This window comes from Mauremys mutica, chromosome 2 (assembly GCF_020497125.1).
Source record: "Mauremys mutica isolate MM-2020 ecotype Southern chromosome 2, ASM2049712v1, whole genome shotgun sequence".
In the NCBI taxonomy this organism is placed as follows: domain Eukaryota; kingdom Metazoa; phylum Chordata; order Testudines; family Geoemydidae; genus Mauremys; species Mauremys mutica.
In genome coordinates this window covers 219,905,747-220,194,104 of record NC_059073.1, presented here as the reverse complement: position 1 = coordinate 220,194,104, position 288,358 = coordinate 219,905,747, and the positions used below count along the sequence as shown (strand labels likewise).

General features: G+C 44.0%; 2 protein-coding genes and 2 long non-coding RNA genes across 8 annotated transcripts; 1 reads left to right on the top strand and 3 right to left on the bottom strand.

The window, feature by feature from the left end:
• Window positions 1-36,341: 36,341 nt before the first annotated feature.
• On the bottom strand, window positions 36,342-43,480 carry LOC123364294. The gene is made up of 3 exons (XR_006577062.1): window positions 43,389-43,480; window positions 38,177-38,247; window positions 36,342-36,657 (listed from the first exon to the last, which is right to left on the bottom strand). It is a non-coding gene; the product is annotated as an uncharacterized LOC123364294 (long non-coding RNA).
• TGFBR2 (transforming growth factor beta receptor 2) lies at window positions 42,589-111,319 on the top strand. 3 transcript variants are annotated; one of them, XM_045006297.1, is made up of 8 exons: window positions 42,589-42,906; window positions 50,660-50,779; window positions 73,538-73,709; window positions 75,641-75,831; window positions 86,601-87,388; window positions 91,468-91,609; window positions 106,322-106,449; window positions 109,335-111,319. In XM_045006297.1, the coding sequence occupies exons 1-8, from the start codon at window positions 42,810-42,812 to the stop codon at window positions 109,512-109,514; spliced, it is 1,818 nt and encodes a 605-aa protein (XP_044862232.1). In that variant the 5' UTR covers window positions 42,589-42,809; the 3' UTR covers window positions 109,515-111,319. The 3 variants fall into 3 exon arrangements, with proteins under 3 accessions (XP_044862232.1, XP_044862231.1, XP_044862233.1); XM_045006296.1 differs by having other exon boundaries at window positions 42,590-42,906; window positions 86,598-87,388; XM_045006298.1 differs by lacking the exon at window positions 50,660-50,779 and having other exon boundaries at window positions 42,592-42,906; window positions 86,598-87,388.
• A 10,211-nt stretch (window positions 111,320-121,530) lies between these two features.
• Window positions 121,531-260,936, bottom strand: GADL1 (glutamate decarboxylase like 1). 3 transcript variants are annotated; one of them, XM_045007085.1, is made up of 15 exons: window positions 260,885-260,936; window positions 216,289-216,461; window positions 215,266-215,392; window positions 212,669-212,759; window positions 210,960-211,066; window positions 208,373-208,488; window positions 197,825-197,904; window positions 197,659-197,713; window positions 193,840-193,956; window positions 190,373-190,437; window positions 190,038-190,119; window positions 185,351-185,550; window positions 169,258-169,309; window positions 165,994-166,083; window positions 121,531-123,290 (listed from the first exon to the last, which is right to left on the bottom strand). In XM_045007085.1, exons 1-15 carry the CDS (start codon window positions 260,901-260,903, stop codon window positions 123,117-123,119), a joined length of 1,548 nt encoding a protein of 515 aa, XP_044863020.1. In that variant the 5' UTR covers window positions 260,904-260,936; the 3' UTR covers window positions 121,531-123,116. The 3 variants fall into 3 exon arrangements, with proteins under 3 accessions (XP_044863020.1, XP_044863019.1, XP_044863022.1); XM_045007084.1 differs by lacking the exon at window positions 260,885-260,936 and adding an exon at window positions 239,711-240,005; XM_045007087.1 differs by lacking the exons at window positions 121,531-123,290; window positions 260,885-260,936 and adding exons at window positions 133,673-133,780; window positions 239,711-240,005.
• A 49-nt stretch (window positions 260,937-260,985) lies between these two features.
• LOC123364734 lies at window positions 260,986-275,120 on the bottom strand. The gene is made up of 4 exons (XR_006577244.1): window positions 274,989-275,120; window positions 269,099-269,799; window positions 267,919-268,011; window positions 260,986-261,207 (listed from the first exon to the last, which is right to left on the bottom strand). It is a non-coding gene; the product is annotated as an uncharacterized LOC123364734 (long non-coding RNA).
• Window positions 275,121-288,358: the final 13,238 nt, after the last annotated feature.

The window sequence follows — 288,358 nt, the reverse complement described above, 5'->3', positions numbered from 1 at the left end:
AGCAGCCTTAAAGCAGTGCTAGCCATCTGTTTGGGGAGTGCTCTGTCTTTCTGAACCCTTATGTTGTGCCCGGTATCATGGCATGTAAGCTCCTTACGATTTCTTAGGACCAACAAGCAATAGCTGAGTTCACCAAATAGGTGAATCAATAATATCCCTTCTCACACAGGCACAAGCCACCTTGCTTTAGTGAAAAAGAACATGAGAATGGCTATACTGGGTCAGACCAGTGATCCACCTAGCCCAGTATCCTATCTTTGGACAGTGGCCAATGCCAGATATTTCAGAGGGAATGAACAGAACAGGGCAATTTATCAAGTGATCCATCTCCTATCATCCAGTCCCAGCTTCTGGCAGTGAGAGGTTTAAGGAAATGCAGAGCATGGGGTTGTGACCTTGGCCTCATTGGCTAATAGCCATTGATCTACCTAACCTCCATGAACTTATCTAATTCTTTTTTGAACCCAGTTGGTCTTCACAACATTCCCTGGCAAGGAGTTCCACTGGATGGCTGCGCGTTGTGTGAAGAAGTACTTCCTTATGTTTGTTTTAAACGTGTCGCCTATTAATTTCATTGGGTGATGCCTGGTTCTTGTGTTACGTGAAGGGGTAAATAACACTTTTTTCTCTGCACCATTCTTCTCTCTCATCAAAGAATCATAGAAGATTAAGGTTGGAAGAGACCTTAGGAGGTCATCTAGTCCAACCCCCTGCTTAAAGCAGGACCAACCCCAACTAAATCATCCCAGGCAGGGCTTTGTCAAGCCAGGCCTTAAAAACCTCTAAGGATGGAGATTCCACCACCTCACTAGGTAACCCACTCCAGTGCTTCACCACACTCCTAGTGAAATAGTTTTTCCTAATATCCAACCTAGACGTCCCACACTGCAACTTAAGACCATTGCTCCTTCTGTGGTCATCCGCCACCACTAAGAACAGCCAAGCTCCGTCTTTTTTGGAACCCCACTTCAGGTAGTTGAAGGCTGCTATCAAATCCCCCCTCATTATTCTCTTCTGCAGACTAAATAAACCCAGTTCCCTCAGCCTCTCCTAACAAGTCATGTGCCCCAGTCCCCAATCGTGTTTGTTGCCCTTCGCTGGACTCTCTCCAATTTGTCCACATCCTTTCTGTAGTGGGGGCCCCCAAACTGGATGCAATACTCCAGATGTGGCCTCACCAGTGCCGAATAGAGGGGAATAATCACCTCCCTCGATCTGCTGGCAATGCTCCTACTAATGCAGCTCAATATCCCGTTAGCCTTCTTGGCAACAAGAGCACACTGCTGACTCATATCCAGCTTCCCATCCACTGTAATCCCCAGGTCCTTTTCTGCAGAACTGCTGCTTAGCCAGTCGGTCCCCAGCCTGTAGCAGTGCATGGAGACCAACTCACCCCCTTACTCATCTCTTTTCTAAACTGAACAGTCCCAGTCTTCTGCATCTCTTCTCATATGGAAGCTGTTCCATACCTTTAATCATTTTTGCTGCCCCTCTCTGTACTTTTTCGAGTTGTAATATATCTTTTTTGAGATGGGGTGACCAGAACTGCACTCAGTCTTCAAGGTGTGGGCATACCATGGATTTATATAGTGGTATTATGAAGAAAATCCCGATTGGACCAATTTGTTTAACTGAAGTATGACAAGCATATATACACTACTGGCCAGTGCTAGCTGCGGGCAAAAATATTATCAAGTTAACCACTGGGCTGACTCAGAAATGTCTTGTGGTTTTAAGAATTGTAAGGTGTTTAGATGCTATGATAGTGGACACAATCCAAGAGAGGGGGGAGAGAGAGAGAGCGCATAGGCAAACCTACATACTAGCCTGACATTGTGAAATGAGACCTTCGTTGTTCCGTGTGTTTCACTGGAGTATATGCTGGCATACATTTGGTCAGGCATATTTGCTCAGTCAGTCATTTTCTTAACATATTTTTTCACCAAGGCAGCATTTCTGTATAACTTCCAGCCCGGGGAGGGGGGGAGCGGGGGGGCGGGTAGTGGTGGTGGTGAGATTTAGCTTTAACAAAGATTTTAAATATCTGATTGGCTCATGCTGCTGGTCTAGCCCCTCCAGCTTTTATCTTCAGTGAACCACAGAAAAGACAACATGAGAGGTAAAGAGTAGGTTGGATGTCTGTCTCTTTCTATCCTGCACATAAGAAACATACAGTACATATTAAAAAATTATTCTGAATAATAGTACCAGCAGGAATATTGGAGCTACAATAATATACAGTTCTTGGCAAAATATCATGCTTCATCCAGAGTCCAGATATAATTATCTTGCATCGTAAATTTCATTTTCCCATTAGGCCCTGTTTTTTCACTCTTCTATGCTGGAAATATGCCAGGTACCTTAATATAGGGTTGAAATCTTAATCCTAGTTTTATTAGGTCTATGAAACCCATATGTATTGTGCTATATGGGAATTAATCCCGTGTGACTGTTGGTGAACTGGTGTCTCTAGTTGTCAAGTATTAGTCTCCTTAAAGTAAGCGTGTGATTTAGGTGGTTGTTTTGTTTTGTTTGTTTATACTGCACACTCTGTTACATTTTAATGAGATAAAGACAAATGGAATGCTTGACCTTAATCAGTTCAAATGCTAGTATTTTCTAACCCACACCACCAAGATAGTATCACGGCTGCTCAGACTTGTTCCAATAAGCATTAAAACAATAATGAAAAGATTTATAAATGAGAGAGACAAGGTAGGTGAGGTAATAACTTCATTGGACCATCTTCTGTTGGTGGCCAGTACAAGCTTTCAAGCTTCACCAAGTTCTTCTTCAAGTCTGTCAGCTCTGTGAAGCTCTGTGTACTAGAAGATGGTCTAGTAAAAGATATTAGCTCACCAACCTTGTCTCTCTCATATCCTGGGACCAACACAGCTACAACACTGCAAACAAGGTATAAGAATAGTTGAAACCAACATGAGATTAGAAGCAACAGACCCCAGTGTGTCCTCAGTTAAATCTGTTGTAACTCTAGTCTCTTCATGGGGGTAACTCATGTCAGAATTTGGCCTATTCACCTGTTTTGGAGAAAATAATGCTAAAATGCAGGGGTGGGGGTGATTCTGTCTTTGTTTGCTCCTCTCTGTCTTAAAGGACATGTCTACATTGTCCCATGTCATTTTAATTTCGGTCTTTGGGAATAGGATTGTGTGGTGCGGCGGTGACAGAGAAATTCATGGTTTCTCTAATCTCAGCCAACTTTTAAAAAGGACTATGGTACTGCAACCTGGGTACCTTTTTATTTACACAAGCAGTGACCACAAGGGGGAGTTACAGAACAGCAGGCTAATTCGCGCTGCAATTCACACCCTTGCAGTCACACCATATAGACCATCTATTTCGCTCAAACTCAGTTAAACTCTGCCCACAAGGGCAAAAGCAAATCCTGCTGCCCTCCTGCAGCAGAGAGAGGGAGATTTTGGATGACTTCACAGGATGTGCAGAACCCAGAATGGCATGGAGCCAGGTTTATGGGTGGGGGCGGGAGGATGGGGGGGGAGAAGATCCTTCTGCCTGATGAGGTGGTAGGGCTGTGGAGGCTGCTCCCAGACATTGGGCTGGACTGGCCACTGTAGAGAGAGGCTGCTGTTGCTTCATGGCTTGTAGAAGAAGATTCTTTCCCCCAACACCATGGAGTTCTCCAATGCCTGGCTGAGCAGCTGGGAGAGGATATTGCCTCAGTGGAGAAAAAGTAGAGAATTCTTTCAATGGACTTTCACTCCTCTTCTTTACTGATCACAGCCCTCCCCCTTCCCCAAAAGGAATACAGCAGTAATGGAGGGAAAGAGAAGAGAAATCGCTTCTGTCCTGGGAGAGGAAGATCAAGGAGCAACCCTTGCATTGTGATTTTTGCTGTAGATGATCCAGCAGGGAAGATAGAGGTGTCAGGCCAGTCTCACTACTCCTGTTAACCTTGGAAGTGAAAGTAGGACCTCCCAGAGCCTGTACCAGAGCTGCCAACTCCCTCTGCCACTACACTGAAGACGTGCCACCACTCCTGCAGTGCGGGACGGAGATCTTTTACTACATAGGCCTTCTACTGTTACAGTGACATTCCACTTGCAGGGTGAAATTCAGCCCTGTGAAAAGGCCATCTAGAAGGCTTAGGCCTGAGGCCCAAAGTGGTGCACAGGACTTGTTCTGGCTCTCTGCATTGTACCTCCAGTGACAATTTTCATGAGGAGGGGAGGGGAAAAGGCATAAGAAGATTCCATTGTATATCGGTCCCCTTCACTATAATTATTACTCATCCCTCCCCTTCTCCGGCCTATCCTAAAGAGACAGAGAGGAACAGAATTTAAATTGTTGAGGGCTTCTGAATCTGCCAGATTTGAGAGAGTTCACACTTCTGCAGGCGGGTTGCTACAGCTTGTTTTATTTTGCAGACTACCTGGCTTTATTTCCAGATTTGATTTTCTAGGAGATAAACAATCCTTAATATTTTGCTAGAAAAGCTGATTGAGTGAGCTGAACAGAAGACTCGGGAGTGTTAATCAGAGGCCACTCTACCTATAAGCAAGTGAGGCAGCTGCCTAGAGTGGCAGATTTGGCCCACAGACTGGGCTAAACCTAAGTGGCATTGTGATCCCCTGTGCCATGTCACAACATCACTCACTCAGGCCACGTCTACACTACCATCCGGATCGCTGGATAGTAATCGAGCTATCGGGGATTGATTTATCATGTCTCATCTAGACGTGATAAATCGATCCCCGAATCAACGCCCGTACTCCATCTTGGCAGGAGGAGTAAGCGGAGTCGACAAGGGTGCTGCAGCAGTCGACTTGCCACCGTGAGGATAGCCAGGGGGTAAGTCGAAGATACTTTGCGTAGCTGAAGTTGCATATCTGAGATCGAACCCCCCTTCCCCCGCCCCCAGTGTAGACCAGCCCTCAGGTTTGGCCTCACTGTCCATCCATCACAACAGAGGGGAGGCTGGGCCAAATTGAAGTGGTATGGGAGGCAGCCTACAGAACTGTTGCCTACAGCAGCAGATTGCTTTGAGTGGCCTCTGGTATTAACGAGAATAAATGGGGCTTCTTTTTTAAAGCTCCAGTCATGCCTGTGTTGGCAACAAAGTGTGCCAAGGGGAGCTGCTTGTGAGGGATAATAAGGATATAGTGTACCAGTATTATCCTGTTATTCCTGTCACAGGATTACTGTACTGTGACTGTTCATTCACTGAATCCCATTGTAATTTGTAATACAGTGTCATATAGTGGAATGTGAATCTCACTCAGATTAAATATCTCTAAAGGCCATGCCTTTCAGATACAGAGTTTTAATGGCGTACTGGTATTTTTTGAAATGGAGAGTATGTCTGGAAATAATAGTTTCCCCCGTAAAATAACAGATGCTTGGTGACCTTTCCCTATGGGAAGTAAAAATCTGACACCAATAAGAATTTCTGTAAATGTGGTGAACGGTGCTGTTTAAAGAAAGTGATAATTAAAATGGAAAGGAATTTATTAAGCAATAGTTTGTCTTGCCAAGTTTTCTGCCTCTTGTCAACATCGTTTTACAGTCAGCCTGGGAAATTTGTGGGTGTTTGCTAGCAGCAGCAGAATTGCCAAATTTCAAATGGGTATCTACCCATTTTAGCCTAACATTCTACCTTGGCCAATATTTGATGCTGCAAATGAAGGCAAAATCCTTCAGAATTCATTTAGGCAAATGTACATGTGTTGTGTGTGAGAGAGAATTCCTTCTTGATTCCTGCATTGATCAGCTTACACCCTGAAGCATATGATTTGATATCTTAGTGTGCATAACTAAAGTTATTTTTGGTAATACAGTTATCCAGCTCTATTCAAAATCTAGCCACAGTATTTAATGCAAAGACCTCCTGTGGAAATGAATGAATTTAACAGGCTGACAACATGCCTCAGTAAAGCAGCATTTCGTGTTATTTGTTTCATTGTTTGACCTCTTGTTGAGGTATTATGAGCCATTAAAAAGCAAAAGCTTTCCAGTGGGGACATGAAATCAAGCTTCTCTTTTTGGGAGGGGTTGGGGCTGGGAAAGCGGCTTATCACTCTTCATCAGATATTTTAAAGGCCAGTAATATGTATTTGGTTCAAGCTCAGTGCTATACTCCTTATTCCTTGATATATATTGTCTTCTAGTGAAAGGCAAATATGAGGAGGTTGAAAGAATTTTCTTTGAACTAACTATAACAAATCACCATGGATCAGACAAAGACTGCTGAGGCTAGAAAACAATATTCAGATGAAAACTAAGGCCTGGTCTACACTGTGGGGGGAGGGGGGGCAGAATTGACCTAAGATACACAACTTCAGCTACGAGAATAGCATAGCTGAAGTCGATGTATCTTAGTTCAACTTACCTCGCATCCTCATGACGCGGGGTCAATTGCCACAGCTCCCCCATTGACTTTGCTTCCACCTCTCACCGAGCCGGAGTTCAGCAGTCAATGGGAGAGCGATCGGGGATCGATTTATCGCATCTACACTACACGTGATAAATCGATCCCCGATAGATCGATCGCTACCCACCGATCTGGCAGGTAGTGTAGACGTACCCTAAGAAACAGACTACAGTGGAAAAAAAATCTCACTGTTGCTTTGATTCCTATAGAAAGTTTTTGAAACCAGCTTCTGAACTCTCAAAATTCCTTTACGGGATAAACTATAAAACAGCTTTCTCTCTTTTTTAAAGCAGGTTCCTCAGTTCCATTGAAAATGGTTAAGAATCAACTCCATCTCTTCATCTGCACCCGCTAAAGTGCTGGGTAATATTATGCAGTAAAGAAATCTCTGTGCCGTTGTTGTCCATTAATTGAAAATATTTTAAACGTCAGGTCACAAAGTGGTTTGCAGCATTTCGCACAGCTGGAGAAGGAGTCATAAAACAGAAAGGGCAACAACTGTGCAATTTCAAAGAATTACTGAGAAAGGAATTTTGGAAATGTAACACAAGTATTTTCAGCTCTCCATCATCTGTCCTTTCTCTCTCTTGTGCCTACGCATGTTGAAACATTAAAAAATTACAGAGACTATGTATCTCTAGTGTCCAGTATAAGTTTCCCGACATTTAGAAAATTGAGGGTTTTTTCATCTTTATATGGTGGATTTCCCAGCTCTGGTTTAGGTGCTAAATTGACCATTAAGAACCCAAAAGACATCAGGGGCTTGATTCAAAAGGGAATTTAAGGGCCTAAATCCAACATTTAGCCACCACTTGTGGGGCCAGATCTGGTATATGTGCTTTGAGCTCACCTAACATGCACAAAAGGCTGCTGAGGAGAAGGTTCCCCCTTAAACTTAACAGCCCAGTGGTTAGAGCACTTGTGAGAGATCTCTACTTTGCCTGATTTGGAACAGGACCTGGAACCCAGGTCTCCCGCCTCCCATGTGAGCATCCTAACCACTGGGCTACAGGCTATTCTGTGGTGGGCCTTTCTCAATCTGTCCTGTGGAAGTTGTTCCACTTTGTATAAATAATTCAATATTTGTTGGGCCAAAGAGAATGAGAGTGACTGTGTTGTGAGATAGGGATGACCTGGTTTAGGCACCTAACTCCAGGAGAGAGTTCACAGCTGTGACTCCTGAGTGGAGGCAGGCACCTCCCTCTGACCCAGAGTTAGGCTCCTACCTCCCTTTGAGGAGTGGGACCCAGGGGTGGCTGTAGGTATTTTGCCGCCCCAAGCATGGCAGGCAGGCTGCCTTCGGCGGCTTGCCTACGGGAGGTCCCTGGTCCTGTGGATTCGGCGGCTTGCCTGTGGGAGGTCCCCGGTCCCGCGGATTCGGCGGCACGCCTGTGGGAGGTCTGCCGAAGCCGCAGGACCAGCGGACCCTCCGCAGGCATGCCGCCGAAGGCAACCTGCCTGCTGCCCTCGCGGTGACCGGCAGAGCGCCCCCTATGGCTTACCATCCCAGGCACGCGCTTGGTGTGCTGGTGCCTGGAGCCACCCCTGGTGGGACCTACCCCCTGCATATCTCCTCAGCATTTCCTATTAGCTAGCCTAAGCGGCTCTCCACTCAGCATGCTGCTTCTGTGAATCCCTGTTTTAGGCACCTACTCTCCTCATGCATTGCATGGGGAGTCTGGATGCCTAACTCAGGGTTGTGAAGTCCACTAGCAACAGGTGTCTAAATTCCCTTGTGAATCCAGCCCCAGATGCAAGGTGGGTATGTCTGTTAAATCCTATAGTTCAGCTCACACTGGGTAACCAAGGAAAGGCACAAAATCTATAAGCACTCCACCTATAAAACACGTATTGACTAGATCTTGTTACTTGAGCACCTGCTTATCTTAAGCATGTACTTCAGTTCATTGAAGGCAATGGGATTTAAGCATGCGCTTAAAGTTATGCGCATGCTTAAATGCTTTATTGAATGAGGACCTTGAATGGGAGTTTCTTGAGTAAAGAACTCAGAGGCTATTGTGATTGGTGCTACGTAAATATGAACAAGGGATAGCTAAATAGAGGATCAAACAAAAGTTGTGCAAAAAAAATGGAATGGAAGTTAAGGAGTTTGGTAGCAACTAGAATAGTGATTTAAGAGCACATGCAAATCAGTCTTTGCTGAAATATGGACCTGTTTCGCTGAGATTTGGGAATGGGTCTGTTTTTTGCTCAATGAAATCCACATATCTGGCACATTTTTTTCATAAAAGTGGGCCCATTTTCAAGCTCATAAGAAAATTTAAAGACAAAACCAAAAAAATCTGGTTTATTTAGTACATTTATATTTTGCAACATATATTTCCCACACATCTACTCATTGCTGATACTGCATAGAGGAGAACCAGCAAATGTATTATTTTTAAACTCTGCTTTTATTCATTATTCTGTTTGACAATTCAGTTAGCACTGCCAAGTGCTTAACCTCTGATTATACAGGTACAACATCTTTTGCAGTCTGTAGCAAAACTCCTATTGACTTCAATGGCAGCAGCAATGTGTGCCAAGCGTAATCAATCTAAGAGTATCAAACAAGTATATAGACAACAGTGTTATTGAATAGGTGGCTGTGTTAGATTCACTATTAGTTTAAATTAGTTAAGCCACATTTCTGGGTAAGAATACACTTTAACCATTAATCAATATCATGTAAATTGCATAGAGCCTTGCTACCCCAGAAGTAGCCAGGGAGCCAGTTTATGATTCAGTCATAACAGGGCCGGCCCACAACATTTTTGCCCCTGAGGCAGGGAGCTCAAACAACGCCCCCATTCCCCGTCGCTTGGGCCAAAACTTTGAAAGGTCTCAATTCTGCCTTCTTCCTCTTCTACTCCTCTCATGGTACTGCTCTGTTACCTACCCCAATAAAGGAGAACTAACAACTTGAAATGGCTTGTTCAAAAAATTCAAGTAACACTTAACTTTCAAATGCCTGAACAGCAAATGTAACTTTTATTAACTGCATAGTAAACACTGGCATTTTTATCTGTTTGAATAATCATAGTGGTGCTTTCCGTGCCTTCTTGACTGCAAAGATTTGAACTGCTTCCTGAAGGTCCACAGTCTAGGCCAGCTCATGTTCTATTGAGATGGTTGCAAGGCCGACCAGCCTCTCCTGTGTCATTGTGGAGCATAGATGTGTTTTTATGAACTTCAGCTTGGAGAAGCTGCCTTCTCCCCTGGCAACTGTTACAGGAAGTGTTAGAAGTAAGTGCAGAGCAACAAAAGCATTTGGAAAGAGGGTGGTCATCTTATTTGTGGACATATATTCCAGAACAGCCTTTGGAGTTGATCCTGCTGAAATGTATCTTGAAAGGGCTTTCAGTTCATCAGCTAAATCACTCGCATCAATATCGCGCATGTCATCATATGTCAACACTGTCTCTAGTGCCCTCCATTGCTGGTGTAGGTCTTCTTCAGGTATAGTGAGGAGTTTTGAAATATTATACAACATCCCAAATATACTGCTGTGTTCCTTGAGCTGCATGAAACAGTCTTTAACTGACTGTATTGCACAATCTAGCACCTGGTTAAAGAATTCAACTTTGAACTGTTGTTTGGGGTCTCTTATGGGATTATCCCATGCCTCGTAATCAAAATATCATCTTCTTCGGTGACTCTTGTATTCTTGAGTGGGTGGGAAAATAGCTTCAGTGTGAAGTTCCTCTGCCAACTTCTGTGCACACTTCAGAACGTTTTGAAATCCCTCATCTGACTGGTAAGACTGTAGGTATCACTTTGCTTTGTCCAGTTGTTCCATTGCTCCACATATATCAAAGTCAATACCTTGGAGTCTTTTGCTTACATTTATTTCAAACAGTATGTCATGCCACAACACTAATCCACACAGAAATTTGAAGTGATGTATGTTTCTGATGATTCCATTTCCCTCTGCCACTGTTCTCCCATGAACAGTTCCTGTCATAGCATTATCCTCCATAATGATAACTATGGCATCACCTATCTTCTCAATTTGGTGTTTGATACACTTTATCGCCTCCACTCGACTTTCCCATCATATGGCACTTAGTGGCTTCAGTGTCAGAGAGAATGTTCCCAGATGTTGCTTCAAAATTTGCCATCAATGAGTTGATGCAGAGAAAAATACATAAATGCTTTGAATTACATTAAAAAATTCAGCAGCCTCACGAGAAGCTGAGGCTACATCACTGACCACCAAGTTCAATGAATGAGAACTGCAGGGGACAAAAAAAGCTCGAGGGTTTAACTCTCTGATCCGTGTCTGCACTCCTCTCTTCATTCCTCTCACATTGGCACCATTATCATAGCCCTGATCTCTCATGTCAGCTATCGCAATTCCCGTATCTTCCAGCTTTTTAAGAAGCACATTTGTCAGACCAGCTCCTGTAGTATCATCATTGTCAATAAATTCTAGAAAATGTTCTCTGATAGTTACCATTGCAAAGACGTTTTCACTAGGTTCTGTTGTTACAAAATGCACCATGCTTTCTGTTATTCCCTCTCACCTTTTCTCCTGCCTGCCTGTTATGTCACTTGTGCCCTCCTTCCTCCAGCACAGCACTCCACCATCTCTGTGCATCTAGAGCAGAGAGAATACATATGCACCAGCAGCAGACACAATTTTCTGCACTCTGGGTCCTAGTGGCACCCCCCCACAGTCTGGCACCTGAGGTGGCTGCCTCAGTTCGCCTCATGGTAAGGCCAGCCCTGAGTCATAATCTGCTTCTTGGTTTCCCCCTGCTCTGGGGTTGGGGGGAGTATCTTGTACTAGTCCTATATCTAGTGCAGCACACTTGCCTGGGCATGCTGATACCCCTGTACTGGCCTATGAATTAAGGAAACTGAGTCATGGTTTTACCCCCTCCCCTCCCGCATGTGTGAAAAGGGATGTAGCAACCCCATGGAGGCTGCTTCCCCATGGTATAGGTAACTGGTGCAGGGGATAAAGGATACCTTATGTTCTCTGACTCCCTTGCATAAGCACACAGGACAGGCCACAATCTGTCCCTTAATGAGTATATTATAAAGAAACTTCAGGTCAAATTTTCAGAAGGGCTCAGCACTCCCAACCAGGACCAGATTCTCAGAGGAGCTCAGCTGCTGTTCGGGCATGTAAATTAGTGACTTGATTTTCAAAAATTTTGACCAGATTTTCAAAAGTGCTCTGCACCCAGCAGCTCCTGTTGTTTTCAATAGAAGCCATTAGGTGATGAGTTTTTTTGTGATATGTTTTTAAATTCTGGCCACTTAATTTAGGTTCATAAATTGGAGGTGATATCACTTGAAAATCTGGCCACAGTTGTAGGTGCTGAACACTTTTGAAAATCTGGCACTGTGGAGGGGGTTGATCTTAAAGGTGCTGAGCACCTCCTGTGAGGTGCTAAGTGCCTGGGGTGAGTTGCTGAGCCTGGGGCCTGAGTGTATTCCGCATTTCTATAGAAATTTATTAGCTTGTTTGTAAAATATATAAAGTGAAATCCCAGCCCTACTGAAGGCAATGGGAGTTTTGCTATTGTATATCAAATTTGGTAGAATAGTGCCTAGAGAACCCAATCAATTTTCTACAATTTTCACCTCTATTAAATTCCATAGACCTTTTCCAGAAGGTCATGAGGAATGAAGAGGGAAAAATGCATTTTAAAGCAAAATGAATATGTCTGGCTTTCAAGTCTCTCTTTTCTCTTTACAAACACGTCCATCAGAAATACATTGCTTTTCATCACACAACTAATTTTGTGTTGTGATTAAACAAAATCTTGGCAACATGCCCACAATTTTCTTTCTGCAAACTTCATATGACCAAAACTTACAAAAACACTCATGAAAAGTGAAAAAAAAAATGGTTGTCAAAACAGCAGAAGCAAAATTGTGCATAGCAGTATGGAAATAATCAATGCCTCCTTCAGTGAAGTACACCTACCAAGCTCCTTGAAAAATTCAACAGTTCACCCAGTCCTCGAGAAGCCCACACTTGACCATGAAGAGCTCTCAAATTATCATTCTGTCTCCAACCACCTGTTCCTGAGAAAAAATAACTAAGAAAGTAGTAACTTCCAAGCTCCAAAGACATGTGACATCCACCAACCTCCTGCATGCCTCACAATCAGGGTTCAGACCAGAGCACAGCATAGATGGCTCTAGCTCTACAAGATGTCCTCCTCTTGGCCAAGGACATGCTCACACTGCCAGACCCTTCTGTAGCCTTGGACACAGTGGACCACAAGGTACTTCTAACCTGCCTATGTCCAGGAGTGGCTCCAGGCACCTGCACGCCAAGTGCATGCTTGGGGCGGCAAACCACTGGAGGTGCTCTGCCGGTTGCCATGAGGGCAGCAGGCAGGCTGCCTTCGGCGGCATGGCCTGCGGGAGGTCCGCGAAGCCGCGGGACCAGCGGACCCTCCGCAGGCAAGCTGCTGAAGGCAGCCTGCCTGCCGTGCTTGGGGCAGCAAAATGCCTAGAGCCACCCCTGCCTATGTCCTATAGCAGGAGTAGCTGGCCCAGCACAACAATGGCTTCAATCAATTCTCTCCAGTCGAACTCAGAGAGTGGTAATGAGTATCTGTTCCTCTTCCCCGAAGGCCCTCACCTGCAAGGTCTCTTTTTGAGCCATGCTATCAACACTTCTTTTCAATATCATTGGGAGAGATAGTGACATTCCATGGCCTTCGCTGCCAACAGATCCAAGTTTTGTGTGTTGTCTAGCACATGTAGGCCCTTCTTCTTGATTGGGCGCCTCTAGATGCTACTACAATACAAACAATAAATAATACCTGATGTCTGACCATGGGCGAGTCACTTTTCTCACCGCCTCTTTTTCCCCCCTCACCCTTTATCCTGTCTTTTAGCCTGTAATCTTTTCAGGACAGGAATTGCCTCTGTGTATGTGTCTGTACAGTACCTACCACAATGGGCCTGATCTCAGTTTGGCTGTCTATGTTCTACTATAATACAAGTAATTATAATTGGTAAAAAGTCTACATTGTAAACAAAGAAACACCGCTACTGTTTGGTCTCAGAGCATAAATCTTAAATGGATCAAATTGCCAATGACAGTGGGAAACATCCCAGCTCCAGTGCTGTGTTTATCACTGGAGTGGTAAATAGGGAAGAGAACATTGATACAGCCCGATCTGGATTGCTTGTGCCCAGGGCTGCCCAGAGGATTCAGGGGGCCTGGGGCAAAGCAATTTCGGGGGCTCCTTCCATAAAAAAAAAGTTGCAATACTATAGAATACTATATTCTTGTGGGGGCCCCTGCGGGCCCTGGGGCAAATTGCCCCACTTGCCCCACCGGGCACCCCTGCTTGTGTCCAGTTTACTAAGCAAACAATATGCATTTCAATATGGCTACATGTAAATGTATACCTCTAGAAACAAAGAATGGAAGCTATATTTATGGATGGGGCTCTATCCTGGGAAGCAGTGATTCTGAAAAAGATTTGAGGTCATGGTGGATAATTAGCTGAACATGAGCTCCCAGCGTGAGGCTGTGGCCAAAAGTGCTAATGAGGTCTTTGGATGTATAAACAGGGGAATCTTGAGTAGGAATAGAAAGGTTGTTTTTCCTCTATATTTGGCACAGGTGCGACTGCTGCTGGAGCACTGTTTTTAGTTCTGGTGTCCATAACTCAAGAAGTATGTTGAAAAAATGGAGAGGGTTCAGAGAAGAGCCATGAGAATGATTAAAGGATTAGAAAATCTGTCTTATTGTGATAGACTCAAAGAGCTCAATCTACTTAGTTTAACAAAGAGAAGGTGAAGGGGTGACTTGATTATAATCTATAAGTAGCCAGCTGGGGAACAAATATTTAGTAATGGGCTGTTCTATCTAGCAGAAAAAGGTATAACACAATCCAGTGGCTGGAAGTTGAAGCTAGACAAATTCTAACTAGAAATAATGTGTAAATATTTCAACATGAGAGTAATTAACCATTGGAACAACTTACCAGGGGTCATGATGGATTTTCCATCATGGGCCATTTTTATATCAAGATTGGATTTTTTTCTAAAAGATGAACTCTGGGTATTATTTTGGAGAAGTTCTATGGCCTGTGTTATTCAGTAGGTCAGACTACATGGTTGCCATGATCCCTTCTGGCCTTGGAATCGTTCTCCTGAGTCTCAGTCCGGTGCTCTAGCCACTTGGCCACACTCACTCCCTGAGGGCACCAGGGTATCATGCTGAAGTAGAAAAGTAGATATTGGGGGATGGTGATTTATCTTGCCAAATTTCTACCACATTTCTTGCAGAAATGTCAGCACCACTAAGAAATCTAAAGGAAGACCGGCAAGATGCAGTCTTCACCAATATGAAGTGCTCAGCTGCTGATGCAGATACATTGGTACAGTAGGACAGAAATAAAGTAGCAGCAGTTCAGATGGATGCATCCAAATGAGGACTTGAGGCTCTGTAACTGACGAAAGAGAAACCAGATCTTCATGCACCAGGATTCACACGCCATAGAAATAATATGTCTGTGGATCAAAAAAGAGATGTATGCAGTTGGGTTTGGCTGTGAGCACTTTCAATATGTATTTAGGTATGTGGAAGGTTACAGGAGAGTCTGACCAGTAACTTTTGGAGACAATTGTGAAAAAAAACCCACCCCTTGCAGCCACCCCGCCAGCTTTACAAAGAATGAAATTGCGCCTGCAGAAATACAATGTGGCTAAAAACAGATCAGGAAAAGATATTGCAGTTGCTGTTCCCCTGAATAGATACTTTCTGGCTGGCATGACAATATGGGGAAGTCATTTGTCACATGTGGCAGACAAGAAAATTACAGAACTAATGGTTGCAACTAAGCAAGATTCTAGGTGACCCGCAGTGCTGGCAATATCATTGCTGGTTGGTCAAAAGAAAAAGTCTGAAAATGTTGTTTAAGTCTGTGATTCTCAACCAGAGGTAAACGTTCCACGGGGTGGGGGTTGAGAGCAGGGGCAAAAAAGAGATCTTCCAGAGGATACTCAACTCATCTAGATCAGTGATTCTCAACCTGGGGGGTTGCAGTCCCTGGGAGGTCACGGTACAGGTTATGGGGGATCTCAAGTGCAGGGTCAGCATTCTGGGGTGGCAAGCAGGGCAACTGCCCATGGCCCCCACGCTACATGCTTCAGCCTTGCTGCCTGGGGCTCAGGCATCAGACAAGGCTCGCAAGTGAAAAACAGGCCCAAGTATCACACTGAAATATAAGTACAATATTTATATTCCAATCAATTTATTTTATAATTATATGGTAAAAATGAGAAAGGAAACATTTTTTCAGTAATAGTGTGCACTGATACTTTTGTATTTTTATGTCTGATTTTGTAAGCAAGTAACTTTTAAGTGAGGTGAAACGTGGGATATGCAAGACAAAACAGACTCCTGAAAGGGATACAATAGTCTGGAAAGGTTGAGAACCACTGGTTTAAGCTACATGTGAAAGAATTCATGACATTCTGTGAAGATCTAATAGTTATGGATTATTTGATTTTTTTTTAAAGGTGAAAGATTTGTTGTTCTAAGGTGACTAAGATCAGAAATTACAAGATTGTTCAGAACACCTGACAGTGGAGCTGCGCAAATAATGGATTTTTCAGTTTGCCACCAATTCTGAAAAAAAAACTTGTCTTGGGTCAAACCAAAAACCAATTTTTCTAAAAAAAAAATTCAGCAAATCAAAATGTAGAAATAAAATAATTTTGGTTTGAACAAAGATTCATGGTAACAAAATAGAAATATTTTGTTCTGATTTTTACTGCTTTTAAACTTTTAATTGTTTTTTTTAAATAGTGTTAATAGGAATTTTCAAATGAAGAGATACTTTGAACCAAAAAATCAAAATGTTTCATTTCAGAAATGTCAAAATAAAATATTTTGATTTTTTGGAATATTTTTAGGATTTCTTTCTGAATGGAAATAATTTGCTGAAACTGACACACATTCACAAAATTGTTCAATGTTGCCAAATCTATATTTTTTGCCAAGATTTGGCTGAAAAATGTCACTCTGCTGTACATGGAGTAGAAAAGTGGAAGTACAGGGCAAGAGATTTGCTGTTATGTCTTGGTATTAAAGACACAATGAAGAACAGGCTGACTGGTCCAAATATTAGAAAAGGAACATGAAAGCCTTAACTCTTCTCCAGAAAGTAAAGACTGTGTGTTCATAAAATCTTGATGGTAAACTGCAGCTCGGCACTGGCAAAGCCAGATTAAACTAATAAGAACATAAGAATGGCCATACTGGGTCAGACCAAAGGTCCATCTAGCCCAGTATCCTGTCTTCTGACAGTGGCCAATGCCAGGTGCCCCAGAAGGAATGAACAGAACAGGTAATCATCAAGTGATCCATCCCCTGATGCTCATTCCCAGCTTCTGGCAAAAAGAGTTCTAATTTGTTGCAGTCAGGGAGTGCAGGAAAATTTGGACATAAAATACAGGGTTTAATTTACACAAAATTAATCCAGTTGGTCTTGATTGTCACTCAAGAAGTTCCATTTCTGGCCAGATACCAGTTTTGTTCAACAAAAAGGACTAAAATACTTTTAAACATACCTATACATTTGTTGGCAGAGTCCACAGAAAAACCAAGGCACATAGTGTTTTATCTCTGCTGATCACCTGAACGGTTGAAATACTAATTGCACTAAAAATATTCATAAATTTAAACAATGCATTTCTGAAATTTTGCTTTGAGTAAATCTTGAGTTTATGGTTACAGTAAACTTGATACATTTTCTTCTTCGGTAAGAAGGATTGTGTCATAATATAGAGACTTGCCAGATGGTGCAATTACAGACTTGCTTACTAGTTCTGTTGATCGGAATGTGTAAGATGTTCATGCTTGAAGACATGCTTATTGTCAGTTGTGGGGCATTTCTTTTTAGTTTATCACCAGTAAAGATTGTTTTCCCTGCTTTAATTTCTCTAAGCAACATATTTAGGTGTGGCTGCTACTTATAGGTTTTGCTCCTGCAATTAAACAAAATATTACAATGTGCCAAAACATTACACTACGAAATCTCATAATTTAACTCTATAAAAACATCTTTGCATGATGAAAGTTTATTTTTCCAGTTGCTTTGCAGGTCTCTTCAGCAATCCTGTCACGTATGAAAACAATTCCATTGTGTATTATTTTCTCTCAGTCACATTGGCTCAAGTAAATAATATGTACCAAGAGTTTCAAGGAACATTTGGACAATGGAAAGAAAATAGATTAAATGTGAAGAGCAATGATGTGTGGTTGTTGAGAGGAAAATGATCGCCAAATATCAGATGGTTCCCAAGGTCTCTGAAGGCTCACAAAACTTTTAAATTATAAATGCATTTTGTTTAAAGTTCTAGTGGTTGAAAGAATATTCTTCCATTAATTGCCTTCATTAATTTAAATCCAGCAAGGGGTTTGGTCTCAAAGCCCATCCCTAGCAGGAATGTTTATTTTTAGCCCCGTAGTGTGAGCCCGAGTCAGGTGACCTGGGCTCTGAGACTCATTGCCTGGGTTAATTTTTTTTCGCAGTGTAGACGTACCCTAAGTGAGTTGCCCATGGATACACTGGAAGTCTGTGACAGGACTGAAAACAGAACTCAGGTTTCCTGAGTCACAATCCAATGCCTTAACCACAAGATCATCCTCCCTCCATTTACAGACAAAGATAAATCCAGTGGAAACTTAATTTCACTGATGCATTGTGCTGCCACATCCATAAATATCTCCTGTGCATGGGTTCAGATCTCAAAGATCGACTTTTTGCCTTTATGACTTTTTCAAAACTTAGAAAACCAGCAGTCAGTGGATACAGTGTTTTAGGGCACAGAAATTAAATTACAACTATCCAAAGTTTTCTCTCTCACAGCATATTGTAGAACATCTTATTCACTGGACAGAAACCCTTGGCACGTCCCAGCTCCTGAGTGCACAGTTAGAGCAGTCTTGCCCCAAGCCTGAGCACTGGTTTGTACACATGCTTTATACAATTTAACCCTATCCTTTCTGGCCAGCTAACGCTCACTAGTACCGGAACCTCATTTGACAAGTGGTTTTTTAACTTTGTTGTAAGGCCAGTATAGATGGGACATGACAGTACTAGCTGAACTGCAGACTTACTTCACATACAAGTGTTAGACACATTTTTGTGGCACTCATCTAACACGAGAGTTTAGGCGACACCAAACAAGACAGACAATGGTAAATGATGTTCAGAAAATCATAAAAATCAGAGATCGTTATAAACTTGGTGCCAGTTGTACACACAATTAGAATTTACTGCAAACACACTGCTGCATATACAAATTGAGCATCATATTTTTGCGTGTGTAATTTGTGTGTGCAGAAATTATACTGCACAAAATTAAAACTTGTGATTAGCACTCAACAAATGGAAGCCAGGTTGACACACATCAGGTCAACATCCAACATGTTTGGTGAGAGTTCTAGGGTCCCTAATTTTCTCTGTTCTCAGGACATTGAACAAGGGGAGGTTTGAGAGCAGTGAACAGAGATGTGAACACGGCCTCTTAGGGCTTCAAGTAAGTGACACTTTCTGAACATTTTGCAAATATCTGTTTTCTTATAAATAACCTTTATCGCATTCCTTAAAACACAGGAAGTTGCCTAAAGGGTGTCTGGGGCGGAACAAGTTCAATTTGTTTGGAGCAGATTGCTGCTTCCACGCCACTCAGCAGGGGCAACCTGCTCAATTTAATTCAGTCAAAAAAGATAATTAATAATATATGTTTTTTCTAAAAAAAACCCCTTAAAGCAAGTGTATTTCCTGAACCCATTCCAAGATAGAGCTACATCCAAGAGCCATGCTAAAATCCACTATGAGAGAATGGGGAGTGCTCTAAAAGAAACTCTGCCTGTCTATGCCATTTCCTATCTCTTCAGTCTCTGGAATTTATGATCCTGTGAGGTGCTGGGAGTGCCTTCTACAAGGTGCAGAACACCTTCAGACTTCACCTGGTAGGATCAGGCTCTGTCTTTGCAAAGTAACAAGAACATAAGAATTGTCATACTGGAATGGACCAATGATCCAGTCTGGTATCTAGTCTCTGACTGTGACCAGAGTCAAATCTATCAGAGGAAGGTGCAGAACCCCTAGAAGGTGCTGTCTAATTGTGCAGCACCGTACTAAATGGGTACTTCTTTCTGAAGCGTATAGGTGAGTTAATAGTTAATAATTGTAAACCAAGGGCCAGATTTTTAAAGGTATTTAGATGCCTAAAGGTGTTGGTGGGCACCTAGTAGTATTTTCAAAAGTGTCTAAGTGCCTAACTTCCAAATGAGTTGGGCAAATCCCACCAGACACCTATCTTTAGGCCTCTAAATAGCTTAGAAAATGTTACCCTAAAAATCTAGCCCTGTTCTTTATTACGTCAATGGCAAGAAAATAAGACTCCCATTGACTTCAATGGGAGAAGGCTCTGGCCTGGAATTTTAAAGGTACAATACTTTTGAAAAAGCCTAGAGATGAGCCAGAACTGAAACCTTGGCCCCAAATCCTAAAATTATGGAAACATTTTGATTGGAGGAGTAGATTTGCTGCTGGCATTTGATCCAAATGGACTGAGCCAGACCTTGGATGCAAACTCCTCTGAACTTTGGGAAAAAATTGCATTTGGATCCAGAGCCAAACTTTACAGCTTGGGGCCCCTCTCTAAAAAGACTTAGACAACGGCCAGAAAATACTGATTGTAAAAGCAGATATGGTATTAGTGAGTTCCCCAAACAGCTCTATATACCATGCAAGTCAGGCCGGCAGTGCAGGACTCCTCATACAGCGGCTGCTTCATTAGAGCATCTATTTTAAAATCTTATGCTTGTTTAACTTTATTTCTATCAAAAACGTGGAGCCCAAGTGAGAATCGTTCTTATACTGTGGTGTTGTGCAGCAGAAGTAGGCATTACAATGGAGCCTGTGAGGAAGTGTTTGTGGTAAGCTGCCTCTTTTGCAATAGCAGAAGATACCACACATTCTTTATGGTGCCATAGCACAGTGATATTCTGCAGCTACTGCAAAACCACCTGTAACTCCTGTTTAGGGCTGGAAATGCAGTGGCACCTCCTGAGCAGCTTCTGCAAAGTCAGTTTTCAGAGCTGTACTTCAGTCTCAGACTGGCTCCTGTTTATCTAGTGTTTGCTACACACCCTGTTGGCTCTTGCCAGTTCTTTTCTGTCATCAGTCCTTTCGCGCCTGACAGATTAAATTGGCAGTCTATAATTGGCATCTGTTGGCATAGGCTTCGACTCCATGGGTTCTCTGCGGCTCAAGCACCCATGGAAAAAAAATAGGGGGTGCTCAGTGCCCACCAGCCACACTGGTTCCAGCCCTGGGGCTGGCCACCAATCAGCTGTTTGGCAGGGCCTAGGGCCACCAATCAGCTGTTCAGCAGGCAGGGAAGGGCCTCGGGGAAAGGGGTGGAGTGGGGGAGGGGCCTTAGAGCAGAGCAGAGGTGGAGCACCCACCCAGGAAAAATACAACTCAGTCTGTTGGTACAAGTAAGTGGCCAGTACTTAATTGTTCCTGAGTGTTTTGCATTTAATATGTTTTATGTTGGGGCACAGGAGGGAGTGATGGTTCTGGGCAGTGTTTACCTCAGGGGCTCCCCGGAAGCGGTGACATGTTCTTCCCTCAGCTCCTAGGCAGAGGTACGGCCAGACAGCTCCACACACTTTCTCTAATTTCAGGCACCGCCCCTGCAGCTCCTACTGGCCATGGTTCCCAGCCAATGGGAGCTGTGGAGCTGGCACTCAGGACAGAGGCAGCTTGTGGAGCCATCTGGCCGCACCTCTGCAGAGGAGCTGAGGGAGGGACATGTTGCCACTTTCGGGAGCCGGGTAGGGATCCTGCCAGCTCCACCAACTCTTCCTCCCCTCAGCACTAGCAGGGGTCCTGGGCCGTCCCCCCGAGTACCCATGGTGCCCCCCGGGCTACCCCGCCCGAGCATCCGCAGTGCCCCAAGGGCCACCTCTTCCCCTAAGTTTTAGTCAGGGGTATATAGTACCAGTCATGAACAGGTCATGGACCATGAATTTTTGTTTACTGCCCATGACCTGTCCATGACTTTTACTAAAAATACCCATGACTAAAATGTAGCCTTACTCATAGACCTGAAAGGGAGGCAGGTCCTTTTCTGAAAGAGCCTACAAATGATGGACTAGAATATTGTGGCAACCCTTATTCACATTGCAGAGCACTTACACGTGACTTCACTGGGGCTACTCCTGTGAGTAAATGCTCACCAATATGCAAAAGGGTTATACATTCTAGTCCTAAATGCAAACAATTTACAAAGGGAAACAATACAAGATCTTTAAATAACAGTATTAGAAAATATATCCAGCTTGACTCTTTTTCTCTCTGATACTTCACCCTGTTTAGTCCATCTCTCTCATTCATAGAACTTTATGTACCTTTTTCATTCTGTTCAACTATACATAACAGACAGTCTCTGTGAATTTGCTCACACTCTCTGCTAGTCCTTATTATTCCCCCAGTGGAGGGGGGTGGATAAAATCAACACCATTCAATAGTCAACTGCTAGAATTCCAAGTACTGAAGAGGGCACTTAGTCTGTATTTTTTTTCTGCAGAAAGGTATAGATGAAAGGGCTTCTGGTAACCATTACCTGGTTGTGGCACCAAAAGTATTTTAATTGCAGTGTTTTTGACAGGCAACTTTGCAACAAAACTAGAGAAAGAAAGTAAACAGTGATCCAATGGCCACTTCATATTGTGGCTTTTTTCTTTATTAATTTGAAAACACTTCAATAGCAGTAACATAATAATGACTAGGCCAAGGGCTTACTGGGGGTTTAACAACTGGTGTAGCTATACTCAGGGTATTTGCAGAGTTAGCTTGCAAGATCAGCACCGGGGTCTGAACATCTGGGTTAGCTAGCCTGGATATGAACAGCTGTGAATCATATCTGAGTTAATGTGTGTTCACTTGTGCTGCACTCCTAGTGTGTGTCACTAAGACTTTGGGGGGTATATATCCCACGGTTCTTTGTGCTCCAGTGAGCTGAACCATGGAATGATTCTTTCCCAGTGAATTGTGGGAGAATGTAGCTCTCCTTCTGGGTACACACAGGCAATTGTGGGTGGACACTGAAGGACTGCCAGCATTTGAGTGATTTAGCCTGTCTCCTCACTGCCAAATGGGCAGGTTAGCAGTCTGAATGAAAGTGGAACTCAAGCTCTAACCCAGGCCCCCCACTGTGCCAGCTAGCCTGGGTTGAAAGCTAAACTTGGGTGAGAGGATTTTTTTTTGAAGGGTGGGGAACTGAAGGGAATTAGGAGCAACACATAAATAAGAGCCCAGGTTAACTCTGCAGTGAAGACTTGCCCTGTTGTAGTTGCATCTGTAACTCCCCTAGTCCCTCCCTGCACATCCCCCTGTGTATCTGTTAAACTGGTGTAAAAAGTGGCTTTTCTTACATGTGGCTTTCTTAGCACTCCCATCCCTCTCTCGCTTTTATAGCTCATCACAAATATGTTGTGCAGATTGTACTTTATCACGTCTATTCTGTCTCAGTGTCAGACCTCTCACCTGCCCCTCAGTCTCCTCATTTTTATGTTTGAAAATGATTGACATCATAAATATGGTAACATGAAACATAGGTTACATAAAGAGTCACCCTAAAGGGATTAATCTTCTATCAGTTTGTTTGCCATATACAAAATATTCTTGCATCGCTCATTTTAGGTCTCTCCCACTCATTGTGTCTCAAAATGGGACTTTGGCATATTCACTGTGCCAGTACTAGTGTATATACTTATATAGTGCTGGATTATGACTGACTCGTATGCAACCACTTAATAGAGGGTGAGGGGAGGTAAGGAGCCTTCCCCCTTTGAAAGGCCCATGTAAGGGCTAGCCATAATTGTAGTCCCTGGTTTTCAGGGGGTGGGGTTGTTTTTGCAAAGCATAGGATCTTCTGCCAAGATGCTACCTACTTCCCTGGGAGCAGTGCTCTTGAAAGGGGGCAGCAAGGGGCAAGACTTAAATGGAGCTGTGGCTATACCCATTACCCACTTACAGAGTGGCTAGCAGAACTGGTCAGCTGCATGAGTGGAACTGTGCTGAATGCCTTAAAGGAGTTTCACAGTGTGTGCTCTCTGCAGTGCAAAAAAGACAGCTCTAGAAGCTATTGCGCCTACCATGGGCCTCCTGGGTCAGTGTGTCTCCACGATGCCCCTTACTCTGGGTGTGACTAAATGCCAGAATCTAAACCAGAATGGATTTACAATAACTAAACTGTTGTTGTTTATTCCAAGTTAACAATCTAACATTTCTCAATGAATGATTCACACACAACCATTACAGTAGAAGCAGCTTGTTCATCTTTCTAGCAGTGTCAGATTTTAAGGCAGATCAGAAATCATAAAAAGGTAAAGGAGTATTTTTTTAGAAAAGAACAAGAAAGAAAAAGCTAGTATCACACCGGGACTCTGCCTCACTGTGAAAGCTCAAGTTAAGGAATTGAAGTTTCTCCTTCATTATGACTTCAACAGGCTCACTTGACTCCCTCATGAACATCCCAACCCTGTTCCTGGACAACGCCCCTCCCCTTCTCCTCTCCTCTTCTCTTCTCTAGCTTTCTACTAAGACTTTGGGCTATCTCACTGATGGCACTCAGACTCCACAAAGGTTATGCAGTTTTGTGGCATCAGGTGTGGCATAATGCCTGAACTAGGCCCCAGAACCATGCATGGTTTGAAGAGATCAGATTATATGGAGATGTAAGGCCTTGTCTACACTTGAAAGAGTTTGCCAGTACACCAGTAGAGCTATCCCAGCAAACCACCCAGGGGAGACCTTTTAGCCATCTGGAGTCAATGAGGCAACCCACGGTGAGATTTTGTATACCTGTCTATGGAGAACTAATTGAGTAGGAGATAGTCATTGCTGAAAGAAGCACAGGTCATTTGTTTCCTAGTCACATTCAATCCATGGACACAGAAGAAGACTGACATTATGAAGCTATAGCCCAGAAATGCCTCTTAATAGAAAATTGATAGTGTTATTTCTCTCTATTTAATTAAACCAATCGTGCCGCCTTAATTATTTACAAGGGACCTGATTGTTAGTAACACTGAGGCCCATTATACCACTGTGGCATTGTAAAAAGACCATAAAAGGGGTATAAATTACATTCATCCCTACTTGAAAGGCTCTTTATATTGTCAGTTGTCTAAAGAAGCCTAAGATTCAGGCCCAATGATGAAATGGATGAGGATATCAACAAGAAAAGACAATGGCAAAGCATGACTCTCAGGACAATTATTTACAAGCTACAGCTTCATTCCTGGTTCAGACTCCAATTCCAGTCACACCTGCTTCCAATTCTCAAGTTTTTTTAACTCTGTCACACAAAATACTTCACACCATCAAAGCTCATTAACCATGCGCAGTCACCACAGATCTTGAAGTACTTATAGGACTTAGGAAGAAGGACTTTAGAGATGAACAGCTGTGCTATTGTAAATATGTCTTTAAAAGCCCTCTACCATGAGATGACATCAGTTTCTCTGAGATCCTGGTCAGATGAGTCAGTATAACATCATCGCTGTGTGCTACATTCCTGAATGAGCATCGGGCAAGACATAACTTCTCTCTCCGTAATAGTAATGGGGGTTGAGAAGCTAGTTTCTAAAGATCAGCGCTTCACAGTCAAATAAAAGTATTGAGACACTTTCACATTAGATTTAGGGATATACACTATCAATCCCCATATCCTCACAGCTTCCATTAGTTTCAGTGGTGACAGAACAGGAAAATCATTGCATGTTGAGTTAGAATATGCTTAAATCCTCTGATTGCTGTGGAGGGCTGCAGAGACTCTGCAATCAACATTCAACTTACTTCTAATTAGAAACCTACAATAACAGACAACTTGATGACAAATAAAGTGTAGCCTGCCTTTGGAACCACTTGGCAACTCCAAATTTTGAGCATCCACCTTAAAATACTCCAAAGTTTTCCAGAATAATTTGGTTCAATATTTTTTAATCACTTAAACTAGGCTGACTATTTTGTTGGTCCCTTGTGGACTGTAAAGAAGAAATATATGAACATTTTTAGCTAGTGCAGTTAAAAGATTCCCAAATGGTTCAGGATTTTACCCAAACTCAGATACCATGATGATGGGTGCAATACAAGAGCCTGAAGAAAATAGAAGAGAATTCTCCAAACTCTTTGTTGCTGCAAATTTGGATTGGATCAGTGGCAGATTTAGAGTTAGTGGGGCTCTGTGCTCAGCTTCATTTTTGGGGGCCCCCCTCAGGACTCAGCCAAGAAAAAAGAACATTCTCTCTTGTTGTCTCCCTCCCCCTGCCCCCGTTTTTCATTCTTTTTTCTTCATCCTCCTCTTATAAGTAATAGGATATACACTAATTTTTTTTTTCACAGACCACTTGAAAATTGCTGATGGTCTTGTTGAGTCTGAACTCTTTATGCACTGAAACTTAACTCAGACTACATGTCTCTGTCTGAAACTTTTAATCAAAAGTTTTGACCTGCGAACTACTCATGACCCTTCCCCTCCCAATAGGTAGCCATAAGTAGCCATCTCCTCCTTTGTCTTCTCCAATTTGCATTTTAACCTGTTTTATCCCGTAGAATCTTGATTGATTATGCATGACCATTATGATCTGTTAATCACTTTGTTTACTTCTGTGTATAAACATTGATGCTCACCCCTAATAAACTTGCCACACTTACTCCGAAGCTCTGCTTTTAAGCTAAGGATGGTGTGAGCCCGTTGATCAACGAATTGTTGTCTGGTCTCTGACAGATTTCTGAGCCCTATACCAACTCCGCACAAACTCGGGTGCTGGAGAGGTGAGTAGGACTTGCTTTTTACCTAACAATTTGGGGGCTCGTCCGGGATTCCTTCTGGTGCGGTGCCTCTGTCCAGTGGTCAGACCACTCATATACGAATTGGCAGGCGCCACAGGAGATTTCTCCCAGCCAATTCAATATTGAGGGGTCGTGTACTGGACAGCAGGATAAACGCCAGTTGGAGGGCTCCTGTCAGACACCATGGGTCAAGGGACTAGCGTGCCTCTTGAGAGTCCGCTGGGGATTGTAAATAAGTTATGGATTGAAGGGAAACTCCCAGTACAGACAGGAATGTCTAGGAGGAAGTTGTACACACTGTGTGTAAGGAATTGGACTGGGTATACCGCGGTATTGGCCGACCCGGAGATGAGGTGGCCTTCATATGGCTCTTTCGAACAGGCTGCCTTAAGAGGAGTAAGGAGCCAGATCGAAAAAGACCATCCGGGACAGTTATGTTACTGGTTTTGTTGGGACACAGCAGCAGAGCTGTGGAAATCTTTAAAAATTATGGCAGTCAGGTATTCTTCCGGGAGTGAACCCCCTCCATGTTATTTCGATGAAGGGTGTAAACCACGGCGTGTTTTAACTCGTCAGTTGGTCCCCACTGCACCTGCCCCTATTCCTCCGCAAGGGGACTCTCTCCAGAGCGCAGAGGGGAATCTGCAGGACTCCAAATTGGAATCTCTGCAGAGGGATAAGGAGGAATTGGAGGGGCACACCTCGGAAGGAGTTTTGCATGGGAGAAAGAAAGGGAAAGTAGTAAAAAGAAAGAGAAAAAGGAAGAATATAAGTTGATGGCTTTAGCTTTTCGCGGTGGTATTCGAGGCAGAAGCCGTGGCCGTGGCAGGGAATTTCAGGGTGCTCGGGGAAGAGGGTCCTGGCAACCCCAGCCATCAGGAAATTGTTTTCAGTGCGGACAGCCCGGTCACTTTAAACGTGAATGCCCCTGGGGACGCCCAGAGGGTCCGGTCGCATCCGCAGATACTTACACCAGGGACGAATACACCGCTGCACCACCAGCCCAGCCCGTTCCTCAGGCCTGGATCAACTACGGGCAACAGCAGCAGCAGCAGCAAACTCAGCCTTCTCAATGACGGTACCCCGGGGGCGAAGGCAAACAATGTGATGGTCTTATTTCCTTAATGTCTTTAGCCGGCTCTTTCCTCACTTTCTCCCCTCCCAGCAAAGAGCCTCGTCTAACCCTTTCAGTCCAGGGACTGCCTGTCTGTTTCCTCATTGATACTGGAGCTACTTTCTCTCTTTTAAATCATGCCCCCTCTCCCTGGCTATCCTCTGAGGTTAAAACTGCAACTGGGGTGGAAGGCAACCCACAGTCTCTGGGACTCACTTTGCCTCTAAATGTTATTTATGCTGATAAATGTTTTTTCTCACCATTTTCTTTTTTCCCCAGCTTGTCCGATCCCTTTGATGGGCCGGGATTTACTCTGTAAGCTTGAGGCTACTTTAACCTGTACTCCTGAAGGGGTAGGATTATTGATGACAGTGTTAGGAGATTCGGCCCCAGCTCAGGGTAATTGGGAAACCCCCCCCCCCTCTCTCTCCCCTGACCTCACTGACTTGCCTTTAACCCTCTGGGGAATTTCTGACACTGATGTTGGCCTGCTCCTTTCGGCAGAGCCAGTAAGGATTCAAGTGAAGCCCTCCTTAGCCCCCCCGTCAGTCCCCCAATACCCCCTGTCGCTGGAAGCCCGGAAAGGCATCCGCCCCATTGTTGAGGGATTCATTGCACAAAAGCTAGTCCGCCCTCAGCGCACTCCCTGTAATACCCCTATACTGCCTGTCAAAAAGCCTCCTAAAAAGGACGGAGACCCTATTCGTTGGCGCTTTGTACAGGATCTACGGGTTATTAATAACTATGTGGTCCCTCTTCATGCAGTAGTTCCTGATCCAGCTACTATCATCAGCCAAATCCCCTGGGATGCTGAGTGGTTCACTGTTATTGACTTAAAATCAGCCTTTTTCAGCATTCCTGTGCACCCAGACTCTCAATATCTCTTTGGTTTCACCTGGGAGGGACAAAGTTATGTCTGGCAACGACTTCCTCAAGGCTACAGAGACAGCCCCACGATTTTCAGCCAATGCCTACGCCACGACTTGGAAGGCTTCACCAGTCCGCAGGGATCCACGTTAGTCCTATACGTAGATGACATCCTACTAGGTAACCGCGAAGAAGCCGCCCTCCGCATCGATGGTAAGGCACTTTTATTATACCTACACACCAGAGGCCACAAGGTAGACCCTAACAAGATTCAGTGGGTCTCACAAAAGGTTCGATATCTGGGTTTCCTGTTAACCCCAGAGGGGAGACAAATGGACCCAGCCCGCATAAAGACTATCCAAAACTGCCCTCTGCCAAACACCAAGAAACAACTTCGAGGTTTCTTAGGATTAATTGGCTTCTGTCGCCCTTGGTTGCCGTCCTGCGGGGAGTTGAGCAAACCGCTCCACCGACTCACTGCTAACCTTGCTCCTGACCCTTTGCAGTGGTCCCCAGACACGATCCAAGCCTTTCAGTTACTCAAGGACAGTGTGGCCTCCTCCATGTCTCTCCGCCCCCCCAATTACAGCAAACCCTTTCACCTTTTTGTCCACGAGAGGGGCGGAATTGCTAGTGGCGTCCTTACCCAGCTGAGCGGGCCCCACCATTTCCCGCTTGCTTTTTACTCCCAGCAGATCGACCCTGTCGCTCAGGGAACCCCATCCTGCACCCGGACTCTGGCAGCAGCTGCCCTGCTGATCACAAAGGCAAAGAGCCTGACCCTGGGTCATTTTACCACGGTCTGGATCTCTCATGCCTTGTCAGCCCTTCTGCGTAGGGGCACGACCCAAGTCTTTTCGGCCCATCGTCAGCAGCAGCTAGAGGCCAAACTCCTAGAAGACACTAACCTAATTTTTAAAAGGTGTGGGCCCCTTAATCCAGCTACCTTGCTTCCTGACCTGCCAGTCCTCCAGGATCAGCACAACTGTGTGAAAGTAGTTCATAGCATCTTACAAATAAAAAACAACCTGTTTGACGTGCCACTGGACAACCCTGATTGCATCCTCTTCTCGGACGGAAGCTTCTTCTATGTTGATGGCAAGCGTTTCACCGGTTATGCAGTCACCTCTGAATGGGACATTCAAGAGGCCGCCTCACTGCCAGGCAACTGGGGAGCCCAAGCCGCCGAACTCTATGCCCTGGCCCGAGCTTGCCAGTTGGCCGCTGGTAAGACCGTTACCATTTTTACTGATAGCAAGTATGCTTTTACCCTGTACTGGTACCCGCTGCTGAACTACAGTCGTGGGAAAGCCTCGGAGCCACTCTGGTCAAAGGGACCTGGCTTATGCCGGATGGCCGAGCCTGCCTCCCTCGCTCCACATACCCCGTGGCAGTTCGCTGGCACCATGATAAGGGGGGTCACTACGGCACGCACGCCCTTGTGGACACCATCGCTCGCTTTTGGTATGCTCCAGGCATTCAACCCTACTGTCTGTCAATAGTGAAAGCATGCAGCACATGTCAGCGTAATGAACCTGCTCCGCCTCTTAACAAAATTAAGGGTAAAAAACCTCCGCCTGCTGCTCCATTTCAACATCTTCAAATTGACTTTGCACATATGCCAAAGGCTTTTGGGAAAAAGCACCTTCTTGTTTTGGTTTGCCCTCTGACAATAGGGAGCTTAAGCTTACATTGGCTAAATACTGTCAGGAAACAGGGTTAAACTGGCCTCAGGTACTTCCCTTGGTCCTGTTTCACCTTCGTACTCGCCCAACCCGTGTATTGGGATTATCCCCCTTTGAACTGCTCTATGGACACCCCCTTTCAAAGGCGGGGCGCTACCACGTGCTGATGTTTCACTATTGGGAGGGGATCATATGACCGCGTGCCAGTTTCTCTCCCTACAGGCTCGCCTCCGTACCCTTTGGAAAGCGATCCACCCGTTCCAACCAGGGGACTTCGTCTGGGCCAAAAAGTTCGTTGGTGGCGACGCCCTCCAGCCGAGGTTTACTGGACCCCACCAGGTTCTTTTAACAACCCAGACTGCAGTGTTCCTGGAAGGACGCAAATCCTGGATCCACCACTCCCACGTCAAGCCAGCCGTAGTGGACCACAGTGACGAACCAGCAGCTCTTGCCACCACTGAGGATACTGCCTCTAACCAGTGGACCAGCTTACCTCTTTCAGACATCAGACTTAAATTGACTCAAAAAAATGAGAGGACCTTTTATTCTGACAACTGTATGTTTTTTATTATGCCTTTTTATTTTATTTTCTGCTTATGAAAAATGCTGTGTTTTTGTAAACAACACCTACCCTGACACTTTTCAACGTACCAAACATCTAAGGGAAATGGCTAAGAACTACTCCTCTGGCCAGCCACCTTATGATTGGTGGGGAGCCTTATGGAATTGGCTGCCTGGATTTGGGTGGGTTAAAAAACTCTTGGTGGGTGTTGTTGGGGCCGTAGTAATCCTTATAATACTGTGTTGCTGTATTCAATGTGTCCCCTCCCTCATAAACTCATGTGGGTCAGTTTATTCTTTTTCTACTTCAGCCAAAGGCCTTACTCTCTTCAAGTTGGCCCAGGCTGAAATTGCCAAGCAACCTTTGGCTCCTTAAAATAGGGTGTAGCTTTGGTAAATAGTTATCCCAAAGCTACAAATGGAGGAATGTTGAGTCTGAACTCTTTATGCACTGAAACTTAACTCAGACTACATGTCTCTGTCTGAAACTTTTAATCAAAAGTTTTGACCTGCGAACTACTCATGACCCTTCCCCTCCCAATAGGTAGCCATAAGTAGCCATCTCCTCCTTTGTCTTCTCCAATTTGCATTTTAACCTGTTTTATCCCGTAGAATCTTGATTGATTATGCATGACCATTATGATCTGTTAATCACTTTGTTTACTTCTGTGTATAAACATTGATGCTCACCCCTAATAAACTTGCCACACTTACTCCGAAGCTCTGCTTTTAAGCTAAGGATGGTGTGAGCCCGTTGATCAACGAATTGTTGTCTGGTCTCTGACAGATTTCTGAGCCCTATACCAACTCCGCACAAACTCGGGTGCTGGAGAGGTGAGTAGGACTTGCTTTTTACCTAACAGTCTCGGCAGGCCATTTAATGATCTTTCCAAATATTGTTTGTACCACTAGCTAACTGAGCGCTTTATTAAAAAAATGTAAAAAAACGTTGGGATGCAGGGTCTGGCCAGGAGTTAGGATGTGGGAAGGGGCTCAGGGTTGGGATGTGGGGTCTGGGAGAGAGTTAAAGACTTAGGGTGTGGGATGGGGATCAGGCCTGAGGGTGCAGAGTCTGGGAGGGAGTTAGGGTGCAGAAGTGGGCTGGGGTCTGAGATCTGGCCAGGAGTTAGGGTGCAGCAGGGGGCTCAGGGCTGGGGCAGGAGGTTCGGGTGTGGAGCGCTTATGTAGGGCAGCTCCCATTTGGTGCGAGAGGTGCAGGTGGGAATGTTGTGGGGCAGGGATCAGCAACTTTTGGCATGTGGCCTGCCAGGGTAAGCACCCTGGCAAGACGGGTCGGTTTGTTTACCTGCCATGTCCACAAGTTCGTCTGATCGCGGCTCCCACTGGCCGCTGATTGCCACTCCAGGCCAATGGGTATTGCAGGAAGCAGCATGGGCTGAGGGATATGCTGGTCACTGCTTCCCGCAGCTCCCATTGTCCTGGAGTGGTGAACAGTGGTCAGTGGGAGCTGTGATCGGCAGAACCTGCAGACAGACACGGCAGGTAAACAAACCAGCCTGGCCCGCCAGGGGGCTTATACTGGCGGGCCGCAGGCCAAAGGTTGCCAATCCCTGTTGTGGAGGGTGCAAGAGCTCCAATTTGGTGCTCAGGGTGGGAGTGAGGATGTGAGGGCATGCAGGAGTCAGGGCATGGGCTGTGGGGTGGTACAGGAATCAGAGCGGGCAGGGGCCTGATGTGTATGAGAAGGGTGCAGGAGTCAGGGAGAGCAACGGGTTGGATGTGTGTGCCGGGGGTGCAGGAGTCAGGGAGGGCAGGGGGCTGGGTCTGTGTGAGGGGGCTGAAGGAGTCAGGGAGGGCAGGGGGCTGGGTGTGGTAACCCTGAGCAGCTTAGGTCAGGGGACTTGGGGGGGTTGTGTAGGGGGATGCAGGGGCCTCATCTCTGCTCCGCCCTGCCCTGATTCCACCCCTTTCCCCAAGTCCCTGCCCCTGCACCACCTCTTCCCCGCCTCCTCCCCCGAGCGGGCTGCTACCTCGCTCCACCCCTTCCCTCCCACCCTCCCTCCTGGAGCACCCTGAGCGCTGGGAAGCAGCTGTTTGGTGGTGGGGGAAGCGTTGGGAGGGAGGGAGCGGGGCGGAGACGCAGCATGCTCAAGAGAGAAGGAGGTGGGGGAGAGAGAAGCTTGGCTGCCAGTAGGGGCAGACGGAGCCTGCAGCGGGAGCTCCAGGAGCCAGCAGGAACAAGCTTCTGCCCCTGCAGCTGCCCAGCCCTGGGGGCCCCGTGCCAGGGCACCCTGTGTTTTATTGTAAATCTACTTCTGGATTGGATTCTTCATCGAATAGGCCTTATTGTAAAATTATTGGTACTTCCTGCTTCTGGGCCTGCCAGAAATACTGCAAAAGTAATCTTCTGGTATTTCAACACTTCTGTTTTCACTATTAGGGATCCTAATATGGAAATATTTAAAAAAAAAAGAGAAAGAAACTCAATGAACTTCAATTAGGTTTTGCTTGAGTTTGGATGAAAGTTACACAGGGATTATGGAAGCACCAATGCTTACAAGTGTAATGTTAATTTTAATAACATTTCAAAACTTTATTTAGCAAAGTGACTTTCAGAAGTTTTGTCTGTGTACAGAAAGTATCAGTAAGATAAATCTTGAAGATAATGTAATTGTTGTTTCCTCTGATTTATTCAGGGATTGATAACACACTGATCACCTCCTTGTGATGGATGATTACACACAGCACATGTTTTAATTTGATTATATCTGGGAGATAAGCATAATGCTATGAGAAGAACAAACACTTTGAATTAGTCCTTCATAAAACTTTGCAATTAGTGTAACCTTTTGTAAATGCCATTGCTTGAGGATGCATGTTTTTGCAGTGATGTATGAATTATTAGAGACAAGTCCACACTAGCAGAGATGATTATGCAAAGGAAAAAAGCTTGCATTTTAATAGGGGCTAAAACTCTGCATCCCCTGATAACTTCAAGAAAGGTAGCATGATTGTGACGATGTGGGATACAATCAAGACCAGAGAGGGATTGTGTCACTGCCTGCTCTGCAACCTTGGGTGCTTTACAATGCTTTGCTGCTGAAGCTCCCAACCTGGGACAATCACAAACAGTTTACTAGCATGCTGGTCACCTCCTGAGTCTCTGTGTGCTAAACGGCCCTATTTCAGCAGCTCTGACCCCAGCAGCATGTCTACAGCCCCATTGTGGCATCCACAGCCTATGCTGATACTTAAAGGGTCATCCCAACACACTCCCAGTCCCAATTTTTCCCAAAACTGCGTGCTCTGCAATGTCTGGCCTTCTCCTGTTATTCAGAGAAATAATATGGTTCATTTGTTCCTCTAAACACAAACTCCCACCCCATATCACCATCAGTTTGCAAGAGCTCTGGCCTCTTATGTCTGTCTAGTGATGGATGCCCAAGATGGCTTCTGTCTTTGCTTGTATCTTCCAGAGTTCAATAACTTTGTTTCAAGAGGCAGGATGAAAAATACAAGACCAAGCTTCCCTCTCCTGCTGGATGTAGATGCCATGCTGTCTTCTCCCCAACTTGTTAGTATGAGTTTTGCCTCCAGTCTTTGTTAGCTTGATGGGTCTGTTTACACAATATGAAAATACATTCTCATTGTCTTTCAAAGGAGTTTGGACATAACTCCCAGGTGGGGAAAACATACTCCTTTGTCTGGGGGCAGACCTGTTTACCAACTCCCTCTGGCATACCTAGTTTAAACACACTTTAGTTATAATTCTAGCATATACCCATAACTCTTAATACCCACCATGTAGATACATCACAAGAATATTAATGATCAGTAAGTTATTAGTAGCAGATGCGGTGGTGCATGCCTGTAATCCCAGCTACTTCTGAGGCTGGGGGATCGCTCAGGGGTTCTGGGCTGCAGTGCGCTATGCTGACTGGATGTCTGGTGCTACTAACCAGTGGGTGGCTGAAGAAATGGCTAGAACAACACAAATGACATGTTGTGATCAGCGCTCTCTCTGTGAGGGCTGATGGACCGATCGATTAAGGTGATCAAGTTATTAGTGTTCAAGTGATACCTCAAAAGGCATGTTTTGTACAGACATTGTTACAATAGCGGATAGGATGTGAATACAGAGGTGCTTAGTGTTACAATGACAGGCATCCATATTAACTTTTTGTGCCACATATAGCGCATGTGTGTTTCACTAGTAGCAAGTGATGCAGCAGGTAGGCAGAGTTGTAAGAAAGCGATCTTTAAGTGTGCTGAGTGGCCATTGTTACATGCTCAGGCTTTAGAGTCTGAAAGTTAGCAGGCTGGTATCAGCCTGGATTCCTGATTAGAGCTGTGTGAAGGATGGACGTTCCGTTTCACAAAGGATTTTGAGATTTCAAAATTTGACTTTGTTTCAAATTGGAATGAAAACTGAAAATTTCAAAATGATCTATGAAGTAGAATTCTGGAAAAAAATATCATTAAGACCTTTTTAAATGTTGTAATTTAATATGTAGTACTAAATTTAAATTTTTCAACAGGAGAAGTTGGTTCAAAATGAAAAAATCAAAAGGTTTCATTCTGATACTCACACTTTCTTGTCAACTGTTGGAAATGGCCGACATCCACCTTGATGCATTGGCCTCGTTAGCACGACAAAAGTAATTTTCCCTCTCTTGATATTCACTCTTCTTGTCAACTGTTGAGAATAGACCACTCCATCTTAATTGAATTGGCCTCGTTAGCACTGACCCTCCACTTGGTAAGGCAACTCCCATCTTTTCATGTGCTGTATATGTATACTGCTTACTATATTTTTCACTCCATGCATCTGATGAAGTGGGATTTAGCCCACGAAAGCTTATGCCCAAATAATTTTGTTAGTCTCTAAGGTTCCACAAGGACTCCTCATTGTTTTTATAATGTTTTAGCAACCCATCAGCCCACAAGCCATATTTCCCCTTGTAGTGACAGATCCTGTCACAGCAAACTGTACAGATTTCATAATATACTGTACTTATTCTTAATTAGTACATATTGGTGTTGCTATCTAAGGTATCAAAGAGTTACTGACGTTTTTCTTTAAGAGGATCTCAGACTTCATTACATATTATAACCTACTTCCCCCAAAACAACATACAGATACATTAACAATTTATAAAGTACAACATTTTAAAAAATATTCAGTTTTGGCATTTTTCCTGTACCATATAGCACTGTATATACAATGGTTGCAGAAAACAACAGCTGTGACCATTGAACAGAGATAATTATGAAAACGTCTTAGGCTTCTCTTCTAACTTCATCTGAGGTTTGCATCATTTGGTCTCCCACACCTATATCTGGCTGAAGTTAATTATTCACAGTTTTGGTTTAGAAATAAACAGGCAACTTCAGTCTGTGAATAAGGAAATGGAAACTGTTAAGAAGGAACTGGAACGAAGTAGCCAGCTTTTAGCATTGTTTTATTTATTTTCAGTTGTCCAGGAAATCCTGACTAAACTGAGTTTGGGCCCAAGCATGGGAGCTTTCGGTGCTCAAGAAATACACGTACAGGGCCTTGGTGTGTAAGTATACCACAACTCAGGTACATCTTTGTGAAAGTACAACTGTGAATTGCACTTGTTTTTTGCTTCACCGCCTATGAAAGCTGTACCAGTTTTAGTCCAGTTAGTTACTTTTCCTTTAGAGAGATCCAAGCAAGAATTAATTATGTTATGACAGGGATCCACAAGCTTTAGCAGAGTTGCCCCCATCTTTTAAAAAAAAAAAAAAAAGTCTCATGGGCCACCTGACCTACAACCATTCTTCCCCTCCCCTATTCATAGCCATGCAACATTCCTTTGGCAACTATAGCAATTGCTTACATGGAAAAGTAACATTAGGAATGTATTTAATGAATTTATAATTTCTTGTAATAATGCAAGTTAGCACAGGGAAATAGACAAGAGCCATGTAACCAACTTTCCAGTCCACCAGCAAGAGTTATGTGATCCACAGTAAGAGAACTGCATTGCTAGAATATATAATAAAAGGTGTTAAACATAATATGTAGCTAAGTGACTAAAATATGGCCAGTTTGCAGTAGTGATGTTACGCTACTAATTGATAAAAATACCACACATCTATACTCAAGTGTTACTGAAGCAAATTTTCCCCCAACTTCAAGAGGGCAGTTGTGTCTGACGGAATCTTGAGTAAACAAAGCAAAAAGAAGAAATGAAAAACCCCTTAGAGAAGTCTGAGAATTCACAACATAAACTGTGAGTGCACTGTGCAAATATATTTTTAAAACAAAAGTTACATAAAAACATGACAGGTTTCAGAGTAGCAGCCGTGTTAGTCTGTATCCGCAAAAAAAAACAGGAGTACTTGTGGCACCTTAAAGACTAACAAATTTATTTTAGCATGAGCTTTCGTGAGCTAAAGCTCAAGAACGAAAGCTCATGCTAAAATAAATTTGTTAGTCTTTAAGGTGCCACAAGTACTCCTGTTTTTTTTATAAAAACATGAGATTTTTGAAGCCTAAGTTATTCACCAATTAAATACATTGTGTAAACCCTTCAAAATTCATAAATGGTTGATATGGTGCATTTTTCACACACACACACACACACACACACACACACACACTCTCTCTCCCCCCCCCCCCCGAGGGCTCAGTCCCCATCTTTGAAATACCTGGCTCTGCATCCATATCAAATGCTGTAATCAAGACTCAGCTGAATCACCAAAATCACAACAAAGACACTCAAATTATCTCTGTGTGCAGCTGTTTATTTTCCAGTTCACACAGCTGTATATGTGAGAGGTGAGTACAGCAGAACCTCAGAGTTATGAACACCAGAGTTACAAACTCACCAGTGAACCATACACCTCATTTGGAACCAGGGGCGGCTCTAGGGATTTTGCCACCCAAAGCACAGCAGGTAGGCTGCTTCCGGCGGTTTGCCTGAGGAGGGTCCACTGGTCCCGCGGCTTTGGCGGACCTCCCGCACACCAGGCACGCCTGCGGGAGGTCCACCAAAGCCGCGGGACCAGCGGACCCTCCGCAGGCAAGCCGCTGAAGGCAGCCTGCCTGCCGGCCTCACGGCGCCGGCAGAGCGCCCCCCACGGCTTGCCGCCCCAAGCACGCGCTTGGCGTGCTGGGGCCTGGAGCCGCCCCTGTTTGGAACTGGAAGTACACAATCAGGCAGCAGCAGAAGCCAAAATAAATAAAATAAATAAATGAATAAATTAAATAAAAGCCAGTACAGTACTGTGTTAAACATAAACTACTAAAAAAATATTTTTTTCTTCTGCATAGTAAAGTTTCAAAGCTGTCAATGTTCAGCCATAAACTTTTGAAAGAACAACCATAATGTTTCGTTCAGAGTTACGAACATTTCAGAGTTCTGAATACCTCCATTCCTGATGTATTTGTAACTCTGAGGTTCTACTGTAATGTCAACAGCCCATGTACTAAAACTGAATATACTAAAATAAAAAGTTACTCCATATCCCGTGGCAGCATTTTTAGTGACCTGCAGTGCCTATTCAGTGCAAACTTCCAGTAGCTCTCATGGTTTGCAGTTGCTATATAGGCAGTGCAGAATCATTCCATTGCATCGATTACATCCCTAGAATGTTATGTTCTGCTCATACTGGTTCCTGCAAAAAAGCCTGGTTACTTGGGCTTGGTGAAGGAAGGAAGCTGATGAGTTTTACCCACCTTCTATATCCACAATGGATGTGAAACATCTCAAAGTCATGTCCTCTTACTGATGTAGTTGGTTCCTGAGACTGTTAAAAACAGTATGTGTGCGAGTGCACACATATAAGCACATCAACACATCTTAAAGCTATCCACCCAACACATACATTGCATCTGGTAGTCACTGCTTCATCGATCATATTTTAGCATGTGTATGTTTTAGGGTAGTGCCACATTTTGAAAAAAATTTAATGCACATATTTGTGAAAATGTTCACAATTTTCTTTCAGGTGATTTTGCACCTGTGCATGTAGATTTTTGCATCAAAAAGATACAACAATGTGAATTTCTCATTTTTTTCATTGCAAACCCCAGCTTTGCTTTTAAAAAAAATGCTTTAATTTCACCAGCAATGTGACCTCTTGTGCAGGCAAATTTCCATTCATTTCCTTTTGACAATTTTTTCTGCAAAACATGCCGCCTATTTTCAATTCTGGAACAAAATGCACGAGAGGCAGGTGACAAACTGTTATGACTGTGATTGCTGCTACCCACTGTCTTACTTCTAAAAATTGAGCACAAGCTAGTCTGTAGTAACATTTCCTGTTATGTCACTTCAACTTCCCTGCCCCCTTGTTTATGTCACCTGCCTGCTATGTCTTCTCTTTCGGGCCCTGAGTCAGCAATGTGAAATACATGACACAGGTGAAATGCCACCAGGGGAAACCTAGTGGAATCAACAAGCAGGCCTATGTGCAGGGGAGCAGTCTGCCCACCTGGAACACATTGCAGGATCTGGATCCTAGCTTTTAAGCTCTTCAGGGCTGGGGCCATTTACTGTTTGTACAGCACCCAGCACAAGGGACCCCAAACTAGCAGCTGCCTATAGGCCCTCCCAATAATAGGCTGCTATTGCAAGCCTTGATCATATGGCTGGGGAGAAACTCTCCCCAGGGCTGCCCTTACCATGAGGCGAACTGAGGCGGCCGCTTCAGGTGCCAGACTGGGGGGAGGGTGGGGGCACCACTAGGACCCAGAGTGTAGAAAATTGTGTCTGCTGCTGGTGCATATGTATTCTCTCTGCTCTAGAAGCACAGAGATGGTGGAGTGTTGTGCTGGAGGAAGGAGGGCACAAGAGACATAACAGGCAGGCAGGAGAAAAGGAGAGAGGGAATAACAGAAAGCAGCAGGAGCTGCAGGGAGAGAGAGGAGGAGGCGCCTCTTCTGTACCTCTCTAGCACCACCAGGAGCCTAGACTGATTAACACCAGCTTCTCAAGGAGTTTCCTGCTGCTTCCCTGAATCCACTTGAGGAGAACAGGCAGTCACCTGAAGTAGTATAAGCCAGTTAGCCTCTTAAGGGCCTATCTTCCCTCACTCAAGCCCTGCTACCAGCCTGCTTATTTGTCCCCTTCAAATGAGTGTTGAGAGCCACTATAGCTGGCACAGAACAGCAGTCATGAGTGAAAGAAGAAAACGCCCCTCTGGGACAGCATTCAGAAAAAGAAAGCAAGCAAAGGAAGCTTTTCTATCTAAGCAGGGAGGAGGTCTCCTGAGATACATAGACAGAAATGTTCACAGTGAGCCTTCTGGCCCCAGTGAGGATGTGAGTGGTGAGGAGATGCCTGATCTTCCAGTTAGTCAGAGTGCAGGTGACCTGGCATCTACTGCAGCATCCATATCTCCATCTCAAATGGATGTAACCATGCACATTCCTGAAGAAAAGTGTAGATCAGAGAAGCGTGTGGTGGAGGCACAAGAAACAGCTACTGCTGAATTTAGTTCCCTACGTCTAGATGATCCAGGACTGTGGACCCACTTGAGCAGTAGCCTGAGGGACTTCCTTGTACTGCATGGGCCACAGAAAGTGAAAAATTTCATGTTCCCCAAAGACAATGAAAATAGAAGTTTCCATCCAACACATTACTGGTGTGAAATCCCCAATGGTGTCAAAGTGGAGAGGCCATGGCTTATGTACTCCAAAACCCAGAATGCTGCATACTGTTTTTGTTGCAAACTCCTCCAGCCACATTTGGTTCTACAGGAACAAAGGACTGGAAAAATCTGGCTAGAATCTGGCATGCCATGAGAAGGCAGCAAATCACCAAAGAGCATTCCACAGGTAGAAAGAGCTTGAGATGAGACTAAGGTTATAGGCCACCACAGATGATCAGCATCAAGAGAAGATTGCATCAGAGTGTCTTTACTGGCAAAATGCTCTGAAAAGGCTCATTGCCATTGTGAGAATGCTTGCTACCCAAAACCTAGCACCGTGTGGCACTTCAGATCAGCTATATGTGCCAATGGAAACTTCCTTAAAATTGTGGAGCTGATGGCTGAGTTTGATGCTGTACTCCGAGAGCATCTAAGAAGAGTCACCATCCAAGAAATGTACACACACCACTACCTTGGAAAAACAATTCAAAACAAAATCATACAGTTACTGTAAACAAAAGTCAAACAGAAGATTGTGGCAGATCTGAAGTCAGCAAGATGTTACTCTGTTATTCTGGACTGCACATCTGACATCAGCCATATGGAACAAATGACTTTAATGGTGTGTTTTGTAACAACAACAGGACCTAGTGAAAATGGTTACTGTCAGCATTTTCTAGAATTTGTTGAAATTGATGATACTACAGGAGCTGGTATGACAAATGTGCTTCTTAAAAAACTGGAAGATATGGGAACTGTGATAGCTGACATGAGAGGTCAGGGCTACGATAATGGTGCCAACATGAGAGGAAAGAACAGAGGAGTGCAGACACGGATCCGAGAGTTAAACCCTCGAGCTTTTTTTGTCCCCTGCAGTTCTCATTCATTGAACTTGGTGGTCAGTGATGCAGCCTCAGCTTCTAGTGAGGCTGCTGAATTTTTTAATGTAATTCAAAATATCTATGTATTTTTCTCTGCATCAACTCATCGATGGCAAATTTTGAAGCAGCATCTGGGAACATCCTCTCCAACACTGAAACCACTGAGTGCCACATGATGGGAAAGTCGAGTGGAGGCGATAAAGTCTATCAAACACCAAATTGGGAAGATAGATGATGCCATAGTTGCCATTAGGAGGATAATGCTGTGACAGGAACTGTTCATGGGAGAACAGTGGCAGAGGGAAAAGGAATTACCAGAAACATACGTAATTTCAAATCTGTGTGGCTCAGTGTTGTGGCATGACATACTGTTTGAAATAAATGTTGTAAGCAAGAGACTCCAAGGTGTTGACCTTGATATATGTGGAGCAATGGAACAACTGGACAAAGCAAAGTCATATCTAGTGTCTTACCGGTCAGATGAGGGATTTCAAAACGTTCTGAAGAGTGCACAGAAGTTGGCAGAGGAACTTTACACTGAAGCTATTTTCTCACCCATTCAAGAATACAAGAGTCACCGAAGATGACATTTTGATTACGAGTCACAGGATAATCCCATAAGAGACCCCAAACAACAAAGCTGAATTCTTTAACCAGGTGCTAGATTGTGCAATACAGTCAGTTGAAGAACGTTTCATGCAGCTCAAGGAACACAACAGTATATTTGGGATGTTGTATGATATTCCAAAACTCCTCACTATACCTGAAGAAGACCTACACCAGCAATGCAGGGCACTAGAGACAGTATTGACACATGATGACATGCGCAATATTGATGCGAGTGATTTAGCTGATGAACTGAAAGCCCTTTCAAGATACATTTCAGCAGGATCAACTGCAAAGGCTGTTCTGGAATATATGCGCACAAATGACACCGTCTTTCCAAATGCTTCTTTTGCTCTGTGCATACTTCTAACACTTCCTGTAACAGTTGCCAGTAGAAAACGCAGCTTCTCCAAGCTTGCAACCATCTCAATAGAACATGAGCTGGCCCAGATTGTGGACCTTCAGGAAGCAATTCACATCTTTGCGACCAAGAAGGCATGGAAAGCACTACTTTGATTATTCAAACAGATAAAAATGCCAGTGTTTACTACACAGACAACGAAAGTTGCATTTGCTGTTGAAGATTTTGAAAGTTAAGTGTTACTTAAAATTTTTGAACAAGCCATTTTAAGTTGTTAGGTCTCCTTTGTTGGGGTAAGTAGCAGAGCAGTACCATGAGAGGAGAGGAGTAGAACAAGAAGGCGGCAGAATTGAGACCTTTCAAAGTTTTAGCCCAAGCGAGGGGGCATGGGGGTGTCATTTGAGCTCCCTGCCTCCGGTGCCAAAGTGTTGTGGGCTGGCCCTGACTCTCCCGCTTTGCTTCCTAGGCAGGGCAACTACTTTTCTGCACAGCCACGCCGGCGAGGCAGTGCGGCTGGCTGGTGGGTGTTTGCGGTGGCTCAGAGACCTGCGAGGGGCCGGCTCAGGGCGGCTGAGTGACAGGCGGCTGAGGAAGCGGGCGGGGCGGGGAGCGAGGGGGCGAAGGAACTCGTGTCGGAGCGAGCAAGTCCTGCCCAGCTGTTTGCGAAGTTTTAAGATTTCCTGTTTCCCTCGCGGCGCTGAAGCGAAGCGGAGTGAGTCAGCCCGGCCGCGCGGAGTCCCGGAGCAGCCAGTCCAGCCCCAGCTGCCGCGGCCTCGCCTCTCTCCCCGGCCGGCCCGGGGTGCAGCTTCCCCGGGCAGCAGAGGAGCCCGACTTCTTGCCTCGGCTTCCTATGCGGAGCGGGCTAGACCATGAGCCGGGATCGCCTCCGGAGCCTGTGGCTGCTGCACGCTTGCTCGTGTTGGGCGCTCGTAGGCAGCACCATCCCCTCTCAGGCGCCGGGCTCAGGTAAGTCGCGGTCCCGTCCCCCCTTCCCCTTCTTTGTCCGGGGCGGCGGCAGAGGGGTGTCGTCCCCCCCTCCAGGCGGCGGTGCAAGGGGCGATGCCGTTCGCTTGACAGCTGCAGGCAGCAGGGGAGCGGCGCTGGCGAAGTTCGGGGGCTCGCTGGAGAGGCGGGTCGGGGCGCGGCGCAACCGAGGAGCCCTGGCCCGGGAGCCTGCAGGAAGCGCGCGGGGGGTTGCTCTGGGGCGAGCCTAGCCCGGGCCCCGTGGAAAGCGTAGTTCGGAAGTTGGCTACTGCCTGGCCTGGGGTTATCGGGCAGGGCGCAGCTGCCTCCGCACCTGGCCCCATGGTGAGCTCTGGGTGCTGCTGCCCCTCCGCAAAGGGGGCTGGGGGCCCTCTTCGCAGTAGCAAAGCCCCCGCCCCCCGCTTATCTTGCTTCTCGGGCTGTGTGTGGCAGTTGTTAGTTTTGATTAGGATTAACCCGCTCACCTGTGTGCTGCCCTCTGGGGCTGAAAAGTGCGCCTCTGAGCCCGAGGCGGCATTGTTGTTCTAGGAACCTGACACCTGGGATGCAGGTAAAGGGGATTCAGAAAATGGCACTCAAACCAAATGAGTTAATCTTAGATCCTATTAAGGTCCCCAGAGTATTATTTGTCTCTGTGTGTATTCCTGATTTGCTGCTTGTCCCACACGTGGGCCTTGCCATGGGTCTAGCTCTGTGTAGACTGATCTTGCAAAGCGTGCAGCAGTGTCTTAAAAGTTATTGATTTTTTTGTTGTTGTACAGTCACTGCCTGTAACTGAGAATTAAGAACTGGTTAAGAGCAGTTGCACTGAGAACTCTCATTTAATTAATTTCCTGCTATTGCAGGGGTCTTGGGCATTGGTGGCACCTTGGTCTCTCCTGTACTCTGCCTGTGCGCACACAGTTTAGTCTCCTGAGGGCTGAAGTGCTTTGGTCTTTTGGCTTAATATAGGGGTATCTGAGTGAAATTTAATGGTCTGTGATATACAGGAGATCAGACCAGATGAACTGATGGACCTTTTTGGCCTAAAACTCTCTGAAACTTCAGGCATTCCTTCAGTATTCAAAGGATTCGTAAAAGTTAATGCCTGGTTTGTTTGGTTTTTCATTACACTTCACATCCCTGTGTTGGGAACTTTTAATTGCACTGTACATCCCTGGATATTTTTAAAACCATGGCTCATATTACTACTATTAATATATTTATTATGTTTTGCAAAGAGGGAGCAAAGTGCCTTGCAGATTTATGTGAAAACAAGGTTCCCTTGGCTGAAAAGCTTGTAAACTGGGGATCTAATCCCACAAACACTTATCCCCATGAGATCTGAGCAGGACTACTCACATGTGTAAAGTTACATCTGTAAGTGTCTAGAGGGTTAAGCTCTAGAACATATTATTGAAACTGGTGTTGCCTATTGATTGTGAGGGGTCCATTAATAAAGGGATAAAAGACTTCAGAATGCTGCAAAACAAAATTCTAAACGTTTAGCTTCTAACTATTGATTTAACCTCCAAGGTGCATATTAGCACTAAACATCTATTCTTAGGTCTTTAAGATGTAATCACTGCACAGACTGCTTAATGCTTTTGGGAAGCTTTGCTCGGAGTCCTCAGATTTCTTCATTTGGTCTATACGAGACCAGCAAAAACTTGAGTTGTTCCATATTGGTAAAATACACTACACAGAGAACTACCATGTAAAGTCTCAATCCTACACATACTTTTGCACTTGAGTAACTTTGTGCATGTAAGTAAGCCTGTTGAAGTCCCACATATGTGTGAAATTACTTGTGTGTATAACTGTTCGTAGGTTTAGGGCATTAATATACAAAAATAGTATAAAGTTTGTGTCCTAAAGAAGTATATTGTCTGAGGGCTGACCATAATGTAAGACTTTTAAATGCGGTATGTTTAGCTATGTTTGAATTTTGTTTACAGTTGTATCACTTTTGACTAATAAGTGGCAAAACCCAGTAAATGGTAACTTTCATTTAATCATCAGAATAAAAGTTGCTCTAGGTAGGTTCTTGTGACACACAGCCTCAGTGAAAAAGCAATGCATCGTTTTTCATCTTCTGCTTTACTGTTTCTTCTTTACTATATTTTTCTGAAAACCAATTTAGACAACATTATTTTAGAAAATGGATAAAAAATTGAGATAGCGTAACAACATTTTTCTGTTCTTTGCTCACTCAGAAGAAACTTTTAGTAAAAAAAATATTCAGAACACAGTTAACATATGTTTTAAAATTTAGACTATTCCAGTATTTGAAATATTATCATTTCATATTCAGTTACTCCTTAGGCATCACAAAGTTTGTTGAAAATATCCTTTTTTGTAATGATCTTGGGATTTCATAAGAATTTTAAGAATATGTGTAGCAGGTGGACTGCCACGCTAAAAACATATCTGCTTTAAAAAAGATGCTCTATTATCTATACACTAAAAGGCCTTTACTCAACACAACTAGTTGTAATATCTTCACCAAAAGGAAGGATAAAGAAATATTTTTGAAATTATTATGAATGCCACAATACAACTTTAACTGATGAGGGACAGTGGGCCAGGTATGTGTAATAAATCTGCGCTTATGTACAAGAATGAAGTGTGACTTTTCTATTTTGAGTTCTACTTGAAGAACCTGAATTTATGTTTTGGGGTTTTGATACACATCAGCCTTCAGTTCTATAGAATAAAGGCTCAGCCTCTCAATCCAGCCAAACTTTATATTATTGTCTTAGTTAAAAAAAAAAAAATCTAAGTACGTTTTCAATCATTATTTATGTACTTGTTCTAATGCCATCTCATAGTCCAGGGATTCTCAAACTGGGGGTTGGGACCCTTCAGGGGGTCCGCAAGGTTATTTCATGGGGGGGGTGGGATTGTGAGCTGTCAGCCTCTACTCCAAACCCCGCTTTGCCTCCAGTATTTATAATGGTGTTAAATATATAAAAGTGTTTTTATTGTATAAGCGGGGTTGCACTCAGAGGCTTGCTGTGTGAAAAGGGGTCACCAGTACAAAAGTCTGAGAACCCCTGTCATAGTCTCTCAAATGAGAATAGTGTACATGACACATTCCCCTTGTGCCTATTTTTTTTTGTATTGTAGGGAAACCTGTGTATAGTACACTCAAATATTATAAAAACAATCCTGCTCCTATTAAAGCCAATGGCAAAATTCCATTTATTTCAGTAGGAGCTACATCATAGTGTGAATCCAGTTGTTTTAATTGTGTTGCATCTATGATTTTTGCATTTCCTGGACAATGAGAATAGGCTAGTAAATGTTTCTTGACCTTCTAGTCATTCTGTTTCAAGTTCTCTTCTATTGCAAATCTGCAATCTTTGGTTGGCAAACACTGTTTAGGAGGATTTATTTGTTTAACAATGATGAAATAGATCCTTAGCTATTGCAAGCTGATGTAGCTCCAATGACATCAATGTATTGACACTGATTTACCCAAGCTGGGGATCTGGTCCAATTCTGTTAGAAATGGAATTTTTAAAAAGTTAATAGAAATGTTTATGTTGATTTTATGTTTATTTTGTTTTCCACTTAGATTTTGTAAAAACTTCTTACTATACATCTACATTAAATCTGACAATGATCCTTCAAAACCATGTTCCTTTTTTCATGTGAAGAAAATTATTCATGTTTATTTGTGGGATTGATGCTTTAGGGAGGATTTCCATCTATGTATTGTAAACATTTGTCAAATAGCAGCAATTCCTCTTTCTGGCCAAAAAAGAGAGAACTCAGCATCGTTGATGAAGTTTCCCGGATTTCCTCTGCAGGATACTTTTAAGTGGATATTTTTACATTCATGATATGAGCACTTTTTCCTTGTAGTGCTGTATCACAGCTGCAATGCCATGTGTCGTATTCTCTTTGCAGTTACACCTGTTTTACACCACTCTGATTCCATTGACTACTGTGGAGTTATGACCAACTGACACTGGTGTAAATGAGCAGAATTAACTCCTGCCTGATTCTTCACTGCCTTGCACCTAGTGTAGCTATTTGCACCTATGCAAAATGGGTCTAAAATGGGCCTGATTCTGATCTGTAGCTGAGACACACTCAACTCAGCTGAGTCTGTGGAGTCAAGCTTTCAGATGCCTTGCAACTCTTGGGCCCATCTGGAGCTCTTCTTGGCATCTAGCATAATGTAGGCTATTCTCGAGGCTACACTTCAGTTATCTCCATTTTGGGGGCCATTCTGGCAATTGCAGATCACTGGAGTGGAGACGCATGTTACAAATATTACCTTTTCCCAGGAACAACTCCTATGGAGAGGGCCAGGGCCAGGACCGTAAAGGCAGCATAGCCAGCTCTGTGTTAGCTCTACACTACCCAGGGGTTCCTCCACGCTAGGGGAATCCTCAACTGAGCAGATCCCATGGTGTCAGCAGCTTTGCGCCTCCATAGCAGTGCAGATCAGGTGGGATGCAGCTGAGTATCTGGCTCGGTTTGTACAGCTGTAAATGACAACATGGCATTTTTAATGCAAAGCAGTGGAGAATCAGTCCCTCTGTGGTGAAATAGGAAATCTGTTTAAGCCCTGCCTTAAGAGTCAGTGCTCTTGGCTTTCATCTAGGTTGCTTAATAAGTTTTAGGCCTCAAATCTGGTCAGGGGTATAGTGTAAATTCTACTAGACAGCAGAAGTAGAATTGACAAGTTCTTGTAAGCAAGAATAAAAATTAAAAGTGGATGGTGTTTACTTGAACAAGCCTAATTCTAGAGGATGAAAATAGTCCAAAATAAATTAGAAAGAATGTTTTTATCTATAGATTATTCAGCTAGTCCCTTTTGAATTTCAGCTTCATTACCAGGTCAATGGGATTAAAAGTTACTTTAAGAAATTGAGGGCCTAGTCCTGCAAACAACTTACTTCTGAGCATTTTGTTTATTACGTGAATAGTCTGATTGAAGTTCCTGCTTAGGTGAGATGGGTGTTGCAGCTATGTCAGAGTGCAAAGGGACTATTTGTTGTAGTGAATGAGACACTCCATACTAAATGTTTGCATGAGTGGGCTGTAAGTGACGAAAACAAAATTTTCAATGAGTATTTTTCTTGGGTGTATTTTCTGGTACATAGACAGGACAACAGAACTGATATCAGTTAAATGTAAATGTATCACCCACTTTCTGAAATTGTGCAACTTTAAGTAATTATGAAATTTAGGTCTGACAAAAAGCTATATACAGAAAAACAGACTATTTCAAACATAATAGAACAATGAAACTTTTTTTTTCTAATTAGAGGCCATTGTGTGTGCACTTAATTGCATCTCTATTTGTGATAGGTTTTAATTGTACTTAAATCCTATTAACTTCGGTAGGATTTAACAATCCTTAAAGTTAAGCATGGGTTTAAAGTGAAGTCTCAGTTCAGATGCTTTCCTGAGTCTAATATTACTTTGGTTACAGTATAACAAAGTTTAGCAACAGCCCTAAATTATAAGAAACAGTGGCATTTGAAGGAAAAAGACTAATTCCTAGGTTTTTTTCCCTTCTGTGTGTTTTTTTTAACAATCCCAGTTCCTTCATCTTCTTGTAATTGCAGTTTGTTGTTATAATTTTATCTGAGTTTTCTGTACCATCTCAGCTCCTCCCTTTATATTGATATTAGAGCCAATTTCGCCCCTGGAATGATTGTTGAGGAAAATTCTTTTGCTGAAACAGCTGGCAAGTTAACCTTTCCTGCTGGCATCCATCCCTAAGTTATCCTGATTATAATGGTCTTCTTTCATTTGTTCCTCTTCTCTTTTTTGGATGAGTGGCATCATTAAGAATAAATGGAGTTTCTAGACTGTTTCATATCATAATAAAAATAAACTGTTATATTGTATATAATAAACCAGTTATTTAGAACTGGTCCCCAGTGTTCATGGGTCCAGTTCTTCACACACTTACCTGAGAGTAGGTCAAGAGCAACTCCATTGAAATAATGGAGTCATTCTAATGTGATACTGGTGTGAGTGAGAGGGGAATTGGGCTCAGTCCTCCACAGCTGCAGCCAGATGGGTTGAGTGCAAGGGTAGATGCATCTCTGTAACTCACAGGAGCATCTGACTCCTGGTATTTAAAGCATTTTTTATTTTAAACCTACATCCACACCAAGGGTTAATATTTTGCATTTAACTCACAAGCTGACTTGAAACTATAGGTATTAGAACACTCTCTCCCCCGCAGACATTCCGCTTGTATCAAAGGACTCTCTCTTTTGCCCTTCCCAGAAGCACCACATCCTTGAGACAACACACCCAGCAGTTCTCATCTACCTTTACTGCACTGTGTGTTACATTATGAGCATGATTGAGAGTAGAATGCTCACTTTTCGCAGGTGCAAATGACTACATAAGGTACCAGCTGGTGGTGAATCTGGCCCATCATGTTTGTGAAGTCATGTAAATACTTATATTAGCTGGGATGGGGTGGGGGGTATCTGCACACATTTTTTGATAGGATTTACATGATAATATCTGGAGTTCAATTGATTTTTAACATGGCTATTGTATGTGATCATAATGGCTCCAAGATTATTTTTTATTACTCTTTGTGTTACAGCAACAGCTTGAGACCCCAACTGAGAGCAGCACCCCATTATTCTAGGCATTGTACAACCACATAGTAAGGGATGGTCCCTGCCCCCAAACAGATATTCTAAGTGTACACTGACATCAAATAATACAATGTAACAGTCCTTTCAGAGCCTTTGCATTGTGTGACCCTAATATACTATTATAATTTATTTGTATTGCTGTAGTGAAGAGAAATATTCTAAAGCACCAGAGCACTATGTTTTATTAATATGTGCTTTGTACTTATAGAATGCTTTTCCTCTGTACATTTCAAAATGGTTTTATAAAAGTAGTTAAGCACCAGTATCCTGATTTTTAAAGAGGGGGAAACTGAGACATTGAGAAGTTAAAGTGTGATCCTAATTTGAAAAGTAACTGTAAACATAACATCGTAGTATAACTGTTTTATTGACTCTCAGCAAATTCCAGATCAAATTTGCTCGCTCTCTCTCTCTCTCTCTCTGTATATATAATATATATAATAAATAAGCATATCTAAACAGCCACTGCCACAAGTTCAACCTGTGATTTGTAAGTCAAGCTGTGCTCTTTCTAGCTGATGCATTGTCACCAGTGATAGAGGTTCTGAAAGATAATTTCTGCCCTATTACACCTGTACAACTCCACTGAGGCATTGTACTGTTGTAACTGAAGGCATAATTTGGCTCTGCAATTGAACTGAATTAAAAATTCTGTTGATGCAAGTGCCAAAATGAAATCCATCTCACTCTCCCATGACTGTATTGCCTCTTCCAAGGAGTAAAAAGGAAGATACATTTATTTTTGTTAGAAAAGTGAGTGAATTTGACGGAATACACCCAGAGACCAGGTCTGTTAAGTAGGAAGGTGTCATTTTTCAAAGCAACTTGCCAAATAAAGTCACAGTATGGCTCTTACATGCATAGGGCACATTAATAGATACCTTGGAAAACTAGCCTTTGTGCAAGCAAAATACATCTAGGGCCAGGTCCTCATCTGGCATAAATCAGCATAACTCTATTGAAGACAATGAAGCTACACTGATTTATGTCAACTGAGGATCTGCCCCACAGAACTGGCAACTGTGAGTTATGAGGCTCTAATTCCCTTGAGCAGACCTTTGTGATATCATATCTTACAAGAGCCAAAATGATATGGTTCTCTTTCCTAGAACAAGAAAGTAATTTGGCTGCAGCATTTGGGACTCCCTGGAGCCTAGAGAGTAGAGATTTCAGGAGGCCATGGGAAGAGGGAATTTCCAGAATTCCAGAATGCCGGGACATGATCAAAGGTATGATTAAGGCTTTTAACTTGGGCAGAACCAAGGGGAAAAAGAATTCTGGCAATGTAGCAGATAGGGGAATAGGCAGACTCACAGAAAAGGGAGCTGTGAGAAGCAAAATACTTTAATAGTATTTTACATTAATATAATGCCTTTCATTCCCCTTAGGGCCTGTCTATACTGCAGCTGGGAGTGAGCTTCCCAGCCCAGGTAGATAGAATTGTGCTAGTGGGGCTTGTGCTAGTGTGCTAAATATTAGCTATACAGATGTTGCCGCACTGGGAGAGGCTCAGCAAGCCACCTGAGCTCAGAACCCCAGAGTAGTGTGAATTTGAACTCAGGTGGCTAGCTTGAGCCTCAGTTGATGTGGCAATGTCCACGCTGCTATTTTTAGTGCACTAGCGGAAACCCCACTACTGAAATATATCTGCCAGGGGTTGGAGGCTCTCTCCCAGTTACTACGTAGTCATACTCATGGGCTTCAGTGGGAGCTGAAATCACTTAATGCCTAGCAAGACTGGCCCTTATATTTTTTATGTCTGTGAAAGAGAAATCTCTATCCACCAACTTCCACAGTATTTGTTTGTGAGTTTTGGGTTTGGAGTACATCTGAAGCCATCATAATAATAATGGTTAGCACTTTCCCCCTTAGCTCTTGAAATGCTTGTTGGTATGTCTGTGTATTTTATTTGCATTTTAAAAAAATAGATGTATGGAGAGGGAGATATGATATGGTGTAATTAGTACTTTTTCACTTCGTTTTTTCTCAAATTGCCTAGTCTCTTAAAATATTCCTTGGGTGGACAGAAATCGCTCCAAGTTTGCAATTTTAAGGCTGATGTTGACAGGTGCAAAGTACAGTAATTTTGCTTCCATTCATTCCGGAGTTAGTAATTAGCCCAGAGTAGCACTTCTCTGTTGTTTTGAGTAAGGCATTACACGACTACTGGGTGACTATTTTTTTTTTCCTTTGGCCCAAAATGTGCAGCATTATAAAAATATACAAAATTTAAGAACATGTTTCTTCATGTTTTCAGTGTAATCACTGAAAACAGCCCCCTTTTTCTCTGGGAACATATTATAAAAGCCCTTATTCCCAACTTGGCTCCATGGAAATCTTAAAGATAAACTATCTTGCAGCATGGCTGTAGGTGTCTTGATGCCAGACACTCCGCTGCCTGTGGAAAACCCCATAGGATGAGTCCATGATCAGAGAAGGAAATCTTTGAGATTTACATTGTGGATTTTTCTTGAACCATCCCCTCTATTGGAGGGATACAGTGGGCTGTGGATTTTGGAGGCCACAGCTTCATCAACCCCATTGATCATGATCAGGAATACCGTAATACGTGAGGATGGAGAAGAGCTGTCATGCAGTGGTGACTGCTGCTCCACTGTCTCGTTTACCTCCCATTGGTTGGTTTGCAGCCCAAGCCAACAGAATTTCCCTCCTCTTCATATTTCCACAAGGAAATCCCAAGCTCTGCAGAGGACTGCGCTATGGAGCACAGCGCCTGCCCTGCAGCAACCCCTTCTTCCTCCACCCCTTCAACCCTAAGGAGTGTGGGTCTCTGATGGGAGGCATCTCTGTTGGCCAAGGGAGGGAAGGATGGTGCCATGGCAGTGACATTCGCCTACTTCCCCAAGGAAATGGGGTGATGTATGTGGGTGGATGACCCCTCCAAGTGTGTCAGTTTGGGTTCAAAGAGAGTCTTGAGCACAGTAATTCTTCAACAGAATTTCTGGATGAGAGCCCTAAGGCTATCAGGAAGGCCAGTCAATCTTGCATTGTTTCTCTTCTCCTATACTGTGCCAAGTTAAACAAGACACAGGACTAATTTGTTTCCCCAGTTAAGAGCTTCAAGGAGCAGTGATGGTGCAAGGTGGCCCCATCTTGTGTTACTTGACTGTTTTATGGTCTAGCTCTTTTCTATCATGGCTGTTTTGATGGATATTGTGTTGTGCTTCCTCTAACTTGGCTATTTTTCTATGTGTGAAGTGCAGTGTGTTTTGTCACATGTGCTTACCAATGGTGTCAAATTGGAAACACTGGTCTCTGTCCTGGTTGGTGACGGTTGAGGGTGAATGCAAACGAACAATGGTCTGCTTATAGCAATCATTATAAAGTATCTTAACCTTCAAAGCTAATGTTGATACATCTCTACTACTACCACTCACCACATGCATCAAGGTAGAAGAAACTTGCCTCTACATTTCCCTCCCCCTCCTCCCCCCAGCTGTAGTCTGGCATGGACCGTACCCACCAAGATAAGTCTTCCTTCCCATAAAGTGTGAACTTTATTATAAAAAATTGTGCATTTTGTGCTCATTAAATGGAGGAACAGATAACGTGGACTAGGGAGGAACAGTGCATACCCCCAGTGGTGCTGGAACCCTTTTAATAGTGGAGGTGCTGAAAGCCAGCCCCCTTACCGCTGTCCACGCTCCTCCACCCAGCTGAGTCTGGGAGCAGTGCCATGTCTCCGGAAGGAGGGGCAGGGCCCAGACGGGTGAGGGGGCAAAGGCTGCGGGCAGGCACTGGGCACAGGGCCAGTAGCAGAGTAGCATTGGACTGACACTCAATATGAATTGTGAAGAGAATCACTGAAGTGGACAAGCAGCCGTTCCAATGAAGCTAGATGAATTCAGAATAGAAATGTGCAATATTTTTTTAAACAGTGAAGATAATTAACCGTTAGAACAACCTGTCTAGAGACTTGATAGATTTTCCATCATTTGAAATCTTTAAATCAAGACTGGCTATCTTCTTAAAATGTAAACAATAGCTCAAACAGAAGTTGTGGCCTTGATGCAAAAACTGCTGGGTGGGTTCCTATCCTGAGTTATACAGGAGGTCAGACTAGATGAATGGTCCTTTTGGGCCTTACATCCTGTAAATCATCAGGTATTTGTTTAGCACCAAAAACTGGTTTTACTTATGTCCTAAATCAGAATTTGGCTTAGTGTCTCCAGGGCCGGCTCCAGACCCCAGCACGCCAAGCAGGCACGTGGGGCGGCATTTTGCCGGCAGGGCGGCATTTGGCTCCGGCGAACCTTCTGCAGTCATGCCTGCGGGAGGTCCACCGGAGCCCCGGGACGAGCGGACCTGCCGCAGACATGACTGTGGAGGGTCCCCTCTTCCCGCGGCTCCGCTCGAGCTCCCGCAGGCATGACTGCGGCGGGTGCGCTGGTCCCGCGGCTCGGACGGAGCTCCCGCAGGCATGCCTGTGGATGCTCCACCGGAGCCGCGGGGCCACTGGACGGTCCGCAGGCACTTCTGCCCCGGCCGCGGGACCGGGGAAGGGCGACATGAGCGGCGCAGCGCGCCGCCCTGCTTGGGGCGGCGGATTTTCTAGAGCCGCCCCTGAGTGTCTCCAGAAGCAACAAAGAGTTAAGTCACTCTGCTGACTAACCCCTTGAAAGGACATTTCATACATGTATGGGCTATACAAGTTTGCATCCATGGAATTTAAAAAATGTATCCTTTCCCATGGAAAGTTTCTTTTTGTTTAAATTATCATGTTGAATTTGGAAAGCTTGGACATTTTTTGTTTTAAGACCATTCTGTTAAATGGATGTTCTAGTCCTATTAATCCTTTCTAAGATACCACAGAAAGTAGGTACCTTCCATATGCTGGTATCGTACTATATCATGTCTCTAGCTGAACTACCATGTAAAAACTCATTAAGTGTAGCCACATTTTGCTTTTAAAATTTTGTAATCGTTACAAGGAAAAGAAATTTGAACAAAAATTATGAGTCAGAGAGAAGGCGTGTCTGATTCTGAGTTCTTTCAAGAAAGGTTTTCCTGATGCACCTGAGCAAGTGGTGTGCATTTCTCAGTCTTACACCCATCCTCCTTTCTCCTCACACCTCCTCCTTTTACAGAAGTAATTGTTTTGCAGACTTTTGGTTGGTTTTCCCTTGCACTTCTAATTGGAATTTTTCTTTTAAAAAAGACATCTGAAAAATGCACATACTGACTTTAAGAACTGTTGGGCTATTGAGAAAGAACTGTTAAAGTAGTCTCAAGAGTATCTAGAAGATGGCCATTATCTTAAGCTTGGGGCATGCTGGAGACAGTGGGTTATGGAAACAGGGACCATCATAAAAGACTGCTTTTTCATTAAGTATTTCCACGCAGGTAGATATGCTTTTTTAAAAAAAATCAACCCTATCCATACAGTTCACTGTATGAGCTTAATTACAAAGTTATGCTGCCTAAACATCCAGTACTGTACTTCATAACCAAGCTAGAACAGCCTGCTTTCTCTCTCACACCTTCAGACAGGTAGACTAAACATTTTAGCCTGGCAAGTTCCTTCACACTGAGATGTCTCTTTCTTTGAGAATATCCTTGCCTCATGCTGTAATGCCAGGCCTCTTGGTGCAGACAACTGAAGCACATTGAGCAGTGACTAAAATAATCCACTGCAGGCAGTAAGAAGTGTTTTTTCTTGTATGCACGTATGCATATTTGTTAATGTCAGAGTGTTGCTAGCCTTTAAACCTGAGTGCCATGTATGCTGGATTCCACAGACATCTACGTGAGAATGTACCCCAGAAGAAAGCTGTTTTATAGCACAGTATACAAATGTAACTTCCTTGCATTCGTGTTCTAGAGACAATGGTAGTGACGGGGACCTTTGGTCCGTTGGGCCCTTTAAAGGGTTTGGTTATGGAGTGAAATCCAGGTCCCACTGAAGTTATGGTAAAATACCCATTTACTTCAATAGGGGCTGGATTTCACCCATGAATTTTTACTTTAAACCTGGTAACACTCCCTACAGTGAAGAGAAATTTGTGAACAGCCTCATTCGCCCCCTTCCCCCACATTTTTTTTTTTTAGAATGGACTACAAGCTGCAGATTTGGCTACAGTGAGGTTACGCAAGGAATCCATTTGTAAACATATTAAAAGGATTAGATGATCAGTGAGGCGTGCTAACCAACCAATCTGGAGTAGATAAGGGGCTGTCTCCATACACCTTTCTCAAAAAATCTGGTATACTGTGGCACTATGGGCTTGTCTACACTTACTGGAGGATCGATGCTGCGGCAATCGATGCATCAGTGGTCGATTTTTAGCAGGTTTAGTGAAGACCTGCTAAATTGACCGCCGATGGCTTTTCCATTGACGCCTGTACTCCACCTGATCGAGAAGAGTAAGAGGAGTAGACTTGAGAGCATCTCCCATCGACATTGCGTAGTGTGGACCTTGCAGTAAGTAGATCTATTCACGAAACTCAAATTGCGTAGCTTAGATCGACTTTTCCCTTTAGGCCTAAGGCATAAGATAAGGGACATTAGGACTCCTAAGTAGAAGTCTCAGAATGAAAACATTTCTAAGATTGGCTTGTTTTTATGAGCTATGTCCTCTTCTCAATGCATTGTATATAATTTCCATTAATGTTGGTGGGAATTAGATGCATCCATCAAGAGACCCTACCCCCCCAAGGTTATAACATTCTTCTACTCTCTTTCTCATATGTAACCTGACTGAGCCATCCATGCTGCTGAATTTGAGAAGGTTGTGTATTTTTTTCCCCACAAATCCATTCAAAGTGATTTTGCTCCCAAAGAATTAAGTTTCTGTCTAACTTTACTTTGAGGAGAGTGATTTACGATTTTAACAGAGCTGATGGATTATGAAAGTGAGTAATTTCTTTCTTATGCTATTCCTGTTGAATCTGTCATTCAAACGTTACTGTGCATCAACAAAGCTGTTTGCAGAGAGTCTTTTCGCAGGGAAATTTCGCCTTGCAGTCAACAAGATCTGAACAGAGCTGCCACAAAAGCTTGTTGGCCCATCAGTGATTGACAGAGAATTTCCTTTTTGGTAAAATAAGTCTTTTTATTTCACTACAATTAATTTCCCAAGTTAGATTAACTAGGATGGATCAGAAAAAGAGGTACAATACAGCCTTTAGAAAATAAATTATATAGAATTCTATAATATTAAAACAATTCATTTTATTGCAAATTAGTGTTTTAGACCAATGCTGTAGTACCTTATAAGAATGTTTTTAACGATGTGTCCAAAATATAATTCTAGATCTCACCTCTCCCACTACTGCTGAAATTTGGAGAAGTTCAAAATCTAAGCAAAGGACCAAATATTGCAAATGTCCCTATCTTTATAGTGAGCTGAAACAACCCCCCTGAAATAAGCACCCCTGAATTTTAGTGCTTGAACTCTGGATCCAAATTTTGTAGTGGGGGCCCACTTTTTTTTTTTTTTTTTTTTTTTTTTTTAAAGTATGGGAGGATCAGATTTTTAAACATGGTAACAGTGCACCCACAAAAATACAAATGCACTCATTGCATATGGAAAGTAAGTATCGGCACATGTGTATAAATCAGTGCATATGCACCTGTGCATAACTACTGCCAGGTTAGAAGCACAATTGCCTGGTTAATGCATTACAATACTAATTTTTCATGGGCACCTGTGGGTCTTTACAACACAGTGATTTGTGTAACTGATAAATACGAGTCCCATGAATATGCTGGATGTTTATGGAAAGTTTTATAAAAGTTTCAGGCTGGTTAGTCAGTGATATGCATGTGCGTATACATCTCGTATGGGAATAGTGGAGATTCTCAACATGTGAATCCCCCACCCCCCCCAAATTCCTTTCGCTGAAGTAAATTTGCTCGGTCACTTCCAATCATAGATGGCTAGATTAATTACATCAGACTGAAAGAATAAACTAGTCCTCAGATTCATGAAGCACCCCATACATCTAGGTACTGACTCCTGTACCTTCTTTGAAGTGCTGCAAAAACTGGCACCACGGATACTGGGGTGCATTGGTGAAGGAGCTCAGTGAGATATCATGGTTTGAAAAAACTCTAGAAATGTTAGTATGCACTCGTCTAACAGAGTAAAAAAAAAAAAAGGTTAAACAGCAGCACTATAATTTTCTTACTCTAAACCACATAATCTGAGCCAAAATCTTTTTAGGTCTTACTTATGCCATTTATGTGTCTGGTGCTTCATAATTATGAAGTATTATCAGTGCAGGAATGTGACACTTAAAGTTTTATGGGAACAGATGCAGCCCACTCAGGGTTATATTTTAGGAGTTCTTTTTAAAAAATCTAACATCCAGTCTTTTGGGCCTGATTCTAATCTCATTTAAATCAGTGAACTTACTCCCAAAGTATTAGAGTGTAAGTGAAATCAGAATCAGGCCCTTTAATTTCACCAAACTGGAACTAGAACTGTGAAAAATATTCATAACAAAAACCGAAACTCAGGCAAGGTTTACCAAAGTTCACCGACTGTTTGGCCAGGCAAGTTTCAAGCAAACCTTCACGGGGCATTGGGTGAAAACTGCAGAGCAATCAAGTTTCACAAGGTTTTTCCCCTAAAGCAAGGCAGAACTGGTGGTTTGGTTGAAAATTACTGTGTGTTTATATGTTGTTTGCAGTGTTGTTATAGCTTTGTTGATCCCAGGATATTAGAGGGATAACTCACCCACCTTGTCTCTTTTGTGTTGACATCGCATGTGCACCCCAAACTCATGGGGTGCATCTCACCCAAACCAAAGCTAGGGTTGCCAACTCTGACTGAAGCTATTCTGTTGCTTTCAATAGTCATTGTGAGATCAATGGCGATTCTGGGAAATTCCAGGCCAATCCTGGAGGGTTGGCAACTCTAACCAAAACACTTGGAAGAGAGAAATAGATCCGCTTAATAACACAGTACTTTTCTCTTAGATTATACCTTCTCATCAAGAAAATACAGTACATTTTACCAACATTGATGCACTAGCCTCTCTCCAAATCCCTGCGAGGTAGGGAAATCTATTATTCCCACTTACAGTCGAGGAAACTGTGACACAGAGACATTCAGATTAAAATTTTCAAATGCATCCAGTAATTTTGGTTGACCAACTTGAGACACTTTGGGTCTGATTTTTTCCAGAGTGCTTAGCAATTGCAGCTGCCATGGAAGTAAATAAGATCTGCAGCTCTTTACCATCTCTGAAAATCAAGCCCTAAGGCCCAGATCCTCAAAAGTATTTAGGGAGTTTAGGTATCTCTTGAGGCACCAAGGTCCAGATTCTCAAGATAGTTATCCAAAAATTGTTGCACCCAGAATTAGTGAAGGCTCTTAAAAATGTTGGCTTAAGTGATTTGCTCCAGGCCCCACAGGAAGTCCGTGGTAGAGATGATAACAGAACCTCAAACACCCGACTCCTAGTCCTGTGCCTTAACCACAAGAATACCCTTCCTCTCCTCTATGCTGAGTGAGCTCTTTCTGGAATATCTGAGAAATGAGCCAATGAGTGCTTCCTAAGAGGTACACCAGGGAAATGTTTAATTATTCTCACAATATGCAATTTCCTACAATCAAAAAGGAATTTTTTTTTATAATTCGCTATCAGTAAATATGTGTAAGTGTGTGAGTTTCTGTAGTGGGAGCCACAAAGGTACGAGTGCTCTCAGCGCATGGAAAATTGTGCCAGTCTTCAAAAACTGTACCCATAGAATGAGTACAACCGCAGGACAGGCTTCAGACTGAAACCACTGTGTATCATGTAGCTTGACGTGTAACATACACCAGTGAGATCTGCATGGGCATTTTTCTTCCAAAGGCTGCAGAGAAACTTTGCTTCAGTAATATTATGGGTATATGACTCAAAAAAAACCCACCAGGAAATTCAAAGATAAGACTGGTATTAGAGGGGTAGCCACGTTCGTCTGGATCTATAAAAAGCAACAAAGAGTCCTGTGGCACTTTGTAGACTAACAGATGTATTGGAGCATAAGCTTTGCGTCTGACGAAGTGGGTATTCACCCTCGAAAGCTTATGCTCCAGTACATCTGTTAGTCTATAAGGTGCCACAGGACTCTTTGTTGCTTTTTAAAGATAAGACTGATGCTTTCCCTTTCATTCACAAAGCAACCCAGCCCTATTGAGGATGGGGTGTCAGCCGTAGCTTTGAATTTCCTGTCTTTTGTTGTGCTTTATCACAGCCTTAATGTAGAATATAGGAGTTGGTGCTTCATTTCCTATGCTTAACTTTTAAAAAAGGTCATAAAATGAATATTGTTTGTTTGTGAGACCGGAGGAGAGTCTCTTAAATAAGCAGTATTTAATCCTATGTAGACAGAATCTGGGCTAGATTAACCATTTGTAAAATACTCTGTCAAGCATTTGTGAAAGGCATATTGTTTATCCAGCTAAATATGTATTTAGTCCTCTTAAGGTACATGTACACTGCAGTAAAAGACCTGCGGCACAGCTGCAGTTGGTCCAGATCAGCCGATTCAGGCTTGCAGGGCTAAAAATAGAAGTGTAGATATTTGGGTTTGGGATGAAACCCTGCAAGGAGTGGGTCTCAGAACCCGGGTTCCAGACTGAGCTCAAACGTCTACATGGTTATTTTTAGCCCCACAGACTAAGCCCTGTGCACCCAAGTGAATTGACCCAGGCTCTGAGACTCGGTTATGTGGGTTGTTTATTGCAGTGTAGATGTACCCTTAGTCTGCACACTTTCCCTTGGGAACCATTATAGCCCAGTTCTTTCCCTCTCACTCACTCTTGTCATACTCGGTTCTGCTTCTGAGTATCTGTGCTTGTAGTAATCGCTAACTAAAATTTCACCACTTCTATATGCTGTAAAATAGAGAGATTCTTCCATTGCATGCAATAGTTAACTGAGATTTCTGACTCCTTGTTCCATACTCTTTTCTGTTTTCCTTCTGCATGTATTATCATTGTTCCACACCTTTGGAAACAGCAGCTTTCCCCACATTACAGTACCGACTATTTAATATTCTTGTCACTGTTCATGGCATGTGCACCTGTATTTCCCCTCCCTCTGGTACAGGAAGGGCACCCACTCTCAGGTGTCCAACTCCCCTGGCCATCACCTCTCTTAGGTGGAAACACAACTCTCTCTCCCTTCCGACCAGGTATCCCCAGGTTAAATAGACAGGCTGCCCATACATGCTGGCTTCGTTTCCCTTCCGTCACCATTAACGGTGTGACTGCTCACAGTTTTATGGTGCCACGCAGGACTCCCTATGCAACCCTATTTTATTCTTAAGGTAAAAGCACGACAGAGAAAACAATAAGACTCTACCCACATGTTACTAAGCTTACCAGAGATCACTCCAACCCTAATGTGGGCTCTTGCAGGAGCAGCTCTTCAACACCCAAAGGGTTCTCTTGTGGTTTTGAGTTCATCATAGCTTTAGCTCCAAACAAGTACATAGTTTTATGGGGTCTCCATCAGCCCAGTCAATCCTATCAACCTTTCCTAAGGATTGGGGCCCTCCATGAACCAGGAGTCTTGTCTGTTTGCTGGATCATGAAGGAGGCCCTGAGCCAGTTTGAAACCAGGCTATTATCCAAAAACCCTCTCTTTGTCTGTTGGTCTCTGGAGAATCTAGTCTGAGCTAGTATCTGTGCTCCTCTCCAGGGGTAGCTTCAAAGGGCTGTTAATGGAGGAGGTACATTAGCATCCCCCTCCTACTAGAAGAGTTACACACAATAACACGTACACAATTGCATTTTTAACGCAATGGACCCCAAAGATTTTAAACCTAATTCAATAAGGTTTAACTTAATTCAGTAAAGTTTATCTTAATTCCATAAGATTGGCCCAGGATATTGTCAGTCTGTCACAATGCTGCAGAGTGCCTTCCCATTTTGAAGGTATCATTCTGCTTGTAGCCTTGTTCCTTGTGCAGTGTAGTTCAGAGCGTGCAATCTTGTGCTCCAGCAGGAGAATGAGCAGGTTACACACAAGTGCAAATTTTTAAAAATGATCTATGGAGGATAAGCACTAAGTGTGACAGACACACAGCAGCATGACTGTTATGAGCTCTAAGAGGTAACCATTTTGTGAACATGGTATGTGATCTGGTCATCGAAGTGAAGTTATTGTACATTGAGGTTATAAGACTCTCCTGCATGAATGTATTTGTCTAGCTTAAGAGGGGAGGTGGGAAGAATAAACAGGAAGGCAGTGGTCCTGGATAAGCAACATCTCTGCCAACATCAGGGACAATTACAAGACAGTGGCATGCTTCCAGGCTTTAGGCTGAAGGGAGACAGCTGTTTTGTGAGGCTGGGAGCCTGAAGATCAAAAGAACCCTGAACAGTTAAAAAGCGTTATGAGGAAAAGAAGAGGATGGGGTTGCCAGGGCTGTCTAGGGAGTTGTCAGCTCTGACAGAGAGACAAACTGACATAGAGAGAGGCTCTGCGGAAGAGCTCTGTAAGGAGTTGGTCACTCCAGGGTCCTTGCAGAGAAGATGGTTAAACCTTTGGTAAGCTAGACATACGTAGTCAATTGTATTGGTTTTTAAGAAGTTTTCTCTTAAATGCTTATGTTCTAACACTAAATGATACTTTGCTTTAAGGAGGCTATTTGGTCACTGCATTAACCAATCTTATGGCTCCTGAAGGGAACAACACTTGCCTAGGTCAGACCTGCTAAAGTAAACCATGGTTGATACACGAGAGACTGCAACCCAGGGCCTGGTCTGAGAATGGGAGAATTGTGTGATTCCACCTTAAGAGACCGGAGATGGCTAAGAGTCCTTGACAGGGCTGGCCTTACCATGAGGCGAATTGAGGTGGCCACCTCAGGTGCCAGACTGTGGGGGGAGGGGACACCGATAGGACCCAAGTGTAGAAAATTGTGTCTGCTGCTGGTGCATATGTATTCTCTCTGCTCTAGAAGCACAGAGACGATGGAGTGTTGTGCTGGAGGAAGGAGGGCACAAGAGACATAACAGGCAGCAGGAGAAAAGGAGAGAGGGAATAACAGAAAGAAGCAGGAGCTGCAGGGAGAGAGAGAGGAGGAGCCTCTTATGTACCTCTTTAGCACCCTCAGGAGCCTGGACTGATTAACACCAGCTTCTCAGGGAGCTTCCTGTTTCCTGCTGCTTCTCTGAATCCACTTGAGGAGAACAGCCAGTTAACTGAAGTAGTAGGAGCCAGTTAGGCCCTTAAGAGGCTGATATCTTCCCTCACTCAGGCCCTGCTACCAGCTGCTTCTTTGTCTCCTTCAATTGAGTGTTGAGAGCCACTATAGCTGGCACAGAACAGCAGTCATGAGTGAAAGAAGAAAATGCCCCTCTGGGGCAGCATTCAGAAAAAGAAAGCAAGCAAAGGAAGCTTTTCTATCTAAACCGGGAGGAGCTCTCCTGAGATACATAGACAGAAATGTTCACGATGAGCCTTCCGGCCCCAGTGAGGATGTGAGTGGTGAGGAGATGCTTGATCTTCCAGTTAGAGTGCAGGTAATCTGGCAGCTACTGCAGCATACATATCTCCATCTCAAATGGATGTGTAACCGTGCACATTCCTGAAGAAAAATGTAGATCAAAGAGTGTGGTGGAGGTGCAAGAAACAGCTGCTGCTGAGTTTAGTTCCTTAAGTCTAGATGATCCAGGACTGTGGACCCACTTGAGCAGTAGCCTGAGGGACTTCCTTGTACTGCATGGGCCACAGCAAGTGAAAAACTTCATGAAATTAGAAGTTTCTATCCAACACATTACTGGCGTGAAATCCCCAATGGTGTCAAAGTGGAGAGGCCATGGCTTACGTACTCCAAAACCCAGAATGCTGCATACTGTTTTTGTTGCAGACTCTTCCAGTCTAATGTTCCAGCCACATTGGGTTCTACAGGAGCAAAGGACTGGAAAAATCTGGCTAGAAATCTGGCATGCCATGAGAAGGCAGCAAATCACCAGAGAGCATTCCATAGGTGGAAAGAGCTTGAGATGAGGCTAAGGTTATAGATGATCAGCATCAAGAGAAAATTGCAACAGAGTCTCTTCACTGGCAAAATGTTCTGAAAAGGCTCATTGCCATTGTGGGAATGCTTGCTACCCAAAACCTAGCACTGCGTGACACTTCAGATCAGCTGTATGTGCCAATGGAAACTTCCTTAAAATTGTGGAGCTGATGGCTGAGTTTGAGTTGAGTTTGTACTCCAGGAGCATCTAAGAAGAATCACCAAGAAATGTAACACACCACTACCTTGGAAAAACAATTCAAAATGAGATCATGCAGTTACTGTCAACAAAAGTCAAACAGAAGATTGTGGCAGATCTGAAGTCAGCAAGATGTTACTGTTATTCTGGACTGCACACGTGACATCAGCCATATGGAACAAATGACTTTAATGGTGCATTTTGTAACAACAACAGAACCTAGTGAAAATATTTCTGCAATGGTGACAGTCGGAGAGTATTTTCTAGAATGTATTGACATTGATGATATTGCAGGAGCTGGTATGACAAATGTGCTTCTTAAAAAGCTGGAAGATTCGGGAACTGTGATAGCTGACATGACAGGTCAGGGCTACAATAATGGTGCCAATATGAGAGGAAAGAACAGAGGAGTGCAGACACGGATCCGAGAGTTAAACCCTCGAGCTTTTTTTGTCTCCTGCAGTTCTCATTCATTGAACTTGGTGGTCAGTGATGCAGCCTCAGCTTCTAGTGAGACTGCTGAACTTTTTAATGTAATTGAAAGCATCCATGTATTTTTCTCTGCATCAACTCATCGATAGCAAATTTTGAAGCAACATCTGGGAACATCCTCTCTGACACTGAAACCAGAAACATACATAACTTCAACTTTCTGTGTGGCTTAGTGTTGTGGCATGACATACTGTTTGAAATAAATGTTGTAAGCAAGAGACTCCAAGGTGTTGACCTTGATATATGTGGAGCAATGGAACAACTGGACAAAGCAAAGTCACACCTACGATCATACCGGTCAGATGAGGGATTTCAAAATGTTCTGAAGAGTGCTCAGAAGTTGGCAGAGGAATGTCACTGAAGCTATTTTCCCACCCATTCAAAAATACAAGAATCACCGAAGAAGACGACATTTTGATTACGAGGCATGGGATAATCCCATAAGAGACCCAGAACAACAATTCAAAGTTGAATGCTTTAACCAGGTGCTAGATTGTGCAATACAGTCACTTGAAGAATGTTTCATGCAGCTCAAGGAACACAGCAGTATATTTGGGATGTTGAATGATATTCCAAAACTCCTCGCTATACCTGAAGACCACCTACACCAGCAATGCAGAGCACTAGAGACAGTATTGACACATGATGACATGCGCGATATTGATGCGAGTGATTTAGGTGATGAAATGAAAGCCCTTTCAAGATACATTTCAGCAGGATCAACTCCAAAGGCTGTTCTAGAATACATGTGTACAAATAAGATGACCACCCTCTTTCCAAATGCTTTTTTTGCTCCGCGCATACTTCTAACACTTCCTGTAACAGTTGCCAGTGGAGAACGCAGCTTCTCCAAACTGAAGTTGATAAAAACACATCTATGCTCCACAAGGACACAGGAGAGGCTGGTCGGCCTTGCAACCATCTCAATAGAACATGAGCTGGCTCAGACTGTGGACCTTCAGGAAGCAGTTCAAATCTTTGCAACCAAGAAGGCACAGACAGCGCCACTTTGATTATTCAGACAGGTAAAAATGCCAATGTTTACTATGCAGACAATAAAAGTTACATTTGCTGTTCAGGCGTTTGAAAGTTAAGTGTTACTTAAAATTTTTGAACAAGCCATTTTAAGTTGTTAGTTCTCCTTTATTGGGGTAGGTAGCAGAGCAGTACCATGAGAGGAGTAGAACAAGAAGAAGGCAGAACTGAGACATATCAAAGTTTTGGCCCAAGCGAGGGAGCATGGGGGCATCATTTGAGCTCCCTGACTCAGGTGCCAAAATGTTGTGCACCGGCCCTAGTCCTTGATCTGACAGGATGCGCTTGGGGAGAGCAGGAGGTGTTGTTAGCCCTGTGAGGCTAAGCACAGGGGGCTAAGCACAGTCTTCCTCATTGAGTGGGAGTCCATTGTGTGTCCTGCTCCTGCACTCTCAAAAGCAGTGGAAGAAAAGGAATGGTTGTGTCTGAGGAGACATAGTGTTAGGCACTATGCTCAGGTTGCAAACGAGGCACTTAACTACATGCTCCCTTCCTTGACCTTTCTTCTACTATTAGCAAGAGTAGCTTGGCTGCACAACAGTGCTCTAATTAAGATGTTGCTCTTGCAAGGTCTTGAGCCTTCTCCTGCAAAACATTTAAACATTGAGTTCAGTGCAGGTTCTCCTGCCCTCCCTCTCCTGCTCATCACTTTAGAAGTTCCATTAACTTAACTGGTGCAGAATCAAATGGTCTGTGCCTATATGCACAACATTCTACACCTGCACTTTGTTGGATCAAGATCCTTGCATATATCAAACCACAGATTCACAATTCTTGAGTACATGCATATCTAAATATTACTGCTGAAACCTTTTAAAAAGCCAATGATACCTCATGGGAAATGTTGAAAACTGTTTTGTTGTAACAGCTCTGCTTATGTCATAGATTCTGGGGGGAAGGGAGGTGTTACTTCCCTTTTTATTGCACAACTAGAAATAGTTGCATGAAAAGAGAATCTAATTCCGAGTTTATCTGCTCCTGCTGCCTATTTCCCACCTGAAGTCATCATGCTCTCATTATGACCTCAGAAGCAGCCAATTGTGATGTCACACATAGGGAGCTAACACTGAGGATAGCTGCACCATTTTGCTCACTCCCGCATTTTGAAATCTCACAATCTAAGGGTATGGCTACACTTACAAATCTGCAGCGCTGGTAGTTGCAGCGCTGGTCGTCCAGCTGTGCAGGGCCAGCGTTGGTGTGTGGCCACACTCACAGCTACCAGCGCTGGTGTGTGGCCACATTTGCAGCATTTGCAGCGCTGTTGGGAGTGATGCATTATGGGCAGCTAGCCCAGCGTTCAAGTGGCAGCAACATGCTTTTCAAAAGAGGGGGGTGGGGTGGGGCGTAGTGTGACAGGGAGCGGGCGAGAGAGAGAGAGTGGATTTTTGGAGCCAACACTGTGTGTTACCTTCCTGCCTTGAAAAATCAGAACATGTTCCCGATCCCTTACCCTTAACTCTTAACTGCAAACAGCCTGCAGCCAACGGACTCCCTCTCTCCCCTCTGCCCCATTTCTGTCAAGCAAACACTCACTCCCTGCCTGCCTCATTATCTCATTTGATTGTTCACAGATTGATCACAGCAAACAGGAGCTGTGTTTGTAGATAAGCAGCTCCGGGATCAACGGATCTACGGAGCTCTGAGTTCACAACAAAACAAAGAGAGGCTGCATAACAAAACAAAGAGAGTAATTTATAAAAGCATTCTGGGATATCTGCTAATACCCTGGAGGCCAATAACAGCGCTGGTGTGTGGCCACACTTGATGACCAGCGCTGCAGCACCAGCGCTGCAATCTTTATTCCCCATGCTGAGCCAGGTGTACGGCCAGCGCTGCAGCCAGGGAGTTGCAGCGCTGGATGTGCCCTGCAGGTGTGGACATTTACTAATTGCAGCGCTGGAAAGCCTCCACCAGCGCTGCAACTCGCAAGTGTAGCCATACCCTAACACTTCTCGTGAAGAGTAAACTCCGAATTATTTTAAAAGACATTTTTACTCCCAATTGGCATTTCTGAGCCTACTGGTGAATGAAGTTTAGTGTCAAATGTGACGCAAATTTGTAGCAGACAGTATAGGAGCTAAATGGAGAAGAATATAAACCGATTCCTAATGAACAAGAGTACAATTTAAATGTTTACTATTTAAGATATAAATATTTTGTTTAAATGGTGATTTACAGCCCATTGGGCTCCCATGTCCTGGCTCACAGTGACATCACAATTGTGACTCAGTGCTAGCGCTAGCATCAAGCATTGATGCAGTGTTGCCAACTCCCATGATTTTATCAGATGTCTTACAATATTTGGTGTTTTTTCTTAAAGCCTCAGCTCCTGGAGTCCTGTGATTGCATGGGACTCTGTTTTCATTTATTAAAAACACTAAGTTTCTAACTCAGGATTGTAGAAAAAAGCTTGAAAAAGTGATTCAAGTACACCCGAAAGACCCCGAACCCAGAAAGCAAATAAAAATAACCCAACTTTTTTTGAAATGTTGTTTATGATGTTTTCACTATTCAGCATAAATGCTGGAATCATCCCTTCCCCCACCCAGGGATCCTCAGTGCTTGGAAGGCCTGCCTAGAAAGGAAAGAGTATTACCTCCCTGGCACTATGCTCCCTTCACTTGCACAATGTGAATGCTGTAGCACTCAGCCCAAATAGAGCTCTGCTGTGAGGAAGGGTAGGGTGGTGGAGAGGAGAGGGCAGAGCAGAGGAGATGCTCTCTGCAGCACGGTCCCCGGCAAAGCCTGGAGATTTCCATGCCCACATCCAGGCATGAGGCAAAAGAGCTTGGATCTACTCTATAGCGGCTGGTGTGCAGCTGCCAGGGGCGGCTCCAGGCCCCAGCACGCGAAGCGCGCGCTTGGGGCGACATGCCGCAGGGGGCGCTCTGCCGGTCGCCGGGAGCGCGGCAGGCAGGCAGCCTTTGGCGGCATGCCTGCGGAGAGTCCACTGGTCCTGCGGCTCCGGTGGACCTCCCGCAGGTGTGCCTGCGGAGGGTCCGCTGGTCCCATGGCTTCGGTGGAGCCATGGGACCAGCGGACCCTCTGCAGGCACGCCTGCGGGAGGTCCACCGGAGCCGCGGGACCGGTGACCGCCAGAGCGCCCCCCACAGCATGCTGCCGTGCTTGGGGCGGCGAAATGTCTAGACCTGCCCCTGGCAGCTGCAAAGGGGCCCAGCCAGAGATAGAGTCCCTGCGGGAACTGTGCTGCCAGGAAGGAGAGACACATGTACCTCTCTCTACATAATATCTCCTGTCTCTTTGATAAAGGTGTCTTCCTTCCTGCAAATTCCCAAGGCCTCTGGGGCTGGGAGAAGCTGTGGTCCCAAATCCATGCTTCTCTTAGCAGATGGGATAGTTCCACAAGAATTAAACCTCACAGAGTTTTGCTGGCTTCCCCTTCACTCTCCCAGCAGGCTTTTCTAAAGTGGGGAAGTCCAGCTCACAGTTACTATTTTGTGCATAAATCCTAAGTAATAAAGAATGAGAGAAGAGAAATGGCAGCAACTATACTTCACCAGTTAGGAGCAGGATGAGTTTGCCAATGCTTTAAAAGGCTTCCCTGAGCCCCAAGTGAGGTTTTCAATGTAGATATTCCAAAAAAAGAAAGCCTGTTAGTTTTAGTTTTGTTTACATTTTGTGGGCTTTTCACAGTCCTACTATTAGCTCACAATACTCAGCAAATAAGAGGAGCGTAAACTATAGCTTGAGGTCTCAGTGAAAGTTAGACGCTCACACGTGAGCGACACAAAGCAAACAATGTGAAACAGCCAATAGACTTTGGGCGAGGTATACTGTGTACGTGTGCCTGGAAAGCCACAGCTGGGAAGTGAGCCATGGGATAAAATTGTTATTCCACGATTCTTGCTCCCCAAAACGCACATCACTGATATTTCTAAGGCCTTTCACGTCTTGAGCTGTGAAGGGATTGTCCCTCAGACCTAGGGATCAATAGGTATGGGCCATGTATTTTAATCTGAATTTCTGTCTCTACCTATAGCCATGTGCTTCTGGCTTGAGTGATTGGTGCAGTATTGGGTCTGTTGAAAGACCCATGGACAACCAGAATACAGGAGGCCAAGTAAACGCTATCCCTTGTTTTGGACCTATTTGGAGGGCAAAAAATACAAGGGAGAGCTAAAATCTGGCCCTATAAATCTGTGACTCTAAATAAGAGAAACATTACAGGATAATGAGAGATTATACTTGCCTTGAAAACAAGTTTTAGAATGGCTTCAGCATAGTCTCTAATTTTGTGTTTGGAAATACTAGTTTACACGTGCAAATGTTAGTTACATGGGCAGTTATATTCATGCAAAATTAGAGGCCGTTTCTGCTTTAAAAAGGCCAAATGATCTTGTTTGCTCAGCTTTATACAAGAAATCCCTAGGGTGTTGACTGTAACAGCATGAACCTGGGAATGGTGCAGTCAAGTAAGTCTAATGATGTACAGCAGGGAGAGAGTGATCAATGCATTCCTATCGAGGAGATCTCTACCAGTGTTTCATCCTACAACCTGTGTGTAAACTTGTTGGAGACAGCCCTGAGCTACATAGCTTGGAAGCAGATCTGAATTTTTCTGGAGTTTTGGGTGTATTCACATCCAGGGGTTTGGTATGGCCTGTTAACAGGAGAGAGAGAGAGGCGTGCTTAGAGGCCAAGTTTGCATCTGGATGCAGATTTTGGTTCATGTCCCTTTGCACAGTTTAAAAGTCACCGATTTGATTTCAACATATCAATAAATGCTTGATTGGGGGAAAGTCAAACTTCACTTTAACTAACTTTGAATGAAACAGTCATCTGAGCCTTCAGGGTAGCCAAAGCAGAGCTAAAGGAATGAATGGCACATAGACACCTGCTAGAGCCGCATAACAATATAAAAAAAAATAGTCCATCTTTAAGGGCCAACACTTCACACCAGCCTCTACTTGAATATGAATGTCTGCCCCTTGCCCCATCTGTTCCCATTGCATCTGTCTGAGTGGAATGGTATGGTGAGTAGTGACTTAGGTACTGAACACCTAGGCTCTACAGCCATCCTTTTCAAGGAAAATTAAAAGTGAAATCAGACTGGATGTCCTACTCCCCCTCCCCTTTTTTTTTTTTTTTGCTCCTAAATTGTGCCCTGTTAAAAATTAAGCTGACATTGACTAGCCAGAATTCTTTCTTTGACTCCTCGCTAACAATTGAGCCATAACCTAGGACTCTCTTGTTTTAAATTTGTGCCCTTGCTATGTACTGTACTTTAAAATGGGCTGCTTCTCCAAACTGAATTTTTTTTAATCAAGTGGCTTGGAATGGAGATTCCCTTCTTGGGGTGAATCCAGAGACATTGTCATTGGTTTGTTACAGTGGGTGAGTCTTGGCAGAAGCTTGGCTGAATCTGGCCCTGTCTGTCACCAAACACTGTATTTGAAACAGCTTATCTAAAGGCTTGTCTTCACTGCAGTGTTAGCTCTATCTACAATCCAAGTTAGCCTAGTTCAAGTGAGAGAACAACACTCATGCAGCACAGAGTGTGTGTAATAGCAGCGCAGGGTAGCTGCGTCAGCACTGCATTCCTAGCTCCAGCATCAGCAACACTCAAGATTTTAACCCATGGTCCCTGATGGGCCAGCTGGCTCAACTTTAATGCACCATTTAACTCAAGCTAGAGCTTGTGTGTGAACAGAAGTCAGTTTAGGGGCAATGCTGAAGTTATACCTCAAAACAACAGTACAGTGAGACTAGGGTGACCAGATGTCCCGTTTTTATAGGGACAGCCCTGATATTTGGGGCTATTTCTTATATAGGCACCGATTACCCTCCCCATCCCCTATCCTGATTTTTCACATTTGCCATCTGATCACCCTAAATGCGACAAACCCTAAAATGTGAGCTCTGGAGTTGGAGCATTTTTGTATTGTGTGTGAGGAAGGATGGCCTTGCAGGAAGGCTTGGACTTGACAGAGAGTTCCTGTTTCTGCCACAGACTTCCTGTAAGACTTTAGGCAAGTCATCTTAGGGTCGGATTTTTAAAGGTATTTAGGCACCTAACTCTCATTGAAATACCTTGTGCTTGAGTTTCTTATCTGTAAAATGGAGATAGTGATACCTCCTTTCTCCCACCCTTTCAGTCTTGCCTATTTAAATCATAGGCTTTTAGAGTCATGGAGTATCTTTTAGTGTACGTACAGCCCCTATTAGAAGAGAGCTCTGATCTTAGTTGGGATGTCTAGGAGCTACTCTAATCCAGCTAATAAATAGTGCCAATAAGGTACCTTGCATGTTTAAGTGAGATGCACTGTCACACACAGAGATGAACAAAAAATTTGTAATGACTAATTTTAATAGATTTGATGTAGTATTCTATAGTAGATTGTGAGCTCCTGAAGACCAGGGCCGGCTCCAGCTTTTTTACCTCCCCAAGTGGCGGGGGAAAAAAAAAAAAAGATAAAGCTGTGATCGGCGGCACTTTGGCGCCGCTTCATAATTCGGCAGCGGGTCCTTCCCTCCAAGAGGGAGTGAGGGACCCGGCGCCGAATTACCGCTGAAGACCCAGACGTGCCGCCCCTTTCCATTGGCCGCCCCAAGCACCTGCTTCCTTTGCTGATGCCTGGAGCTGGCCCTGCTGAATACTGTTCCTTTGTGTTTGTATAGCACCCAGCCCAGTGGCGCTTTGATCCTAATTGCAAGCTTTAGGAGTTATTGCAACACAAGTAATTAATAAGATGAATGTTTATCTAAGGCCTAGCCAGTTTGTAACCTATTGCCAGCATGCTCCCCCCAATGAAAACTCCCAGTCAGCTTATGCCATTCTCCCCTTGCACATAGGGCTTTCTCCTGCACCATTAAAAATCAGTGGGAGTTTTGCCATTGGTCTTAATGGCAGTAGGACCAGAGCCATAGGGTCAAATCCACAGCGTGTTTAGGAAGGAGGCATTGCTTGGCTGAGGGAGGGAAGAGTAAGGGACCCCTTTCTCTGACCCTCTTATAATGGTGCAAGGATCCGCTGAAAATTTTAGCACCAGTGCTTTTTTCTTCTGGCATCCAGCCAAATATATTTAATTCTTATTGAAAAGTGTTTCTAAATATAGTAAATATTTTCAAATTCTAGGGGGCAATATAGATTGTAGTGTTTGTGGAGGAGAGGGAATTTTATGAACCTCCAATCTCCTATTGCGTGTTGACTAACACCATTGGACATATAGCATCAAATTAATATAGTTTTCATCTACAGGTGGCTACAATTGAAAGCATTGTAATCAATAAAGTCTGATATCTGCTTAAAATGGCTCTACATACTTTTATGGGTGAATTGTATTGAAACTATTATAGTCTCAGTCTTCTCCATCTCAGATAGTTAGTTGCATGTTATTTTAAGTAAATATGTCTCTATGTAGGCATTTTCTGTTCCTTGCAGTTGTGTTGGGATCTCAAAATAGTATTTGAACTAAAAATATGCTTCCTGAAAATCATATTTGGGGCCTCAATGGGATGAATTGTCTCGTCTTCCTTTACTGCTACCCATCCCAACAATGACTGTGTAAAGGAGCAGTAGCCAAAAGTTCAGCCCATGCGTCAATTGGAATTTAGAGTTTTACAGGGTGTTTTTACTGCAGAGTTCACTCAAGTTGGCTCAAGATGATTGGATTAGCAGCACAAAGTAGATGTGTCCTCCCTGCATTACTATTACAAGTATCATCAGTACTCATGCTTCAGCCTATGCCCCCAAAGAGCCAGCTGGTTCAAGTTGAAAGCACCACTTAACTTGAGCTAGGGATTTTTGTGTGTGGACAGGAATCAGGGTAGGGACAACACTCAAGTTATACCTCAAGCTAACAGTGCAATGAAGACAAGTCCACATTGTCCACCCTAGGTTAGAGTTATGATGGTGTCTCCCAAGTACACTCCTTTCCCAGCTGTGCTTATGTCAGCTGCTCAGAACAAAGTTGCAACATATTGCATGTTGGCTCACCCCTGTATTAAAAATAAGGGTAGATGCAGCTTTCTTCTTTTGTGCAAATGAACTCAAACTGGGCTCAGTCCTTCCTGGCACAGAGCGCCTTCACTTCCATTGAAATAAAGAGGAGTTGAGGGAAACCAGGATTTGAGAGAACACCAATGGCTCCTGGCATTTTGCTGGAGTGATCTTCCAGTTGGGCAAATTTGAGATGTCTCTGACTTATGGGGAGGCTGTTGGCTACTGATGGTAAAACTATCCATTGTGATTAACTTTAATGCAGTCTGATATGCTGATGTTACTACAGTGTTTTATTTCTCTCTCTGCTCCAGCTGATGATCGCTCGCCTATGGAACAAATGGAGGAAAATGGATTCAAAATACATGCGCTGTGTAAATTCTGTGATGTGGAGGTGACAACCTGCACACACCAAGGTCACTGCAAAAGCAACTGCAACCGCACTTCTATCTGTGAGGATAAGAATGAAGTCTGTGTAGCAATATGGTAAGTTCATTCTTTTTTATGGGTTAGGAGAAGGTCTAAACTTCATTTAGAAGTTGCTCTTACTGTCAAGACATTCAAAAAACTTTCTTCTGGAACTTTCTCTAAGTGCTGCCACCATGACAGACTGTATTCTCTTGGCTCTGGCTCTTCTCTGTGCTAGAATTGCTTGAGGTTAACAAAAATTCGGATATGAAATGTGTAGGGGTTGGGTTTTTTAAAAAAACAACACAGTACTGTTCCAACTTATGCTGCTGTTGAAAAAGAGTCATGTTTTTCCTCAGCCCATTAAACAGCATCCACCCACAGCACACTGAAAGTAGAAACAGATTTGAGACTCTTAAGAGCAGATCATGGTTGTGTTATCTGATGTGAATGGAGCGAAGCAACATTTCAAGTCAAACCATTAAACAACAAACTGACGCTATCAGTTAGATTATATGTGCCTATCACTGGAGCTTTATATACAGCGTATGGGCAGAAGTGCTTTACCTGTATAATAGTGCATACATAAAGGAATCCTTTTTTCTATCTTCTGTTTAAATATAGTGACTCGTGGAGATTATTTAACTATACCTGAAACAAAAGAAACCATGGATATGTAAAATTCAATGACACGTGAAGCTTTCCTGAGTGTTTGATGAATCTAAACTTTCTGTTGATGTTTAGAATTAAATGGTTCTTGCCCTTCTAGTCATGAAACCAGCCTTGACAATGAAAACATTCTTGTTTTTTTTCAGTTCACAACCAGGCAGAAACAACAGCACAGAAAACTTGCAAATCTTCCGCATATGTCATTGAATGTTAGTGCTGAAGCCTAATTAGGAACATCTAGGTGAAAACCTGATTAATCATCAGAAATATCCCATGAGACTCATGGCTTTGTTACATCCGTTCACTTAAAAAGGTGTCCAGCATGAATGAACATACACACGTCAAATGTAGAAATGGTGCAATGTTCCATTAAATATTTTTTCCTGTGTCTGAAGAGTAAAATAAATATTCTGTGTGCTACAAAGTGGCTGCAATGCAGTTTGAGATTCTCTGGATTGTTAATGCAACTGTGTTTAGAAACAGCAAAGGCAAGCCAGTTTAATCAGTCAATAAATACATTTGAGCTGTCCTTCTAGTCCCATCTCTTATGTTGTATAATGAAATGTTAGAGGTGGACCACAAAAGCTTCAAAAGTATGGGCCAGATTCTCAGCTGGTGTAAATTGGTTTCGCTTCTGTTGAAGTCAGTGGCGCTATCTTGGTTTGTAAGAGCTCTATATTTTAAAAATACATATTCTAACATACTCACTCACTGCCAAAACTATCTTAGGGAAGAAAACACCCTGAAATTCCACAGATTTTGCAGAGATCATTAATTTTTTTAATTAAAATTTTCCAAAGATTTTTGCTATCTTTGCTGATAACCACAGAAACAAAATGTTTTGGGGGGTGGATTTTTTTAAAGGGATCTCTTCATCTTGAGACTGCAGAGAGGATCCAGTGCTTAGTACATTTTACTTGATGACAGTGGAAGTTCAAGAAACAGGAACTAGACAAAAACAAGATACAGCACTGAACCAGTTCAGATGACAGGATGATTTACCTTTGCCTCAAATTTGAACCAAGTCTGTTCTGAGTTTCAAAGCAGTTCAGTTTAACTTTAGTTTGAATTGCTAGGGTGGTGTTAGGGCAGCGCTGGCCTAACTCTGCTCTCATCAAAGTCCACTGGTTATATACTGAGAGCTGCTGCAGTGCACAAATCCCCAATGTAGACAAGCCCACAGAAGGTAAAATTCATCCCTGTGCAGTGAGGCTACAGTAAGACTCTATAAACTTAACTCTCACAACAGGGTGAATTTTACCCAGAAAGAGTCCTAACAATTTCTGTGATAGGATTGTCTCCTTTTGGTTTTGGTTTTTAATTCTCCTTTTCATTTTTAGGAGACAGAATGATGCAAACACAACTTTAGAAACAATATGTCATGATCCTGCTTTGCCAATCTCTGGACAGAAATTGGAGGAGCCTGTCTCAAAACAGTGTGTGATGAAAGAGAAGAAGGAAGTTGGTGGTCTGCTGTTCATGTGCTCCTGCACAGAGGAAGAATGCAATGATGAGATCATCTTTTCAGAAGGTAAGTTTAATTTCTCTTCTCCCATCCCTCCTGCTGCCAGGCAACATGGGTTGTTCTCGAGGACTTTCCTGTGGTCTAGAACCTCCTGGTGGGGCAAATCCTGCCTCCTCAGTCACTGAGGAGAGTCCAAAGGAGCAATGCAGTTCCATAAATTTCATTACATTGAATTTGTGGCTCCCTGAAGGTTGCACCCAATGCCTGAGCCAGAGTGCTTTCAGGTTCAACCCTACTGCATCCAGTGGGAAATCTTACATTGTGGATTCCTTAATTCCATAACTTCATTCCTTAATTATATGGTTGGTTTTCTACTAAAAGTCACTCTCTGTTAAGTTTGCATTCCATTTCATGCATGGAGATAATCAATCCATAACCAATAATATTTTCAGCTAATTTCACCTTGTCTATTTGTGCAGTGTCTGAAGAGCTTGTAATTTTCTTCTCATTTATTTGCTATTCAAAGTTGTTTCAAATTTTTTTGGGCGCGGGGGAGATGGAGGGGGGAATTTTTCATACTTGGTATTTAAAATCCCAAATTTCAGTTGTATGCCATGCCATATAGTGAGAAATCTGGAGCCAGATCCTTGGGTCTGGATGAGTTCTGCTTTAGTTTTACAGGCATGGACATAGTTGTCTGTATACCACCTAGTTCTTAGGCAGGATCTGAGGGGAGAGCTCACAAGGAGTCATTCTTGCATGCATGCTCCATCCTAGGGACATCCTCTACAACCATGAATAATTAAAGTTCCCGCATTCAGGGAACACGAGGGTTTCTCCCTATGTACACTCCCAAGGAGGGGATATTTCCAAAGGAGGAAGGGGGCCATGGCTCCATTGCATCAAACCCCTTGCAGTGCAGATTAGCCACACCACAGGGTCCAGGCTCCATCATCTTAAAAGCACTATCCTTCCCCAAGTTCCCCAGGGTACAGAACTTCTCCTAGTGTAGACACAGTTCTCCTTTGAGTGCTTGCTCATGTTGATTCCATTTTAGGTGTGTGCGTGCTCACATGTACAGTTGTCAGAGGTTTTTGCCTTAACAGTCCCTGTAGGGCTGGCTGTGGTGCCCCCTGGAGCACCTCATTCATGTGGCAGGATATCAGGCACCACCAACCCTACACCCTCTCAGTTTCTTCTTACCAACCGTGAAAGTTGGTTGGAGCACCTGGTCTTGCTAGGCAAGAGCATTAGTGGTGTTTAGATCATTTTCCTTTGTTGTTTAGTTGAGTGATTAGTCAGCTGTTAAGTGTAGACACAGTTATATCAGTATATAGGTGCTTTATACCAGTATATGCAGGAAAAGGAGTAACGGTACCAGTCTAAGGCCTGGTCTACACTGGGGGGGGGGGTTCGAACTAAGGTACGCAAGTTCAGCTACGTGAATAGCGTAGCTGAACTCGAAGTACCTTAGTTCGAAGTACTTACCCGTCCTCACGGCGCGGGATCGAAGTCCGCGGCTCCCCCGTCGACTCCGCGGTGGTGGAGTTCCGGAGTCGGCGGGAGAGCGTTCGGAGTTTGATATATCGCGTCTAGATGAGACGTACCCTAAGAGTAAGTCTACACTATGAAATTAAGTCAATTTTATAGAAGTCAATTTTTAGAAATTGATTTTATACAGTCGATTGCGTCTGTCCACACTAAGTGCATTAAGTCGACGGAGTGCGTCCTCACTACCGTGGCTAGCATCGACTTACGGAGCGGTGCACTGTGGGTAGCTATTCCACAGTTCCTGCAGTCTCTGCCGCCCATTGGAATTCTGGGTTAAGTCCCAGTGCCTAATGGGGCAAAAACATTGTCGCAGGTGGTTTTGGGTACATGTCCTCAGTCACCCCTCCCTCCGTGAAAGCAACGTCAGGCAATTGTTTTGCGCCTTTTTTCCTGGGTTACCCATGCAGACGCCATTCCACGGCAAGCATGAGCAAGTTCAGAATGGTGGTAGAATGTGCCTTTGGACATTTAAAATCCTGCTGGCACTGATGATCTGAGCTCAGCGCAACCAACATTCCCATTGTTATTGCTGCTTGCTGTGTGCTCCATAATATCTATGAGAGTAAGGGGGAGATGTTTATGGCGGGGTGGGAGGTTGTGGCAAATCGCCTGGCGTCCGATTTTGAGCAGCCAAACACGAGGGCGATTAGAAGAGCACAGCAAGGCTTTGAAAACCAGTTTCATGACTGGCCAAGCTTCGGTGTGACAGTTATGTGTGTTTCTCCATGACGCAAACCCACCCCCTTTGTTGATTTTAATTCCCTGTAAGCCTACCACCCTCCCCATTTTGAAATAAAGTAACTATTGTTTTGAAACCATGCATTCTTTCTTTATTAATTAAAAAAAAAAAAGAGATAACAGATAAGGTAGCCCGGGTGGGGTGGGGGAGGAGGGAAGGACAAGGCCACATTGCTTATTGTAGCCACACTAAAAATCAAACTGTTTGAATGACAGCCTTCTGTTGCTTGGGCCATCCTCTGGAGTGGAGCGGATGGGTGCCCGGAGCCTCCCCCCCCGGCATGTTCTTGGGCAGCTGGGTGAGGAGGCTATGGGGAACATGGGGAGGAGGGGAGGCGGTTATACAGGGGATGCAGCGGGGGGCTGTGCTCTTGTTGGCTTTCCTGCAGCTCCAACAGATGCTTCATCATGTCCGTTTGCTCCCCCATTAGCTTCAGCATCGCATCCTGCCTCCGCTCTTCATGCTCACTTAATTCTTTCCTGGCCTCTGCCACTGAATGCCTCCATGCACTAAGCTGTGCCCTCTCAGTGCAGGAAGATTGCATGAGCTCAGAAAACATGTCATCACGAGTGTGTTTGTTTTTTTTCACCTTCTAATCTGTGATAATCTCAGGGATGGAGATGATAGGGGGAGTGTAGAAACATTCTATGCTCTAAGATTCAGGGGGGACTGCATGGTCACCTGTGCTGCTGAGTTCGCCACGCTGACCAAACAGGAAATTAAATTCAAAAGTTCCCGGGGCTTTTCCTGTGTGGCTAGTGCATCGGAGTTGAAAGTGCTGTCCAGGGTGGTCACAATGGAGCACTCTGGGATAGCTCCCGGAGGCCAATACCGTTGATTTGCGTCCGCACTACCCCAAATTCGACCCAGCAAGGTCGATTTTAGTGCTACTCCCCTCGCCAGGAGGAGTACAGAAGTCAATTTTAAGAGCCCTTTAGGTCGACGGAATGGGGTTGCTTGTGTAGATGCATTCATTATAAAATCAACCTAATGCGGCTAAATTCGACCTAACCCTGTCATGTAGACCAGGACTAAATTCCCTTTATAGTGGTATAACCGTGTCTACACTAAGGGCATGGCTACACTGGAAACTTCAAAGTGCTTTCGCGGGAACGCTCTCACGGCAGCACTTTGAAGTGCGAGTGTGGTCACGCACGAGCACTGGGAGAGAGCTCTCCCAGAACTCCCGGTAATCCACCTCCACGAGGGGATTAGCTCCGAATGCTGGGAGACTGTCTATACTAGCACCTTAAAGTGCTCAGACTTGCTGTGCTCGGGGGGGGGATTTTTCACACCCCTGAGTCAGCAAGTTAGAGCGCTTTAAAATGTAAGTGTAGACAAGCCCTAAGTGTTGTACTGGTGTAACTATTTTGGTTAAAAAAACAAAACAAAAAACAACATACCCCCAACTGACATAGTTATACCAGTACAATATCTGTGTGTAGACCAGGCCTTAGTTAAACTGGTGCAAAGGGCTATTTAGACATGCTTATTTTGGCTTAAACCAGGCATATTTTCATAGACTCTGTAGTGTAGACATAGTCTATGCTGGCATAACCCCTGAGGGTAGACTCCTCATATGCCAATAAAAGGTGGTTGTTTTTTTGTTTGTTTGTTTTAAACACCACCTCCTTGAATGGTGTTAGCTATGTTGACAGAAACACTCCTGTATAGGTATAACTGCATCTACACGGGGGACGGAGAGAGGGTTGTTGGCATAGCAATGTCTGTAGGAAGTGTGTTTTTTTTTTCCACACTCCTGACCGACCATATCAGTTTTAAGTGTAGACCAACCCATTGATTCTAAGGCTAGAAGGGAGCACTGTGAATACCTAGTCTGATCTCCTGTGTAACACAGGCCATAGAACTTCTCCAAAATAATTCCTGTTTGAATTGCAGAGCATATCATTTAGAAAAACATCCCATCTTGATTCTTAAATCGCCAATAGCGGACAATCTACCATAACCCTTGGTAAATTGTTTTAATGCGTAATTACCCTCACAGTTAAGAATTTACATCATATTTCCAGTCTGAATTTGTCTAGGTACGTATATAGACCCAGATTTTTCAAGCTCTTTAGGTACCTTGAGACATTTTCAAAAGCAAATAGGCATCTTAAACTCATTGATTTCAGTGGGTGTTAGGCTCCTAGATGCTTTTGAAAAGCCGTCTAGGCACCTAAATACCTTTTTAAAAATCTGGCCCCTTATAGACTGTGATCAAGTCACCCCCTTAACTTTCTCATTATTAAGCTAAGTAGATTGAGCTCCTTGAGTCTCTTACTGTAAAACAGATTTTCCCATCTTTTAATCATTCTCGTGGCTCTTCTCTGAACCCTGTCCAATTTATCAGCATCTTTCTTGAATTGTGGACACCTGAAGTGGACATAGTATTCCAGCAGTGGCTGCGCCAGAGCTAAATACAGAATATAACCTTTCTACTCCTACTCATCGCTCCCCTGTTTATGCATATTTTGGTTTAGCTGAAGTCAAGTAGCAACCAATTTAAACTGAACCAAAAGCAAGCATTTTTAAACGAAAATAGGTGTGTCCACAAAGGTTTTATACCAATTGAACTAAACCAGTTTAATTAAATGGCTGCAAGTTTGTGGGTAGACAAGGTCTGAGACTGCATGGCAACAAAGTTTTCATCATGGATGGCAGCAGTTGATTCCTGGAACCCCTCCCCCCCACACACCTCTATTTAATTTCTCCCACGGAAAATGATCAGGCCCCATGATTATTTCACTTCCTGTCAACCCTCAAACACAACCTGAAGTCTTACAAGTGCACATGAGACTTGCTTTGTGCATACATTTTCCATGTGAAATACTGCATGTTGTGCACATACATGTGTTGCTCAAATATATGCATTAAAGAGGGTCCTTGTATTTCTGAAATATCTACATTTACCCAATAAGGATCCATTCCTTCTATGCTTTATGATGTGAGTAATTGAAGGAAATGATACCACATGTGTGAACAGAGAATGCAGAATCAGACCCTAATACTAATCGGTGTCTTGATTTTATTTAGATGAGAAGTGAATGTGTTCCCAGTGAAAAGGTAACACCCATCCTATCATCTGTCAGTTGTCTAGGATTTCTATACACCCCTATGGATTTTGGCTAACTTGTTATAAATTAGTCATGTTAAAACTGTTTCTCCTGGGGTTAAATATTAAATGCAATCTGGGTATCAAACATGTCTTCTCTGTTAATGGTTATAATGCTAACCATTCCATAAATCTAACGTTGAATGCCTTATTCTCAGTTACACCACAGTCCCATTACATTGCAAGAGTAGTGTAAAAGGGCCTTAGTGCGCATGAGAATCTGAACGTATTACTCTAATTTCTTTCATTCTTAGAAGTAAGTAGATTCAGAACTTTCCCGGTGGGTAGGGTCCTATTGTAAGTATATAACTGTGAAATATATGCAGCAATTGCCCGTAGTCTGTGAGTAGTTCAGATGAAAAATAAAATAATACAAAACTTCAGTTTGTAACATTTCCAGTCCTTCCACAAACACAAACAACTCCAAGGGAAAAAAATTGAGGCTTTGTCATTCCTTTTTTATTCTTGTGGGTTAGTGTTTCTTTTAAATGAAAACAGCCCAGCTGGATTGCTTGCCTGGTTAGCCATGGAAGGAAGACAAACGATTTTTACAGTATCAGACATGCGGTTTCCTGTCTGTGTTTAACTTTGAGCAGAACATCACAGCCAGCTGGTCCACTGCTCCTCCAGACAACTAGATAATAGCCTATAATAATTTTGCCTTTGGAATGACTGTCATCCAGCTCCATTCTGTACATTGCTCTTCTCTTTTGAATACTACTTTTACTTGTACAGTAGAGTGTGTATTTTGCTATTCCTTTGCATATCTCTTTTTCTTTTTTTGTGAGAGAATGAGACAGGGTCTCTTTGTATGGCCTGATCTAAAGGCTGATTGAATTGACTTCAGTGAACTTTGGCTCAGGTTTTCAGAGCACTCTTTTCATTATTAGCAGCAATAAAATTTAGATAATAAAAAAAATCATAATCTTACAGCTGATAATCAATGTCTGTGCTGTGTACCTACTGCTGTAAGTGATCCGCTCCCAACCTCCTCTTCCTGCTTGGTATACAGGCAAGATTTAAAAGGCAAACCAGATGCAGTTACTTGTCTACTAAAAATATGTGCCTGAGATAGGAGACAGAAAACTGTGGATGTATCAGCAGGCTCTAATTTCCATAAAGAGGTTAGTTACTAGGCTCCAAGAAATCACAGCTAAGCAGCTCTATGTTGTAGTCAAATCAGTTTATGGAACTGTTGTCCTTTATCAGTCTCTTGTGGTGAATGGCTAGCCTCCCAGCCCCGACCTCTGAATAGTGTGCCATATTAAGACACGAAAAGCAAAAAAGTGTGGATAGTAGTAGGTATTGTGACTCACTCAGTCATGGCTTTGCAGATATTTGAAATGGGTAAAACCAAATCAAATGTCTGTTTCTTTTGTGGATTTTAATTTTAAATTGCCAAGTTGTAGAATAAACAAACACACTGAAACTAGATATGCGTCTAACTACACAGATGTAATTTTGCTGCTGCGTTGTGCTTTTGGCTATTACCATTTCAATTAATATTTGAGGCATCAGTCTGAAGAATAACATTTTTATGCGCATGATCATATAAAACAATATTGTATAGCTCGGTGGGGAAAAAAGATCAAAGGAACAAGTTAACCACTATGAAACTCTTCGGTTTATGCTGTTCACATTCTTTTTTGCCAAACAAAATTGTGGCTGACTGGCGAACACCACACACCAATTGGAATTTTGAACCAGAGGTTTGTGGTGGAAAATTGCTCCTGAAAGCAAAACTCCATGCCAGGCTATTTTAATTATTATTTATTTAAATGTCTAATTTCGATGTTACCAGAAGCAATCCTCAGGAGCAAAAACATGGGAAAAGACTTGCCCCAAAACAGTCGGCTCGGAAAAAGGGTTGCCAGATTTTCAGTGTTGTCATCATGAAAGAGATTGGGCATTTTACAGTTGAATTCAATGGGAACAAGATTGGGTACTGGGGTTTTTGCCCTGGTGAGATCTAGCTACGTATAATGGCCCTACACATCACAATAGTTCATTCCAGAATTATTCATTAAAATGTTGCACTTCCCCTCCCACAACTTAAACCATTCTGAAGAAACTAAACTACTGCTAAGAATTTGGACAAATCCAGGATTCTTTCATTATTTTGCCAATTTCTTTTCTACGTTTTCCTTACTCTCCCTTTACTGTGCCACCGCCCAGTCTCCATAACCCTGTCAAGCAATTTACATGTGGAAGCGTTCTACCTCGTTGAAGAAGATGCTATGCCAGAGCCCTAAGCTAGAATGGTTGGCTGAAGTTCAATCTTAAAAGATCCCCGAACCTTACCTTTTGCACAGATTCCTCATAGGTTGCCCAGTATGGGAGCATAATGTGCACTCCTCCCTCCAGCCTCAGGCCTAACCTGTCCTCCCTGTGCAGGTGATGCAGAGCTGATTGGTTTCTCTCACTTCTGCAAAGGAAGTGGGAGATCGGCATGCAGTCCATTGGGAGGACAATCTCCCCTTTCCTGACCTGCAGCCTCGTTGGTTTGAATGCCCGTAATGGTACTCAGAATATTAGAGACTGCATCTGAAAAATTAGAGCCTTTAAGTGGCATCTTGTTGCATGTTACTATCTTAATAAATGCAGGCATAATCATGCGCCTCAAATTTGAGCTAGAGTAAAAATGCAGAGGCTTGGTAACAGATCACTAATTTGTACCACATCACTAGCTCAGTTTCTTCTGTGTATTTAATTTTGGTTTTATGTTTGGATCATTTCTCTTACTTCACCATCCTGAAAACATCACTTACCCTGTCTGAACATTTGTGAAGTTCACCATCTTACAGCGTTCAGGCTTCAGTGGGTGTATTGAGTATTATACCTTTACTGTGAACAACTGGAATTTTTTCCATTGTATGCTGCAAGATTAGATCATTGTTTTGGACATTCCATACATGTCTTGTCATAATGTGGAAGAAACCTTTAGTACCAACCATAAGTATACTTAGTTTTTTTACATTTTAGACTGACTCATCAGAATTGTTGCTTTGAAATGGAGTTCAAAACTTCAGTATCAGAGCTGGGTGAACTATTTGTAAAGAACAATTTTTTAGGTTAATATAGCATTCTTTTTCTTTTGTGAACTATATACAAATTGATACTTTCTCCAATATTCATTAATCATAGCTGTTTGTATTGTTTGAGCAAATTACAACCTATGGATTATCTGAGTATTAAGTGCTATGATTACTCATTGTGTACAATTGGTCACCTAGGTGACATGGTATTGTTTGTTTCATGATTGGATGACCTAAACTATATAAACAGAAGCTGTGCAGAGCGCACAGGAAAGGATTGAAAATGTTCTAATGTTTTCTAAGCCTGGTATCTCTCTCTGATCTTTAAAGTGCTGCCCTCTTCCCTTTCTAATTCCCCCTCTCCTTGGTAGATTCAAAGCCTCAGTGATTATATCTGGCTTCGTAGGTGGGCCTCAGATTTAGAAATAGTCACAATAACAAAAGGGACATAATTACAGTTGAATTGCATACCCCCCCCTGAGGAATTTAAGAAACATGAATCTATTTTCCTATTCAACTAACTCATTCAGAAAGTAATTGTGTTCAAGCTCTACCATAAAAGAGGTCAGTTGCAGTGCATAACATTGCATAGAACCTCTCACCACTCATGTATCGGCATTGTTCTCAATGTTTTCTCTTAGGCATTTGCAGCAATAGTGACCTAACCAGGGACTGCTGCTGTATGTAATCAAAGAAAAGCCTCCATAACACTGAAGGTCTGAATCACTTAGAGGGATAGGAAGGAAACTGGAATGGGTAGAAGCAACAGAAGTAAAGAGGAGTTCTGTTTTATTAAAACCATTATTTGCTCTTTAGAAAAATAACTATGCAGAGCTCAGTTACTGATTTTTTGTAAAGTCAAAATAGGCAGGTATGATGGTCCTGGTTGGCATATTTGTTATGATTTGCATCACTTAAAAGCTGAATAGTGTAGGAATGTGGCCAACCTTTTATCGGGTTGTCATGGAAGATATTTTAATAGTTAGTGTGTTTCTTTCTGTAATTAACACTAGCAATACCAATATTTTGATAAAGTTTGGCAGTGTGAAACTAGGGCTTAAGATAAAAAAAGTGTTTTGTGTGTGGCATCTGCTGGAACATATTGAAGTGACAGAGATGTCTAGTGATTTTATTGAACATATCAAACAGCAACAGACACTGAGTTGTGTAACTGAAGCATTCATAACAGATTCGAGGATAAACCACGTAAGTGGGAGAGTATTACTTTTCATAACAGTGTAAGAAAGCTCTGCTGTGAACATTGCTGTCAGAGGGAAATGTGTGCACGCACACATAGATCATAGAATCATAGATTATTAGGGTTGGAAGGGACCTCAGGAGATCATCTAGTCCAACCCCCTGCTCAAAGCAGGATCAATCCCCAAATCCCTAAATGGCCTCCTCAAGGATTGAACTCACAACCCTGGGTTTAGCAGGCTAATAATCAGAGCAAGAATTGGAAAAGGAGGGGATATATAGGAAGCAAGATCGGAGGTAAGATTTTTCTAAAAGATTGTTTGCTATGTCAGAGTATATAGGAATGACACTTTTTTCTGACTAACTGGTTGGAAAACTGTTCCCAGAGAGTAGTTACCAGTGATTCACAGTCAAGCTGGAAGGGCCTATTGAGTGGTTTCTCATAGGGATCAGTTCTGGGTCTGGTTCTGTTCAATGTCTTCATCAGTGATTTAGATAATGGCATAGTGAGTACACTCATAAAGTTTGCAGACGATACCAAGCCAGGAGGGGTTGCAAGTGATTTGGAGGATAGGATTAAAATTCAAAATGATCTGGACAAACTGGAGAAATGGTCTGAAGTAAATAGGATGAAATTCAATAAGGACAAACAGGCAACTGGTAACTGCTGATAATGGGGGGCACAATTTAAAGGTTATGGTGGTTTGCAGCAGGATTCAAGGCAGGTACTCAAGAGACAAAGGAGTTTTGGTTTCTAGAACTACTTTTGATGTCATGTTTTATGATGTGTAATAACAGATGGAGCAGTTCTAAAACAGAATTACACATGAAGAAAACGGTTGTTGTATGATTCATACATGCATTAAAAATCTTAAGAAAGTTGTCATAATATGTGGTTAAGTATTACGGCCAATTCGTATGCAAACTGAGGGTCTTTTTTTTTTTTTTTTTTTAAAAGAGCGCTCACAAAAATTCTTATGCACTCTGTCATTTGCTTCTTTGGTGTGCTCACTGCTACCATAGAATAAAGTGAATAAATATCATCCCAGCACAACTGCATACAGCTTTATTATTACAACCAAACCAAAACAAAAAAAAATTCTAATTTTAGTATGTTTAAACTGCAGTTTACCAGGTGCCATATCTATTATCTCCTAGTATGTAAATCTGAACCAGGATTTTCTTTTTCTTCCAGCAGATCCCCCAGACACCGATGACACTGTTACAGTGATGCTTAAAAGTCTCATCCCATTACTCGTGATCACCATTGCTGTGAACATTATCTTTTATGGCTACCGTATTCATAGGAGAAGGAAGCTCAACATGGCATGGGAGAAGAATGTAAAGCCCAGGAAACATAAGGACTGCAGTGATGCTTGTGCTATTATGATAGATGACGACCGCTCAGACATCAGCTCCACCTGTGCCAACAACATCAACCATAACACCGAACTGCTGCCCATCGAGCTAGACACCCTCGTGGGCAAAGGCAGATTTGCTGAAGTGTACAAGGCCAAACTGAAGCAAAACACATCTGAGCAGTTTGAAACAGTGGCTGTCAAGATCTTCCCCTATGAAGAGTATGCCTCCTGGAAGACGGAGAAAGACATTTTTTCAGATATAAACCTCAAGCACGAGAACATCCTCCAGTTCCTGACAGCAGAGGAGCGTAAGACAGAGCTAGGGAAACAATACTGGTTGATCACTGCCTTCCATGCTAGAGGCAACTTGCAGGAATATCTCACACGGCACATCATCAGCTGGGAGGACCTATGGAAGCTAGGTGGGTCTTTGGCTCGAGGGATTGCCCACCTGCATAGCGACCACACGCCTTGTGGTCGACCCAAAACGCCCATTGTGCACAGAGACCTAAAGAGCTCCAATATCCTAGTGAAAAATGATCTAACCTGCTGCCTCTGTGACTTTGGGTTATCCCTTAGGCTTGATCCTACTCTATCTGTGGACGATCTGGCTAACAGTGGGCAGGTGAGTTAAAACATTAAAGAGTAGCTTATATTGTGTGTGTGGGTGTGTCAGTCTGAGTCACTTCCTGGGACTGGAGGAAAAACGACTGCTATGATAGCTATTAAATAATTATTAGAAATAAATGACAGCACTCATAAATAAAGAGGCTCGGCTCAAATCTGGATATAAAGGAAGCAGTGTGAGTAGTAATGCCATATGGCAGTTTTGTTATGATCAAGTACCTTATGCATATACAGTACAATCATCCCATGTGAACTTATACTGAAGTGCATATGGGTTACTTGGCTACTGTTTGGGCTGCTGCAAAAAATATTAGGAAGGTGTGTTTTAAATTCTTGAAATCTTGTGCCACAATTCCTGATTCTGATCTTAAAATAGTTTTATGTGGTGAAACTCCACAAACTTCAGTGAAGTTACTTACGATTTACACCAGTGTAAATAAGATCAGAACCTGTCCCAGAGATCAGTCGATAGCTATAACTTTAAAACACTGTTGAGAAACCTTTTTAGGATTATGGTACTTTCTCCAAATGCAGGCAAATATGAAATTGCCCAAGTGCTATAATTCCATGGTTATTTATACTGTGTAACATGGATAATACTTATTTACTTCACATGGGTTGGTGGAGGTTTACTTAATGTTTGTAGAGTGTTTTGAAGGTGAGGTTATATAAGTGCTTCTGTAAATATCCATTGTTATCGTGAATTTTCCTTCATTGTAAATGGACTCCTAATTGTTTTAGGTCCTAATGTAGGTCCTACATATAATTATATCTTTCAACAGTTTATGCTCCACAGGTTGTATGCGTGGGCAAAGGACAAGTGTACTCATTCACACTATAATTTACTTTGTATGGGACCATTTTCTTTCTTGGCTAGAGAGTATTCAGAGTCAATCAGCATAGCTCCATAGAAGTCAAGGGAGTTTGGCTTCTTTACACCAGCTGAGGATCTGGCCCTTAAAGTCAATATATAACAGTCCTGATCCTATTTATATCAATGGGCATTTAAGCATTTTCTTCAGTAGGACTGGGATTATTATTCAAAGCTGGGAGGAGTGATTTCAAAACAAAAAAATCTACACACACAATCAAATTCCACTCCTTTTTACACTAGAGTAAATCCAGAGTAAGTCTACTGAATTCAGTGGTGTTATATCATCTTTACACTGGCATAATTGACAAGAGAATTTACCCAATAGGGCCAGATTTGGAAGTGATGTGTAATGTGGTGCAACTCAGAGCCCCTTACACTTTGTGTCCCTTAGACCTACATAACTCCACTCTGCCTATGTGTAAAGGATTCTGAGTTGGTGTCATTCACACACTAAGAAGAGATAAGAGGAGATACTATAAAGTAGATCCACCCTACTTCTTCCTGCTCCTTGACACAGACTCCCTTACACCACAATAAAGTGGATATTAAAGTGGTTTACTGACAACACTTGATTCTGAGCCTTCCTCTGGTGTTAATCAGCACCACCTTAGAAGTTCTGCATAGGAAAGAATTGAAAAGCAAAGCAGTTTTCACCAAGGATAGGCATATTCATTATATGGCAATGTATGGGAAGTGTAATGGAATCTCAGTGAAAGTAAGGTAATGTGAATGTAAGGACACTACACCACTGGACATATCACCTCTAAGTTTAATCCATAGACTCAGACCTACCAGAAAGTCCAATTTTTAAAGGTTTGTGACAGTTGGCTAACGTTTTCCATTCAGGGAAAGTTTTTTGTTTCTTTCTAAACTTCTTGTGGAAAATATTTCCCATTTTCTGACCAGTTCTAGGATGTAATGTTTGAGGCGAAGTGTACTTTGCAAAGTCATTGTAAGAGTGATGAACCTACGGCAGATTTAATTCTCATCTAACCAGCCACCGGCTGTATAGCATGAATTTAACTATTATTGAATATTTTTAATACAAATGACCTGAGAAACCATCTTTCTCATTTAAGGTCTTTATATTCAGTTTTCAGTCCACCTATTATCTGTAGGCAATATTTGGAATCAAGTGTTGTCAGTAAACCTCTTCTGATTCTGAGCCTTCCTCTGGTGTTAATGTCAGCACCATCTTAGAAGTTCTGTATAGGAAAGAATTGAAAAGAAGAGCAGTTTTCACAAAAGAAAGGTGAATTCATTATATGTAAGGCTACGATTTTGTCATGGGATATTTTTAGTAAAAGTCACAGACAGGTCACGGGCAGTAAGCAAAAATTCCCAGAAACTGTGACCTGTCTGTGACTTTTGCCGCTGCGGCTCCATGGTTTCTCCTCCCACCGTGGTGGCTTGGAGCTGTGGGGTTCCCCCACTGCCCATGGCAGCTGAAAGCTACAGGGTGACTATATTTCCCAAATTGTAAACGGGATCCCCCAGCTGCTAGCCAGAGGTGATCCCCTTCCATGCATCTCAGGAACCCCAAGGAGGGTCCCCTCAGGAGTCTGTCACCTGTCGCTGGAACCCTGCCAGGGCCCCACTAGCTGCCAGCTCCAGAGTCCCAGGGCTCCTAGGGCTGAGGCAGACAATGTCGTGGAGGCAGGCAGCCTCAAAGGAGGGAGATTTTTACTGATTGGTTAACAACCATTGCCTTCACTTCTGCTTTCTCTGCCAACTGCCTTCCTTGTGTTCTTTAACAAACATTACGGGCATATAGGATTACATAAAGAGATTGGAACTAGATTGAGTTTGTTACTATTTGTATTCCAGAAACTCTCACGGTGCACTAGATGTTCCACAGACTTAAAAAGACAGTCCCTGACTCAAATTGCTTAGAACTGAAATTTAGACAAAGGACAGTAAACAGTGGGGTAGGGAAGTGGAGGATAAATGTTAAACAGTAAGGAAATGTGGTTGGTTTTATGTGAGTTGAAATAAAAAACCTTATCTACATGTTAGGTGGTACAGTTAAGTTATAGGGCCTGATTCTCCACTGCCATGCAACCTTGTGTAGTCATTTGCACTGGTGACAAGTGGGTGTGAAGTGCTGCCAGATCAGAATGGCACAGAGCAGTGGTATAAATGGCTACACACGTTGAGGGGCAACAGAGAATTAAGTCCGCAGTGTGCAGGGTAATGCCCTCCAATATTACAGTCTCATGCTTTGTCCACTCTAGATTTATATTAAATCAGTGTTTGACATAATGGTGAGCAGCCCCACTGCACAGTTTTCATGATTGGTTGTGTCATGTAAAACTGTCACCACCTCTGAACTGTACAGCTATCGCTGTATGTCAGTCTGCAAATAGCTAATTTAGATCCCAATCCTGCATACTTATCTGCATGCTTAAGCATGTGAGTAGTCCCCCTGGAGATTGTCTTTACAAGATCAGGGTCTTAATGTGTTTGAGGCTTTTCTGGGTAGATTTTAGATATGTAGTCAATGGAGAATTCGTAATTTGCAAGTAACTCTTGAGATATCTAAGAATTACATCCAAAGTCCTCCCCTCTGATAAAAGCTATAATCAATATTTTGCCATCTGCACACCATGGTCACAATCCAAGCTATACCAAAGCTGAAGAAATCTGAAAATTGTTAGACACGTATAAACTTTATGATACGGGGTTTTCAAACAAAGTCTCCGGTTCTGTTTTTGATTCACATACCTAATTCTACACTAAATATTTGCATATCTTTTACACTTAGCTTTTTCAACTGTGCCATCATCAGCAAAGGGAACAGCTAACGTCATAACATCCAGTGAGAATGAACGTAATATATTTCATATTCATTTGAAACCCACAGAAAGGCACTGGATGTATGGGAAAATTTTTAACTCTTGAGTAGTCGGGCTGACCTCTGTAAACATTCAAAGAGCAAAAAGGAAAAGACATTGGTGAAATCCCACAATGAAAAGCCACTATGGGATTTTTTTAGAACCTTAGATCACTCATGCACAGGGATGGAAGAAGATTGGTGGTCTATATAATGCCAGATTCTCTGAGCAACAAAGAACTTGGTCCGTATTCCTTACTAAAAATCAAATAAGATAGCTGTGGTTGAAACGGAAGCAAAACTGCAATAGAATGGAAAACGTGAACTACAATTTCCATGCTTGAGCTGTTCCTTTTATACTTGGCAACAGGTTGGCACAGCGAGGTACATGGCCCCTGAAGTCCTGGAATCCAGGATGAATTTGGACAACATTGAATCCTTCAAGCAAACAGATGTGTATTCTATGGCTTTGGTCCTGTGGGAAATGACGTCTCGTTGTAATGGTGTTGGAGGTACGTGTGATGGGGTTTTATTATTAAAGGAATGTTTTGGCTCAATATGCTTGAATGATTTACAATTTTTATCCCTTTAATTGTTGTAGGAATTATCCAGTAGCCCCGGGGCATTGTGTGGCTCTTTAATAGTTTTTTTTTTTTTTTTTTTTTTCTGAGCTGGTTCTATATACAATACAGTCTGGAGTAATAGGTCTGTAAACTGCCTCCCACCACCACGCGTTGATCTCCCTGGAGTGTTAACTCTGAAACCTATTTATGACTGGTCATTTTATCAGGGATTTGGGGTAAATCCCTAAGTCCTAATCTTTCTCCCGTACCTTAGATGGGTGCCAAAAGCTCAACTGCACCCCTGACAACTTCTATAATCCAGTAACACATTGTAAGTATAAAAAACAGTGGGCTATTGAAGATGTGGGACAGAGTAAAATAAACTGAATGTAACCTCAAAATAAATACCACAAGGAATACTGTGTTACTCATTTTTAGATGTAGTCCATTAAAACTAAATCTCCATTTCTGAGATTATACCTAAAGCTGCCCCAAAATTTCCAGTATGACGCTATGTATGGTATAGAAACCAGGAGACTGGCCACAGAATTTATATGCAATGTGCTATGACGTACACAGGGCCTTGGCTTTGTCTCCCCTCTGAATTTAGCTCCTGGTCAAGGTACAAGTAAAATTTGCTGGTGTCATCATAGTGCATAGCATTATGGGACATTTGTGTCCATCCTAAAGCTACCTGCAGTTTGGTACATTGACACTTGCACAGCAGGACTGAGTAACGGAGGTGTTGCAAATAACTTTGCCAGATATCATGGCAAATGTGTATTAGGAAGCAAATTTTGTCACTTCTTCCAAAACTAGGGGGTCTCCTTGTCCAGCAGAACCAGAGCAGTAGTATTTCAAGGGACTGCACAGAGAGGGGGCAACCTAGCAATGTGTAGAGTTTCACAGGGTGAGGATTCCTGCACAGCAATGCGCAGATGAATGAATGGGAGGGAGACATGATCAGGCTGCAGATCTGCTGCTTCATGGGTCCTTTTGTCCCCGAAGACTTCTCTGCTATTGAGCTGGAACGGTCTCTGCACAGCTGAATCCTGGTTGGAGGTCGGAGGAGTATTCCTCTACTCTAGCCTCTCCATATAGCTGCTGAGCAGTCAGTTCTGCAATGTGGGCTGGGCTCTGGGTAATGGATTTGCCCCTGGAACAACTGTGTGAGGAAACCTGCAAAGCAAATATGCAATGGCTCTAGCTGTTTACAAGCATTTTAAAAAAAAATCATCCCAAAACTATTCAAATATTTCAAGGAAGGTAGAGCTTGACAAACATTTTGTGGTTCCATAATTTAACCTCAAGCTTGCATCTTTAAAGGCAAGTCCATCCTAGTTTAACTCGTATGATACTGTGCATTTATAAATACAGGCCATTTATTGATGCCACTCGCTCTTTTTAATTTGTGTTTAGTAAACAATGATAAAATTTAAAAGTGGAAATACAGGATCTTTGCTCTGTCTCTTGAACACTTTGTTTCTTGCATTTAGCAGCTCGCTGTTGTTTATATATAATATGGGAGCTGTTTGTTCAGGAATCTTTCATCCTTTTGCTGATGCCTGAAGTCCTTTCCTGTTGATATTTGCTGAGTACAGTGGAATGGTGCTTGTGGTGAAAGCAAGCCTCACTGAAGCTCTGCTCACAAGGCAGCTGCTTAAAAGAGGATATGAGTGTAGTTTCATAAGGAAGAAAAATCATCAGCTTGTCAGCTAGAAGAGAGTGACCCATTATAACCTTTAGAATAAGCACATAAGAAATGTTAGGAAAAGGAAAAGCTTATCTGGGCCAACATCCCTGCTCTTTCTTGATGGATCTTAACCCCACTTCCTGGTTTTCTTTTTTCATCCTACCCCTCAATCACTGCTTGTCTCCAAAAACAAAACAAAAAACTTCTTGAACTTGTTTATTTCCTGATTTCAGTCATTTTCCCAGGAAGTGTAATTCCACAACATGATGGCACAACATAAAGTTTTACTGTTCCCGATCTGGGGTGACCTTTTAGTCACAAGGGACAGAGCCAAGCCTTAAGCTTTTGTCCTAATAATTGAAATATAACTCCCAGAACTTGGGCCCAGAGCCACAAAGGGACTTAAACATTGGGATACTCACTGTTGCAAGCCCTTTCAGGCAACTAGAAAACTGGCACCACTCTGCGATCCACAAAGCCTGAGTTAGGTGCCTAGGGTCCCTGTCCAACACCGGGGGGAGAGAGGTGCCTAAGAATGGGATTCACAACAACCAGTGCACGCTAGGTGGGGAGCCGCCTAAGGTAGCCAATAGGAGATGCCGAGGAGATGGGGAACCCCTCTCTTGGAGTCAGATGGCTTAGGCCTGTGACAAGGACGTAGGAGCCTGCCTCACTCCACACAAAATGCCAAAGGTGACAGCAGCAGCAGCTGGTGGTGGTGCCAACCTTATTACTTCTAGTCAAGTGGACAGAGTATTTGCCTTGGATGTGGGAGACCCAGGTTCAATTCCCTGCTCTGCCTAAAGGGGAGAAAGCATTGGAACAGGGCAAGGGTCTCCTGCCTCTCGGGAGAGTGCTCTAACCACTCGGCTATGGCATAGCCTGCAGAGGACCACCCCCCTCGGTCTCTCCTGTTGAAGCTGTTCCACTGTGGATAAATAATGAAAGACTCATTGGAGCAGGGGGCCTGGACCCAGGATCTCCCACCTCCCAGGCCCATGCCCTAGCCACTGAACTGTAGAGTCATTCTTGCTTTTCCTTTCTCACCCAGTGACTCTAATGACCAGCCACCATGGGTCCCAGCAAAGACATCTGGCCCCAGGGAGGGGCAAAAGCACATATGCCAGCTGCTGAGATGGAGTGCGGGGGACTGGACAGGTCACCTGCACCTGGGCAGGGGGTTGTCAGCACCCACTGCACCAGCTGCCAAGGGGCACTGGACACCAGCCACTGAGGAACTGCCCTAGGACTGGCAGTAGGACCTAGGTGGATTCCCCTTCCCAGCCTGGAGCTGGCCTCCCCCGCACTCGCTGAGTTGCAGTAGCTCCCCTCGCTCCCCCTCCTATCCCTCTGCCCTCCCTGGCCCCCTTCACAGAGAGCAGTCGCATAGTGACTGGGTTTTCTCATGTGTCTCTAAAAGATCATCTCTTGCCTCATGAGATCTGACACCCAACTGGCACCCAACTGGCAGATTACCTGACAGCATTCATAATGATCATTCCCCCATCTCTCTCGCTGATACCTTCTGCCACCATCACAACTAGTTCCTTTCCTACCAGCATGACTTCTCTGGTGCACGAGGAATACACTCTTCTCGTATATGGGATATACAGTCCAACAAGAGAGGAAGTACCCCTTATTTGGACCTTGGTAGGTTGATGTGACTGATGCTGGTGAATATAGTTGGGATGTCCAGGGGAGCCTGTGGAATTTAGAGATCCAAAGTAGTTTGTTCTCTTTCTCTCTCACAAAGACATGATTACAGTGTCGGTAATCCCATTGCTATGGAAAGTGTGGGAGTTTCAAAAGCAGGAGGAATCAGTGTAAGGTCCCAACAGTAATGCTAACAACTTGCTGGGGAAGCAGGTGGGCCTAATAGTTATTGTACCTTGACACAGTTGAATGGCAGTTTCTTTATCAAAGGGAGCTCTGTGTTTCTCTGGAGAACTGTTTGTGGGTGTGGAGGATAGTGTGGGAGGTGCTGTATGGCAGGGCCTTTCGCTGCAGGCGTTTTGTCAAACGCAGTTTCTGCAGTATGTGAATCCTTTCTAGGCAGCCTTCGTTTGTTTTTAAAAACCAGCAGTTTCATCTGTACTGGGAAGCTGCAGCAGCATCTCACTGTAAAGAGTGGTGCAGGTGGGTCTCCGCTTTATGCAAAGGTCATGGTATTCTGTGTGTTTGTTTTGTTGTGCTAAATATGGAGAAGCACAAGGGGTGAGGCGGAAGGCAGAGACGTAGATAAAGTTTGTCTGATTTTTTTCACTAGCGTATAACTTAGAGGGCATATTTAGAAACCCAGCAACACTGCTTTTGGAAGAACCAAGTACCCCACTCCACCGTTAACTTGGTATTTCAGTCAGCACAACAGCTGGGCACCAGATGCTGCGTGTTGCAAAAAATATGATTTTTCCTCCCAAAGACTTGCCTTTGGCGCGAGAACAGCAACTGCAGTTTTTCTGCCAGCCTTCTAGAAAGAAATTGAAAGCATCTGTGTTTAGGAATGGAGCTGCCATCAGTCGGGGGGGGAGGGCTCAGGTGCAGCTCTTCTCAAATACAATATGGGGAAGTGGGAAGGAGAGAGAGATGCCAGCGCATGGCTGACATTGCTTGGGGTACTCAAGAAATATTCAATTGCCTGGGGAGGAGGTTGGCTCCGGAGCAGCATCACAATTTTGGTTGAAACAGAGGCCTGGTTTTAATGTAACTATGTGGTGAGTGTACGTTATGTGAACAAGGGCACTGATTTACCCTATGCTGCTTTTGGAAAGAGTCAAACAACCATAGTTTTTTGTTCCTAATACTAATGTGTCCTTTAACACAATGACATGCGGCCTCCGTTGTATCGAATCTGCCTGGCCCAGCATCCCTGCTCTCTCTTGATGGATCTTAACCCCACCTCCTGGGCTTCGGAAGGGGGCCCACAAGTCTAACATGCACTTTGGGGCTAAGCCGACCCCCAGGGCTCTAAGGTGTCGAGCCAAGTAGGCCTCAGTTGCTCATGGCTCAGCAGCTAGAGCTCAGTAAGATTCCTCTCCCCACCTCAGGAGCTGCAGCGTAGCGGCTACTTAGCATGTAACCCAACCCGTGTGGCACAATTAATGTGTCTGCCACTCCTGTCTTTAGTAGAGAACACCCTGAGGTCCATGGAAGTGAGGGCAAGTCTCTGGCTGACAATCAGATGTAGCGAGTCTTAAAGAGTATGCATCTTAGAAACAGCACAGCCAGCTGACAATTCTAACACAGAGCAATCAGCTGTGCAGAACATCTCACCAGGAACAATCAGAAGTGGAGATGTATAGCTTAGTTCCCCCGCCCACCTCAGACCACACCCATCTGGAAGAGAACACTGTTCCCCGTTCCAAGGCATCCTCCTTCTCCGCTGTGCCATCTCCTTCTGCAATATTGGTCTATTGCATTGTTCTGCGGGGCCTCTGGATGGGAGACAAGGGGGATGGATTGCTAAGACCCCATGGAGCTGAGGGATAAGCCATTCAGCAGCTCCTTAAACCTAACCATAACATTGCTTTGGAGCTGCTCCATAATCTGACAGGCACCTACCTGATGGTCCTCAGGCTCAGCCAAGCTGATGTGGAACTCCCCTTAGTTGCAGTAAGGGCAGGGTCTCCACCTGTATGTGAGAAGTGCCCTGCACACTATGACTTAATAGGAAAAATGCACAGAAATAACTAGCTGCAATTCTGTGAAAGGGATGAACAAAGCTTGTTTGAAGAGGGAGTATGTGTCTAGTGCTAGAATAGGGGACTAGAGCTCAGGACAGTCTGGTTCTATTCCCACCTTTGCCACTGATTTCATATGTAAACTGGGGCACATGTTTGAACCTCTCAGTTTCCCCATCTCTAAAATAGGGAAAATGCAAAAGCACATGAGTTATTTAGGAGCCAAGATCAATAATGTGACTTGTGCTCCTAAATCTCTTAGGTGTTTTAGAAAATCTCCCCCCGCTATCTTTTGTTAAGTGCTTTGAGACCTATGAGAAATGATATATAAAGGTTAAGTATTTATTTAAGTCACTTAGCTGTAGACAAGGATTTGAAAATTGTGTTCCTAAAGTTAGGAGCCTGAATCTATATTTAGTCATCTAAGCTAGTGTCCAGATTTTCAAGCATGCTGAGCTCCCACTGACTTAGGTGCCTGAAATACCCAGTTTTGAACATTTGTACGCTTTCAGTTTACACATCAGTGTTTTGTAAAGTGTCTTGAGAGCCTCTGATGAGCTGTGCTGTCAGAGATTATATTTTAGTATGCTGGATGATCATCACAGATGTGTGCAAACGTTATATTGGTTAATCTGAAAATTCGTCACCCTCCAGTTTTTTGCCTGTCATCTTCAGGCAAACTGGACACTTTTTTCACATTTCTGTGAGACACAATGTTCCAGGGGCTGGCCTTCCACACGAGACAAAACTGTCCCACAGAATGATGAGGTGAAAATGGAGCAATGGAAATGTTCAATTAATATTAATTATCATTATTATTTGTATTACAGTAACCACACTATTTAACATTTTTATTAATGACCTGGAAGAAAATATAAAATCATCACTGATAAAGATTGCAGATGATGCAAAAATTGGAGGTGAGGGGGTAAATAATGAGGAGGACAGGACACCAGTGTTCCCTCTAATTTTTCCCACTCGTGTGGAATGAATTTTATTATGTGCACCAATTTGGAGGTGATGTGTGACACTTCACCTCCAGATTGGTGCACATAATCAAATTCATGTAGTGCAGGACGGGGCTCCAGGCTAGGGGGCGGGACCGAGGAATTTGGAATGTGGGAGAGGGCTGTGGGTTGGGATTGGGGTGTGGGAGGGGATGTGGCCTCTGGGGTGGGGCCAGGGATGATGGGTTTGAGGTGCAGGACGTGGGTCCTGGCTGGGAGGGTTGGGCTGAGGGATTCAGGAGGGGGCTGTGGGTTAAGGCAGAGGTTGGGGTGCAGGAAGGGGTGAGGGCTCTGGGGTGGGGCTGGCGATGAGGGGTTTGGAGGGCAGGAGGGGGCTCTGGGTTTGGGGTGGGATGGCTCAGGACTGTGATAGCGGGTTGGGGTGTGGGCTTACCTTGGGTGGCTCCTGGTCAGCAATGCAGCAGGGCTAAGGCAGGTTCCCTCCCTGCCTGGCACCGTGCCGCACCCCAGAAGCAGCCAGCAGGTCCAGGTCCTAGGCGGGGGGGGCAGAAGGCTCGGAGTATTGCTCTTGCCCGCAGGCAATACCCTCCCAGCTCCCATTGGCCGGCTGCCCTGGCCGTGACAGGTTGGGGGCCGGGCTGGGTTCAGGCTGGGGGAGGGGCATCCCTCCCCCGGCCACAGCAGGTCCCCAGGCGGGTTCCCTGAGCGCCCACGTGGCGCTAAGAAGGCTGCTGCGCGGTCACTGATGCAGAACAATCTGGATCACTTAGAAAGCTGGGCACAAGCAAACAACGTGTGTAGTAGTGTGGCTAAATATCAGTGTCTACAAAGCATGCGGGCCATGCTTACAGGACGGGGGACTCTATTCTGAGAAGCAGTGATTCTGAAAAAGATTTGCAGGTCGGGGTAGATTATTGTGAGCTCCCAGAGTGATGCTGTGGCCAAAAGTGCTAATGCAATCCTCTATATTTGGCACTGGTGTGATCACTGCTGGAATACTGTGTCCAGGTCTGGGGTCTACAATTCAAGATGGGGGCTGATAAATTGGAGAGGGCTCAGAGAAGAGTCAGAAGAATTTTAGAAAACTTGCCTTTTAGGGATAGACTCAAGGAGCTCAAGCTGTTTAGCTTAACAAAGAGAAGTGTGTTCTTATAACGTTGGTCATGAGAACAGGCACCTTACCGAAATTTCCCCCTTTTAAAAAAAAGTCTATTCAACCTTTTCATTTGGGTATACTAGAGAAATAATTTCAGTCAGGGGAAATATTAGAAGAATGTAGATCAGCTTTTTCCCTCACCAGCCTAGCCAGCATCTGTGAGAAGGCAGTGTTGTCTAGTGGATAGAGCACTGACATCGGACTCAGAAGATCTGGGTTCTATTCCCAGCTCTACCTGGCCAGTTGGGTGACTCTGACTCTCTGTGCCTCGGTTTCCACCGCTGGAAAATGGGGGTAATGATGTCGCCCTCCTTTCTAAAGTGCTTTGAGATCTACTGATGAAGGGTGGTTTGTAAGAGCTAGGCTTTATTTATTTGTTTAAGTGCTAACGAAAAACTGCAGTGATTAATAACAGAGCACTGGAATGACAGTTAAACAAACAGGGCTCATTTATCCCATTGTGCAGCGGGGAGGCTCCCCACACCCGAACTCACCCTGTACTCCCTGTCGGCCTCATCCCGAACCCATTGAGACCAATGGGAGTCTTTTCATCAACTCCAATGGACTTTTTGATCAGGCTAAGTGGGAGGGAATCAACCACCTCCACTGCATCATCTTCCCTGCCTGAGACGCCGCTGAGATCTGCACAGAGGGACAGACAATGAGCAGGGTGATGGACACGTACATATTCAAACAAGCTTTTAGGAATACCTGACACTGTTTCACTGTGAGAGAGACAAGGTGGCTGAGACAATGTCATTTATTGGACCAACTTCTCTTGGTGGAAGGGACAAGCTTTTACAGGGTATGTCTACACTACGGGATTATTCCGATTTTACATAAACCGTTTTTTAAAACAGATTGTATAAAGTCGAGTGCACGCGGCCACACTAAGCACATTAATTCGGCGGTGTGCATCCATGTACCGAGGCTAGCGTCGATTTCCAGAGCGTTGCACTGTGGGTAGCTATCCCATAGTTCCCGCAGTCTCCCCCCGCCCATTAGAATTCTGGGTTGAGATCCCAATGCATGATGGGGCAAAAACAGTGTCGTGGGTGACTCTGGGTAAATGTCGTCACTCAATCCTTCCTCCGTGAAAGCAACGGCAGATAATCATTTCGCGCCCTTTTTCCCTGGATTGCCCTGGCAGACGCCATAGCATGGCAATCATGGAGCCTGTTTTGCCTTTTGTCACCGTCACCATATGTGTACTGGATGGTGCTGACAGACACAGTACTGCAGTGCTACACAGCAGCATTCATTTGCCTTTGCAAGGTAGCAAAGACAGTTACCATCCCTATTGCACCATCAACCATCATCTCATCGCCAATTTACAATGGTAATCAGTCATTTTGCACTGTTTGCAATTGGAAATTGGCGATGATGGTTATCAATCCTTTTGTACCGTCTGCTGCTGTCATGGATGCTCCTGGCTGGCCTCGCTGAGGTCGGCCGGGGGCGCATGGACAAAAATGGGAATGACTCCCCGGGTTATTCCCTTCTTTATGTTTTGTCTAAAAATAGTCAGTCCTGCCTAGAATATGGGGCAAGTGTACTAGAGAACCAGAGAGCACAGCCGCTCCGTGTCAGAGCCCCAGAGATCCCGCAGAAATTATGAGCTGCATGCCATTCTAGGGGGTGCCCCTGCAACAACCCTACCCGTTGCTTCCCTCCTCCCACACTCCTCCTGGGCTACCGTGGCAGTGTCCCCCCATTTGTGTGATGAAGTAATAAAGAATGCGGGAATAAGAAACATTGACTTTTAGTGAGATAAAATGAGAGGGAGGCAGCCTCCAGCTGCCATGATAGTCCAGGCAGGACATTAAAGGGTGGGGGGGAGAGGAGCGCAGCTTCCCGCTGCTATGATAGTCCAAGGAGTACAGAATCTTCTTTAGACATGAAGGGGGCGGGCTGATGGAGCTCAGCCTCCAGCTGCTATGATGAGGACGGTTACCAAGCCTTTTGTACCGTCTGCCGGGAATGACCAGGAGTCATTCCCATTTTTACCCAGGCGCCCTCGCCCGACCTCACCAAGGCCAGCCAGGAGCACTCACGGGCTGATGATGACGATGGCTACCAGTCATTTTGCACCATCTGCCACCGGGAAGGGGATGCTGGTGTTCAGCGCTGCAGCACCCCGTCTACCAGCGGCATGCAGTAGATATAGGGTGACATTGAAAAAAGGCAAGAAACAATTTTTTTCCCTTTTCTTTCGTGGGGGAGGGAGAAGGGTGTAAATTGACGACATACACCCTGAAACACCCGGGAAAATGTTTTTGACCCTTCAGGCATTGGGAGTTCAGCCAAGAATGCAAATGCTTTTCGGGGACTGTGGGATAGCTGGAGTCCTCAGTACTCCCTCCGTCCCTCCATGAGCGTCCATTTGATTCTTTGGCTTTCCGTTACGCTTGTCACGCAGCACTGTACTGAGTCCCTGCTGTGCCCTCTGTCTATCATAGCCTGGAGATTTTTTCAAATGCTGTCTCATTTCGTCTTCTGGAACGGAGCTCTGATAGAACAGATTTGTCTCCCCATACAGCGATCAGATCCAGTATCTCCCGTATGGTCCATGCTGGAGCTCTTTTTGGATTTGGGACTGCATCGCCACCCGTGCTGAGCAGCGCTCCACGCTGGGCAAACAGGAAATGAAATTCAAAAGTTCGTGGGGCTTTTCCTGTCTACCTGGCCAGTGCATCTGAGTTCAGATTGCTTTCTAGAGCGGTCACAATGGTGCACTGTGGGATACTGCTCAGAGGCCAATACCGTCGAATTGCAGCCACACTAACTCTAATCTGACATGGCAATACCGATTTCAGCGTTACTCCCCTCGTCGGGGAGAAGTACAGAAATCGGTTTAAAAAGCCCTTTATATCGATATAAAGGGCTTCATTGTGTGGACGGGTGCAGGGTTAATTCGATTTAACGCTGCTAAATTCAGTTTAAATGCGTAGTGTAGACCAGGCCACAGATTCACAGGGTGGAAGGCCAGAGGGAGCATTGTGATCATTTAGGCTGACGACCTGTATGACACAGGCCATAGAACTTTCCCAACATAATGCCTAGGGCAGATCTTTTAGAAAAACATCCAGTCTTGATTTAAACGTGGAGAATCCACCACGACCACTGGTAAATTGTTCCAACGGTTCATTACTCCCAATGGTTCATTACTCTATTATCGATTTACGTCTTATTTCCAGTCTGAATTTGTCTAGCTTCAACTTCCAGCCATTAAATTGCATTATAGCTTTCTCTCTTAGATTGAAGAGTCCATTATTAATTTTTTGTACCCCATGTCGGTACTTATAGACTGAAATCAAGTCACCCCTCTTTAAGCTTAGTAGATCGACTCTATCACAAAAGGCAGGTTTTCTAATTCTTTAATCATTCTTGTGGCTCTTCTCTGAACTTTCTCCAATTTATCAACATCCTTCTAGAATTGTGGGCACCAGTTCTGCACACAGTATTCCAGCAGCAGTCACAGCAGTGCCAAACATGTAGGTAAAATAACCTCTCTGCTCCTACTTGAGATTCCCCTGTTTATGCATCCTAAGATCATATTAGCTCTTTTGATCACAGACTTCCATGGAGAGCTTGTGGTCAGCTGATGATCCACCATGCTCCCCAAATCTTTTTAAGAGTCACTGTTTTCCAGGATAGAGTCCCCCATTCTGTACGTATGGCCTACATTCTTTGTGACCTGTCCCCTTCATTATTTACCACGTCCCCAATGTGTGTCACCTGCATACTTTATCAGAGACAATATTATGTTTTCTTCCAGATCACTGATAAAAATGTTAAATAGCATAGGGCTAAAAAAACAATATTAAAAAAAAAAAATTGGAGATATACCTATCTCCTAGAACTTGAAAGGTTATCGAGTCCAGCCCCCTGCCTTCACTAACAGGACCAAGTACTGATTTTTGCCCCAGATCCCTAAGTGGCCCCCTCAAGGATTGAGCTCACAACCATGGGTTTAGCCGGCCAATGCTCGAACCACCGAGCTGTCCCTCCCCCCTGCAGAACCCCACTTGAACACACCCACTTGATAACAATTCCCCATTTTGAAGCTTATCAGTTGGACATTTTGTAATTCATTAATGTCTGTTAATTTTATATTGCTCTAGTTTTTAATCAAAATGTCATGCAGAAACAAGTCAAACACTTTACGGAAGTCTAGGTATATTACATTAACCAAACTTATAATCTCATCAAAAAGGATATCGAGTTAGTTTGACTGTTTGTATTTTCCATAAACCCAGGTTGATTTGCATTACTCTCCTTTAATTCTTTATTATAGTTCCTTTGCTTAATAAATAAGTTAGTTTTAAATGCAAAAGATGTTTTGATAGTCTGTGAGAAACTTTTTTCTTGTGTATCCAGCCCATTTAAGGTAGTTTTATTTTAACAAAGTTAAAATGTTTCTGTATAGTTAATTGAATTTGAATTTCTATTCACATAGAGCTTGACTTGAATCATAAGTAAAAAAATTCTTGATCACCTGCTGAGAAATGCATAATTTACCATTTTCTAAGATAAAAATTAAGAGTATCAAGCATTGAACCATGAGCCTCCACGTCTGTGTAGCTCAAAAGCTTGTCCCTTCCACCAACAGAAGTTGGTCCAATAAAAGATATTACCTCACCCGCCTTGTTTCTCTCCTATCTTGGGACCAACATGGTTACAGCAACACTGCAAACAACTGAGTCACTATATCCCCCATAACAGTTGATGGTGCTGGTGTCTCATAATGAGGCTGCCTTTTTATTGATACTTTCCAGCAGGAAATAGTTTCATCCTCCTCCTCTCTCTTCCTCCCTCCCCGCCGGCCTTTGTCTGTTCTATCCTCCTATCATGTTCTGACTGACTAGGACTGTAAGCTCCTTGGGAAAGGGACTGTCTTCTCTGTTGTTTGTCTATATTGCAATAGGGCCGTGATCCTTTGACCAGGGTGCATAGGCACTGCCATTGTCAAATGATAAATAGTAGTAACAAATAGATCAGGAGTCAGGGGAATGCCGATCCCATTAGAATTCATGACAAAACAGAACACTTCCCAAAGTATTTTATGGTTCTGATATTGATTTTAATTAGATTTGCTTATTAATGGTTAAAGCTTGCAACAACTTTGAGACTGAATGTATCTGCTTTTTCATTGTGCAGGCATTGCATTGTACTCATGGGCATCAGACTGTCAAGATGGCAGTTTCCATTTGGTTTTAAGGGCTATATTCTGCTAGCCATACTCTTGTGAGCAGTCTTACACTGCTGGTGGAACTATCTGTGGATCAAGGTACTAATCATCAGGAGCAGGACTGGAAGACTCTGGCCCTTAATTGAGTGCTTGTTTAATTATATTCAAAACTTAAAGACAGTGATGTACTCCGAAGAATTTAGGGATTGCTGTACTGGATCAGACTTGTGGTCCAGTTGATCTAGTGTTTAGACAGTGGACACTATCAGACGCTTCAGAGGTAGGTGTAAGAACCCCACCCCACCTTAAGCATATGTGGGATAACCTGCACCCACATTAGATCTCATCTTGATCTTCAGTATTTAGAGATTGGCTTAAGCTCGGAAGCATGAGCTTTAATATTCCCTCCATAAATTGTCATTATCAGTAAGTGTTGTAACTCGGGATATTTTTGGTATCCGTATAAATATCAAATTCCTCTTTGAATCTTGCTAAATTCCTGGTCTCAACAACAGCCTTTGACAATGAGTTCCACAGACTAATTATGCATTGTATAAAAAAGTATTTCTTTTATCTGGTGAATTTGCCACCCTTCAGTTTCATTGAATGTCCCCTATTCTTCTGTTCTCCCTGCTCATAACACAAGTTCCTGTTCTACCTTCTCTATTGTACCATTCATTATATGAAGCACTTTTTATCATGTCCCCTCTTATTAGTCTCCTTTCTAACATAAACATTCCCAATGTGTTCAATCTCTCTTCTTACAAGAATTTCCCCAGATGACAATTCTTGTCATCTTTCCTGGAATAATTTTTAATTATGAAATAGCCTGTAAGATGTGCTGCATGGTATTCCAGCTGAGGCCGTACCATTGATTTATCCTATAGCATTATAATATTGCCCTTATTCTTCATCCTATTCCTTCTTGTGCATCTTCTAGGTATGTAAATACAGTCACTAGAATAGCTTGTCAATTACATTTCAGTTTTTCTTATATGTGTCACATTTTCAAGGGGCCCTCAATTAATTCCTGGAATGAAACAATAGGCAGTAGAACAGGCCAACCTCATAAATCTTTATCCAGTACCAGTAAGTCATTAGCCTGTCCCTGGGAGTAAATTCTCCATCTGTTTCCAAAGAAACCACAGCATTTTCTACATTGTGTCAGCATTTACTGTAATATTGCCGCTCCCAGAGATTTCTTGAGTTTTCTCCAAAGGTCCCATATGGCTTAGTCTTTCTCACACGCACTCATGTGCACCCATACAAAAATATAGAGAACACAAACAAAAACTAGAGTGGAAGGACTGCTGTCATGAATCCAGGCCCACTACATAGTGCCAATAGGTCAGAATCTATCTTCTCCCCACCTCCTTTAAATTAATATTTGGGGGGGGGGGAGGGAAGTACACTCTTGTCTCCAGTGATCATTTTTCTGTAGTGACCAGGGAGGCCTATACACCAGCTTTCAGCACTGCTTCTTGCCTTAATAAGCTGCACCTTTCAATTTCTCAAGCAACTGTTGTCCTTTAGAGACCAGTCACATTCATATGTAAACCCTAGACAGATTTCAGCTGGATGTCCACCCTCAAAGTGTTTTCCCTGGATTTGCAAACGAGGTCAGCCCAAAGGGGCCAGTCCTGCATTTTCTGCTCAGGCAAAGCTGTTGCCTCAATGAGGGCTCCTAGATCAGACTCCCAAATTGTTGAGAGTCACTATGATGCGGTGATTGCTATTAATGTGAGTAAGTATTGGGGAATAATGTGAATGAGGATAGAATGAGCCTGCCAGAAAAAAGAAAAAAATACTTACATTTTAGAAAAAGCCACAGGCGTGGCTTTATTTGAAGCTGGTCAGCTGGTACACCATGGGCTGTGGCAGTTAAGCAGCTGATCCTACTTCTGTTAATGGCTCTTGGCACCAATATAAACAGGCAAACCCATCTACGTCTCTGTGTTTACTTGTTCCCTTGGCAGAAGTGAAAGACTACGAGCCCCCATTTGGTTCTAAAGTACGAGAGCACCCTTGTGTTGAAAGCATGAAGGACAATGTCTTGCGAGATAGAGGGCGTCCAGAGATCCCTAGCTCCTGGCTCAACCATCAGGTAAGAACATGCCGTGCAAGTGACTGTAGCATTCAGCCACTGCCCTGAGTAGGGGTGATGTAGTCCAGACGCAGTCCCTCATCCAGTGCTCTGGGGTGCAGAGGGCTGAACAGGCTGCACCATCTGTTAAGAAAAGGGCTAGAGTTTCTTAATAGGCTGGCAGTGCTGGTGCTCCTGCCCATCCACATCCTTAGTAAATCAGACACCTCATCATACTGCACTGGGTTTCCTCTTCCAACCCCACCCCCTTAGTGCAGGGCAGTGAAGTTCTACTGCACCCGTGGCCTCAGAAGACACAATCTGTACCCTAAATGATCCACCTTAGCTAGAAACCAAACCCAGATCAATCAGCCAAATCTCAGTGAAATATATTGCCCCCTAAAGCACTCCCAGTTCTGGCTCTGAAGGGTCAAAGGGGAGAAAATTCCATATGAGGCTCCGGCTTTGGCTACACTTACACTTCAAAGCGCTGCCGTGGTAGCGCTTTGAAGCGCTAAGTGTAGTCAAAGCACTACACTACACTACAGAGCTCTCCCAGCGCTGTCCGTACTCCACCTCCCTGTGGGGAATAACGGACAGCGCTGGGAGCCGCGCTCCCAGCGCTGGGGCTTTGACTACACTGGCGCTTTGCAGCGCCGCAATTTGCAGCGCTAGAGAGGGTGTGTTTTCACACCCTGCTGCAGCGCTGCAAATTTGTAAGTGTAGCCAAGCCCTCCCTTCAGGTGAGAAATAACTGCTGTCAGAGTCAGAATTTTTTCCTAGGGACCATCAGCAAGAGCATGCTAGCTGATCTGATGGGTTAAGGCAACAGAGGAGAGGCAGTCTCAGCTCGTTCAGGGCTTTGAAAGGGAAGCATTAACAATCCTGTTCAGTTGTGGGCTCTGAACCTCTCTATTGGCCCTAACCGGTCCTGAAGAACATGGGTTCTTCTCACATTTGGTTAGTCACAGTCCGGGGCTTGCCACAGTCTGGACTACAGGGGTGCGAATTGTGGAGCACTCTGACTGCCTTGTATAGACCCTGCTGACTCAGAGGTGCCTAGCGTGTATTAACGTGGTCCCGTTTGAAACCGGACTATGGCAATGCAAACTAGGTACCTTGTCATTTGAGCCAGTGGGATCTACACAATGCAGTGAGAGTGCAACACATCAGAGTGCTGTGCAAAACACACACACACACACACACACACCGAGTGAAACTGTCTGAAAACCAGGCAAGGCTGTGTAATTCTCACTGTCTGCTCTGGCTGGTACAAAAGCAGACTACTCAGTCCTGAGCCTATTGATCACATCAGTGAAATAAATTGACAGCTGCTCACAGAAGAACACACTTGCCAGTCACTAACGAAGTAGGGCCAAATAAATGAGGGCAGGAACCAGCCTGATTGTCTGAGAGAAACAGGAGCAGGGAAACACTCCAGTTGTGCTGCCAGCTCTACTAGATGAGCTACAGATGCCCCATAAGCCTTAGAGCAATTGCTGGAGAAGCCCCAGGACACTTTGCCCCTTGTCTGGCAACAGGTGAGTGCTGCTCACTAGCCGCTGCCCTGTGGAATCAGGTGGCAGGATAGTTGCTGCTCCCTAACTCCACCATTATGGAGAGATTGCGGTGCTTACCCAACAGGCCCCCTAGAACGGCACAGTCTCTGTACTTCAGGGGCTGGGCACAATCTGGCCAGAAGTGAGGTTTAATCAAAAGGATAATTTAGGGAAATTGACAGTACTGGATTTGATCTCACTGATACGGAGCTTTAATAAAAGGAGACTTGGTTTCCACCCTATAAATCCTCTCAACATTTCATGCAGCGCCACCAGAAATTCAGCAGGGCATTGACTTCAGTGCAGCTATCACAGTTTATTCCAGGTGGGGATCTACCCCAGAATTCTTTAGTACTCATTTTGAAATCAGTAGAAGTTGCTCTTACTGTAATGGCTCCTCCATATTCATTCTCTTCCTCTGCAGTTGTGGTTTGGTAATGAACCCATTATTCATAGTGATAACATTCTGGAATAGATTTACATATTGCAGTGTTTTCCCCCTTAATGAGACTTGTTGCACTATTGATTCCAAGTTAATGTTTAATATTTAATTTAATTTACTGCTTGTAATTTCAATGCCAGCAGAAAATGAATGTTATTTGTATACAGACAGTAACATTCTGCTATTAACATTGACATCAGTCAACATCACCAATTAGGGAAATTATATAATTAATGTGGTATTGTGAAGTGTGTTTTTTTCAATAAAAAGTTTAATATAAATCCTGCTTAATGGCCTTTAGTGTCAGAAAGCAAAACACACAATTTCCTGGCAAATCTCTCTTGTTTATAAAGATATTGCTAAGACACAGCTGTTTTTATTTCCAGTAAACATGTGCAGCAGCACTGCAATTACAGCCAAATACCTGTGAGTAATGTGTCTGCAAGATCAGGGCTTATGTTTCTACATAGATCCAAGAAACCATAAGGACCTGAACTGGGGCCTGATACTTAGTTTTTCTCCAGATTTCACTTGGATTTCCCATTACCCTCTTCATGATCAGCTGACCAGTAATAGTGAGGGTATCATGTACCATATTACGCTTCTAAAAAACACTGCTGGATTCTGCAGTAATGGTCCACTGTATTTTATACTACAGTACTCTGCAGTAATGGTCCAAAACCTGCAGTAACTCTGCTGTAATCTACTGTAAATAGTGCAGTATTTTTATATCGAGTTCTCACTACACTTCACATCAGATGGAGACCAATTCTGTAAACATGTATGTACGTCAGTAACTTTGCTCACCCAAGAAGTCGCACAAAGTTACTCACAAGTGCTTGCGTTGCCCGAGACCTAACTATCCTGTAGAGGAATTCATTGCTGTGTTTCTGTGCCCATTGCAGGGTATCCAGACGGTGTGTGAGACTCTTATTGAGTGTTGGGATCACGACCCCGAAGCCCGGCTCACTGCGCAGTGCGTGGCTGAGCGTTTCAATGAGCTTGAGCACCAGGACAGACTCTCAGGAAGAAGTTGTTCAGAGGAGAAAATCCCAGAAGACTGCACTGTGACCACCACCAAGTAGCAACCTGCTCAGGCTTGCATAAAGGAGGGAAGTTGCTCCTGAACTCATGCAGCTTGGAAAAAGAAGAGGTCCCAATCGATGCCTGGACTTGCTTCCTGAAGTACTGAGGATCTTGCCACACCTTTTAAGTGGTGTCTCCAGAGAGGGACAAGAATTTGTGGGAACCAAAAATAGGGAGTTGGTGTCATACCGTGGCTGCCTTAGATCTTGTCATGGCTAAGCTGTGTTAGCACTTCCTCAGGAAACAAGATTTGACAATAGCCAATAATATTTGCACTTTATTAATGCCTGTATAGAACTACAGAATAGCTATTCTTATATATACAGCCATACTCTGGAAAGAGTAAAATGTGCTTCCAGGAAACTACCAGTACCTAAGAGAACCCTGCCCATTAAGGAAACAATGGGAGAGGTCTCTCATAATACCAGCAACGGCGTGCTAGGCACCTCACCAAATGCATAGGAACAATAGGCAATAGAAAGGTGGCTTTCAAATCACATACTTGTACATATCCTGCTGTTGCCTTGCTGCTCTGTATTTTAGAGAGCTTGTTCACAGCAGACAGACAGATTTGGCCTCAGAGTCTGTTTCAGTTATGCAGTAACTATGCAATCATTTCTGCAGCTGGTTTCAAAAGTTTTGGTATGTATTGTTCAGTGGGTCACCAGCGCACTCAGATGCTTAACTATGTTCCTCAAAATATTCCAAAAAAGAGGGGTTGTGTTTGACTCTTAACATGTGTCTCCATACAAAGTCATTCTCCCTTATATGTTTATTGCTTTGAATTTACACTTCATGCTAGCAGGCTGCAAAATATCAGAGGAACATGTTTCCTTCGCCCGACCCTAGGAAACCAGGCAAGGCCGATAATAAGGCAGCTGTTTTGCATTTGCTGTACATTCTGATGAAAGGCAGTACTTCTTTTTACTCTTCATATATTGATATAAAAACAAACTCTTTTTATACACAGCATGTCTAATTTCTTGACACACAAGAAAAGCTATAGGGAAGTCAGACCAAAGGTCCATCTAGCCCAGTATTCTGTCTTCCAGCAGTGCCCCAGAGGGAATGAACAGACCAGGTAATCCATCCCCTCTTGCCCGTTCCCAGCTTCTTGCAAACAGGCTAGGGCCACCATCCCTGCCTATCCTGGCTAATAGCCATTGATGGACCTATCCTCTATGAACTTCTCCAGTTCTTTTTTCAGTTTTTCTTAGTCCAGACTCTGTTTCATGCCTTATTTGCAAAAGCCAGGAAAGAACATCGGTGTCCTCCATTTCTGAATTCCCATGCAGATCTGGGTGCAGTGGGAACACTCTCTAACATAAGATTGTCACATACTGCACATACACAGTGGTTAGAGCTGCTCCCAGCTATGCAGTATAGCTAGCAAAAAATGTGCATTCCAAAATTCATCCATCAGACATTACTTACATTCTTTTCGCCCTCCAAGAGGTTTAGATTTGAAGTTGGCCTCATATTGGACTTTAAAGTAAAGCTATCAGCAGTCAGTATTTCCTACAAGTTTTGTCTTCAGGTGTCTTCTGTGACCTGTGCTCGTCTCACAGAGGAATAAAATGTGCCATTGAAATTAACAAAACAATTCTCCATTAATAAATATATAGAGAGAGAAGTGTGTCCAGTGCAATTATAAAAGCCTTTGTCAGACATTGATATTTTTCTAGAAGACTGCTTTATAAATCAATAGGAAACATGTTTATTCACATAAAGTTAAGATTTATGATGAAAATATTTTATTTAAAATGTTTTTGTATCTGCTTTTATAATAAACTATATAGAGATATTTAAAGAGTGGTGCAGAAAGTCAACAACTAAAACTGGATTCAGAAAATACTATGCCGGATTTTATAGGGGGACTATTTTAGCTTGAATGGTGGCACTACAGGCAAAAGGAATACAGCTTAGCTGCTTTGTGCTGCAAACATCAATAACATTGTTACTATAAATGCCACCTGGTAGGTTGATGTGTCATCTATGCAGAGCTATGGCCCATTGACCTCTAGTGGTGGGTTTGGAGAATGCACTCCAGTAACTGCCTGGAGAGGAAAAGCAAGCCATTTTCACTAAGTGGATAGTAGCATAAAATTGTGTCATGGCCTGTTTTTCCTGCCAAGGAATAACATCCAGTAGTCCCTGACACTACTGACATTTTTACTCCTACATGTAAAGGGAATTTTTTATTCTTCTAAGGAGTATTTCACCTGTCCATCATGTATGAAATAGGAATGTGGATATATACTCTTCTTTATCAAATGTTTCATGCACTTATTTTCATTTTAAACAGTGTTTGTTTTGTATAAATCAAATGTTAGAGCAAATAAAACTAGAGACCTTTTTTCATTGGGATTTTCTTATCCGGACAAATTTTCCAGAATGAGTAAGTGACCTGGCTGGGGAAAGATGTTTCCTCACAGAAAGCAATCCTCACTCTGCTGCGATCATTCCTAGTCAGCCCTTCTCTCCAGGTGCCTGAGAGTGAAGCTCAGAGCACAGCTGCTTTGTTGGCCTCATGGCTACTCCCAACAAATCCAGGCTATAGTCATGGTCTCTTGCTGCGGGGGCAGGGAAGCCTATGGAAATTTTAAACCTGCCCCACAGCTGCTAACCTCTCCACACAACTGTGGCCAGTGTGGGAGGGATCAACCCAGTTTCAAACTGCTGGCTGAAGCCTACGTTCAAACAAGGCTTTAATTAGAACAGTCACATTTTGGTCTGATAGTGCAGTAACCCAGAAAGACAGGAGCCTGAGCACCAGGTTAGCTGTGCCATTGCAGCTACTGGTCAGGCCTCTGAGCCCGCCGGTCCCAGCTGGGAATGATGCCCCTTGTGTGGAAGACAGACCTAGTACCCGGTACCTTTGCAGGGAAAACCCCAAGGAACATTCAGCTCTAAAGCACTATGCTTTTAGTATGTGCCAATTAACCCACACCCACTTGTGTTATCCTAAAAATTGGCATCAATACTCTTCTGCTAGTAACCTTAATTAGCCAGGCAATCACAGTTTAAGGCCAAAATACAAAGCATGCAGAATTCACCTGTAGAGGCCAAAGCACGTTCCTTTGGTTTGCTGGTGAGGAATATAGAGTTGTAAACTAGATTGTAAAAAATTGCTGAGCACAGTTATCTGTGTTACTGGCTTGCACAGTACCTAGCACTGGGGGGGGTCTTTTAGGGCTCCTCTGGCTAGTAGAAAACAAGTAGGAAATAATAATGCATGACCCAGCTAGGGTGACCAGATGACCGATTTTATAGGAACAGTCCTGATTTTTGGGTGTTTTTCTTATATAGACTCCTATTACCCCCCACCCCCTGTCCCGATTTTACACACTCCCTAGGCCCAGAGGGAGTAGCTGAGCTGTACTCACTGCAGCTCAGGAGGCAGGCTGGGAAGGTGGCATTAAGGCCTGGGAGAGAGCTGGCGCCTAACACAACTTTGAGCAGCCTGCTCCTGGACCCAGCGGTTTGTTCCAGCATCATGGCTGACCAGGCAAAGGAGGTCCTGGCCCCACACCTCTTTTTGACCTTTCAGTTGTGATAAAACACTGCATATTGAAGAATAATTAAGGCTGCTTCCCTGGCAGGTGTCACTAGAGCACAAGTACTGTACTAAAGGTTCTACATTGGTCATAAATGCACTTGGCCTTGTTCATGACCCGTTTCTAGCCCCTTTGGGCAAATGTTTATGGAAGCGAGTTTCATTAGCATGATGGCTAAGCAGGGCGGGGGGAGGAGGAGGGGGAGAGGAAGACGTGCTTAAGGCCCTGCTCAACTGTTGAGAACTGGAGCTTTCCCACAGCGCTCAACAGAACTGCTCACGCATGTCAAAAGTGACTGAGGCAAGGCTGGGTGTGGTCCATCACAGGCTCAAGCCCAGAAAGCACACGCCCTCCTTCTGCATCACAAATACATTTGAGAAAAGCTTTCTGAGTAGAAAAACTGGCAACATGTAACTACGTACAACTGGCCACAGAACTGGTTGTGTTGCTACCACGAATTCTGTCACAAATTAGTTGTTCAGCTGTAATCAACGTTAAACTAGTCTAGTATGCGCCCTGCCTGAGCTTTCTTTGCTGCTTGCAGTAAGCAAGTTTGCATAATGGGGAAGCCTATGGTAGTAATTCTCAATCGTAAGGCTGGCCAAGGGTGTTGCTGGACCCAACCCTCGCTAGGAGGAGGAGTATCTGGAGACCAGCAACTGCACTCTGCGTGCACCCCCTGCACAGCCCTGCTGAAACTTGCAGAATTAAGGGTTTAGGCTGAAAGCAGCAGCGCTGCTCTGAGAAGTCAGCAGCCATAGATTGTTGTTTGAGTGCGACATAGTCGGTCAAATTCATCCCTGCTATATCACCCCTGAAGTCAAGGGGGTTAAAGCCGGTATGAATCCAGCCTTTTGTTAGCTAGAGCTTTTCCTGATGAGCAGTGCCACCCGTATTTATTTTGAGGTATCTGTTTGTCACTGGAAGACGCTGATATTTAATGGTGTAGTGGATAATACCCCCAGAATTGGTAATTAATATAGGTTAGGATGGTTCACCATATAACTGAATACAAAAAGTTAAATGAGCAAACAAAATCCCCCAAAATTGCCAGTTCGATCAAAGCACTGCACGCAACCCCCAAAGCAATGTCATTTCATCCTGATTGCCACTGGCTGGCAAGTCACTCAGTTACTTAACAATATAATTCATACTATAAAGTATATGCCAGCAGAATCCCAAATATTTGCACGTTGTTCACAGTAGTCACCAAGGTTTGTGGCTCCGTCAGGAAAGTAGGTAATTAGGATTGCTAGCGGAGTCATTCCCATTATAAAATTAATCCATTCCAATTATGAATGTGATAAGCCACTATCAGGGAGCACATAAGGAAAGGAATTGAAACAAAGATGGGCGCAGCCACCTGACCCACTCTCTCTACAAGCATTCAGCTGTAAAATTAATTGCCCACTTTTCCTGCGGCCAATATGATTAATTTCTCTCATAAGAACAAATAATATAAACTAATACAGAAGTGCAGATTAGCACAGCTCTTACACCCATCAGGAACTAGTAAAAATTGTCAACCACCCTTCCTCCGATAAAACAAATAAAAAGCAAAAACCTGTACAAAACCACAATATTTCATACACAGATTTCAGTTCCAACTACTGTATATGGAATATAGGAAATATAAGGCCACAGTAAATAACAGTATTCTTTACTCCAGTTCTGCACGCGTGGCTACATGGTTCTGCCTAAAAATTGGTTATTTAGCTATATTAAAACCTCTGCCAGAACATGTGTCATAAAATCTAGTAGGCTAACAAATGACACCACAGAGACAAAACTGCAAAAAATTGCTCTGTCTTTGGGCCAGCCTTGAGCCCCTTTTCCCTTCATTCCCCAAGTCCCACCTCCATGGCTTTCTGACAGTGGCTCAATGCCTGGAGCACCCGCCTACTGAAAATGTGCTCTGCCCTCAGGAATAGGAGAGCAAACGCAAAGGAGGCGTTAAGAACCTGTACCATCTGGAAGAGAGGGAGAGGCAGCAGCCAGTCCTGAAATGGCCACTTTAAAGCTCCAGTTCTTGCTGCCTGCCAGATTTAAAAGACCACTTCCCAGAAAGGCATGCTGAGAAAAAGAGTTCCTCTCAGCGGGCAAGGCTTAGAGAGCAGGTAGTTACAAAGGCAGGTGTTGGCTTAGGGCATTGCTACACTTGCAGCTGTAGAGTGTTGTAAGTTAAAACCATCTTTGGAGAGTGCAGTAGGGAAAGAGCTGCAGTGTCCACACTGACAGATTCAAGTGCAGTGGCGTGGCCACATTAGCAGCTCTTACAACGCCACAGAGAGCAGTGCATTGTGGTAGCTAGCCCAGCATGCAAGTGGCTCTAATGTGTTTTTCAAATGGGGGTGGGGTGGACTGTGACAGGGAGTGTTTTGTGTGTATGTGGGGAGAGAGAGAGTGGGGTGTTTTTTTTTGGGGGGGGCTGAGAGCATGCTATCTTGTAAGTTCAGAGAGCAGCAGAACCCCCATCTCCCCACCTCTCTCTCACACACACTCACAGCAGCAACATTCCACAGTAAGGGTTGCTTTGTCCCAGAGCAAATAAGCAGCCAGCTGTCAGAAATGGAACTTTGAAAGGGCATATCGGCATGGCTGCAGCCGATGCCAAAACAATGGCAAGAGTGGCCACTTGACTTAAGGGGATTATGGGACGTTTCTGGAGGCTGATCGCAGTGCAGTAACACAACACCTCGTTCACACTGACGCTGGGGCATTTCAGCGAGGTGCGGCAAGCGTTATGCTTCTCATGGAGGTGGATTACCAGGAGCGCTCCAGCTGCAGAGTCCAGGCACTATAAGTGCCTTGCCAGTGTGGCCGGGTCATGAGTTAGGGGGCCTGGGGCTGCTTTAATGCCCTCTTTAGTGTAGCCAAGCCCTTTGTTTTGTGTACCGCTGCTAATTCATCCCCACTCCCTGTTTGGGAAGTCATCACCCTCTCTTCTTTCAAATTCCTCCTAAGAAACTGTTTCTTCTCAAGCCACCCTGAGGCAATTCATTAATTCACCAAAACACAGAGTGTAACTTTAACAGAACGATGAAGCTGTGTACTAGAACTGAGTGCTCATTGGCGCTTACTGCTGAGAGCCTCTGGACCTTCCAGGCAACACTCTCACTCTTTGCCACTCTCTCTCTTATGGTACTATAGAAAATTACGGCCTGATGTTTGCAAACCTTTACCCTTGGTGGGCCTGACTGTAGCTGCACTAAATACACAGTAGTAAATATACTGTATTAGTCCAGTTATAAACCTGTTGGAATATCTAGAGTTTAATTTGGGGATGCAAAGGGCATTTATTTAACTAAAATTCCCAAAAGAGCAGCTGTTGCCACTTGAGGGGGGTATCTGGCCACCCTGACCAGTGGCTGGGGGAAGCACCTGGGAACCAACTCTCTTTGAAGGAAGCTAAATAGCTGTAATCATAATGGCTAATGTAACAAACTAAACTACTGAATCAGTTCTGATGGCGGTAAAGACGTAATTACCTCCCTTTGCTGAGGAGTAGCCAGCAGCCATCATCCAATCCTGTTCTGGAATATTTGCATTTTCACCCACTGCGGGATCTATATGGATACAGGAGTCCTCCCACAGAGAGCCTTGTAGGCTCAAAGCATAGGGGAAAACCACTGTTAGATGTGGGGAGGGATGCAAAGGGAGTTTCCAATTTAAAAAAAGAAAAAAAAGCCAATTTTTAATGAAAAAAATATTTGAAAAATTTCAACCAACTCAAGTTACAGGGTTTCCGTTAAAGGCTTTAACATCTTTATTGGCATTATCCTTTTTCCAAGACCACATTTTCAATAATACTTTATGATCAGGTCCCGGTTACCAAGATCACGTTTTCTTTGAATGCTTTAAAACGAGCTTTATGTTGAGCTATGTGTAAAACATTGCCATAATGCAAAGGGAAATTATTCCTTTCAAAGGGCTCATCCAGAGTAAACAGACAGACCGTTATATTTTTTGTCAGGGTGAATAAATATTTACATATGTGAGTTTGATTGGCTACAGTACTTATCAGTTCACACCTCCATTGTTCAAATGGTGCTTTATAAAAAAGTCACATAACACACAACAATTCATTAATGAACATTACATCAAATGGAGGTTTAACCGTCACCCTGAAATTATTTCCATTCACGGGTCTGTCACAAAACCTTTCACATTCTTTTTATTATACCTCTTGCTGTGCACATTTCCTTGTTTTGTTTTGCTTTTCAGTGTAATTTCTGGTTGATTATTGTGTAGTTACAGAATTAGCGTAATAACATCTAATTGTATATCTGAAGCAAAAACATATAATTGTGTAGGGTTAGATTCAATTTAAAGAAGAAAGAAAAAAAACAACCCTGCACCACGATCTCTCATGCACAGTGCATTTACCCAACAGAGCTGTTTTGATTGCATCCAACCTGCAATTAGCATGCGCAATTGTGACATAATGAATATGTGCAATTGCATTATTTCAGCATGTAATAACAATATTTAACATTTACCTTACTGCATACATTGAAAATATTAGCAAAGTGCTTTACCAACATCAACCAACTCACCTATAGGAAACTGGGCTGTTCACAGGTGGAGGATATCTGGAGGTAGGCTAATTTCCAGGAGCCAGGTGACTGTGCAGCTCACAAAATGAGTCAATGGAGGTAGGGAATGGGGAGAAAGGGCTATATCCGGTTTGGGGCTGTAGGAAGGAGGCGCTCAGAAATTAGAGGGATGAGCATGATATAAGTGGATGGGTGGATCCATGAGTACATATAAGGTAGAAACTAGGGGAAGACTTCTGTATGCAGTAAATCCCACTCCACCATGAAATATTGCTTCTCCTCAGGCTGATGCTATCAGGTCCAGCGACCACACCTCTCAGTCCAGGAAGCAGAAGGAGGAGGTAGGATATGTAAAAGCAGCAAAGAGTCCTGTGGCACCTTATAGACTAACAGACGTATTGGAGGTACGTTATGTTAAAGAAGAAGCTGTAGATTCAGGACTTCCTGACTGAGCTGAGAAAACATCAATACTATAGAGCAAGCATAGTCCTACATGGTGACAATGCAACCCAAACTGAGCCTCAAATCCATTTTTTCCCCACTAGTCCCACTAATATGGATACCCAGGTTCAATTTCCAGTGATGGCAGATGGGCCAATAGAATATTCAATTTTGGCATCACTCCTCTGTTGTCTGGAGCAGTTTCCATTCAGGTTAGCATGGCGCAAGACAGACTTGGCTAGAAACTCCAGCATTAAAAACAAATAAAGAAAAACGAACTCTTTTTAGGCACCAGGCTGCAGATTATTTTTATGTTGTGGCTAGAGATGTTTCCCATTCTTTGTCAGGGCATCCCATTTAATGTTCTGGACAGACATGCCCTCTGGCTTACGTCTTGGATGCAGGGGATTTACGGAGTTAGTAAAATGGGACTGATAACCCTGCCCTTTAAGGGTCATAGGCTATTTGGAGAGCATGTTGATGCAGCATTTAGGGTTATACGCAAGAAGACTTCAGTTCTGTATGACACCAATAAGGATAAACCTCAATCCCTTCAAAAGAGAAGTTTAAGGAGGACTCAGGGAAGATAAACCTAGCTAGTCTACCTGGTACACAGCTAGCGACTGAGACAGGGCACAGCAACACCCTAGACAGGCCAAAGAGAGTTTTTGCAAAACCACTCCCAGGTGATTTCTTTGGGAGCAGAAGCAGTCCATGCCTCTAAAATGGCCATGTCCTAGACATGACAGATTCTGTCCTCACCAAGGTAACCTCTTCTAAAATAACTCAGAAATAAGGGGTGGCATTTCTAGACACTGTACACTACTTAGACATCCATTCGTCTGAAGCACAAAGGAGCTTTATTATCTGTATTTTCTCATCTCCATCACCTCCACAGGACAGGACGAAGACCCAGGCTGGACTTAAAGCGATTAAACAATTTTACAGAGTACAAACATTTCTAAATGGATACTTTAAGAATAATTATTTAACCCAGTGACCAAGGAGACTGTTTAGCCTCTGTGTATTTGCAAGATGCACATTTAAATATATCAGCTGCGTTAGGGGCCAGATTCTGATACCCACTGACTCTCACAACACCACGAGCAGACCCACTGAAGTAAGGATAGTCTATTGTGCTACCCAGTATGAGAAAGGGTCTGATAACATTTCTTTGGGTTAGGCTAAGTTAATCTTCTTTGCTTTATGGGGGATATGAATCCTTTGCTTGTAAAATTCTATCCAGACATGTATTACAGCACTGACAAATCAAAGAAACTTCTTCGTAATATAAAAATCCAAAGTTTGGCCTATGACATTCAGAGCCCAGTCCACCACGCCCTCCAAACACAACGTTGTTTATCCTGAAGTCAATAGGAGTTTCATGCATACAAATCTTGCATGATCAGACACTACGCCAATCCTATAGAGGAATTCTTACTAGCAGGATCTCTATAGTCCAAGATTATTTCTCCTGCATGCATTGTAACTGTATTATGTGTGTGAAATTGCAGATGGAGAGAGAGGCAAAATTCCCAAGAAATAAATATGCTCCATGTTACTGCAATATGCATACACGTAGGAGAGGGCACAATTTGGCTCATTGTACCCTCAATCTAAGAACTTCCTTTATGACAGATAACGCCACAATACCAAAGCCATGTATGTGAATCAAAGGCACACATCTAAAACAGTTTGGCTACTGAGACACCAGTAATTATTAGAAAGGGAACCAAAGACAGTGAGTAATTCTGCTTTGAGTTATATCTGTGCATTGGAAGAATCTGGCTCAGTGCTCTGAACGATGGTAATTCCCTGACCAGAAGAGGAGTCGTCGAGTGATCCATTTATTTTCAACCGGGATATTTCAGAAAATTAACACTCCCACTTGCTGCAAAGACAGTTTAACTTCTGCATTTGACAGTTTAACTGAGAAGAGGAGTAAAACTGTAATATTCCCTTACGCCAGGTGTTTATCAAAAATAATATGGGCAGTATTCTTCTGCCGCTGCATATTAATAACCCACTGCCTGCAGCAGGGGTAAAGCGCACCTGACAGTCTCAAACGCAGGCGGCTTCTGCCATCTGGAGCACTCACCCTTTGCCCTTCTTTAAAGGCAACATTTATATTCCTGGTTTTTTGATTTACAAATGACAAGCCCAGCCTCCCTTTAGAAGAGTGCCATTTACTTTACTTTTTATTCAAATCATTGACTAAAAAATAGACATTTTGCATTTATTAGGTCTAAATAAGCTACTATAGGAAAATGCTGTTACAATCCTGAAGCAGGACCCGCTTATTACATCCCTTAGGTGTTACAGGGAGCCGACAGCAACAGAGAAAATACAGAGCTCAGAAAGTTAATTCCATCATACTGTAAGGTTCACCTTCACCTTTCAAGAAAGCAAATACAGTGCAAGTGTAAATGCAAGAAATATTTTGTGCAAACATTCAAAAAAAGTTCAATTTGGCTTTTGTTTAAAAATACAGCTACTACTATGATAGATTTAGAAGGATGGTATTTCAGACAGACAACCAGAAGTGTACTGGGACTGTCTCAGTCACTGAAAGCGGTAATTTGTTAAGATGAATGTAATAGCATGGTGACACTTTTCACTAGTAAAACACAGAGGACCAAATCGTCAGCTGCTGTAAGCTGGGACAGCTTTATTCAAGTGAATGGAGCTAGGCTGGCTTTTACCAGCTGAGAATCTGGGTCAGAATCAGAAAATCCTGACACTTTTCTTTCTAAGCCAAAAAAAGAGACAGGTTACTCCACAGAAGCAATAGCAAAGCAATTCTGGTAACTCAGTGCTCTTTAGGTTCTTTGCACACCAGTCAAGAGTGGGTGGCTGTTTATCAGAGCAATTGGGCCCTGACCTGCCAAGTGCTTAACTTTAAGCAGGTACCTGAGTCCTTTGCTGGATCAGGGTTTTAAATGATGTTATGATGGCTGGTATACCCAGAAGTCAAAGGTAAGGCTACGTTTTAGTCACGGGTGCTTTTAGTAAAAAAGTCACAGACAGGTCACGGGCAGTAAACAATCATTCACGGCCCATGATCTGTCCGTGACTTTTACTATATCCCCGTGGCTAAAACTTGGGGGGGCAGCTCAAGGGGTGATGTGGGAGGCACGGCCTGGGGGAGGGCAAGGTGCTCAGGATGGGGTGCAACCAGGCGGGGTGCCTTGGGTGCTCGGGGAGGAAAGTAGCGGCCTGGGGTGGGAGGGAACCAGAGGGGAGGATTGGCGGGGCTGGGACAGGCTCCCTACCCGGCTCCTGAGCTCCACGTGCTGCTGCCTCCGCTCAGCCCCAAGACCTGGTTCTGCAGCTCCCATTGGCTAGGAACCATGACCAATGGGTGCTGTGGAGGTGGTGCCTGCAGGCAGAGGCAGCACCTGGAGCTAGGAGCTGAGGGAGGGCAGCCCTCCCCACTCCAGGTAAGCACCCAAACTCCTGCTGCTGGCGGGTGGGGGGGGGGGAAGAGGGGTGAGACTGCCCCAGCAGCAGTCAGGCAGCTCCTGGGCCAGGCACAGCAGCTGCTGCAGAAGTCATGGAGGTCACTTGACCTCCGTGACAAACACGGAGCCTTAATCATAGGTAGTGTTTGATGATGTGAACCGGTAAGTATTACAGGGCAAAACCAAAGGGTTATGTTATGCCAATGACTTTTATCAAGAACTCCCCAATAATATCAATGGTGTACCATGGCTCAAAAGTATCCACTCCCAGTATGCTCTGCAGAGGTCTATCAAGCTCTTGTTCCCATCTACTGCTCTGATAGTGTGACTGATACTGGCAAACTTTCCACACTGGTATCTTGGAGACTGAAATTGGGAATGTTCTACAATACTGCATACTACCACAATACATGAAATGAAAACATCCAGCACCGCATTTAAAGACAGCTTTCAACAATACAGATACATTACAACAAAAAACTTCATATTGGTCAGTGCTTCCTCAAAGATAGATTATGGAACAAAGAATAAAACATCAAAGTAAGTTAGTGTCACAAGTTAGAAGTGAAAAATGTGGCCATTTCCTTATATTTCCTGCTAGAACTCCCACCCAAAGATACATTGATTATTTCTGTTTTTATGACTGAAAGAATCATTATATAGATAGAAAAAATTAAACTAGACCACTCACAAAATTATTTGTCTAAATATAATGTAATTCTGAATAACTATAAAGGTTAGAATTTAATTTTGGTATTTCACTTATTTTTTTAACAATGTTCATATCACAGACAAATCACAGACAAATTTTAACTTATACAGCAGCTTAAGTTTAACGCCAAAAAAGAATTATAAACTCATCACAAGAGAGCTAGCTATTTTTAAATCTGTAGGAATATCATAAGGAACCATGATAAATACAATGCTTTGTTATATCAATTCTTAATGAATAGCTACCCTGCATAAAAAACACACTCCTTTAAGATAAATCTATTTTTCTAACTTTTTGGTTAAAATTTTATCATGCGTCTAAAGCTGCTAAAGAAATGTTTACACTTTAACATCTCCTGTTCGTATCTCCCATTGACAAAAAGTTAAAAAATGATACTATCTCCATTCCAACATTCTTAGCTCTGCTAAAATCCTGGTAGGTTTATGGGTGGGCAAATGCTGATTGGGCCCATTTTGTGCTGGGCAATTTGCTGGTTATGGGGCTTTCATTAAGAGAGCCACAGGACCCCTAGCATCAGGCCTTACTAGTTCAATCAACAACTGGGCCTTTATCCTTAATGCATGCCAGGCTAAAATATTAACGTATTAGAGATGTGCTTTGATTTTAATACTCACTGAGCTAAATTCATGGCTGACATAAGCAGGCATGACTCCACTGAAGTTAATGATGTCATGCCCACTTATGTCAGCAGCCAATCTGGCCCCGTCTGTCACAGGTACCTGCCAAATACCTGCCTTATTAGCATATAGGAGGTCATTCTCAGAACAGTAGTGATGGTACCATTTACGCAGCTGCTATTCTTGATCTGTAAACATCATGCATATAAGCAGTGCCTGGTGCTGTTGAACTACAGCTACAAGTCTCTGCCAAGCAAGTCAATCTCATCCAGCAGGAAGTCCATGTCCTCACGGCTCACCTGGGGACTGATCACTACCTGGCGAAAGAAGTTGACTTTGCCACGATGGGGTTGGTACCCTATCATCATGCTGCCTTTCTTCATCATTCTCTCTTTAATTACAGGAGCAACCTACAGTGGGGAAAGAGAACAGGTGTTTAAAGTTGTAATCTTGAATCATATTTAGCACCAGGACAGGGGTTCTCAGCCTGGAAGTCGTGACCACCTTGCCTTGCCACTAAATGGGAGGGAGGTCCCCAGTATGGAAAATGTGGTCCAGTTAGGAACAGACTGAGGACCACTGAGTTAGGACAAGATCTTGCCACCCTCTACTTACATGAATTGGCCCACTGATTTCAATGGTACAACCCACATAAGAGTTCTTTGCATGGGTAAGGAAGATCAGGATTGGGCCTGTGCATCTCTCTAGCTACATATGAACGGCCATATTGGGTCAGACCAAAGGTCTATCTAGCCCAGTATCCTCTGGCGCAGACTAATACACCATGTAGACAAGTCCCTAGAAACAGACGTTATCAAAGATAGCTCTGCCATATAATATGTGCAAAACCACCATCCTCCGAACCTGGGTTTTTATCTGTGTGACAAAAACCACAAGGACTCGCTGACCTTGATTGCTGTATAGTATGAGCTACATTATGCTCATCTCAGGCTCTGGCTACACTACGAGCTAGTGCTGTGATTCCCGTGCTTGTGTACACATAACTCATGCTAGCTCTCATTCAGCTAGTGCAGGTATAAACAACAGTGGAGCAGTTAAATAACCGCCGTAGCAGTGGAGCAGCAGTGGCTGCTTCTTGGCTGAGCCATACAGAATATAAACCCACCCTGGAAACCGACGGGTACGTATTTGGCATGGCTCAGCTGTGCCTCCATTGCAGCTCCTAGTGCCACAGGCACTGACTCCATGGGTGCTCTGGGGCTGGAGCACCCATGGAGGAAAATTAGTGGGTGCTCTGTACCCACCAGCAGCCAAGCTCCCCTCACCCCCCGCCCCACCTCCTCCTCCTCCTCCCTTGAGCACGCCACGGCCCTGCTCCTTCGCCTACCTCCCAGCACTTCCCGCCCAGCCACCACCAAACAGCTGTTTGGCAGCGCTAGCATGCTCCGGGGGGAGGGGGAGGAGGTGTGCTCAGGGGAGAAGGCAGGGAAGAGGCAGGGCCAGGGCGGGGATTTGGGGACGGAGTTGGGGCAGGGACTTTGGGGAAGGGGTTGGAATGGGGGCAGGATAGGAGTGGAAAGAGGCAGGGCTGGGGGGGGGTCTCATGGAAGGGGTGGAGTGGGGGTGGGGCCAGGGCAGAGGGGGAGTCAAGCACCCACAGGAAAGAGGGGAAGTTGACACCTATGCCTAGTGCTACTACAGCTACACTGCTATTTATTTATACTTGGCTAACTCAATGAGAGCGAGGGTGAGATGTGTGTTCACAAGCAGCAGAATCTCAGCACTAGCTCCTAGTGTAGACATAACCTCATTTAGTCCATACTCAAAAAACTTCCACTGAAGGACTGCTGGATATGGCTGTGCCACATGAGCCATCCTTACTCACTCTCCTCTGCAATTAGTCACACTGCAGGTAGGTATTACCCTGCATAATGGTGGCAGAATCTGCCTCTACGCTTGGGACCAAATTGTGTCTTGACAAGCCATTTCAGTACTGCCACATAGTGAGAACCTTGGGGCAGAATTTGGACCTTTGAACTGTCCTTGCACAATTTTCAAATGTGAGTTGGACAGGGTAGGGTTTGGTAAGCTTGCACACGCAGGTTTAGTTGCTCCAAATATGTCCTCTCGGACACAGAATACGTTTGGCATGATGGAAATTCTCATGCTCCAAGTTGGTTTGAACATCCTGGTCCCTTTTACCATTACATCAAGTTAGTAACAGTTCAACTCTTTCACTCTTACTACTACTTTATACTGCACTCAGAATGAGTAATTACTTGTACCCCAGTAGTGTTCAAAAGCCCCAATCAAGATAAGAGCTACAGTGTGCTGGTTGCCACACAAATACAGAAGACAGACAACTGCTGGTGTACTACACAAGTGGTCCCAAGGGACACACTCATAGAACAAAGGTGTAAAAGTGGCAGACCTGCATCTTTATTATTAGAATTTCTCAGGCTCTCCTTTAAGATTCAAATGCCCTGGGCAATTTTAGTATTTACTGATGTTCTATCCGTTATTATTTCTTTTGTGTCCTGAAATGGATTCCCTTCATCTCAATGAGTGCTGTTACAGAACGCACGCTGGAACTCACCACCCCAAACTTTGCAGTAATAAAGTAACAAATAAAGACTGTGAAAGCAGAAACACTGAGAGCATCAGCATCAGCTCTATTGGGATAAATATACTGTGCTACAGCAATGCTGGTCTCATGGAAATTGGAGGTAGAAAATCTCTTATATTATCTAGTTTATCACGCGGCGAATGAAGGCCTGTCCCCACAATATATTTTTAAGTGTCTCCTTCCCTTTGTTCACTATGAAGCCAAGCACTTTCTACTTATAAAGCACAGCTGTTGGTTTGCCATCAAGAATTCTGAATGAACATGGCTGGGTTGTTGTAACAATTTCACCCAGAATCATTTCCACTTGGGAACAAAGGAGCAGAATATATGCACAAACTCTAAGCAGAAGTCTCAGAACACAGCCATTAAAGGCTGACTTGCATGTAGGGTCTGATTTTCAGAGGTGCCAACCATCCATAACTGTTCGGAGCTGCAGGTGCTCAACAGCCTGGAAATCAGACCCTTAGTTTATAAGACCTCATTCTGTAAGGAATTCAGTGTCTTGAACTTCCACTGAAATCAATGTGAAGTCAATGGGAGCAGAGAGTGCTAAACTACAGGCAGGAGCTGCTCAGCACCTAACAGAATAGACCCCTAGGAAAGCAATTTAGTAAGAGTGAGACTGCTTCACCTTTCCAATTATTTTACTACCGAATTTACTTCAAATTATAAATCAAGTTCTTTATTTTGCACTTCAGAGGAATAGTCTCAGAATGGTAAGTGAAAGGCATCCTTAGCCCTAAATTCTTCAGCTCTCTCAGCAGCTCAACGTGGGCCCTTTGGCAGTGGAACTGTGCAAGTTCTGCTGTGCAAGACAAGGCAGGTGCTAGGAAAAGCTATTAGAAGGAACGCACACCCTCTGCTCTGCATACCCTCCCAGAGCACTGCTGCACAGGGGAATATGGGGGTCTAGGCTGGGGGATAGCTACGGAAGAAGGATCTGCTGACACCTGTATTCTTCTCCTACCTCATAGCAGCTATCCAGTTATTAGGCTGGGTTAGCAGCCACAGAGTAGTCCAGCTCCTCCTCCACAGCCTCCTACTCACCTTCTCCAGCACCCAGCCTTGTTACTCAGGTTGGGGGGATTTTAGCATTAAGGTTTTAGTTGCCTGTATATTAGAGTCCAGACTGTGGCTGACCCTTGCACACATTTGTGAGGAAGCAGGTGCAAGGATCATCCTGCCCTGCACAGCTGGCAAGATAGCTCCCTCTATGCACCCCACGGGGGACAGAGAGCAGTGAGGGAAGGAGGATGGGCCTACAAGGACAGTGCAGTCTGCATACTCCTCATGTGCATCAGGGTGCTCTGGGAATGACTTGTCTCCCCCTGAAGCTCTCCTCTGACATGGGGTAGAGCTGCATGACCCCAATGCAGGGCTGTGCCTTACAAAACACAATCCAGTCCTTAACTGGCATACTTGATGGTATTTAATATTCTTCAGAATGTGAAAACTCCCATCTGAGCTCACGTACAGTGACTTACAAATGAACTCTATTCAGCCCCCAGCATTAAGGCCTAGCCATCAGAAGAGTCGAGCAACTGCAAAATCCTGCAGTCGTCAGTAAGTGATGCAGGTGCTCAGCATCTCTGAGGATTAATCCCTGGGTTTTGACACTAGGATCCTCCAAGAGAAGCTGAAGAAATGTCCATTCAAAGTCATCCACTATTACACCAACTACCAAGGTGTAGTAGGTGTCACTTCAGAGTGACAATGCTATATGAGCAACACCTGAACTCCTAGAACAACTTCTTAGCTCACGGAGGAATGACTCAGGTGTTTGTTTCTGTGCAATGGGAAATCTCAAAAGTAGCTAGGTTGAACACCTGATATTTTAACCACAGCACTCATGCTGGATTGCTAGGCTCCCGCTTAAGTCACTCTGCCTCATACTCTGCAATATGGAAACTTAATGAAGGTTTATTCCAGTGAAAAATAAAACAAAATTAAGATAAAGGGGCTTGGTCAAATGTTCTGTACTAATCATTCCAAATCACATTGACTCATAAATAAGTAGTAAGGAAGTGGCCCCCTATTACCAGACTGTGATTCTGTTATTTTATTGGTTGCAAAATATTTGATACGTTTGGGCTACAGAGAACAGTAACCCGGCTCTCTTGTTCCGATTAGACAGATTCACTAGACTACTGTCCAGAATATCCTCACTGGATTAAGGTTCCCTGGTTGTGGGCAAATATCTGTAAAAAGTGAAATAAATTCTCCTCACAGGTCAGAATTTCCCCAACAGGCATGTAACACCTCTTACATCTATACAAGAGCATAGTAATGGCCAGCCTGGATGAGACTAGTGTTCTTTCTGGTGCAGTATCCTGTCTCAGACAATGACAAGTACCAGACAGCCCCATATTGGACAATTGTAAAATAACCTGCCTATAATGGAAGTTTCTTTCTAACCCCTTGCTTACGCTCTGACACATGAAGATTTATATCCAAAGATAAAGGATACACTTCCTAAAATAACTGTGGATGTTTTCTTTGGAATAGCTAACTGTTTTTAAGCCTAATAAACTCTTGGACAAAATGTGTGTAAAAAAGAATGTTCTTTCATTGATTGTTCCCTAGTTCTTATATAGTAAAGAGGAGTGACTGATTAGTTTCTCTGCACCATTCCTTACTCTGTTATACTTCTATCAACATCCCTTTTATGGGACTCCTCTCTAGCCAACACTATCCAATATTTTCAAATCTATTCTATTCTGTCTCCAATGTCTTTTCCTGCCTCAAATCACTCTCATCACCCATCTCTGAATGCCCTCTATTTCTGCTCATTCAGAACCAAAGGCGCCTCTGAAATCCTAGATCTCACCTTCACATTAAATCCTAGATCTCACCTTTGTAATGACTAGGGCCCTACCAAATTTGTGGCCATGAAAAATGTGTCTCAGACTGAAATCTGGTCTTTTGTGTGCTTTTACCCTCTACTATTCAGATTTCATGGGGGAAACCAGTGTTTCTCAAATTGGGGGTCCCGACCCAAAAGTGGTAATGGGGGGATCACAAGGTTACTGTAGGGGGGTCGCCGTATTGCCACTCTTACTTCTGTGCTGACTTTAGAGCTGGGTGGCCGGAGAGTGGCGGCTGTTGCCCGGGCAACCACTTCTGAAGGCAGCGTCCCACCAGCAGCAGTGCAGAAATAAGGGTTGCAATACCATACCATGCCATCCTTACTTCTGTGCCTCTGCTGGCAGCAGCTGTGCCTTCTGAGCTGGGCTTTCTGCCAGCAGTTGCCTCTCTCCAGCTGCCCAGTTCTGAAGGCAGAAATAAGGTAGCAGTACCGCAACCCCCCCCCCCACACACACATTAACATTGTGACCCCCCATTCCTTTTTGGGTCAGGACCCCTACAATTACAACACCGTGAAATTTGAGATTTAAATATCTGAAATCATGAAATTTATGATTTCTAAAATCCTATGACTGTGAAATTGACCAAAACGGACTGAATTTGTTAGGGTCCTAGTAATGGGTTTGGTTGGGGGTCCTGTGTAAATATTGTGGTTTAATCAAGTATAAGTCAAATGCAATATTGGGTAAAGACACACAAAATAAAAAGATGATGCATTAGACAGCTATGAACATTGCATAAATGAATGGCTAAAACAATTGTTTGAAGCAAGATAAAGATAAGCCAACCTGCCATACCTTATTGGTCAAGAAATTTTTATAATGAATTCATGTTCCTGGTCACAGAAAGTAATGACTGGGAGGAGCGCACACAAATCAGTTTATGGAAGGTGTAGCACCACAACCCACAGATCAAAATGCACAGAGAACATCAGTGGCAGAGCAGAAATATAGAGGCATCTGTTTCTCACTTTGATTCTCTAGTAGCTCTGAAGAATGTGGAAGTGGTTTACTGTTACTTTGACAAATGTATTTATTTCTCTGTCGTATGGTATGACACAAGGGAAATGCTGGTGCACTCATGTTTTGTAATAATTTATTAGTGGGTTAGGGCTGTGGGCCCAGAACAAATTCTAGACAAAAGAAAAACATGTTTGGGTTTTTACAGAGCGCCTTGGCTACAGGAACAAAGTTGTGATTGGGAGTGCAAACATTTGGTATTTAGATTGTCCTACTTGGGGTGACAGCTGACAAATGGCCGGGGTTTGTTTTTAATTATCACCAAAAAGAAAAAGCTTTCACTTAAAGTCTGCAACCAATTTTGCTGCACAAAGACAAGAAGTTATTAAACAATGGAGAATATGCTTTCTTCGTTTTTAAAATATATTGAAGAAGCCATTGCTTCCATATATTTCTGGTGAGGAATTAGGGTAGTGATTATAAGCAACCAAATAAAGTTGTTTGCTTACTTGTGTACAGTGGTCAATATATCAACAATTGTCAACAGTTAATACTCATTGGTGAATTTGGTTCCATAGTCATCATCTGGATTTAGAATAGGGAAAAAACTGGCAGATGTGATGTGGCAACTGTATGCAAGATCTGTTGGTAAATGTTGTTGTGTTCTAGTAGCATCCAGCGAAACCATGTGATATTGGGGCCCCGTTGTGCGAGGTGATGTATGAACATGTAATAAGAGAGAGTCCCTGATGAGAAATCTTATAGACAAGACAGTCCAATGATAAGGGTAAGGGAAGAGGAAAATACGTTGTTCCCACGTTACTGGTAAGGAACTGAGTCATAGGGAGACAGAGGGTATGTCTACACAGCAAAAAAAAAACCCTGTGGCAGCAAGTCTCAGAGCCCAGGTTAACAGATTTGAACTCGTGCTAAAAAAATAGCCTTGTAGACATTCCAGCTTGAGCAGGAGCCCAGGCTGTGAAACCTGGCAAGGGTCTGAAAGCCCAGGTCCAACCCAAGCGTCTCCATGGCTGCTGTTAGCCCCATAGCACAAGCCCCACACGCCGGATTCAGTTGACTCAGGCTCTGAGACTCACTGCCATGTTTGTTTGTCTGTGTAGACATACCCAGAGTGATACGGAGAATCTGTGGCAGAGCAAGCAATCAAACCTAGTTGTCCTGAGTCTCAGTCCAGTGATTTAATCACAAGACCATCCTTCCTGTCGTGAACCTTCTTTCAACAAAATACTTATGTGTATTTGAGCCCCATTGAAGTCAATGGCACTTATGCATGTACTTAAAGTTAAGCAGGTGCTTAAATGCTTTCCTGAATTATGGCCTCGTTAACTTCCTGAAGATGACTGCTGCTGTCAGTTATATAGTTGAGTTAGTAACTCATTCTGTTGTAAATATCTGTAAATTTTGGTCCAGCCAATTCTAGCAGCAAGCATTTTTTTCATAACCAAAATGGCCAAATACTTAAGGCAAAATCATGACTTTACTCTGAATGAAAATATGTCTCCTTTGTGCCAAAACAGATTTTTGTGGTCAAATGAGACTGTTTCATGTATAAACTTGTCTTCCGTTTTGCAAAATAGCTAAGGCAAGAATGGAAAATGGTTTACATTTTTGTGAAACCGTGAAAATGTGATCTTTCTCTAGTTTTATCAGCGGGGAGAATTTTTTTCTTCCTGCTACATGTCTACTGCCAAATTCTACTGCAGTGTCCCAAACTTTGGAAAGGTTCATCAGAGTTGTATCTGAGCAGCTGAAATCCTTAATACTGTAGTTGATCGGCCAGTATCCTGCTACCTTCCAGAAAGTGACTCTTTTGTGGATCCCTACAAAGTATATGGATTTCACTACAAGTGTTTTTTCCTAGTTAAAGCTAAAATCTTTTTGTAAGCTACCATCTAAATTGTGGATCCGGGGAAAATGTAGATAGCCAGATCCTGCTCCCATTGAAGTAAATGGGGAATTTTGCCACTGATTTCAGAATCTGGAGCAGAATCTGGCCCAGAATCTGGAGCAGAATCTGGGCCAGTGCATTTAGGTTACTACTGACATAAATAGGAATAGCTTTGGAGTGTACCAGAAGCAGCAGATTCACATGGCTATGTTGTAGCCATGGTGGTGTGTAGAATGGCCTTCCATCTTGAATGGTCCCTGACAAGTTGTCTTCCTTTGGCAAGAGTCCGCATAGGAGGATTTAGGCTTCTTAAATCCCTCAAAACTGCATCTTCCAACTTCATCCCGCTCCCTTTTTAACCCCAGTGGAAAGGATCCTTGGTAGAATTGTTACAACAACCCTGTCATGTTCTGCAAATAGAACATCCAGAAGAAGTGCTGGCAGAGCAGCAGTTGTGTTTTGTAAGTAGAAGGTCTGCTGTGTATCGTGATGGGCCATGCCCCCATCCCACTGACAGCAAGCCTAATGAGCGTTCCTGCACTCAGGCAGTGCCAATTAGGTGCACCTGCAGAGCCTGGAAAAGGGGAGCTTAAAAAGGTGAAGCTGGCCATGGAGCAAAGTGGGAAAGTTTGTCCAAGTAGAGAAGTTACTAGGGAAGCCTGATAGCGAGGGGACCCAAGCTCAAGGCAATGATTAGCCTTCCCTTTCCTTCACCACCTTTTGTTTAGGGCAGACAGACACTGCAGCCCTAATAGGGTCTCTGGGCAAGCTGTAAATTGATCATTCAGCAAACTCAGCTTGACCAAGGCAGGAGGGGAGGGGGTTTTGGGTGCCATGGAAAGGGCAGCTTGACCCCGCATCCTTCCTGATAAGAATTGTGTTGCAGTTGTTGATACATGCATTTTAAAAAGAGCAGGAATGTTTATTGGGGTCTCAGAGCTCAGTGGGGTCTGGAAAACCCACACCTGGTTAATCAATAGTCAGAAGGAACCTCTTGCTTGAAACTGCTTACTTAACAAGGTTTCTTTAAGAGATATGTCATTCTATTACTGATGTATAAATAAGGGGGAAAAGCTTGAGATAGCTGGACTCATTTGGGGACTCTTTTGGACTCTCCCTTTTGGACTCATCTTGCAGTCCCCACCGGCAGACGGAAGATTTGGCCACCGGAAGCCTGCCGCTGTGTCACTCGAGAACCACACTCAGCTTTGGTAATTATCGAGGGTTGGGGGTGTTTTACTAACTTGTTGCAGATGTGTGTAAGTGCTTGAGACTAGTAAAGTTTAGCTTTAAGTGAAAGCACTCTTGTGTTGTCCTGTTTGTGCCAGCCATCTATCGGTCGGACGGCCGTGTCTCCCCTGATTTATTTCCTGACACCTCCTCGCACAGAGTAAAGTTACCAAGAGCTTTGGGTTGAAAGAACCCCGGGTAACAAAGGGACATATGAATCGTTTGCACACCTGACATGTAAATATCTTGCAACACCAGCTACAACAGTGCCATTAAAACGCCTGTTCTCTCTTTCAGTTGAGATTGTAAACAAGAAGTGGGCAGCATTATTTCCTGCAAATGTTAACAAATTTGTTTGTCTGAGCAATTGGCTGAACAAGAAGTAGGCCTGAATGGACTTGCAGGCTCTAAAATTTTACACTTTTTTATTTTTGAATGAAGTTTTTTTTGTATATAATTCTACATTTGTAAGTTCAACTTTCATGATAAAGAGACTGCACTACAGTACTTGTATGAGGTGAACTGAAAAATACTATTTCTTTTGTTTTTTTAATGCGCAAATACTTGTAATCAAAAGTAAATATAAAGTGAGCAATGTACACTTTGTATTCTGTGTTATAATTGAAATCAATATATTTGAAAATGTAGAAAACACCCAAAAATATTTAAATAAATGGTATTCTATTATTGTTTAACAGTGCGATTAATCACAATTAATTTTTTTTAATCGCAATTAATTTTTTAAAATTGCTTGACAGCCCTAGTGACTAGGTTTCCCTATCTTTCAATACTGGCAAAGGAAGGTTCTTTCATGCAAGAATGAAACAACAGTTTGTCATCTTGAAAGAAAGATACCAACAAAAAACATTCCTTTTTACTTTGTATGCATAGGGATGAGCTTGTGCTTTCCTTCTCCGCTGAGAAAAGGAAATCACAATGCAATGTGTGCGGTGGGTGTATATTACAGTAAGCAACTTATGTTATTTGGTGACACAAGTTCAAAAACCCAACACACTTCTGTAGAAAAATGAATGTCTTCAGAAATTTGGAATGGTGCCCTACTGTTAAGAACTCTTATGCCGTTTGCACAAGCCAGCTTCTGGCATAAGGTACATATGTAGCAACACTCTGTATTTGCATTACAGTAAAGATTAGAGAGCTTCAATGAGCCTTTGTTCATCTTTTTTAACTGGATCTAAAGGCAAAATGAACATTAAAACAAAGCCAGGTTCTTTGTATCCTTTTCTATCTTGTAAAGGAGAGTAATGACCTTCATGGAGGTTGCTGGCAGTTTCTCTGCAGGGAAAAAGTGGACTCGTACCATAGGCAAGACTGTCTGATCTGATCACCCTGTTTAACAGAGAACACATTAGTCACCCTCAAAAAGCAAAACCAATAATTGTCCCTGTTTTTATATCTCACCTGTAATTATTTTTACCTTCCTCAGACTCATGTTTCAAGCCCTGATCCTAACATGAAATGGGCACTGCCAGACCCCTCCCTTCTCCATGGACCTCCACTGAAGTCAAAAGGTTTCCGATAAGGCAGAAGGGTCTGCCTGCATGCATCTCATTGCAGGATCAAGATCGTGCTAGGGTCACACCATTCCTCCTAATCTCCTGTCTATATTCAGCTATCAGGGGTGTGTTGTATCTCACATTTTTCTTCATGACTGAAATGAGAAATGTTACAAGTCTCTATGCTTTAAAACAATGTGCGATCAGGGACTTGAAACAATAAAACAACCCCACAAATGCATGAGATTTCATGGCATGAGTCGGTAGATGTGTGTGTGTGTGGGGGGAGAGTAAGAGGAATTGCTGAAATAAGAATTTACACCTGCAGCCTTTCACAAGTAAGCAAAAGATGCACAAGCCCTTCTGAAAATTCTGGTCAATAGTGTTAATCATATGGGGCTAGATTGTGGCCAGCCCTTAGACAGCTGAGTTGTGGGTAGGGGGAGAGGGAGGAAGGAACTTCCCATATTACTTCCTATATAGCCCGTGTAAGGCCTTGGCCAAAACTGCAACCCCTGCCCTCCAGGGACTTCTAACAAGATGTTCCCCACACCCTGCAAGCAGCTCACTGAAAGAGGGTGAGTATGGCAGAATAGGCAGGAAGCAGGCCTGGCTGGCCAAGAAGTTGGGGCGTGAGGGGCATCCCAGAATGGGGCCTCACAGGTTGCACTGGGGAGAGGGAGGAGTGTGGAATGGGGGAAGTCCAGAAACCTTTCTGTTTCTCCAAGACCAGTCTGTGAACTAGATTTTTACTAAGGGCAGCAGGTAAATGCTACAATCTACACCACAGTCAATGTAACTGAAATGTACCACCAGAAAAATAACCCTAATGCAATCAAAAGTTTCAGCTGAAAAATGGTTCTAACAAATGCTGTTCTCACAAAGAACTATGTACTTATCATTAATAACCTATACTACGTTTTGTATAGATGTCTGGAAATGGATCAATTAACAGAAAGATAATAAAGCTAACAAAATTCTAGATCTGTTGTAGGATTCCTTGCGATAAGCAATCTATGGCAACTAATGCAAGGGTGACATTTAGCCCTGGTGTAATATCATCACCTGTACTTGAGTTACATGAAGTATGAATTTGGCCCCATGACTTGCAACCCACCTGCTAATCTTTACTCCTTGGTGCCAACGGAACTATTTGTGCGAGTTGAGGTTACTCACAGAAGGGTTTGTAGGATTGGCCCTAAGGGCATCTTGCTCATTTCTTGTAGCAAAGGCAGAGACTGGCCACCAGATGGGTTTCTTAATAATTGTTATTGCTCTCAAGCAATTTTATTAAACACAGTTATGTGCTTCTCATTAAATACATTATAACTGATGCTATAAAGTCTTTACCGCTTTACTATAAATAGGAGTAGTAATAATTTAGGTTCTGTGGAGCATTGTTATAGGAATATTTTAATTAAGCAAGCAAAAGCTTTAAGCTTTCATATTTCTAGTACTCCATATGAGCAAATAAATATTAATGAATATTTTTAAAATGCAGCGTTCAAGTTCACTGTACAACACTTCAATCTGGAGAAAGGATGGCAAGAATCCCCTTTTCCTTGCACATCTCCCAGGATTGAAAGTCCAAAGGAATTCTGAAACCTGCTCTGGTATCTGCTGTATTAACAGAACTAAAATTTACATGTAACATTCTTTTAAAATATATATATAGCAAATCACCTTCTTTTGAAGAGATGAGTGAAGTTTGGAGGAAGAGAGGGAACAATCTTGTTTGAGATTTTCTGTGACTTCTCTATTGTATTTGCAAACTCTAGGGCTCCTCTGGCCAAGACCGTGAAATGTCCAGAAATGAGTGTGGGTCACCAGACACAATTTGTAAGGTATTCTGCCCTCTCACAACTTTTGCCTATGCAGAAGTGTTGCTAAAATTGTGAAAGCTCTACAAAGAGCCAAACAGCCCTTCCAGTCATTGTCACGGTTCCTCTCACATCCCACGACACAGTGGGGAGGGTCCTGAAACTGGAAAGGAAGCCAGGCTGGGCTGGGTGATGGCAGGTGGCTGTGATGGAAAGATACTCTGTCAGGAGAAAGTCAGGGTTATAGGCATATGATGGGGGAGGGAGTGGGAAAATAGGAGGGACTCTTAGAGGATAGGAACAGAGCCATATTTCTACCAGGTGACAGGAGGGCTGGAAACAGAGGTGTTTACAGGTGATGGAATGGATCAGTAGCACTGTGCAGCCGCACATCAGGAGTATGAGCAAAGATGGAGTACTGAGTTTCAGGGACTCAGGAGCCAAGTCAGACTTCGGACTGGTGAGGTTGGTGGGAAGGATCTATAGTTAGGATGGAAAAACCCAGGGTGGAGCAATCTGTGCTGGCCTTACGGGGTAGGAGCGGGTGAGAACTCAAGCAGGAAGAACTTTGGGAATCACATTCTTGGTGATTTTCCACCTGCAAGTCGGTATAACTTGTGCTCAAATTTTGCTTTTGCATCTGAGATGTAGAGGTGTCATCTCACCAATCCCCAATAGCCTCACCCAGTGTTTTCAGTCCACGTTCAGTGAGGCAGAAAATACTGGACTGAATGTTGTCTAGCTTTTTCCCTTTGGCAGTGCCATAGGGCCAGCTCACAACCACAAGGAATCTTCCCTTCAGATGCTTACCAAGGACTTGAACCCTTAAAAGTTGCCAATTTCATGCAAAAGTCTTAGCTCTACCACCACCATCTTTGGCGGTTAAATCACCAATGCAGTGATTTTCTGAATTTCCCTACAAGCAATTCTGTCTAGCTTTGGGCCCTGGTGCACATGCTGAAGTGCTTTGCTAGATCAGGGCCTTTGTGATTTTACTTGTCAGCAGTGGGATACCGAAGAGAGAAAAGGCAAAAGAGTTTCAAACTCTTGCTTTTGGTGAGTTTCTGCATTGAAGTTGTATTTTTACTGAATACCATGATAAAAGCAAGCCTTAACAGAAACACCATGCATTATTCTGGCTGAGTAACCTACCTTATTAGCCAGCTTTCAAATTCCAAAAAACCTACCTATGTTAATTAAAAAAACCCTGTGTGAGCAGGACTGCCTGAACAATCTGATGATTTTTTAAAAAGTAGTTATGACCTAGTTTAGAGAAGTTGCCTTTGATAGTCTCCTAAACTTCCCTTCCTTTATCGAAGAGCTCTGTACAATTTAATAGAGAACAATAATATTTCTGTAGAGTTTTTGAACCAATCAATTTATCAGTGACTTAGGGTGAGATTTTCACAGTGAATCTGCATTGGCCTAACTATGCTCCCATTGAAGCAATGATAGTTTCATCTCTGACTTGCGGGAACAGAGCAACACTGAGCACGTTTGAAAATCCCACATAATTCTTTATTACATTTTGTAGAATGGCTTAAAATATTCTGCTGAAAGGATATAATTCTCTAGTGATTTCTATATGTTTTAGAAGAATTCTTATTGGGTATAACCATATTAAATATTATAGGAAGACCCTACCAAATTCACAGCCATTAAAAATGCATCACGGACCGTGAAATCTGTCTCCCATCATGAAATCTGGTCTTTTGTGTGCTTTTACCCTATACTGTGCAGATTTCATGGCAAAGAGCAGCATTTCTCAAATTGGGGGTCCTGACCCAAAAGAGAGTTGCAGGGGGGGTGGTCACAGTATTGCCACCCTTACTTCTGCGCTGCTGCCTTCAGAGCTGGGCAGCCAGAGAGTGGTGGCTGCTGACCAAGAACCCAGCTCTGAAGGCAGCAGCGTAGAAGTAAGGGTGTCAATACCATACTTTGCCATCCTTACTTCCGTGCTGCTGCTGGTGGCGGCTCTGCCTTGGCCTTCAGAGCTGGGCTTCCAGCCAGCAGCTGCCACTCTCCAGCCGCCCAGCTCTGACGGCAGTGCCACTGCCAGCAGCAGTGCAGAAGTAAGGGTAGCAGTACCGCACCCCCCCCCGATAACCTTGAAAGCCCCTCCACAGCTCCTTTTGGGGTCAGGCCCCCTATAAATTACAATACTGTGAAATTTCAGATTTAAATATTTGAAATCATGAAATTTACAATTTTTAAAATCCTACGATCGTGAAATTGACCAAAATGGACTGTGAATTTGATAGGGCCCTAAATTATAGGGCTTCTGGAGATTTTTAACTAATCAGATCTCTTTATAGAGTGATCTATACATACATCTACATCTACTGAATGTTAATGGGGAAGAAACTCATTCCATTTCAATCCCATTGAGAAATTATTTATATTTCAACAAGGATCTATTTTTAGGGGTCCTAAAAATACTAAAATCCAAAGTTCTAGAAGACTTTACACCTCAGTCCACAATAGAAAGCTGGATGGTTTTGGAAAAAACATTACAGGTATCATCATCAGCATGCACACAAGGTACATCTCATTGCCAAGGTGTAACACAAAAGTATGAGACAAATATATAGATGCAAACCACCATGCAACACCATTTTTTCCAGCATCATTAGCAATGATTTCTGAATATTTCTGCAATCCTTTACTCAAGCAAACCTAATGGGAGTTTTGCTTTAGTAAAGGATGTAGGGCAGTGGTCCCCAACCTTTTCATCTGGCGGGCACCAGACAAAGGACCACTGCGGTGGTGGAGCACCCGAATTTCGGCGGCATTTCGGTAGCGACGCCTCTCGATGACGTCGCTTGTTGACAGCAAGCGGTGTTATTGAGAGGCGTCCCCGCCAAAATTCGGGGGCGCCGCCGCTCGATGACATCACTTGTTGGTGACAAGCGTCGGCATCGAGAGGCGTCCCCGCCGAAATGCCACTGAAATTCAGCGGCATTTCGGGGGGTGCTCTCCCGGGGTTCAGGACGTGGGCGCATTAAGATGCGCCCGCGGGCACCGCATTGGGGACCACTGATGTAGGGATTAGACCTCAATCCTTTTTTGTAATTGGAGTGAAAATAGTGCTTCTCACTGATATACTATATCCAAGTAGAAGGGCAATTAAACTCCACACACACTCCAGTGCTGGTGACAGGGAACAAAGAAGTGCTACTGTGTGTTTTAAATGAAGGCCAAACTCAAGATTTATTGACCTGAGAGCAAAAAGGTCAATATTTATTCAAACAACAATAAATCTTGATATCTGACTAACAGATGTTAATCCGTGTATTATAAAATCCATCCTAATTACACTAATTACATTCAGTGTACTCATGAGTTCTGGACAATATTCATTACTATTGCATAGGGTTCTGATAATTAATCTAAATGCTAGGAGATGAAGATACTTATTTTTGCCACTATAATTTTATATTTGTACATTTTATTGAGTCCCCTGAGTTGAGTTCCTCCTTCATGCTACTGCAGATGACCCTTCCATTCATACCCCAGTAGGGTGATCAGATAGAAAGTGGGAAAAATCAGGATGGGGGTGGGGGGTAATAGGTGCCAATATAAGAAAAAGCCCCGAATATCAGAACTGTCCCTATAAAATCAGGACATCTGGTCACCCTAAACCCCAGCAGCAGCATAGCCATGCATTTACACCATTGTCAAGTGCTCTCTAATTAGACTTAAATCTTAAAACTCTTGGAACCAGATTATGCTACTTTTTATGCACTATGGAGGGGTTAGGGGTAGACAAATGGATAGGAAGTTGCTTCCCAAAAAAAGGCAGCAAGTCCCTAGCACAGATGAAAATGGAGTACTTGGGCCATGTTATAGTGCTTTTCATTTGTAGATCCCAAAAGATGTTATAAATGTGCTTTTTAATCCTCATTTTATGCAGATGGGGAAACAAAGGCACATAGAGGTTAAGTTGCCCACAGTCAAATACAATTCAGCGTCAGAGCTAGGAACAGAACCTAGGGCACCTAGTTGCTAAGCCAATGCCTTATCTGTTGGGACACACTGACTTGTAGCAGCATTTGCCCATTAATATGTATGCTGCACTACACCTTCAAGACTCTTCAGACAACCTGAGCAAAGACTCCAGGCAGGAGAAGTCAGCTTCACAGAGCCAGACTCCATGTGCTTCCCTCACAACTGAAAGCAAGATATGGAAATTCCACAAGTCAGTGCAGCTATTGCCCATATTAGCCTGCTGCTCGCAGACTACGGAACATACTGCATGGGCTACAAAGTTTCCAATGCTTTTCCTGTAGTATTTTAGCCAGCAAGTTATTTTCTGGTCTTTTTCATTGCAGTTTTTGGAATGGATGCTTTGGAACATTTTATATAACATGCACTCTGCCTTTGACTGTGGCAGGAGAGCACGTAGCCCCGTACATACCACTACACAACTGCGCCTTTCAAACTCAAGAGGCTTAAATGCAAAACAAGTGCAGAGCACAAGGGAAAAAAAGCCAAAGGCACACAAGAAGCTTCACATGAGCTGCTCTGTAAATCAGGTGTTCTATAAGTCTCACATGTCAGAGGTCACTAACTTAAAATAATCAAAGTGAATCAACACCAGGTTTACAGGTCAACTTGAGTCTGAGGGCCATCTCTTAGCAGGAAGAACAGCTCAGGGGAACATATAGCAGCCCATGCCCACTTCCCTTTCCATTTCCGCAGCCAGATTTACAAAATTTGGGGCATACAAATGATCCATTGCAGTTGCCAAGCTGGCCACCTGCAAGTGCCTGCTGTGTGTATGCACACAGACTATTTGAATGTATATACTCTGTACGTGCAAATATAAGCATGCAATAGTGCAGACCTAACTTTGTAAATCTGACCCATGATATACTCCCAATTAAAAAAACCCAACTATTAAATGGCATAACCTCTTCATACCCAAAGTACTATGGGGCAATTACATAGCTACTCTGCATGTAGAGTGGCTACAGAATAAGGCTGTCTTATTAACAGTCTAGAAACTCTAAACTGTTATTTTAACCCCAGATGATTTTCATTATAACCAGATTAAATTTAAAAAATAGTTTATCAATCATATCTTGTGCTCAGCAGCCTGGAATCTTGCTTGACATTGTATTTCCTATACATAGATCTCCACTTTAAAATATTTTGTATACACATCCCAATTTCCTTTTATTTATTTTTAAATTCTACAGTCATCTGTAAGTGGATACTTATCAGTTACCTCTATCACATTGCACAGTCAATTCACCTACATCACTGACCTCCCTGTACAAATCTTGTCTTAATTGCTGGCCTTTCCAGGGATTATGACTATGATTCAGTTTATTTTGAAGATGTAAATGCCATCCATTCAGCAAGTTTCTGGACTAGATCCTCAGCTGTACCAGAATTATGCTCAGTACGCAACCTAATTTAGAGCAGCCTCGGAACCGCTCAAAGTTACATAAAATGATCCAACTCACCTGGTCCCAAGAACTGCCATGAAAATGGCCGGAAAATAATTCTGCTAAAATAGCACAGAAAAGTCACAGTTCACTGGCACACACTAACATGCTCTCAGGGATCGTTACACAAACGAGGGATTACAGGAGATCAGCACAGTTTCAACCACTGCCACACCCACTCTCATATCCAGCACATCAAAGTTATGTAGAGCTGTTTACACCAACTCTTAGCCACTCCAAGGGGAATTCCTGATGCCCATTTAGCAGAATTTTATGGGTCCTCTGTTCCTCTCAAGAGGCACAACAGGGCTGTAGCAGAGGCCATAAGATAGCCCTCTTGATCTTACAGTCCAGAATGTTGTGTGTTTTCCTGTAATCACACATGCACAGTATTCATTGATGTTTTCTAGATATTTTCAATTGTTGACAGTATTCATTAGTCTTTCCCCCTCATGCCACAGAACTCCTTCCACAAGCTCTAAACCTGAAAGTTATTTTCCAGCTTTTACCAAAAGGAAAATCTTTGGCTGATTCTCTGTGATAAACACATTTTTCAGTTATATAATCTAAAATTCATCTTACATTTTTTCCCTTAGAAACTGGTAATGCTCTCAAGATGAGAGTTATTATGGGGATAGTTTTTATAATTTTGGATCTGACTGTATAAAATGTTTCTCATCAGTTCAATTTGAGTCTTACCAAAATCCACCCCCAAACTTTCTGAACAGAACTTCACATTTCCTCTTATTACCTAGAACTACATATTTTATCACATGAGAGTAGATTTCTATGGTCAGAAGACTGGGTTTCAGGCTTTTGCAATTAAATGGGAACTGGCATATTTGAATTCCTTGATTGTGTCCAAGATACTAATCTGATGCCAGTTTAAGTCACGAGACATTTCATGGATATCTGGTAATGACAGTGGCAGATGCATTTTCTTGGTTTTAATCAAATAACTTGATAATTGCAGTAACAATAACGTAATGATGTACCAATTCCACGGCACCTTTCAAACTCCTTGCTTCTTCTTTACTCTCTAAGATGACTCTGGAAAAAAGATTAATCATTCTTGGACGGAAAAAAAAAGTTTAAAAGCTTGGCAGGGAAAATAATATCATGTATTTTCGTTTTCTGCTGTGACGGTGGTGGCTTAGGGAAGCAGAGGAGACGAACACAACTTGGATTGCTTTTGATCTCCATCTAGTGAGTGAATTAAGGAATTGCGTTAATGTAGGGAGTGACTTCCTGATCTGGAATTAAGCAACAGCACAATTAGCTGTTCTTTAGATCGTTTTAAATTAACCCCCAACAAAAGACTGAGTAAGCTTGAAAGAGCAGGAATTTCCAAATGGCCACAGTTGTCTGATGAAAGCCAGATGTTCTGCAATGAGCTTATTTTCTAGGTATCTCTTTGCTACATTCGTTGGTCATACAATGTTTGCTCAAAATTCTCTTGGAAATATATATTATTTGAGATATTTTTCACTTACAAAATCCATTCTTTTGGGTGTTTTTACTATTAAAAAATGTGTCTCCTTTTTGTGCTTCATATAATCTATAATGCTTATCTGTGCATCGGAGACACCATCTCACAGCTGATAAAGGAACCTGATAAAGGAACTCTGAGCAATTTCACTGTGACAGTCCCTAGCAGCTTTAGGGTTAGCAGTGATGTAGGTGAGTCAGGCAAGCTTGGCTAACCCTGGACTGTGTTGGCTAAGCAAGTCTAGGTTCTGGCCAGTGGCCACTCCCTTCAGAAAACGTGTTACCAGGGACTCCTTAAATCAAAGCACTGAGACTCAATGGCAAAATCATTACCTGAGAGCTCCTTTGATCATGCCAGCTCTGAATGAGGGTTCACACAGCATGCACTAAACTCTCCAATGTCCTGTCTCGGGATGTACTGGGCTCAACATGAAAATAGGGGTATATTCTTTCAGGGCACAGCTTCTTCTGATTGTTCCAATTCTCTGTACAAAGCACCAAGTTTACCTACAGTATTATGGTGCTAGATACCAATGCTAAATAGCAATTTAATAGTCCAAAATTTTGGTCAGAAATCGAGAAGGGATATCCCAAGAAGTTGCGGAAGAGGCCTCAGCCTTGCAGTGAGCCAAGAATGGCTGAAAGACAGACACTGATATCTTTTCATATAAAAAAGAAGCTTCCAGAGCTGCTGGTCCGCAGATACCCCAAGTCAGGGAGTACTTATCTCCCTTCTCCTTATTAGATGCCATGTCATGTCAGTTCCCCATTGCCACAAAGGGAATAATTACAGAACATCTCTAGAGCCCTGGGCGGATACAAAAATTTGGATTCGCATCTGTGATAATTAACTTGGATCTGACTCGTGATCTGCACTCCACCTTTTTATATATATATATATATATATATATATATATATATATATATCCACATCTGCATCCGCACCAGCGCCCTACCTCACTAATAGAACCCTGCACAGATATCAAAATTTGGATCCGCATCCAATCTTCAATCCACAAAGATGTTAAACAAACACAACCGCAATTGTATCCACAGATGCGGATATCCGCGGATATAAAGCAGATATTTGCGGACTTTCAGGGTGCTAAACATCTACCCAGGCTGAAAGCCATACATAGCAATTGGGCATAAGGGATTTCTCCATGTATCCTTTTAAGTCTTCGCAAAGGCTGAGTAGTTTCTTCCTTGTATGACTGACAGTTCAAATGTCTTCAGTTAAAAGTGTATACTAGTTTCTCAAACATTCCTGGATTCAGTTCTCTCAGTGGATATACATGCTAAGTGAATATAGGATTTTATATCTTTACAAACATGCTTTCACATTTCATTGGAGACCAACCTCTCAGTGATAACTATATTCAAAGTAAATATATACTTTCTATTCTAAATCTTTTAAGTAATACTCTTTTATAATATGTAATTTTGTACAAAGGACAGCAGCAATTGCTCCTTGAAAAGTCAGAGAAAATTCACACATAATGTAGGATCTTCCATAACAGCTTGTCTCCTCAGAAAACACAGCACACTGTGGACACATCGGTGAAAATTATGTTCATATAAAAACTGAAGAGAAATATATTTTTTCTTTTTAGAAGAAGATTTTGCATGACTGCAACCAGCAGACATCAACAGTGTGTATCCTAATTAGTAGCTCAAATCTATTCCTGTTGTTCTGGTGCCCCCAAATGGTCTTACTAGTTCACTACCAGCTATGGCTTCACATATTTTGTTAAAAAGAATTTTGCAGGATTCATCCCAAAATGCATGTGTGGTGTTACAGCGGTACTGTTTATATAGCAGGATGTCTGCATTCTGAAAACAAGGCTGGCTGTTAAGATTCAGCATAGATTTCGATACACATTGAATGCCCAAGCACTAAAGCTGTTTAAGTCCTTTACCAGCTTTTAATTGGCATGCAAAATGAATTGCAACTGAGAGAATGCTTCAAAGCTCAAGCAAGGGATATGGAATTTTCCATTAGGCTTGGTATAGAAATTTCAAGGTTAGCGTTGTTTATAAAAAGAACTAGATTCACAAAAGAGAGGCCCTGCTTGCAGGGTTGACAGAGGCCATGAATTTCCACAACCCAGCTGAGATGCCACACATCCAGCCAGATTGCAGGAAAGCCCTGCTATTGTTGCTTCCCTCTTCCCATAAGAAATACTAATACCGCTGCCAACTCAGCCATTTATCACCACAACCCATTGTCCCCCCCCAGATACCTCCAGCACCTACCACCATACTACTCATTACTTAGCACCCCCAAACACACTCCAACATGTACCCATCCCAGGAAGAGCTGCCAAGTTTTATGTAGCTCCTGGTCCTACCTCTGCCTGAGTCCTGGTCTATAACACAAGGTATTGCACCCAACCCTAGGTACCTATTTGGGCCTCACTATGACAGATACAGATGAATTCGTCACTTGACTGGCAGTGAGAGGACGAGGAAGTACTTTCCAGTCCATTAGTAACTAAGGAGGACATTAAAGAACATCTAGAGATAAACATTTTAAACTCAGCAGGCCCAGATAACTTGCACCCAAAAGTCTGAAAAGAGCAGACCGAGGAGATCTCTGGCCCATTCTAATGGTGTGTCACAATTTAAAAAAAGCAGGTGGGATGATCCAGGCAACTATAGGCCAATTAGTTTGACATCAGTCCCTGACAAAACAATGGAATGTCTGACATGGGATTCAATTAAGAACTAAAGGATAGCTATTTAATTAATGCCAATCAATATGGTTTTATGGAAAATAGGTCTTGTCAAATCAACTTGATTTCATTCTCTGATGAGGGGAGAAGTTTGTTGTACTTTATTAACCACTGCCTAAATACCTTTAAAAATCTGGGTCTTAGGTGTTCTGATGCTGAGTGTTGCAGTGCCTAACTTTTAGGCACCTAGAAAAAAAAAATCACAGGAACAACACCGTGATTCACAAAGCCTGAGAAAAGCACCTAGGCTCTAAACAATGAATGGGGAGAGACAGACACGTTTGAATGCGATCCACAAAGCAGCACGCAATGCGGGGAGCCATCTAAGCTAGCCAATGGGAGATGCCGACCAGAGGGGTGTGCTAAGCCCCACCTCTCTCACAGAGATAGGTGACTAAGACCAGGCTGCAGGGACATGCATATCTCTGCCAGCGATGCATGAACTGGGAAATATGGGCACTCCTGTGTCTAACTCACAGTGGGGCCTGACCTGGTAGGCATGCTCAGAAGCCACCTAACTCCACACAAAACAGCTGTGAGGGAGGGCAGAAAGGAGGATGAAGACCTCCCTTCTGACCCTTAGGGATGTGAAAGACCACTGGTTCAAGTCCCCCCTCTGCTTGATGAGAAGGGACTTGAACAGGGATCAGCCACCTCTCAGGTGAGCACTCTAACCATCAGGCTATGGAATAATCTGATGTGGGTCTCCCTCAATCTCGCCTCCTGAAGTTGTTCCACTTTAATTAAATAACTGAATAATGAAATATTAATTGGGCCAGTAAAAGAGTTAGAATGACTCTATAGCCCAGTGGTTAGGGCTCTCACTGAAGAGGTGGCAGATGTCCATTTAAATCCCTTCTCCTCATCAGGCAGAAGCAAAAATATAGGCACCTAGCAAACATTATTGCAAAAACTTAGGCACAGAGTGAGTTTAAGCACCTACAGGCTTAGGCAGCAGCCAAGCAGGAGTTTTGAGAATCTTAGTTGTGCCTAAAAACAGGACTTAGGCACCTAAATCTTGGTGTTAGGCACCTCAGTACCTTTGTAAATCTGGCCCATAGTCTTGCAAGGCTGTTGACTTATTACCACAAGACATTCCGATTTAAAAACAAAGAGCAACAACAGGATTAAAATTAGCATTACGCAATTTCAATAAATTTCCCATTAAATGGATTAAGACCTGACTAAACAAAGATTTCAAAAAGTGGTGGTCAATGAGGAGTCATCACTGAATGAGGGTCTTTCTAATAACGTTCCGTGGAGTTCAGTACCAGGCCCGACAATATTCAACATTTTCACCAATTACCTGGAAATAAATACAAAATCTCTGCTGATATAATTTGTGGGTGACACAAAGATTGGTGGAGTGGCAAACAATGATAAGGACAGGACAGTCAGACCGCGTGATCTGGATCTCTTGGTAAGCTCTGCTCCTTGAAACAAATTGCTTTTTAATACAGCCAAATGCAAAGGTTATATCTAAGAAGGCGGCATGCAGCATGCTACAGAACAGAGGACTGTGTCCTGGCAAGAAGTGACTTTGAAAAGAATCTAGGGACCAGAATGGACGAACAACTCAACGTGAGGTCCCTTTGTGATGCTGTGGCAAAAAGAGTGAATGTGATCTTTGGATATATAAACAGAGGAGAAGTGAATAGAAGTAGGGAAGAGGGCATGCTAGAATACTGTGCCCAGTTCAGGTGTCCATATTTTTAAAAGGATGCTGAAAAATTGGAGAGGGTGCAGACAAGAGCCACAAAATTGATTCAAGAACTGGTGACAATGCCACACAATGAGACTTAAAGTGCTCTATAAGTTTAGCTTACCAAAAAGAGAATTGAGTGGTGACTTCATTATAGTGCATAAGTACCTTTGTAGGGAGAAAATACTAGGTACTAAAGGTCTCTTCAATCTAGCAGAGAAAGGCATAACGAGACCTACCAACTGAAAAATGAAGCCACACAAATTCCAATTAGATACAGATTTTCAACAGTGATGCTGATTAACCACTGGAACAAACTACCAAGGGAAGTGGGAGATTCTCCATCTCTTGACATCTTAAAACTTTCAAGTGGAAGCAGGGCCATCCCTAGCCATTTTGGTGCCCTATGCAGTCCCCCGCGGGGGGGGGGGGGGGCCGGTTTGGTGCCCCAGGCCTCTGAGGGAGAGGGGAGAGACTCCCCCCCCCCCCCCCGACACCAGCCAGCTCCACTCTGCTCCCCTGGCTTCCAGCCTTGGGGGGCAGAGGAGGAACCACCCCCCAGCACTCACCAGTGGCGCAGCTGGGAGCCAGGGGAGTGGAGCAGGCTGGTGCCGGGTCGCTCCACTTACACAGTGAGTGCAGGCCCGACCCCTGCAGCAGTCCTCAGAAGAGGAGGGGCGGGGCTGAGGCGGAGCAGAGGTGGGAAAAGGCAGGGCTGAGGCCATGGGGAAGAGGCGGAGCAGAGGCTGGAGCAGCATGCAGCTGCGCAGGGCACCAGGAAATGTGGTGCCCCACATTTTCTGGTGCCCTACGCAGCTGCATACTCTGCATATGGGTAGGGACGGCCCTGAGTGGAAGGAGATAAAACTACTAACAGTCTTTTTTTACACAGATTGTAAGATTACAGGAGAGAAACTGGCAGTCTGGCAGAGGGGAGACAAAGGAGGGAAAAGGCACGAAAACTGGCTGCCTTCCCCTCCCTCCCACACATTCCCATGCATCGAGTCCCTTCATTGTCAGAGGGAAAACACAAGCATTGTAGCAGCCTAGAACTGCTGTCAACACTAGACACATCAAAGGGGATGCATCCCATCCCTCTTCTGCAGCCTCCAGCAGAGAATGCATGTCCCCCGCTACATAAAGGTGGAAGATAAGCTATTGTTCTGGTATTTGCTCTGCAGTAGTTCCCAGAAGCACTCTTTGGCTGCTAAGGCAGAATGCTTCCAGAACCCCCTACTCCTTCATGGTCTCTTGGCATACTCTCCAGTGAAAACAGTGGCTTAAAGCATACCTTTATATTTGCAGCCTTTAACGTAATACCTAGTTAAACCATCTTTCCCATTATGAGTAGCTTGGGTATATTTTTGCCATCACTTTCAAAAATTCCCCATAACAGAGCTGAGTCTCGTGGCCTAGTGCTCGTGCTCTGCAGAATTGTACATGAACAACAGGTTCCATTTCCAGGACCAAGTTCATCCCTGGTGTAATGGAGTCTTTCCCCAAAGGAGTTACCAGAGGCAAAACTGGCCCTTTGTCTCACTTTCTGAGCTAGCATGGCAGATCCCCCCCTAAGAGGTGGGGAAAACAAAAGGGAACATTCACATGGTTAAACAGTCACTGTTTTCTGGATGATTAAGGAGAAGCTCCAAAAGGGAGTCCAGTCTGGTCCTCTGGCAAACAGATGACCAGGGGGCTTCCATGTTTACAAGTGTGAGAGCCTCAGAGCTTCTACCCAGGAGAAGATAAATTGTCCAGATCATCAGTGTGTAATTACTTTTCATCACTGGCATTTCACCACACCAGACACATTGTCATTATTCATTAACATTACTTTGAAACCAGCTGAATACTAGGATGCACAAGGTACTTTCAGCACATAGTTGGTGCCTGTTACCCTGGACAGGAATGGTACAATCAGCTGAGCTGATTGGGTAGTAATGGAGTGGTTAGGTATAAATTAGGGATGTAAATACCTTTTAAAAAGTTAACGGTTTAATTTAACAATATGTTGTTTAAATGGTTAACTGATTAAACAGCTGGGGCCAAACTAACCGGTGCTGCTGGGCCTGCTCCAGCCAGGCAGCGCTGCTCTAGAGGCGCTGCTCCAGCACTCTGGCTGGGCGGTGCAGGGCGGCTGGGGTCAGTGGACCAGGCAGGCGGCGCGGGGCCGCTGGGGTTGGCGGACCGGGCCGTCAGCTCAGGGCCACTGGGGCCGGCTGGCCCACAGGCCTGGGGTTAACAGTTAAGGCCGGTTAACTGGTAAGACTAATGCTTATCCAGTTAACATTTTACATCCCTAATATAAATGGGAATGAACACTACAGTGCACTATTAATGACAACACTAATATGGTGAAAAGGTTTGTAACTGGAGACCACATCTCTCTTCTTTTAGAAAGGTTTGTTCAAAAAGCCAATACCAGTAGACAACACAGTGTCCATTACTCATTTATAAGATTGTGATTTACAACAATTATTATTTCTGACATTTAAGTAACTTCATAAATATTTTAAATAACCAAAGATGCTCCTATTACCACACACCAGCAGTAAGAGAAACTGCCTTTAAACTGTGCAAACAAAGATCATTGCAATCTGTATTACATAGACACTTTGTGTTCCTTGTGAGGAAAATGATTCACTAACAGTTAAGTGACTGCTAAATACAATTTTGCTTCAGCCATGTTTGCTTTTTCACAGTGGATGGAGAAGCTACACAAGGTCCAGGCACCACTTAAGTCACATTTAAGCCCCTCACAGTTGAAATATTGAATGTAAAATTTTAGAAGGAATAATCACAGCCAACAACTGAAAAGCCACAGGCTTGGTCGTCAAAAAATATCTGTTGAGCAATTGTGAACAGTGAACAAAATCGTCAAGTCACAGTCTGTTTGCAGATAATTCAAGAACAGAAAATAAGGGCTACACTGACCCAAAAAAATGTGTTCACCCAGAATTATCATCATTCCTGCATTCAGCTCCTCTGTTCATGAATCCCCTCTTTAATTCAAACTCTTCCTAGATAGCATTTATTCTTCACTTATTCTCTTTAAAAAACTCCCTTAGTGAAGTTCACCCCCCTTCCCCTCCCATCTCCAGACATGCATGTTCGTCAGTAGGCAGAATTTCTGTGAGGGGACTACAGGAGAGTTGGGGGAATGGAATCCACTCCCCAATCCACAAGCAGAGAGCTGGACATCTCTGCAACCCCTCTGTAACTGCTCTTTGATTTCCTGGACTGAGAAAGGGGCCATGTTGCCTAGACAGACCCAGGACTGTGACTATTGGACATATGTAACTGAAGACCCAGTTTCATGCCCCAGATATCCCCTCAGACTCCCTCTCTCGAGAAGTCAATGCAGAAGTGCAGAGCAAAGGACACGTTCAGTTTCCTATGTGCCTCTTCTCAAATCCCCAGCACCCAGAGAAGTAATAAAGCCTTTGTGCAAGGTACTGATAAGACCTTATGAATTGTGTGAACAATTCTAGTTATTCATGTTCAAGAAAAAAAACATTCAAAACTAGAACAGGTGCAGAGAAGAGCTACTAGGATTATCAGGGGAATGGAGAGTCTCTTATCAGAGCAGACTAAAACACCAAGTCTAATTTAGCCTAACAAAAAGGCGGCTGAGAAGTGATATGATTGCTCTTTATAAATACATCAGAGAGGACTAAATACCAGTGAGAGCGAAGAGCTACTTAAGCTAAAGGACAACATTGGCACAAGAACAAATGGGTATAAACTGGTCATGAACAAATTCAGGCTGGAAATTAGAAGGTTTCTAATCGCCAGGGGATGTTCTAGAACAGCCTCCCAAAAGAAGTTATGGGGGCAAACAACTTAATTAGTTTTAAGAGAGCTGGACAAATTTATGGGTGTGATTATATGATGGGGTTACTTGTGATAGTAGGGGCAGGACTCAGCATCCCTGGGGCTCACTTTTGGTTTATGTCTTATGTTCCTAAAAGCTCATGCTTCAGGGCATCAGCTGACTAGGAAGGGATTTCTCCATCACCAATATATTGGGGGCAGAGAGTCTAGTCTCCTTCCTCTGAACCATCAGGGATGAGCGTCGCTAGAGATGGGACAATGCAGGCTGTAGCCATTAATTCTGTGTGTTAAAATCTGATCTATATTTGTTAAAAGAGAAAAAAAAGACCTTTAGTCAGGTAAAATCTGGGCACTGAATGAATAAAGCTTCTAGCGACCTCAAGATTCCAATATTTAGGCAAGGTCTACATTACGGGTTTATGTCGAATTTAGCAGCGTTAAATCGAATTAACCCTGCACCCGTCCACACAACGAAGCCATTTTTGTCAACATACAGGGCTCTTAAAATCGATTTCTGTACTCCTCCCCGACGAGGGGAGTAGCACTGAAATCGACATAGCCATTTCGAAATAGGGTTAGTGTGGCCGCAATTCAACACTATTGGCCTCCGGGAGCTATCCCAGAGTGCACCATTGTGACCGCTCTGGACAGCAATCGAACTCGGAAGCACTGGCCAGGTAGACAGGAAAAGCCCCGCGAACTTTTGAATTTTATTTCCTGTTTGCCCAGCGTGGAGCGCTGCTCAGCACAGGTGACCATCCAGTCCCAGAATCAAAAAAGAGCTCCAGCATGGACCATACGGGAGATACTGAATCTGATCACTGTATGGGGAGATGAATCTGTTCTATCAGAACTCCGTTCCAAAAGACGAAATGCCAAAACATTTGAAAAAAATCTCCAAGGCCATGATGGACAGAGGCCACAACAGGGACTCAACACAGTGCTGCGTGAAACTTAAGGAGCTGAGACAAGCATACCAGAAAGCCAAAGAATCAAATGGACGCTCACAGAGGGAGGGGCGACTGACGACTGTAGCTATCCCACAGTTCCCGCATTCTCCGAAAACCATTTGAATTCTGGGCTGAGCTCCCAATGCCTGAAGGTCAAAAACATTGTCGTGAGTGGTTCAGGGTATATGTCGTCAGCCCCCCCGTGAAAGCAAAGAGAAAAAAATCATTTCTTGCCTTTTTCAATGTCACCGTATGTCTATTGGATGCTGCTGGCAGACGCGGTGCTGCAGCGCTACACAGCAGCATCCCCTTGCCTTGCCTTGCCTCGCGGACGGTGCAGTATGACTGGTATCCGTCATTGTCATCTCGTGGGTGCTCCTGGCTGGCCTCAGTGAGGTCGGTCGGGGGCACCTGGGCAAAAATGGGAATGACTCCAGGTCATTCTCTTCTTTAAGTTTTGTCTAATGGAGATTCAGTCCTGCCTGGAATATCATGCCAGCTGGAGGCTTCTACCTCAGGCTGCTCTCCCAGTCGGCAGCACCGCGCGGTCGCACCTACCCCAGCCTACCCCTTGCTACCAGGGCTCACAATCAGATACTTAGACCCCTACATTTTGCTGCAAATAAAAACATTAAGCTGCCATTTACAACTGTCCCCCAACATACATATCCTGGGACATTTTGTATTTTACCAGTGTCAACCAAAGGCCCACACACAAATGGAGATTCAATCCTGCCTCTGCTTTTATCCTAGTGCTTGTCACAGATTCCCATTTTCAGCTATAGGCTGAGCAAGTGCAGAATGGTGGTTCACTCTACTTCGCTGTAAGCCAACCGCCCTACCCTCCCCCATGTGATCTCTGCTTGCATAGGCAATAAAGTCAGTGTTGTTTCAACTTCATGCATTCTTTATTACTTCATCACACAAATGGGGGGATAACTGCCACGGTAGCCCAGGAGGGGTGGGGGAGGAGGGAAGCAACTGGTGGGGTTGTTGCAGGGGCACCCCCTAGAAGGGCATGCAGCTCATCATTTCTGTAGGATGTCTGGGGCTCTGACCCGGAGTGGCCATTTGCCTCTCTGGTTCTTTAGTAGGCTTGCCTGATATTCTAGACAGGACTGACCCTCCATTAGACAAAACTTAAAGAAGAGAATGACCTGGGGAGCCATTCCTATTTTTGTCCAAATGCCCCGGACAGACTTCACCGAGGTAGACCAGGAGCACTGATGACAGCAGCAGATGGTACAGTATGACTGGTAACCGTCTTTGTCAACTTGCAAAGCAGCAGACGGTACAGTATGGCTGGTAACCGTCTTTGCTAACTTGCAAAGGCAAGGGGATGCTGCTGTGTAGCACTGCAGTACCGCATCTGTTAGCAGCATCCAGTAGACATATGGTGACAGTGAAAAAAGGCTGAACGGGCTCCATGGTTGCCATGCTATGGCATCTGCCCGGGCAATCCAGGGAAAAGGGTGCGAAATGATTGTCTGCCGTTGCTTTCATGGAGGGAGGATTGACTGACGACATTTACCCATAACCACCCGCGACAAATTTTTGGCCCCATCAGGCATTGGGATCTCAACCCAGAATTCCAATGGGCGGGGGAGACTGCGGGAACTATGGGATAGCTATGGGATAGTTACCCACAGTGCAACGCTCCAGAAGTCGATGCTAGCCTCAGTACATAGACGCACACCGCCGAATTAATGTGCTTAGTGTGGCCGCGTGCACGCGACTTTATACAATCTGTTTCCAAAAATCGATTTCTGTAAAATCGGAATAATCCTGTAGTGTAGACATACCCTTAGACATTCTTGGGATGCTTCAATTATTGAGTTCCCCTGTGATGTATATTGGGTTTCACTTTGATCCCTAGTCTATTAAACATGATCTATGACACATTCAAAAAACTGTAGTTTGGAGTTCAGCATGTAACTCAAACTCTTTTTTCTTCCACCATTGGTTATTAATGTGTGTACAGAATGGAGAAAGCCACTGCATAATGAAGAGATGCATAGAGGTGCACGAATACAATGACACTTTATAAAAGAAGTGCATAGCACCAGACAGAAGTAAATAGAGCCAATACAAAATTAACCTCTTGTTGAGCCCTGGAATCCAGTCTTTCCGGGGGCGGGGCACCCACTAGAGCAGGCATGAAAGATCATATTAAAACTTTAAAAGGGAATGAAGGAATAGAAAGTAAGTAGTCAGATTTAAGCAGAGCAAAAATTATGTTGTTTGTCCAAAGGGGCCAGGAGGAGTCAGGGATCCAGACACGCTAGCTGAAGCTGACCGATTATGCAGAGTGTAACACCATGCACTAGCTAATATGTAAGCCTCAGAATGGAAGATATTTGACTGCAAATAGGGCAGGAATGACAAAAAAATTACTTTCTGCAAAATCATACTGCAGACATAAAATCCTCTGCTGCCTGGGAGCCCTAGTTTCTGGGTTTTTTTTAAGTAGCTGACAGTAAATTAAGTACTAAGATGTTGACTGTGCTTATCAGAGAGAAGCTGGCAAATGCAGGAGATGTAATAATCCAACATCTTTTTCCAAAAAATGAGTTTTAACTCAGTGCCGCTAGAGAGTCACCATTACTCCTAACCTAGTTCTACCACCGTCATTTCGAGAACAGTAACATTTATTCTAGATAAGTCTGATAAAAATCATCATATTTGAAAAGCGTGATGAGCAATTCCTGAAAGCCTCTTGGAATCTCTGTGGCAAAACATGTAATTTTTGTTCCATTTCATCTCTACAGCAATAGCGAACAGATTCTGCAATGCTGATGAATATGGCAAAACATGCCCAAGAGTTGTTATTATTAAGCTATTTTGAAACAAATATTATGAATCAATAAAAGCATGCATGCAGGGATAGGAGTCAGCCATAGATAAATTTCACCCTATATCTGCAAATGGCTCAATTCTGCCTCCATTGAAGTTAATAGCAAAGACTAATCTGAGCACAAGATCAGGCCCAATACATGAGGATTATATCCAAATGTCCATGCCTCCTCTCCCCGACCTCCCTGCACACTCATTCTGATCACAGGTCCAGGATCATTTCTTAGAGGAGTGTGCCAGTCCTGAAAGCATTTGCAGTGGTCCAAAGTGTTTCTAGCCCAAGTCTATTACACCTTAAAAATGCATACACATTATTCTGATTAGCAACTTGCTTCCCTCTCCCCACCACTCTTCTCAATTCCAACAGGATGCTACCAGCCGTCGTCCCACGAGCAACATGAATTAGAATAATAGAATATCAGGATTGGAAGGGACCTCAGGAGGTCATCTAGTGCAACCCCCCTGCTCAAAGCAGGACCAGTTCCCAACTAAATCATCCCAGCCAGGGCTTTGTCAAGCCTGACCTTAAAAACCTCTAAGGAAGGAGATTCCTTAGATTAGAGATTAATGCACTAATCTTACAAACACTTTTGAAGATGCACATAGTTAAACATATGCATAGGCCTACTGAAATTAAGGATATATTTAAATATTTGCAGGATGCAGGCCTAACAAATTATACTTTTTGTGAAATGGGACTCAAGTTTTCAACATATAAAGCATTGGTTTCTATCTCTAATAAAAGCAGCAAAGAGTCCTGTGGCACCTTATAGACTAACAGATGTTTTGGAGCATGAGCTTTCGTGCATAGGACGAAGCTCCAAAGGTGCCACAGGACTCTTTGCTGCTTTTACAGATCCAGACTAACACGGCTACCCCTCTGATACTTATCTCTAGTAGTTCTAGAGTAGTCAGACCTTAAAACTGACTTGTCCTTTGACCTAGCACTGCTTTTTACATACTAGTGCACGAAAGAGTGCCCAAGACCTGTAACTTTAAATTCCCTGGTTATATGCACAATTGTGTTGTAAATAAAAAATGTCAATTTTGATTTACTGAAGCCAAACTAATATGCCATTTTTACATCTTACCACTCAAATGACCAGATTTCTTTGATATTTAAAAAAATCCTTGCTAAGTCTTTTAATTCACAGCCAACAACAAACCTTTACAGCCGAGTTACATAATAAATCTATTTTCAGAAGTGTGTCATCCAGGAAAGCAGATCCCTATCTAGTGAGACACTACAACATTACTATAATTTTCTCTAATATATGCTATTGTGCTGTTCCTTAACAGTAATTTATATGTGGCTAAATTACACAGGTTTATTCCTCTACTTAGTACACTATGTACTATTAATTATAAAATAAAAAATGTATCTTCTTTAACAACTGTCATACCAAATGATACTGTCCTCATTGTATCACTGAGCGAAACAGCAGTCTAGTTTGTTTAGAAGCACGCACACACATACACACACACCCTTAGCACAAGCCCAGCTTATTATCATAATATTGGCTATTGACAGTCAGAGGCCTAGCTGAACCTCTGTCCCATTCCTGGTCTCTGAGTGTACCCCTCAGGTGTCAGATCTTGTACCCTGACCTATCACAGGATCGAATTCTGCAATTCCCCCACTCCTAGACTGGGCCCCGGCCTACCGTACTGTGGGGCTTACCCAACAGGTATGACTGAGTGTAGACATCTGCAAGTCTCCCTTTTGGGAGTCTGTAACCAGTGGCAACTACAGTGACCAGACAGCCTCCTTAAACCAAAGTACTGTTTATTTTAAGAGTATGATGAATGCATTTAGAGAAAGGATTTTAAAACAACAAACAATCTAGGTACACGTCTTACCTAATGGCTTCTCATCCCATGATGTGATCTCGGAAGGTTTAACTTCTTCAGACACCCCAGTGGGATACAGTGTCAGTCTGGTTCCCCTGAAAAACTACCTTTCTTCAGTGTTTCTTTTTAGACCCACCTGTCTTCTGATCTCCTGTGTTCACAGGCCTATTCACATGCTGGTTCAAACCAGTTTTGTAGGTTAGCTGGAGAGGAGGCAAAATCTTTGGCCTTTTCTACACTGGCAAGTTTCTGCGCAGTAAAGCAGCTTTCTGTGCTGTAATGCCCGAGGTGTACACATTGCCAAGCCACTTAGTGCACAGAAACTGCGCAGTTGCAGCACTGTAAAAAAAAAACCCACCCCGATGAGCGGCGTAGAGCTTTCTGCACCAGGGCTAAAGCGCTACCATGCCAGTGTAGACACCCTGGTCAATTACAGTGCTGCAACTGGCCTCCAGGAGGTGTCCCACAATGTCTGTTCTCACCTCTCTGGTCATCAGTTTGAACTCTACTGCCCTGCCTGCAGGTGGCTAACGGTGAGCCTCTCCCCTTAAATTCCTTGGGAATTTTGAAAGTCCCCTTCCTGTTTGCTCGATGATGCGTGCAGTGGTCTCAGCGCATCTTTCTAGGGGACGATGCCTGCTCCATGTACCAGGCAATCCCCCTCTTGGAGCAATGCCAACCTGCTGGACCTCATCAGCATTTGGGGAGAGGATGTCCAGTCCCAGCTGCATTCCAGCCATAGGAATTATGATACCTACGGACACACTGCCATGATCGGGACACACTGCAGTGCAGGGTCAAAGTGAAGAAGCTGCGGAACGCCTACCACAAGGTGTGGGAGGCAAACCGCCTCTCCGGTGCTGCGCTCATGAGCTGCCGGTTCTACAAAGAGCTGGACGCAATACTCGGTGGCAACCCCACCTCCACTGCAAAGGCCATTGTGGATACTTTGGTGGCTCTTATCAACCTCCTGGCTCCAGTCTGCATTCCACTCCTGCCCCGTCACAGTCCAGCCCTGTGGACTCCCAGTATCCACTGCACTCAAACCAATCCCTCTGCAGTTTAGCCCCGCTGCACTGTACTCCAAAGGACAAGGCTAGATATGATACCTGGACATACACAAATCTTTAACCATCCCGGGACCTCACCTTCTGCTGGGACCCTCCCTCCCCCCATCCCCCACAGTGCTGATGTGGGTTTTTTTGTCTCTCTCTCTCTCTCTCTCTCCCCTCTGGTGGTTGTTTTTTAATAAAAGAATTCTTTTGATTTAAAAGCAATCTTTATTCCATTAACTGAAAGCAAACAGAGCCCTGCAAAGCAACGGGCAATTTTCTTAAACCTTCACAGTGCATCATCTGCACCAATCACAATCACCTCCTAGCATTACAAGCACTCCTAGCATTACAAGCACCATACTCCTGAGCATAGCAACAAATATTAGTGGCTTTCAGCTTCAAATTGCTGCCTCTAGGCATCCCTGATCCTTCTGGCCCCACGCTGGACCCCTCTAATAGACTTGGTCTCTGGCTGTTCAAATTCAGCCTCCAGGCGCTGAGCCTCAGTGGTCCAGCCCTGAGTGAAGTTTTCACCCTTCCCTTCACAAATATTATAGAGCGTACAGCACGCGGCTATAAGCACAGGAATATTGTCGTTGGCCAGGTCCAGCCTCCCATATAGGCAGCCAAACGGCCAAAAGCAGACTCAGTCATTCTGCACTTGCTCAGCCTGTTGAACCGCTCCTTGCTGCTGTCAAGGTTCCCCGTGTATGGCTTCATAAGCCACTGCATTAAGGGGTAGGCAGGGGCTCCCAGGATTACCAGGGACATTTCAACTTCCCCTAAGATGATCTTCTGGTCTGGGAAGAAAGTCCCTGCTTGAAGCTTCCTGAACGGGCAACGTTCCGAAAGATGTACACATCATGCACCTTTCCGGACCAGCCTGCATTAATGTCCATGAAATGCCCAAGGTGATCCACAAGTACCTGGAGAATCATAGAGAAATACTCCTTCTGATTAATGTACTCGGTGGCTAGGTGGTCTGGTGCCAGAATTGGAATACGCATGCCATCTATCACACACACACACACACCCCAGTCAGGGAAACCCATTTATGCAAAGCTATCTACAATGTCATGCACGTTGCCCAGAGTCAAGGTCTTTTGGAGCAGGATGCGATTAATGGCCCTGCACAGTTCCATCAACATAAATCCAGTGGTCAACTTTCCCATTCCGAACTGGTTAGTGACCGATCGGTAGCAGTCTGGAGTAGCCAGCTTCCACAGTGCAATCGCCAAGTACTTCTCCAAAGACAGGGCAGCTCTCATTCTCGTGTCCTTGCACCACAGGGCTGGGGCAAGCTCAGCACACAGTCCCATGAATGTGGCTTTCCTCATCCAAAAGTTCTGCAGCCACTGCTCATCATCCCAGACGTGCATGACAATGTGATTCCACCACTCAGTGCTTGTTTCCCGAGCCCAAAACTGTCGTTCCACTGTGGTCAGCACGTCCGTGAATGCCACAAGCAATCTTGTGTTGTAGCTACTATGCGTGGCAAGATCAATGTCAAACTGCTCTTGCCTTTGTAAGTTAAGGAATAACTCCCCTGCCACTCATGACGTGTTAGTGAGAGTGAGCAGCAAATTGGTCAACAGTGCGGGATCCATTCCTGCACACCAAAGAGGCAGAGCGTGCAGTACACAAACTGTTGAAAGATGGCGCCAAATGCAGACAGAAGCACAGGGATTGCTGGGATGCAAAGCAATACATCACGGGGCATTGGGACAGGACACAGGATGCCCCGCGACCCGCTCCACCTTTCCACAACTCTTAGCGGCAGAAGAGGAAGAGATGCTCTGTGGAATAGCTGCCCAGAGTGCACCACTCCAAACACCACTGCAAGTCAGGGCCGCCCAGAGGGGGGGGCAAGAGGGGCAATTTGCCCCAGGCCCCGAGCCCCACAGGGGCCCCAACGAGAGTTTTTCGGGGCCCATGGAGCGAGGTCCCTCACTCTCTCCGGGGGGCCCGGAAAACTCTTGCGGGGCCGGGCGCAGGAGCTTCTTCGCTCCCGGTCTTCGCCGGCGGGGGCGGAAGGACCCCCCGCTGGCGAATTACCGCCGAAGACGGAGCGGGACCCGCCGCCGAAGTGCAGCTCGGTCTTCGGCGGTAATTCGGCGGTGGGGGGCCCTTCCGTTCCGGGACCCGCCGCCGAAGTGCCCTGAAGACCCGCGGTGGGGGCCCCCCGCCACCGATTTACCGCCGAAGACTGGGCTGCACTTCGGCGATGGGTCCCGCTTCGGCGGTAATTCGGCGGCAGGGGGTCCCGCAGCGGGTCTTCGGGGCACTTCGGCGGCGGGTCCCGGAACGGAAGGGCCCCCCGCCGCCGAAGACCCCGGGCCCCCGGAATCCTTTGGGCGGCCCTGCTGCAAGTGTGAACATGCTATTGAACAGGCAGCTGACAGTGTGAATACACAACAGCAGTTTCCCTTCAGCGCTCTCTGAGCGGCAATGTAACTGTCAGCATGGTAACTCTGCCTGTGTAGACATACCCTTTAAAGCTAGTAGTCCTGGCATTGTCCCTTAACAAGTCTCAAGTGAAGGGGTGGCTTATTTTGAGCCATTCTTTCCTTTCCTGCCTGTTTTGCAGACATTCTCCAGTTGCATTAAACTATTATAGTCATACAGAAAACACCCCTACAAACAATATTAATATTAATTATTACAGAGCAACTCCCAATCCATCATAGCTATGACTATTGGGCCAATCCAACTCTCATGGATTTCAGTGCAAATCTCTCCATTTATTTTAATGGGAGTTGGATGAGTCCTTATATGGGGACTCATTGGCTCACACAGACTGATTCTACAGCCCATGATGCTTTGCTGAGATTAAGAATTACTCATGTAAACAAGGGTTTACAGAATCAGGACTGCAACACCTACTCTCCCGAAGTACACATTTTTTAAGTCAATTTCTTAATGAGGAAAAGGGAAATGTAAAGTATTATACCAAGAGAGCAATGGGGTAAAAGAGACAACACTCTGAGCCCAAATCCTGCATACCATATGCAGACAAAACTTACAGGGGCCATTTGGCTGTGCAAAGACTGGGCCTTCTTGTTTAACGTAGCAGTTGTTAACTATGCCATTAATTTGTTGCTGTCCTAAGATAAATAATGAAGGAGCAAATATTAATCGTCCAGATTATTCTAGGTCCTGCATTTCTTGCTCACTCAAAACTCCTACTGCAGTCAATGGATATTTTGGGTGTGCAGAATTGGGCCCTTGATTTGTATTTGATTAGTACTACAAGACTTAGGCCTGATCTACACTAAGAACGGGGGTCGAACTAGGGTACGCAAATTCAGCTGCGTGAATAGCGTAGCTGAATTCAAAGTACCCTAGTTCGAAGTACTCACCCATCCAGACGCCGCGGAACCGAACTCCGCGGCTCCAAGGTCGACTCCGCCACCGCCGTTTGCAGTGGTGGAGTACCGGAGTCGAACGGAGCACTTCCGGAGTTCGAACTATCGCGTCTATATTAGACGCGATAGTTTGAACTCCGAAAAGTCGAACTCTCCGCGTCGAACTGGCAGGTAAGTGTAGACTAGCCCTCAGAAGTTGCCAAGGCAACTCTAGTTCAACGGTATTACATTTCTGCATTGATAGACAGCTTTTCAGTCTATAAATGTATCAGAACACTACTTGTGTGACAGGCTCTTTTACCTACCTAGTATCCGCTAATCAGAAACATGTTTTTCTCCAAGGGTGGGTAGGAGTGGGGAAGGAGTTAGTCTGGATAAAGGGGGAAATGACACACCAAGGTTCAGGTTTTATAGCACAGCTACATACGAATGCAGAAAAAGTATCTTACACTCATAAAATGCTGTGCCTTCTGGTCATTGAAATATAATCAAACAAACGTTTGTAAAACTTGACCAAAAAATCCTATAAAGGACAGCATCCAAACACAAAAAGGCAAAATCCAAATAAACTTTCAGACTGAAAGGGCAGTATCAGAACTAAAATAATTTTGTATAGAAGCCATACTGACGTGGCAGGAATATGATGCTCTAACATACATTGTTTAGAAATACAATATAGATGAAATTCACCCCAGTGCAAAGGACCCACCACAAGGTCAATTACATCACTTAAATCCAGCTTTATGGGCTTATATGGCGTCTAGTATGTTCCACTGGTTCTCTGCACTGGGATAAATTTCATCCTACATGAATACATAAAATGATGGCCCATATCCTCTTCTGAGCACAGATTCCAATGGGACAGTAGAATAGGGAATCAACCAGAAGAAAGTTACTTCTCCCTTTTCTTGGTGCTGGTTTTATGCTTGTCCCAGGACCAGCAGGGTTTGGAGCAGCCTGCAATCTCCTCTAAACTATACCAGCTGGCAAGGTCATTGGTCAGTGGAGGAGAGCTGGAATGCAAAACATGCTTCAGCTGCACCCCGACAAACCCCTTCTCCTCCCCAACACATCCCTGGACAGGAGGCTGCAGGGATGGCATGACCAGGAACCAGCTATGCAATTTCAGTGCCTTGTGGGGATTCGCTCATGCAGCAGGAATCCCCAGCTACAGTGATGGAGCCAGTTTCCTTCCTCTGTGCTGCTGGGGCCCTGCAAACGGAGCCATGGGGGGGCCAGAACTTGACCCCTTTATGAACACAAATACACATGGATATTTGTAGTTATGAAATGATACCATCTGAAGTGTAGAGGGGGCTGGGTTTAAATTTCCACTTTCCTTTCCCTTCCCCTTCCCACATGGTAAGGAGCACCACAGATTTCTTTCTTCATCGTGTCTTTAATTAGCTTAATATTCCATTGGCTCCCTTTGTTTTAAATTGTACCTATTTACAGGGCATTCGTAAAAGAATGAGCAGGAAAAAAACCACCAGGGGGCACGTACAGTACTAACAAAGCTATTCAAGGCATGTTACTTTATCCAATGAGTTGCATCAATTCCAGGTTAGAAGCAATTTCCCTTATTTTGCAGTGCGAAGCATACCCAGATCCACGCTAATTTCCTATTTGATTGTAACAAAAGCTTCCCATTTACCAGGACGCTCCACTTATTTTTTTATAAGCCCAAGAAATAAATCCCTCCTATCATCTTCCTTTACTTTTTCAGAATCTTGTTTAAAGCATTTGGTTTGAATCCGTAGTTTGCTCGGACGTTTGTGCTGTGTGCCAGGCACTCAAGAGGCATTTAAGGTGATATAAGCTCTTTAGAGCAAGGACTCTCTCTCACTGTGCATGTGTACAAGTCCTAGCACAATGGGGCCCGGGTTTTCAGTGGGACCTCTAGCTACTGTACTCTTGAAAATATTTTAGTCTTTTATGGTACAGTGCTGAATGCTCCAAATAAGGCCCATTTCCACTACATTACTAATGTCTGACCTTATTTTTCCCCTCCACCATCATTGTCTTCTGCTCTTTAAAATGCCCCAGTATACACTCCGATGAATATCTACTGTTGGCAGTATCACATCTCCTTCTAGTGGTATAGAAAGTGCATTCCCCCTCATCCTCCTCCTCCACCCACACACAGATTTTTGCTTTAATAGGAGCCTGCATTCTAGTTTTATATTCTGTACAAATTTACAGTAAGCATTAAATGGAAAAATGCTTTGAGAGAGATAACAGGTTGTGCAGGACAACAATAGCTGTGACATCATAATCAGATCCTGCCATGGACTCAGCCAGTCCTGACACATGCTCTGCACCACATGGGCCATGAAGTCTGGAGTAAAACCAAAGTGCAGGGAAGCTTTAAGGTTACTTTGCATCACTCTAATGGCAGAAAGTCACCTTAGCAAGGCTGAGGATATGGTCCCAGTGCTGTTAGCTTAGCATCTGTCACAAGAACTAAACATAAATAACCTTAGAAAATAGTGTACAATTCTGAGTTCTATTGCTGAATATGCAGTGTAATAAATCAATGAACAGCACAAGGAATTTCTAACATACATCCTCACTAAATTATTCACAGACTTGCAGATCATCAAAAAATTAGATGACTGATCTTTGTCTAAATGGAATAATTACTGTGTTTAAGTATGGTATGAAAAGACATATTGTAAATTAATTTTTTTTAATGTTCATTTTAGTGAAATAATGAAGATATTCAGGAAGTGCCAGCAGTTAAGAAGGAAATCGTATACATCGCCACACTGAATAACGATGACATGATGCAACAAGCCTCTTAAATCTTCAGCTATCTAGGTCTTAAATATCTTGGCAAGGATTGCACTCCTCACTACCCTCTTTTCTTTCACCTCTTTACTAATTAGTTTATTATTAATTATTAGATTAATTATTGTAAATTATTTAAATCAACAAGGTTGAATCATGGAACTAAATTATACTAATGTTAAAGACATTAACCCCCAGGTGTTTGAATCTTTCAGCTATATTCTTTTCTTCTTCTCTCTCTCACTGTGAGTCCCTGTTGCACTTTGTGTCCCACATTTGCCCCCCCCCTCCAGTTTTAGGGATGGAGAAATAAAATAACCACAGAGCTGCCCCCTGGATTATTGGGAAGGTGAAGGAAAACACTCTTCCCTTCCTTTGTACAGAAACTCCCTTTCTTCCTTCAAATCCTTTCCTACAACCTACCTTCTACTGGCATGCAGAGTCCCATGCCAACCTTATAAAAGCTAACTTAACAAAGCTAACAGAATGGGATATGTTGTGGTACACCGTTACCTCGATATAACGCCACCCGATATAACACGAATTTGGATATAACATGGTAAAGCAGCGCTCCGGGGGGGGTGGGGCTGCGTGCTCCGGCAGATCAAAGCAAGTTCAATATAACACGGTTTCACCTAAATGCGGTAAGATTTTTTGGATCCCAAGGACAGTGTTATACCGAGGTAGAGGTGTATTTACACCACAGCCCTGATAGGTGGTGCGTGGAGCTGCTCACTGGGGAGACTCAGGAAGGCATTCTCCGTGTGCGGTAAAGTCCTCCCTCTATTCCATATCTACCCCTTCCCTCCTTCCTAGTGCACCAGCCCTTCTACACAAGTGGGCACAGAGAAAGGTGGGGGGCCATCACCTCCCCTCTTCTATGCTCCTCCCTGCCCCGTTTTCAGAGTCTTGCTCCCTGAGGGGCACAGGCACTGTTACAGTGAGAGGCCATTGACAGTTGTGTATGGAGGGGAGAGGAAGCATCTTGCGATAAGGGGTCCTCATGATCTGACCCAACATTTGCGGCATCTTGCGATACGGAATATGGAAACCTCTCTTTTTTCCCCCACCCTGCTTGGGGCCATAGAGCACCTAACATACTTTATAAGCTTCTTGGAGCAGGGGCCATGGGCCAAATCCTCAGCTGATGTAAAACAGCATAGCTCTGTTGCAGTCAATGGAGCTCTGCTGACTTACACCAGCTGAGTATCTGACCCATTTTTGCTTATGGGGCTTGTATAAGTGTTAAGTAATATTTTATTGTGTAAAAATAAAAAATTATTTGGGGGAGAGAAGATCTCATCCCCGAAGACAGAAGTATCCTGCTTTAATTCAAAGGGGGTCTTTTTGTGTTGTGAGCACCATTGGGAGAAGAGAGTTGGGCTCTGCAGAAAAGATTTCCTAGCTGTGTCTAGGATTTATATATCCTCACTCCACCTCGCATTTCTACTGCCTAGTTAATGTGTGTTAATAGGAAAAGCAGAACAAGCCATCCACCAACAATCGGCTTGGCTCACTTTGTTTCAGAGTTTCTTATTCAATAATACACAAATATCACAGTTTCCATTACTTTTCTAATTAATCTTAACTGTAGGCTCCTCTGTAGTTAATTTACTCTGATCAAAGAATTTAGTCCATTTTCAAAATGTTAGTAATTTTCTATAAGAGTGACAAAAAGTTACCAAAATGTTCACCATTATTTTTTTCCATTCTAGTCCTACTTCCTTTTATGGGTTGCTTAACATCAGAAATGTATTCTTAAACAATTCTTCCCTTACGTTATCCACTGATAATGCAAGACAAGTCCCAAGGACAATGTTAAGTGTATGAAATAGGTAATGAATGCTCTGTCTAGACAAGAGATACAGACAATACTGTTTCTCTTCTCTCCACTCCATCATCTGCTAACAATTTTGATAGTAAACTGAATACTTGCATAATGTCTGCTTTTGTTACATTAAGAAGAAAAACTTAATTAGCCTTGTCTAAATAGAGAGCATAATAAACTTAGAAATCCTAGTATCATCTATCTATGGATTAAATAACATTCTATTGATGGGTTAATGATGGGCACATCCAGGAGCTATTTCTCCTTCTTCCCTGGCAGAAGGGATAATCATAATAAACCAGTAAGCCATACATGTACTACTCACCTGATGGAGCTTCTCCCAGAACTCAGGTCCTTCCTCCATTTTTCTTAAACTTGATGGAATGTACCAAAAGCAAATGTTCGCATACTCTGGCTGAGTAAGAGAAAAAATGATTGCTTATTTCTCTCTCACTTTTGTCGCATCATATTCACAAGAGCAGGTCAAAAAGTTCTATTATATTTCTGTGAAAATTTTCAGCTAAAATGTTTGAGTTTTAGAAATGTTTCATAAAAAAAAAACAAAAAAAACAAAACCACCAAACCTAAAAACACACCACTCATTGGATTGAAGGGGCTTTTGTTTAGTTGCCATAGTAAAAACCCCCAAATACTGACTTTTATATTTTTTCACCCCCCTTACTCCTGTACAATGCCTATGCCCACCCCTGCTTACCCCCCACCCTCTCACTGGACGGGAAGGCTAGTCTTCAAGTTTTTACACACACACACACACACACACACACACACACACACACACACACACACACACACACACACCCCTATGTTCCTTTTCCAGTGGGGAAAAAGGAGGAGAGAAGGGAAGCAGAGAGAAGGTGGACATTTTAGCACAATTTCAAAATTAAAACTTAAATTTTGATTTTTCCTTACTTTTTCATTTCAAAGAGAAAAAAATTAAATTTCATCAATAATAATACAAAAAAATTGGAAAAATTTGGTTTCAGAAAACCCTATTATTCATTTAAAAAAACCCTTATAATGGCAATTTTTTGACCGCCTGGTACTCATACGGTATAATGATGGACCTGAGGCCAGGATTCCATGCATTTACAAAGAGTCCCAAGCTCCTTGGAGTGATGTACATGTCCTGTCCAGGAGATATTCTCTCAAAATTTCTGAACATGACTGGAACAAACAAAGACTCCTCTTCTCCACCCGGCTCCTGAGTATCTCTCTCAGGTTTTATGCTCAATTCAGAGCTTGTTTTTGTTGGGAGACTCACAGCAATGACCATTCACGGTTGGTTAAAATTAGGACATTTCATACTTATGATGATTCTGCATGTAGGATTCACAAATTTTCCCGATAGGCACCTATAGATTCTGCCCAGGTTTTTTTGGGACAAATGAAGGACACATAGCACCATCTAGATAAACAGTTAATGCATCCGAGTCCTATTTAAACTTCCCAAAAAATCTCCACCGCCTCAGTGGTGACCTGCCATGTCTTTGCAATTCAGAGCTCTACTTATATGGGGCAAAGGATAGAGAGGATTAGAACACACCTCCCCACTACTAAACCCTACTATACCCACTGATGCTGGCTGAAAAAGAAGGAATAAATGTTGAAATAGGGACAAAAATAGCTAGATCACACCATCATTTACCCCAATGCAAACACTGCTGGTAGTCCCAGACTTCCTCCCAAGAGGATGCAGACTACCTAGACCATGCCAAATTCTTTCATGAAAGGGCACTGGGAACTATTTATATTCACTGCTTCACTTTAAACTGCATTTAACACATTCTTTGATCAGCAAGGAGAATATTATCAGCAGCAGCAGGAAGAGATCAGCAGACTTGCCCCCTGCTGCCAAAGAATGAAATGAAGTTCAGCTCTAAAAGTCCCATATTTCTCTAATAAGAATAGGTCAAGCCCCGGACGTACAGTAGTTTCCTCATGAGCTGAAGCGTTAGCTGACTAATATGAGGTTTCAATCTCAGTTCTGTTTCAGGGCAGAGGGTTCATGCAGTCAGTGCTTATCTTCCCTTCATCAGATGCAGCATGCCTCAGTTTCCCTTCATTCACTGGGTAGGTTAACCCTCTGGCTCTACCTTTTCCAGAGTCAACAGAAGTCCAAGAAAAACTGGCTCCACTTAGCCATTTTTCACATAGTTTCCAGTCCCTCCCTCAGGATCTGAACAATCTTATCCCTTCATGCAGCAAGTGAAGGCAAAGCTTTTCTCCCACATTCTCTAAAAGTCCCAGCCTCTAAACAATAAGCAACTGCCTAATCCCACCATCAAGCAGCCTTTTCCCAAATGGGCAGCTTACCCCGCCTTTGGGTTCTTATTCTTCTGCAGGCCTCTTCCCATCTGTTCCTCCTTCCCACAGCCCCACCCATACTCCTGGCACCCCTTCACTGGAGGGGCTCACCAGCAGCTATGGCTGCTCTCTCCAGGTTTTTCACTCTGTAGAGGACCCCACATCAAATCTGACTTCTTTCCTGAGCTATTTTACATCCCTGCCTTCCCTTTCCCAGCACATATTGCTGCTGAGTTGTTTACAATTCCTACCAGTTGTTCTGGACTACAAATTCCACGACACCTTGCCACTCAAACAGGCTTGAGACAAGCCACAAAACCTTCCCCAGAATCCCTTGTTACCCAGGATAATCCCCCCGCCACTCCCAGTGTGCTCTTTCCAAATTAGCAGAAGTTTACTGGGAAAAAATTTTCAGTTTCTTTCAGCTTCCACTCCAACCATGATAGTTAAAGCGCAAGTATAAGCCCACATTTCAATTTTAAACAATCCACTTCTGGTTTTTTAATTCTCTTTCTACCCTTTTGCTCTTCACGTGTCTGCTGCCCCCTTCCTCCTCCTGCCCCTTTTTTCTCCCCTTATGCTTCCACCATCCTGTTACTCCCCATCTTCCTGTCTACTCTGCTCCTTCTCCCATTGCTGCTCCACACCCACACACGCTCTGAAGGTTCCTCTAAATAGACTCCCCTCCTCAATGTCCCCAGGGGCTGATCTCATTGGCCAAAGAGCAGAGCAGGGGCAGGAGTGGAGACCCCTGCTGCTCAGCACATACTCTGCAAACAGGATCTTCATCAACTTACTTTGCCATGGAGTAAATTGGAAGGAAAAAAAAGTTATCAGTAGAGCTGGTTGAAAAGTGCCAGTTGTTCTACACTGGAAATTTGGGAGTGCAGGGGAAACGGTGAAGGGGGTGGGGATTGTTTTATTTTATTTTTATTTTTTTTAAATGAAGAAGAGTTCACTCTCAGGACAGAAGTTTTAACTGAAAAATTCCAACCAGCTCTAGTTCTTAGCCATAGCTCTAGCATGGGTGGTCCTTTTGCAACCCTACCCATTGCCATACATGGGGATTACTCAAGCCATAGGTTCCAGTGCCTACACAAACCCAGAAGCAAGGGAAATGGACGGACTGATTATGTGAAATATGGACAATATGATGTGGTTTAACACTTCTGTGCATCAGCAATTTACCAAGTTTATTAAATAAGCACCCAAAATACAGACTGGCATTTGACAAAAACACAAACTCAGTTCTATAGTCACCTACCTCCAACAGAAGCTGGAATCCTTCTCTTTTCTTAATTTCATCTACTAGGTATCTGCAAGTAAACATACAATGTTTATAAGATGTAACAAAAGTATAGGATATGCAGGTAGCAAAAAATTGTCTTGAACATGTCTAGATTTCTTAATAGCAGAGCTTTAAAATAGTTTCTACCTGCTGTGAAAATACAACAGTTAATGGGATAACCAGCTCCTGAAAATAAGTAAAGACTGGAGCCAAGCAGTGAGTGATGGTGTAGATCAAATGCTGCCCGCTTTCATTGGGAGCAGAAATTGGGCCTACTTGTATTAGAATTGTCTGCACAGATCTACCGATGTAGCTCCCTTTTCTGACACTGACTGGCTTGTTTCCACTTAAAATGCTGCAGCCATGTAGCTGTTCTGCTGTAGTGCTTAGTGGAAACACTATCTACATCCACACTGTTGGTACTCCACCACCCCAAGAGGCAGTAGCTGTGCTGACGGAAGGTCTCCCATCGACATAGTGCTGTCTACACTGGGAGTTAGGTCACTATAACTACGTCGCTATGGGGTACGGCTTTTCCACACCCCGGAACAACGTAGTTATACCAAGTTGCTAGTTATAAGTTGCTAGTATAGACCACGCCTGAGTTGTTCTCCACTAATAAAAGACGGTTACTCACCTGTAGTAACTGGTGTTCTTCGAGATGTGTTGCTCCTATCCATTCCATTGTAGGTGTGCGCGCCGCGCGTGCACGGCTCTTCGGAACATTTTTAGCCTAGCAACTCCGGCGGGCCGGCTGGCGCCCCCTGGAGTGGCGCCGCCATGGCGGCGCATATATACCCCAGCCGGCCCGTCCGCTCCTCAGTTCCTTCTTGCCGGCTATTCCGACAGTGGGGAAGGAGGGCGGGTCTGGAATGGATAGGAGCAACACATCTCGAAGAACACCAGTTACTACAGGTGAGTAACCGTCTTTTCTTCTTCGAGTGATTGCTCCTATCCATTCCATTGTAGGTGATTCCCAAGCCTTACCTTAGGCGGTGGGGTCGGAATGAGACGTGGCGGAGTGTAATACCGCAGAGCCGAAGGCTGCGTCGTCTCGAGATTGTTGCACCAACGCGTAGTGGGAGGCGAAGGTGTGGACAGAAGACCAGGTGGCCGCTCTACAGATGTCCTGGATGGGGACATGGGCCAGGAAAGCGGCCGATGAGGCGTGTGCCCTCGTCGAGTGTGCGGTGAGTCGGCAAGGGGGTACGCGAGCAAGCTCGTAACACGCTCTGATGCAGGACGTCACCCAGGAAGAAATCCGCTGCGAGGAAACTGGCTCGCCTTTCATGCGGTCGGCTATTGCCACAAACAGCTGGGTCGAACGCCGAAAGGGCTTCGTGCGGTCGATATAGAACGCGAGAGCTCTGCGGACGTCGAGGGTATGCAGCTGTTGTTCCCGAGGCGAGGCATGCGGCTTCGGGAAGAAGACCGGGAGGAAGATCTCCTGGTTGAGATGGAAGGCCGACACCACCTTGGGGAGGAAGGCCGGGTGTGGTCGGAGCTGCACCTTGTCCCCGTGAAAGACGGTATACGGGGGACCCGCCGTCAGGGCGCGGAGCTCTGAGACCCGTCTGGCGGATGTGATTGCCACGAGGAAGGCCACCTTCCAGGTAAGGTGGAGAAGAGAGCACGTAGCGAGGGGCTCGAAAGGTGGGCCCATGAGCTGGGCGAGGACGAGGTTCAGATCCCATGTCGGAGCAGGAGGACGCACCTGCGGGTAGAGACGGTCTAACCCTTTAAGGAATCTTGATACCATCGGGTTGGAGAAGATAGAGCGACCTCCTATAGCTGGTCGAAATGCTGACAGCGCTGCCAAGTGCACTCTGAGGGACGAGATTGCAAGACCTTGACCTTTGAGGTACCAAAGGTAGTCGAGGACAGTCTGGATGGGGGCCGAGAAAGGGTTGATACCTCTCTGGTCGCACCAGAGGGCAAAGCACTTCCACTTGGCGAGGTAAGTAGTTCGCGTTGAAGGTTTCCTGCTTTCGAGCAGCACTTGCTGCACCGCCGCGGAGCAATCTCTCTCTGCGTCGGTTAACCACTCAGGAACCAAGCTGTAAGATGCAGCGATTGCAGGTTCGGGTGACGAAGCCTGCCGAGGTCCTGGGTTATGAGGTCCGGCCACAGCGGAAGGGGAATGGGTTCCCGAACCGACAGCTCGAGCAGCAGGGTATACCAGTGCTACCTCGGCCAGGCCGGAGCGACAAGTATGATGCGGGCGCTGTCTCTCCGGATCTTGAGCAACACTCGGTGGACGAGCGGAAACGGAGGGAACGCGTAGAGAAGAGGCTCTGTCCATGACAGGAGAAACGCATCCGAGAGGGAGCCTGGAGCTTGACCTTGGAAGGAGCAGAACCTGTGGCATTTGCGGTTGGTCCGTGAAGCAAAGAGGTCTATCTGGGGAAAGCCCCACCTCTGGAAGATGGAATAAGCGACATCTGGGCGAAGGGACCACTCGTGAGAGGCGAAGGACCTGCTCAGGCGGTCGGCCAACGTGTTCTGCGCTCCCGGCAGAAAAAACGCTTCGAGGCGAATCGAGTGGGCTACACAGAAGTCCCAGAGGAGCAATGCCTCGTTGCAAAGTGGGGAGGACCGTGCTCCGCCCTGTTTGTTGACATAAAACATGGCTGTGGTGTTGTCCGTGTAGACCGCTACGCAGCGGTTCTGCAGATGAGCCCGAAAGGCGAGACAAGCTAAGCGGATGGCTCTCAGCTCCCGGACGTTGATATGGAGGGAGAGCTCCTGGGGTGACCAGAGACCCTGGGTGTGACGGTCTCCTACGTGAGCTCCCCAGCCGAGTGCCGAGGCGTCCGTCGTCAGGGTGATCGACGGACGAGGCGGGCGGAACGGAACTCCCTCGCAGACCGTTTCCGGGTCCAGCCACCAGGTGAGCGTCTGGAGAGTGGGCCTTGCCACCGTTACCACCATGTCTAGGGGATCGCGATGAGGGCGGTACACCGACGCCAGCCACATTTGGAATGGGCGAAGTCGCAGCCTGGCGTGTGCGGTTACAAATGTGGCCGCTGCCATGTGACCCAGGAGGCGGAGGCAGGATCGTACCGTCGTCGTCGGAAAGGCCTGCAGCGTCCGATCGAGGGAGGCCAACGTCTCGTGCCGAGTGCGAGGGAGGCACGCTCTGGCCAGATTGGAGTCGAGGACCGCTCCTATAAACTCCACTCTTTGCGCTGGAACTAAGAGGGACTTCTCGGTATTGACCAGCAGGCCGAGAGACCGGAACAGATGTAGAATCTCGGTCACCTGATGCGCCACCAGCTCGTGGGAGCGGCCCCGAATAAGCCAGTCGTCGAGATATGGGTAGACGTGGATGCGACGACGGCGGAGGGCTGCGGCGACGACCGCCATGCACTTGGTGAATACCCTCGGCGCGGTAGAGAGGCCGAAGGGGAGCACCGTGAACTGGTAATGAGCTCCGTTTACCATGAAGCGCAGGAAGCGTCTGTGGGGGGGGTAGATTGCCACATGAAAGTAGGCATCCCTCATGTCGAGGGCAGCAAGCCAGTCTCCAGGATCCAAGGAAGGGATAATGGACCCCAAGGTTACCATTCGGAACTTGAGCTTGCACAGGTATCTGTTGAGCTCCCGGAGGTCTAAGATGGGACGAAGGCCTCCTTTCGCCTTGGGGATGAGGAAGTATCTGGAATAGAATCCCCTGCCCCGCCTGCTGGGAGGCACCTCCTCGATGGCACCCACGCTCAACAGAGACTGGACCTCCTGTAAGAGGACTAGCTCGTGAGAGGGGTCCCTGAAGAGGGACAGGGAGGGTGGGTGGGAGGGAGGGGGCGAGATGAACTGTAGGCGGTAGCCGTATTGGACAGTGCTGAGGACCCAGCTGTCTGATGTCACAGATGACCACGCCTGGAGGAAGCGGGAAAGGCGATCGGAAAACAGAAGGGGTGGATCCTGATTGGAGAGAGGTTGGCGGCCCTCGGGCGTCCCATCAAAAGGGCGTCTTTGGGCCTTGAGGGGCCTTGGACGATCCCTGGGCTTGGTTACGCCGCCCGCCCGATGGTCTGCGGCGGAAGGGGGCTGAGCGCCGATTGTTAGTCGGACGAGGTCTGTTAAACTGATAGGGCCGATAAGGTTGACGCCGGAAGGATCGCCTCTGGGTGGCCGGCGTGTGCATCCCTAATGTGCGGATCGCCACTCTGCCGTCCTTTAGGGTCTGAATGCGAGTATCAGTTTTTTCTGAGAACAGACCCTGCGTTTCAAAAGGAAGGTCCTGGAGCGTATATTGGACCTCCGGCGGCAGAGTAGAGGACTGAAGCCATGCAATGCGACGCATGGTTACCCCCGATGCTATGGTCCTGGCACCCGAGTCCGCTGCATCTACCGCTGCCTTAATCAAGGTACGGGAAGCCAGCTTTCCTTCCTCCAGCAGCGCCGAGAATTCTCGGCGGGAATCCTGCAGGGTGAGCTCTGTAAATTTCTCTAGGCAGCCCAAGATGTTGAATGTGTATCTTGAGAGCAGAGCCATTTGGTTGGCGATGCGGAGTTGGAGTCCGCCCGCTGAGTAAATTTTCCGGCCTAACAAGTCCATGCGCTTGGTCTCTTTCGACTTTGGCGCAGCGGCGGGCTGTCCGTGTCGCTCCCGGTCATTAACAGAATGGACAACGAGAGAGTCCGGAGCCGGGTGAACATAAAGGTATTCGTACCCCCTCGGGGGGACCGAATACTTTCTCTCAACTCCGCGTGCCGTAGGCGGGACGGAGGAGGGCGACTGCCAGATAGCGGCATTGTTCTTTTGAATTGTCCGGATGAAGGGGAGTGCCACCCTCACGGGGGCCTCCGCTCCCACCACGTCTGTGATGGGGTCATCCACCTCCTGGACTTCTTCCACGGGTAGGTTGATGGCCTTAGCTACCCTTCTGAGAAGGTCCTGGTGTGCCTTGATGTCAAGCGGCGGAGGTTCTGACGGTGCCGCCCCTGCGACCGCCTCATCGGGGGAGGAGGATGAGGAAGGACCGGGTAGCACTTCTTCCGGTGCCTGCTCCGTGTCTGCGGGAATAGGTGCCCGCGTTTCATGGCCCAAGTGCGTGCCGTGGGCGGCGGCCTGTGGAGTGGGGGACGGAGGCGGCCTGCTGACCGTGGCTACCGGTACCGACCGCACCGAGCCTGGCTGTCGCGGCGGAAGGGGAGGACCCAGTTCGTGTTCGGCCCAAGGCACCCAAAATCCCCATTGCTGAGGTCCATGCTCTGGTGGGAGGGACCCCGCCCGGAAGTCAATGGCGCTGCCCTCAGGGGACGCGACTGAGGGCTCTCTTGATGGCCAGGGGGGGGCCGACGCGGTGGCCGGGCGGACGTCCGGTGCCGGAGTGAAGTGCCCCCGCGGTGCCGGCGGGCGGTGCCGGTCGTCATGTGGTGTAGCCGGCGAACGGGACCTGCACGTGGCTCGGTGCTGGGAGGTCGACCGGCGGTGCCGGGAGCTCGACCTTCGGCCTCGGGAGGTTGACCTTCGGGCCCGGGAGCTCGACCGGCGGCCCCGGGAGCTCGACCTGCGGCGTCGGGAGCGCGAGCGACGGTGCCGGGAGCTCGACCGACGGTGCCGGGATGCGGATCTGGACCGCGTGCGGCGGCGGCTGGAGCGGCTTCGTGACTCTCGACGCCTGTCGCGGTGCCTGGAGCCGGACCTGGTGCGGTGCCGGCGACTGGGCGACCGGGATTTGGAACGTCGTCGGGAGTGCGACCGGTACCGCGACTGGGAGCGGTACCGGGACTGCGACCGGCGAGGGGACGGTGAGTGTCGTCTCGACGTGGATCGTCGTGCCCGGTGCGGCGGAGATCGATGCCGTGACCGAGACCGGGATCGAGATCTGGCGGCGGTGCTGCGATCAGCCTGGTCGGCCAGGGACGGGGGGCGCATCATAAGCGGCTTCCCCATAGATTTAAGAGTCCGCACCGGTGGCAACGGCAGCTGAGCGTTTGCATCAGCGGTAAGGTCAATCAAGTGTCTTGCCGTCGCGAACGCCTCGGGCGTGGACGGCAGCCTCAGCTCCTCCTCGGTAGGTACCGGGGAGCTGGGCGGTGCCGGACTCGACGGGCCTTGCGGCGCCGGAGTCGACGGCACGGTGCACGTTTTGTGCACAGCCTCAGCCTGCACCGTTACAGTCGGAGGCGGCTGGGCTAACGGTCTCTTGTGCTTCTCAGAGACCGTTTTCGGCACTTTGCGCTTCTTCCCCGGGGAGGGGGAGCGGTGCCGGGTCTTCGGTGCCGGGTGCCGAGGTGCATCGGTACCGGGGCGGCTGGGAGCGGTCGGCGCGCCGCTAGCTGAGGCAGTCTTTGGCGCCGTCGGTGCCGGTGCCGGCGGTTGGAGTGCCGACTCCATGAGGAGTTGTTTTAAGCGTGAGTCCCGCTCCTTCCTCGTGCGAGGCCTGAAAGCGACGCAGATGGGGCACTTGTCCGACCGGTGCGACTCTCCAAGACAGCGGAGGCAGGAGTCGTGCGGGTCACTCACCGGCATAGACCGCTGGCAAGCCGCGCAGGGCTTGAAACCCGCCGGTCCGGGCATAAGCCCGCACCGGGGCGGAAGAAGAGGGCTAACCCCTCTAATTCCCTAATTACTATTGTAACACTAACTATAGAACTATTAAGAAGACTTAACAACTATAATAACTATATACACTAACTAACGGAGAACGCTAAGCTGTGGAGGAAAGCAGATCACTCCACTGTTCCTACTAGCCGTCACGGGCGGAAAGAAGGAACTGAGGAGCGGACGGGCCGGCTGGGGTATATATGCGCCGCCATGGTGGCGCCACTCCAGGGGGCGCCAGCCGGCCCGCCGGAGTTGCTAGGCTAAAAATGTTCCGAAGAGCCGTGCACGCGCGGCGCGCACACCTACAATGGAATGGATAGGAGCAATCACTCGAAGAAGAACTCACTTTCTGTTCCACAGCTGAAAGCTCTGTGCTGCTATCTCATTTCACTTCACTGCCTACTTCTGACATTTCTCTCAGCCCTGCCACTGCCCCCAATTCTTTGACTCTCTCCTATTCTTTAGCAGCATGCCCCGCTGCACTGGGCCTCTCTCTCAAAAACTCCCAGTATCCTGACAGGTCCACTTTTACACAACAATATATGTCACTGATGCACAATAATCCCTGGGTATTCTCCAATAACAGTGCACTAAAAGAAAATTTTCTTCTCTTTCACCAGCAGCAGAAACACACTAATATAATAGGCGAAAATAGATCTGAACCAAAATCCTGGATTCAAAAAACCCTCAAATTACAGAAATATTGGGATCTTGACCCAATTGTTACAGCAGGCACAGATCTCTACAGAATTCTAAACCGAAAGGGGTGGATTTCACCTCATCTGATTGTCAGAAGACTTTGGGTGTGGATCTAAAGTTTGCAGCTCAGTTCCATCTCAAGTCATAAAGGTAGTAATTGGAGCTGTGTGTGGTAGACACAAGTTCCATTTTGCAAAGGATTTCAAAGTTCGGCTTTGATCCAAATTATAATGAAAACATTTTAAAATTCTCCACAAAGGAAAAAACAAAAAAAAATTGTTTTGGGTCAATCAAAACATTTCATTTTGATGAAATCGAAACTTTGCAACATTGGCTGTTTTGTATTATAATACAACATTTAAAAAAAATTAAAACAAAGGTAATTTCAAAACAAAAAAAATCTAAATATTTTGTTCCAGAAATGTTGAAATGGGACATCTCACTACTGTCTGAACTTTTTTCCACATTTTTCTTCTGCAATGAAACAGTGGTAAAATCAACCTGATTTTGCGACATGTTTGAATTTCAACAGAGCTGCATATTCCAGTGCAATATGGTTCCATCAAAGTTTTTCCAACTGGCTCTGGGGTTAATGCACCAAGAGTAGAGATGGTCAAACTATTCATTGTGAACACTTTGTCCACATTTTGGCTTTTTTTCCTGTTTGTGAATTGTTCAGAGTTTGAACAATTATGAATAACAGTTGAAACTATTCAGGCTGAAATTTTTTTGCATATGACCTCTTTGAAAGTTGTTCGCTCCCTGTATTTGTTATGCACTCTTACTGCTGTTTAAATAGTCACCTTAGCCACATAGTATTGTTTCTGTGCCCTAACTGGATCAGCTCCTTGTAATAAGGAGGGGGAGCGTGTGACCAAGTCACCCAGTATTTGATTTTCTGCGGGAAAGGGAAGGAGCAGTTGCTGAAGTTAGAAGGAGCAACCCTGGCAGGTTTAGGGAATGTTTAGGACATTTAAAACCGTTTTTCCCCTTAGGCCACTTAAGTCAGGCCTTGCCTGAGACATCACTGCTAGAAAATTTAAACTATTGGAATATTACAGGCTAGGATCAGATTTTAAATTACAACTGACAGCCTGAGCCTTGCCGCCCACGGCTGACAGCTGGAACCCTGCGCCTGGGGCTGAAGCCAATGGTGAGCTGGAGCCGGTTCGCACCAGTTCGCAAGAACTGGTTTTAAATTTAGAAGCCGATGTAGAACCGGTTATTAAAGGGGCCGGCGGGTAGGCAAACTCCGGTCCATGGGTCCGTCCTGTCCCAGGCCCTTTAAATTGCCACCAGAGCCCCACTGCAGGAGCCCTGGGGTAGGGCTGTGGGGCCCTGGGGGCTATTTAAAAAGTCCGGTGCTCCAGCTGTCTCTGCCGCCCTGGTCCTTTAAATAGCCGCAGGAGCCCCACCACTTCCCCAGGGCTCCTGTGGCTATTTACAGGGCCAGGGCAGTAGAATCAGGGGAGCCCCAGGCCCTTTAAATAGCCCCCAGAGCCCACGGCTGCTGCTGCTGCTACCACGGGAGGGCAGGCAAGGGGTGGCGGCAGCGGCACTTACCTTACAGGCTGGGCGGGAGCTGGCTCTGACTCCCTCAGCCATGCCCCTTCTGCCCTAGGCCCCGCCCCTTCTGGGGGCCAGAGCTGGCCCCAGTGTACCGGTAAGTCACTGGACTTACTTTCACCCCTGGTCTCAGGAGGGGGTGGTCAGGGGACAAGGAGTGAGGTGGGGGGTTGATGGGTTGCGGGTTCTGAGCGTGGCAGTCGGGGGCAGGATGTGGGTTGGGTTCAGATGGGGGGGAGATGGGCACGTGGGGCTTGTACTCACCGCGTGGTTCCCTACCAGGTCTTCGGTGGCACTTCGGCAGCGGGGTGGGGGGTGTCTTCACTCGTTCCGGGTGAAGGACCCGCCACTGAAATGCTGCCGAAAAAAATGGAGCAAGGTAAGACCACCGAAGTGCCACCGAGGACCCGGTAGGGAACTGGTTACTAGGATTTTTGGGAGCTCATCACTGGCTGAAGCATGTAACTTAGCTTCCTGGGGGCCTGTGGCGTGAGGTGCCAGGCAATTGCCTTGCTTGCCACTCCCTAATACTGGCTCTGTACTTGCAACCTCCTAAATCTGTTCTGTGACACTAGGTTGATAAACATTGGTCTACATAGTCTGTTTAATGTTACACAAGTTACCATCTCTATTTAGCTTATGTACACATAACATCACAAAGAGTACAATTTTTAAAAAAAATGCAAAAATGAGAATCATTACAAAGCATTAAAACGTAACCCCCTTCCTTATTTACAGCGTACACGAACCATTACTTCTAGTAAAGAGTATCAGTTTTAAAAAAATGCAGAAATGATCTTTTCAAGTTGTAACAGCAATACTAATGGTAACAACACGTGATATGCAGAAAGTACAGTACATGCCATAGTGGTAGGTACAGCAGCACTCACATTTATAATGCCTGGAAAAAAATCTGACAGTTTGCGTTGTTTCAGATGAGAGGTTCTCTTCTTCACTGTGCGATCATGGAGTTGCTTCATCAACAGCAGTTCAGAGGGGTCAGTATCGGGCTGTTGCTCCAAGTACTGAAGGAAGAGGTTTCCTGCTATTGCAGCATCACAGTGAGAATTTTTTCCCATCAATTCTTCCTCAGCAGACTCTTCAGCTGAATAGTCGCTGTCAGCATCTGGTACAGTCTATAAGATTTTGGCACCATCCAGTAATGGATGGCCAGGGTAGTTCGCATCATTTTCAAGCCAATCTGCAAGATCATCTTGGTCAACTTCTATGCAGTGAGGAAGTCTTATGGAGGAGATCCACAAATGCACTGGTCTCTTCTTCACCTGCCAATGCTGTTGTTGCAGCTGCCCAGTGACTGTTCTGAGTGTCAGCAATAACTTCAGGCCACAGATTTTTCCTCAGTGTTTCTAAGGTTGACCTGGAGATGTCTTCCCATGCTTCTGCAATCCTGTAACTAGCATCCTTGATATTGATTTTTTTTCCAGTGCTGCAACATATTGCCTTTATTCTCAGCTGCTTCATTAGACATCAGTAGTCAATTAAGAAGATCCTATTGATAGCGTTGTTTTAGACTTTCCAGCATGCCTTGGTCCATAGGCTGCACAGAGAAGTTACATTTGGAGGGAGAAAAAAAACCCCAGAAGATCAGGTCATCTTGGGAGGTGAGCCCTCTGTCATCAGGGTGAGCGACTGCATTGTCCAGCAGTAAGATAGCTTTCAATGGGATGCTGTTTTTGTTCACATGAGCTCGCATGCTTGGAACAAAAGTTTTAAAAAACTCAATCATGAAACAAAACATTGTTCATCCATGTTTTTCCTTGTGATTTGTAGAGGACAGGCAAAGCATCCATTTTTGCATTTTTAAGCGCACACGGATTCATTGCTTTACCAATGATAATTAACGGGAGCTCGTATGTGCCACTAGCATTAGCACAGGCCAGGGCTGTCAAATGTTCTTTGCTCCGTTTGTAGCCAGGCGCAGATCTTTCCATTCTGGCAGCAAGTCCCGTCACCGTTGTAAATCTGTTCCAGTGACAAGTTGTGCTCAGCTAAGATACTTGCCTTTTTTTTTATAATCAGAAATATCTCCTGAATCAGCAGACAGCTTTTCCCTGGTGACTGTTAGTTGTCGGATGTCGTGATGCTTTTTAAACTGACCGAGCCAGCCCTGACTAGCAGAGAAACATGTGTCTCCTTCTAAACCCTGATGAAAGCCTTAAGCCTTCTCGCATAGTGAAGGACCACTAATAGGAATGCCTTTCTCTCACGCCTGTATAAACCACAGATAAAGGGCTTCATTTAGACCAGCATTGTTCAGTTGCTTCATGGTCTTCCAGTATGCAGAGCTATTCACGCAATATTTAAGAATTTCCTCTGCATTGTGTTTGATGTCCAGTACTGTGCTTTATCCAATGCTATAATTTTGGGGTATTTTTGCTAGTGACTCTCCTTTTTTTTTATTAATAATCTCTAATTTAGCATCCAATGACAGCACTACGCGTTTTTGCTTAGTAGTGTCAATAATTTACAAGACTGAAAACATGGCATGAGATGGAGGTGATGTCAGTGTCCCATGATCCTGTGTATGCGTGGGTGGTTCGGTTAATAAGAGCCGCATAATGGAGGTTTGGATAAACTGGGTTCTATGGTAATTATATGTTGCCATATTCACACAAAGTAATCACATTTGACATTTGCATGCACAGTCCCAGCTGCAAAGGGTGCAGCCAAATCTCTGTCAGGCCTATTTAATTGCTTCTGAGACTATGTCTACAATATCACTTATGTTGGCATAACCTATGTCACTCAGGGGTATGAATAAGCCACCCCCCTGAGCGACATAAACTACATCGACTTAAGCGCCGGCATTGACAGCACTCTGACGAGGGAGAGCTTCTCCCGCTGACACAGATGCTGCCACTCGTTGGGGGTGGATTAATAAAGCTGATGGGAGAGGGCTACACTAGCAGGGAGGATCGATCTAAGATACGCAAGTCGAAGTATCTTAGTTCGACTTACCTGGCCGTCCTCACGGCGGCGAGTCGACTGGCGTGGCTCCACCGTCGACGCCGCTTACTCCTCCTGCTGAGGTGGAGTACGGGCATCAATTCGCAGATCGATTTATCGCATCCAGACGAGACGCGTAAATCGATCCCTGATACATCAAACACTACCTGCCGATCTGGCAGGTAGTATAGACGTACCCTAAGAGCAGCTACACGAGGGAGCTTACAGCGGCACTGCTGCATCGGTGTAAGCTCTCTAGTGTAGCGATAGCCTGAGTAAAGGCACTAGGTAAGGGGTATTGTGCTGCCCTGGCTGTGAGTGGAGCTGTTGCATACTCCTATCTGTCTTGTTTAACTGCACTGGCTCCAGGGCACTGGCCTGCAGTTTGGAGAACACTGTTCCCATGGCACTGTATTGTTGTTAATCGCTGCATCCCATTCCACACACAGCAATATTCCATACATCTAGCTACCCACTGCTTTTATTGAATGTACTTTATCTCCTGTTTGCTGTCAGCAACTGCAAATTAGTAATGCCAGCATGAGTCTATGTATGCAGTCAGCATGATCAGACCCCACCAAAGTCCTTTTGTCCAGATTCTGGCCAGGGTCTGGGAATACTTCAATAAATCTGTCCGTTTGTTGTGATACTTAGGCATTTTTCTGCTTGTAACTGCTTTTACTGGTTATCGCCACATACAGTGAGCACAACAGAGGGAGGGAGAAATCTGTCAAAACACCAACTTTGGGCCCTGTGTACATGCCAGGAGAAAGTCCCAGTATGGGCACCACCAGCACAGCTTCATTGTCACAGCCTGGCACTTTAGCGGAGATCCTGCAGAGATTGTTTATCCAGGGGCTCAATAAAGAATACCTTAGAGAGAATACGTTTTTCAAAGCAGAGCGTGGGGAGTTGCCGTGTTGTTTGTGGTTAACAAGACCTGTGCATGTGACTCATTACCCTTAGTGTATATCCATATAAGCTGATTGCCATGACAAAGTGCTGATGCCAGCTCTGAATGCTGTATCTAACTACATGCTGCTGAGATCCTTCCACCCGTCTTATCAAAACAAAGCCAGCATTGAATCTCTCTTTCAATGTCCATTTAGATCAGCAGTTACCGTTAGCATTATATTTTGCCACCTGGCCACCGTGATCAGCCACAGTAACGTTCAGGTTGACAAAGCTAAGCAAAGAATAAAGAAGATGCTTTACCATTATTGCACCAAGGATTAGACTGGTTTTATTATGGGATGTCTATGAGGCTAGTTAGCAAACTGGGCAAAGACCAACCATGCCTCTGGAGGAGATTTTTTTGTGGACTCAAGTGGAACAAGTTTAGTGACCCTGACTACTGGCTAGATGACATTTTTCCATATCATAAAACTACAGCGCCGAGCACAACAAACAATCTGCTCAGGAGAGGTCCTAGACTGGAATAGCCCATGGTCCCTCATTCATTTAAAACAAAACTTCACACAAAAACACAACAACACTTCCCTTTTTTGGATTACCTAAAATGAGATCACCTTGTTTTTGAAAGATGTTAGCAATTTTAAAAGGTGTTAGCAATATAGTTAGCACTGCAAAATAGCTCTCTCACCCATGGCTAGCATTTTGTTTTTTAACCACCCACTGAAACAAGATTAAAAATGGTGTATGACTGACTGACATCTGATGTTTCTCTGACCACTGTCCATACCCAAAAAAGGCAGCCACTAGAAAATCCATCATTCTCGATTTCTAATGTCCGGTCCATTTGGCACCAGTGGTGTAATTTTCTCCCTACATCTTTCCATGGTTGACAGTGGAACTGTTTATTATCATCCCTTGACTGTGGAATCACAGAAGGAGCGGAGTCCTAGTTCGACAACTTCATAACAGAGCAGAAAAAACAAGTATTTGAAATTACTAACACCACAGAATATGAGGGGGAGCCAGTACTGAATGAAGCTAGGTTTCAGGCAGAGGGGTATCTTTAGAAAAGGAATCAGACAGAGGTGACAGAAACTGTGGAAAGAAAGGAATCTAATTCTTTGCCACCAGGACCAAATGTAAAGAAAATAATCTCCAAAGTGATCAGTTGAGCACTCTATTCTAAGTATTTTAAAAGTAAGTCCCTTCAAGTAAATAGCTCAGGAGCACTCTGATCTGATCTAAGCTAATGCTATGAAAACATGATTCACCTCTAAAAAAAGGAAGAAATCAATTCAATGGCCAATGGGCAGAGTTTGATGCAAAGGGAATACAGAATAGCAATCAGATTAAAAACCTTTGCAACTGTGCCTGGCAGTGGAAAAATTCTTGCCCTCAAATGGTAAGGTCAATGGACTAGCTCCAGAATTAATCCAGGTCATATTCAGGAACACTAAAATATCATCTCTGCAGCATCAAAGTAAACCCTACTGTAACACAGCAAGAAAAAGGCTGCACAGCTGGTCATGTAGTTAAGAAATCTGGCTTAGTGCCCAGGGAAACTGATGTCTCAGCTACCAAATGCCTGTTCCCATGCAAAGTCAAAATAGCAAAGCAACTACTGTACAGAATATCACAGCTAGCTGTTATCTGATTAAGGCAATTTCATTAAAAAACAAAACAAAATTTTTACCCACACTGTCACTTAGAAACACCACCAGCTAAATCCTAACTATCAAAGAGGGTATCGATCCCGCCATTAATCTGTACATTCTCAGTCAGATGACCTGCGCCAGTGACCTTGATGTGGCTGAATCTGTCTACTGATAGCAGAAGGAACTGATGTGCTCTGTATCCATATATCAACAGAGGGCCCTGAAGTGCACACAAGACTGCAATTTACTCAAAAGACTCTAGGGACATTTAAGCAGCAGAATCACGACAGTGGATTTAGTTTTTAATGAATTCCCTCTAGCGCCACCTTTTTTCTTTATAATACATATATTTTTATGGAATTAATGTTTTAGCTTTTTCTTTATATGAAGTTTTGAAGAGGACCTGTCCCTTTAATTTGCACCATGATAAATGCTAGGGTATTACTCTCTCTGACATGGTATTTGGCCTCAAATTAAAAATAAAATAATATTAACATAGGGCTGATTAGTCTTATTAATATCTATTATTTGTATTTTGAAGCCAAGGAGTGCCAGTCATGGATCAGAACCCTATTATGCTAGGCACTGTACAAAAAGAAAAGGATTTTTTTTTAACAAATTATTTTAAAAAGGTCAGTATCCATGCAAAATAACCCATATAAATAATTCTCTTCCCAGAGCCTCTGGCAAACCATCTTGGAAGTGCTTATTGAGGAAGAATTTTACACAGTGCACAATGATCTCGTGGGACTTACTGCTACAAGACAGAGCTCAAGAACTTAGTAAGGTTCAAAATTAAAAAGGATTGAAAATTTATAAGGATAACAAGAACATGCAAAGATACACTATTAGAGAGGTTTTGAAGGGATGCTTCAAGGAAGAAGCCAACCTCTAATTAATGGGGCTTAGGAAGAAAAATTCCCTGTGGGCCAGGTATTCCATAAAATCCTGCTGTAGGGTTTCTTGCACGTTCCTCTGAGGCACACGATACTGGCCACCAATGGAGTATAGACTTGATGGAGCACTTGTGTGATCCATTATGGTAATTCCAACCTTCATTTCTAAATCCAGGTTCTGCACCTGACTTTCAAGGACATTATGGATCATGCTTAAACATATATTTTAAAAACAAAGCATTAATTTCAAATGCCTCTTGGAAGCACTTGCAAATGCTAGAGTGGTGGGATTTCTTGGCTGCTGCAAGGAGAGAAGCCACAGATGCTAACACACTTAAAAAAATGATGGCACTCTACACATTAAAACCTTGCCTGCACCAGGGAGTTTTAGGGGAAGGGGAGGAAAACCCACTCTCCCTACAGGTACTGCCACCAAATTGGTGGCATAAAAGAGCCATAAAGGAATGGTAAATTCACCTCCAGCTGGATACAGCACAGAATCTGGCCCATTGTGTTTTGGTATTAATGAAAAACAGCAGCGTCGTTTCTAAATTAGATATCTGAAATAAGAAGGGCGTTCTTCACTGGACCACATCAGTTTCCAGAAGATCACCTTTAGGCCTAATACAGATTGATGGTATCCCTTTAAATTGGACCCTGAACTTCATTTTATCCCTAATTTATCAATTATTATTAGATTATTTTAAAGTTACAAAGGTTTAACTGGTTTCAGGATAGACAGTGTGCGGTGACATTGTTATGGAAGTTTCAGTCAATTAAAACAAAAAAACCCATTCAAATTTGAGATCAGGTACCTAGCTAAGGCAAGGGCTCTGTTTACTCGTTCCTCAAGTCCTGTAGTTCCCAAAGCCTTCCACGTCATCCAGAATTTAAATGCATCTGGTCTTCTGCTACACTGGATAGACTTGTCTCCTGTGTCGTAGCTGACATCATAGAACTTGTCCTGCTGGAAAAGGTAGGAGGCCTTGGCAGAGTAGCATTTCTTAAGCAGGTCCTATTTTAAAATAAAATAAAAGTTTAGGCTGCTGCTGTGCATTTAAAAAAACCCTTGAGTTTTATAAGCAACATTATAAATAGGACGTTAACTTGCACTATTTTCTTTGTGCCAAACTTTTACTGAAAAAAAAACAACAAACATGGAATGAACCCAAGCATGGAGGATGCATGCAAGGCCCTCCTTATTACTTAAGAACACTGGATGAAACCCTGGCCCCTATGAAGCCAATGGGAGTTTTGCCATTGATCCCAGTGGGACCAGGATTTCACCCCATATTGCTAATGATGAGTTGTGGGCTGTGGAAGAGTTTTCTGTATCAGCCCCAAAGAGGCCATGGGAGCAGGTGAAAAGAAGAGCCACTGGATCTGTATTTACACTGAACTAGTTGCCCAAATATATACAGTGTCGGCCTGCTGCTGCCATACTTGCAGTCCATAGGCTGGAAGAACAGTCACAGAGGAGGTGCTTTGCAGCCAGGAGTGCTGGAACAATTTGTATAGTGGGGTGCTGAGAGCCATTGATCCAAACTGTAAACCCTGAATAGGATGGAAACCACTTCAAGTCAGAGGATGCGGCAGCACCCCCAGAAGCCCTAGTTCCAGCACCTATGTTTGCAGCCCTGTGGCCTGCCTGTGGATAAAGGGGTAGCTGAATCCAATCTGGCCTGCTCCAACAGAGTTCCTTACGTATAGTCCAATTACTTGGGGCTTATGAGGTGGGGTGGATTTCATCCCAAATTTCAGATTCCCCCCCCCCCCCCCCAAAACTGGACAACCTCTAATGATTTAAGCATAGATTATTCATTTGGTACAATAAAAATACACCAAGCAGAGTATCAATACAGCACCATTTTTAGTCTCCTAAGAGATTTCTGTCACTCTTCACATTTAAAAGTAGCATGCAGGAAATTATTTTATTGCATCATAATTCCAGTTTTGAAATGAAAGCATTTTATGCAAAAATTCGTATGCTCTGACTCTCAAGACTAATTCAGTAGAGACTGTCCAAACAGAGATGAGTGGTGAAAAAGAAGCCACAATAAATGAGTTCTGTAAAGGGATTGGACGAAGAATGAAGCCACATCATTCATAAGAGGAGAATGGGTTGTTGTAGGATTATGGGGTACAAAATATGACAAAAGACACAAGCTTACAAATGGAGCAGTGGAGGAAATAAAGGCAGCATTAAAGGAGAGGGGAGTTGGAAGAAGGTAGGTCACAAGGTGGGAAGTAGGAGGAAAGGAGAGCTGTGATGCAGCAGGCACAGAGCTGAGCAGAGCCTGGAAGATTCGGACAAGGGGTTTAAAACTAAAGTGCAATAAGACTAGATGCTAGTGAAATGTCTCGAGGAAGGGGTGCCATAGAGCAACAGGAGAAGAAGATGATTTTAAAGGCAGAAATTTGGATGGCCAAAGAGAGCAGAGATAGGGATAAGCAGAAAGGAGAAGGTTGCAGCATTTGAGACAGTGAGGAATGGACAGATTTGATAAATACTGCAGAGGAAGAAGCAAGAGCCAGGATGTAGGAGGAAATGGAAAAGAAGTTGAAGATGGCCCTAAGGTTGTGCATTTACATGACAAAGGAGGGTAGTAGAGTTGTCAATAATTGAGGGGGGTGGAACTAGTGGAGGATTTTGGATGAACGAAACCATTCAATTAAGAATGCATATAGAGTAAAAGTTTGGCTACAGAATTTAATCTGGATTTGCCACTCTGTGTTTACGTGGCAGCCACACTGCATGTGTTCTAAGTAGATCATGAAGCTTATAATCATGAAACCTTGCTGCTCATGGAGAGAACACAATCCATTTTTTAAATTTCAGTGTGGACTGACTGAAGGTATATTTCATATTTCATTTCTCTACATCTGTTGCAAGTTTGACTGTGAAATGGTACAAGGTGTCTGACAGAGACTTTTACGAAAAGTGTTATTTCTGTAACAGAATGTACAGGTTTTAATCTGCATTCCAATGCATCACAGATAACTCTCTTGAACTGGTAATAAAATAGAAGAAAATATGTCAAGACAAAATCCAAGGGATATAAAAGTGTTATGAGTTACCTACTGGCATACGTAGAATAAAATCTGTTAGGAGAATGAGGGAATAATAAAAGGGAACAACATTCCTCATTTCAAGTCATTATGTCTTCCTCTTTCTCTCCTTGTTCCTTCAATTCCCCTTCAAACATTGGGCTATGGTCTTGATTGAGGGGCACAAAAAGGGAGAGCATTCAAGGAGGTGTGTGTGGGGACTGGACACTATCAATACCACTAGCTTCCCAGAGGGACCAGCAAATCACCAGCCCGTCTCACCTCCATAGCAGCCAGCAAAATTGACATTATAGGGAGAAAGCTCATGCCATCACCTTGGAAAGAGTGATACCGTGGCTGCTCTCCCCTTACACTCCTCAGAATGGTAAGGCTCCATACCCACAAGTTGGAGCAGTGGATGGAAAACCACAACTGGGCCCCACATTTGTGAGATTTAAGAAAGCATCCTCTATCCTTTTAGGAGACTGGAAGTCATGGTGACAAAGGCAAGAAGATGGAATCTCAAATCAAACAAAAGGTCAGACACTGAGCCTTTTCCAATCCCTTCTTACAGTCTTATGTTATTCTGAGTGGTCCCACACCTGCTACAGTAATCTGCCTGCACAGCCACTGCGTCACATTAAGTCAGTTTTGAAACGAAAGCTTGCTCTCATAGGTGGACATCTAAGTCAACCAGCAGAGCAGGTAGTGCTACAGCTTGAAAAAGAAGTAGTGGTATTAAAAAAAAATGATGTGTTGTTTGGTTTGGCTCCTACAGACATAGTGTTTCAGCTCTGAGGATGAGGCAGGGATGGACACGGAGTTATCAAAATATAACATAGCTGCATTGCAGAGGACGTAAGGAAGCAGAACCTGCAGCAGAGCCAGTCTCCAGGCAATCTGAGGAGCGGAGCCGGCCTGTGGTAGGCTGCTTTGTTGGCGATAAGAGTCAGCAGTCCAGCTCTTAAAACCAGCAGCAGAAGTTTGGTGGCTGCTCAAAGCATTCACCCATGACTGTGATAGCTCCGAGCTTGGAAACAGCCCTGCCCCTGCTTTGCCTCACTCCATGTAACCTGGCTCTGGCCATCGCTCCAATTACTGACTTCTGGCTCCTGCTGTAGCCACCAGGGCTCACTCCTAATCTAACCACCAGGCACAATCACCCACATCCTACTCTCTGACAGAGAGCATCAGAGGATATTAGTTCCCCTCATGTCATTCTTTCCTATGGGAAATTATTATGTCTATCACAAAAAGACCTAACATGGTGTGTAATGTTACTGCAAACCATGGAAGATCACTTGAGATATTGCTATAACCAGAACTGAACAGCTTCATAATTGAATATGTCAGACTGCAAACACAGCAGGTGTTTAAAAAGTAGTCCTATCTACTTGGAGTAAATGCTAATTCCTGGGAATGTTACTCAGAAGAAGAGAGTGATGAATTCATGGGGGGGAAAAAATGAAACTTATTTCACTCTATCAGTGTATGCAAGCAAAAACAGAAGAGGTATTGTCACCTATCGCTCCCTAGAAATACCGGTGAGCCATCTCTTTTCCACCTACCTATCCTGCTGATGCACTAGTGCAATGTGCTGAAGTAACTCTGCTGAACACAGCACCTCCTGTCAATCTGTGACAGCACGAACTACGGTAAGTCATCCTTCAGCTGATTTTTATGCAGCATAGCACATCACTGGGACAGGCAGACAGAGAAGAAACCAAACCATATGGAAGATATGGAAGGGATGAAAGAAACATGCCAGCACAATGCAGTGAACAATAGGGAGAGGCAAAAGAGCAGTGGTTGTAAGTTGACCTAAAATTTAGTGCAAATGAAGGAAACATTTAGCCCTAACTGTTTCATAGAATCATAGACTATCAGGGATCTCATCTAGCTCAACCCCCTGCTCAAAGCAGGACCAATCCCCAAACAGATTTTTATCCCAGATCCCTAAATAGCCCCCTCAAGGATTGAACAAACAACCTTGGATTTAGGAGGCCAATGCTCAAACCACTGAGCTATCCCTCCACCACAGTTTAATGAATGCCACCTAAAGACTAAATACTGCTCCCATCCAAATGGATGAGAGTTTTGCCATGGACTTTGATGGGAGCAAGATCAGTCTCCAAGTGCTTGAAACCACTTCATCCTGCATCTGTGTGACTGAGCAGCTTACTTCATAATCGAAATCAAATAAGTTACAGGAACACCATGTGCAAAATTCAACCCTGGTATAACTGTTGAGTTCAGTGTCATGGGTGAATTTGGTCCCATATCATTTATTTGTCCTTTGTGACATTGTATACATTTTTTACAGCTCTATACTTTGTATTGGAGAGTGTAGTAAAAATAACTTGCAATTGCTTCCTAATTATCTCCACTTCCATAATACAGCAATGATACACCCCAATTTTAAGTTGCATTTAAAAAGAAAACAGGACAACTTACAGAGTTGTCTTTCACCAGAAGAGCACAGCACTGGATTCCTGCCATCAGCATTTTATGGGGATTCCAGGCAACAGAATCAGCCCTGGGGAATTAAGGAAAGAGGAAAAACAAATTATTACCTTCTAATCATAGTAGTAGATAGTGAAAAATGCCCATGTATAGTACAAATGCCTATAACAAATTTCTGAATTTCCTCCCCACCCCTCTATAAATTCCGTGGTCTCTTCAATTAAAAAAATGCTTTGGATATACAAACTCCAAAGAGATTCTTAAGCAGTGCCCCTTCCCAATTAACACCCTTCCTGGGCGTTCTCCTGAGCCGTTAAACTATTTACCTGTGAATGCCATGCAGAAGCTTACGATGCTTCCTTGACATCAAAGCTGAGCCACCCCAAGATGCCTGTTGAGATATTTACATAACCAAGACAATGTTATTTGTATATTCTAAGGTTCTGTAAGTATTCCTACTGCATTATTTTATAAAGCCTCAATAATCCATTTTATGCTAAAGTGATACTCTGTTTTAAATGTTTGATCCTTGATCACGGTGCCTAATTGTACACTCAGTGACATCAATACAACCATGTTGAAATCAAGTCGGTTGCACTGGTGTCGAAGAGGGCCCAATTCTGCAAATCTCACTCACTCACTCTCTGTAGCACTTACAGGAGTAGTCCCATTGACCTCAATGATAATACTCTCTCAAGTAAAGGCTACTCTATGCAAGTTGCATAGTCAGGCCCAGATTTTGGACCACTGACTTTTACTATGGAATATAATGTTTGCAAGTATGTGACGGTAGCACCCAGGGTCTAGAGTGACCAGACAGCAAATGTGAAAAATCGGGACGGGGGAGGGGGGGGAAGAGAATAGGAGCCTATATAAGAAAAAGACCCCAAAATCAGGACTGTCCCTATAAAATCGGGACATCTGTTCACCCTACTAGGGTCTGATGTTGCATCACTGAAATCAATGGAATTTTTAAACATGGATTCAATGTGAGCAGGATTGGACCCCAACTACCTAACAGCTGCAATGAATCTATAAGTCTGAGACATTAATGAAGAGTTTCCGTGCAGCAATGCATGGAAAGGGAGATTGTGGGGCACACGTCACATAATATGCTCAAAGTATTTTATAGGAATTATTAGTAGTAAAAAAGAAAAGGGCTCAAATGTTGAAGGCACTGATCCTGCAAAGAGCTCCAGGCAGGCAGACCCCCATGATTGCGCAGAGCAGGGACTTAAGCAGGGATCCACCCAGGTACATGGACCCACCCATGCAGAACCGGGACCCAAGCAATTTAAAAACACATATGCAGAATGTTTGTGTTAAAATGTACCTGGCAGGGATTTCTGCAAAAGTTGGAAATATTTTTCTAGGAACTAAAAACTAACAAAATTTTGTGGAAAATTTCAGAAAGCCTCATAGAAGAGTCCTATTAAAGATAATTTTTTTTCTGAATGGGTAAATGCAAATAAAATGTTTTTATACATATTTATGAAGAAATTGGTATATGGTGGTATATACTGTTACTGACTGGAAGTTAGGCCAAAAGCCATGTGATAGAATTGGGTGAAATCTCGGTTCCCATCCCTGCACAGCTGTGGAATCACTGCTGTTCTGCTGTACGAGACTAGAAAGCAGAAAGACCATTTAGAAGGATTCCACAGCCCCCTTCATGTTGAAGAGCCAAGTGAAATGTTTCTCCGCTTGACAAGAATGCACAGGGGATTGTGGGTGGACTAGAAGAGTAGTAGGGGTGTGGTCAGTGAATCATCAAATAACCTAGATTCATTAGCTAGGAATCCCACACAGGGGTGGGGCATACTGAGCTATGGCCACTACTAGAGCCCAAGGATGGTGAATAGCTCTTGGGACTGAAGCCAACAGAGTGACTCTGATTCACACCAGTGTAACTGACATCAGAATATGGCCCTGCTATATAGAGCATTTACATCTACTCAGAGTCATTTAATTTTAATTGTTATTTTTTTCAAAATTATAAACAGGCCCATTTTAGATGTTCTCTCGATAACCATTGGACTGTGCAATGCATAAATCAGCATAAATCTGGGCTTTTAGCTTTCAAACACTATTTTCAGTGTACATGGGGTTGCTGTTTCTTTTCAGAATGGCCTCTGATTACCATGACTCCTGAAGATTATTTCTGAATTACAAGTTCCTGTGTTTACTTGTTTTCTCTTTCTTATATTCATCATTGATCATATTATGAATATTACTTGAGTTCTTTTCTGCAGTTACAGGAGTACTCACTCCACATTACTGAGCTTGAATAGATATGTATGGCTATACAAATTAATAAAATATAGGGTTACAGCCCCTCTACATCCACACACAAATACCTACCACTAAAAGCTTAAATAAACCAAAGCCCCACTATCAGCCTAGGATAAGAATTTTCAAACTTTTTCATAATGGGGGCCACCTCTTAATAGCAAAGTTGCCGTGCTCACCGCATATCCTCCCATTCATGCTTGTGCAGGACACCTCCCCTTCCTCTGGAAATCAAGTAAGATCCCTGGGGCAACTACAGCAATTGCACACATGGAAAAGTAGAATTTCCCAAATATTAAATTTTTTTTTAGCTTCTTAATACGATTTAGCTGCTGGAAACAAGAAAAGCCAGTTCTCTGCAGGCCACTAGCAAGTACTTCTCAGACTGCAACTGAGGAACCATAGGACAATTATCAGATCAAAAATATTAGATTTGATAAGCAATGCCCTAACCATACTATTTCTCCAGCTCTTATATTAAAATGAATAGGGCCTATCCATCAAATCAATGGCAAAACTCACTGACTCAATCGGAAGCATGATCAGGTTAAATATAAAAAAAGTTTCTATTTAAAATTCAGGTAATTTCCATTACAAAAATCTTAAAGTGTTCAAAATCAAAACAAACAACATTAAATCTTCCCTATAGACCCAGGTCCAGATTTTCCTCTGACTACATTGATATAAATCCTGAGTAATTCCATAGACTTCAGCAGAGTTATTCTGGATTTATACTAGTGTAATTAAGAAGAAGAATCTGGCCTACAAGATTTAATTTTAGATTAAACAATTTTTTAAAAAATTAACTCTTCATACTAGTAACTCAATAGTTACTCCAGATAGAGATAATAAATTCAACTTTCCAACCTTTCACTTGTATAAGATTAAAACCTTATCATACAATGAAAAAAAATAGGGTTAGAGAACATTTTATTCCGAGCAGCCCAGGAAAATTTAAGTGGGTCAACAGGAAAGCCAAATCCAAGAATGTGAGACAGCCATCAGTTATTGTGATCAAGGCAGATTCTGCTCTCATTTGGACCACTATGAACTCACTGACTACAAGTCTTCCTAGTCTCACTGGGAACACTGACTTTGACCCAGCTAACAGTAACTATGCTATATCCAGTCCACATTAAGAAGCTGAAAGAATTTGAAGGAATATTTCTATACAATTCTCCTCTTCAAAACTGCATGGGGTTTGGTTTTGTCTTTTGGGTGGGAGGAAAGAGTGGGAAGCTGTTTAGAAGCATTCTTAAAGTACAGTCTGGCAATCTGCAAAAGAGACTTTGACCAGGTTTCAAAACCCACTTCTTTTCTGGTTTTCAGCAAGTGGAACTTAGCAGAGAAAGTGGCTGCATTTCTGCCGCCCATGCAAAGAATGGCAAATGGAATTAAACTCCTGTCTAATTTCTGAGTGCATAGAAATATCACAGCAGCCGAAGAAAGCATCAATAATGCTGAAGCAATACTAACAAACTACATGGTATATAAACTAACTTACATCCACATGCAGCCAAAGACCATGTCTTTCACAGATATCAGCGATTTTATCCAGAGGATCAAATGCTCCCAACACAGTTGTACCAGCTGTGGCACAGACAAGAAATGGTGCTGCCCCCTGTGAAATGATCCAAAACAAAGAAATGTCATTTGCACTGTTCACATCCTCTAATATGCATACTGAGCTAAAATATAACAAGGTCTAGAAAAGTAGGGCAGGTATAACAGTGTCTACATTTTAGTTTCTCAGCAGTAAAAGGCTAACGTATGAAGTACTGTATTTAAAAATGCTGACTTTTGAAAACCAGCATTCCAGGATGACATATTGTCCTGGGCTGGACTCTACTAGATGCAGACTATATTTTGACAGCTCTGAGCCCTGTAAAGATGAAAGTATGTTGTATAGTTGACATCTCTCTTTTTCACTTTAATTGTCATTTCACAATCCTTTCCCTCTCACTGCTGTGTTTGCTGCAGCTCTGCCTAATACTGATGGCACCATTAGTTCAACTATCAGGCAAGGAAGTGACTCCATCTCTCAGGGGATCCCACCTGCATTACCTCTGCAGTGCTTGTATTCTTCACCCTGCCTAGCGCAGAGGAAGGCTGAGCTTGGTAACACCTTCTGCCTTAGCAGGTGCCAGCATATTCTAAAGCTGGAACCATTATCACTAACCCTAATGTCAGTGGCCCACGGCAAGTCACTGTATCTGTCCTACTCTTCTGAAAATAGTAAGGATTATAGGCAGTGGTTAAACATATAGTGAGATCTTCTGCCATCTCTCTCTCAGACAGATTAGATAGATTGAGTAGTGAAACTTTTGGCAGCTTTGAGGTCTCTGGCAATTCTTTCTTTCCCTTTTGGCCTCGGCAGCAAAAGTTTTCCTGTTTAGTTAATCCTAGCAGGGTGATTACAATAGTAGACGGAATTCTGCCCTCCGATACGAGCTTGTCAGTGCGAGTTGCACATGCAACCAAGTTTGCATTTATTTAGAGAAGCTAAATTCATCTCAAGCAGCACTGAGCAATAGAACTCTTAGGTCAATGGGAGTGGTTAGTCCTCTGCACCACTCAAGGTCATGGCCAAAGGATGGAAAAATCATTACTGCATACGCACTAAAACTGGTATTAAACTGTTAAATTTGAGATTTCTCATCAACTACATGTTTAATTTTAGGCTAACGAGAGGGACCTCTCTCTGATTTATTTTTAGGGCCAGATCCTCAGCTGATGTAAATCAGCGTAGCTCCATTCATTTCAATTTATAGCAGATGACAATCTGGCAATGTGATGTTTTATTTCAAATGAAATCCAGACCAACTTTAAATAACTATCACTTACTTTTAAGCACCTATTGAAGACATATAGGCCTCATTCACAATTACACTAAGGCAACTTTACACCTAACCATGTCAACAGGCCTTGCAGGGAGAGTCAATTTTACTTACACTTCCAGCGCAGTGTAAAAGGCCTTAGTGTAAATGAGACTCAGGCCCATATGTTCACAAAAATCCCAGTCTGTAATGTCTCATTCCTCTCACAGTCTAAAACAAGTCAACTAATATGAAACACAACAAAAGAGCCTGAAACTAAAGTACCAAGTGAAGCAACACTTCCACTATGGCAATAATTCTATGTATTCATTACATTTAACAAAAATTCATTGAAGAATCCCTGCTGGTCTGCTCCCACAGTAAATGAACAGGCAAAGGCAAAACTCCCACTGAAGCCAACAAGGGGTTTGCCTGAATTAGGCCAACAGGATTGGGTCCTCTATGAATTCTTGATAATGACCATAACATTTTTAGTAAGTAAAGGAAGCATGTTTTTATTCTGCTTGCCACTATATTTAAGCAAATCCTTTTTTCTGAGTTTTTTCCTTTTTGCTGTAAGTACTAGGTCTAGTCATATCGTGTTAGTAAAGAGGCCGAGGGTTCTTGTCTATTATGCCTTATGCAGTGTTGATCTCAAGATATTGGATAGACAAGGTGGGTAAGATCATATCTTTTATTGAACCAACTGCTGTTGGTGAGAGACAAGTTTTCAAGCTTACACAACGCTCTTCTTCATGTCTGGACTCTATGTAACCTCAAAAGCTTGTCTGTCTCACCAGCAGAAGTTGGTCCAAGAGAAGATATTACCTCATCCACTTTGTCTCTTTGTTATGCTTTATAGAACACTCATGCACTTCCACCACCGCAGAATAAGAAAAAAAATAGTCCTCTGGTGTCAGAAGAATATTTACTGTGATTCACTGAGGCATATTTCTGTGGAAAAATTATAAAATAGCATTTCATCAAGGAGAGAGGTACTTACAGAACCTAAACTGAAATGAGAGAACCTTTTAAAGTGCTTGTTGTTCCCATTTCAAGGCAAATGAAACAATAATAAACATTATGAAAGAAAGCAAATCTGTAACCAGAACATTTTTAATAAGGAAAAAGTTTTCTTTTCTATAAAAATCAGCGCAACACAAATGGATCTAGCCCACTCTTCTTTTAGGTGCTTTTCTTTAAAATCATCCAAAAAATCAACAGTTCATTCGCAGGCCAAGAAAGGAGAGTCCTTTTCTTACCTGAGCAAGGAATTTTTCCCTATTAGCTCAGCTAATTTATTGCTTTATAGTTGCCCAGTTTTATTTTCACTTCTGCTTTCTCCTACCTGCTCAATATGAGTGAAGTGTAGGTCTTCTGCTTCAGCTGTCTGGGGGAGTGGAGGGGTGAAGGAGGAATTTGTTTTGCTATGCAAATAGGCCCACAGTAAATCAGTAGTCAGAACTCAATATAGTACACCGTGGGGAAATAACTGTCGGTTTTTGGTTAAGGATATACTTGTAAGTCAGCCCTTATTGAAAGCTTTTTCTGCTGTCCTGGACCAAGGCAGGATGGCACAGTCACTTCTGACTCCATTGCCAATGATGGGAAAGTAGGTATAAGTGTCAGCCCCATTCTGTGTGGTCCAGCACATTAACATCCTAGATGGCACACCCGGTGGTGTCTGTATGCAATTCCCAGATTGAGGCCTAAAGGCTCAATCCAGTCCTTGCTGCGTTGATGCACACGTTGGGTGAATAGAGGAAGGCCCAGCTAACCAACCCAAGGAAAGATGATCTGAATCTTAGGAGTCATGTTCTGGTCCCCAAGCTAGTGAGTTCATAAGCTACTGTCAGTAACAAGTGCTAGCTGGCAGACTGTGGGCATACACTCTGAGCAGCAAAATACATCTCACAGTGCAATACCCTAGTCCCTGCAAATGCTACCCCACCCTATTCCTGGATAGCAGGATCCCCGGAGGAACATAAACACTGGATGGAGTCTCTGATCCCTGTCACTACAAGGGGTGGGGTGGAATGTGGTACTACATGCTAAGACAACAGGTCTTTATTCCACATGCTTCTTAACATTTGCTGATTCTTCTCTTATAGCTTTTGCGGGTAGCTTTTGCTATAGTTAAAAATCGTTACATTATAATCAAGAAAGCAGCAACCGTTTAAAGCAATACATTCATCATGTCAATTTATGAAGGCTTGAGGGCAAATGGAATATTGTGAGTGGAAAAGATGTACTAGAGTCCTTCAGAGCAGCATTATTTGATCTTATGATTAACACTAGCAAAGGCCTTGGGAAATGTTAATGGCCTTGTACAGCAAATCCTCCGGAATTCCTGGCTTACTGAACAATTTGTGGCAAGCAGGTTGCATGTGTAAGAACATTTGTATATGAACTGCCCTATTGTAACTTCCGCTCACTCTTATTCCCTTTTCTTTCATTCAAATGCACAAACGCACAGCCTGCATGCTCGCTCTCTCTCCCCCTCTCACCTCTTTCCTGGCCCGCTGGACTTGTTTCTCCAGTTCCTCAGGTATCATCTTACCTCTAAGGGACACAGATTTAAAACTTTTTCAGTTATGTTCAAATAGGTTACTTACTTACAGCACTACTGCATTTTAAAAGGATCAGACCATGGCAGTGGCTCTGTTTCCTTACCTTTCATCCGTTGTGATGAAGTAAACATTCTGCGTGCCAATGCCCAGGAAAGAAGCTGCCTTGTTCATGGAGTAATGACACTGAGTAAATGAAAAAGACATCAAAAAAGTAAACTTATCTTTAAAAAAAAACTTGACATGGCGTATAATGACATCAATATTTGACCATGGTCACATCACTAACTATATTTCCTAATGCAAACAACAAATTGTGAATGCTGTGCAGAAACAAGATAGCTCAAGTCAAATGACATGCACTGAATAGTACAGTAGATAATGAGACAAAGAGTAATGTGGTCCACATTTCAGATACTGATAAAAAGATACCATAACAATATCTTCACACAAGTGTGCACACGAAAAACCTGCTTCTCATTTATACTAAAGACACTGTATACAGCTCAAAGGGGCCTTACAAGTAGAAGTAAACATATACTAGTCCACTTTACACCACTCTAGCAGCGTGAAGGGGCCATAAAGTGGGTGTTTACATTATGAGAGTGGTGTCAAGTGGCCTTGTGTGAATAAGAATCAATTCAACAATCTCTGCATTGGAGTTTGCAGGTTTTTTTCTATTTAATGCGAAGATTCAGAGTTTCACATTTTACCATATTTCTAAATTTCATCTTTGTGACCTAGGGCTTCACTATGTACGTCTACACTACAGGATTATTCCGATTTTACACAAACCGGTTTTTTAAAACAGATTGTATAAAGTCGAGTGCACGCGGCCACACTAAGCACATTAATTCGGCGGTGTGTGTCCATGTACCGAGGCTAGCGTCGATTTCCGGAGCGTTGCACTGTGGGTAGCTATCCCATAGTTCCCGCAGTCTCCCCCGCCCATTGGAACTCTGGGTTGAGATCCCAGTGCCTGATGGGGTAAAAAACATTGTCGCGGGTGCTTCTGGGTACAGCCTCACTCTTCCCTCCGTGAAAGCAGCAGCAGCCAACCGTTTTGCGCCTTTTTTCCTGGGTGAACTGTGCAGACGCCATAGCACAGCAAGCATGGACCCTGCTCAGCTCAAGACAGCAATCATGGACGTTTTAAAAACCTCGCGCATTCTCGTGCACTCAATGCTGAACCGGGACCTGCAAAGCCAGGCGAGGAGACGGCGGCTACGGCAGCATGGCGACGAGAGTGATGAGGACATGGACACAGAATTCTGTCAAACTGCGGGCCCCTGCGCTTTGGAGATCCTGCTGGTAATGGGGCAGGTTCTAGCCATTGAACGTCAATTTTGGGCCCGGGAAACAAGCACAGACTGGTGGGACCGCATAGTTTTGCAGGTGTGGGACGTTCGCAGTGGCTGCGAAAGTTTCGCATGCGGAAGGGCACTTTCATGGAACTTTGTGACTTGCTTGCCCCTGCCCTGAAGCGCCAGAATACAAAGATGAGAGCAGCCCTCACAGTAGAGAAGCGAGTGGCAATAGCCCTCTGGAAGCTTGCAACGCCAGACAGCTACCGGTCAGTCGGGAATCAATTTGGAGTGGGCAAATCTACTGTGGGGGCTGCTGTGATGCAAGTAGCCAAAGCAATCACTAAGCTACTGCTACGAAAGGTAGTGACTCTGGGAAATGTGCAGGTCAGAGTGGATGGCTTTGCTGCAATGGGATTCCCTAACTGTGGTGGGGCGATAGATGGAACCCATATCCCTATCTTGGCACCGGAGCGCCAGGGCACCCAGTACGTAAACCGCAAGCGGTACTTTTCAGTGGTGCTGCAAGCACTGGTGGATCACAAGGGACGTTTCACCAACATCCACGTGAGATGGCTAGGAAGGGTTCATGACGCTCGCGTCTTCAGGAACACTACTCTGTTTAAACGGCTGCAGCAAGGGAATTACTTCCCAGACCAGAAAATAACAGTTGGGGATGTTGAAATGCCTGTAGTTATCCTGGGGGACCTAGCCTATCTCTTGATGCCATGGCTCATGAAGCCATACACAGGCAGCTTGGACAGTAGTCAGGAGCTGTTCAACTACAGGCTGAGCAAGTGCAGAATGGTGGTAGAATGTGCCTTTGGCTGTTTAAAGGCGCGCTGGCCTACATTACTGACTCGCTCAGACCTCAGCCAAACCAATGTCCCCATTGTTATTGCTGCTTGCTGTGTTCTCCACAATCTCTGAGAGAGTAAGGGGGAGACCTTTATGGCGGGGTGGGAGGCTGAGGCAAATCACCTGGCCACTGATTACGCACAGCCAGACACCAGGGAGATTAGAAGAGCACATCAGGAAGCGGTGTGCATTAGAGAAGCTTTGAAAACCAGTTTCATCACTGGCCAGGGTACAGTGTGACTGCTGTGTTTCTTTCTCCTTGATGAAACCCTCCCCCACTTGACTGACTCATTCACTGTAAGACACCCACCCCGCCTTCGATCACAGCTTGCTTTCTAAGGAAATAAAGTCACTCTCGTTTAAAAATCATGTATTCTTTATTACTTAATTATAAAAAGAGGGAGAGAACTGACAAGGTAGCCTGGGTGGGGTTTTGGAGGAGAATAGTAGGGAAGTAAAAGGCCACTATAAAAATTTCATAATTTCATAATGAGAGCCTTTTGGTTGGCCTGTCCACTGGGGTGGAGTGGGCGGGTGCACGGAGCCTACCCCCACGAGTTCTTACTCGTCTGGCGGGTGAGGAGGCTAAGGAACATGGTGAGGGGGGAGGGTGGTTACACAGGGGCTGCAGCAGCACTCTGTGATCCTGCTGCCGTTCCTGAAGCTCCACCATACACCAGAGCATGTCAGTTTGATCACGCAGCAGCCCCAGAGTTGCATCCCGCCACCGCTGATCTTCTTGCCGCCACCTCTCATCTCGAGCGTCCCTCCTGTCCTCACGTTCGTCCCTCCTGTCCTCACGTTCGTCCCTCCTGTCCTCACGTTCGTCCCTCCTGTCCTCACGTTCGTCCCTCCTGTCCTCACGTTCGTCCCTCCTGTCCTCACGGTCACTGGCATCTTTCCTGTACTTTGCTACCACATCCTTCCACTCATTCAGATGCGCTCTTTCATTGCGGGTCACTTCCATGATTTCCGAAAACATTTCTTCTCGCGTCTTTTTTTTCCTGCCGCCTTATCTCAGATAGCCTTCGGGACAGAGTAGGGATGCTTGAAAAATTTGCAGCTGCATGAGAGAGGGAAAAAAGGGAGAGAAGTATTTTAAAAGATACATTTTAGAGAACAGTGGTCATACTCTTTCATGGTGAACAACACTATTCACCTTACATAGCACATGTGTTTTCACTACAAGGTTGCATTTTGCTTCTTAATATTGAGTGCCTGCAGCTTTGGTGTTACAGATCACAGACGCAGGTCCGGGCATCAGAATTCTGCTTGCATGCGGCCATGGTAAGCCATTGTCTTTCGTCTTCTGCAGCCTTCATCTATCCAGCGCCCTCCTTTCCCAAATAGCAAGCAAAGCCCATTGAGTGCTGCTTCTTTCCTGTTAACGTGCAGCAGCAGAAACCACCCCGTGGCTGGTATCATGGAAGATCACTGCTAAACACCCCCCTTTCCACCCCACCCCCAACCGCATGGCTGGTAGCAGGAAAGATCCCTGCTAGCCAAATGCAGAAAAGCGCAGCGCCAATCGCGCCCCCCTGCTTCCCTCTGCTTGGCTATCTGCAGGGAAGGATTTCTTTTAAGCAACAGGCAAACAGCCCAGTAGGAATGGCCATCTCTGTCCCCTTACTTAAATTCCTGAATTTCAACCAGGTTACCATGAACGATATCACTCTCCTGAGGATAACACAGCGAGATAAAGAACAGATGTTGCTTGAATGCCAGCAATCACCGGGACCATACGCAGCTAGGCTTTGTCATGCAATGATACCTGATTACTTGCTACATGCATGGCTTGGTCAAGTGTCTTACCATGGAGGACGGAATAAAGCAGTGCTGCCCAGAAACCTTCTGCAAAGGCTTTTGGAGTACCTCCAGGACAGCTTCATGGAGATGTCCCTGGAGGATTTCTGCTCCATCCCCAGACATGTTAACAGACTTTTCCAGTAACTGTACTGGCCGCGAATGCATCCCAAGTCCTCAGGCCAAATTAATCATTAAAAAACGCTTGCTTTTAAACCATGTCTTATATTTACAAGGTACACTTACCAGAGGTCCCTTCCATGGCTTCATTGTGTGGGATAGTTGCTTGGGAGGGTAATTCCGTCAGGGTGAGAAAAAGCTCCTGGCTGTTGGGGAGAACGGAGTGCTGTGTGCTCTCTACAAGCTCGTCCTCCTCTTCCTCCTCATCTTCCCCGTCCGCAGAATCCTCAGCCATGGCTGCGATTACCACTCCCACCTCGGAATCCACGGACAGGGGTGGGGTAGTGGTGGCGGACCCCCCTAGAATTGCATGCAGCTCAGCGTAGAAGCGGCATGTTTTTGGCCCTGCCCCGGACCTTCCGTTTGCTTCTTTGGTTTTCTGGTAGGCTTGTCTGAGCTCTTTAACTTTCACACAGCACTGTACTGAGTCCCTGGTGTGGCCTTTCTGCATCATGGCCTTGGAAATTTTTTCAAATGTTTTTTCATTTCGCCTTTTGGAATGGAGTTCTGTTAGCACGGAATCCTCTCCCCATACAGCGATCAGATCCAGTACCTCCCGCGCGGTCCATGCTGGAGCTCTTTTTCGATTCTCAGGAGACTGCATTGTTACCTATGCTGATGAGCTCTGCGTGGTCACCTGTGCTGATGAGCTCTCCACGCTGGCCAAACAGGAAATGAAATTCAAAAGTTCGCGGGGCTTTTCCTGTCTACCTGGCCAGTGCATCTGAGTTCAGATGGCTTTCCAGAGCAGTCACAATGGTGCACTGTGGGATAGCTCCTGGAGGCCAATACCGTCGATTTGCGGCCACACTAACCCTAATCCGACATGGTAATACCGATTTGAGCGCTACTCCCCTCGTCGGGGAGGAGTACAGATATCGGTATTAAGAGCCCTCTATATAAAGGGCTTCGTTGTGTGGACGGGTGCAGCGTAAAATCGGTTTAACGCTGCTAAATTCGGTATAAACGCATAGTGTAGACAAGAGTACCTTGTTCTGGTTTATCTTAGTTCACAGTCACAGTTAGCTATTGCACTTTAAATTCACACCCTGCCTTAATCCAAATTAACTTTTACATTTTACAAGCCTTTTACAAGTCTTTAGGATTCCATCCTGCAAGGTACTGAGAATCACATGAAAGATGCTAAATGCATTAGTCTCCCATAGAAGCTAGTAGATCCTGATGTGCCCTTAGGATCTCATACGAGCTCTCTGCACCTTGCAGGATTAAGCTTGCCCTAAACCTGAAAGGGTATTTTAAAATTGCTCTTGTTGGAAAATAGAAGCAAATCCCTCATGTTATTATTTTAGAGGTTAAAATAACAAATATTCCAACAACCCTGAAGATGTCTAGAATTGTTTCTTATCATACAGGAGGTGAAGCCAGGTGATTGATTAATTCCATTTTCTTCCAGAGGGTTCACACAAAAGCAGTTACAGAGGAACATAATTATGAAAAATGTACAGCACTTTAATGTGTGGGTATGAATATATTAAGGGTATTCAAGCCTGTCATGCTTATTTTGATGAGATGGATCATCTCAGAGGGTTTTCTTTCTTTCTTTCTTTTAAAAAACCAGGAAGATTTTTTTTCCTTTCAACTAAATAAATGCACAAAAAATACTAAACAGCTAATATCAGTCAGTCAATCTTAAAACTGTTTAATTTTCTAACATGACACATTCACAAAACCTTCAGGGCTCATTCATTTAGACTATTGCAATAATAGTATACATAGGTGGATAATTAATCTTGAGTTACATCAAATTACATCAGTAACTGGTAATATATTATAGAGATGCAATGTTTTTTGTTCATGAGAGATTCGGACTCCAGCAACAGAGAGTTTCAAATGACTTCTGAATGAATAAATAATTAAAAACAGCAATGGGGGAAAAAAAAAAAGCTCGTTTATACCACTGACTTTTACCACTATGTTCAAATGAAAAGCATGACACAGTCACTGGGAATAATCAAATTTCTCCAGAAAGCAGTGGATCTGCAAAATTTAAGATGGTAGATAAAAGCAGGTCACCGAATCATAGATCTTATTATGAAATGTGGACAGGGGCAAGAACATAAGTGCCGCTTCAGCATTTGAGATACTGAGAGAGAAAAAAAATGGGAACTGACTGAATCCCCAAGGAAAACAACATGTAGATGGTGTCATTTCTGGACTTTAAGAGTCCAATCTGAATAGGAGTTGTGCCTTGGATTTCAATGGGAGCAGAAAAAGGCCTTAAGTGTATGGCCAGAAGCTATCATTGTAAAGAGAATAAGAGTTGTGCTAAAGCATAGCTTTGGAGTGCTTCCATCACTGGACTAAAAGAAAAAATAGTCTCCAAAATATACTGGCTCCTAAATATACTGTTTATTATTTGCTAAACACACTAATGTAATAAGTTACATAACACCATTTTAACAAAAGATGCACACGTATTTACAGAAACTACAGTCAATCCACATTGTCAATCCATTTATAACATGGCTTAGAGCCTCTATTTTAAGTAAACTCTTTTCAATCTTCTTTTGAGGAAGATATAATATCTGTAATCATTCAGGTTGAAAAAAGAAACCTTTTCAAAGCACAAGACCAAACTGAATACCAGTACATTTAAAATGGGGTGGGGTGAAGAGTATATGAGATTATTTTGACTAGGGAATGAATGCGTTAGTATTTTTTGTTGTAATTCCAAACACAATGTAACCTTGTCCTGCACTCATAAAGACAGAATAAAAATTAATATGTTCTTGTTTTTGAAAACTTTTCAGGAAACTGGAGCACATAAAGCAATTATGTTATGGCTTTATTACTCATTATGTCTATTGTAATCTCAGTAGCAGATCAAAGGGGTTGCTTAATATTGTACTCTCATACTTAGTTTACATGTATGATCAAGTCACATTGCGGAGGGGTTCCATTTCATCACACCAAAAAACTACCAGCATTAAAGTATTCATTGCAATTTCTCATGCAGTTCTTTTCTTCTCTTAGTCTCAATTTCATTGCATTCTCATCTTTCTGGCCCACCACAATGTATTTATTCCTGAACAAAATCAGATAAGACTCAAATATAATGAAAAGGAAAAATGATAAAAATGTGGTTAATGACTGTAGCTTGAGTTGTACTCAGTTATGTATCACAGGTTCAGAAACACCAGCTAAAACTCAGGAAGGCAGGATACTAACAATTTTTCTGCTGCTGCTATCTCAAGTGTCACTGGGGAACTGTCCAGCAAAGGTATGCGCAGTTTCCTCCATAAACCACCATTATTTCAAGTAGCTAAGGATTTTCTATCTTCTTGAGTTAGAGGGCATGTTATCTAAACTTACTTTACCTTACAGCAAAAGAGCAGAAACTGCCTACAATGGCATGTAGCCAACCTGTGACTGCTAGCAGCAAATATCATCAATGGATGGGACACTAGATGGGGAGGGCTCTGAGTTACTACAGAGAATTCTTTCCCAGCTGTCTGGCTGGTGGATCTTGCCCACATGCTCAGGGTCTAACTGATTGCTATATTTGGGATTGGGAAGGAATTTCCGCCAGAGTCAGACTGATAGAGACCCGGGGGGCGGGGGGTTGCCTTCCTCTGCAGCATGGGGCACAGGTCACTTGCAGGTTTAAACTAGTGTAAATGGTGAATTCTCTGTAATTTGAAGTGTTTAAACCATGATTTGAGGAATTCAGTAACTCAGCTAGAGGTTAGGGGTCTATTACAGGAGTTGGTGGGTGAGGTTCTGTGCGCTGCAATGTGCAGGATGTCAGATTAGATGGTCACGATGGTCCCTTCTGGCCTTAAAGTCTGAGAGCAGGTATATATTAGAAGTGCTACATTGGCACAGTCTGGTAAAGACGCTCTATGCTGATGGGAGAGCGCTCTCCCGTAAACGTAATTACTCCACCTCTACAAGAGGCAGAAGCAATGTTGGTGGGAGACAGCACTTAGGTTACAGTGACCTGTGTCGCTTGGGGGTGGGGGTGGTCCTCACACCCCATAGCGACGTAAGTTAAATCAACTTAACTGGTAGAACAGACCTGTTCTCAGTCTAACACCTCCTGAAAAACAGTACCACATTGGCACTGAGTGCCTGCCTGAGAACACCCAGTGCTGTGCAACACTAACAGACCACCTCTTACAGTGCTAAAGCTCAAATATAAGACATGGTTTTGAGACTAAGTCATAAAATGAGGAACATATAGCAGTCAGTATGCTCTGATCACTGATGATCAGAAAAGGACCTAGGGGTTACAGTGGATGAGAAGCTGAATATGAGTCAACAGTGTGCCCTGGTTGCCAAGAAGGCTAACGGTAATTTAGGCTGTACAAGTAGGGGCATTGCCAGCAGATCGAGGGATGTGATCATTCCTCTCTATTCGACATTGGTGAGGCCTCATCTGGAGTACTGTGTCCAGTTTTGGGCCCGACACTACAAGAAGGATGTGGAAAAATTGGAAAGAGTCCAGCGGAGGGCAACAAAAATGATTAGGGGGCTGGAGCACATGACTTATGAGGAGAGACTGAGGGAACTGGGATTGTTTAGTCTGCAGAAGAGAAGAATGAGGGGGGATTTGATAGCTGCTTTCAACTACCTGAAAGGGGGTTCCAAAGAGGATGGATCTAGACTGTTCTCAGTGGTACCTGATGACAGAACACGGAGTAATGGTCTTAAGTTGCAGTGGGGGAGGTTTAGGTTGAATATTAGGAAAAACTTTTTCACTCAGAGAGTGGTGAAGAACTGGAATGGGTTACCTAGGGAGGTGGTGGAATCTCCTTCCTTAGAGGTTTTTAAGGTCAGGCTTGACAAAGCCTTGGCTGGGATGATTTAGTTGGGAATTGGTCCTGCTTTGAGCAGGGGGTTGGACTAGATGATCTCCTGAGGTCCCTTCCAACCCAGATATTCTATGATTCTATGATACTGAGCAGTATCAGCTCATTGTCTCCCTGGGCTCCCTCATCTGTTTGTCTTATCCACTTCTTGTCTCTACTTAGATGGTAAGCTCTGCAAGGCAGAGGCCATCTCTTTCTTGTATGTTTGTACAGAGCCCATCACAACGGGTCCCTGGCCTTTAGGTACTATTCAATACAAATAAACAAAACACAATAAATAATTAATAATAGAAAGTTAGCATTACGGTGTATCAACTTCTTGAGTTTAAGCAGTTTTTCATATAACCTCAATAATCAATCATATCTGAGGCAAACTATTTTGAAAAACAGAAGTGAGATAACACCAAATCTGGGTGAAACAGAGGTAAACATGGGTCAAAAATTAGGATCTCTACAAACGTACGTCTCCTCCCTCTTAAACTGATAAATGTTCTAGCACTTCTGTACAATGCCAATTAACATAACTAACGATATTACAACAAATGCTACAGGCACAGGTAGAAGTACTGCGTATGTAGGTATCAAAGAGAGAGAGGAAGGATGGCCTTGTGGTTAAGGCAATCAACAGGGACTCAGGACAGCTGGGTTCAGTCCCTGGCACTGCCACAGGATTTTTCTCTTATCTTGGGCAAGCCACGTGAGTTTCCTGTGTCCAGGTTCCCATTTGAAAAACTGGGATAAGCCTTTGCCTTGTCCATTTAGATTGTAAGCTTTTGGGGGCTGTAAGCACTTAAGGGCAGGCACTGTCCTATTTCTGTATTTGTATGTATTTCCAAGCAAAATGGGGCCCAGATCTCCACTGGGGCTTCTAGCTGCTATTGTAACAGTAATAATAATTATACCACGTGTGCCAATCTAATCTCAAACACAACTATACTCAACCTAGTTTGTTTAAAGGGTTGTGAATGTCACAAAGCCCAAGGGGCAGAGATGTAGGTGGGAGAAAAGAGGCTCTAATTAAAGGCTGAAGCTCTGACGGAGAATTAGTGCTGGTGGGCATCCCTCCTACTACAGTCTCCCACCTGAGTTTTGCATATGTTGTGTTTGAAAGCTTTAAAACAGGAAGAGATTTTTAGATTCTTTAAAGTAGGTTATTAAAGCAGCCTTGTTTAGAGAGCTTCAGTGAAAGGTTTTGCCAGGATTCTCTTTGTTGGGTTTGATTTTCCACTGCAGCCAAGCTGTGCTCAGACCCAGTGGAGAAGCCGGGGGGGAGGGATTGGGGGTGCTGCAGGGAGTCAGTTGTAGCTTTCTGACTATCGATTGTCTGGCCCCAGCATAAGCTAAAGCTGCAGGATAGCAACTTTAACTTGCACTACCGAGGTATGTTCCTGCTAGATGTTATGTCAGTGGGAAATCAGACAGAGGAGCTCAGTTTCACCACAACCTTTCCTTTTCCCAACACCAGAGATTGCCAGGAGATGGAGAGTTTCTCTGTGCAGGGAGAATTCAACACCAGACATCTCCACACACCATGTTTCCCACTGTATAATGACGACCCTTTTATTATGCTTGGAACAGCATTATACACAATCAAACAATGGAAATGTACAGCATATGCAAAAGAAAAAAAGTTCATTAATAAAAAGTCTATAATGAAGATGGGTGCAATTTCTTTACCTCTTCTGATGTAAACAGGACCAGTCTTGGCAGCCCTGAAAGCCCCCTTTCCTTTATGTCAGGACAATATTTATACCTAGCTAAGTTCATAGCATACATATTAGAAACAGAGCCACCTGTAAAAAACAAAAAAACACACAAAACAACATATTCATTTATTATATTTTAGAAATTCTAACTAACAAGTAACTCTTGGCACTTATCTTGTGCTGTGGGCACCTAGTCCATAAATTAAAACCACAAAACTAGCCTGTAAATATATCCATCATAGCCCAGTCCTTACTCAACAGCCTGGGAGATGAGAGAAGAAAAGGAAGCTTTGCTGCTTGCTTGGAAGGTTAACATATCTGGGCTGTAGTGGACCAAATGGCAGGGGAATGAGTTCGGAAACCAAGAAGTCCTCATAGAGAATGCCCGGCCACCAGTTCCTTCTTGTATACATTGTGGGAGCTCCAGCGTCTCTGCTGATCTCAACTGTGGCAGTACACCATGGAGAGAGAGATGGTCCCTCAGGCAACCAGGTCTCAATCCATTTGGAAAGGAAAAAGGGGAAAGAGACAATTAGGAGGAACTGGAAGGAACAGAAAATCTCTGGGAGAAGATCTGGAAGGGAAATGGAAGAGCTCAAGGAAACAGATGGGATTTTTTAGAGGCAAGATTGGCTTATATAAAAATTCAGTTTTATGGAAGCTAGAAAATAAAGATACAATTAATGTACTAAAGAACCTTTTAGTGTCCTCAGATATATTTTGAGTAAATTTGCTTTAAAAAAAATCTGCAGAATATGCCAGAGGTTTTTCTAAAAGTATGCACAGAATCTAGGGACAAAAAAAATCCACAAATTTGGTATAATTTCCCACAAATTTCCTATGTCTTTAATTATGGTTAATTTACTTTTATACCACTTATTGGTGGGATACATTAACTACTTCTCATCCCCTCCACTAACTATATTTTAACATTTGCTTCTTTTTCACAGGAAGCAGGTTGGAGAATCTTACAGCTTGGTATCTTGATGCTAATAATTCGGTACAGAAAGACTTTGGGAATAAATTGTTACATTCCATTCTGAAATATATTGATAATATTGCTACTTTTAAACAAAAGAAAAAGGGTATTAAAATGTAGCCTTTAAAAAATTTAACCAGAAATATTTCATGGTCTACCTGCTCATATCATTTCAAAACAGTATCACACCAAAAGAAGTTTGCTCAAGTCACTCCTAGTAAGATAAACATTGACACCCAAAATGTAGGCAGTGTACACAAAGGAGTACCCTGTCACACCACTGACTGGCTTTCATGCAGATAGTTACAAAGATGCTGGCAGAAGAGAAGAGTAACCAGGAATGGCCTTCAGGAAATGTGCTGGATGAGCACAAGTTGTACATGATACACACTGATATAAAGATGTAAAATGCAGGGGGGCATTGTGCCTGACCTTCGTGTGGGTGCATGGGTCAGGCATCTTGCACAAGGAACAGGCACAATCACAGCCCTATGATAGGGACTGACAACCAGCTCAAAGGCTGTCCCCCACTTCATAGCAGTCAGTAGAGCCGTACAGAAGGGAGCACTGCAGGGTGGTGCAGTATATGCACCCCTCCTACACGCTCCAGAGGCACAATCACCCTCTGAGGCAGTACAGCTTCACCCCACATCTCAGCACCAGGCTCTATGTAAACTATACAATGTGGCCCATAACAGCTAATACATTGCTTGGAAACTTCCTGCTCAATGTATTTTGTAAAGCACTTGTGGGCCTCTGAAACTATGACCACTTTAAATGGCGCAGTCTCACTCCAAATTCAGTCTGAGTAGATTAGCTCATACTGACAGAGAACTGGAGCCTGAGACTGCTGCCCACTCAGGTCACTGAAGGTGATCTTACGATTGATATTAAAAAGAACTGGGTGAGCTCCAATTCCAGGGGCTCTAGCATTCATTCTGTGAAATTTTTTGTTAACTGAGCCATACAGCTGCTTTCATTTCATGTGACTGTACAGATTCACAGAATTTTTATTATTATGGTCTAGAACAGAGGTGGGCAAACTATGGCCCACGGGCCACATCCGGCCCGTGGGACAGTCCTGCCCAGCCCCCGAGCTCCTGGCCCAGGAGGCTCGCCCCCAGCCCCTCCCCTGCTGTTCCCTCTCCTCCGCAGCCTCAGCTCGCTTGCTCTGCCGCAGTGCTCTGGGCGGCAGGGCTGTGAGCTCCTGGGGCAGCACAGCTTCTGAGCCCGGCCTCACCTGCTCTCTGTCCTGTGTGGTGGCGGCAAGGGCGTGGCCGGGCTCCAGCCGGGCGGCACGGAGGTGGGGGCTGGGCCATGACCCCCTTCCCCTAACCGGCCCTCCATACAATTTATGAAACCCGATGCGGCCCTCGGGCCAAAAAGTTTGCCCACTCCTGGTCTAGAAGCTTGGGTAAAATAACTTTATTAAAAGCTCAAAGTCCTTGCATCATCTGATTTTGTATGCTTTTTTGAGTACACTATATGTGTTAAATAATCACAAAATTCTTAATCTGTAGCTCTCTGCAGTTTCTATAGGCTAGTTTGAAATTCGGAAAATGGAAGGCTGTTTTCTTACCTGGATTAAATATGCCATCACCTTCTTTCCAGCCTATGAATTCAATCATTCTCTTCAGGACTGCTTCTTCCACTAACAAAAACACGGGGGACACCTCATATGTATATCTGAATAAATATAAAAGTATCATGATTGGCAATAGACTGCAGAATTCATGGTCACAGGACATCATAGAGACTAAGAATTTAGCAAGATTCAAAGAGGGACTGGAGATTTATATGGATAACAAGAATATCCAAAGTTTATAATGTTAATGATAAAAAAAAGTTTTGTGAGGAAGATAAAATCTCATGCTTCTGGGTTTAATCTAATCTCTAACTATGGGGTTAGGAGGAAACTTCCCTCCGTAGCAGTTTATCCCACCTCAATCTACTGTATGATTTCTTGCACTTTCCTCTGAAGCATCTGGTGCTGGATTTCAATATACCAAAGGTCTAATCCAGTATGGCAATTTACTCTGTTCCTAACAGCATCATGACACTGACCTTTACATTTTCAAAGCAATGCATAGGGATTTCAGTCATTTGACTCAGATTAAGTGAATAACAACTAATAAAACCATACGCTACTGGGGATAATTACCCATTTTATGTAAGTTATCCTTTTGTTTACTACACCTTTACATCTGCCTGCCCAACCAGGAAGCCATTTGTGTTCAGTTCAGTGCAGACTGTTTCTCTCTCATGGAGACTTTACTTTTGTGCTTTTTTTAGTGTGTTGTTCTCTTCATCAAAAACAGAAGTCACTCAGGTTGAAAATGTGTATGGAAAACATAACATCCATGAATGTAACTAGACAAATTTTTGTGGGTGCTGAACTGTAGAAGCTCCTGTTGCTTCTGTAGTTTGGCATTCAAAACACTGAAAGCTCTCCCTACCTGAAGCAATCGTACTTGGACTGTAGACTTTGGTTCTATCTTCCCCGTAGTGCTTGGACATATACATATATAACATTTGTGCAAATTCATTGTAGTGCCCATACTTAATACTATGTGGAGCAAATACTGAAGGTGGCTGAAGGACTCCATTGGGCATGCTTACAACAGTTCAGCTAACATCAGTCCTAACTTTGGATCAACTTTAAAATATCAGTCTCAAAATGGGAAAAGTTTATTTAAGGGCATATAACTTCGGGATGCCAAGAAAGAAAAATGTATCAATTTAACACTTCATACCAAACAAACACTATGAAAACAAAAAATAACATTTGTACTAGCTGCACCTTGAACACCCCGGAGCATATTTGATCTCCATTATAATGGCATAAATCCCAAACACCACCACTGAATATTTACTTGGATTTACACTGATGGAAGTGCAATCAAAGTCCTGCTCATTGAGAGGACAGCCTTTATCTGAATAAGTTTGTTTTTAAAAGCATATCTAAATAGCACATCTAGATCCCCTAAATAGGAATAAATTTACAGGTAAAAGGGATGACAAACAAAAGCCCTTCAGTGGGGGATCTTTACTCCTAAATTAAGACCCACAGACTGAAAACGGCTCCAACAGCTTGGCCAAGTTTCTGTTGAAGTATATGGTTATGTGATACAGAACCAAACTCTGTTATTAACCCTAGGTTCCTGCTAAAAGTCCTCTGTGTTACTGTAAACAGAAACCTGAAGTGGATATTCATAATTTTAAAAAAATCTGGAATGTTACTATAGTGTTCCAGGGTCATCTCAATGAGTACAAAAGAGATACACTTACACACTTGGGTTTAATGCTTCTGTAATGAAACGAGCCACTAAAGAGTAATAATCAATACCAGCATACAACTGATTGAAAAATCTTGGATGATCTGCAGATTTAAAAATGAAACATAAGTACTCCAGTATACTCCACAAGTGAAAATAAACACAACAGCATCTCTACTGCATGACCACAGGATGCAGGTATATAGATTAAAACATACTACATGGCCAAACAGCAGCATTTTACTTGATTGTCCCTTTAGTGTCCCTGTGATGTTCTCTTCTTTCCCCAGATTGGCAAAACTTTTCACAAAGGGTGAAATTTGTAACTGTGCTCAAACAAGGTGTAAGTGGGACTTAAATAGCACCTATGCCTCCTGCTGGCCTTCTTCATAGGGGTGAATTTATTAAGGCTGCTTGAAAACTTCCTGCTGAAACCTCTGAAGGAAAATTTGGTTTAGTTTAAACAAAAACTTTCATAGAGAGTACCAGTTTCAGTTTTGACACCCCCCACCCAAAAAATTTCCACTGAAAATTTTAACAAAAAAATTCTCATTTTCATTTATTTTTTCTGCTGAAAAAAAATCACCATTTTCTGACCAGTTCTAGAATTTACACGTACAGACTCATCTTGCGAGGCAGGAGTTGAGGGCAGTCTGACACTGCACTCTACATTTGACTTCCTAAATTTCACTTTCCATTTTAACCCTGCACTCAACTTTACTTATTTAAGATATGATTGTCCAATCCTCATTGGTCATTTCTCATATTGCAGTGAGACTACTTGTGTGAGTTGGACTATTCAGGTGAGTACTGCAAGCAGGATTTGAACACAAATGGAATGATATTATAGATAATTTTCATTTACCCCATCAGTGTTCTTCTTTCATACCCCTCCCTGCCAACCTCAGGGGAAGTTTTTTGTTTTTTAATTTCCCTGTTAAATTACTTTAAAGAGCCAACCTCTCTGGAAATGCTTTTCTAAATGTTTCCTTTTTTAAAATTGTGTTTCTTTCTTTTACCAGAATTTCTAAGATATAGAGAAAGAGAGAAACTGTCTTTTACCTTAATTTAAGTGGCACCAATAGGGGGTGCTGCACTGTTAAATAAATAACAATAATGAGAAATTATGTTAAAGTAATCTAAAAGTTTTCATCATAAAATCAATTCAGTTCATGGTCCGCTACCATCTGGACTATAGTTCACCACATTGTAACTAGGTATTATAAAACAGGGTGAATTCATGACAGACTAGAAGCCTTAAATCTTAAGCTTTTGGTAGCTTTTATAGTTAGGGTAACATTAGTTGTGCATCTTGCTTTTGTATTTAATTCATTTTCTAAGGTGGCACAGTGCAACAAATGAAAACGTAAAGAAAAATTACAAAATGAAGATAACATATTCCACTGACATTGTATTGACATCTGCATATTAATATTGCATGCGACTCTTCAGATAAGCACTGCTAATTTCTGTGTTCTTCAAAAACATATGCTCACTCTCAAAATAATTTTTTTATTCTGTAACAACAGCATCTTTAGCAGGAAACATACCCAGTAATTTATATCAAATGTCCTTCACACCTTCTGAAATACACTGTGAGTATAGGATATGTAGCTACGCTTCTGCAATTCGAACTAGGCTTTTGATACACTACCCTATTTCCTAAACAGATATTACTCATTTCTTTCTGTTAATATTTGGTTATACAGAATGCTTTTCATCAAGGTTATCTGAGTGGGGTCAATCCTGCAAGGTGCTGGGTGCCTTTTCTGAGATGCTGAGCACTCATCCCCCATTGTCTTGAGCAGGAATTGGGGCTGACCAGAATTTTACAAGGGGATACTCAGCATGTAGCAGGATTATGCTCCAGGTGAAATTTGTATCCACTTGTGAAATAGCCAGTATATACCTCACTCAGTCACCTGATTACATTTAAAAAGTGATTTAAAGCATGCATTAAGGTTTTGACTTTCCTTTTGCAAACAGACTGGTTGCTATACGTTAACAGTAAACGCAGTGCCATTCTTGACCAACAGGCTGACTTAATCTTGCCTTAGTTGCATTAAATGGCAGTGCCTATGACATCACTACTCACCAACCAGACAGCAGGAAGTCCTATGCAAAGGTCTTGGGGATTCATAAAGGTCTTTCTCCTGCCTGATTTGGTAAATTGTTATATCATATTCCATACCTGTCTAGAGGCCAAAGGTGTCTTTCAGGAGACTTTAGAATAGCAGAGTCTCCCATTAACATCAATGGTAATCCCTCGCAGGGTTTTTTAATGTCATCATACAGATTTTAGTCCCTCTCAGAAATCCATCTGATCACTGTGAGGATCCAGGTGGCTTGGCAGGTATGATACTCTCATTTTACAATAAGGACTAGATATGAAGGAGAGAAGAATTACTTATGCCAGCATTTACGCAAACAGCTATAGAACAGCCAATGAAAGCATTCATATGCTTTCATATGGTTACAGGCACGTAGAAAATGTTGACATAGCAAAAAGTCACCTTCTTTCCTGAAGGGTAACAAAGTTTAGGAGAAAATACCCTGACTTCAGAGTTTTTGAGGGTAATAAGGTAACACAATTAGAACTCAAATTCCTACTAGTTTTGACGCTGTATCGAATAATGTCCTGGCAAAGTTGCAAGAGTCTCTGATGGGGCTCTCCAGTATCCCTCATTTCCAGATCGAGAAGTTTTTTCAGTTTTTCAGGAGGCTGCCATTCACAAACCTAATGATGGGGGAAATGCCAGCAATTAATACATGTTGGCTGAGGTGAAGACAAATGTTATGGTAATATAATCTCACTCACCAATGGATTCTGTAATGTAATGGTTTCCAAAGTAAGAAAATTGCACTTAAAAGTGCAGCACTACTCTCAACAGCAACTCTGTAAAAATGGCCTCATGGGATCCTATTTTTATTGTGTCTCAGGGACTCCCTGCTCAAACTTGTTCTGGTTAAAAGCAAAAAGATTATTTTTCTAACTGCTGGAGCTGCAAACTCAACCTGGAATCTGGAAACCAAGATGAGTTGCTTCCGCTTCTTATATCTTTATTAGGCGTAATAAACTTGTAGACCAAATTCTGCCTTCAGCAACCCCCATGAAATCCCAGTGTCTTCAAATGCTGTTGTGCCAGGGGCATGGAGCTGGCTCATGCAGCCCACAAATGGCCAAGACCTACCTGTCCAGCACCTCTCTCAAATAGCCTCTGCAAATAAGTGCACTATGGAACCCAGACAAGTCTGTAATGCTGCCCTCCTCCAGTGGTACCATAGCCACCCTTCCTCAGGGTGGAATCCATCTCTGACACAAATGCTCCTGCAGGCTCAGCAAACTCAAGGGTAAATTTGGCCCCAAGACAAAAAAAATGGCATTTCAAAGTAATGTAGGAAACATTTTCTTGCAAATGTATATTTTAATTTAATTTAATTATGCTATTAAAAGGTTTCATGATGCACATTTTTAAATCCAGACAGCTATATTTTATTTCAAAACCTAACCACACACTAAAAGCAAGTTCAATGCCATTTATGTGCTATAAAATTCAGCTGTCTTGGAAAGCTAAAGTTTTTAATCACTCATATCTATTACAATATATTTTCAAACTGATTCCAAGGTTTTACCTTCTCTGTTACATCAGCAGCTTTCTGTATGACCTCTTCCATTATGATCTTACAGGCATCTTCTACAAATTTTTCTCCTGCTTTTGAATCTGTTATCGGGCCATTCAGAATGACACCATTCACCAAGACAGCATTCTTCGTCCTCTGGAATATTTCCTGTTTGTTACTATCAACTGTAAAAGAAATACAACTTGGTTAAAGTGATGCCTGAGCAGCTAAATCAGTGGTTCTCAACCAGAGATATATGTACCCCTGGGGGTACATCAACTCATTCAGATATTTGCCTAGGCTACATAAAAAGCTCTCCTGAAATCAGTACAAACTAAAATTTCCTAGACAATGATTTGTTTATGCTGCTTTGTATACTATGTAAGTACAATATTTATATTCTAACTGATTTATTTTATAATGATATAGTAAAAATGAAAAAGTAAGCAATTTTTCAGTATTTAGTGTGCTGTGACACTTTTGTATTTTGATGTCTGATTTTGTAAGTTTTTAAGTGAGATAAAACGTGGGGGTACACAAGACAAGTCAGACTCTTGAAAGGAGTATAGTAGTCTGAAAAGGTTGAGAGCCACTGAGTTAAATCATAAGCTGGAAAAAAGCAATCTCTCACTACTGACAACGTATTAAACTCTGTACACATAGCCCAGTGTAATTAATGAAGTCCTTAGGGAAACAGTTGCCATGGATCTTTGCATGCATTAAGAATGCAAAATTAGACCCCAGAATAGGAAGGGAACAGCTTTAAAAATAGAAATGATCTAATTTCATTAATTTTTAGATTAGACAGACAGAAGGGACCATTATGATCATCTGATCTGACCTCCTGTATAACACAGGCCATTGAACTTACCCAAAATAATTCCTAGAGCAGATCTTTTAGAAACACATCCAACCTTCATTTTAAAATGGTCAGCGACATAGAAGCCACCACAAACTTTGGTAAATTGGTCCAATGATTAAGTCCTCTCACCATTGAAAATTTACACCTTATTTGAAGTCTGAATTTGTCTAGCTTCAACTTCCAGCCATTGGATTTTTTCTGCCCATTGAAGAGCCCATTGATTGAAGAGTCATTAAATATTTGTTCCTCATATAGGTACTTATAAGTTAATCAAGTCAGCGCTTAACTCTTTCTTTGTGAAGCTAAATAGATGGAACTCTTTGAGTGTGTCCCTATAAGGCAGGTTTTCTAATCCTTTAATCATTCTCGTGGCTCTTCTCTGAACCCTCTCCAAATAATCAACATGTTTCTTGAATTGTGGGCACAGAATTGGTCATAGTATACAGAGGAAGACATAGTCCCTGCCTGAAGAGCATAAAGCCTGAAATAAAAAAAGATGCGGGAGGTGACAAGCACCTGGCTTATTAGCTCCATATTAAGCACACTAGGTTTCTTTCTCCTCTGACCTTTCCTCCACCATTCAGCCCTTTTTCTTTCCTCATGGAACAATTCCCAGCATCATTTCTAGCATCCTTATGCGCCTAACTCCCTCCCTCCCAACATCTAGCCTGATTGTTCTGACCACACCACCATTGTCCCTCTCCTTCAATTCTTCCACCAGCTCCCCCTTCTCCACTGCATCAAGTTCAAGCTTCTCGCAATTGCTGTCAAAGCCCCTCCCCAACTCTACTCCTCCTGATCTCATAATATCGCCCCACATCTGATCTGTTCTCCAATGATGCCGTATCTTGCTTGTCCACTTCTCCCACAACCATCTCAATGCTTTCTTCCCTACCACCCTATGCAATGGATGCACTTCCTGAGGTGATCCTCAAAGCCCTTGTCATCATTCCCTCATAGATTTTTCCTGAAGCCACACTGCTTTTATATCATTAGGAAACTAGCTGACTAAGGCATCTACTTACCTACTTCACTTATTTATCTCATGAGAAAAGACCAGGAGTCCAATTTTGGCTGAGATGAGCATAAAGTGGAGGGTGACACATTCAGGAGGAAATGTCAGAGAAATAGGCTGAGATGTGTGATTGAACAGACAAAGACAGGCCAGAAGTGGACAGGTAGTTCTGCGGCTATTCATGGGTGCAGAAGTGGTAGTTAAAGCCATGTGAGTGGATAAGGTTACCCATAGATAGGGAGCACAGAGTGAAGAGATGGTCTAGGACAGAGCCCTGTGGGAACTCCCATTGGAAAGTGATGGAGGGGAAGACTACCAACCAAAAGAGACACAAAGTACAACCAGAGATGTGGCAGGCGAACCCGATACTTCAATAGGGCAAAAGAGGACAACATCTCAAGCAGGAGGGAGTGGTCAGCACTATCAGAATGCACCAGGGAGGTCAAGAAAAATGAGAATGAAGTGGAGACCCTGAGATTTGAGTAGGAAGAAGTCATAAGAGACCTTGATGTGAACAGTTTTGGTGGCGTGGAGAGGACAGAAATCTGGTTTGAGGGGGACCCAAGATGAAGTTGGGGGAGAGGAACTCGGTGTAAAGATTGTAGACTGCACATTCTGTGAGTTTGAAGGTGAAGGGGAAAAAGGGATGAGGTAGTGAGAGAGACAGGCAAAGTATAGCATCTTCACCTCTCAGTACCCAGCCCTCTTCCACATGTAGGAAGCATTGAGAAAAATTCTGCCAGGTTTTCTGAGTTCGCTATCCCTTCCACTATTGACTTTACCATGAGAAGGAATGGTAGGGCATGAAGTTGATTTATGCAATGATATCCCATTATTAATCTTGACAAAATTCAATTTTTATTTTTTTTCATAATTTCAACAGATAATATTGATGTTTATTTTTAAACATTTTTCACAATGTTTATTAATTTCAATAGTCACAGTTTTGGGAAAATTAAGGGGTGTTTAATGACAGTAAACTAGAAGATTCAAAAAGTTAAAGCTTTGTCATCATTAAAACACAAATGGGCTGACATCATCACATGTCAAAATAAACAAAGTAAATATCCTTAAATCAAACTTCAGTAAGTTTGCAAGCAGCATTTTTCTTATTTTGCCTATCTACATTTTTATCAAATATATTTGTTCATCATTTTGTGTGTGTACAGTGAAATAAACGTTTACCAGCATTTACCAATTAAAAAAAAATCAATCATTCCAAGCCTGTCCATGATGCATTAGGGTAAATCATTATTCTATAGATCCCTTATGATTATTTTGTCTCCAATCATCCAGAACAAAAAGGCAAGAAAATCCAAGATCAAGTCCGTCAGTCTGGACTTGATTTTGATCTTGAATCTATATAAATCATAAGTAATTCCAGTGACATAAATCGAGAAACACTGGCTTAAAATCAGAGATATTAATTCAGCCCATTTCCTGAGGTATTTTATCATTACATATTACTGAAGGAATCTCTAGAAAAGAAAGCTCTGGCTCCACAAAGGAGCTGCTCCTACACATTGCTCCATGATCCCATCAACAGTTTGGCTCCTTAAGGAGCAGTGCTATCATTGGCTCTCTTGCTTATGCCTGTAAAATAAAAAAGTCCTCTCCAAAGTGACAATGAAACTACAGGCAAATGGCACAAAAGTGAATGCTGCAAGGGATCACATTAACTTATGTGCCAATATCCACTGGGTTACAAGAGGTGGCTGTTCACTGGTCCCATTCAGGCATGATCAAGAACTTTCTAGCCAGGATGCTGCATTATTGCCATAGAGGGGCTTGTCTAGGCTTCTGTGGAGTGGGGAAGCAAACTGTGGCAGCCCCACTCTCCCTCTTCACATTCTTTTTAACTCTCCTGTCAATTTTTAATTCTTTTTTGCTCCTATCTGCACTTCCCAGCAGAAGCAAACATGTGACCCTTTATGTTGGCCTAAATAAATGACTGCCTATTTCCAGCATGCTGCCTGACAGCATGAAGCACATTCACTTCGGATATCAGTCACAATTCACATTCCCACATGGAGGAAGCAAAAGAAATACAAAATATACCCTAGAAATACGGATGCAGTTTGTAGGTCCATAAAGAAATCCTTTCAATCCCATGACATTAACTTTCTGCAGGCACAAAGAAGCTACTCAATTTTCTTCTCATTATTAGGACAAATAAGATCAAATTCTGACCTGAAGTGGCCAGTCAGTCCTCCTATGAACTTGCCAACTTTAATGGAAGCTAGAATGTGCATCTATAAAAGTATTATTTTTACTTTTAATACTGTCTGAGGGAAGAATATGACTCTTAATTGGTAAATTTAGGTTGATAAAATGCCCTCTTGTACCAAACTTAATTAAAAAGATACATGTTCTCTTGTAGATCCAACATAGAACCTGACTAACAGGCAAGTAATATTCCATCCCTTCTTCAACTGAAAGCCACATAGGTCAATTCCCATCTTGCCTTAGAGCACACCTCAGCAGGAGCATTGTACACAATGTCCAGCTTTAAAAAGTCTGAGTTTTTTCTCTATGAAAACAAAGTTGATAGATTTCAAAAGATTTGCAGGATCTGGGTTTAGTGAGGAATGGGAAGACACCTACCTGCTCTTTGGGCACACTGAACAGGGAATTAGGGACTATTTTTGGATTTAGATTCAGTTCTCCCTTTGATGTAAGTCTGACCCCCTTAAATGTTAACAGAATTTACACACACACAGGAAAATACTGTCCCTCTCTCTTCCAGAGATGCTATGAGCGTTACATGCGGCACCATTCATTTAGATCTACAGAGCAGGGGCTGGGGCTAGGATTTGAGAAGGCCACAAAAGGGAGGCATACCACCTGTATAGCTCAGATGCCAGCTGTTGCAAAGTTTCCCCCAGATTGCTCTTTTGGGAGAACAGGATTTTCTCCAAGCAGAAAAAATGAAGTGAGGGAGGGGAGACAGTTCCTATTCTGTTCCCAGAACCTGCAGAGGTCAGCAGGGCTGATGAACAGTGGGGAAGGGGCAGGGGGGCAATTGTACTGAGGCCTCTCAGAACAATCTGTAACTGGGGTGAAAAGGGAGGAGTTGGGGCCCCAGAAAACATGATGTACCGTGGCCCAAAATTTCTCTCGACAGGCCTGGATGACAGAGGCTGTGCCAAAGCCACGAGGCTACCCTTGTGCCACTGAATCAGGCCCACCTCAGATCTCCTAGCCCAAATGGAGACATGCTGCCAGGACTTCCTCATCTTCTATTGCCCTTAGAACAACCCCTCCTGGGGCTCTGCAGAAAAGCTAGTGCAGCCTTGTTCTGCACTAACTTTCCCATGGGTTTGGTTGTAAGGTAACAGTAGGTGTTCTCCCAGCCTTGCCTTTCTGCACTGACAGGTTACCGGTCCCCAGACAGATGTTTGCAGATCCTGGGGCAGAGGATAATGCTGTGGAGACAGCTGATTCCTTCCTGCTTCTTCCTCCACCCTCACAGAAAGGATTAGACTTATGTGCAGATTGCAAGGGACATCAGCCCTTATTCAGGTAAATTCCCATTCATTTAAAAGTGAGTTTACTTGTTTAAGCACTAAGGAGGTTAGGACTTGGCCCTCAGTACATTCTTAAATTAGTCTGGAGAACAACATGCTCTCCATTTACTCAATCAATTTCTCAATAGCTTTTGGCTATAGACTTCCACTTTGGCCTCTGAGCCAAATTCTAGCTTGGAATATACCATATGGATGTGGCTTCAATGGAAATTAATAGGAACCACAAATGTTTGCACCCAAAAGCAGAATTTGGCCCTAAATATGCACATTTTCTGTGTTGGCTGGGTTTGAGTTTTGCAGACCAAAATGTGGACTTAAAGTATTGTGACTCTTACAAATATTGAAAGACTTGCTGTAAAAATTATGTTTTACTTTAAGCCCCAGCCGCTACTCTTACATGAGAATCTGAGATTTCAATTTTTAAGATTTTTATAGTAAATTGTATCCCTCGTGGTTACAGAGCAAAGCGTGAAAACGTGACCAGAATGTACCCTAGAAGTTCAAAAGTCCAGGAAAACCCCAAAACTTTTTTTTTTTAAATCTCACAATTTTTAAGCAAAACTTATGACTAGGGCCCTACCAAATTCACGGCTATGAAAAATGCGTCACAGACTGTGAAATCTAGTCTTTTGTGTGCTTTCACCCTCTACTATACAGATTTCACGGGAGAGAACAGCATTTCTCAATTTGGAAGTCCTGACTCAAAAGAGGTCATTGGGGGTCACAAGGTTATTGTAGGGGGGTTGCAGTACTGGCACCCTTACTTCTGTGATTATTTCAGAGCTGGGTGGCCGGAGAGCGGCCGCTGTTTGCCGGGTGACCACTTCTGAAGGCAGCGTCCCACCACCAGCAGTGCAGAAGGAAGGGTGGCAATACCATACCATGCCACGCCACCCTTCCTTCTGTCCTGCTGCTGGTGGCGGCTCTGTCTTCAGAGCTGGGCTCTCTGGCAGCAGCTGCTGCTCTCCAACTGCCCAGTTCTGAAGGCAGCGCTGCCGCCAATGGCGCAAAAGTAAGGGTAGCAGTGCCCCAACCCATCCTACAATAACCGTGCGACTCCCACCCCAAAATCCTTTTTTTTTTTTTTTTGGTCAGGACCCTTACAATTACACCACCATGAAATTTCATCTTTAAATGGCTGAAATCATGAAATTTACTATTTTTAAAATCCTCTGACTGTGAAATTGACCAAAATGGACTGTGAATTTAGTAGGACCTTACTTATGGCTTTTGGGGGCCCAACTCATGGTTTGTTTTTTTAAATGTTCTGGATTGGCAATACTGGACTTGGAGCAACCTTTAGTTTTCACTTTAAAATGACATGGTAGCTGGTTTAAATTGTGTGCTCTTAATACCCATTTTTCCAAGCCTCAAAACCAACAATGTCATTTTAAACTGTATGAAGACCTAAAGCTTTTAACTACACTTTTCCTTTTAGAGACTATTCCAAATATCATGGTCAAAATAGCATTACTTTATTGTGTATTTCTAGTGGGCTTTCAAAGCCCCTTCTAAACAACAGAGTTTTAAACACACACACACACACACACACACTGGGTCTAAGAAAGCCCTTTGTGTTTCATATGAAGCCCACATGCTAAAACAGCATCTTCCCCCATATGTGTCTTATGTAATAATAAGCGCATGATCTACAGATGGCGTGATAGTGACAAACTTCTTTGTTTTGCATTTTAAAAGCTGGAAGCAGTATTCTAAGCTGAGTCAGAGAGAAGGCACACAAAGTACACCAGCAGCAAGTGCAATTTCAGGTAAATGGCTCAAGGCTAGAAGCAATGCCAAAACATTAGCAAATAGAAGTGCTCTAAATCTGAGATTAAGGATTACTGACTGCTCAAGATGGCCTGTGACAAACAGAGGGCCTGATCCGGCTCCCATTCAAGGCAACTGGGGATTTAGCCATTGGCTTCTGCAGGAGCAGGATAAAGCACATGATTCTGACATTTCATTCTGAAAGTACAATGTTCTATCTCAAAAGCTTAATATTTTCAAACCAACATTCAATTTTTATTATCAATATTATTTTCCTCAAAAGAAAGCAGAAAATGTGAGCACCTAAAGTTGAAACAATACACACAAAAACAAAATACTCTTTGATGTTACCATCTTTTTCACTACGCAAGCCTTATTAACAGTTAAATATGTGATTCTGTGTTTCCATAAAATAGAAAAACCTTTGCTGCTATATTCTCACTCTGAAAAACGAAACTGGAGCCTTGTGCTTGACAAATTCTAACAGCATTTATTTGAGTAGAATAAAATGTCATGGGGAGATTTACTACTTACAGGAGACACAGAACTAGAGGGGGGATGGGTGAGAGGTTGCACTGTGAGGCACACAGCTTGTATCTAAATATAAAGCACTAAATCCTGCTCAGATTGCTCATAAAATAGTCTCATGACTAAGTGAGTAAGGAGAACGGGATTTGACCCAAAAGAGTAAATCACAAATTGTAACATTCATTTCGCTAACTTCATCTGCATTCATCCTAAATAGATTTTAATTTTAAATCTTGGATTCAACCTTTCAAAATTGTAAAAATTCTTTCTTGTATTAAATACTAATTGCTAGTACTCCCTCCAAAAGTATTCTGCATCTTTTGTATGAAGCAAATTAAAAACAAATGGACAAATTCAATTTTGAACTGTCCGCCCTCCAGTGTACACTGGTTTGTTGTTATTGTCATGCTGCACATTATAATATTAGAACTTAACCTGTGCTGTGCTATATGATCATTGTTATGTATGCCAGGGAATTCACTCGTGATATAGATTTTTTTTTAATAATTTCTTTGTAAATGTCCATGATTAAAGTAAAGCTTGTCCAATGATAAGGCAAAATATATTGTTTTGTGGTAAACCTATTTCTCAGGCCTGCTACGAAGGAACAGCTAAAGATGACAGATGAAAAGTTTGTCAGAATCCCTCATACAGTGCTTAAAGTTGCACTTGGGTGATCCACCCAGGGCACCAAAGCAGCTGTATGACACCACTCTGGCCCCATAACATTGCAAAGGAAATCCTCAAATGTTGTAGAGTTGGCATAGTGGCTCCTACACCACATCTCCTCCCTGCTGCTGGTGAAGGGGACATGGCCTGAGGAAAGAGGGCATGGACAGTCTGCACACAACAGCCCCAGGTTTGTAATAGTGCAAAGGTGAACCTTATGGTGCAGAGCCTGAGGTGCTGTAGACCTCTTTTACCACACACAAATCCCAGAGTTGGCAAGAATCCAACTTGCCCTGGATGTAGGCTAGTGCAGCCTCTGGCTACGCTAACTTGTGCCTGGCTGCAACGGTCCCTGTTCCAGTAGATGGGAATCGCTGAAGTTCAACTATGCTTTGAACAAGCCTTTTTACCCTCCCACATACCTGATTTGCCCCACATGACAGGAAGGGTTAGGAGGAGATGGCGTGGACATGGCTATGCCAGCCATATGCCACTCAAAAATTCCTCTCTGCTGGGTAATCTGTGGTCAGGCAGCTAAGGCAGCAATGTACGTGCAGACTGACACGAAGCAGCCTCATCAGGAGCCACGTCCTGCCCCTAGTTGTTTCCAGAATCCTGAACATATGCAGTCTGAGGCCTGGTCTACACTAGGCGTTTAAATCGGTTTTAGGAGCCTAAAACCGATTTAACGCCACAACCGTCCACACTAGGAGGCACCTTATATCGATTTTAATGGCTCTTTAAATCGGTTTCTGTACTCCTGCCCAACGAGAGGAGTAGCGCTAATATCGGTATTAACATATCGGAATAGGGTTAGTGTGGCCGCAATCGACGGTATTGGCCTCCGGGAGCTATCCCACAGTGCACCACTGACCGCTCTGGACAGCATTCTCAACTCGGATGCACTGGCCAGGTAAACAGGAAAAGCCCCGCGAACTTTTGAATATTTCCTGTTTGCCCAGCGTGGAGCTCCGATCAGCACGGGTGGCGATGCAGTCCGAAATCAAAATAAAAAAAAGAGCTCCCGCATGGACCATGCGGATGTGATCGCTGTAAGGGCAGGCAAATCCGTTCTATCCGTTCTATCAGCGCTCCGTTACAGAAGATGAAATTCAGAATCCTTTTTTAAAAATCTCCAGACAGACGCCATAGCAGGGACTCAGCGCACTGCAGCGTGACAAGCGTAACGGAAAGCCAAAGAATCAAATGGATGCGCATGGACTGGAGGACTGAAGCTATCCCACAGTTCCTGCAGCCTCCTAAAATTATTTGCATTCTTGGCTGAGCTCCAAATGCTTCTAGGGTCAAACACAGTGCCCGCGGGTCAGGGCATAGCTTGGCAATCTACTCACCCACCCCCCACCCACCCCCAGAAGCGAAAGGTAAAACAATCCTCTGACTCTTTACATGTCACCCTATCTTTACTGAATGCTGCAGATAGACGCGATAGTGCAGCACTCAACACCAACATCCTTGCTCCCCCCTCGTCATGGGCGGCTGATGGTACAAAATGATGGAAATCCATCCTCATCATCAGCATAAGCTGATTGTGCAAAAAGATGGAAATCCATCCTCATCATCAGCCTCAGCTGATGGTACAAAAGGACTGGTAACCGTCCTCGTCATCAGCCTATTGGCCCTAATTTTTTCTGGTGGATGGATGGTGCAATATGGCTGGTAACCATCCTCATCATAGCAACAGGGGGCTGAGCTCCATCAGCCCCCACCCTTCATGTGTAAAGAAAAGATTCAGTTGCCCCTGGACTAGCAGTGGGATGCTGGGCTTCTCTCCTACACACTGCTTAATGTCCTGTCTGGACTATCATAGCAGCTGGAGGCTGCCTTCCACTCATTTCTCACTAACAAGTCAGTGCGTCTTATTCCTGCATTCTTTATTAATTCATCACACAAGTGGGGGGACAATGCTACGGTAGCCAAGAAAGGCTGGGGGAAGAACGGAATCAACAGGTGGGGTTGTTACAGGAGCACCCCCTGTGAATAGCATACAGATAATAATTTCTGCAGGCTCTGACACAGAGCAGGTGGTTCTCTAGCACACTTGCCTATATTAGACAGCACTGATTCTATTTTTTTATACCAAAAAGGAGGGATTGACTCAGGGAGTCATTCCCAATTTTTGCTTTTGCGCCCCTGGCTGATCGGCCAGGGGCACTTATGACAGCAGCCAATGGTACAAAACGATGGAAGGTACAATATGGCTAGTAACCACTCTTGGCTTTTGCGCCCCTGGCTGATTGACCAGGGGCACTAGCAGCAAATGGTACAAAAGGACTGGTAGCCATGATCATCCTCAGTTCCAATTTATGGAAGGGTTTGGATGGTGCAATATGGCTAGTAACCATCTCTGCTGTCATGCAAAAGCAAAAGCATGCTTCTGTGTAGCGCTGCTGAATCGCCTCTGTGAGCGGCATCTAGTACACATACGGTGAGAGTCACAAACGGCAAAAAAAGCTCCATGATTGCCATGCTATGGCATCTGCCAGGGCAATCCAGGGGAAAAAGGCGCGAAATTCTTGTCTGCCGTTGCTTTCCCAGACGAAGGAGTGACTGACGACATTTACCCAGAACCACCCGCGACAATGATTTTTGCCCCATCAGGCACTGGGATCTCAACCCGGAAGTTCCAAGGGGCGGGGGAGGCTGCGGGAACTATGGGATAGCTAGGGAATAGCTACCCACAGTGCAACGCTCCAGAAATCGACGCTAGCCTCGGACCATGGACGCACACCACCGAATTAATGTGTTTAGTGTGGCCGCGCGCACTCGATTTTATAAAATCTGTTTTACAAAACCGGTTTATGCAAATTCGGAATAGTCCCGTAGTGTAGACGTACCCTTAGTGCGAGTGCTTATAAAGCATTATGCCTCTGCCCAACCAGCCTGCCCACCAAGTGCTTACTAAGCATGACAGTATCAAGCAGGACATCTTAAAAATGAAATAAAAACCACCAACCAAAAATAACCAAAAACAAAGTAGCAGGGTTCTACACTACAGCTCAGGAGTGGGTGTTAATATTTAAGAATGACATTTTGATGTTCCAGCCAAGTAATTGAAAGAGTGATTCATGCTGTTATATTTCAAATTAGGAAAAGAGGCTGAAGAAAATTGGAATTCATCTTAAATAGAAACTGAGAAATGGCAGGTGCTGAGTATGAAATAGAAATCCTAACTCCCTGACCCCAATGAGATGCAGCCTGCTTATATGTTCTCATGTTTAATATCTGCAAATGATGTAGTGAGTATAACAGACATAAAATGGTTCTTATGTAAATTAAAAATGGTCACATTAATAATGAATATTTTACTGCGTATGATATTTTCGGGTCCATAACATGTTCAAATAGCTAAAATTTGATTGGTTGTTCCAATCCATTGGTCCCAAAACAACTATAGAAATGCCCTCTGACTCCTCTGCTATTCACTGGAACATCAAGGGAAAACTGGACATAGGTCCTTTTAAATGGAGGTCTTCCCACGTGATTTTAAAAGCAATGCATGACAGCCTTTAATTTTATGCAAGTGTTATTTTTTTTTGATCATTTAAAAACATATTTAAACACCAATCTTTGCAAATTCAGCTGAGGAAGCAGTCATTTCCTAAAACAGCACACATTAACCAACACAAGTTAAAATGTAGAAGTATATAATTATCAGGAAACTTCAAATTTCTTCTCTGTGTCGTTATTTTTTATGAATTCAGTTGCAGCCAAAATAAGTCTGTTTCCTGACCCTTTTTTTTTTAATTCATTCATAGTGTACATTTGACAAAATTTCTGCTTCAACAAAGTACATCTTAACAGTGGTTGTAGTAAGATGAGGCCCTGAAACATAAACCCTTGGTATCAGAGGCCCGGTATGAGGCCTAAGGCCTGAACTAAAGTAATGGTCAAGACTTTGCTAACATAAAGCAAAATTAAGCTGTGAGCCAGAGGCAGGCCCTGCTCACAGAAGTTGGCAAGGAAAGGGCTGATGTTGCATCAACATATACCTATATAGCGTATTGGATACCAGAAGTATATAAACAGTACCAGGACACTCTGATACAGTCTGGATCTAGACTGTTCTCAGTGGTAGAAGATGACAGAACAAGGAGTAATGGTCTCAAGTTGCAGAGGGGGAGGTTTAGTTTGGATATTAGGAAAAACTTTTTCACTAGTAGGGTGGTGAAGAACTGGAATGGGTTACCTAGGGAGGTAGTGGAATCTCCTTCCTTAGAGGTTTTTAAGGTCAGGCTTGACAAAGCCCTGGCTGGGATGATTTAGTTGGGTTTGGTCCTGCTTTGAGCAGGGGGTTGGACTGGATGACCTCCTGAGGTCCCTTCCAACCCTGAGATTCTATGATTCTATGATACTGGAACATTCCACACAGATAACAAGGAACAAGTTGATCCATCCCAATGACAGGGCCAAAAGGGTAATTTGATGGATAGAGTTGTTGGTTCGAACCAACATGTACAAGGTGAGAGGCGGCACCTTACTATGTAGAGGGGTTGCACCTCAATACGTCAGGAGTGATGTGTAACTTGTTTGTACCTCTGTATAAGAATGCACCTCTGAGTGGATGTCTTTATCCAGCCTAGGGGGCAGTGGAAAGTCCCACCACTGACTGAGCTGAGTCCGTTGCCAGGGGGCACATAATCGTAGCATGTCCTGTAAAGTCTAGAGGGAACTATTACTGTGCTTCGTTTGACAATAAACCTGGCCAACGTGCCTTACTAGAGTCTGTGGTCATCGGGGGTTCTCTCGGGGTCTGCTATCTCAGCAATCTGTGCAGAACTGGGACAGCACACAGAGGGAGCACACACACGCAGCCGATTGAAGAGAGCAGAGCACCACACCAGAAGCGTCTGATGACAGTGGTGATCTTAGTCCTTACAGTAACTACATTACCTTCACAAAACTCCTCTAGGAAAGGTAAGTATATCAGCTCTACCACAGATTTCCTGGATGACCTTGGGCAAATGACTTAATCTCTCCACGTCAATACCCCACGTGTAAAATGGTGATAATATATATCTTTTTTTACCTTTACCTATAATATCTACATAGATTGTAAACTCTTGGTGGCAGGGACTCTCTCTTACTGTGTATATGTAGAGTGCGTAACCCACAATTAGGACCCAAATCTCAGTTGTGGCCACTGTATACAAATAATCATAATGGAGCTGCCTTTCTGTGCCTCTCTTCCCATTTCGAAAAATAGGAACAATGTCACACAAGCAGGTCAGTAGCAGAGCCAGGATTAGAATTCACAACTTCAGTCTTCCAACCGCATTACACCAGTAACACTGCTGGTCGGACAAGCAGGGCACAGTCATGGGTTGGGACCCCAGTTGGACTCCATAGATCTTACCCTGTATAGGGCCAGCTATGCTTTTAAGTTATTTAGCATACATGTGTGTTTTTGGCAGTACCTCTCCCAGAACTTCAAGAGGCAGGATCAATGAGTGACAGTGCGCATGAATGGCTCCCAGCCAGACCCAGACTACCCTCAAGGGAGAGAGATATTTAGGGTCATAGTAGCCTAAGTCAGGGGTCATAGTAACCTAGAGCCAGGAGTGTCATGCATGCTAAAAATCAGCAGCTGGCTGGACTGAGATCACATGGTTCAAGCCAGCTGAAAAGGGGGCCACAGCTATAGGTAGTACACAGCTCTCCTGTACTTGTGACCTACCTTTCACATTTTTCCCAGCTGCCCATGGGCAGTGAGAGTGCAGGCTTTTCTTGACCATTCTGATTGCTTCCCTTACATAATTTGTCATTTCAGGTCAGCTTCTGCATTGTACTACATGAACATCAATTATATACGATGTGTTGTTGCCAAGTTTCCTAGCTCTGTAACACCGTATGTTCGCATCAAAGACAGCAACAACACTGTATGATTGAGTAGTGCTTGATAGAAAAAGAGGTTTCAGAAGACCGACAGTGTCAATATGAAAGACACATTGAGAAACATTGGCAAGACAGCTCACATAGCTAGGGGCGGGGAAGAAGCATCAAAGGAGAGAACCATGCCTGGTAAGACCCTGCCATTTTTCAGTAGAGGGGAATCACACCTATATGAGGAAGCCCAATATTGCACAAGACTGGGCTGCTGAGATAAGGGTAGCGCACACAAACTTAGGGCAAGCAGAAGGATATTCTGAGATAGCCGAGGCATTAACAGACAGCACTTAGCAATAACTATATGGAGGGATCAGCTATCTCAATAAATAAATATTTTTTTTGCTCAGCAAGGACTACCAATACCGAGTAATTTTGATGGTGTTCAAAATATACATATGATCCCTTGATTTTCAAAAAAACCAAACAAATCTGTTTTATTGTTGCTTGCCCACATTTAGTAATTTTTTCATAATAATTAGGGCTCTCAGTTAATTGCAGTTAACTCACATGATTAACTCAAAAATTAATTGTGATAAAAATTTAATCGCAAATAATTACAGTTTTAATCACACCATTAAACAATATCAATTGAAATGTATTAAATGTTTTTGGATGTTTTCCTACATTTTCAAATATATTGATTTCAATTACAACGCAGACTACAAAGTGCACAGTGCTCACTTTATACTATTATTTTTATTACAAATATTTGCACTGTAAAAATGATAAAAGAAATAGTATTTTTCAATTCACCTCATACAAATACTGTACAGCAATCTCTTTATCGTGAAAGTGCAAATGCAGATTTTTTTTGTTACACACCTGCACTCAAAAACAAAACAATGCAAAACTTTAGCGCCTACAAGTCCACTCAGTCCTTCTTCTTGTTCAGCCAATCATTAAGACAAACAAGTTTGTTTACATTTGCAGGAAATAATGCTGCCCACTTCTTATTTACAGAATCATCAGAAAGTGAAAACAGGCATTTGAATGGGACTTTTGTAGCCGGCTTTGCAATGTATTTACATGCCAGATATGCTAAACATTCGTATGCCCCTTCATGCTTCGGCCACCATTCCAGAGGACATGCTTCCATGCTGATGATGCTCATTAACAAAATGTGTTAATTAAATTTCTGACTGAACTCTTTGGTGGAGAACTGTACATCTCTGGCTCTTTTTTACCGGCATTCTGCCATATATTTCACGTTATAGTAGTCTCAGATCATGACTCAGCACGTGTTCATTTTAAGAACAGATTTGACAAAATGCAAACAAGGTACCAATGTGAGATTTCTAAAGGTAGCTACAGCACTCAACCCAAAGTTTAAGAATCTGAAGTGTCTTCCAAAAATCTGAAAGGTATGAGGTGTGGAGCATGCTTTCAGAAGTCTTAAGAGTAACACTCCGATGCAGAAACTACAGAAGCCGAACCACCAAAAAAGAAAATCATCCTTCTGCTGGTGGCATCCGACTCAGATGATGAAAGTGAACATGCGTCAGTCTGCACTGCTTTGGGTTGTTATCAAGCAGAACCCATCATCAGCATGGACACATGTCCTCTGAAATGGTGGTTGAGGCATGAAGGGACATCTTTAGTGCATCTGGCATGTAAATATCTTGTGATGCTGGCTACAACAGTGCCATGCAGATGCCTGTTCTTACTTTCAGGTTACACTGTAAACAAGAAGTGGGCAGCATTATCTCCTGCAAATATAAACAAACTTGTTTGTCTTAATGATTGGCTGAACAAGAAATACAACTGAGTGGACTTGTAGGCTCTAAAGTTTTACATTGTTTTACTTTTGAATGCAGGGGTTTTTTGTACATAGTTCTATATTTGTAAATTCAACTTTCATGATAAAGAGATTGCACTACAGTACTTGTATTAGGTGAATTGAAAAATACTATTTGTGTTTTTCACAATGAAAATATTTGTGATAAAACACACAAAGTGAGGACTGTATACTTTGTATTCTGTGTTGTAACTGCAATCAATATATTTGAAAATGTAGAGAACATCTAAAAATATTTAAATTATATTGTATTCTATTATTGTTTAACAGTGCAATTAAAGGCGAGATTAATCACAATAAAATTTTTAATTGCACGATTAATCGCAATTATTTTTAATTGCTTGACAGCCTTAACAATAATCAAAAACATTTACTGAAAAAACAGGTAATTAGCGAAAAATGAGCCTACTCTAGGTTTGATAAGCCAGTTCCCTACTAACAAAAATTTTTAATTTTCTATAAGCATATTTTTAAATTTGGGGACACTAAAATTGTCTCTGCCCTTAAGTATCTATTTACTTCTTGTTTGGCTCTCATTACATTTTCAGAGGTGTATTCCTCTCTTCACGCGTGCATTTAACTCAGTGATGCACGTGCATTCGAAGTAGAATTAGACCCCTTTGATTCCTTATAATCACAAAATCTACCATTTTATGATCACATTCCCTCAAACTGCCTTCCACTTTCACTACCAATTCCTCCCTCTTGGTAAGAATCAAGTCTAAAATGGCTGTCACCCTGGTTACTTCCTCCATTTTCTGAAACAAAAAGTTGTCCCCAATACATTCCACAAATGTACTGGAAAGTTTCTGTTTTGCCATATTACTTTTCCAACAGATGTCTGAGTAGTTAAAAGTCCCCCATTATTATCAGGACTTGCATTTCTGGAACAAAATAGCATAAATATCCACAACACCTCATCCACGTCCTCTTCCTGATTTGGTGGTCCATGTTGTCACCCTAACTTTCCACCCCCAACCCCCCTTTATCTTTACCCAGAGACTTTCATCTGGTCTGCCTCTCACCTCCTTCGGGACCTGAGAACAAGCGTATGTTCTTGATGCATAATCCACCACCTCCTCCCTTTTTATCTTGCCTGTTCTTCCTGAACAAGCTTCCTGAAACCCTATACCAATATTCCAGTCATGAGACTTAGCCCAAGTCTCTGTGACACCAATTAAGTCATATTTTAGCTTATGTACTAATACTTCCAGTTCTTCTGGTTTATTCTCTATTCTCCTTGCATTTGTGTATAGACCTCTAAGATTCCCTCCATGTACACACATGGAGGGGGGAATCTATAAACCCCCATTATTGCTAATAAGAGATACCCATGTGCACTGAGGGCAAAAAAAAACCTAAACAGAAATATTGGCACAAGTTGACTGTGTCCAGACAATTCTTCTTAAATGGCCAATTCTTCTGCTTTACAAACAATTGCCTCCAACAACCTCTGCAGTCCGTGACTGCAAATGATCAAACAAAAAGGGTTGCTGAAAAGTTAACTTTTTTTGTTACTGCAAAGTTACAAGCAAAAATGTTTTCTATGCATATTTTGGATAAATGTTAAAAAGTTACTGGGCTACATCTGAATATTTAAAAAGTACACAAATGCAAGTCTGTGTATTTCAATTTTTCCATGCTTCTTGTTTAAACACTGTAAATGTTGATGGAAATCTAAATGCCCTTCAAATAAGAAGACAGCTTACATTAAGCAGGAAGGAATTCAGGCATATGAAATATAAATTGTCAAATAAGCAATAAGAACAGAGTTAATGTGCAATAAGATTCCCAGTGCATTATGACAATTTCTAGCTATGTAATTGACAAGATATCTTAATCAAATAAGACATTTATCATGCTTCTCAAATGTCAAGTTAAGCTATCTTACTAAACACTCTCTAAATGCTGAGAAAAATCTTTATAATTTTAATGAAGTTTGCATGTACTTATGTATAATGGCTTTATTCTATGCTATCTTGATTTTTTGCAAATATGTTTCTTTTCTTGCAAGTAAATGATAACATATGATGGCATGTCTCTCTTGTCAAATGAGATTTTAAGACAAAGATAGGGATTTATCTTTCAGTCCTTACTCTGGTCAAACTACCAGGCAACCTTAACTTCTGCTGCATTTGCTAGGTTGTACATCACACAATTATAGGTGGAAGCATCCTGCCTGAAATAGATGCTCTCTGGCTCATCTCTCCATTCTGCCAGCAGCTACAGCGCAGCTCCCCAATTGTGCACTATTCACACACAGGAGCAGCCAGCAGTTCAGAATTAAAAGGGAGCATATTGCATAATCTGTGCTCCTGTCCCCTGTTATTTTTGGCACTGATTCTATTCTGCTCTATTTGATGGGCTAGAGGGGGTTCATCTGAGACTCTTCTGAATGGGCTCTAAAGGCTGAGTCTATGAAGGAGGAGCTCAGCTTTCATGTTATTAAAAAAATATGTAAGTTTCTGGGCCGGTTCCTTGCCAAGATAGACTGGGAAAAGTTAATTGATGTGTGCACGCACACACACACAAACGTTTAGTTTTTACATACAACATGTTAGTTGAAGTCGGGGTGTATCCTAAAGAATCATTTTGCAGATCCTCCCCACAATGATTCAGTTGGCCCTGTTCATAATGGAGTCATAATTTATGGAGAAAAATTGGGCTACAACTGACAGCAAGTGGTTTGAACTTGTTTCAAAACCCATCCAAAAAAAATGCTAAGGCTGGCTCTGCTTGTTACAATTTTCATCCCCTTCTGAGAGCTTCCACTATTGCTGTGACTGCAGTAGCTGCTGCGAGAGCTCTAGATACATACCAGGGATGAACCAATGTCACCCCTGCAACTCTTTCCACTTTGAAAAGCACTGCAGTAGTGCAAAATGAGAGCCATACTACTGCTGCGCTGAGTGGGAGCCCTGTAGTCACTGCACCCCACCTCTCCTCCCACTGATGCCTGCACATGCCCTACTAGGAGTATTATGAGCTGGTACTGGAAAGGAATATGGAGCCGTTTCCTACCAGCTAGAGGAGAACTACCCATGCATCAGCCCAAAGATCAGGTCTCAAAACTCACACGTGCTACAGGAGACCTCCAGCAGTTAGGGGAGATCTGCCCACCTCAAGAACTGAAGAGGACCCATTCCCCAACGGACTACCCAGCCCATCACTAGGGGGACCCACTGCCCACCTGACTTATCCCAACTACCTAAGTCGGCAGGACAACATGCCTGCAAACCACTGCCACCAGCAGAAGTCACAGAGCCACCCACCTTGCACCACCACTGCTGTTGTGAAGAACACCTGCCAGATAGGGAAATCACTTGGAGGACCTTCAGTGAAGTAATGGGCAGAGGGACACATAGCCGGTCAAAAAGTACTATGCGAGGTGGTGGAGGGATGGAATGATCCTTGGGTATAGAGGAAAAATATTAAAGTTACAGATGCTTTTGTGAGGAGAGCACAGAAGTAGCTTACACAAGGAATGTCATGTGCACTGCTGACAAGGCCCATCATTTTAGAGGGAGCCCCTTATTTAAATTTTTATAAACACCAACACCATTGCACAGCAGAAAGAAACATGGGGGCCGCTAGCTGTGCATTTCAGTGAGTCTGACACAAATTAGTGGCCACTAAAAGTTTATCTTTAGTTTTGTCTTGATAAAGAAAATTAAAATTTGTTTGAGATCAGTAATTTTCAAGGATGCTCAGTCCCATGTGAGTCTCTCTCACAGAGTAGGATGTCTGGAATTACAGTGTATACTACAGCATATTTCACAACATACCAGAAATGTCATGTAGCTATATGACATTCATTTGACTTATGGGAATCTAAACAAAAAAAGATCATGGTTCTTAAATAATAAGAATCCAGAGCTTTCATTTAAAATATTTTATTGTTATTTTTGTTGATTTACAATTTTTCCCCACAAATAAAACGCTCAAGATTTAAACCCCAAAACAAAGTTAAAAAGTTGAGATCCTGGGAGGTGGGAATCTAGGACACAAACTCTCAACCTGTGGGTTGCAACCAGGTCTCGGGGGTCTCAGCAACCCTTACTTTATGACTAGAAGGAAGGAGGCTCCAAAACCTTTTTCCTGTTGTAATGGGGTCATGGTATGGAAAAAATTGCACTGATCTAGAATATTATTCTTAAGCTTATGGGAGGTGGAAGGTCCATCCCCAAGTACCTTTTTCTAAATTTCCAGACTAGCAATAGTTTCCCCCATTATTTTTTAATGAAGTATAAACATACTTATGTACAACAACTTTATTCTACACTATCCTATTCAATGAGCTATATTTGCAAGAAATCGAACAGAATAGAATCAGGGCCAATGGAGATTAAAAATGAATGAACAAAAGACCAAATTAATGGTAATGTCAAAAATCAAGAAACAGACTAGCCTAGTCATTAATGTTGTAGACAAACAAGTAGATAACTTCCGCTACAGAGGTTCCATCATAACATGGAATAATCTCTATGAAGAGGACATGAACAAGCAGATAGCTACTGTCAGCAGAACGTTCGTGTGTCTGAATAAAACAGTTTCAAACCTTAAATCAGTGTCCATGACAGATAAAACCAGATTATACACAATGGTCATTGTACCCACATTACTTTATGGTGGTGAACCATGGGTACTGACAAAAGCATCTGGAGCAAAAGCTGTAAACATTTGAAATGAGGTGTCTGTACTATGTCATAGATGTGACATAGCATTTCTTTGGCATTCTAGCCATCTATAGATGACTGAAAGTACAGGGCATGATTACAATCATCAAAAGGCACCAAGTAAAATGGTTTGGCCACATTGCTGGGCATAAAGGAGACAGTGGTATAACATGGTATTCAAAACCATCCAGGCAGCACCTGATTTTCAGAACAATCAGGCTCAAATGGTGGTTCAAAACAGATGTGGATGGAATCTGCTCATAAGCTTGGTCCTATCCAACCTCACCAATGGAGAAAGAAGAGGATGATGAATAGATTTTTGCACTCAAGAAACCAGTAAGTTGCACATTTCTCATTTTTGCAAGTTAGTGGTATAGCAGTAACCTAAATGTATAAATGCACCAAACTATATGCTCTTGACAGTTATCCTGTCAAACCTCATTAAAGGTACCACAATTATATGAAAAATAGGTCTCTCTCATTCCTAACGTCTATAAACTTATGTTTTAAGCTTTTTTTGTCCATTACCTATTCATTTAACAGCTCTCTTCCTTTTAATATAGCTCAGTGTACTCCTGTTATAACTTTCCAGTATAATAACTAATGCATTTATAAAATAGGTTTATTTTTATTTTCCTAAGGTACTTGCTTCAAAGAGCATCATTATGTTTCTGTGCATACTTATGTCCAGAACAGGGAGTGGGTGGAGGGGCTAAGTATTGTTCTTTAAAGAGCACTTATTTTAACAAAAATAGTGTATTACAGTATTCTATAGTACTTGTTTGAAACACTAGAACATCTTAAAGGGTTTTCGGTACATTACTGGAGCACTTTTATAAAGGGAGATTATTTATATCCTACACCCATTTATTTTGATGAGCTCCATAAATTGATGTATTCCTCCTATAGCAGGAACGTTCACATCAAGGAGACCAGCAAACCCCCTTCCACACCATTATCCAAAGGAAATTCCTCAGAACTCCCCCACTTTTCCGCCCGTGACATCCCAAAGACACCTTCACTCCAGGCACTGCCCCCCAGCTCCAAAGGCAGATGATTTTTCATTGTGGGTAGGCAGGGAAAGGTGCACTCACGCCCAGGGATATGTGCACTCAGTAGGGTTGCCAAATTTGGTTGGACATATTCCTGGAGGTTTCAACATGTGACAATCTTTAATTAAATCCAGAAACAGTGTGTGGTGGGGGACACATGGGGTCACATGTCTGTCTCTCTCCCCTCTCCCACCCCCACCCCCATTTCTGGGACCCCCAGCAGTGAGGAGGCAGTGGATCCCCCTGATGGCAGCACTCACTATATGTCTGTGCAGCACTGGGAAGGAGGAAGCAGCAGGGTGACTGGCTGTGGGCTGAGCTTACCCCTGCTACATGGGGCTACTTCTCCTTCCCTGCTGCTGGAGTCCCAGCACTTCCCACTGCCTGCTTTGCAGACCGTCCGCTGAGGCAAGTCATGGGAGCATCTTCTAGACTGGGAAGAGGACCTGCCACATGGTGCTCAGCACCAGACAGCTCAGATGAGGCCCCATCCAGCCCAAGAGCCCCAGGGAAGCAGGCTGAGGGGGAGAGGGTGAGGGGGAAAAGCAGACCCTGCAGCCGCCAATGTGCCTATCAAGGTGCTTTGGGGGCACCATATTCCCCCTTCCAACAAGAAGTGTCTTGCTAACTGAGATGCTCAAGCCTGAAGTACCATCCCACCCTGATGGTACAAGGGGGATTGTGCATCCCAGATGTGTTACCCCTTTTGTTGGTCTTGTTTTGAACTCTTGCTAAATTGACTGAGGATAGTTCTGGCAGGGAGCAATGCCTGCAAGCTCTGCAAGGGGCTGGGCAGCCAAAGACCAGGAGGAGGTAGTTGTTAGTGTATGTCAGGGGTTCTCAAACTGGGGGTCAGGACCCCTAAGGGGGTCACAAGCTGTCAGCCTCCACCCCAAACCCTGCATTGCCTCCAGCATTTATAATTGTATTAAATATATAAACAAGTGTTTTTCATTTATGGGGGTGTCACACTCAGAGGCTTGCTGTGTGAAAGGGGTCACCAGTACAATGGTTTGAGAACCACTGGTGAATATTGTCTACCTACATATTAAGTTTCAGGGTGTGAAGGCAGAGGCAACAGGTGGGGCGGTCGCATGCCCCCACAGCAGCTTCCAATTATCCCCCTCCTCAGCCACTCTCCACAGTTACATGTCCCCCAGTGCTTAATGTGTGCCCAGGCCTGAGCCCTGGCACCTCTAGCCTTGGCAGCGCACAGCCCCGGCCCCCCTGGGCTTGCCGCATCAGTTATGAACGCAAAAAAATTACTTGAGCCCTGGCCCTTGGCAACTAACTCCAGCCCTCAGGGCAGGCTAAGGAAGCCACTGTGCTGAGAGCAGGGGCAAGTCCCAGCCCAAGAACCCTTCCCCGGTGCAGAGGGGTCGCGCGGCAACCCCCGCAGCTGCACCCGCTCCCCGCGGGCAGCCCAACCCGCCAGGTGTCCCCCCGCCCGGGGGAGCCCGGCTCTACCGAGCGGAGGACCGGGGTGGAAGGGGGCGGGGGTGGCCAGCGAGCGGAGCCCCAGCCACGACACCCCCCACCGCTCCCGCGGAGAGGCAGAAGCCGGGCCCTGCGGGCGGCCCTGCTCCCGCCAAGGGAAGAGCCAGAACTCAGGCGCTGCCCAGCTCGCCTTTACCCTCCATCTCGCCTCCGGAGCCGGCGCTGCTGTTCATGGACGGCCCCCGTGCAGAGCGCGACCCAGGCGCTGTCCAGGCGGCGGCGGCGGCTGCTGCTGCTCGGGTGTCTCTCGCCCTGCGCCGGAGCCCGCCCGTCAGCCCTTGGCAAATGGCTGCAGGTGGAAGGCGGCGAGGCGAGCGAGCGTCTCCCGTCGCGCAGGCACAGCGCAGTCTCCGCAGCCCGGACCTGCCCCTCCAGCAGCTGCTGCCGCTCCTCAGCCGCCGCCGCCCGGCCCCAGATTAATAACTTCGGCGCCGCTGGCTCCCTGCCCGCCACTTGTCCAACGCAGGGAGCTGCTGGCGCCGCGAGGAGACGCAGGGCACGTAGCGAGCCGCGGTCCCCTAGTGCGATAAATACCCGCGTGGGCGTGGTGTGAGTGGGGCTGGGGCACGGGAAGTGTTGGAAGGGCAGCGCTGTTCACACAGCACCCGCCCCTGCCCCGCCTTTGATCGCATTGCTCGGGCTGTGGTGGGGTCCCTCTCGCGCGCAACGGGAAGGTTGTTTCCATGCACAGTCCTTGGTTTTGGTGATGAACAGCACACGATGCGGAGCGGGGGAGGAACAATTTGAATAAGGGACATTGGAGTTACTCACTGGAAACATACACCGCAAAGCCCTTTCTCGGGGAAGAGAGCGATTGTCTTTAAATTAATCCCCGGGGAGGGGAGCTACGTCCTGGTCTGGGAGATTTTAACGGCCCCAGGGAAAGGCGTGCTGCAAAACCCTTCAACCTAAAGCGGGGTGGGAGGAGAGTTTGTGTTTTGTATATTTGGGTTGGGTTGTTTGTGGGTTGTTGTTTTGTGTGTGGTTCCTTAGCCACCTAAATAATATTGCAAAACGAGTGGAGCTCCCTAAAGGAAGGTGAAAGCGATTACATTTGATGATGTTTGTAGGAAGGTAGGAAAATAGAAATAGGCCTAGGCTGGTTGGACTACAGGGTCGGATCTGCTGCGAGTTGCACAGGGTAAATGCCAGAGTAACTCCATTTAAATCAGTGAAGTGAGAAGAATCAGACTCTGTGGGTATAAATAGCAGGCACCATATTGGAAATTTGGGAATGTAGCAATTAGGGCATTATCCCAACCTGTGATAGTGTGCATCAAGGAGATTTCAAAAAATTTCAGAGGGAGCTGTTCAGTGGCTCCAGGATGCACCCATGCTCAGAGCAAAAGCTGTCCTCATAATAGAGAGATCTTTTTTAATGCCTTTAACATTGACCCAAAATGAAGAATTCTTCCATTTAAATGAGTGTAGATTGCATGGCATTGGGGAGTGATTCCACTTTGTGATTTTCTGGAAAGATGAAGCCACTACTGCATGAAGTTGTAGTGGAGTGAGATAAATAAATGCCAAAATGTTCAGGGGACAGCAGACTAAAAAAGCCATGGCATACTCTGCCCAGCCATTAGGGCTATTTTAAGGCCCTTGCTGAGTGAATTGTGTCTGACTTCATTACTCTAGTTCCTTTCAGGCCACTGATCCCATTCTTCCCTACGTGTGAATTCCCAGTTCTAAGACCTAAACTTAACCCTTTAATTCCGTAATGCCACCTTTCCAACAAAATAAAAACAAGCTATGTCTGGTACAGGCTATTAGAGCTGTGGTAGTAAGGAGTCAGGAACAGTATCCAAACACTTAACTGGTAAATCCCCTCCTGGCTGATGTTTTTCACTAAAATTCAGGCGGAATTAAACTTCGGCAAAGACTTTTCAGATGTTCTTTAGATCTCCAGAGGTGAATTGGACATTTATTCATATACAGTATCCTAATCTGCATTGCTCAAAAATATATATAACACCCTTGCCTAGTTTCAATGTACCTAGTAGAAAAATGTCCTTAAAGTTATAGATGATCATTTTCTAATGCAAAAGGTATCCAGTACAAGGTAATGATTTTGGACCTTACTATGTTGGATAAAGATGAATTAATCACTGGACTGGCAGCATTGCTCTCCACTCAGTGGCATCCTCTTCAGGACACTGCCCTCCGGCAGTGCCCACTACTCCAGTCTCACCCCCTTCCGGGGGAGGGGGGATTAACAGCAGTCTTTGGCACTCAAACCTGCCTCAGTGGCCAACTACAACCCAAAGTCTAGCCCCTTAGCTCAGGGGCAAGTTGTAGTCTGTATTGGCCACAGTCCTCTGCTACTCTGGATCCCAACCCAGGACCCTCTAGTGGCAGCCTCTTTCTGCCCTCCTTCATTCCCCTCTTGTCTGCCTTTCTTCCCTGGGCCACTTCCCCTTTGGCCCTGTGCACCTCCTCGGCCCTTTGTAGCTGGCCTGCACAGCCTCAAAGGCCTGTTCCAGCCCTTTTCTCAGAGGGTGGGGCAACCCCCCCACCACATGGTGAAATTCAAGAAGACAGGAAAAGTGCTAATGTGCCAATATTCAAAAAGGGCAAATGGGATAACATGGGTAACTACAGGCTAGTTAGCCTGTCATCAGTCCTCGGCAAAATAATGGAAAAGCTGAGATAAGATTAAATTCGTAAGGGATTAAAGGACAGAAATATAATTAATGCCAGTCAACATGGTTTTATGGAAAATAAGTCTAATCAAATAAACCTAAATTCATTCTTCAATGAGTTTACAACTTTGGTTGGTAAAGGTAACTGCATAGATGTAACACACTTAGATTTTTGTAAATCATTTGACTTAGTACCCCCAAAATATTCTGATTAAAAAATTAACATAGTACAATATGAATAAAGCACATGTTAAATGGATTAAGAGCTGGCTAAGTGACAGATTTTGAATGTAGTCAATGGAGAATCACTGCCAACTGGGGGTATTTCTAGTAGGGTTCCACAGAGATTGACTTTATGGCACTATTGAAGATTTTCACCAATGATGTGTAAGTAAATATAAAATTATTGGTGATGAAACTTGCGGATGACGCAAAGATTGGCAGAATGGTAAATAATAATGAGTACAGGGCAGTCATACAAGGCAATCTACATAACCTGGTAATCTGGACCCATTCAAACAAAATGCATTTTATTACAGCCTAGTGCAAAGTTATACATCTAGGAACAAGGTATGTAGGTTTTACCCAAACAGTGAGTGGCTGTACCATGGAAAGTACTGACTTTGAAAAGGATTTAGGGATCAGAGTGGACAAGTAACTAAAACATGCACTCCCAGTGTGATGCTGTGGCGAAAAGGGTTAATGCAATTGTAGTGCGGTAGAGTGGCCTCCCTCTGGACTGGAGAGCGAGGGAGCACTACACTTGGTGGAGAACATGGGTATCGCCCCCTCCCCTGAGATAAGGGGACAAGCCAATGACAGCGTTAGACAGAACCACTTAACCCTTCGCCAGTTTAGGAAGGATGGAGGTCGAGAAATTGATTAAATGGCTCGCCGAGAGTCAACAGCAGCAGCAAAAACAACTGCTGCAACAGCTCGGGAAACAGCAACTGATTTGAGAACTGGGAACCCAAAACCGTGAGCAGCAACAACAGTGCTTGCAGCAGCTTGCGGTACTTCTGCCGACCCCAGGGGGCTCCAACCCCAGGGTGAAGCAGCCCCAGCTGAGCCCATGGTGCTGGTATGCTTGGCAAAAATGGGTCCTGAGGATGATCCTGAAGCCTGCCTTATTGAATTGAGAGGGTCGCCTCAGCAGCTGAGTGGCCCCTGGAGCAATGGGTCACCCTATTGACTCCGTACTTGACGGGCACGGCCCAGGCTGCCTACTGGGGGCTCCCGGTAGGGGAAGGCCAGGACTATGGGCAGTTGAAGGCCGCAATCCTCGATGAACTTGAGATCACATCAGAAACATGCCGGTGGTGACTCCGGGAGAAGAGCTACCTTCCCAGGGCCCGACCAACGGCAGTAGCCCAGCAACTGAAGAAAGCATGCTGGTGCTGGTTACAGCCCGAATGGCATACACGGGCCAGAGTCGTTGAACAAGTTTTGCTTGAGCAGTTCATACATCTCCTTGTAGCATGAGGAAGAACCTGAGTCCTTCGCCACCGGCTAGTGACCCTGAGCACGGCCATGGCCCTTATGGAGGGCTTTTTGGTGGCAGAGACTGTTGTAGGGCCTGGGGCTCGGCCTGTGACCCTGATGACGGTCCAGCCCTGGGAAGAGAAGACCAGGAGCCAAAGGAGCGAACCCCAACCTGGCCCAAGACACTCTGATGGACGGGAGGCCCCAACAGCCACCCCCTACCACGCAGGGACTACCTGAGGACGTAGCCATCATGGGGAAGACCCAGGTTGCAGGCTTGCTAATACCCTCGCCCAATTCTACAGACTGGCCCCAACGTCCCGAAATCGTCCCTTGTTTCACCTGCGGCTGATTCGGGCACCTTCGACGTGAGTGTCCCATGATGGATTGCAGTTTTGGCCAGGTCTGTTCCAGGGAGGCTCGGGCCAATGAGCAGCGCTCGGGTAAGCTGACAATCCCCCTTGACATGAACGGAGTCCAAGTCTCCGTTCTCATTGATTCGGGGTGCGGGTAGACTTCGTCCGCCACGATCTCGCCCCATCTCTAGACCCACCGCTGTGCATCTATGGGGATGAAGCCCTACCCCAAGGCCCAGGTCATCTTGACCATGAGAGGGGAGATGCAGACCATGATGGTTGGGCTGGCACCAAGGCTGGCGTACCCTGTCATCTTGGGCCGTTACTGGAAGGGGTTTGCGGAGGTCTTGTGCATGACAACCTCAGGGGTCCCACTGCCTGAAGTAGCCCTCGACAGGGAACACATTGAGGAAGCCAGCGGAATCTCCAAGGACCCTGATGGGAAGGACCAAAGGGCTAGCGACCCTGACCCTGACCCATGCAGGAAGAGGTTGACCCCGGGCAACCCGCTCAGGAAGAAACACCAAATTTGGGGCCTGACTTCGGCCGGAATCCATGGGAGGATCCCTCACTTAGTCAGGCCTACAAACAGCTGGCTTGCGTTAATGGGACCATGACGGAACCCCACCGGGCAACAGTGTACCCCCATTTCTAATTGACTGGTGACTGCCTTTACCGGATCACCCTCGACCCATGAACACACAAAACCCAAGCCCAGCTTGTGATATCCCGGTGCCACCCACATGCAGTCTTGCACTTGCCCATGACGTCCCGGCAACTGGGCACCTGGGCCATGAGAAATCCCTAGCCCAAGTTCTGGCCTGATTCTTCTGGCCCAGAGCACACAGGGAGGTGAAAGACTTTTGTGACTCCTGTGCTGAGTGCCAATGAGCAGCCCCAAGAGGAGTACCGATTACTGCTGGAACTAGGCATAATCGAGTGATTCCAAAGTGACTGGCGCAGCCCCATCGTTCTGGTCCCGAAGCCGGATGGGACCCTTAGGTTCTGTATCAATTTTCGGAGAATGAACACCATCTCTAAATTCGATGCTTACCCGATGCCACGGATTGATGAGCTTCTAGAGCACTTTGAGGAGGCCCGGTACATCAGTACCCTGTATCTCACAAAAGGGTAGTGGCAAATTCCCCTGCACCTGAGCTCCAGGGAGAAAACCTCATTTGCCACCCTGACTGGGTTGTACCAATTCACCCAGATGCTGTTTGGTCTCCACGGGGCCCTGGCCACCTTTCAGCAGCTGATGGACTGGGTCTTATGACCCCACAGTGCCTACGCTGCCGCTTACCTCGATGACGTAGTGATTTACAGCAGGCACTGGGAGGACCATCTCAACCAAGTGGCCGCCGTGCTCAGAGCCTTACATGACGCCGGGCTGACTGCCAACCCTAAGAAGTGCAAAATTGGGTGGCAGGAAACAACCTACTTGGGGTATACCTTCAGGTGAAGCCAAATACGACCCATGATAGGAAAGGTCCAGGCGCTGCAGGCTTACTTGGCCCCCACTACAAAGACACAGGTGCGACAATTTCTGGGGCTCGCCGGGTACTAGTGCCTCTTTGTCCTCAGCTTTGCCTCAATCGCAGCACCACTGACAGAGCACCTGAAGAAGGACAGCCCCCGATGCGTGCGTTGGACGGACGAGTACAAATGAGCCTTCCAAACTCTCAAAGACCAATTTTGCCAAGAGCCAGTGCTCTTTAGCCTGGCTTTTAACCGGGAATTCTTGTCACAGACTGACTCATCGGAGGTGGGCCTGGGAGCTGTCCTCTTCCAGGAGGTTAACGGAGATGAGCACCCCATATTGTATATCAGCCACAAGTTGTTCCCGCCGAGAATGGAACTACTCAGTTGTCGAGAAGAAAGCCCTGGTGGTCAAATGGGCCGTGGATGCCCTAAGATGCTACCTCCTTAGGGGTCCCTTCATGCTGGTGAGCGACCATGCTCCCCTTACGTGGCTGAACAAGGTCAAGGAAATGAACCCCCCGGCTAATGCGCTGGTTTCTGTCCCTGCAGCCCTATGCTTTCATGGTGCGTCATCGAGCAGGTAGAGACCATACCAATGCAGACTTCTTCTCTCGGTTGGGGGAAGGAGACATTGCCATCTCAATTCCCCAGAGACAGACTTGGTGGGGAGGGAGGACAGATGGTGTACTGAGGCAGAGTGGCCTCCCTCTGGACTGGAGAGCAAGGGAGCACTACACTCCCCCTGGTTGGTGTGTTGCATCTGGATCCACGCCAAACCAGTGGCACACCACTCTGCCACTGTTAGGGCCCTGGTCTGAGACACGGTGGAGTTAGGCGGGCCCTCGTCCCCCTGCCATCTGACCCCTGGGGTGGCCAACTCCCCTTCCTAGGCCTGGAGGCCTGTGCTCCTTGAATACCTCTGCCAGCGCCCTAGACTTTCTGTTGGGTGCTTAAGCCTTCTTGAGACCTTAGACTGTGCAGGTGTTCACGCTATCTTAACCCCGAGACTGTGTGTTTGCGGGCTGCCTTCGTCCACAAGCTGAGGCTAAAGTCTGCTCCCTGCTCTGCCCCACCCAAAGGGGTAGAGCTATTGACTGCGTGTGTTTGCTGGCTGCCTTGGCCCGGAGGCTTAGGCCTTGTCTACACTGCCACTTTGCAGTGCTGCAACTTTCTTGCTCAGGTGTGGAAAAACAGCCCCCTGTGCAAGTTTCAGCGCTTTAACACAGCAGTGTAGACAGTGCTACATCCCTGGGAGCTTCTCCCCTCGTGGAGATTTTTTTTTTCTGATGCTGGGAGAGAGCTCTCCCAGCGCTGGTGCCGCCACTACACAGCCAGGTTAAAATGCTGCCGCAGCAGCAGCGCTTTAACCTTGCTAGTGAAGATGTGCCCTTAGGCTATAGCCTGCTATCAGCTCAGCCCTGCCCCGAGGGCTCGGGCATTAGACTGTTGATTGCTGTCAGCCCCAGCTGAGGGGCTGCGAGCTAAAGACTGTGCTGGGTGCTGTCCCGCCTAAGGGTGGGGACAAGAGCCCCAACTGTTGTTTGTTTGCCTCTGTCAGATGGGCCCAGAACCATAGACTGCTTCCTGCTCAGCCCCACTGGTGCAACCCGAGTCCAGGCCTCTCTTACCCAGGCTGGGCTCTAGCTTCTGCCCTGGCCGGGGGGAGAAGGGGCAGGGCCTCAAGAGGAAGAGAAGGGGCTGGGGGCTGGACCCGTAGCAAAAAGTGCCCCTATCTTTGACCCCACCTCATGCATGAGCTAATGTACCACCAAAGGAGTTACATATCAAACAGCGGTCTGCATTTATGAGGCCCATTAACTTATGCGGGGTCCAGTATATTAAAAAAAAACGTGTCTGTTGGTGAATAAGCCATAGTCTCAGGTCTGTAGTTGCTTGTTTTAATGTTATTCCATTGGGTCAGAGATAGTTGTGTATCCAAATCTCTTTTCCAAACAATTATCAAATTATCAATCTTTGGCAGTTTTTTTGGGCCAGAAAACCATAAAAGGATACCACTGGCCAAGTAAATCTAGGAAGTTCCCTCCAAAATAATTAAAGTTCTAGAGGTTCTGGAGTTCCCAGTATATGCGGTCCAAATATATTAATCAGTAAATGCTTTAACTGAAGATATTTCCATGCTCTGAAGCAGGGTTAAATCTATGATTTTTTTTTTTTTTTACTATCAGTAAATATAAGGAGAATTTGCCACTGATAAACATCAGCTCAATACAATACAGTTTTTTCAATTGATTATAATTTATCTGTATTAAAAATGTGGCCATGGCTGGTATGTAGAATTCTGAGTGATCTGAATCCAGAAGCTTTCCTGCTAAGTATTAACAGAAATATTTGATTTTGCATACTTCATGTTTGGACAAAACTCCCATCAAAACACAAGTATGTTAGTCATCAGTTTTCATTCTCCACTACACTAAGCTGACCAGATTTCAGTTTGGCTGGGTTCATAGAAGACTCAAGGAGGAACTGGGAGAAGGGGTAGCAATATGAACCAGTGTTAAAGAGATGGAACTCCAGACTCTGCTGGTGTAATAATTGGACTAGAAGACCTGTATGTTAGGATTAGAAGTAGAAAAAACCTTTACATTAATATTGAGGTTTCCACTTTTCTTTTATTAAAAAATAAGAATTATTTTTGTTTGCAATTGCATTATTTGTTGAGGCAAAAGTATATGTACATATATTTATAACAGCAGTGTTTTTGAGCTTTGAAAAAAATTAATTGGTATTATGAGGTTATATCCCAACTATAATATTAAAATAGTGTGGTACCACTTATATTTTCAAAAAGTATAAAATTGACTTTTGTTGCAACAAAATTAAAACAAAAAAGTAGTCACATGACACACAACATACAACACAGGACAACATTCAGGACATACAGGACAAACTTATAATTTTGGCACCATTTGCTTTCAATTGTATTTATAACTATATCAGTCAAGGCTTTAAGAACTCTGTTTTTCTAAAATACATTGCTTTAATAACTAACAGGTAAATAAAATAATTAAATGTCTAAATAAGCTAGTTATCTTTTTATTTAAAACTTTTAACAATTGATAAAAATTCATATTGTTTGCCCACTTTGTTGTATTAATTTAGTAACTTAAGGCATTTTCCATTACATGTTATTGCTTTATTTTTAAAAACTCTGCTATATGGAAATAAGGAAAACTCATGTTTTATGTATTAGTCAATAGTAAGGATTAGAAGCAGAGTCTGCATTTCTGTTGCTTAGCAACCACATCTTCAAGAAAGTTAGGAGTATTTCCAGCTGTTGCATTCTTGAAGGGTTACAATAATTAATTCACTGGGCTTATTTAAAATAAAGTTGTGACATTCCTCAGGGTGCATCGTAAACTGATGTGTCCCCTTACCTCTCCAGCCTGAAATGCCTTTTACATTGCTTTGCTAGTGAACAGCAAACATCTCCAGGCTCTGCTCACTCACAGCCACCAGCATGCAAAGTCACTCCCAGCTGAGTACATGAATGTTGTGCCCAGCCATTCATGAATTACATACAGGGCGACACCCGCATATCCCTCAGTCCCAGCCTTGCCCCCCTGAAATGTGCATCTTGTATCGTTCAGTAACCCACTGGACCATACAAGCTCATAAATACTCCATTATTCCAACAATGGGAATGATTGTACACCAGTCTTGTTTTCTCAAGTGGAGATTCCCCAAACACTTCAATCAAACACACTGGTTTAGATAACGCAATAAAACTAGTTTATTAACTAGAGAAAGATTGGTTCTAAGTGATTGAAAGTGGCAAGGCATAAAAGTCAGAATTGGTTACAAACAAAAAAAAAAGATAAAACCACAAGTTAATTCCTAAATGTTATCAAGCTAAACAGGATTTGAAGCAAACACTTTTCTTAACAAACTGGGTGCTGCAGACAGTTCACAGTTCAGTTCACAGGCTGCATTTCCTATCATCCTGGGATTCACTGATGTTATGAGGAGAGACATAAGGTGGAGAGGATAGGGGCCTGTGGAGGTCACTGTCCTTTATTTTTATACCTACCTCCTGTCTTTGAGATTTACCCTCCTCATCCCATCCCCAGCTGGGGTGTAGATAAACAGTGCCTAGTGTAGGTGAGATTCATACCATATCTGGGAGGAAATGTAAATTTCTTGTTTACACTTCCCTGTTGCTGAAGAGTGGCTATTTAAGTAAGTGATTGCCCACTTGACCTGTCTGGGATTGCCAGTGTGTCTTTGTTTCTTAAAAACTAGTTTGTGGGCATTATCCAGAACAACAGCATATTTCAGTAACAATCATACATCAACATCTCATAATTTCACAAGCTGTACAAATTTCAACACAATAATAATATTTAGTAGATTATGAGTTTTCAAATGATACCTCACAAGGAATACTTTATACCAGGCATGGCCAAACTGTGGCTCTTTTACAATTAAAGCTTGGCTCCTGGAGCCCCCCATGTACTCCCCGCCCCCCAGTCTCCACCTACAAGACTGGGCTGGGGGAGCTCGGGGCTTCTGCCTTGCAGCTGGGTGGTTGGACTAGGGGCTTTGCCCTGCGGTGGGGTGGCGAGACTAGGGGCTTTTGCCTTGCAGGGATGGGGGTCTAAGGGCTTTAATCCAATGGGGACGGGAATGGAGAAGAAGCCCTGCACCCTGACAGGCGCTGCCTCACAGGGCAGGTTGTGCGTGATTTGCGGCTCTTGAATTTTTGAAGATTATTGTATGCAACTCAGAGGGTCAGTAAGTTTGGCCACTCCTGCTTTATACAACATATAACCAAATAAAAGCAGTGAACATGGGGTGCAGGGTGTCACAAAAGTGTTTACCTTGTTTTCTCTTTGTTTGTTGTTTTGTTTTCAGTTGCTTCATCTTTTTGAGCAATGGAGGTTTCGGTAATAACTATAACTTTCTAAACAAAGAGAGAGCAGAAGTGAGGAGAGGTGGGGAAGGGAGAGGAAGAATAACCTAGGAAGGGAGGGAGACTTGAACCAAAAGAGATTAGTTAACCCTGCAAAGTCATTTTATAGCACAGGCTAGCAGCAGCAAGTTTAGCAAACAGAGAGGATATAAAGGAAAACTTGACCAGTATGTAAAAAATATTTGAGAAAGATTATATTATTAGCTTTGATCGAGGAGTGGGGCTCCATGGGTTAAAGCGATTGGGAACCTGTACTCTTGGTTTTTATTCTGGTTCTCAAAGGACAGTGGGTGTTGTTACCTGCTTTTGCAAAATCTAGTTTGTTTCCCCAGTGTTTCTTGCTTTTGTCTGCATGCCAAATGGGTTGCAGGGTTGCCAGAGGTTAAAGTAAGCCCGTACGGTCTGGTACGGCGTACCGGCAAGAGCCAGTATGCTGTGCTGGACCGCACCGGCTTTGGTGGCGGGGATTTAAAGGGCTTGGGGCTCCCCGCAGTGGCGGGAGCTCCGGGCCCTTTAAATCCCTGCCCAAGCCTGGCTGCTGGGCTGGGCCTGGGATTTAAAGGGCTCAGGGCTCCTCGCAGCCGTGGGAGCTCGAGGCCTTTTGAATCCCTGCCCGAGCCCGGCTGTCGGAGCTGCGGTGGGGATTTAAAGGGCCCGGAGCTCCGCAGCAGCCGGAGCCCCAGGCCCTTTAATTTGCCCCTGAGCCCCGGGGGCTCCCAGCCACCTCTGCAGCTGGGAGCCCTGGGGTGATTTAAAGGCCCTGGGGCTCCCAGCCACAGCCGGTGCCCCAGAGCCTTTAAATCTTGAGAGGCCATGCCTCTTCCGGATGAGGCCATGCCCACTCAGGACTCCAGCAGTACCGGTAAGTCCTGTAAGTTACTTTCACCCCTGAGGGTTGCCCTTCTCTACGACAGTTAACTGTTTCTGGGCAACTCCATGTGTTAATGCATCAATTCCAACTGTTAAAGCACTTATTCTCTGGTATTACTTTGAAATTCTTTTTATATCCACTCCCCTGCGATCAAGTCACAGCTTCTGTCTCTTAAGGTGGTCTGTTAACACTACTGTTCGATCCCTCCTCCGGTTTACCAATCTAGCGTCTACTTCTCTCTCCTGTGCACTTACTTCTCCCGTTTTGACAGGCACCAGTCCAAGTCTTCATTTAGGTTTTACTGGAACCTGGCTTTTATCATATGGTAGTGGTTGCAGTAGGGTGGCCCCTGCCCATGGGTTATTAGGTGGCTGGTCTGGGTCATTCCATATGTCCCCATTACAACACTCATTCCAAGTTCCATCTTTTAATTCTGCTTGGGCCATCATTTTCCATTTCTGTCCCCACTTTTCAGGCACAGGGTAGCTACCTGAAGCCTGCTGTTGTCCATCAATATTTATAACACAGGATGGCACTTCTCTTTTTTGAAGATTCTTTACAGCTGTTTCCAATTTTCTATTGTTTCTGTGCTTGCTGTAATGTATCATGGCTCCAGTTTGTGGAAAGTTACTGGCACAAGATGGAGTCCAAGGTCACATGAGCATATCACATGTCCTTACATGGCTTGATGACTCACAGGGGTAGCCTCTGGCCCTTTGGTATCTGAAGCATCTGCAGGAAGAGCTGTCTGGGTGGAATGAGTTTCTTCTGTGGCCCATTGTGAGAGCTCAGTGTCTTTAATGGGCCATCAACACAAAGCTCTCTAGCCTGGATGTAAATCTTATCTGGTGTGTGTTGCCCAGGAATATAGTACATGTACCAGTGTATACATATACCAGTGTATAGCCAATATTCATAACTTCAGAAACAAAAATTATACATGCATATAAACAGGATAATCAGATTTAGCAAATCATAACTTTTCCATTGACACCTGACTTGACATGCTTTGTATAAAATTTGTTGCAATGATATAACAGTGGCAATATCAATTATATGAATGGTCCCAGACTTCAGTTATTAGCATCACAGGGGCACAGAACCTCACAGGAGGTACTCAGCACTTCGCAGGATTTTGTTGGAAATCAACACAGTATTTAGTCATTTAAATTAAGTCTTCTTGGATAGAAATTACTCTCTGGCAAAGAACCTTATGATAAAAGAAATCTCACAATCCAGGAGTATGATGGTACCTGGCTCCTTGTAATTCACAGGGATTAGAGCACACCCACAAATTAAAATTATGAGAATAAACCAAGTAAACTGGGCTGCAGTTCAAACCAGGGAAGGAAAGCAACAGTGGGAGCAGAGGCAAATAGAAAATCAAGTCAATGTATTATAATAAATAAACAAACACATTTTGAATTACAGGGCTATAATCTTATTTCAGAGGCTCATTGATTAAAAAACAAAAACAAAGAAACCCCACAACCCTACAAGCTTCATCTAATGGTTTATGACATTACCAAAACCCTTTGATAGTCATGTAATTCAGAGTTGCATGTTTTACTGTGTTCTAGACAGAAAAGCCTGGGGGGAAATGGCTAATAAAAACTAGATATTTGCATCTTTATCATTGTGTCTCTGTTTGATGTTATAACAAACAAACAAACAAAAAAGACACCAGAAGAGTAAAAGAGGCTTATGTGCCTTTTGGAACACAGATAATTAAAAAATTCAAACTCTCCAGTGCAAGTGGTGTGTGGCAGAAGAACCAAACCAGGGCTGCCTGGGGGAGGGGGGCAAGTGGGGCAATTTGCCCTGGGCCCTGCAGAGGCCCCCACGAGAATATAGTATTCTATAGTATTGCAACTTTTTTTTATGGAAGGGGCCCCCAAAATTGCTTTGCCCCAGGCCCCCTGAATCCTCTGGGCAGCCCTGAACCAGACACAAAGGGGAGAGGTTGGAGTGGGCAAAGAGATACACACAGAGAAAGGGAGAAGAGAAACAGGAGAAAGGGAGAAGATTTGTTTTAAGTCATGTAGGTTACTGAATAGGATTCCTTCAAAATGTATATGCATGTCATAGAGAATTCCAACAGTTTTACCAGCTCTCATGGTTTTATTGTGAGTCCCACACTACATGGTGTTTTACTTAAAGCTTTATCTCCGGGAGACAAGTGATTACATGAGAATCTCATTCTTCACTAAGGAAAAAAAAAAGTTTCTAGCTCCCAGGGATGCAGAGAAAACCTTGAAAGTGTGACCTGCGTGTACCCAGAAGACTCAAAAAACAGAAGGCAAATAAAAAGAACCCCAAAATTATAACTCATTTAAAGCCTTTTGTGATTTTGAAAATTTGGGATTGGCAATATTGAACTCTCCTAATTTTTTCATGTAATCAGGACTCCACTTTGGTATTACAACCTGGCTGTTTCATGATAGGGAAGATATACCCCTAACTTTATATTATCACCAGCAACTGTTACTTTTATAACTCTCTCTTTTCTTAAATTACTTAGGAATTTACAGTTATAGTTTGAAGACAACTGCATCTGGAGAACTGAAGCCATTACAAAGGTAGCATTAAAGAGAGAGGATGGGCTTGTGCTTAAGGCACTAGATGTCACCTCAGCAGATCTGAGTTCAGTTCCCAGTGATACCACAAGCTAAATGGCCTTAGGCTGATCACTTAATATTTCACTGCCTCAGCAGTGTGTGGAGAAAGTGGATAAGGAAAAGTTATTTACTTATTCCCATAATATAAGAACTAGGGGACACCAAATGAAATTAATAGGCAGCAGGTTTAAAACAAATAAAAGGAAGTTCTTCACACAGCGCACAGTCAACTTGTGGAACTCCTTACCTGAGGAGGTTGTGAAGGCTAGGACTCTAACAGCATTTAAAAGAGAACTGGATAAATTCATGGTGGTTAAGTCCATAAATGGCTATTAGCCAGGATGGGTAAGGAATGGTGTCCCTAGCCTCTGTTTGTCAGAGGATGGAGATGGATGGCAGAAGAAAGATCACTTGATCATTGCCTGTTAGGTTCACTCCCTCTGGGGCACCTGGCATTGGCCACTGTCGGTAGACAGGATACTGGGCTAGATGGACCTTTGGTCTGACCCAGTACGGCCGTTCTTATGTTCCCCATTTGAAAAACAAGGATAACACTTCTTTCTCCTACCCTTTGTAAACTCCTCAGGGCAGGGACTGTAAATTACCATGTGTCTGTGTAGTGCTCAGCCCAAGCAGCCTTTCATCTCTAGTGGGGGTCTCTGGTGCCATTGTAATAAATAAATGTAGCTGCTTTTTTTTAAAGTTGCCTTTACTGTGAAAATTTAAGAGAAAAAAATCATACAAATGGGGCAACATTAGAAATTATATGTGCTACAGAAGCAGACCAAAATCAATCATGGTTACATTCCGGCCTAGGCAATAGAACCAAAAGAGAGGCTAATGTATGCATTTTACAAAAACTGAAAATCCAAATAATAGAAATAAGGTTCAATTCATGAAGCATCAGCTAGATCAGCATCAACAAAACAATAACTAGGCTCTCTTATAATGGCTCAATTAAATATATATATCTTGTAGAGATTGTTGATTCAGGCTTTTGTAAATATTCTCTAGAGGAGAAACTGTAATCCATCTGGGGAAATTAGGTGTGTCTAGAATCTTTCCACTCTCAGTGTAATGCATATTTTAGCATCAAGACAAGGTTTGTTTGCTTGCTTGCCGTTCTATATCAAATACCCTGAAAGACCCCATTGGCTGCCCAGAAGAATAAGGACCAGGGAGTTTTCAACAGGCCAAATGTCCATGTTTAGCATAAAAAACACAATTCTGGATGTAAATTAGCCATAGTATGTGAGACATGCTATTTGTGGAATCAGGATTTATATCCTTTGTAATTTGCAGCCACTAGAAGGTGACATGACCCCCGTCCCCACTTCACACAAACACACTTAAGTAGATCTAACATTCCATCCATCAGAGGGAATAGTGAGAGAACAGTCAGAAGCATATATAACTACTGCAGAACCTATATGGAATAAAACAAAACCCTATACATTTCCTTCTATTGCATAGAATTGTTTTAAGGAAGGATGAGCTAATGAACAAGTTTGAATTCTCCACATATAGTCCCAGTTTCTGTTCCTATTTCTGTTCATATTAAAGGAGAGATTAAGACCACTTTGAATCAAAACATTTTAAATGATAATTCAGTTGTTTGCAGGGGGAGGGGAGAGAGTTATAAAGCAGAGCCCTGGCCTCTATAATGGAAGATTCCAAAGAGTCCAAACTGTTGAGACAATTGCAGGATGACACAAAAAGCACATTTTCATTTGTTTATAAAGTAGTCTCTAACATTCACAGCTAAAATGGCACTCTTATCCACTGCCAGGCACAAATGCAGTATTGTACTTGTGTGACAGATTTTTGTTATTAATTTGCCTGAGGCATCAGGTGATTAGGCTGAGGCCACAGGATTGTTAGGGGAGGAGATGAAGGAGTACACCAAGTTACTAACTTTAAAGTTTTATTAATAAAATAACAGTGGTGAGTGTGTGATGCTTTTTACATTACTTAGAGTAAGAAAGAAAGCATTAGCACCCGTGCCTTAACCCACTTTTATACTTACACATGCACAACCCACGGCTGGCCAAGCGTGGGTGTAATGTAAGAAGAAGAGGGGGAAGGGTGGACGAAAGTTTTGTTTTGTGCACAGGCCATTCAGGGTCCATGGTTGATCTTCGACTTGCTTCAGCTCTCGGGAGAGTTTTAAGCCCTGGTTTTTTTGGGGGGTGTTTTTGTTCAGGGACCTTTGTTTTCCATGCTTTTTGTACCAGTTTGAACCGGCCTTCTGCAGTTCCTCTAAGTTTCCAAAACACACTGGCTTAAGGGTCGCGAGGCTGTTGTTGCTCAACTCGCTGGCCTTCACAATCTTTTTCATTGTGCACCCCCCTTTTAGGTTTGTTTGGTTAGTTTTTCTTTTTCCTAGGCTTTTAGCTGTTTGGCAGCAGGGAGCTTGTTTGTGTGTGCATTGACCTTGAGTGGCAGTTTTGCTTCTTATTTTCGAGCCTAGCTACACTGTTGAGTTAACCCATTCCTTTCTCCCTTCCTCCCCCTTTGGCCTCTCATAACCTACAAAGGAATCTTTTACTTCACACTCACACCTTCAATACATCTGTAAGGGAGTGGACTCATTCCTACAGCACCTCCTCCTGGTCATCAATGGGAATTAGCTCTTCCAGCATTCTGGAGCACTCCCTTCAGGCTGGTGATCTGCCTTACCATTGGCCCCTATGTCCCTACCAGGACCCTGGTGCCCCTTTCTCTGGGTTGCTGCCCTCCCTGGCAGTACCCCCACACTCTGGGTCTCCCCACCCACTAAGCCCACCTTACCTCAGTGTAAGGCTACTGCCAGTCACCATCTAGCCCCACTCCTTGGGGCAGACTGCAGTATACGCCACTCATCACAGGCAAGGTGGGGTTGGACCTGCTGCCTGTCTCTATAGCTGGGCTGCCCCAGTACTGGTCTGAGGCCCTCAGCTAGGCCCACAGCCTGGGGCTTTCCTAGGCCAGAGCTCCCCAGCCCCTCTAGCCTTCCCCCAGCCCTGGTCCACTCCCAGTACCCTGCTCAGCTCCCTAGCAGCCAGGCCCTTCTCTCTCTACAAGCAGAGCGAGAGTCCTAAGCTTCTGGCTGCCCTGGCCTTCTTATAAGGCCTGGTTAGTCTGTTTGGGGCATGGCCCCAGCTGGAGCCACTTCCCCTAATCAGCCAGGGCTTTACTCCCTTGCCCAGCCCCAGCCCTCTCCAGGGCTTTTCCAACCCCTTCTGGGCTGGAGCGGGTGTTCACCCTGCTACACCATCTCAAAATCCTTTTCAGTGAGTCTAAAAGAATTAGCAATATACAATGCTGGTGTTTACCCAGGGGACCCCATGGGGGGCAATTTTACTGTGACTGTGACACTTGTTTCACACACACCAATTTGTATTGTAGGCTGGACTGAGATCTGAAAATCTGACTCAAAGGGCCAGCTTCAAACCTGACATAAGCTGGTGCCGCTCCATTCAAATCAGTAAGAGTTGCACCCATTTATGCAAATTCTCATTATGGCCCAAAATATCTACAATGAAGATAAAGGAACAGCTGCTCTATGCATGATCCTCAAAAGCTTCTCAGATTCATAATAGATAATACCATGGCTATGAGTCAATCCAAAATCATGCATGCAGCAAAACGGAAGTCCCAAGAATATAAAGAGGGAAAAACACATTTCTTCTCTGTTGGGGAGGGACTGGCTTGGTTTCAATCTGAGTGTAAGCAGAAGCAAGGCTAGTACTTCTAGTTTTGCTCCATAAGGACTGTTTTTGCCAAGGAAAATGGTGAAAGAAAGTATCCGAATCTGTTGTTAGGAGTGGAAACAATTTTAGGCTTTGTCTACACAGGAAATTTTTTTGTATAATCTAAAGTGTGAATTTAAATGGATATAGTTACACCAGGATAAATTCCTGATGCAAAAATTCTTATTCCATTATAGGGGTTTCCACACTGGGAGTCATACTGGTGTAACTATGTCAATGTAACTGGTAAAACTTTCCCAAGTAGACATGGCCAAGTGACAGAGTTGAGAGAAGTTGAAACCAGCAAAGCCCTTTCTTTGTTTCAGGGCACATTTTCACTTTGGCTGAATATGTTAATAACTGTATAATAGAGCTAGAGTCTATGTTACTATACTTCTACCCTCCCCCCAAACAATTTGGAAAAAGCAGCATTAGTAACAGTGGCATTAACATTGCTCCTTACTAAAGAGAAATTCACCCGACATTTTTAAAAATTCTTCCTGCAGAAAATTAGAAAACAATTTATAACCGTAGCAAAGTAACAATTAAAACTTGAAAGCAAAAGTTCAAAGTACTGGAGCCTTCAGATGAATTATGTAGACTCTTTTTGATTAGGTGTATTGGGATAAGGCTGCTGGAGCAAGAAGAAGAAGAGTAGAGGCATTCGTTATCTCCAAGAATATGCTTCCACTGATCAATGACTGGAAGTTACTTCAACAATTCAGCACTGTTTCGCTCCTGGGATGCCCTCCATTCAGCCCTTAAAAGAGTTCTTCACATTCTAAGACCACCCTGCTCTTGGGGGTTCTCTGAATTTAAGAGGTAAAGAAATGTACAGTAAGATCACTCATTGAGCCAGTTTTATTCAAAATAGTACAAGACAGATGACAACAACTCTTGAAAGGGAAGGAACCAAAGTAGCATACAGCTGCAAACAGTTACTTCATAAACAAGCTAATTAATTCCCAAAATACAGGGCCTGCCACTAGTGCAATAGAAATTCATCAGACTGAACATCTACCCATGTTTTAGAGAAGATACTGGTACAATTTTACAAAGAAATTGAAGTGTGTGGATGATGTCACAGGGGCATTATCTTAAAATGTACAACTATACATATTAGTGAAAATTAAAAAAAGATCAAATGCACAATTTTAACATACTGCTTCAGTACTTAATCAAATAAAATAATACAATGTTGTGTACAGGGTTGCCAACTTTCTAGTTGCGCAAAACCAAACACCCTCGTCCTGCCCCTTCCCCGAGGCCCTGCCCCCCCACTCACTATATTCCCCCTCCCTCGGTGGCTTGTTCTCCCCCACCCTCACTCACTTTCACTGGGCTGAGGCAAGGGGTTGGGGTGCAGGAGGGGGCGAAGGCTCTGGGGTGGGGCCGGGGATGAGGGGTTCAGAGTGTGGGAGGGGGCTCTGGGCTGGGGCTGAGTGCAGGGGGGGTGAGGGCTGGGGATGCGGGCTCTGGGCTGGGGCCAAGGATGAAGGGTTTGGGGTGCAGGAGGGTGCTTTGGGTTGGGGGGGGCTCAGGGCTAGGGGAGGGGGTTGGAGCTCGAGGTTGGGACATGGACTTACCTAGGTTGACTCCTGGTCAGTGGCGCAGCAGGGGGGCTAAGGCAGGCTGCCAGCCAGTGCTCAGAGCAGAAACAGCATGCAGAGCCCCGTGGCCCCCCTCACCTAGGAGCCCAACCTGTTTGCCACTTCTGGGGCATAGCCTGGTGCCAAAACAGGTAGGGACTAGCCTGCCTTAGCAGTGCTGACTGGAGCCCTTTCGACTGGGTGTTCCTTTTGAAAACCGGACACCTGGCCACACCTGGTCAAACCATTTATGAGGTTTTTATGCCTATATGTGTTATACACAAATATAACACATGTAGGCATAAACCCCCCATAAATGATACATAGTCATTCAATTATATACAACCAACTACAGTCCATTTAAACCAGTTACATTCTATCCTGAATGCATGACTGATATTGAACCAAGTAATGCCAACAATATAAAAACAAAATCCTAACATTTTACCCCAGATGTAATGATACTGCATACTGCAAATCAATTGCCCATTGTTAAGGGGTTGTCTCCACATAGCTTTTGTAATACTCTAACTATATTGGTTTAAAAGCCAATATAGATAAAGCATAAAAACTTTTTATGTGAATGCAGTTTTACTGGCATACAGGTGCTTAAATCGGTATAGCTTATTCCTATTATGGTACAAAAGTGCTTATAATCGGTATAGCTTATTTTTATTAGTCTATAGTTATGACTAACTGCTTCCTCCACAAAGGCCAAACCCTATAGTTTAAATGTCTTCAAATATAAATAATGGATCTGATCTCCTGTTATGAGTATCAGTAAGCCAACTTGTTGCAGAATAACATTTAAAGTTATTTCTGTGTTTTGCAAGATGACATTTCAAGGCTACTTGCCTCTTACTAAAGTATTTGAATATCAAAAGATGATCTTATTGTTTTGTTGACTCCTCTCCGTAAGTCTGTTAATGATTTTTCTAATTCCTTGTTACCCAGTCCACTTACAGCAACAGGAAAGGTATCAAGGGTTTCCCCCTCCCGTCCAGCCTAGTTGTATAAGTGCAGTAGTAAGAATTCTATCCATCCAGATGTCAAACACCATTACAATCAGTTCCAACCAGAGGGCCATATTGTATCATTTTTCAGGCAGAAGCCCCTCTTAATATCAATGGGGATTTCTGATTAACAAGTAATGTCTCAACCTGGCCCTGAATATCTTCCATACTTACTACTTCAATTTCATCAAGTAACTATCTCTAAAATCCATTACTTCTTAGACTTTCAGAGAGGATTCCAAAGGTGGAGAAAATCAGAGATATTTTTATTTATGAGTGTCTGACCCAGTGTAGAATCACTACAAAATGTAACAGTTTTTAATTTTATTCTGTGGCCTATTTTTTTAATATCCTAATTGTCACAACAATAAAAAGCCAGGTACTAATTAGTTTTATAATAAGATAGACTGCCAAAAAAGGAAAGAGCTAATTAGTTCTTTCTCCCTTCCCAGTCAAAAAAGTTAATTCAGTTGGAAGGTTACAGTGAAATTGTAAATAGGGGTGCATTCAGGGACTGTTCAGAATCTACTAAAAACCAAAAACAATTAAGAACTTGCTTTTACTTAATAAATTACATCAGGCCCACTGACTCATACCTATCACGAATAACTGCATTTGAAAGACAATTTGTGGATGAGAAGCTGGAACTCCTCTCTCTCCAAGTCCAAGAGAAAGTGTCTGGTAAGTTGTGTGGAAAAGTTGCCATAATTTCTGCTCAAGGCTGTTATAGCTCTTAATGACCATTAGACAGTCCACTGTCCATGTCCTCTGCTAGGCTGCACACTTGTCCAGAATTCTCTGCACAGCTCTTAGTGTTGGGGGATGGATTGAAGGTTTCCTTTACCTTCTTCTCTCCAATCTCTGGCCATCTGCTTCCGTCTGTGTGCTTAAGGGCTGGAAGCATATGGACCTCGGTGGCCTGGAAATATCATGGGATAATTTAAAAGACATTGTCAGTGTTGTGGAGTCTAGAAGTTAACATACTCTGACAGCAGTTCCACCTCAAAGGTCTTAATTTATAACTGTGGAAAAGGACAGTATGTGGGAAAGGACGGCTTTTCCAATTGATTCTTGATGGTATGGGGAACAGAAAAAAGAAGACAGCTGTATATGCTGCATGACAATGGATAGACAGCACTTGTGTCAGTTTGTTTGCAATGAATCAAACCAAAGTTTCCCTCTATTTCATGCTGTAGCAAAGATTAACGTAAATCAGACACCATGTTTGCTTATTTTTTAGAGGAGATGTCTGTTAAGGTATAGAACACTTTTGTATGAAATAGGTTTGGTGGTGGGCTCTGTCTAGTTAGTTTCTAGTATGTGAGTCCATATCACCAAAAACAAAGCCATGCTTGACAGTAGCTGACAACCTTGTTGGCAGTCTCAGCATCTATCTTGAAATGTGGTGCCCAGAACTGGACACAATACTCCAGTTGAGGCCTAACCAGCGCAGAGTAGAGCGGAAGAATGACTTCTCGTGTCTTGCTCACAACACACCTGTTAATGCAGCCCAGAATCATGTTTGCTTTTTTTGCAACAGCATCACACTGTTGACTCATATTTAGCTTGTGGTCCACTATAACCCCTAGATCCCTTTCTGCCGTACTCCTTCCTAGACAGTCACTTCCCATTCTGTGTGTGTAAAACTGATTGTTCCTTCTTAAGTGGAGCACTTTGCATTTGTCTTTATTAAACTTCATCCTGTTTACCTCAGACCATTTCTCCAATTTGTCCAGATCATTTTGAATTATGACCCTATCCTCCAAAGCAGTTGCAATCCCTCCCAGTTTGGTATCATCTGCAAACTTAATAACCGTACTTTCTATGCCAATATCTAAGTCGTTGATGAAGATATTGAACAGAGCCGGTCCCAGAACAGACCCCTGCAGAACCCCACTTGTTATACCTTTCCAGCAGGATTGGGAACCATTAATAACTACTCTCTGAGTATGGTTATCCAGACAGTTATGCACCCACCTTATAGTAGCCCCATCTAAGTTGAATTTGCCTAGTTTATTGATAAGAATATCATGCGAGACCGTATCAAATGCCTTACTAAAGTCTAGGTGTACCACATCCACCGCTTCTCCCTTATTCACAAGACTTGTTATCCTATCAAAGAAAGCTATCGGATTGGTTTGACATGATTTGTTCTTTACAAATCCATGCTGGCTATTCCCTATCACCTTACCACCTTCCAAGTGTTTGCAGATGATTTCCTTAATTATTTGCTCCATTATCTTCCCTGGCACAGAAGTTAAACTAACTGGTCTGTAGTTTCCTGGGTTGCTTTTATTTCCCTTTTTATAGATGGGCACTATATTTGCCCTTTTCCAGTCTTCTGGAATCTCTCCTGTCTCCCATGATTTTCCAAAGATAATAACTAGAGGCTCAGATACCTCCTCTATTAGCTCCTTGAGTATGCTAGGATGCATTTCATCAGGCCCTGGTGACTTGCAGGCATCTAACTTTTCTAAGTGATTTTTAACTTGTTCTTTTTTTATTTTATCTTCCAAACCTACCCCCTTCCCATTAGCATTCACTATGTTAGGCATTCCTTCAGACTTCTTGGTGAAGACCGAAACAAAGAAGTCATTGAGCATCTCTGCCATTTCCAAGTTTCCTGTTAGTGTTTCTCCCTCCTCACTGAGCAGTGGACCTACCCTGTCCTTGGTCTTTCTCTTGCTTCCTGGTAAAAAGTCTTCTTGTTTCCCTTTACTCCTGTACCTGTCCTAGTTTGAGCTCATTTTGTGCCTTTGCCTTTCTAATCTTGCCCCTGCATTCCTGTGTTGTTTGCCTATATTCATCCTTTGTAATTTGTCCTAGTTTTCATTTTTTATATGACTCCTTTTTATTTTTTAGATCATGCAAGATCTCATGGTTAAGCCAAGCTGGTCTTTTTGCCACATTTTCTATCTTTCCTACCCAGTGGGATAGTTTGCTTTTGGGCCCTTAATAGTGTCCCTTTGAAATGCTGCCAACTTTCCTCAGTTGTTTTTCCCCTCAGTATTGATTCCCATGGGACCTTACCTATCAGCTCTCTGAGCTTACCAAAATCCGCCTTCCTGAAATCCATTGTCTCTATTTTGCTGTACTCCCTTCTACCCTTCCTTAGAATTGTGAACTCTATGATTTCATGATCACTTTCACCCAAGCTGCCTTCCACTTTCAAATTGTCAGCAAGTTCCTCCCTATTTGTTAAAATCAAATCTAGAACAGTTCCCTCCGGTAGCTTTTTCAACCTTTTGAAATAAAAAGTTGTCTGCAATGCAATCCAAGAACTTATTGGATAGTCTGTGCCCTGCTGTGTTATTTTCCCAACATATATCTGGATAGTTGAAGTCCCCCATCACCACCAAATCTTGGGCTTTGGCTGATTTTGTTAGTTGTTTAAAAAAAAGCCTCATCCACCTCTTCCACCTGGTTTGGTGGCCTGTAGTAGGCTCCTAGCATGACATCACCCTTGTTTTTTACCCCTTTTAGCCTAACCCAGAGACTCTTAACACTTTGTCTCCTATGTCCATCTCCACCTCAGTCCAAGTGTGTACATTATTAATATATAAGGCAACACCTCCTCCCTTTTTCCCGTCTATCCTTCCTGAGCAAGTTGTACCCATCCACACCAACATTCCAATCATGTGTATTATCCCACCAAGTTTCAGTGATGCCAACAATGTCATAGTTATATTTATTTATTAGCACTTCCATTTCTTCCTGATTATTACCCATACTTCTTGCATTTGTATATAGGCATCTAAGATACTGATTTGATCTTGCCTCCCAGTTTTGCCCTGACCCTCCTTTCTCTCTGCCATTATAGGCCACGCTTCCTCCTATTTCCGACCCATCTCCCAGGTATCCATGTTCTCCACTTACCTCTGGGCTTTGCTCACCTGTCCCTGTTGAACCTAGTTTAAAGCCCTCCTCACTAGGTTAGCCAGTCTGTGTCCAAATAGGGTCTTTCCCCTACTCGAAAGGTGAACGCCATCTCTGCCTAGCAGTCCTTCCTGGAATAGCATCCCATGGTCGAGGAAGCCAAAGCCCTCCTGGCGACACCATCTTCGCAGCCAGGCATTCACCTCCACGATGCACCTGTCTCTGCCTGGGCCCCTACCTTTGACAGTAAGGATTGAAGAGAATACCACCTGCGCTCCAAACTCCTTCACCCATACTCCCAGAGCCCTGTAGTCACCCTTGATCTGCTCAGTGTCATACCTCGCAGTATCATTTGTGCCCACATGGATGAGTAGCATGAGGTAGTAGTCAGAGGGCTGGATAATCCTCAACAATGCCTCTGTAACGTGTCAGATACGGGGCCCCGGCAGGCAGCATACCTCCCTAGATGAAATATCAGGATGACAGATGGGCACCTCCGTCCCCCTCAAAGAGTGTCCGACCACCACTACCCTATGTTTCCTATTTGCAGTGGTGGCAACAGACTTCCCAGCCTTAGGGGTATGAGGCTTCTCCTCCTTCACTGTAGGGGGTGATTCCTTCTCTCCTGTATCAAGAAGACCATAACGGTTTCCTATTACCATGGCGGGAGGATTTGGAGCAGGGGTGGAGCACTGCCCACTGCCAGAAGTAACCACCCTGAGCCATCTCCTCCTCCACCAGTGGTGTGTCAGCAGTCCTGTGTACTGGGACAGCTACCTCAGCTGTCTCCTCATGAACACTGTCCAAGAATTGCTCGTGGATTCGGATGCTCCTCAACCTAGCCACCTCCTCCTGTAGCTTTCCCACCTGCTGCCTGAGAGATTCCACCAGCAGGCACCTTTCACATTGGATGGTCCCCCCAGCCTGGATATCAGTAAGTGGGAATTGCAAGTTATCGTCCCTGCAAATCCACACCAGGATCTGGGTAGAAGCATCCATGCTCAGGCGCTCTGTCTGGCTACGGGCGCAGGTGGAGGAGACAGAAGCAGTGCTGGCACAGGTGTTGCGGGTCTTCCTTACCATCTTAGGCCTCCCTCTGTCAAACTCCCTCTCAAACTCCCCTGTCTGCAGCCTCCCTGCAGCCTGGACTTAGGTCCCTATCTCTGCGAGAGAGGTGGGGCTTAGCCAGTGGCATTGGAACAATTTTTACAGTGGGGTGCTGAAAGCCAGTGGTTCCCAAACTTTTTACCTGGCACCCTGCCTTACCCCTGTCCATGCCCCTTCTCCCCAGAGCTGGGGCCGAGAATGGGTCATGGCTCCGGGAGAAGGGTTGGGATGCAGACAGAGGTAAGGGGGCTGAGGCTGTGATCCCAGCTAGGGGCATGAGCAGAGCCCCAGGTGCGGGCCAGCAGCCAGGACCCCGCGTGCGGGTCTGGCAGCAGAGCCTTGGGTTGTGGTCCAGCGGCAGAACCCCAGGCAGGGGTCCAGAGGCTCCGGGTTCCTGGAAACAGGGCTGGCAACTGGGACCCCACACAAAACCTAGGGGTGCTGCAGCACCCTCCGCACCTGTAGTTCCCACACCTCTGGGCTTAACACATATCCCTCTCATTTGCATCTCGTATTGGCTAACGTAGGCAGCTCCCCTCCAAGCATGCTGGCTTTTGTAGAGTGCATTGCAAGGTGCCTGTCTTTCCCCATGCATTGTATAGGGAGCCTAGTGTCCTAACTCAGGCTTTGTGGATCACAGTGTTGTTTCTGTGAATTTCTAGGCACCTAAAAGTTAGGCCTTGCAACACTGAGCATCACAGCCCCTAAGTCCCTTTGTGGATCAGTGCCTGTGTTACTAGACAAAGTCCTGAGCAGGGTTAAACAATGTGAGGTGAAATCCTGGCTGCATTCACATCAATGGAAGTTTTGCCACTGACTTCCACAAGGCCAGAATTTCAATGAAGGTGATTAAAATGCAGGTAGTCACTTTACATTTAAGTCTCCCTCAGCTGCTAGAACTAATGGAGCTGTACTAGAGGTAGGAACAGTGGGGAATTTGAGGGGGGAAAATGAAGTATAGACAGTCACACATTCATACACACACAAGCTCCTCACCCCCTTCCATCCCTCAATCCAGCAAAGTGTCTGACCCAGTTTTTAAATCCCTGCTGATGCAGATGCTGCTGACGTAAAGTCTATTTATGCTTATTGGGAATATACATCCATCAGAAAAAATAATGCAGTGCAGCAGTGTCTTCTACCAGGATCAGCTAGAATTATTGCTTATTTGGTCACCCCAAGGCATTCATAATTGGAAGGCAGGAGATGTATGTGCCAAGATGGGATGTAAAACACACATTTTATGCCAAAAGCAGGCAGAGAATGGCTTTGTGAGCACAGCAAATGGTTTCATTTATACCTTAATGAAGGCAATATCTTGGATTTCATTTTCACAGTTTGCATAAAAGCATGTGATCTAGTGCAATGAAGATAAAAGTAACACACATTTATAATGGCCGAGTACCAAAAACTGTTATTTCCATTTGAAACAGAGTGGGGCCCAAACCATAGCCGCAGATCGGAACAAACCCTCACTTGAGGAAGTTCAGAGCTGAAGCAAGGCTTTGTCTACATGAGAAAGTTACACCAGTTTAACTAAAGGTGTGATTTTGAACCCATTTAGTTAAATAGGTACAAAAAGCTGTGTGGATACTTTCATTTCAGTTTATCTTAAGTCAGTTAGGAATTGGTTTAAGCTAACCTGAAATAGGCAAATTTTAAGCTGAAATAAGAGCGTCCAAAATAAGGAGTTTTGCACCTGTTTAACTAAATCACTTTAAAAACCAATTTAAGTTAAACGGGTGCAAATTTCTCATGTAGACGAGGCCAACATTTCATAGCTGGCCCCTTTTGCACCAAAATCAGACGTCTCCTGAGTTTTGGAAAAGTTTAAATCTGGTTCCATATTTTGTGGCTCTGCTCCATCTCTAATTAGGAATAATGATCACTGCAGTAGTAATGTGCACAAAGGCAAAAGAGATTTTTGTTTTCCAAATTGTATGGTGGATTAACATTTGAAGTTTTTAAATAAAAGGGTTTCTTGGACCAAAAAAAATAAAAATAAAAAAATCAAGAGTGTTAGTACAAAAGTTGTGATATAAGACATCTATGCTTCCGGACAAATCATGACTTCATCTATATAGGCAGTAAACTCATCAAATGAGCACACCCATCCATCCAGAATGGCATAATGTAGAGACAAAGCCCCCAGTCCTGCAACTGCACACACATGAGCCGACATTTACTTCAATGGGGCTCTGTGCTGGTAGAGATATCCATCAGTTGCAGGATCAGTGTCATGGATATTTAAATGCAAAGCTCTGCCCATGTAGAACGCTCTCTCCTCATGCTCTCTCAGTAAATACATTCCCCTTGAAACCATCAAACATTCCTAATATAAAACATTTTAAAATGTGTTAGCAACTGCAGAGTATTCCAGAAAACCTTTTAGTTTAAATATTTTTAATTAATAGCATAGCTTAATATATGCTCTAGAATTCCCTCTGATGTTGTAATGTATGCCTTTGTGTATTAACATGAATAAATAAACTGTGATTATTACTCCCAAAACTGGAATTGCAAAAAGAATATTTTCGAACCAGTCAAGACCCGAGTGGGAAAAGAATCTTGATCCAGATGACATCCATGATTTCCAGTTCAGAAACCAGCCAAAATACTCTCATCATAACGAGAAATAGAAAATTACCTGGATGGTCACTTTGTGAAAGCTGATCAGGCCTGTACTTCTCCCACCAGCTCTGAAGCTCCACATATCGAACTACTGCCTCTTCTCTTGAGACTGCAAAAAATTGACAAAGTTAAACTTCTGACAGTTGCTGTTGAACTGCACTGACCTTTAAACCAATGGGTGATGTTACATTTAGAGGTCATTACTCTGAGATTTGAAATTAGACATGATCAGTAGAACGCTATGGCTGCTGGGCTAGATAAACTATGTTTTCCAGAAGGAAAAAGGGGAGCTGCACAGAGAAACATACAAAGGGAAACCAGTTCAAGGGGACTTTGCAAATGGAGCAAAAGTAAAGAAAGAATGTTTATACAAACAAATTTTGGCCAATTTTCCCCTTGAATTTCCTTTACTATTAATCAAGATGTGTGGGCGGTGGGGTGATGGTGGGGTGTGAATGAATAATAGGGATTTTCTTCCCTTGCTGTTCAACTTTTCCTTCTGCTTCTGTAGTGAAATCCTGATAATCCCATGTTTATAATCTTCCAGTCTGAGGCGACGTATACATGTCTGTGCGCGTGACTGGGCTATACCCCACCACCACCACCATTGTCCACATCTAAACCCCAGAAGCACACGTCTGAAGACAGAGAGGGTGAGTAAACTACATGCCTGAGGGGTGGGGGCATGTACACACCTCAGGCTGTGGCGTAGTTCTGTACCCATGCCAGTTTGCATGGAGTAAGGGGTGTGTACCAGGTATCAAGTTTCAATAGTCCTCCTCTCACAATGCACTGAACCCTTGTCTTCCTGACCCTTACCCAATCTGTAAAGATCCTTGTGTCCCCCCCCCACTGCCACTGGTAGTAGAGAGTTGTGCTGACCACATCAGAACTGCTTTCCACTGTACTCTTTGCAGATCAGAACAGGTGAATGTGGATCCTCCTCCGAGAGCAGACATCTGGTTTGCCAGTCACACCTGTGTGCTGATCACTGGTTGGTTGGAATAAACCATCCACCATGACTTTACCCAGCGTGGCAGGAAAACACACCTCTACCAGGAAATTTCGTGGAGGCTGGAGTGGGTGGGCATTGAGTGGACTCCAGCACAGTACTGGGAATGCATCAAGCACTTGAGACTCCTGAACAGAGGGCAAAAGACTCGAACACTTGCTCTGTGAGGGATCATCATACATACCCCTTTTACGATGAGCTGGACCAGGTGCTGTCAGGGCTCCCAGTACAGAGTCTCAAGTGGCTTACGACCCCCTTGTTAAGCCTAACAGCCTCATTGTCTGACAGGATGCCAAAAAGAGGCAGGGTGAGGAGGCTGCAGGGACCTCAGTGAATGCGCCGGAAGACCTAATAGTCAAACACAGTATGATGTCCCTTTGCGGTGGAGAGGTGGTACTGATCTGAGACTCCGGGAAATGAAATAAAGTTGTGATGTCTCTTTCTTTCCCTGTCCATTTCACCATTGTTCGGCAGGCATAGGGGCTGGATTTTCTAGTGATGCCAATGCGGGGGTGGGGGAGAGATGGGGTAGATGGTGTTTCTGGTTTGCATCTACCTTTGCAAGGAAACTCTAGATCTTAGCTGAGAATATAGTCAATTTCCAGTTGAATTGTCCCCCAATCCTGTAAACATATTTCAGCAAACTTCTAATGTAGCAGAAACTTCAGCTGGGTCTTGATGTTCAACAGCAGCACACATCTGCTTGGTCTACCTTCATATATGACCAAACCTCTCCATTCACAATATGTAGTGGGGTGTCTATTAACAGAAACATCTCTCTGCTGTAGATTGCTGGATCTCTTTCACAGGATTGGAAAGTCACCTCTCTTTTCCATTCTGGTACCATGTTCTCCAGAAGTTTGTGTTCTCCAGAAGTTGCCCAGCCTTTAAAGAAGAAATTGCATACTGGTAATTTAGCCTCTGGAAGAACTGCCACCTGTCACCCCTTTGAGACCTATAGACTTTTAAAATTTTTAAAAATATGAGCACATTGAATTTTACCATTAGTAACTTCTGCTTGTTCCTCATGAGCTACAAAAGTGGTCAGAGACTCAAAGATAGTCTAACCGTAGCATTCCTGGAGCGCTGGAAAGTATCAATATTGTGGCCTTCCTTAGAGTACATCTACACTATCCGCCAGATCAGCGGGTAGTGATCGATCTATCAGGGATCTATGTATTGCATCTAGTGTAGACGCAATAAAATCTATCCCTGATCGCTCTGCCATCAACTCCGAAACTCCACCATGGCGAGAGGCGGAAGCGGAGTCGATGGGGGAGCGGCAGTGGTCGACTCGCCGCCATCCTCACGGCCTGGTAAATTGACCTAAGATACGCCGACTTCAGCTACACTATTCGTGTAGCTGAAGTTGCGTATCTTATGTCAACCCCACCCCCTCCTCAGTGTAGATCTAGCCTTAGTAAATTTATGTTATCTGGGGGATTTCTCGGATTCTTCCAAAGGAAAAAGAATGTATATAATGCTACTCTTGTCTTTGAACTGTCAGGATCTTTGACTCCCAAGAGGGAAACCATTCTACTGGGAGGGAAGGAGCAACACCCCAAAGACAACAAAAGCAGACAGAGAAGGGCCCTGGACGATCTTCTCATTGGTATGTACAGGAGGAACCAGGAGCAGCTTGAGTTCCTCAGGGTCTGGGAGGATTAGGCTCTTCCACAGGAAGAGACACTGATGAACCAGTTCATGGTGCAGGAGTACACATTACAAAACAGGAGCATTCCCTAATGGAGAGGCTCATAGAACTTGTGGCAGAATGAGTTTAAGGTCCACCTGCTGCCATGGCCACTGATCCTGTCCATGAACTGCTGCCATCTCCCCCTTCTCTTGCTGCTGCCCAGGGTCCTGCTGAAGTGGAGGACTCAATCCCCTTTCCCCCAGAATGACTGGGAGGAGCCTGAAGGACTCCCAGGACCACACCATCCAGCAGCACATGAAACCCCTCATCGGGGCATCCTCCCCCAAACATCCAGGAGGGGAACAATGAGCCTGCAGGAATCCCTGAACCCCACCAAGTGCCCAAGTAGGACACATCCCCATACAGCCCCAAGAGTTTTCTCCCATCATTCCCCCCCTTGTCAGGGAGAAGGCAAGGAGATGGATGCAGAGACATTAACATGTGGCTGTTGTTCACAGATTCAGTCTCATTATATTTTGTTGGGTTTCCATCTCTCTTAAAAAATATTTTACTTACACATTTCATGTAGTTCTTTTGACTAATGTTATCATTTCCTTGACTTCTGTGTGGACCCTCCTTCCTAAGCATGATGAATGTAAGATGTTTTCAGGTTCAGGATTGGGCCTCATGATTCACAGCACATGAATTGGAATGGTGCATCTGTCTGGTGCCATCATACTACAAACACTTTTCTGTTTATCCCACACCCACAGCTCCCTCCCTGCAGGTTCAGAAAGATCCCAACTCCCCAGGACACAGGGGAGGAATGGGGAAAGTGCAGCTAGTGTTAGGTGTTTATAGAAAGCAGTGGTAGGCTAAATGCAGCAGAACTCACCACACTGAAAATGGGTGGATAAGCATCTTTATGGCTTGGTTCACATGCAGGAAAACAAAACACAGTTCAAGTAACAATACAGACATCTGCCATTAACCAGTATTTAAAAGGTCCTTCTTTCCCACCCACTCCAATCCTGACCACTTTCAACTTTAGTAGCAATTAGTGCGCCATAACAGCGCCCAAGTGCAGTTAGCACCACTGATAAAGAACTATTAAAAAAATAGGTGCACCCTGCACCCCGCCCAAAGCAAATGTTGATAAGGTTGTTGAGAGATTGTGTGCTCCCAATAACAGAGGTTTTTAAACACGTGTGACAGTTAAGACAAAAGCATTGCCCAATGACCCCATTACAACTCAGCAACCACCCTCCACTGTACAAACCCAAACCAAAAGGTGTTAACCCCAGGGGACAGGGCCGGCTCCAGACCCCAGCACGCCAAGCGCGCGCTTGGGGCGGCGTCCCAGCGGGAGGGCGGCAGGCAGCTCCAGCGGACCTCCCGCAGGCATGCCTGTGGAAGGTCCGCTGGGACCACAGCTCCAGTAGACCTCCCGCAGACATGCCTGCGGAGGGGCCGCTGGTCCCGCGGCTCCGGTGGAGCATCCGCAGGCACGCCTACAGGAAGTCCACTGGAGCCGCGGGGCCAGCGGACCCTCCACAGGCACATCTGCGGGAGGTCCACCGGAGCCGCAGGACCGGCGACCACTAGAGTGCCCCCTGCGGTGTGCCGCCGTGCTTGGGGCGGCGGAAATCCTAGAGCCGCCCCTGCCAGGGGAGATGCCCTGTTATAATTGTCTGTAATGTATAACTTGTCAAAGGAATGAATGGCTAATGACCTTCTGCTACAGGGGAACAAAATCCTGACAAAACTATATAGCCCCACAGATATGTACCAATATTCCCTTATGTGCTTTTCCAGCATCTGCACAGGGTGTGAAGGAATCTCACAGCATAGACAGATGCCATCCTCTGCCTTTCTGCTGTGCCAAGATATGCACACACATGGCATCCCTGATTTCCCTTGCCTACTGGGAACCAGGACCAGTGTGCACATGGGTGGGGTCTGACTACCTTTATAGAGACAAGGTAGGTGAGGTAATCTCTTTTATTGGACCAACTTTTATTAGTGAGAGAGACAAGCTTTTGAGCTTACACAGAGCTCTTCTTCAGGTGTGGGCTCTGTGCAAGCTCGAAAGCTTGTCTCTCTCACCAATAGAAGTTGGTCCAATAAAAGATATTGCCTCACCCACCTTGTCTCTCTAATATCCTGGGACCAACATGGCTACAGCAACACTGCATATGTACAGAGTGTGTAAACCAGATTTGTCCTGTTTTCCCTGGGGATGGAAGCACTCCCCTTTACCTTCACAAATGTCATGGAGTACACAGCAGGCAATGATTATCTGAACAGCATTAGCCACATTGGCAAACATGTGCATAGGCAGCAAGATTTCAGCCTACCAAAAGTGCAATCCATGACCATTCTGCAGCTACTGAGCTTGTAACTGAATTCCCTTTTACTAAGGTGTTGGGGTATGGTTTCACAAGCTAGGAACAGGAATGTTGGGGTCTCCCAACATAACAGTTGGCACAGACATACCATACAGAATAGTATCATTTCTGGGGGCTAAAGTCCCTTTTTCCTCCAAGTACAATCCTGATCTCCTCAGCATTCTGGTGTCATGAATCTTTCCAGTGTTTCTCATGAATCTACCTCTGTGGTCCACTGAGCATTGCAGAATGACTGAATAGTAGCCTTTTGTGTTCACATACTCACTTGCCCGTTGTGGTGGGCAAAGTATTCAGATATGAGTGCCATTGGTGGCCCCTGACCAGTTTGGAAACCCCATCCTCTCAGATTCAGTTATTATTTCTGGAACTTTTCTTAAGACAACCACCTGTGAGTAGGTCACAGTGTTAACTGCCTTGCAAACCTGCCTAAGCCCAACCCTGTCAGCAGACTTGCCAGCCCCAAAGTGGTTTGCAATGGATGTAGCCAGCTTCCACAGGGAAATAGCCCCCCACTTCTGCACCAATGTGGCTTCCCTGCATCGAATGTTCTGGCTCTGGAAGTTTGGTGCAAGCTCCTCACACAGCTCCACAAAGGGCTGTTTCCTCATTTGGAATTTCTGAAGCCACTGCTGGTCAACCCAGGTTTCCATCACATCATACTGATTCTCCTAGACCAGGCGCTGAACCACATCATCATCATCATCATCCATGTCTTTCACCCATTTTGGCATATGAGAAGGATTTGACATCATCAAATGTGTGAAGGTGCGGCACACTGAAGTACCACCAACACATAGCAAAACAGTTCCTGGAGTGTCTCCCTGTGGCACACAGAACCCTGGGATACTGTCACTGAAATGGTAGTGCTAATGTTTCATAACAGTGGTAGTGTGGACATACGTACATGTAGTGTTATACCCATGTCCAGCACCGCATATGTGAACACTCAGTGCGGCTATAGGGAACATGCATACAGTAAAGTAATTGAATACATGCCCCAGTGTAGACAGCCCAACAGTGATTATTACTATAATGAACAGATGGAGAACAGAAATATTAAGTGATTTGCCTAAAATCACCCAGGAAGAGGTAGGAATTGAACCCAGATCATATGGGGATCCAGCCTAGTATGCTAACCACAAGACCATTCTTCTTCTGATAGCTTTTATTTCACTGTAGGGCAAATAAGTGGACAAAATAGGATTTAACTATAGCAATCCTCAACAAGAACAGTTATTTTAAAAATAACTTTATGAACGGGAAATGGATATATGTTTTAGGTGTGTTATATCTTAAGAGGTTTCTTAGTATGAGAGGCACATACAAGAGGCATTGAATCTCTTATTTGCTCAGGAAATCAGTGTAACTTCTACTTATTGAGGTTAGATCAACTCAAAGAGAACTAAAGCTGCTCTACATGACAGAATCTTTAAGATGAAGATGAATTATTGTAATTTTTAAGTAATCATTTACTTAGGCAGTTTTCCCCACATTGTCTAATCCCACGGTTCTCAAACTTCATTGCACCGTGACCCCTTTCTGACAACAAAAATTACTACGTGACCCCCCCAAGAGCGGGGACTGAAGCCTGAGCCCACCCAAGCCCTGTTGTAGAGGTAAAAATCCTAAGGCCATCTTGGATCCTCTAAAGGACAACTAGGCATCCATTTTGTAAGCCCTTCTTGTCCCCTTCACACTCTGAGTTTGGCGCCTTTTTATGTTTAGGCGGGAAAAGATAGTTATTGTCAATCAGCTAATCTGCCTAGCAACCCAATGCCTATATAAGGCGATGCTCAGATTAGATTGGGGCTGCCTGCCCGAGTGGCAGAGTCTTGTTGTCTGTCTGAGGCAGAGCAAGTAGCTGAGGGTTAATAGAGTAGGCCATTCACCCCACAAGGGTCATCTTAAGCAGGGAATATACTTACCTACACGCACCTAATCCATCTTTTATAGTGATCGCTTGCCCCACGCACTACGACACAGGTAAAGGGAGGTGGAGGGATTTCATTACCTAAGTACTCTCATTTTACCTGAGAAGACGCTCATCTGGTCCTGCCTTGAGGTCCTGTCTCCATCTGAGCGATCTGGCCATCCTGTCATGCTACATCTATCCTGAAGAGAAGAAGACACTATCAAATCAAGCTGCTAGAGATGGTAGAGTCATTGTCATTTTGAACCTTGTGTATAGATCCCTATTGATACAACCTGTCTTGTTTGATTATCTGTCTCACCTTGTTACCTGGGGAGTCCTTGCTATTCGGGGAGATTTTGATAAACCAGTAAATTGCCTAAACCACTATTGTCTGGTGCAAAGGTTGCGGATCTCTCGAGGCATCTAGATAGACTTATGTGTAGTGCTGGGGAGGAGCCGGTGGTCGTGGTACATGTAGGTACCAATGACATAGGGACGGGTAGGAGAGATGTCCTGGAAGCCAAATTTAGGCTGCTAGGGAAGAGACTGAAATCCAGGACCTCTATGGTGGCATTTTCAGAAATGCTCCCAGTTCCACGCGCAGGGCCGGGTAGGCAGGCAGAGCTTCAGAGTCTCAATGCGTGGATGAGACGGTGGTGTAGAGAGGAGGGGTTCACGTTCATTAGGAACTGGATGGGAGGAGCCTATACAGGAGAGATGGGCTCCACCTAAACCAAGTGGAACCAGACTGCTGGCACTAAACATTAAAAAGGTTGTAGAGCAGTTTTTAAACTAGGAGATGGGGGAAAGCCGACTGCTGCAGAGGAGCGTGTGGATCGGACACAGACTTCTCTTAGGGGAGAGTCTGATGGTAGAGAATCTCCAGGTTATAGTCAGGAGCAGAGGACTGAAAAGTATAATATAAGGGCCGGATCAGATGATAAACAGTCACATAAAAAAGAATCTGGCACATCAGAAAAAGGCAGGCTAATAAACAGGGACAAGTTTTTAAAGTGCTTGTACACAAATGCCAGAAGTCTAAATAATAAGATGGGTGAACTAGAGTGCCTTGTGATAAAGGAGGATATAGATATAATAGGCATCACAGAAACCTGGTGGACTGAGAGCAATCAATGGGACACAATCATTCCGGGGTACAAAATATATCGGAAGGACAGAACAGGTCGTGCAGGGGGAGGAGTGGCACTATATGTGAAAGAAAGTGTAGATTCAAATTAAGTAAAAATCTTAAGCGAATCCACATGTTCCATAGAGTCTCTATGGATAGAAATTTCATGCTCTAGTAAAAATATAACATTAGGGATCTATTATCGACCACCTGACCAGGACAGTAATAGTGATGATGAAATGCTAAGGGAAATTAGAGAGGCTATCAAAATTAAGAACACAATAATAGTGGGGGATTTCAATTATCCCCATATTGACTGGGAATATTTCACTTCAGGACGAAATGCAGAGATAAAATTTCTCAATACTTTAAATGACTGCTTCATGGAGCAGCTGATACGGGAACCCACAAGGGGAGAGGCAACTCTAGATTTAATCCTGAGTGGAGCGCAGGAGCTGGTCCAAGAGGTAACTATAGCAGGACTGCTTGGAAATAGTGACCATAATACAATAGCATTCAACATCCCTGTGGTGGGAAGAACACCTCAACTGCCCAACACTGTGGCATTTAATTTCAAAAGGGGGAACTATACAAAAATGAGGGGGTTAGTTAGACAAAAGTTAAAAGGTACAGTGACTAAATTGAAATCCCTGCAAGTTGCATGGGCCCTTTTAAAAGACACCATAATAGAGGCCCAACTTCAATGTATACCCCAAATTAAGAAAAACAGTAAAAGAACTAAAAAAGAGCCACCGTGGCTTAACAACCATGTAAAAGAAGCAGTGAGAGATAAAAAGACTTCCTTTAAAAAGTGGAAGTCAAATCCTAGTGAGGCAAATAGAAAGGAGCACAAACACTGCCAACTTAAGTGCAAGAGTGTAATAAGAAAAGCCAAAGAGGAGTCTGAAGAACAGCTAGCCAAAAACTCCAAAGGTAATAACAAAATGTTTTTTAAGTACATCAGAAGCAGGAAGCCTGCTAAACAACCAGTGGGGCCCCTTGATGATCGAAATACAAAAGGAGCGCTTAAAGACGATAAAGTCATTGCGGAGAAACTAAATGGATTCTTTGCTTCAGTCTTCACGGCTGAGGATGTTAGGGAGATTCCCAAACCTGAGCTGGCTTTTGTAGGTGACAAATCTGAGGAACTGTCACAGACTGAAGTGTCACTAGAGGAGGTTTTGGAATTAATTGATAAACTCAATATTAACAAGTCACCGGGACCAGATGGCATTCCCCCAAGAGTTCTGAAAGAACTCAAATGTGAAGTTGCGGAACTATTAACTAAGGTTTGTAACCTGTCCTTTAAATCGGCTTCGGTACCCAATGACTGGAAGTTAGCTAATGTAACGCCAATATTTAAAAAGGGCTCTAGGGGTGATCCCGGCAATTACAGACCGGTAAGTCTAACGTTGGTACCGGGCAAATTAGTTGAAACAATAGTAAAGAATAAAATTGTCAGACACATAGAAAAACATAAACTCTTGAGCAATAGTCAACATGGTTTCTGTAAAGGGAAATCGTGTCTTACTAATCTATTAGAGTTCTTTGAAGGGGTCAACAAACATGTGGACAAGGGGGATCCGGTGGACATAGTGTACTTAGATTTCCAGAAAGCCTTTGACAAGGTCCCTCACCAAAGGCTCTTACGTAAATTAAGCTGTCATGGGATAAAAGGGAAGGTCCTTTCATGGTCTGAGAACTGGTTAAAGGACAGGGAACAAAGGGTAGGAATTAATGGTAAATTCTCAGAATGGAGAGGGGTAACTAGTGGTGTTCCCCAAGGGTCAGTCCTCGGACCAATCCTATTCAATTTATTCATAAATGATCTGGAGAAAGGGGTAAACAGTGAGGTGGCAAAGTTTGCAGATGATACTAAACTGCTCAAGATAGTTAAGACCAAAGCAGATTGATCTTCAAAAAGATCTCACAAAACTAAGTGATTGGGCAACAAAATGGCAAATGAAATTTAATGTGGATAAATGTAAAGTAATGCACGTTGGAAAAAATAACCCCAACTATACATACAACATGATGGGGGCTAATTTAACTACAACGAGTCAGGAAAAAGATCTTGGCGTCATCGTGGATAGTTCTCTGAAGATGTCCACGCAGTGTGCAGAGGCGGTCAAAAAAGCAAACAGGATGTTAGGAATCATTAAAAAGAGGATAGAGAATAAGACTGAGAATATATTATTGCCCTTATATAAATCCATGGTACGCCCACATCTCGAATACTGTGTACAGATGTGGTCTCCTCACCTCAAAAAAGATATTCTAGCACTAGAAAAGGTTCAGAAAAGAGCAACTAAAATGATTAGGGGTTTAGAGAAGGTCCCATACGAGGAAAGATTAAAGAAGCTAGGACTCTTCAGCTTGGAAAAGAGAAGACTAAGGGGGGACATGATAGAGGTATATAAACTCATGAGTGATGTTGAGAAAGTGGATAAGGAAAAGTTATTTACTTATTCCCATAATACAAGAACTAGGGGTCACCAAATGAAATTAATAGGCAGAAGGTTTAAAACAAATAAAAGGAAGTTCTTCTTCACGCAGCGCACAGTCAACTTGTGGAACTCCTTACCTGAGGAGGTTGTGAAGGCTAGGACTATAACAATGTTTAAAAGGGGACTGGATAAATTCATGGTGGCTAAGTCCATAAATGGCTATTAGCCAGGATGGGTAAGAATGGTGTCCCTAGCCTCTGTTCGTCAGAGGATGGAGATGGATGGCAGGAGAGAGATCACTTGATCATTGCCTGTTAGGTTCACTCCCTCTGGGGCACCTGGCATTGGCCACTGTCGGTAGACAGATACTGGGCTAGATGGACCTTTGGTCTGACCCGGTATGGCCGTTCTTATGTTCTTATGTTCTTGTGTATTACTAACAGTAGTCAAGTTAACAGGCCATACTGAACCATTCTTGCTTATTGCTAACAAAAATAGCTAAGTCAGCAGGTCGTAAATTGGTCATGCAGTGGCCTCAGTGTAATCAGACAGAAGGGGCGGGGGTTTCGGGTGCCACAGACAGGACAGCTTGACCACACACCCTTCCCGCTAAGAGTGTTAAAATTGCTGATGCATGTATTCTAGAAAAACAAGAAGACTGTTTATATGTGCCCCCGGGAATGTTTGTCAGGGCCCAAAGGCATGGACACTGAAAAAAAAAAATCTCTGGTTAACTGGCAATCATAAGGTATCTGACCTTTTAACCCTGCTTGCTTAGCAAGTTTTCTTTAAGGGATATGTCATTGTATTACTAATGTATAAATAAGGGGAAAAAGTTTGAGGTAATTGGACTTCTCGGGAGGGGCTCTTCAGGGATGCTCCCTCTGGACGCATCTTTGGGTCCCCACCGACAAACGGAAGCCTGGCCAGCTGAAGCCTGTCACGGTGTCACTCGAGAGCCACGCTCAGCTTCAGTAATTATCGAGGGTTGGGGGTGTTTCACTAACCTGTTGCAGACACGTGTAGGTGCTTAAGACTAAGTAAAGTTTAGCTTTAAGTGAAAGCACTCCTGTGTTGTCCTGTTTGTGCCAGCCATCTATGGGTCAAACGGCCGTGTCTCCCTTGATTTATTTCCTAATACCACCTCACAGAGAGTAAAAGTTACTGAGAACTTTGGGTTAAAAGAACCCCGGGTAACAGAAATTTGGAGGCCCCAGCGAGGATGGTAGAGAGGAAGGAGATGGATAGTACAAACAGTTTGTAGTTTGTCCACTGCAATAGGAGGTGAAAGATGGCGGGGTGGGGTCACTCCCTACAAGTTCCCGTGTTGCAGTTTGCAAGTTAATTTACGAATACATTCCATTACTGGGACTCAGAACTCAGGCTGATTGCCTGCTCGAGTGGAGAAATTATGGGAAACAACTGGAAAGAAAGAACAGTTGAAAATGATGTTGGGAAACAACTTGACAGATTTTGTACAAGAGTACAGGGGTAATGGACCCTGGAAGCCCGGTGCCTTCACTGGTCCTGGAGCCTTCCTGCAGCTTTACAAGCGATGGGACATCTGGGTTAGTGCAGGAAGGTGGGGGGATCCGAATGTTAGGGCAAAGAAAAAGGCTACTTTGCAGGGGCTGTGGGTGGTTGCAACCACATTGGATCAGGAGATAGATCGGCTAAAGAACCAGGTGCAGGAATTGGAAAGAATCAGAGCTGAAAAGGAAAGTGAAGTGATTAATTTGAAGGCAGAATCTGATGCTCTCAGAGCTACGTCTCTGACACAAGCAGCACAGATTGCAGGAATGCAGAAGCAAGTGTGTGACAGTCGACAGGGTAAATGGTAAATTGCAGGAGGAAGTGTGTGAGCTGAAACAGCAGACCACAAGAGCAAAGCTGCAGGCAGAGCCCTTTTAAAAGGATTCATAAAGCAGAACCCAGGCAGACCATGGGGAATGCCAGAGAGAGATTTGTGCCCTTAAGGCTCAGTTGGGAGAGCAAAAGGGGATCATGGCAGTGATCAGAGGGAATTGTAGCTGGGAGAAAGACATAGAATCAGAGGAAGATCCCAGTGCATGCCCCCCTTATTGTGATTATGAGCGGAAGGATCCTGGTGAGTTTACCCTGGATCCCATCGGGCAGTCTCCATATAGTCCCCTACGGGAAGCACTGGAAGAGCTGCAAAGACCTCCTCCAATGGCCCCATAATCAATACCTCTGTCACAAAGCTGGGCCCTCAGAGAGGTCAAGCAGGAACAGAAGAGAGGGTGGAGACTACACCCTTTACCCCGACCAGGTTAAGGCAGTAGGAAAATCAGTTGGCCTGGTGAATAGGAGCACAGCCTTGGGGTGGATGGTAAGAGTATCTGGCATGGCTGGACTCACTCCAGCTGGTGTGGCAGCTATGTGCAGGGAGTGTATGTCCCCCAAGGATTTTGCAGGGCTCCCTTATGATATCCAAATGGGTGTCCCCCCTGGAGCAGATGACACAGAGAAGCACATAAATGTGCAGAGGGAAATAATACACACCCTCTTCCCGGGAGAAAGCCCCACAGTTATATTTCACCAGGAGAAGCAACAGGCCGGGGAGAGAGTAGAAAGTTATGTAGCCAAAAAGAAATTGGCATGGAGACATTCTGGGCTGACAAATGTCATTAACCCAGACTTTGCAGCTCTCCCTTTCAAACAAGCTTTAATCCAAGGATTTCTCCCTTTGATTTGTATCTTCACCGACTCAGACTGGGTCCTTGGGTCCCTAGTGGATTGGGTTCCAGAATGGAAAAAGAGAGGGATGAGGTCTGCAGATGGGAACCCCATAGCCCATGCTGACAAACTGATATATGTGTGGGCATTGGCGGGGGCCCAGGACAATGTGGTACACTTGGGAAAAGTCAGAGCATACAAGAAGGGGACTGAGGAGTCAAAATGGAATAATCGAGCAGATGAGGAAGCAAGGAGGGGGGCCAGAGAAGGAAAATTGTGGCAGCCAAGAACTGGGGGAGGTATAGCTCCTATAGCAACAGCTGGAAAAAGAGATTCACTTCAAATAGATTTAATAACCCTCCAAAGCCAGGATCCCAGCCTGACAGAGTTGGTGAAAAAAAGGAAAGTACCGGGAGTGGAAAGTGTGGCAGAATGAATCAAAATTAATTCTAGCAACTAAGGAAGGGGAACCAGAAGCAGTCTGGGTGGTTCCTGCAGCCTTAAGAACAGAAATGATTTCCCTAGCTCACGACCAGGGACACATAGGAATAGAGAAAACCTTAACCTGATTGCAGGCTGCCGGCTGGTGGCCACACATGAGCAGCGATGTGGAGCAGTTTGTAAATGACTGTTTACCATGTGCAGCTAATAATGCTGATCACAAAGTAATTAAAGGACCTCTGAAACATCAAAGAATAGAGGGGCCATGGGCCTGACTGCAAATTGATTTTATTGGGCCCCTACCCTGGACACCCAGAGGTAATCAGTATTGTCTGGTGATTGTTGATCCCTTTACTAAAAGGATTGAGGCTATCCCTACTCAAAATAACACAGCTCAAACCACAGCTCGGGTGCTCACTGAACAAGTAATCAATTTCCCTTGGGGTGCCCCATCTGGTTCAGATCAAGGGCCCCACTTTGCTGGGGAAAATCACAAAAGGAATCTGCCAAGTGTTTGGGATTAAACAAAGGCTACATATAGCTGGACACCCCCAAAGTTCAGGCCAAGTGGAGCGAACTAACCATACTCTAAAAACAGCTCTCAGAAAAGTAGTAAACCAGCAAGGAAAGGATTGGGACCAAAGACTGCCATTCATCGTGATGGCTATCAGGGGTTCAGTGGCATCGCATGGAGTAACTCCATTCAAGGTGATGACTGGGAGAAAGATGTGTCTCCCAGAACAGTGGTGGGTGGATGGAACACCACCTGACAACCTACAACCCCGCATCCTCAGGGACCAATGGATGCAGCAGCTGTTAAAAGTTGTTGTTGACACCCATTGGCAGGTTGCCATAGCCTTGGGAACCAACATTCAGAAAATGGACAAAAGAATGGGTCCAATCCTAAATCCCCAAGAATGGTTATGTATCAACAAATAAAGGAAAGAGCACATAATCTTAGTCCCATTTAGGAAGGACCTCTTAGAATCTGTAACAAGGCCAGTCCTATTGTCTACCAGCTAGAAATTCGGTCAGGAAAGAAACATATTGAAGTGGTTTCACTCCTCACAGCTAAAACGATGGAAGGGAAACCATCCCAGTCAGTCTTAGATGAAATGGATGCCTATTTTTGGTTCCTGGAGGAGGAGAGCATAATTACTCATGGGAAATGGGAATCCAAAGTAGAAACAGATAGTGACCCGACAACTAATTCCTCAGAGTCAGAAGAAGAGGAGTTAAGTTCAGCGCTGGAGGTAATAGAGGAAGCTCAAGTGGTCCCAGATGAAAATGTAAATGTAACCCAAGTAATTGTTGAAATTAAAACATCAGAAAGTGAAATAAATGCAATAAACTACCCTGGTAGTCATGGGCAAATGTGTGGGCCACAGCATCAGGCCCAGATAAGCCCAGCTTGGGAGAAACATGATTCAGACATCAGTGAATCTGAATAAATGTCAACTTTAAAATGCTTTACTACTCCCTCCTTCTTGGGGGGGAGGGGAGAGTTTATTTTTGTTTTGTGTGGCAGAGTTTTTGTTATTAGCAGATGTCCAACATCCCTACCTGTGATGTGGTCTTGGCTGTGTACGTTATTGTTTGGATTCTTGTGTTTGGGGGTCTGCTACTCTGGTGTTGGTGCAACAAAAGACACCGTGATCGAGAAATGGGAGAACCACACATTGAAGACACTGGAATGTGAAGTAAACAATACCCTCGATATTACTCCAGATCCCACATATGTCTCAGGAGAAAGTCTTCACCTCCTAAGATCTACAGATGGATACAACCCCACTTCCCTGAGGCTAAAAGGTTTGAACAAAATAAACATCACAGTCGGAATGAGCGGGGAATCCACATGTATAATGGTTTGGACTGTAAATGGTAGTCCACTTTGGCAGCTGAAGAATCCCAGAATAATAGGTGGAAACATCACTATCCTCATGCATACCTCAATATCCCCTTTCCCCCTTTGGCCTGGAAGAGCAGATTTATTGGTAGGAGGAATTGGAAAATATTACCCAGATAAATTAGGCTGTCGTTGGGTGGGAACAAGCAGGATGCTGCATAACTGTAGCCAATCTAGATGTGCACAGCTGTGGACTGACCTGCCTGAGAAAACAGCCCCTGGAGACAAAACAGTCTGATTTAAATTAGAATATGCCACCCACTTCACCGGGAAACAGACAAATTGGGAGAAAATGGAATTGCAAACAGTTACACCAGGAGGGGAATGGAAGATCCTCCTGTCCTGTTCCAACAGGAACCAGTGGTCGCTCAAAGAGGAGCTCCTGTCTCCATGATGTGGAGAACAGCATCAGCTGATCTGGTGTGCTGGTGAGAAAATTATCCACATGCGGGTTAGCATGACAGGAACATGGCTTTTGCAAGGGCCACATGGTGTAAAAAGTTGCAATGTTTGGGTTCTGGACCCACCAGTCACCAATTTAATCAGTCCCTACGTTATCCGAACCAATGTCAAAAACAATTGGTAATTAACCCTACTCACTCCCTCAAAAAGGTCATTCTAGACCTAAGGTCTAGACAAAGGTCTCGGTGATGGAGCCCTGGTGTAAGCAATTTGTTTAACCCTTATTGGAAGGTTGGAAAAATTGGATGAAAACACACAATATTCCCAAATCAGAAAGTTCTAGAAGGGGACGTAGAAGGGTAAAGAAAGACTTATGGGGAGCAATTGGAACGGGAGGAGCAGTCCTTAACAGTATTAATGAGGAGGTGCTTGCAAACAAAATGAATGCAATGGGAGCTCATATAAAAGATTTGGCTACACCTATTTGATCAATTAAGTTCCCTGCAATCCGAAGTAGCAAATATCTTGGAGGGATGGGAAAAAACCAAGAGGAAGACCATCGCCGCCTCTTGCAGGCTGTTGGCATTTTGCAAGCTAATACTTCTTTAGCTATGGCATGTATGCAAATACAAGTATGGATGATTGATGTAGTAAAAGATATGATTCGTGATGGTATGAATGGGGTGCTCCCAGTAGAAATCAGAAGCATCATTTGGAAAAATTCCACCCAAACTTTAAGAGAGTAACAAGCCTGGTGGAAAATGGTAAATTTCACCTATAATCAAGAGTCAGAGGAAATCATGGTCTTTGTTTTGCTAATGTCCCAAGCAGAAATAAAATGGGTTTCTCCCACTGTGGCTTTAGGCCTCAATATTAATCAGACTGTAATGGAACCTATCGATCACAGAGTGTGGGTGGTGAAAGATGATCAAAAATAGAAAACAATAAAATTAGAAGCCTGTTTAGAAGAACCTGGAATTGGATATGAATGTAACAAAAATGCCCTCCAACCTCAGGATGTATGTTTGGAAATAGCTGAAGGAAAATGCCATTATGCTATTAACCCATTTGTAAGTAATAATTCTGTGTTTGTGTATTTAGGAGATTATTGTGTATGTCTTAAAAGTTGGTGTCCTATGTTTCTTGTTAATTTTGTGCATAAAGGAAATCAATCCTTATGAGAATAAATGTTTGTCATATTGTAGCAATTAGGGGATGTGATTTTGAATTTCATGTACCTGAATTTAAGTATAGCCAGTTAAGGGTGTCTTATACTTTGTATTCTATTGTAAAACCTGTGCCCCTTGGAATGAATTTAACTGCTTTACAAACATTACTTGTACACTCTGATTTACAGAACCAATTACATACTGCAATACAGGAAGGGCGCAGAGTCATGGTTACCATGCATCATAATGCCAATGAAATTAAACCAGTATTTGCAAGAATTGGCCAGGACCTGTCACACCACTGGTGGGAAGTGTTATTGGGATGGTCCCCCACTGGTATAGGCGTCCTGAATTTGGCCCTACACCCCATCATAGCAATCTTGGGGTACCAATTAGTAGTGGTTTTTGTTACCAGCCTAATAACATACTGGACCTGGCGCAAAATACAGGGATTGCAAGTCCCCCAACAGATGAGTCAGTGATTACTGCCACCAACATTCATATCCCCAGGGAGGGAATATATTGAACTTGTCGCCCCTCCCTCAACTGAGAGGGTAGGCTAAAATGACCACTTGTTAGTTGCTATGCTGGTGTGCTGAGTATGGGATGCCAACAAGAAGATCATTTGCTCGGTCTCAGCTGAGAGCCTTGAGCTTTCGTTGGATCTCAACTCAGGTGCATCCAGGAAAGGTGTAATAGCAATCATGTAAAGAACCCCTTGTATAAAAGGTGCCCTTTAAGGAGGGGAGATTTTGATAAACCAGTAAAGTGCCTAAACCACTATTGTGTATTACTAACATTAGTCAAGTTAACAGGCCATACTGAACCATTCTTGCTTATTGCTAACAAAAATAGCTAAGTCAGCAGGTCGTAAATTGGTCATGCAGTGGCCTCAGTGTAATCAGACAGGAGGGGCGGGGGTTTCGGGTGCCACAGACAAGACAGCTTGATCCCGCTCCCTTCCTGCTAAGAGTGTTAAAATTGCTGATGCATGTATTGTAGAAAAACAAGAAGTCTGTTTACATGTGCCCCTGGGAATGTTTGTCAGGGCCAAAAGGCATGGACACTCTGAAAAAAATATATATATCTGGTTAACTGGCAATCATAAGGTGTCTGACCTTTTAACCCTGCTTACTTAGCAAGTTTTCTTTAAGGGATATGTCATTGTATTACTAATGTATAAATAAGGGGAAAAAGTTTGAGGTAATTGGACTTCTCAGGAGGGGCTCTTCAGGGATGCTCCCTCTGGATGCATCTTCGGGTCCCTACCGGCAGACGGAAGCCTGGCCAGCTGAAGCCTGTCACGGTGCCACTTGAGAGCCACGCTCAGCTTCAGTAATTATCGTGGGTTGCGGGTGTTTCACTAACCTGTTGCAGACACATGTAAGTGCTTAAGACTAAGTAAAGTTTAGCTTTAAGTGAAAGCACTCCTGTGTTGTCCTGTTTGTGCCAGCCATCTATGGGTCAGACGGCCGTGTCTCCCTTGATTTATTTCCTAATACCACCTCACCCAGAGTAAAAGTTACCAAGAGCTTTGGGTTAAAAGAACCCCAGGTAACACTTGCCACCCCATTAATAAATCTTGTTGTACCTTTATCCTGTCTAAGTCATATCTGGGAACACAAACTTCCAGTGATAGATACGGGAAGGGAGGTGAATCTGAGCTGGAGACTCCTGGCCATTGTCAATTCTAGCTCCTGTTTCGGTCAACACTGCCACCCCAGACTTTAGCTCCGGTCCCTGGGGCTTGGGCATCAGCTTTGGCCCCAGACCCCAGCAAGGCTAACAGCAGCCCTGGTGATCCCATTAAAATGGGGTTGTGACCGACTTTGGGGTCCCAACCCTAGTATGAGAACTGCTGGTCTAATCTAACATGGAAACTTTTGGATGGCACAGTCCTGATCCTAAACACAATGGAACTTGATCATTTTGTTTCTATAAGAACAAAATAGAACATACATATTGTTTTTGATTTCTTGAAAATATTGTACAGGAAATGTACCCTAATATTGATGTTACAATTGAATTGTTACCATGTTACAATTGAATTACGGATCTGCAGAGCACATTAAATTGGTTTAAAAAGAGTCATCAGGAAGTTGCAAAGCTGTAAGGTGAACAAATGTAAACAGATGTGAAATATCAAAACAAAAACAAACTAAAAACACCATTTGGGGATTTGTATTTGGAAAAGGAGAAGGAAAAAACCCTGAGAACCAGAGAAGGAGCAAAGTTTTACAGAAATCCCATATTCTGAGATGCTTGTGACCCCCAGTACTGGTCAGAATCAAGTAGGCGTCTCCACAAAGCCAAAGACACAGAAGGGGTGAGTTCTCCCAGATAGTTGAGTGGGAGGCAAAATTTTAGGAAAGAAGAGTAGGCAGTTCTAAGGAGAAAGGGCCAAAAGAAGCTGTCAGAAGTCCAAGTTAAGGTCTTTCTGCCAGGACAAAAGCAAAGACTCCTCAAGAGCAAATTCTGGGACTTGGAAGCATCTGGCAAGAGCTCATAAGCAGATATACAGATTGTGGGCATATAAGGACCTAGGGCACGAAGTCAGTAATAGGCAAATAGGTATATGCAAACCACAAGACTTGGGAGTGTGTAAGTATAGCCCAGATGTCAAAAGCACCAAACACTGATGTTCAGGAGAAGCAGGAAAGACATGTATGGGAGTCAAGTAACCCAGGACTCAAACTGTGGCCATTATTTGCAGGAGCCCAGGGAGTCAGATGGAGTCACATCCCCAAGACCTGAAATAAAAATAGCTTATAAAATTCATGTGTTTGACAATCATGTACAGGATCAATCTTCAGAAGGGGCCAAAGATTAGATTCCCTAGAGCAAGGATCAGCACAGAGGACAAGTGCCTGCTTTGTAACATTCTTGTACTTGAAACTGCTAAGCCTGTGTTTTCTGTGTATCACACCAGTAAACTCCTGAAGATTCTGCTTGTCTGCAGCAGCAACCATTCTGATGCATGCTCACAGGAACTCAAGGGGTGGCATGGCCAAAGGAGGAAGGGTGTTATTAGCCAGGGCTGCCTGGCAAATAAGAGCTCCCTATCAAATTTCATTAACTTCCGCTTCCACCAGTGGCAAACATGCCTTCCTTGACCCTCCAAGCTGTCAACATTCTCCTTCATTCTTAGGGTCAAGAGCCCCAAGTCCCCTCCCACAAAAGGGCAACACACATACTTCTAGACTAAAATGCCTGTTATTTTAAATTAGGAAGAGGAAAGAACAAAATTAATGTCTCCATGAGAGAACCCAGTGTGTATACCACCTTTCCAATAGACTG

Coding starts and splice junctions, on each gene's coding strand:
- TGFBR2 (XM_045006296.1), top strand. CDS start 42,810: ATGAGCCGGGATCGCCTCCGGAGCCTGTGGCTGCTGCACGCTTGCTCG. Junction 42,907..50,659: donor CTCTCAGGCGCCGGGCTCAG/GTAAGTCGCGGT, acceptor TCTCTTTCCTAG/AACAAGAAAGTAATTTGGCT. Junction 75,832..86,597: donor TGAGATCATCTTTTCAGAAG/GTAAGTTTAATT, acceptor TTTTTCTTCCAG/CAGATCCCCCAGACACCGAT.
- GADL1 (XM_045007084.1), bottom strand. CDS start 239,747: ATGAACAGCAGCGCCGGCTCCGGAGGCGAGATGGAGG. Junction 190,120..190,372: donor CTTCTGCATGGCATTCACAG/GTAAATAGTTTA, acceptor TTAATTCCCCAG/GGCTGATTCTGTTGCCTGGA. Junction 166,084..169,257: donor GATTCCAGCTTCTGTTGGAG/GTAGGTGACTAT, acceptor TCTCTTACTCAG/CCAGAGTATGCGAACATTTG.